General features: G+C 35.2%; 3 protein-coding genes, 1 non-coding gene and 1 pseudogene across 7 annotated transcripts; 3 read left to right on the forward strand and 2 right to left on the reverse strand.

Annotated features, from left to right (window-relative positions):
- The first annotated feature begins 28,361 nt into the window (after positions 1-28,361).
- Positions 28,362-186,586, forward strand: MCU (mitochondrial calcium uniporter). 2 transcript variants are annotated; one of them, XR_005654789.1, is made up of 10 exons: positions 28,372-28,527; positions 42,027-42,142; positions 42,787-42,835; positions 157,332-157,401; positions 168,909-169,079; positions 170,186-170,290; positions 177,199-177,359; positions 178,821-179,024; positions 183,151-183,267; positions 184,636-186,586. XR_005654789.1 is itself a non-coding variant. In XM_039872087.1 (8 exons), the coding sequence occupies exons 1-8, from the start codon at positions 28,381-28,383 to the stop codon at positions 184,711-184,713; spliced, it is 1,053 nt and encodes a 350-aa protein (XP_039728021.1). In that variant the 5' UTR covers positions 28,362-28,380; the 3' UTR covers positions 184,714-186,586. The 2 variants fall into 2 exon arrangements, 1 of the variants encoding a protein (XP_039728021.1); XM_039872087.1 differs by lacking the exons at positions 42,027-42,142; positions 42,787-42,835 and having other exon boundaries at positions 28,362-28,527.
- On the reverse strand, positions 43,977-44,095 carry LOC120609750 (uncharacterized; annotated as a pseudogene).
- Positions 171,258-171,376, forward strand: LOC120609902 (5S ribosomal RNA). Its single transcript, XR_005654853.1, has one exon. It is a non-coding gene; the product is annotated as a 5S ribosomal RNA (ribosomal RNA).
- Positions 186,587-194,872: 8,286 nt separating the features above from the next.
- On the forward strand, positions 194,873-219,436 carry OIT3 (oncoprotein induced transcript 3). The gene is made up of 9 exons (XM_039872088.1): positions 194,873-195,145; positions 198,888-199,262; positions 200,559-200,666; positions 204,293-204,415; positions 207,219-207,341; positions 208,999-209,159; positions 210,699-211,114; positions 215,533-215,632; positions 217,084-219,436. Exons 1-9 carry the CDS (start codon positions 195,085-195,087, stop codon positions 217,255-217,257), a joined length of 1,641 nt encoding a protein of 546 aa, XP_039728022.1. The 5' UTR covers positions 194,873-195,084; the 3' UTR covers positions 217,258-219,436.
- PLA2G12B (phospholipase A2 group XIIB) lies at positions 219,123-237,787 on the reverse strand. Of its 3 annotated transcripts, XM_039872091.1 has the most exons (5): positions 237,425-237,787; positions 229,246-229,334; positions 222,082-222,247; positions 221,836-221,888; positions 219,517-219,652 (listed from the first exon to the last, which is right to left on the reverse strand). In XM_039872091.1, exons 1-5 carry the CDS (start codon positions 237,633-237,635, stop codon positions 219,587-219,589), a joined length of 585 nt encoding a protein of 194 aa, XP_039728025.1. In that variant the 5' UTR covers positions 237,636-237,787; the 3' UTR covers positions 219,517-219,586. The 3 variants fall into 3 exon arrangements, with proteins under 3 accessions (XP_039728023.1, XP_039728024.1, XP_039728025.1); XM_039872089.1 differs by lacking the exon at positions 221,836-221,888 and having other exon boundaries at positions 219,123-219,655; positions 237,425-237,784; XM_039872090.1 differs by lacking the exon at positions 221,836-221,888 and having other exon boundaries at positions 219,489-219,652; positions 237,425-237,782.
- Positions 237,788-268,681: the final 30,894 nt, after the last annotated feature.

Here is a 268,681-nt window from a genome sequence, read left to right on the forward strand (position 1 = left end):
AACTCCTAATGAAGTCAACCCATTCCACATGGTGCAATATAAAAAGTTAGTGTTGCCAGAGAATCTTCATTTTTAAAAAATTCCCAGAAAATCGATGACAGTACTTCCCTATCACATTATTAGCATAATTTCCCCCAATAGAGACTAGAGTTGCTACTTCAGCCCAACACACCTAATATCCCCATTAAGCTAACAATGTTCAAAAAAATCTTTTTTTTACATCCTTTCATTTAATATATGAAAGATTGACAATTACACTGTGGCAGATGGATAGCTTACTGTAGGACTCTTTGAAAGCACAATAGGTCAGGAATGTTGATGTTTGCCTAACACAACAACTCAAGCTTCAGCACAATTTTTTACAAAGTAAATCAAACAAGGGAAAGATTAACATATATTTTTTAAAAATTGAACTTTACTTGAGAACCTCAGGATGACTAATTTATACGTGCTACCTTATCAATACTGTAATACTTGATTGAAATTATGAATTCTATTTCTGTATCCTTAGTACCTAACACAGTACTTACCCTTAATAAATCCTTGTTTAATGAATGAGTGATTAAATGAATGAATGCATGAGAAAGAGAAGAAGAGAGGAAGAAAAAGAATGAAAGGAAGGAAGACGGATAAATGGATGTAGGATAATTTATTCCTCTTTTAAAGGTGGATAAATAATGAGAGTTAAAGTGATTCACTGATGACAGACAGAATGGCAATAAAATAAACATACTTAATTGTTCTAGACTAAAAATATCTACCATTTCCCCCTCTAGTGAATATGTCTTATTCTTCAGGCAGTTCTCAATTCTAGCTGCATATTAAAATCACCTTTAGTATTTTTTAAAGAACATCAATGCCCAGTTCTCTCTCTCTATCCCATCCCACTATTTTTTAAAAGGTGTAGATAGCCAAAATTGAGCATCACTGTATTAGACAATTATAGTTTCTATGTTCTTCAAGGGTTAAAAAAAGAAGCATAAATATATATTTGCCAAAGCTTGTATTTGTTCTCCTTCCAAAGCTTTTTACATCCAGTGATAGGTCTTCATTATACTAAGGATAATATCTTAGTCTGTTCAGTCTGCTGTAACAGAATACCATAGACTGGGTGGCTTAAACAACAAAACTTTATTTCTCACAGTTCTAGAGGCTGGGAAGTCCAAAATCAAGGTACTGGCAGATTTGGTGTCTGGTAAGAACCACTTCATGGTTCATCACTGGCCATCTTTTCCCTGTGTTCTCACATGACAGAAGGGGCAAGGAGCTCTCTGGGGTCTCTTTTATAAGGACACTAATCCTATTCTTGAGGGTATTATCCTCATGACCTAATCACCTCCCAATGACTCCACCTTGAAATACCATCACACTGGGAATTAGTTTTCAACATATGAATTTGTGGGGGGACACAGACATTTCAATCTCCACCAGATAAACACTAACAAAACACACATAAAACAAGAATATCTTGTTTTAAAAACTAAGAATTGATCTACCATATGATCCAGCAATCCCTCTACTGGGTATTTACCCCAAAGACTTGAAAACCCATATCCAAAAAGTTATTTGCACACCGATGTTCACAGCAGCATTATTCACAGTGGCCAGGACAAGGAAGCAACCGAAGTGTCCTACGATAGATGATTGGCTAAAGAAGCTGTGGTACATATATACAATAAAATATTACTCAGCCATAAGAAGAGATGCAATACTGTCATTTGCGACAACATGGATGGGCCTTGAGATAATCATGCTAAGCGAAATAAGCCAGACAGAAAAAGTTGAAAATCACATAATATCACTTACATATGGGATATAAATCTAAAAGCAACAAATGAACAGGACATAAAACAGAGACTCATGGGCATGGACAATAGACTAGAGGTTAGCAGAGGGTAGAGGCAGGGGAGGAGGGGTGAGGTAGACAGGGTAAAGGGGGTCAAATATAGGGGGGAAGGGGTAGGGTGAAGTGGGTAAAGGAGATCAAATCTATGCTAGCTGAAGAAAACTGGACTTTGGGTGGTAAACGCACAATAGAAGATATAGATGTCAAATTATAATGTACATCCGAAAATTATATAATTGTGTTAACCAATGTTACCTCAATAAATTTAATTTAAAAAATAAATTTTAAAAAAAGAATATCTTGTTTTGATCCATGTATCTTAACCTATTGACCTACAAAGGTAAGTTTGCTTATTGCTACCAGAATCAACTGTAAACGATTTTGGCTTGAAATTAAATACGCACTACAAGAATGGTTTTCCCGGTGTCACTATTAAAGGCAGGTTAGGTAAAACAGAAGTTAAAGCTCAAGGATGCTACAGAACACCTTGGGTGTAACTAGATAATGTAATTTCCCATTAAGATCAAGGCACAAAAGCCAGTACTCTTCTCAATTGCTTGTAAATCTCATGACTCATCTCGGCTCAGTTTCTTTCAGTAGGATCTTACTATGGTGTTTACAGACAAAAAAAAAAATTATGAAAACCAAATTGCATTTTCTTTTATCTCAACTATCGCAATAAAATTTCCAGCCAGAGGCCAATTTTAGACTCATTATTTAGAATTGTTACTGATATCTGAGAATGTAAGATCCATGAGGGCAGGGGTAGTTTGTTCATTTCTTATTTCCGACTTATCTTAGCTCATCTACTAAGCACACAGTACATACATGATGAATATTTACTGAATGAATAAGTATTGTGGTCTACATATTGAATGGTAGTTTCTAATTCCTTAGCACTTAAAAACTCTGGGAACTTCTTTAAGAACTTCAATATTTTTATGAGAGTCTAGAATGAATATCTGTTATTTTAGTTTCTTCAGCATTACTTCTTCCTGTCTTCAGATGATAAAACTCTTCTTCCCTCTTGGGCCCAATTCAATGTGGACTCTCTCTCTTCCTTGGCTATGGGGAGTGTAATGTTATCAAGACCTGTCCTATCAGAAAATTACCTCCCCTCTCCACTCCCACTCACTCCCCTCTACATTTTGGTTCCTAATCCAAGTCAAGACAATCAGTCTGCCCTATGACTTTTCTGCTGAAGCCAACAGGTGTGGAGGAGAGAGTGTTCCATGACGTGACTGCTCTCTAGCCTATGAAATGTACCCAGGCCAGAATGAAGATTGCTTACTGCAAACACCTCTTAGAGACTGCCTATTTATAATCAATGTTCATTCTGATATAAATCAGCATCCTTCCCCTGCCTCTTGCTATATGCTGATTCCTAGAACAGGTTTTTGTCCTGACCAGATCAAGCATGAAGGTAATTTCTGAACCTTAGCATTCAAGTATTAATACCCATGACTATTCCCCCACTTTTTTTTACTTTATATAATTTTCTGGTGCCATTCAAGTGGTGGAGGATTACCTACTTCATCTTGCAGCTGCCCAAGACATGCCATGTGTGTAAATTTTCCTTAATAAACTCTGTTAATTGCCAGACTGGAATAGCCTGTTTCTTTCTTCAATCTTTCACTGCCCTCTGCTTACGGAGACAAATTTTCATTCTCAGGGATTTTCCCTGGGTCTGTGTGTACTAACAACAGGAAAGATGGTCTCTGTCTTCTGGAGTTAATTGTGGATACGATTTGGAGTTTGGATCAGCTGCTGTTATCTTTCCCACTCTGAGACTAGAATCTGTATTTGTAGTGAACCTATATGTAGCAGTAAGCCAATTAGAGCCAAGCAGAATTAAAAGATGGAGAGAATGAGAGAGAAAATCTGATTTCTCATCACCAAACAACTCATATATGCTATTTTTAAAAATAGTAATATCCTTTTTGTTTTTTTCTGATTATGAAAGAAATAAATGCTCATTGTAAGAAATTTGGAAAATACAAAAAGTATGAAGAAAATTAAAGATATATTGAGTTCAATATCCACAAACTATCTTTTCAATATGCATCTTCCCATGCATATATGCAAATACTATTTTTTCATTATCTTAAACAAAAATGAGATATGTTTTTATAAGCTCCTTTTATCCATTTATGTATCATAGACATCTCTCCATGTCAATAAAAATAAATTTGCATCATTATTTTAATGATTATATAATATTTCTTGTGTAAGTTAATTATAGTTTATTTAACCACCCCTGTTGTTGCAGATAACTCTTAAAAGCTTTTGTTTTCTGAAAAAGCACTAAATCTTGTATTGACTGATTCCTTATCATTTTCCCCTAAGGATCCTTTTTATTCTAAGTTTTCCCAGTATAATTCAGAAGGTTACAAGTTATTGGTTGGGGTGAGGGAAGAGGAAACAGACTTTTTTGAGCTGTTGAAAGCATAGAGAGTAGTACTTTTGTAACCATGAGATCTTTCTTAATCAAATTTTAAGCTTATTAATTTCATAGAGATTAAGAGTAAGCACCACACTCCTAGTGTTCAGTGACTCTCTTGGCTAGTTTACAGATTCATTCAAAAATCGCGTTTCCTGTGGCATAATATTTTGGTGCTTACTGTAGCACTCTCTGATGACTACCAAAGCTCTAATTGTAAGGGTGTGGTTGTTCAATGGCATGAGTAAACCCGGTTCCACAACAGACACCATGTATGCTTTATTAAGATAACAAAGCAAGGCTCAGCAACCGGAAATCATGTAATTACAGAGATCTAGAAAATGTATAAATACTCAGGGTAAGAAAACATGACAAACAAAAGCAGAAAATATATGTTTTGTAAACAAGAGTTTATAAAACAAGATGAGAAAGTGAAATTGTATCTCAGAGACTATAGATGACATAAGGGAACATATAAATTAATAATTTTTAGACCCTCAACATTCTTTTCCAACATGGCTGGTTTCTTTTGATATGGAAGCCAGTTATAATGGAAACCAGTAGTATCACGAATCTTCGATAGAATCGTTTTGAAAAAGAGATGTAGGACACGTAAAGCTGCTTTTTGTGAGTTCCCTATCATGCCTGTGCTTCCTATTTACCAAGAATGGCTCTATTGCTATTGAGCAAGTCCAGTTTCCTGTTTATTTTTGGAGAGCCAATGCCACTGACACATAATAAAGAAACATAAACATTATTAGAAACAACTGTGAATAAGACTCTAAAGCATTACCATAGACTCCTCAGAAAACACTTCAATGTTTCTGTTACCTTTCATCTGAGCTTAATAGTTCATGTTAGGGCAATGAAATTTAACTTTTCCTTTTTTTACAGCTTTATTGAGGTATAATGAACAATTTAAAGATTGTACATATATAAGGTATACCACTGAGTGATTCGATATATGTATACATTGTTAAAAAATCACCACAATCGAGGTAATTAACATATTTATTACCTCATCTAATTACCTTTGTGTGTGTGTGTATGTGTGTGTGTGTGTGTGGTGACAACACTTAAGATTTATACTTAGCAAATTTGAAATGTACAATACAATATTGTTAAATATAGTTATATTGTTGTATATTAGATCTTCAGAACATATTCATCTTGCATAACTGAAACTTTGTAACTCCTGACCAACATCTCTCCATTTTCCCCCTTCCACCAGCCCCTAGCAACCACTATTGTATTTTCTGTTTCTATGAGTTTGACTACTTCAGATTCCGCATATAATTGAAATCATGCAGTATTTGTCTTTCTGTATCTGGCTTATTTCACTTAGCATAATGTCCTCCACTTTTGTCCATATTGTAGTAAATGGCAAGACTTCTTTTTTAAGACTGAATAATATTTCATTGTATATATGTATATACATATATAGTGAATTATGCTGAAATGAACATGAGAGTGCAATTTTAATTTTTTTAAGTACTAAGAATTATTTACCATAATTAGACTATAGAAGCTCTTGATTGCTCTCAATTTTAATATGGTTTCTAAGAATTCTATCATTTTTGAAGAAAAAATAAATTTCAAAAAGAAAATCTCTTCTTAACTTCTAGGAGGCTGTAAGTATACTTAGGCAAATTAATGTATGTAGAAAATAACTTGAATTAGGACAATCAGTACAAGTAGCTCAGTTGTTAAATTGTTCACAATGTTTAGGCTTAAGTTTCTGGATCATTATGAAAGGTTTATTATAAAATACACAATATACTCAAAGGCACGTACATTTATATATTCAACCACTTTGGGTTTTATTCTTTGTGTTTAGTTGCTTCAAAGAGAAATATTTCTTCTTTCAAATTACAAAATAGCTTCCCAGGGAGAACTTTGCATAAGTGTTTTTGTCACTTATAAATCTTAAAAAAATATTTTTTCATCAGACTTCTGAGACATAAAAGTGTTTCAGATAACACTGTAGTATTCAACAGCATGAGTTAACTTTATATACTTCTTAACTTATGGTTAACCTAATTAGTAATTGTTAATATAACTAGTAATATTAGGGAAATAACTATTGTTTTATTTTTTAAAAAAAGGACTATTGTAATTATCAAAGTGTTTGTAACAGAGACAATGATTCTAAAACTTGCTCTGGGAGAATAAGAATGCAAATAATAGAATACAGAATTTTTTAAATTATGAAAACAACTAAACAAATTGAATTTAGTAATAAAACAAAAATACTATATTAAAACAAAGAAATACTAATAAAAATAGCATAGTGCAGAAATAAATATTATATATATGTATGTTCCATTATATGTAGGAACTTAATGTGTGATACAGATGATTTCATAAATCAGTAGAGAAAGGAAGAACCATTCCAAAATGGTTTTCAATTTGGAAAAAAATAATTTAAATTGTCCTCTTATACATAAATTCCAGATGAATTAAAGAGTAGATATAAAATATATTTTTAAAAATTTTTGTTTTTCAATTAGAGTTTACATTTAGTATTATTTTATATTTGTTTCAGGTGTACAGCATAGTGGTTAGATATTTATATAATTTACAAAGCAATGCCCTCAATTAATCTAGTATCCACCTGGCGCTTACAATATTATTGACTATACTTCCTACACTACACTACACTTCACTTCCCCACGACTATTTCGTAACTACCAATTTGTACTTCTAAATCCTTTCGTCTTTTTCACCCATCCTCCCAAATCTGCTCCCATCTGGCAATCACCAGTTTGTTCTCTGTATCTATGAGTCTGTTTCTGTGTTGTTTGTTCATTTATTTCTTCTTTAGATGCCACATATAAGTGAAATCATATGGTATTTGTCTTTCTCTCTCTGACTTATTTCACTTAGCATAATACCCTCTTGGTTCAATAATAAGATTTCATTTTTTTTTATGGCCAAGTAATATTTTGTTGTATATATGTACCACCCTTTCCTATCTAATTATCTGTTGATGATCACTTAGGTTGCTTCTATATCTTGGCTATTATAAATAGCACTGCAGTGAACATAGGAGTGTGTATATCTTTTTGAATTAGTATTTTGGTTTTCTTTGGATAAATATCTAGAAGTGTAAGTGCTGGGTCATAAGGTAGTTCTATTTTTAATTTTTGAGGAAACTTCAAATTGTTTTTCATAGTGGCTGTACCAATTTGCAATCTCACCAACAGTGCATGAGGTTTCTCTATTCTCCACATCCTCGCTGACACTTGTTTTTTGATATATTGGTGATAACTATTCTGACAAGTATGAGGTGATTTCTCATTGTGGTTTTAATTTGCCTTTTCTGATGATTAGTGATGGTGAACATATTTTCATATGATTATTGGCCATCTCTATAGCCTCTATGGAGAAATGCCTGTTCAGGTCTTCTGCTCATTTTTTTTACTGGATTGTTGGTTATTTTGGTATTGAGTTGTATGAGTTTTTTTTACAAATTTTGGATATTAACTCCTCATCAGATGTATCATTGGCAAATATCTTCTCACAATCGGTAGGCTGTCTTTTTGTTTTGTTGATGATATCCTGTGCTGTCTAAAAACTTTTTAGTTTGATGTAGTCCCATTTGTTTATTTTTTCTTTTGTTTCCCTTGTCTGAGAAGATTTATTAGAAAAAGTATTACTAAGGGCAATGTCAGAGAGTTTATTGCCTCTGTTTTCTTCTAGCAGTTTTATGGTTTTAGGTCTTACGTTTAAGTCGTTAACTCATTTTGAGTTTATTCTTGTATATGATATAAGAAGGAGGCCCAATTTCATTTTATTGCATGTTATCTGTCCAGTTTTCCCAACACTTTATTGAAGAGACTGCCTTTACCCCATTGTATAGTCTTGCCTCCTCTGTCATAGATTAAATGACTATATAGGAGTGGATTTATTTCTGGCCTCTTCTGTTCCATTGATCTATGTGTCTATTTTTATGCCAGCAACATGCTGTTTTGATTACTATAGTTTTGAAATATAGTCAGATATCAGGCAGTTTGATATCTCCAGCTTTGTTTTTCTTTTTCAAGATTACCACTGCTATTTGGGGTCTTTTGTGGTTCCTTATACATTTTAGGATTATTTGTTCTAGTTCTGTGAAAAATGCCATTGATGCTTTGACAGGGATTGCACTGAATCTATAGATTGCTTTGGGTAGTATGGACATTTTAATAATGTTACTTCTTCCTATCCATGAGCACAGTGTATGTTTTCATTTATTTGTATCTTCTTCAATTTCTTTCTTCACTGTCTTATAATTTTCTGAGTACAGGTCTTTTACCTCTTGGTTAAATTTATTCCTAGATATTTTATTTTGAGGGGGGTGCAATTGTAAATGGGTTGTTTTCTTAATTTCTGTTTCTGATAGTTCATTATTGGTGTATAAAAATGTAACAAATTTCTTAATGCTGCTACTGTACTGAATTCATTTATCAGTTCTAATGGTGTTTTGGTGGAATCTTTAGTGTTCCCTATATATATAATATTATGTCATCTGCAAATTATGACCCCTTTACTTCTTTTCCAAGGTGGATGCCTTTTATTTCTTTTTCTTGTCTGATTGCTGTGGCTAGGACTTCCAATACTATGTTGAATAAGAGTGGTAAAAGTGGACATCCTTGTCTTATTCTTGATCTTAAGGAAAATACTTTTAGCTTTTCCTCATTGTGTATGATATTAGCTGTGGGTTTGTCATATATGGCCTTTATTATGTTGAGGTATGTTTTCTCCATTCTCACTCTACTGAGAATTTTTATCACAAGTGGATGCTGTGTATTTTCAAATGCTTTTTTTGCATCTATTGATATAACTACATGACTTTTATCTTTCAATTTTTCAATGTGCTGTATCATGTTAACTGATTTGTGGATATTGAACCAATCTTGCAACCCAGGAATAAAGCAAATTTGATCATGGTGTCTTGCTTAATTTGGTTTGCTAATATTTTGTTCAGGATTTTTGCATCTTTGGTCATCAGGGATATTGGCCAATAAGTGTTTTTGTAATATCTTTGTCTGGTTTTAAAATCAGGATAATGGTGACCTCGTAAAATGAGCTTGAAAGCTTTCCCTCCTTCTGAATTTTTTGGAATAGTTTGAGAAGAATAAGTGTTAATTAAATATAAAATATTAAACAATTAAAAATTAGAAGAAAATAGAATGAAATATATATATAAGCCTCTGGAAGGTGATTATTATTTATATTTAGCATCAATATTTTTAATTAAAGGAAAATATGAACAGATTTTTTAAAGTAATCAAAATGAATAGGCAACAACAATGGGAACTATCTGGAAAAGCTACTAAATGTAAAGAACTCTTATCTTTCTTATATAAAGAGCTCATATGAATTGATAAAAGTATACTAGGCCTCAAAGAACTGGACAGTAAATGACATAATATTAGTGAACAAGCATGTAGAAAAAATATTGAGTTTCGCTACTAATCAAAGAAGTACAAACTAAAGTATTAATAAAGTATCTGTTTTCATTTAGGAACTTAGTAAATATTTTATGCAATCATATCAAATAAGCAAGAGTACAATGAAAGGTACATCCACACATTAGTGAAGTCTTGATAAACTCATAAGCCATGAAAATGTTCCTATTTTTTGGCCCAATAATTCTATATCCTCATATCTATAACTATGTCTGGAGAGGACTAATGTTCAGACCAAGTGATTATGCTATATATGAAGTTTTACTTTGCAAAAACATTAATAAAGAGGATTAAAACTTTGAACAAAAATCCTGTGGAGGAAAATGGGAGATGGAGAATAAATATATTCAAGGAAAAGGGAAAAAGAACAGTTTTGAAAACATTAAGAATCAATAAAGTGCATAGATTTGGGGAAAATGGGATCAAAGATGAATTTTTTTATAGTCATCTTTGTTATTTTCAAGTTCTTGTTTTAATTGCCATTTTTATAATTAATATGTTTTTATTCCCGCTTCTCTTAAAAAATGAATCACTAAATTCTGTTTTTTCATTTTTGCTTATCATATATGTATATTGTATATGTGTACATTTATGTTTAAATATATAAAAATATATACACATATATACTTTTTAAATTTTTTATTTTATTATTCATTTCAAGTATACAGTACTTTGGTTAGACATTTATACAGTTTATGAAACAATCCCCCTGATTATTCTTTCTCTCCTCTGGCTCTATGCCTAGTCATTATATTACTGCTGACTGCATTCCCTGTGCTGTGCTCACCCTCCCTGTGACTATCTATCAGCTATTAATTTGTACTTCTTTAACCCTTCACCCCTTTCTCCCAGCCCCCAACACCCCTCCTCTCTGGCTGTCATCAGATTGTCTTCTATATTTATGAGTCTGGATTCCATTTGTTTCTTCTTTCTGTTCCTTAGATTCCATGTATAAGTGAAATCATATGGTATTTATCTTTGTCTGACTTATTTCACTCAGCACAATAACCTCTAGGTCCATCCATGTCTTTGCAAATGGTAGGATTTCATTTTTTTATGGCTGAGTAATATTCCATTGTGTGTATGAACTGTAACTTCTTTATCTAATCATCTGTCGATGGGCATTTAGGTTGCTTCCATATCTTGTCTATTGTAAATAGTGCTGCTATGAACATAGGGATGCATAGATCTTTGTAAATTAGTGTTTTGGTTTTCTTTGAATAAATACCTAGAAGTGCAATTGCTGGGTCAAAAGGTACATCATTTTTTAGTTTTTGAGGACTCTCCAAACTGTTTTCCATAGTGGCTGTACCAATTTGCAATCTCACCAACAGTGTATGAGGGTTCTCTTTCCTCCATATCCTCGCCAACACTTGTTCTTTGATTTATTGATGACAGCCATTCTGAAAGGTGTGAGGTGATATCTCATCATGGTTTTAATTTGCATTTCTCTGATGATTATTGTGGCCTTGAGCATCTTTTCATCTGTCTATTGGTCATCTGTATTTCCTCTTTGAAGAAATATCTACTCAGGTCTTCTGCCCATTTTTAATTGGATTGTTTGTTTTGTTGTTGTTGCATTGTTATATATGTACTTTTACTTCCCTAATTATCTCATTCACTCTATTATCCTCAACAACTTATTTATATTCCTTGAATTCTGTCTTCATTCTTTGAAAATGAAAATAATTAAACTAAACTGTACTGTTTTTCTAGCTGTCTCATAGGAATCGTTAGTCTTTAGTATCCTTAATTTTTTTTTCAAGGCCTAACGATGTAATATAAGATTCTTGGTATAAGAAAATCTTGCAAATATGAAGTCACTACTCATGGGATTTTCTCCTCATCTCTTATAATATAATAAAAACAAATAAGCAGTCTAATGCTGTTACTCTCCCCTGAACAGTTTGTAGTTTGTTCCAGGTTTAATTCTATGAAGGCATTGATTGAATGTCGATACTAATTTCTCTTAGCAATTACCAATTTGGTCAATCATTTAGGACTTTGTTTCCCTATGTGGAATTCTTTGTGTATCTGTCACCTACCACAATTCCTCGATCCCCAACACTCCCTCGCCTGAACAGAGAAGATCTCCTGTATAAGCATTCTACAATACTTTGTGTGCAGTGCTTGTACATGTATACATTTATAAAATATATAACAGTTTGCACGCCCCTATCATTGCCTTCAGAACTGGCACGACTAAATTCCCACTTATAGATTTAACCAGCTCTGGAGGCGGAGGCAGAGTGGGGGAGGCCTCATTTGTAGCATTTGCCAATTTCTATATTGCAAATACTGACACTGTGGCTAATTTAAAGCTACCAACACAATGTCGCGAAACATAGAGTTGGTAAGAGGTGCACAGTAGCACACCACTATATAGTATTTCTATCATACAGATACAATAAACATACATAACCAGAGCATAAATACTAGTAAAATATAGTAAAATAATTAGAAAGTGATGAGTTTTAAGTATTTTTACCTTTGCTTTAACATACTTTACCAGCTGTAAGTGTATATAACTTAATTTTAAATAATGACTATGTTTAATACCTGGCTTGCAATATCCTGAAAATTTAGCAATTGGCTCTTGCTAGCTAATATTAATTAATTCTAGCACACCAATAATTTTAGCTTTGTCCTTGAATTTAGAATCAAGGCCTAGTTTACTGACTCCAACAAGTCAGTCTGTATCTAGAAAAACTCTGATCTCAAATACAGAGAAACTAGGTTCAGATTAGGTTATTGGTATTCACTGAATATTCTTGTGTGTCTGGCATTATGTTAGTCCATGAGGATGCAAAGAAGATTAAGACTCTTCCCATGGTCTTCCCCATGTCAATAAATAGCATTTCGATTTTCCAGTTTTTCAGGCCAAAAATCATAATGTCATCTTTGACTCTTCTCTTTCTCTCACATTCAATTTCAAGTTCATTAGCACATCCTGATGGCTTTACTTTCAAAATATATCCATATTCCAACCACTTCTCACCCCTCCAACTACACCAGCCTCTCTGAGCTACTTTTTTTAAACCTGGATTATTGAAATAGTATCCTAAATGGTTTTGTTTCCATCCTTGCTCACCTATGATCTAGTCTTAAAACAATAGACTGCTCCTTTTAAACTGCGAGTCATGTTGTGCTTTTCTTCTGCTGAATACTCTCAGAAAATTTCTCATCTCACTCAAAGTAAAAGCCAGAGTCCTCACAATGACCTTTAGGACACATATTATTGTTGCCTCTCTCCTTGCTTTTCTGACATCCTCTACTACTCTTCCGCCTTTCTTACTCTGCTCCAACTGTGATGGCCTCCTGTGCTATGGAATGTGCCTCAAGGTCTTTGCATCTCTATATAGAACACTTTTATTTAGATATCTGTATGACTCTCTCCTTCCCTCTTGTTCAAATTTTTGCTTATATGCCATCTCAATGAGGCCTTCTCCACCACTTTATTTTCCTACTCCCAGCATTCCACACTTATATTTTCTCCATAGACTTATTTCTATTGACTTACTATATTCTTTCTTATTTATTTGTCCATCCTCCCCACCCATGCAACTAGAATATAAGCTGCACAAGGTCAGTGAACTTTATTTTGTTCACTGCTGATTCCCCAATGTCTAGAATATTGTCTGGCATATATAGAAACGTGTTTAATATATATTTATTGCATGAATAAATGAAGATCTGTCCTCAAGGAGTTTATAAGTTTTCTAAATGCAATTGGAGTCCTTGCCTTTGGATTCTAGTTTTGTAGTAACTAATCCCCAGTAATTGTCACCAGGCATTAGTAGTTCTGACCTGCCTGCAAGGGTCTTTGTCAGTTACCAACCCAACTCTATATCTTAAGTCTTCCTTGGCCAGGATTTTTGGTACTTATGTTCCTCTATTCCTTTTACCCTGTAAATTGATCTTTCAGTTTCAGACCCATCTTTGAATTAATATGAGTTCATGTCTCAGTCCCAGAAAATTTTCCTTCACTGTCTGAACTTTGGCTCTGTTAGTACTTTAATGTGACAAAGAAATTGCATAACAAAGTACATTATCATCACAATCTTTAAAAATTAAAATGGGCATTGTAAGGATAATAATTCTTTTAACAATTAGACAGGGTATTTCTTATTATCTATCAATCGTCCTATTATCTACAGGAGATTGGTGAATATCCCTATAAAATTCTTAGGCTTGACACACCCAAAACTAAACAAATTAGAAGCTATCTGTCAACTATTGTTAGATTCCTCACTACCTACACACTTTTCTCAGGCATTTTACAAAAATCCTGGAATAAGTAGGATCAACTGAGTGGTATCCTCATTTGTTAGCTGGTATTTGCTACCTAGACAACATGGCAATAGACAGCTCTGGATTAATAAGCCGTCTCCTTCAAGTTAAGATGATTAGGAGTGATAACGTGAATCAGAAGAATTTTTAATGACCAGAAAGCACAAATTTTGTGGAATAATTTTCTTTCCTTAAAGCATATTTTATTTCTGCATAGGTTCTGCAAAGAATGACAGTATAAACAGTTATCTTATACGAATAGAAAAGATATAGCTCAAACTCAGGGAGCACTAAGTACCTAAAAATGCCAGTCAAAATAATAAATGGGACTTTTTTTTTTTAATGTAGCAACAGTCTGGAGAGATCAGAAATCACTTATAGCATCGATACCATTTCCATTACTGATTTCTGTGAGAGAACTGAGAGAGAAAAGAGAAGCAAATAATTTACCATGTTTTTTACAGATAAAGAAACTGAGGCACCAAATTAGACATTTTTTTTTTTTTTTTTTGCCTGAGACCACAATGGTACATCAATTTCAGAAATAAGACTGCTGCATCCTCTTAGATGTTAGATTACAGGGTGGTTTTTCCAGATCATTCTGTACTGCTAATATAATTAAGATTCCAAGTAATAATAGAAGATGGTAAGGGCAAAGTAATGGAAATGAGCCAGTGCTAGAACTGAAAATAGAGTCCAAGTCTTCTAGCTGCCTGCCCATTGATCTTGCCATTAAGCTGTAGGACTAAATTACTGAACTTCATCAAAAAGTAGCAGCCTAATGCTATTAGAGACTAACTGTCATTAGTTCAGTTAACTTTTCATTATAGATAGACAGAATAATTCATATTTTGACTTACCTCAGGGGGAAAAATTCTCAAATTGAAATTCTTTTTGGACATTGTCATTCCTTCTGTTATTTAAGTATTTACTTGTGTGATGTAAAAAAGATCTTGGTTGACTGAAGCTCAATTAGGAGTCAGAAAAAAAGACATTACAAGTTAAAAACAATCATCCCTGTGCTTAAAGAAGATGTGAATCAGCAGGCTAGGGAGCTCAGTTTTTTGATGGTTGGCTAGTCTGTTATGTCAGTCTGATGGGTAATGTGGTCTATTCCAAGCTCTGAGAATAGGTCAGAGGAAGAGAGTTAAAAATAGAAGAGAAAGATGGGAGTATCTTTTGCCCTACATTTAAGACATATGTTGCTTAACCTTGTGAATTTGGATGAATGAGACCAGTCATAATTCAGAAATCAAGAAACTTTTCATCAAATGAAAAAGATTCTAAGAGATAGAATACAGAGAGATAAGTTCTCATTGTACAAGCTGACACATGATACTCTTCTCATGTATTTTCAGGGACATGAGCCTTTTGCACTGCTGGAAGGGATATAAAGCTTACATAGACTTCCTCGATGGCAAAACTCTTTATAGAAATCAGAACTCCAGACAGGTAAAGGCCAAATGAACAATAATCTATTCATAATTCTTTTCTTAGTTTTTTTTTTAAATAAGAAATTAGCTAATGAAGAAACTCTTTGGAGTTACTCAGTTTCACTAGGTATCTCCCATGTGTATAGGAAGTATACATGTTATTAAACCTGTTTTAAAAAGAAGAAAACAAAAGAAACATCTTTAACATAATATTTCTGATTTTAATTAAGCTGAATTTTTAGGGTGCCACATAGCCTTATGTGCATTTAAAAAAAATTTCTACAGCAGCCCAGAAAGGAGAATATTATTTAAACATTATATATTTAATAGCAGAGGTTAAGTGTCATGTCTAAGGACACACAGATTGCATAGTAGTTAGACCTGGGTTTAAAATTTAGTTCTCCAAGACCACTGTTAATATCCATTCTGCTATGTCACAGAAGACTATAGCAATATTTTAATTTTTACCTTTGAGGAAATTACTAGATAAACTTTACACTACCTGATGGCTTTTTGAGAAATGAATGCAGGAACATTTGTTTTGCATCCCTATTTTTCTTATATATTTCTTTGGGAAAGTATAGACATTAGACATCAGATGGATGGGTCTTTTTGTTACAATAAGGTAGAAATGCATTTCCTCAAAAGTGTCTGTGCCATATGCCTGTTTGTTTTGGATTCACCAAGGTCCTATAAGTCAACAATATGATTGCAGGCAGAATCCTGATGTGAGAACTGTGAGCTGACTTGCTGTAAATAAAGGATTTCCTATACTTTCTGAAACAAGGTAGAGGATACTAATGAATAAACTGAGCTACAAACTTTAGATATTAGTGTGGTCTAATAAGAGATATTAGAGAGCTTTTAAATTTTTAGATAAAAAGCAAGTATTATTTTCAATTGACTTATTCTCTAAAAAGGTTATAATTATTGAGCAATTCAAAGTTGTCATACTAAGCATAGATTCTAACTCAACTCCTACCCAGTGGAATATTGTCTTAGTGATTTGGTAATTAAATTATCAAAATAATTTATGGTTAATTCTTATGGGCCTACATCTAGAGAACTTCAGGTAGAGACTTTGCCTTCTTTAACCAATCATTTTATAAATATGTGAATATTCTCCACTATGCACCAAGCTCAATATTAGGTATTATAATGCCCTCTCCATAGTAAAAGCTCAATATCATTTAATGATGATTCAAAAACGTGAGTTAAGGAAACAAAAAAAGTCAAAGACATGGCATTTACCTAAAAAATGTTGATCATCTAGTACACTAAAACATACCAAAGAAATTAATGTATCAAAGAAATTGTTTAAAAACACAAAATCTCCTTTTTATTTCTATTTTTAATCTTTATTTCATTTTTTATTTTTAAATTTTTTTCCAGCTTTATTGAAATATAATAGACAATTACTTGCTCATATTTGCATTGTACAATTCAATGAGTTTTTTTCCTCAATTATAGTTAGCACACGTCTATTTTTATCATGATGCTACTCTATGGGCTCATAGTGATTACTTTTGAGCTAATAAATTCCTAAAGATTTACTCTGAGATTTTCATCATATCCTGAACTGTTCCATACCACGGGAAGTGGCATGAAGGAGTAAGCTATGTGTGTGGACTTTGGTGTCAGATATCCTGGATTCATATCTTGGCCCCACTACTTACCAGCCAGGAGATCTTTAGTAAGTTACTTCTCAATGTCACATTTTTCTCATCTGAAAAGTGGGGACAAGTATAGTATCTTCCTCCTACAGATATTATGAGCATTAAACAAGATGTTATAATGTAATGTTGATACAGCACACAACACAACACCTTGCTAATAGCTAGTAGTCAACGTTATCACTAACAGTATTTCTTTCTTTCAGATTAAAAAATACTTTTAAATCTAGATTTAATTAACCTTCTTTTGACCTTGTCAAAGGGTCTGCTTCCATATGCTACCTGTCAGATGGTCTACTTACAAATAAAAAATCTGTTTTCTTACCTGTGATAAATTAGACTGTTGAAGGTCAACGCAGTATAGTAAAGTTGGTCTAACTGAAATGTATAACTACAGAAACTCTAGGAAGCAATTTTCTGTGAAGGGGTGTGGTGTAGTGAGACAAAGATAAGCATGAGTCAGACAGACCTCAATTTGATTCAGCTCTGCACATAGTACAATACTTAGTTTGAATTATTTCTTAGTTATGTGCCTTAGGGAAGTTACTTAAACTCTTTGGGACATTATTTTTTTCATCTGTAAAGTTGGAAAAATAATATCTAATTCTGCAAGTTTTTTTTGTGAAGACAGTGGGTAGGGGCTCAGTAAATCTACCGAGGGCTGCGGGCCATGTAAGTTCTCTTTTCCTGTGGCTATCCTGGGAAAAGATTAGCTAGCAACAGCAGGCATGGTGGGAAGGGCAGCCCCTCAGCAACATTATGATGGATGTGATCTACATGAGTCTGTCACAAATGGTTGTCCAGTATACAAAAGGCCAGTGAGGGTAGAAATCTAGTCCGTGTTCCCTTCTCCAAGATATGCAGAAGAAGCCTTTTTAAAAAAATTATGTACAAAGGTGCTTCATTCTCCACCTCGTTTCTGTACTATTTCTTGACTTTCAGTTCCTTTCCACTTTCCCTAGGTACTCCAACTTCATATGGCCACAACTTGTCATGGCAGTTCCCACGGTGATGTACCTCACATCTCTCAAGTCATCCTATACCATTTTGTCCTGTCATGAACATCCTACTCTCCAGGGTTCCACCCCTTCAGGACTGTTCTAAGAGAGGAGTGCTAATTGTATAAACAAATTCCAGCTAAACAACGGATAAAACTTTCCTTTAGTTATATTTTCCACATTTTAACAAAAATTTCAAATGTTTCAACACAAAGGAGCAAACAATGTGAGGGTTTGAGGTATCAAGGCAAAGGTAATGTAGAGAAGCAGTTTGAAAACAGAGAGGACTTTTCACATAGTACGCAGTAGCTCTAATGTATAAAACTGGAAGCGGCATTGAATGCGGGCCAGGAAGTAGAAGCTATGTACATTTAATGAATAACCCTGCATGTCCCACATCAGCCTTCCCATTTTTAAAGAGTCAACAAAACCTTTGGACCCTATACCAATACTTACCTTTGAAAGAATAGAAGTAGGGAGGGGCAGATTTTATGATATTATAGAGATAAGAGAACTGCCTCGAGTGTTAGAAAGCTTGGATTATAGTTCTGCCTCCACCACTAAATAGTTTTGTGGCTTGAGAAGGTAAATTAGTTACACGCTTAGACCTCAATGACATCACTGTGGACCGAGAGACTGAATTAGAGAAACTGTCAAGTCTTTTTCAGGTCTAGCTTTGTGTTGCTTTTTACCCACTGCAAACTGAATCACTTGGGGGTGGAAAAAGCAATTTTTAAAATACTGAATTGTAGCTTAAAGAGTATTATATCGAACTGCCTATCAAGAGTGTTGGCTTCTAGAGATGCAGATTACATGAGCGGTTAAGAGTGTAGGGAGTGGAATCCTTAATTTCTGGGTTTGGATACTGAATTAGGACAAATTAATTAACCTCAATTTCCTCATCTGTAAAAATGGCTGTTAATATCCACATCACAAAGTTAGTGAGGGCATTAAATGAACTAACACATATAAAAGCACTTGGCACACTGCCTGATACCTAGTAAGTCTTCAGTACTTGGTGATGGTATTATTCATTCTAGCTCTGCTACTAAATTAATTCTTAATTGACTAAGTCAGTCACCTCTCTGGGTGTCCTTGAAATTTTTTTCTCCAGAGAATAGAACTAGATTATTTCCAAAGTGCTTTCTATTTCCATATTTCAATCTCTATCTTTTTATGTTTATAATAGAAATATTTGCTTTAGAAATTTGGCTAGTTTTGAATTTAGTAACTTAATTATCCCTCCAATGTGCACAGAGTAGTTTCACAGAAGGACCTCCAAGTCTGAGCTACTCCCATAGTACGTGGGAGGATCATTGCTGACTACCAGGATAAGAGCTATATAATTTTAATCTTAAAACTCTTGCGGCTGTACCTCCACTCTCAGTAAGAGGAGAACCTACCTCTTTAGATATCTGGGTCCCAGAAGGCCACAGAAGTGTTCTAGAAACCATTATTATTGCCTTATTGGTAAAGTATAGCAGCCACTTGGACCCCCAAGACATTTGTTTCAGTAGTCAATTAATCATATTCACCCATAGGTGATAATTTGATTAAATGTGAATATACTGCATGTCATATATTACTAACAACAATCATTACATCCCATATTTCAGGGTCTGTTTCCTGGATCACTCTGGTACCAATTCTGTATCAGTCAGGAGACAAAAATCATATCAGTTATTTGAATAGAGATAATTTAATTATTAGCCAGGTATAAAGATGTTAATTTAGTAACTGCACGTGTAGAAAGAAAACTTGAATGAATCACGAAGTAGCAACTGTGGGAAACAGCTACAATCTCTAGGGCCGAGAAAACAAAGGAAAATGATTAGAATTTTTAAAACTTAGAGACAAGGCCCTTATTAATAATTCTTTATATTAAATTGTCTCTGTTCAAATAATCCGTGTGGTTTCTATCTCCTGACTGTACTGTGATACATGGTTGTACCAATTTGCACTCCCACCAGAAGCATATGAGGGTTGAAATTGCTCCAGATCCTCGCCAAAACTTGGTATTTTTCATCTTTTTTTAAAATTTTGACTATTCTGGTAAGCTTAAAGTACTTTCATTGCATTGTGGTTTTTAATTTACATTTTCTTCATGAGGAATGAAGTCAAGTATCTTTCTATTTATTTACTGGTTATTTTGACCTCTTCTTTTGTGAATTATCTGTTTAAGTCTTTTGCCTATTTTTCTATTGGGTTACTGCCTTTTTCTTATTGATTTATGAAACCGTATATTTTGGACATATCCTTATTGGATATGTCACCCTAGCTCTTGTTAATATATGCCCAGGCAGCCTTACTAGTTCAGATGTGCTTCCTTTGATTAAATGGCCCTAGGGACTGAATTGCCATGTTGTTCTTATTGTAGTACCTCAGCAAACATAAGAGCAGTGGAGTTTATACTCTACTGTGAGAAAATTAGAATACCTATTTTCTTCATGCATTTATCCATTCATTTTACAAATCTCTTAGAACACATGTTTATTAAGCATTAATTATGCACAAGGAACTATGCCAAGTATATACATATTCTTTCTGAGGTATTATAACTCAGCTGGGGAACTTTACAAATATGGTCATTGTAATAAAATAAGAATCTTGTAGTAGATAAAAAAAATTCTTCAAGAAACCAGGACATTTTTGAAAAACGAACAAATCATGCCCACTAATTATCTAAGGCCCATGAATATCAGTTACCTGAAAAAGTCTTGTGCAAATGTTAAAAATGTTTTCTAGATTTTATTAAAACTCGTGTTTTTATTCATTCATTTACTCAAATCGAATATTTCTTAAGCACATGTTATGGAAGCACATTAAATGAAAACTAATTTCTTAGATGTTCATTTCTTCTACATACCCATCCTGAGTGTTATCATCCATTCCTATGGCTTTAATTACCAACTATCTATATGTGGATGACCCCCATATCTATTTATATAGCCCAAATGTCCTTCATGAGTCTCAGACTCAAACAACCACTTGTCTGAAGAATATTGTTGCTTGGATGTCTTGGCACCTGACATACGACATTTTCAAAACTGAACTCATCTTCTCCCAACAACTCCATACCGCTACCATACCACTGGTGTTTCTTGCCTAGATCTCCTAATCTGTTTCCCTGTATTCAGTCTATCTAGTCTCCAATCTGTTCTCTAATCTCTCCCATTTCTAAAATCCTTGAAGACGTACCTTTGCTCTTCGTGTAAAATCCAAATTCCTTAATACAGTTTATAAGATCTTATATAACCTGCTCCTGCTGCCTCTCTGGTATCATATCTCACTACCCTCCCTCTGGGATTTACTCCTACTAATCTTTCAGGTCTCAACAAATATTACTTTCCCTGAGATACTTTCATATCCTCAAAATTGGATTAGCTACCCTCCTACAGTACTCTCTTGTTTCCCTTATATCTCATCATTATATGGTAAGCTCTGTGAGGCCAAAGGTTTTATTTTGTTAGCTGTGGTAACTCAAATAACAATTGCATTATTTATTGAAATAATGAATGAATTTCTTGACACTCAGGGATAGTGATTACTGCAGTTACAGAAGGAGCTCTTCTATTATATTTAAGAAATATTTCATATCTTTTAACATAAGGAGATATCTGGGTACAATTTAGTTATTACAATCAACGCACTTGGAGTTTTGTATAAATCAAAGTTCGTCTTATTTATTCAGACGCTTTCGGTGAACTATTGTTTGTGATGAGCATGTGTTAAAATTTTACCTGCCAACATGTAAAGATTAAGAATTACCATCTTAAAGGATGAATTCCAGAAATGACTCACTAGGGTTTTACTTTTCAAAATTGGCCTGCTTACTATTAACCTATATGTAAAATTTGAGTTAACAGGATTCATTCATTTCCCAGGATTATTTCTTAGATAAGAACCCATGCTGGCAAACAGGAATTTATTTGTCTATGTTTATATTTTCTACCTTCCAAAACACAAAATTGATAGGAAAGCAGCCAAGGTCGATTTTAGAAGAACCATCAAATCTTTATATAATTTCGCTCAAATCTTCTTAAGTGAATTCTACATCATGGTAATCAGTAATAACAGTTTTTGTAAATTAACTCAAGATTTTGAGTTAGGACCCTTTCACATGCTATCCTGGTTTATAGTCTGGTGATATTATGTAAAAATTTCTTCTTCTTGATAATAATCATGTTTTGATTGAATAGATAATAAGTCTAATTGCTTCAGAGTCTTAAAGTAGTAGCATCTGTGAATGCTATAAATCTTGCTTAAATTTTAACAAGTCTGTTAAATGAGTTATTCTCTCTCATGCTGTATAAGCTAAAGGGCCCTCTTTCAATCTAATATATACAGCTTAGCAAAGTAAGGCACGTAGAAAGGAATTCAGTGTCTTCTTACAATTCTCTGAGACTGAAATTTTATTTATACTCTAGGCAATGAAATAGTTTGAAACTATTAAAATAGAATTGTACCCTCCTATGCATTGACAGCAAAAGCTACAATTTTTTTCATATGTCTTCTTAGTAATTTTGTTGGGCAGAGTGATTATTACGTTAGTAGTATGTTTTAAATTTATATTATATTGATGCTCCAAGATAACTCAAGAGATCTTTCAGTAATTCTTTTGAGTGATATATAAATGTTGGACTGCAAAGCTATGGGAAGAATTGATCCAATTTTAAGGTTAGGATGGTTAAATGAGCATTCTAGAAAAATATATATTATGTAGAAAATGTGAATTTTGGAAAAATTTCTCTTAGTGTATATTGCCTGGTACATAATAGGTATTCAATACATTTTTTCTTGACTGACTGATTGATTGAATGAATAATAAATAAATTATACTCATCCAAGTCTTATCCCCTATTCTTATCCCAACTCTCAATTAATATTAAATATTTTCTGAGTCAAATTTTAGGTAACTTTTCTCCCAAGTTTTGACAGCTGGAATGGTTTTAAAGTGTCTAATTAAAATGATTTGTTAATGATTATTCTCTCTTTGAAAAATGTCTTTTTCCTTTTCACTCTTATAAGCTGTCTTTATACTTCAAGTCTCGTGCTGCTTTGTATTCTTTAGGCTAGTTTTTGTTAAAGAAGAGAAAACAAAACTGTTTCTCTTTGCCTTTTACTAAGTGTGACCCTTTCTGTCATCCTTTCCTTGATCCTTTCCAAATCAGCAGTGGTTGCTATAAGTGATGGCTGAGAGACAACGTGACCAACGTGACAAATGCAATGGCTAAATTTAAAAAGAAACATTCACACCTGTTGCCACTACATCACACACCCACAGTTTCCTCCACCCTCTACCTCCCACCAAGTGCAAGCCATAGTCCAGATTCTTTATGTGTTCATGTATAAATAAGTACTGATGAAGATTGTATACATCATATCAAAATGGAGAAAAAATATAGCATTTGAACTAAATCAGTTTCAGAGGAGTTGAAATTTGGGCAATGTCCAGCATAATATAAAGATGTATCTGACCTTGAAGTAAGCAGGCTAAAATGGCTAGGTATTTGATGAATTTTTGAAGACAATTAATGGACTGTCTCACTCTAAAAATAATTTTTTTAGACCTGCTATATTTTGTGAAATTATTTTGGCTATCAGCGTTGGAGGCTCCTATAAATGTAAATGTTGTATAAAAGAAGCAATCCAAGAAGTACTTGTCATCATCTAAAGAGTTAGCTTAAATTAATTTGCAAGATCTGCAACTCTAACCTGGAAGATCTCCGTAGGAGAAAGATAGTAACATAAATAATTTTGCTAGAAAATACACATAGAAGGTGAAAGAAGGGGACTGTGGCCAGCCATATTAGCCTAACCGAATAGGTATGATAAAGAATTACGGCAGACCTCATTGTCAGCTCAGCACACATCAAATACCAAAAGTACTATGATAGAAAGTCAAATAAAAGATTATGAGAGTTTAATTTTACGTGGACATTCAGTCTCAGAGGAGGCCAAGATGGTCTTCAAAAGAGCAGAACAGGGACAGTAGGAGCAAAGAGTTGGAGGTTGGAAGGTCAGGGTATGTTTAGGGTATGAGTAATAAATATCTGGAGAGTGCTGAGAGAGCAGAGAGGACAGCACTTTACTGATTTGGCATTTTGTTATAATTCAGCCTTGTCAGATACAGTTCTTAGGATTTTTTGGCACTTTTGAATACTCTGGAATGAATGATGTTGGTTTCCGTAAGAATATGTACTGAATTCCTATGCATTTAGGAGGTGTGGTTTGAATGCAAAATTAGTGTCCTGCCTCTCTGAATCACCTTAGATAGAGACAAAAGACTTCCTGACTCCAGAGATCTAGTAAATAGCAAAGGCCATACGAGGCAAGCAAATCCAACACAAAAAGTAGAGCGTTAAAGGTTGCTGCCAGTCTCTCAGATCCTGAGCAATGTGAACAAAGACAGTGCTATTTGAACAAGTCCTGCTCTTCTCAACTCAGTGTTTTCTTGATGTTGTGCTCTTGACAGAAAAAAGCAAAACAAAACAAAAAAAACTTGCAGATTGTATGTTCCTGACCTAAACGAATGTTAAATGGCAGGGTCACTGAGTTATAAAATGAACATAGAGTCAGTCATCCTTTGAAGGCCAGGGAATGAGATTACTGCCACACGAAAATTTGAAGGGAGTATGTAAATATATCTAGTAAATTATGTGTGTCAAGTATATAAATAATCCAGTGTGAGGTTGCAGCCTGTATTAGAGTAAGGAGTATGGGAGCATTGGGAGAAGAAAAGGCGAGAAACTAAAATGGGGAAGGAAAATAATTGTGTGTGTGTGTGTGTGTATGTGTGTGTGTGTACGCAAGGAAGCGAGACTAGCTTCATATATAGATAGGAAAAGATATGTGATGAGGTTTAAGAGTAGTTGAGCCCTTCGCCACTACATTTACTAAAAATATTTGCTATGTAGAAGCTGACAGATAAAGGACTTAAATGATCATAAAAACTAGGAAATCATGGGAAAGCGAGTGGTAGTTTTGGGGAGATGACTGCAGATGGTAGGTGTAGAGAAACAGAATAATGACATCTGGAAAATTAGTGAAGCCAAATCGCTAGAGAGCAGATGTAGGCCATGGTTCATGATAAATATTTGAAGTCTTCAAATATTTTTTTCTGATCTTTAAGAATTGGTGATCTCATTTGGATAATAATTCACATTATCAGTGAACCATGAAACACAGACCTCTAAGTAGATCCTTTTCATGTTTCCTTGCTCACGTCAGTGAATTGTGTGCATCACCTACCCTGGTTATTCTGGAATGCTTAGGCAAATACTCTACTGAGTTAGGTCATACTTGGGAGCTGACTTCAGTGTATATTTTAAAAGGGAACCTAGTTAGGATGTCATGCTCCAGGAAATCTGTTCTGATTAGTTTTAGCTGGAAAAAAAAAAAAAAGATCAACCTGTTTTAAAGATTGGCACAGAAAACAATTCTGCAGCCATGTAGGTTTCAGTGATCATGTTTTTACAATTATAAAAATAACATACAGATGGGAAAAAGTTAAACCAGTCAAAAGGGTAGCTATTTCTTAAAACTCTCCAGAGTTAACATATTTTCTTGTGTATTCTTCCAGAAATCACTATCTGTCTAAATTATATGTGTGTATGAAAAACTTTTAAAAGAATCATGTTTACTATATTATTACTTTTTAAAAAGTATAGATGAGATAATTCTTTTTATTTTATTTTTAATTTTTAATTACAGTTGACATACAATATAATATTAATTTCAGGATTGTAACATAATGATTATACATTCGTATAACTTGTGATGTGATCTTCTCAATAAGTCTCAATAACCCATCTGATACCATATATAGTTATTGCAGTATTTGACAATTCATTTTTTAATGGTTGCATAACAGTCTGTTATAAAGTTATTCTCTAATTTAACTAGTTCCCAATTGGAAGACATTTGCTTTCTTCAACTTTTCACTTTCAAAAGTTATGATGTTTTTTCTGATTACTTTGCCATCACTTATAAATTTAATATCTCTAGAGTGATCAGCAATGTCTGACATAGCAGGTAGCCAATGATTATTAATTCCCTTTCCCTTCATATATAATTTCCCTTCATATAAAATTTTTTCAGTTATGAGGATAACTTTCTGTTGAGCTACCTATACTCTCCTTCTGGGGCCTGGCCAATCAGCTGACATGAGATATGTCCTTTGTAGCTATGGACAAGATCTTTTCTTGAAGAGATAATTGACATTTGTTTAGATTAATTTCTAGCCCTGGATTATTAGAACTCATTTTTGTCAATAGATCCTTGAATTACACAGCCTACCTGTGGTTTATCAGTGGTTTTATCTTGGTAGATAAAAGATGACACATTTTAGTAAACAGATAAGAAGCAAGTTTTGGTAATCCCTGCAGTTTCAGGGCTATGCACTTAAAAAAAACTCTATCGTGATTCTTTTGCAAATGCACAGAACTAAATCTCAGTACTGCAGAATACATATCTAATTTTTGTACTTGGGAAAGTAGAAGAAAGGCAATTCCAGTAGAATTTCTCGAAGTGTGAGATGGAGATGGAGGGCACAATTCTGATTCATAGTCAGATTTGGTGAAGGCAGAGAAAATAAAATCAAAACTAAAATCCATGGTAATCCTAGTAAGAAGGTTTGAAGGAATGAGTGAGAAGGGGAAATGGCATTGCATGGGTTAATATATAAAATACAGATGGGATAAATATAGATGGGTGGAGACTGACTGTAAGTGAAGTTGTCCCAGGAAAGTCATAGATTTCCAAGTAGGGGGATTAGTGTGTGCAGCTGTTGAATCGGGGGCTCACCTCATTCCTGAGCTCTCAGGTTCCACTGTTGGGTAATAAATGCTTTTTGGATTAGTGGCATGATAGTCACTCCTAGAGAAGCCAGTCATCCTACTGTTCTGGGGTGGGGTGGAATGATTAAACAAATCAAAACCTCCACTTCATTATTTAGCTATTCTTGGCCAGCTCTGAATATGAAGTTATTCTCTATTTTAACCAATTCCCTACTGGAAGATATTTAAGTTTTCTTCAACTTTTTACTTTCAAAAGTTATGATGTTTTAAAGTTTTTTTTCTGATTACTCTGCTGATTAATTTAGTATCTCTAGAGTAATCTCAGTCAACTTTAAAGAATGTTATTAGAAAAAATGATACAATAAAATTGTCCTTGTGCATTTTTGTTTATCACCTAAGGCTACAAGAATGTTTTCCAAAATTCAGAATAATACTTTTATTTGCTTACCAAATTGTTTCTCTAACCCGGATTTTAAAAGGAGGTGTGAGAATTAACTAACTCATAATAATAGACAACAAGGAAATCTTCTTCTGAGGAAATTCAGGAACTCCAAAACTTCTTTTTTTCGGTCTTTAATAAGCTCTCAATATGAGCTCGTTTCTTGTGAAAAGAAGTATTTTTCAAGAGAAAAGGATCAAGACTTATTCCAAAGTTTATTCTAATGCCTAGTTTAGCTATATTATAAAAAGTCATCAAAATAACCTTTACATGATTTTTATTACATTACTAATATGTTCTGTTTCTATAGTTTAATAAGTGCACACAAGGTCAAAGGTAGTAAGAAAATAGTGTTGCTTCTGGAGAGTGTAAGAATATCAGTATAAAGGTGCTGTAAAAATGAATTGAGTATTTGAAATGTGTATGGGTCTTTTAATTCACTCTGATGGCATGTACTCATTCTGGGACTTCCATATCATAATCATTCTACCCCTCCTATACTATGTTACTTATCACGGTCATTAGATCACCCCACGATATAGGGTTTTCATTTCAGCATATCCAAATGCCACCAGTTACGAATGATAATTCTGGGCGTGTCGTTGAGAATTCCAAGCATACCTAGTTAATGATTATTAATTTGGTACCTATTTTGCCAACTTAGAACACTCACGAAGTACAAAGCTTTGCACAAATAATCTGTTTCCTTGGTGCAGATTAGCCTAATCGAATGTGCCATATCTATTGCTGCTATTCTGAGGGGCTCGGATGCCAATTACCAGCTCCCTAGAATTTGCCCGTAATTGACTATGTCCCACAATAGATAACTCTGGAAGTGACAGGCAGCCTCAAGTGTGGTTCTCCCGCCTGTGGATTGGACCTTGCAGGAAGCCCCGCCTCATCAATTCAGTCAAGGGCTGCAGTTGGCTTGGCGCCGGTGAGTGGCGGGTCTTAGCTCCGCCCCGGCCGTCCGCTGCGCTGCCTGGGTCGGCGCCGTTTCCAGTTGAGAGATGGCGGCCGCCGCAGGTAGATCGCTCCTGCTGCTCCTTTCCTCCCGGGGCGGCGGCGGGGGCGCCGGCGGCTGCGGAGCGCTGACTGCTGGCTGCTTCCCTGGGCTGAGCGTCAGCCGCCACCGGCAGCAGCAGCACCACCGGACGGTGAGTGAGCGCGCCCGGCGGCTCCGGGGAGGGCGGGGCGGCGCTGGCGTGTGGGAGCCTCCGGCAGGCAGGCCGCCGGGGCAGCGGGCGAGTTACCTGAACTCGCGGCCGCTCCCGAGGTTGCCGGGCACCGAGGAGCCGCCGTGCCCTTCAGGCGCCTGCGGCGGCGACCAGGAAGGGAGGGAGAGCGGAGGAAGCCGAGAGGAGGAGAAGGAGGAGGAGGAGGGGCGACGGCGGGATGTTCCCGCAGGACTGGGGACACCAGGGCGGGGAAGGCACGGGACTTGAACCTCTCACTGACCCGCCCCCGATCTCGGTCCCTCCCTCCTTCTATCTTAACAGCTCTGCCCCTTAGTTCACAAACTGAGCCCCGTGCAACTTGTCCCCTTTACCTCCTCCTCTGGGCGGGTTTGGGTGTCCTGAGTTGCCGCGGCTGCCTTGTGTATGTGTCAGGAGAGTGGCAGTGCCATGCTTCTGGGAACTGTCCCCGGAGAGCAACCCAGGACCCTAGCGGGGTCGCTCTCTTGTCCTCTTTTGGCCGTTTGGGAATGGGCAAGAAGGAAAATCAAACTTTATCCCCCTCTGTGACTTCTTGCGTGTGTAGGCACGGGGAACAGCTCCCTTGGATGGATGCTGCATTGCTTCAGGAGGCGAGCTCCATCCACTCCGGTCCTTAAAGGTCCTCGGTGGTCCTTTTGGAGGGCTGATTCATAAGCTTGTTCACGCGTGCCTGAAGAAGGAAGGGTGGGCAGCAGGCAGAGGGTAAGCGAATATGACAAGTTGTACACAGAGGCAGGGATTTGGTAGTTGTCTTAACCAGCTATTGCTTTATTTCATTGGCTGACAATGAACTGGAGCTTCTATTTGAACAGACTTGGGATGTGTGTGTGTGAGAGAGACTGTGATTTTTTTTCAGTTGCAAGAGGTCAACTTGCCATGAAGTTCTTGACCAAACAAGTCAGCAGGTCCTATTCTTCCTTTGGACTTCTAGACCCATATATGTTGGTTTCTGGCCAACTCTGAGAGAAAGAGTGTAGATTTTATTTCCTAGGGCTAAGTTGTATAGTGTGGTAATGAGAGCATTACTGCCGACAGCCTGATAAAAGTAAGTGGTACCTCCGGCCCTCAACAAATACATACACCTGTATTGTTCTGATTACATAGCTCTTGAGAGGAAGCTGAACTGGAGGTTTTCAAAGAGGATACCCCAAAGACCCCATGAAAGCAAAAGATTAAGTGTCTGAAAGAGCTATGGGAAGAACTAATGCACTCAATGCAAGATGGTATTGTCATTATTAGCCCTAGGTATGGACTCTATCCTATTCTTGTGAGAAAATTTGGCATACTTCATATTTGGCATACTGACATATTGCTTTGCTGAAGCTTTTGGGTGAGAGCCGAGCTTTTCCACAGTTCAGTTTAGATTTGCATGTTTCATAGCCTCCAGTTATGTGTTTTGTTCTCTTAAAAACATAAGGCCACCCTAAAATCATTGTATTCCCCTCCCTCTTTCTCAAACAACTTAAAGGCTTCACAAGTTGTCTTTATCTCTCTATTTTGATAATTCATCTTCTGACTTTGCACAATTTGTTTTTAAAACTATTTGGGTGTGGTATTCATTTAGCATTTTAAAATTAGTGCCTTGTATATTTTCCACTATGCGAATCTGTCAGGCTGTTTCTTCCTTGTGTGGGTAACTTCTTGAAAATGTTCTTCTGTGCTATTCCGGGGTGCGTAAAAGTGATGCGCTGAATTTGTAACTGAAAGCACCATTAAAGTACAGTGTTATTTCTGAAGGGCAGAAGTATTATGGGACTGGTGACTTGTAAGTGGACTTAGAGTTGTAGGATTTTGAAAAAAAGTTGTACCCGATTATTTAAAATATGTAAAAAGGTTTTTCTCTCTTTTTTTGGCGATTGTTCTGAAGCCATCATGTATACACCTGTCTCCATCTGTTACTGTTTCCTCACAAGACTCAATTTGAGAGGTAACTCTTAGAGATTCGTTTAAATTGAAGCCTAGAATGGGAGAGACTTGATCAGGATTATACATCTAATATGGAGTTTTAGGACTCCAATGCACTCCAGATATTTTAACCCCCTTATTGTGTTCTGATTATAAAGTGCAGTTGCTCCTTTACATCTCTCCTCCTTTATAAATTAACTACTGTTTCTTAGGAAAGTATTGTTATTTCAAAATCCCATGAATGGAAATTCTTCTACAGAAGATATTGATTTAAGACACATGTGTTAGGCAAATATGGGCACAAACAACTTGCTCTTATAAAGGTCCCTGAGAGACATTCAGGTGGAATCATGCATAGGAGACATCCTGTGTATGTGCAGCAGATGGCACTCTGCATTGAACTAGATCACAAGTCCAGCTTGTGCCACTTTTATTCTGCTGTAGTAAGTATTGTAAATTAGAGCCAGGGGCATTACCAGTTACAGTACTGGTTAACTTTTTGCTTGAGTGGCATGTGTTTTGAAATTCATCTATTCTGTGTGAAGAATGAGTCCAAAGCAATACAGTTCAACTAATTGGTAAATGTGACTGTGAAGTTACAAAACATACCCCCTCCCATTAAAACATTATTCAATTGAGTAAATAGTACAGGTGCAGGGGCTTAGTCAATATTTTTAGCACCATCTACTGGAATTTTTCCTTTCCTTTGTGAAGAACCTGTTATTGCTCCCTAATTTGTGACTGTAACTAAGACTGATATAAAATGTTTATTATATGCCTTTCTGTGTGGTTGGTGAAGGTGGCTTCTATTTTCAAGGATGATTCTTTAAGGAGGGAACTGCCTTTCATTGTGAACCGTGCAATTCTTTTGCTTAATCAAACTGTGTAATTCTTTTGCTAAATCAGGCTGATTATGACAGCCTGATTGTTGGCATTTCCTAGATGGTCAACAGCTATCCTGAATTACTAAATGTCAAGTTTTCTTAAGTCTGTCATTGTTCTGTTATAGTTTGTGGTCGTCCCTTTCAACTTTACACATTGTAGTTCTTTGGCAAAGATATTTCAGTTTTAACAGGGGTTACATTGCCTGACACAGAGGCAAGTCACAATTCTTTAATTGGGTTCCTCATGGTCTGGCCCAATCTTACTAGGCCAGATCCACCCTTAGCACAATTACTCTACAAGGCAGTGTCCCATATATCCATACTAAATGTTTATGCAGTACTTGTAGCTGAATTTCAGTCTTACTCATTCCTCTAACCTCTGAGGTACATTTCAGATTAGAGACTGTGACCTACAACTCCCCTTTGAATCTCATCCTCACTTTGCAGAAGAGGAAACTGACCTAATTGGAAGTGAGGGAAGTGACTTAGGTTACATATGTGGTTAATGACAATTGGGATTAAAATTCTTTTAAATGGAGGTGGATTCAAGAAGTCTTATTCTGAATCTTAATTGGTGTGGTTCCTGGTTCTTAATCCCTTTCTATTCTATTTTGTTCTCTCAGAATTGATAGAATTTATTATTTTCGGTTCACAGATTGACACTGACTTGTCTTGTTCTCTAAATGTTTCATTTATGGTACCTTATCTTACTGAAAAGATGAGGCAAAGATTGTATATTTACTACCTTTCTGTCTCTCATCAACTCCAGCACAGTGCTGGGTATAGGTGACACTCAGACAAGCATTAATTGAATATACACCCTTTTGTCCACTAACCAATGAAAAGGTGTACTCTTTCCCCTCCCCTGGTTTGACTTGTTTAATGGCCTGTTGCTTAGGTAGCAAAACTTGGGTAATTGCTTTAAGTTTGGTATTGCCAGTTTTGTCTTTGATTGTATATTATGCTTCTTTATGATGGAGAGAATTTATGATAGAGACAAACCATTGCATTGGGTCTATAGTGGTACTAGCTTTCTGTCCAAAGCCAGCAAAAGTATGATAAATACCCAAGTTATTAGGAATATATGTTTGAATCAGATTCTAGATTTGTCATTTAGTTTCCTATAATGGTGGTCCCCAACCTTTTTTGCACCAGAGACTGGTGCACCTATGAGAATCTAATGTGTGATGATCTGAGGTGGAGCTGAGGCAGTGATAGTTCTGGGGAGCGGCTGCAAATACAGAAGAAGTTTCACTGGCTCGCCCGCCAATCACCTGGTGTGCTGCCTGTTCCTAACAGGCCATGAACTGGTACTGGTCCAGGGGTTGGGGACCCCTGTACTATAATATTAAGAGTTTGACGGGTCTGTATAAATATGTTTAGAGCAGATTAGTTTTTAAAGAAGCAAACATCGTTTTATTTATCTCAAAATCTTGCTTATTTTGAACTCCACAAAATATTTGAATGAGTAAATATGGATTTATTCGACAAATTTTGATTATTTGAACTTTTCTAAATCTCAAGGGGCTCTATATGCTTTTTGGAACTCTACTCCAAGAGGAAATCTAAATAGACAGTGCAGCATCAAAAATAGATGTGAATTATTTTTAGTTTTGGGGCTGCCTCATGTGTGAAATTGAAATCAAGGAGTGGTCATGGTCTTCTTCAGTAACAGCACATTATCTGAATAACTGCTGAGATGTTGCTTTTATTTCTTTTTATATTCTAGTTTTGCGCCCCTGTGGGTTTTCTTTAAAATTACTGTGTTTCTGTGATTAAGGGCAAGGTTACCTTTTAAGATTTCGAGATTGCCGCTCAATATTTGGGAATCCTACATTCTTTTATTTGATTAATATTTTACCATGGCTCAAGGATATATTAGAATTACTGGAACAAAATATTTTTAGGAAAACTAAGATGTTACAATGGAGGATATGTATTTAAAAGAATCCTAATATTTAGAGCTCAGAAAGACCTTAGGTTAAGGAAACAGGAGTGCAAGAGTGGTAAAATGGCTTTTTCCTTAGTAGCCTAGCAAGTTACCACGGAGCTGAAAATGTCTCACACGTCTGCTGGTTTTCCCATTCAGTTCTTTTTTTGTTTTACAAAATCACACAATTCTGTGTTACATTTTTAAAACGATTAAGCTGAGACTGATTTTTTAAAAAAGAGAATCGGGGTCAAATTCTTCCAACTCAAACCTAAACTCAAACTCAGTCTTGAATAATTATTCCTTGATTTAGATAGGGCTTGATGACACCTGTTAAAAACTTGTCCTCTGCAGGTTGAATACAACAAATAATCCATTTATTTCACTGTACTTTGTTAAATTCTTGCAGTGAGATAGCCTGTGTAAAAATTAAAGTTGACTCTAAGCAAAGTAATTTTAATAAGTTTAGTGAGTTATTGACCCATATACTGTATATAGGTTTGAATCATTTCTATTGATAAAAGTAGAACTTGGTAAATTACATCACCAACTGGGTCTAATAGCATGTCAAAACTGAACTTTTTCTAAAGCCGTTCTGGAATAATTGAATAATATGACATTGAATTTTGGCAGTTCTTTTAAAAATAAGAGCCTTTCCTAAAGTTCTTTAAGGGCTTTCATAGTATTTATTAATCCAGAAGAGTGGGTTGTTTATCTTTTATGCTTTGTTACTGAAGTTTTCAGTTTTTACATATTTTTTTCCCTACTATTTATTGTCCCCTTTATTGCTTGGGGAGCAGTTATAATAGTCACCAGAAAATTCTTGAAGACCCTATTTAGGTGTATGAGGCTGTCCAGAGGTCACTCTTAAAAATACAGTCTTAAAACTGCACTGCTTGTAGGTTACATGATCCTTTAAACTTCTTTTTTGCCTTCTAAGATAATTTTCTTTTGGACTTCTTATTTATCTGTAGTAAGTTGGATTACAGGATGTTTAAGAGTATTAATGTTTGTTTTGCTTTAAACTTTAGTTTAGAGAAAGTTAATGTGACTGACAATTTGTCAAATAACAGGAAAGCATGTAGGTTAGCTTGAACTGCCTGACCTGTATAGACTGAATAGATACAGAAGAAAGCATTTAAGGTCTGAGGGCATGTGTTACCTTGTTTAATTCTCACTATAATCCTATGAGAGGTATTATTATCCCAGTTTTATAGATGAGGAAATTGAGAATGAGATGGGCTCACTTCTTAAATGCTAGGGAGCAAAGATGGACAAAACAGATGTTTTGGAGCTGAGATATAATCCTCGATCTGGCTAGAATTAAAGCTGTACCATGCTAGGTGTTTGTGTGGGTCCTCCTTCCTTTTCATCTGCTCCTTCAGCCATGTTTTTTTTCTAAAAGGTATCACCATCCTTTCCCCTGACTACTTTTCAGAAATCTGTTTCTCCACCTTTCCCTCTAGGTGTTAGCTTGGTATAAGGTATGCTTCTTAGGGATCTTTGTTATTTAGTTTAGGATTCTAAAAGTTCCCACCTAGTAGACCTGACAATTATTAAGCATTGCTTCTTTGTCATTGTACAGTATACTACACAACAATCCTCAGGCAAAATACTACTCCCATTGCACACATGAAAAAACCAAGTCCTAGAAAGGTTAAGTAACCTGGAGTCATTCAGAAAATATCTGTCAGACTCTTATTCTTTGTGAGATGCTGTGCTGGGTAAGAGAGATGCCTACGAGGTGGTCATCTGACCAGGAGACATGGACAAACAAGACTGTAACTGGCTGTGCCTTTTATTTTCTTCCTTACGATGGTTCAGTGGGAGCACTTAAACCTACCTAGATTGTATTTGCAATGTAGTTGGGCCGTCAGCTAGTACCAGAGAGTGGGAGTGGTCACGGGGTGGGGGTGGGGATGGGGGTGGAGCTGCTTGCTTACGCTGAAATATGCAGAAATATAACGTGTGGGGGATTGGAAAGATCTGGTCCACATTCCAGGCAGTACCAAGATCAGACATGACAGTATGAGGAAGTAAGACATTTTTGAGAAACAGTCATTCGTTTGTTACAACTGGACTATGGGAAAGAATAGCCAGAGATTAGGCTGGACAGTAGTAATGATACCAGTAGTAATTAATAGTTATCAGGTGCACCATGTGCCAAATACTTTACATAAATAATCTCACTTAATTCTTGTGCCATCCTATGAGTAGGTACTTATATTATCTTCATTTTACAGATAGTGTAACTGAGTTACCTCAGACTGGTTAAGTGGTTTACCCAGTATCATAGCTGGTAAATGACTTGCCCAGGATCACACAGCAAGTGGCATACCTTGTATGTAAAGCCAAGTAGTCTGGCTCCAGAGCCTGTCCCTTCACCACTGTGAGGGAATCAGGCTGTGAAGGGACTTGCGAAGGAGTTGAAATTTTATTATGTAGGTCAGTGGTTTTTTTAAAACTCAGCCCACAATAGAAATACATCTTATATTATGACCCAGCATATGTATGTGTGCATAAAACTAAGTTTTATGAAACAATATTTTTATTATTTATGAGACATACATAATTTCTGTTCTGTTTTGTTAAAGAATACTGGTTGGGACTCACTTAAATTGATTCTGTAATTTAAGCCGCAGTTTGGAAAAATTCTACTATTCAATAGGTGAGCATCTGAAGAATTTCAAGTAGGGGAATCACATGATAAGGTTTGTGCTTTTAGGTAGGTCACTCTGGCAGCAGTATGAAGGCAGGACTGGAGAAGATGGGACCAGAAAGACAGAGAGACCAGTAAGGGACATCTTAATGGACCAAGCAAGAGATGCCTGAACTAGGATAGCACTGCGGATAGAAAAAAGAATAGAAAGAAGGGAGATTTAGGAAGTAGAATTGATAGAACTTGGTGATTGTATGGGGGCTATCAGCTAGTACCAGGTAGAAAAACAATTCAATTCAAGGCCTATCTGACTCTTTGCTGAGGTGCTGCAACTTCGTGTGTTTCTTTTTACAGTCACGTTAAAAATGCTGCTTTGTTGTCTTTTCTGTGACTCTACTTTTGTATATAAAAATGTACTGACCTGGTTTAATTATTTTAAAATGATTTTTAAATTTATATATCAAATTAGATGCCCACCTATCCATATTCCTGCCTCCCTTGCTAAATGCCATATAATCAGAATCTGGAAGGATTTGCACAACAGTATGAAAAAGTTCACATAGCATGATGAGCACTCAGCAAATCTTTGTTGAAAGATTATGTTCTGTGTTATACCCTTCCAAAGCAGATACTTGTAACATTATGTTCATTAATTAGAGAAAGATTTTGAGTCATTTTCTTTGACATTTTTCCTTTTAATTTTTCATTTTTGTAATATTTGATTCCCTTTAAGGACTATTGAGCATTGTATGTGTGATGATCTTATCTCAAAAATACAACAACAAAAAAATAGTCATTTCTAAGCATGAAACTTTTTCTTAGTAAAATTTTAGCAACCTTTCTTTCCACATTAGAAATGTAAATGTGAGATTCATACTGCTTCTGTCACCCCAGTTTCTCAGGAGAGGTATAAAAATAAAAATATATAATTGAGAACAAGTTCTTTGGAGTTACCCTCTAGCATTTTAATTGACTAGGTACTTTAATAGATTGCTTTATTTAGAAAACACATATTCTTCGGTATTCTAGGTATTATAATACAAAGGTAAGTATCTATTTATTTGATAACTATGACTTTTTTTTAGAGATATTTCAATATCTGCTTTACCAGAGGAGATTGTATTTGCAATGTAGTTGGTGAGCCTTTTGAAATCTTATGGGAGCAAAGGATTGCTGTACCATCACAGAATTTTTTATTAGTTTGTGAAGTAGTTAAATAAATGAAGCGATAGAAGTGGTAAAGTGTATGTGTGTGTGTCTCTCCCAGTCACCAAAATAAAGTAATTGAAGAAGATTAGTTACCATGTGGTATAATAGAGTTAGACTCAAGCTTCTTTTCCTTTTCTATTCCATTAACTTGCTATTTGACCTTGGGCAAGTGACTTAACCTCTTTGGTCTTAATAAGGATGCTTGATTAGGTGAGCTTAAAGGGCTTCTTTAATCCTAAGACGGATATCATTTTTATATAACACATTATAAGTAATTTTTGTGTTATTTCATTGGGCGGCTTGTATAAAAATCATAAACTCAAGTGCATATTTGCTTATTCTCACAAGGGTCAAGGGCTTGAAGTGAAGAAAAATAGCCTTCTAGTTCCTTTTCAGGACAGTTTGTATAATTACTTCTCACATCTTGATGAAAGTTTACCCTGCATTCCCCTTAAACAGGTTCTTATGCCTTTTAGTCTCATCTTTCTCTTTTGTCTTCTTTTTCCAACCCAAACTACTGAGGGAGTGGATGAAGAAATGAGGATGTGGTGGGGACTCCACAGAGTTGGAGAGATGGGAGAAGGAAAAAAGCAGTTAATGTTGGAGTGTTGAAGTAAGATGGTACTGTTCCAATAATTTGTTAATTCTGAGTCGTGGCCTGCCAGCCTGAAACAGAAAATGTTTCTGTTTTCTTTTGTAATTACACTAGAGGAATCCAGAGTGTGAAAACCTTAGTAAGTGATTAGTTGCCCATAGTAGTCTATTTTCCCAAACTCTGTAAATTGAGCCTAATACACTGTCAAGAACATAGACATTCAGTCAGGTTTGGAGTCAGTGAGTTAAAAGGTCCTAGAGACCATTGTCTAAATCCTCAACCCTGTGGATAATGCAGCCATAGACCATCTTGTCCTTTGTGCCTAGACACTACGGTGATGGGAATCATAGAAAAAGAGTTTACAGATTGTGCTGAAACAAGCAAGCCTATATAAAATGCTAAGTTAAAATAGTAATGAAAAAAACTGTAGTGCTATTATGTGTAAGAAATTTAAGAAATTGACATAATGCATCTACCTGGTGAGTATTTGGAGTGAGTAGGGGAGATGAGGGAAAGGTGAAGGGCTGGGCACTACAGAAGAGAGAAAAGAACTATTTGAAAGAGGTGCTGCCAATTCTAGATTTGCTACATATATATATTTCTAAAGATGACAGATTTTTGGAGGTGTTTATTTTGGATGCAATCTTCTGTATTTCCATTCTGCCCCCACCGTATCCTGTGTCTTGCACTGCCAGAATTCTGCTAGCTGCTGTGAAGCAGGGCTGTGGCAAGTGGCCAAGTGTGATAAAACCTATTTTTCATTTTAAAACAGTATAGATGTCAGAATACTTTAAAGAAGTATTTAAAGACAGATTGATTGGAGTGGAAGGAGTAGTAAGAACCTAACGAAAAGATTGAAAGTTTTTGATTTGCTTTTGATAAAATTACATTTCCTTTGTAAATAAGAATATCAGCTAATGTCTGTCACTTTCTCTCCTTTTTTGCCCCTCTTTCTCTGATCTTTGACTCCTGGTGCTAGAAGCGCTGAATAGACAGGGTAAACGACTTTTCTGATCAGGAAGAGGTGGTAGTGATTTTTTTGTTTTTATCTTCGAGGGGATTCCAAGGGTACACTCTGTGTGAAAATCTCATTGCACGTATGCATGCTAATAGTTGGGTTTTATTTCTTTATTTTGTTCTTGTTTTAACCCCCCAAAAAGGAAATCTTTTTTTTTTCACTTCTACCTCTGACTTTAGCTTCAAAACAAAATGTTGTCTAAGCATAACTGAGATGATAAAATAGAATTATAGTATAACATTGCAGAATTTTGGAATATTCACTTATCAGGTGGAGAACTGAACTCTAGTCAGTACTTTCTTTAATTTTAATATCTCATTCTGCATTGGCATTTGAGTCAGAATGAAATCAAGTTACTAGCTTGGCCAAGTGTCACAGTCGGGTGAGCTTTAAATATAAAATGGCTTTCTTTTTAATGATTGCTAGAGCTTATAGCAGTAAAGGGGGAAAACTAAAGGGAACTGTAATAGATTTCTTGCCTAAAATGAGTATTCTTGGTTAGATTAAAAGTAGGGACATGCTGGGGCCCTGAGTTATGGCTCTGAAGGTCACATCACAGCCAGTATCAGAAAGTAGCAGCACTAGTGGAAGAAAAGACAGAAGATAACTACTGATGAGCAGGCTCTCAAAGAATCTCACTTGAAAAGGCCCTTCCATCACCAGAGGTTTATCTATCTATCTATCTATCTATCTATCTATCTATCTATCTATCTATTTATTATTTTTTTGGCGGGATGTGGGGGAGATCCTTCATAAGGAAATTATATTGTGTTCAGGCAAACCTACAAGGAGAACGTCTGTTTAAAAAAATTATGAAGTATGTCTATAAAAACAAGTAGAATAATGTATTTCCTTTAGCTTAAAAAATTAAAACTACAACTATGATTGCTGCCCCAAGAAGCCTTCCTATTTCTGTCTCGTCTCTCAAAAGTAACATCTTCTCCAAATTGGTGTTTACCACTCCCATGCATGTATTTATACTATGTATATTTATATACATATGCCTTGTATAGTATTGTAAGCATGTTTTAAACTTTAAGAAGATAATTACCCTGTATGTTTCCTTATGTAATTTGTTCTTTTTGCTTAATACTTTTAAAAAATATTTAAACGTCATTCATAATTCAGGTTTTACTTTTCTGTGGTGTTTCATTCTCTAGTTCACATATTTAACCATTCTTCTGTTGACTGAAAATCTTCTTAACTGAATATTTTGAGGGGAGGAAGGAAAGAGGAATATATTATGTCATTTTTAAAGTTAGACTAGGAATGTTGTTTTGACTTTCAGAATAGCCAGTTTCCTTTTTTGGTGTGGAATGTCCTCATTTATCACATAATTGGGAAAACCCCTTTGTACTTCCCAAGAGAAGACAGAGAAGAGTAATGTTTCATTAGACAGATGAACATGTCTTGTGCAAAATGCAGAACAGCATCTGCTGTAATACAGTGAGCTCACGAGGGATTGAGCTGCTGCAGCAAAAACTTGGTTTACAGCATTAAAATTCTCAGATTTTTCAAGTGCAGACAAGTTTTTTGATGGAAACATGTTGGTATTTATTGTTTATTTTCTGTGTGTTTGGAATAATTCGCAATTGGGGACTATCTTCTTTATTTTGTAAAATAATATGTGTCTCAAATGATAAAAAGACTATTTTGAATTGTGTCACGGTTTTGTGGAGCAAAGGAAAACAAGGTCTGGGAATGGGGAGTTTTTTTTGAGGCAGATAGTGGTATGAAATAATTGTTTTAATAATAAATCTCATATATGTATTTGCCAGTGTATATTTACCTTGTAGTAATTGTTTTAAAAAGGCAATCTCCGATAAATATTTTTTTCCCCAATTTCATGCAGTTTTATTTGTAACATCTTTGATAGTGGTTTGAAAAATTTTGCAAAATACACAGTACAGAGCTTCATTCAGGTTGTTCCTCCAAATGATTTGCTATAGCGCATTAACCAGAGATGCTGATGCAGCAAGGGAAACACTAATAAATGGGATGCTTTCCAGGGACTGTTGCTAAGGCAAGGCAAACACAGCCAAAATTGAGAAGAAAATGTTATTTAGGCACCCAAGATGTAGTCTGGCCAGATATGCTATTAACAGTGAATATCTCATTCTAATTAAATTAATTGAGACCTGTGCAACTTGAATCACCAGACTACCTTAAAAATGTGACTCAACTTTAAGCATATTAGAATTATAGGATAATGCAATAATAGTCTTTAGGCTAAAACTTATTTAGAATGAAAACTTAGATTATTTTGCTTTTCCTTATTGGATGGATTCTGGTGCCTCAAGAATGATTAAATGCACTGTTTCTACCATTATGGTTCTTAAGGGTGCTGAATGGACCTGTAAGTAAAAGAAGAGATTTTTTGGGGAGCGGGAGGTAGGTATGATTAGATAGAAGGAGTGACAGTAATGCTAATTAAGAATGATTTTTTGTTATTCACTATTGGTGTTTTTCTTGCAAATCACACAAATTTTCTTTTCACAAATTATTTTACCCATGATTAGTATGAGTTGGGAATTTGGTATGGGAAGAGAAGGTAGTGGTGTATGAACAGGCTTTGAAAAAATTGCTCTTGTTTTTGAATAATCTCTGATTCAGTTTGCCAAGTGTCAGGTATTTTGAAACAACTTCTAAACCAGAGAGTTTGTGTGGCTAGGCAAATGAATCAGTTTTTTTTTAGTGCACCAAAATTTCTAAGTTTCGTAAACTTGTTTGAGAAACTGATGGAAGTTCCTGAATGAACCTGAATAGCCTGAGTCTTCTATTGTCAACATCCCCTTAAGTTTTTAAAAACATTTCTTATTTCTTCATTGTTTATTATGGTTCTGTTTTTTAAATGCTGGAAGCATAGGGATGGGGTGAAAAAATTTCCCTTTTTTAAAACTATTTTTAAAGTATTGGTTTATGAGTTGTTGCTTTGGCATCTCTATTTTACATCTGTATAAGCTTGTTATGTGGTTATTAAAGATTCAATACTTTTTTTCCCTGAGAAAAAGTACATTTCAGAGGTTCTTATAACCAATCTGGTTATAACTCATTCTTTTAAAAGTGCCCTCTTGTCCTAAGTGTCACTGTCATAACTAACTGGCATCTAAGATTGACCTAAACAAGATCTTTTCAGACTTTCTTTTCTTTTTTGGCATTATATGCTGAGGTTCCCACGTCAGTAGGCTCAGGAGGGCCTTTACCTTTGACATTGACTTTACTTTTTTCTATTCTTTTAGGTCTTTCACTACCTTTCCTACAGTGGTTGGCAAGATATCGTTTCCACCTCACTCTCCATGTACCATGCCAGTGACATCTTAGCTGCTAGAGTGTGGAGCTGGCCTGTGGGAGTCAAGTAAGTGCCTTTTTTACTATTTGGCATGGTTTTTGCTTACTTTGCAAAGCCATGTAGAGGAACTTCTTAAGATTAGTTTTTAAAAAGGCACTTGCTTGATCCTTATGGGCCAGCTCTTTGCTCCAGCCTGCTACTGAACACCTGGTAGCTAACATGGTGCTGAATTTAGTGAGGTGACTATTGCAGAATGGAACATTTTTACTAGGGTAGACCTTAAGGACTGATAGATTTGATTTTGGCTTGATTAGACCATGTGTAGGTGAGCAACCCCCATCCCATCCTAGAAAGAATCAGAATTTCTGTTTTAGTGCAAACAGTTAGTTACTCTGGCTTGGAAATTAAACAGGTTATGGATGACCAGGGGTCTGCTGTTCTAAACCAACTGGGCTGCATGGAAAAAAGAACAGCTCTCCCAGGAAAGCCAATCACCTTGACATTTATCTGAGTTAATTTACCTTAATTTATTGAAGAAGTGATATTTAGCATTAATGAGTTGTGGATTTCTGTATTTATTGCTAAAGTTGCTAAAACTTGGTATTTTACTTTTGCAGGTCACCTTGTAAATTTTGCCTATATAAATTAACACATCCCCTGTTATGTCATTACAACCATGTAAGGGAGAGTGTTTTCCTGCTCTGTCTTAGGTATTGGTGATGTGACCTGTTCACGCAGGGGAATCTTGAACATTCTCAGGTATGTGAAGATCATGATTCATAAGCATTTTATCCCTGCAAACAAAACACAGTTTATTTCAGTGTGAACTCATGACGTGGTTTAATAAAATCAATTTTGCCAGTTGATTTTTCTTCCCCTGATACTATAGAACAGGGATTGGCAAATTATCGCCGAGACCACTGTGTGTTTTTGTAAATAAAGTTTTATTGGAATACAGATCTGTTCACATATTGTCTGTGACTGCTTTTGCACTACTACAACAGAGTTGAGTTGTGACAGAGACCATATGGCCCACAAAGCCTAAAATATCTGGCTTTCTTTAAGAAAAAAATTTGCTAGCTCCTGCTATAGAAGAACCAAACTTCAAGTTACATTTAGATATAAACTTTCTGGAACCACAGTTGAAGTCAAATAGTTTTCTAAAGAGAAAGCCATGACCTGTATCATAATGCTGATTAGCAAGCAAATATTTGCAATATATGTATAGTGGTGGGATTACTAATACAGGTTAATGAAATGGAAAGCTATGTATGAATTCAGTCTGCCTTCTATTATATTCCCCACCACTCCACCCCCATCCCTCAGTAGGTGTAAACATCCATTCAGTGGCAGGATATTATTTTTCTTTTTAGATACTCTAAAGCCCCTATAAAACAGATAACTGAAAAGATTTTATTAGGATATCTGGCATAACCAAGTAGTGATAACGAAAGGACCTCTTGATTCATGCAACAAATAGAGTTAGAATGGGCTTGAGATCATGGAAATTGAGGAAAAGAGATGTTCAGCAAAATGTTTAAGGATCACAGAGATTAGTGTCAGAACTGAAACTAGAAGCTAGATCTCCTGCTCCTTGCCCAGAGGTCTTCCCTCTAGGTCTTATATCTAGTCGTAGGGCACAATCTTTTTCTTTTCCTTTATTCCTCCTTGAGTGAAAGCAAGGACTCAATGATTTAAACCACAAAAATATGATTTATTGGAGAATCAACCTTACTTGGAGTTTGGATACCTTTATTTTATTGTTTAAAGATAACTGCGGGATTGTTTCTTTTCTTTATTTTATTTTATTATTTTATTTTTTTAGGCTTGGCAACCCTTGGTTGACCTCACAGATTGTAAGGACCTTGTCAGCTTACAATCCCTTATTTTTTTATTTTTATGCCTACAGCACCTGATCTTCCTAGGTGGTCTCCCATCCAAATACTAACCAGGCCCGACCCTGTTTAACTTCCAAGATCAGATGAGATTGGGCTTGTTCAGGATGGCATGGCCATAGACAGGGATTGTTTCTTAATAATTCATTAAGTACTTGTAGTGTATACTCAAAAAGTTTATATTAGTTGGAATAAAAAAGGAAATCTGAACCTTGTTCATAACTTTATACCTAGGAGCAAAACCAAAATCAGAGTAGATAGAATGCTTCCCCCATATGTCTATGTGTCTAAGTCCATAGACGGAAAGTGTGTGTGTATATACACACATGTAGATGTCTGTTAGCTCTTAAAGTGCATCTGGATTGCATTCTGAGAAAAGTTTAGCAGGTGTATTTGAATCTGCAGATTATGTTGCATAATCTGGATTTTTAAGAATAAATTTATTTATTCTTAAATGGATTTTTAAAAATAAATTTTATTTAAAAAGTTTAAGAGTTCCAGGAAAATGGTGAAGATAGCACACATATTTACACCCACCTCATTCCCCCTGTTAGTAACATTTCACCATTATATGGTGCTTTTGTTACAATTAATGAATCAATATTGACACATTATTATTAACTAAAGTCTGTACTTTATCCAGATTCCCTTAGCTTTTGCCTAATGTTTGTTTTGTGTTCCAGGATTAAATAAAGGTTTATTAGCATGCTCACTGATATAGAAGGCATCTACCTGAAGGTTAGACTAGTTCTGAAGTCCCTTTTAATTTCTAGGAGTATGATTAAACGAGTACAGGTTTAACTATTGCCCAGTTCTGACTTGTAACATTTGTATTCTGTAACAAGTCAAGAAAGTGGTTACTTTATTAACATTAATGGCTCTTTAATTGTTTATTTCTAAATTTTCAGCATCTTCAGTTCCAGAAAGGGCAAGACAAACTTGGTTACTTCTGTTATTGTCATAGATTAAATTGCTGGTGGAAATATTCTAAAGTGAATTGCCTTCTTTGGAAGCAATGTGGATCAGCTATCCTACTTGAATATGTTTACCTTCCTGAAAGTAGTTTTTGAAGGGAGCACTTTCTGAAAAATCATTAGTCATTCCAATTTCCCTATAAAGACCTTAAAATATTTCTTCCTTAAAAGTTCTTTACTTACTAAAGTTGAACACATGCATTCTCTATGACTCAGCAGTTCCACTCTTAGATTTATACACACAGAATTTTGTGCTTCTATTCACCAGAAGATATGGACAGAAATATTCATGGCAGGACTAATTATAATCGTCCAAATTGGAATTTTCTAAATGCCTATCAACAGTAGAATGGATAAATAAGTTTCTGGTACAATGACATAATGGAGATTAAATAGTGATCAGAATGAACAAACTACAACTACATGTAATAATGTGTGAATCTCACAAATACATTGCTGAGCAAAAGAAGCCAAATGCTAAAGAATACATACTCTGTAATTCTTTTACATACATTTCAGAAAGAAGTAAAACTAATCTGTGGTGTCAGAAGTCAGGAGATTAGTTATCCTTGTTGGGGGTTGAGGAAAGTGTTTGGAATGGGGTCTGAAGCGACCATCTGGGGTGCTCGTTACGTTCTTTCTGTTTCTTGTTTTGGGTACTGGTTTCATGCATGTGTTCACTTTGTGAAAATTTACTAAACTTATATACTTTTCTATATTGTTATACTTCAAAGGAAAGAGTACATAAAAAGTATTAGTAATTATGGAAAAAGTACATAGTACAAGATTCACTGCTAACATGTAAGGAATTTTGGAGAACAAACTGAACATCTTAACCTTATATTGGAAGAATATTTGTCATCCGAATTTAGGATTATCAAATTGCCATTGCGTTACTGGAGCTGTTACAGTCCTGTTAGTATTATAAGATGAATGATGTAGGTGGCGTTAATGGCTGCTTTTTATTGTAATCAGGTTTTGGGGATGCCTCAGAAAATATATTTTTCCTTTTCAATCTGTGTTAAGTAGAGTCCCCAAGTCACAGTGCCCATCCATATTTTTTATTTTTTTAATTATAGTAAAGACTGATAAGCCAAGTTGTGACTTGGATATATTATTGTATTTTCACATGCTAGAATTTCTCCTTCTCACTGATTGTATTTGTAGTGATTGAGCTTCAGTCTTTCCCTTCTGATATTCTACATGTTCTTTTGGTTGTCAAGGCATCACTTCAAACCTAACAAGAATGTACAGTCCTTTCCCCAAGTGGAGCTCCTTTTTGTGACTTTATTGTTTTTTTCATATTGGTACCTTTGGTTCTTTCTGTTACTTGACTAAAAATTAATTTTTGGCTCTTTTCCTTTGTAATACTTTCCTACTCTTTTTTTAAATGTGGTCAAATACACATAACATAAAATATACCATCTTAACCATTTCTTAAGAGTACAGTTCAATATCCCATCCTTTTAGTTACTAACTAAATCTTAGTTGGAACCTACCTTTCTCACCTCACTTATGTTTCACTTTGTTTCCATTATCATTACCTTTACCCTTGTTTAAACTCTTATGATGTGTCTGGACTTTTATCTAAAAAGCAACTCTCTTTCAGTGTTTCCTCTGCAGTCAATCCATTCTATATATTCCTGCTAGATTTATCTTTCTAAAATTTCACTTACGAAATCATTTTTCGTGCAAAACTTTTGCTTGCCACTACCTATAGGATTGAATGCAAATTCCTTAGTCTGATATTCAAGGCCTTCTACAATTGAGTTCCAATCTATCTTTCTCTCTTTAACGATAATGTTGTTCTTGGTAACCAGTGACTTGCTTACTAACTTTCAGGTTATGTGAAGCACTCATACATACATGATTTTATATAGTTTAGTCCTATGACGTCCTATAATTGCCACTGCTGGAGAAATAGAGGCTGGAGGGTTCTACATTAACATGCCTAAGCTATAAGTGATGGAATTGGGAGTTCAAATACATGTCTCCATCTCCTCGTGCTCCTGAATGCCTGAGTAGTCCAGTCCCCGACTACGAGGTGCATTCCTACCTTTATCCTAGCTCTTTTAGTTTGCAGATCCACCGCCTGCAAGGCCCTTACTTGTTCGTTTCTTCCCTCTCTCACAATCTTATACTATACATCCTTCAAGGCCAAGCTCAAGTCCCATCTATTTAGTGATTTTTTTTTTCCTTCTCTCCCTCCCTCCAATTTCTAGAATTAGCCCTACCATACACCTTGTACTGTCACTGCCTTGAATCAGTATCTTTTTATATATGAATGATTTACTTTAGAATTTAGGTTGTAACTTCCTTGAGGTTGAGATCTTAGGTTATAGATTTTTTTTGTATCCCCCGCAGTGCCTTATATATAACAGGTGCTTAATAAATGTATATGTTTATCATTTCAAATGATAATGGAACCATTAATATCTGAAGCTCTATAATGTACATCTAAGACTCTTTCTTGGTTCTTTGTGTTTCTTGAAGCTCTTTATAAATCCAACTAGCAGCCTTCATTCAGAACCAGGAATGACATGTTTAGATTGGAGGTAGATATCTTTGAATCGCAGGCAGGAAGCTTATTTACTATTGCCACTGATTCAGATCAGAACAGCACTTTGTATCCAGAATTGGAATTTTCCTCACTGTCTCACTACTGGTACTTGAGTTTAGGTCAGCAACATATCTCACCTGGGTTATGTTGATAGCCTCAAAGTTAGTCTTCCTGCTTTTGTCCTTTGTTCTCTGTGGTCAGAACTCGAGTAGTGGGAGTGATGATACCAGGCAGAAGACTACCTTTCCAACAGCTTCTGATCTCACTCAAGAGTAAAAGTCAAAGTACAGGTCATGTACTGCTTAACAATGGAAATGTATTAGGAGAAATATGTCATTAGGTGATTTCATTGTGTAAGCATCATAGACTGCGTTTAAACAAACCTAGATGGTATAGCCTACTACACACCTAGGCTATATGGTATAACCTATTGCTCCTGGGCTACAAACCTGTACAACATGTTACTACACAAAACAACATGAGATCAAGCATGAGAGAAAATGATATAATCAAGAGATGAGGTAAACGAGTGGTATGAGGCTGCTGCCAATGTAAAATGGCATACTACTTTACAGCAAAAATTTTTTTTTATAAATAGAAAGAGTGTACTCTGAAATCACAATTAAAAAGTATAATACATAAACCAGTAAGTCATTTATTATTATCATCAAGTACTATGTACTGTACATAATTTTATGTGCTATACTTTTATTACAGTGCAGTAATTTGTTTACACCAGCATTACCATAAACACATGAGTAATGTGTTGTGCTATATTACCATGGCTGTGACATCACTAGGTGATAGGAATTTTTTTGGTTCATTATAATTTTATGGGGCCAACATCATTTTTGTGATCCATCGTTGAACAAAATGTTGATATGTGGCACATGACTATACTTAAAGTGGCCTACAGGCTACAATATACTGATAAACTGGTTCTCTAGAGGGAGAAAAGCCTCTGATTTGCAGTGTTTGCCTATTTCTGTGGTATAATTACTCCCACTATGGGATTCAAAGAGTGTATAACAATCTGCTCTTCGTCTGGTGCCAGCCAGCTCACCACTGCTGAACATTTGGCTCCTTGTCTGACCCCCAACTGCTGCCACTTTTCCCCTTGCCCACTCCGTTATTGTGATACCTCCTTGCTGTTCCTCAAACATGCCAGATATGTACCTACCTCACAGAGTCTTTGCATTTGCATTTTTCTATAGTTAGAATGCTCTTCTCCTGAATACATGCAGGTTTGCTTATATCTTATCTCTCTTGTCTGCTCAAATATATTCTATGATCTGCCTGTATAAAAATGCAGTCTTTCCCCATCTACTAAACACTCCCTTTCTCCGTTATGTACTCTGCTTTATTTTTTCTTGGCATTTCCAGCATATTGTGTGTTTACATATTACTTGCTATTCCTTCCTGTCCCCTCCATTGGAGCTGGAACATTTTCCTCACTACAGAATTGTTAGCACCTAAAAGAATGCCTAACACACAGGCACTCAAGTAGTTGAATGGATTAATATGTACCTCTTTTAAAGATGCACGTTTGAGTGAGTGTATTTTCCTATCTGGGAACATCTTTTGTATGGAAAGAATTTTTAATTTTTATTTCATTGGTTGTCCTGAAATGATTTCTAATATATGCTACAGTATTTTCGTACCTATCTGATTTGATGCCTGGCTATAGTGATGCATTAACTGTTTTTTTTTTTAGGCAGTGTTTTCTGTTGGTAGGGATAATGGTTATATTTGCTATTGAGATTAAAAAGAAGCATTTCATTTTGGTTCAAATGAAAATAACTGCAGTATATATAAACATATCAGTTCGGTCCTGTCATTGTTATTGTAACTTGAAATAATTGTTCACTTAAGCTCCTTATGAAGAACTCAACAATATTTATGGTTAAGTGTATGTGTGGTAATGTGTTATTCTCACAATGATGTCATTGTGAGTTTTAAGATCTGTGGTAAGTAACATGAAAATGGAGTCTACATTATATTTGAAGTTTAAAATGGGTTTATGAGTACACTTTTCTCTATAAATGTGAAAATTTATAGACCAATTTGGCATACTAGCTTATAATTAAAAAGGTTTATGACTTCACTTGAACTAGATACTGTCTTTTCCTCTTGATCCCAGTTGCTGCTTTTTTCTTTCTTGAAGTGAAATTCAACACTCCACTTGACTTAGTCTAGGCATAGACTACCATTACAATGAGGTAGCAAGATTGAGTTGTAGTTTCTGCCAGTTTTCTTTTTTTAAAACTTAAGTATTTTTGCAAGTAAAATTTCAGTGTAATTAGAGTCGAAAGCATGATAGCCAGAGTTACTTGTTCCATATTAATCTTTTTTGGGGTAACCATAGTAACACATTTGTTTGGGGGTTTGAATCACAGAAGTCAGAGAAGACGGTCACTTGAATTGAAAGTTGTCACTTCTTCCTGGCAGACAATTAAGTAATGGAGAAAAAAACTTTCTCTTTTATGAGAGTGTGTGTTACTTTCATGATTGACATTTTAACTAAAATTTGCAATATTTCTTTCCTCAAGACTTTTGGACATTGGAGAAAAATTCCCTTTGTCTTACGAAAGCTTAATTTCCTTTGTTCTGACTTTTTTCTTCAGAAAATGTTTATCTTCTAGAGTTTTTTTTTTTTTAAGATTTTATTATTTTTTTAGAGCAGTTTAAGATTCACAGCAAAATTAAGGGGAAGGTATAGAGATTCAGATTTTTTATTGCAACTACATTTTTAATAATTACCAGATAAATTTGTCAGAACAAAGATAAACTTAGTGTTTTGTTTATATGTATGACGCTATGATTCTTATTTTTTTCTAACACATTCAGAATTATCCATTTTAAAAGCTCTTACCTACATATAATTATCTATATATTAAATCTTTATCATAGAAAAATTAAGATATAGAGAAATGGAGGGAAGAAGAAAATGCTATTTAGAGACATTTGTTAACATTTTTATGTGTTTCCTTCCAGACATTTTTTGTGGAGTTCATCTTGCTTTTCATAAAAGAATTATTCATTTTTATATATGACATAAAACTATATATTTTGCTTCCTTTGCTTAGCATTATACCAAATATTTAGCTAACTTGTCATGAACATTTAACAACAGCATAATATTCTAAAAACTGGCTGTATCATTGTTTGTGTTTACAATACAATTTTCAAAAAAGATCTTTGGTCGCACATTCAAGAGTTTTAAAGAATAAACCATCTTTCTCCTTGAAACTGGTTTGAAGAAAATTGAAAAGAAAAAAGAAACACATCAATATTCACTTGATTTGCCTTCTGTAGTGCTCCTGTATGAACAGAATTGGTTACTGACCATGGTCTTATACAGTCACAAATAATAGCCACAAGTTACAGTAAAGTTATTTAAAGCATCTTTAAAAGTCCATCTGTTTGAGATGCTGTCTTCAAGAAACCTTTTGCCAGTATATGAAAACTGTCAGATTCTTCTTAGGCTTTCAGAAAGCCTATCCTTTCATCTGTAGATTTGGTAACCAAGAATAATAAGGAATAATCATCTTATAAACTCTTTTTTAGAATTGCTATGGTGTTTTCTTAGCTTATCATTCTTTCATAAAGGTGGGTACATGTACTATACTTAAAAAAAAAACAACAACAAAAAAACAAGTTTCTCCGTTACACATTTGTTTCCAGTCTTTTGCTATTCCTTATTTGCATTGCTACAATGAATAACCTTGTGCATTCATCTTTGCTCCTGTATGAGTTTATAGCATGTGTTCCTAAAAGCAGAAGGTAAGAGAATTACTGCGTTTATGTCTTTGCCAACACAATATGTTATCAGACTTTTGGATCAATGTCTAATTGATGAAAAAAATGGTATCTCAATTTAGATTTAATTTTCTTTAAATGAGTTGATAAGAAGTTGAACATCTTTTTAAAGAACAGTATATCCTTTTGCTGTGCACTAAAGCTTCTATTCTTTAACTCTTAATAGTGTTGTTGATCTTTTTCTTTGTGATTTGTAGGAGCTCTTTGTATATCAGAGAAACTAACCCTTTGTGATATGAGTTGTAATATTTTTTTCATTTTGTTAGTTTTTAACATTTAAATTCTTTATGTCTGAATCTACACATTCAACTCTTAGGCACATTTTAAAGGCTGTGTTGTATATGAAAGTAGGGAGCTACCTGTAAATGTCGCTAAGTGAATAAAATATTACTCTTGAAAATATCCGAAGATAATTTTGTGGATAGAGGTTAGATTCATTCCTCCTCCTTATGAAGAAGCAAATTTAAGCTAAGCACGTGGAAGAATTTTCCCTCATAATATCAGCTTTAATATGGAATGGGCATCCTTGCGACTAGATGGATTCTTGTTAGTAGATCAGTTATTGGAGATACCAACTCTTGTCCCTATTCATTGCACAAAATAGGCACTTAGTGTTGAATAAATGAATCTTTGGATCATCTGGCAAGTTAGATTAGCTGGTTTCTAATAATGCTTTTTTAAAAAATTTTTATACCATTTTTATTTAAAAATCCTAATTTCTGTGTCTGTACATTTTTATATAACAGAAATTTTATTCCTTTCCTCCTTTCTTGCTTAATTCCTTTTCCCTCTTTTCTTCCCATATTGCTCTAAGATAACCACGTTGCAGACTATATATCCTTCTATATTTCCTGTATTTGAGTCATCATCCTATCTATTTTTTGTCTGCCTGTCTATCAGTGCACGTACACACACTCCTCCAGGCACACATGCATATGTATAGTTTTTAAAAATTTTGTTTCATATAATTGGATCTTATTTGCATTCTTTTCTGTATTGTGTTTTTCTCACTTGATAATAATGATTAGAACATCTTCTAAGTGATCTAGTATAGCTTTAAATTATTTACTTAGTGGCTGTATAAAATATGCTATTATTTATGAGATTATTCCCTAGTGCAGCTCTACCTTTGTTTATTTAGCTAATTCCTTGTTATTGATGGACATTTACTCTGTTTTTCATTTTTTCCCCCACTTTGAACATTGTAGTGACCATCTTGTGGTGGCACATTTATTCTATGAGTTAAAGAATCAAGAGTGGAATTGCTGATTCAAAGGATATATACATATGATACATGTATATTTAATAATAATTAGTAATTTCTGTCAGATTGTTTTCCAAAACCAACAACAAAAAAGCCTTTCTATGGTCCCTTCTGAGTCAGGTAAGATCATAAAATATGATAAGCCTTTTGTAGTCGTTATAAGATTTAAGTTATAAGATTTGCTGGATTCTTAGAAGACATTATCTGAATACTTATCTTTATAAAATCAATTCTTTCTGTGTTCTGAGTGACTGTTACTTTAATCTAAAACAAAATTTGTTCCTCAAAGTTCTTTGTTATGTACCCAGTGCCACTGTAATATTCTAATAGACTAGAGGGTAAATGGAATTGAGACAGATTTTAAAATCTGACTTTGCGGATAGAGTTGCGACATAAAGGACATTTTGGTAATAGATTTTTATCTTTAAATTGGGTATTTGCTTGGTTACAAGAGGATTAATTATCAGAATCTCTTTTTCTAGTAGTCTCTCAGATTGAGCAGATTACTATAGAACACCAATGTTCAGAGAGGGAATACCGTAGAAAATGTATGGGTAGTTGTTGTAGTTTTACACAGCAGATAACATCTAGAATAAAGAATAGATGAAAATGCTCATTGAGGATTAGTATTCTTGAAACATCATCAAAGACAACATTCCCAAGCCTAACATTCACAGCTATTCATAATCTTGTCCATCTTGTATATTAAAGATATTTCCCATGAAGCTCAATACACTTTTCCTTAGTCTTGTTTTCTTGTTTGCCACACTTATTTCCAGTGCCATTCATTGTTCTTATCCTTTAGACCAAGGGTCCCTAACCCCTGGGCCAAGGATTGGTACTGGTTCCTGACATGTTAGGAACCAGGCAGCACAGCAGGAGGTGAGTGGCAGGCTAGGGAGCGAGCGAAGCTTCATCTGTATTTGCAGCCGTTCCCCAGCACTAGCATCATCGCCTCAGCTCCACCTCAGATCATCAGGCAATAGATTCTCATAGGAGCACCGGTCCCTGGTGCCAAAAAGCTTGGGGACCACTACTTTAGATGGTATATACCTCTCCTTCTACACCTCTGTAGAAAGAGCATTACAGTACTACATCTTTTCAATATTCAAATGCCATCTCCTTCATGAAGCCTGACTTCTTCAGTTCACAGTGATCCTTTTTAGCTCTTAACTCTTATAGCACTGATATTGTAAATTTCTTTTGCCTGGTTCCTAGATGTATATATTTATGTAGCAGGAGAGTTTTTTGAATTTTTATTCAGTGCTTCTGGTGTGTGCAGTGCTATTCTAAATAGTGGGTACACAGAGATGAACAAGATAGGCAATGTCTCTGTCTTCATGGAGTTTATATTGTAGGGAGAGATAGCCAATAAGTTAATTAACAGACAGTAAGAATCTGATGAAACATCTATGAAGAATGAATCAGATACCTTAGCTGGACGTGGTAGAACCCATTCTAGTTAGTTTAAGCAGAAAAAAATTTTTTTAGGTAGCTCACAGAATCTTTGGGGATTCTCACAGAGAATCAATCTTGGAGTCTCTTGAGTCAGGAACAATGTCCAAATTATACCACTAAGCAACATCATTGGAGACTCTACTGCTTTTGGCACTGGGAACAGATATTAGAATTTGCACTGTCTCTTCTTCAGAATGGATTCCATATGGTACCTCTATTATATCACTTGCTTTGTAATTGAAATGCCATGCGGATATATTAGGTAGATAGAACCTAAGTCAGTTATGTGCTTCCCATTTGTAAGAGAGGCTGCTGAAATGAATTTCTGACTTTCGTCTTTGGATGATGGGAATTATGAGAGGAGAAATTTTCCAAATGAAAAGACTATTTAAAGGTGCTGAGTAGTTAAAAAGTATGGGAAATTTGATATGGTAGAGAGTGATTGCAGAGTTAATTTAGATTTGAGTAGTCAGAGAAGACCTCTCTGAGGTCAAGATTCTTGAACCCTAAATGACAAGGAGTAATTCATGTAATAAGGGTGAAAGATATTTCAGTAGAGAGAATAAGTGAAAAGGCCCTGGTTTGGGATCAGTATAGGAGTTTGGGATGGTGAATGAGGTTGGCCTATTGGAGGAACAGCAGGATGGCAGGTGTTGCTGGAGTGTGGTGAGTGAGAGGGAGTGTGATATGAGATAACAAAGGAGAGAAGGGTTTTGTTTTGTTTCATTTTAACAGAAATTTGAGAGTACTCATCTTACTTCCCCCTGAGATGTCCTGTAGGGATGTAGAGTAGGGATGTAATTATAGGTGTGTAGTAAAGAAATATATTTCTGTATTATTAAACCCCATGAGCTGTTAGATATCATGGACTGACTAAAATTATTTGCATACTGGTTTAGGAGGAGAACAGCATGAAGTTTCTAGCAAAGATACAAAATACTGGAAAAACTACATGTCAAATGAGTAGTGAGATGAAGCCTTCTGTTTTAATTCCAGTGCCCCAACCTGGTGTGGCTTGAGAGACATTGCTGCTTTATTCCTCTTACCTTGATGTATAGGAACAATGTTGTGTGGTTAGTTACTTGTGTTGTACTAGGTCTCATAACTGCTTCAGAATAGCAAAAAGCTCCAACCCCAAATGTGCACTGATAGATCTTTCTTATTAAATAATTGCAGTATACAGTGAAATGATAGAAAAATTCTTTTTAGAGGTTGGTTTTTTTTTTCAAAGAAATCAACCCCACAAACAAGTGAGATATTTTGCCTTCAGAATGCAGAACAGTTACCACTCTGAATAAAGTAGACTCTGCTTCTTGTTCACTCTCTTTTCCATTGCCATTTCCAGTTTAGACTGGGACAGGTAGTCCAGATGCATCTAATATTCTCATACTGCAGCGTGGCATTTGGACTTTAAATGGATACTAACAAGACCACAGGTGGTAATACTCTTAACTCAGAGTTTCTCAACCTTGGCACTACTGATATTCTGTTCCAGATAATTATCTGTGATTGGAGGACTGTCCCATGCATTGTAAGAGGTTTGGTAGCATCCCTGGCTTCTACCCATTAGAAGGCAGTAGCAGCCTTCCCAGTTGCGATAACCAAAAAATGTCTTTAGACATTGTCATATATGACAATGTATGGTCGAGAACCACTGCTCTAACTATATCTTTCTGCCTTCTTTTAGAATGTATTCTATTTGTCCTTTCTAATAGTATCTGATGGCTATACCCTATAGGTACTTTGCAGAGAATGTATCCATGTGAACATTTCTGAATATGACCTTTTAATCCTAAACATGCAGAAAGTTTTAACATCGTTTCAAAATGAGAAGACAAAATTTCTTTTTCCTTCTGTGTATATCCTTTGGGTTTTTCCAATATTACTTTTGTAAGATCTTATAAGATAATGTATGCAAAAGTGCACTGTGGGAGATCTTAATGGATGCAATGGTTGACTCCTCGATAACTACTTCAGCTTTTTTCCGTTGTGCAACAACAGTATGATGTCTGAATTTGACCCTAGCCTCACATGTGAGCTCTGATTAGCCTTAGCCAGTGCTTTTGAAACTTCCAGTGGTTCATGACATTATTAATAAGGGTCATAAAATCAATTTAAAATAAATGTAATACAAAAAAATCAGTGAATTGTGCATGGTAAGGATAAGTATTATATCATAAAATATTTGTTAACTCCTCTGTGTATGTGCGTATGTGTACATTTGTGTGTACTGAGTCTTGATGTAAAATATTTCTTATTGTGTCTTGTGGCTGAAGAAGTTAAAAAGCCACTGGTCTAAGCCAATCATGCAAATTTCAGCCACCACCTTGCCAGTGATTGATTCAGGAGCCCCGGTCTAAGCCAGTCTGTTCATGGAATTCCTCCTGTAGCAGTAACTGATTCTGGGATGGGCCTGTGATCTAATATGGCTCACTCAGTCAACCTGAAGGATAGGACTATGGATAAGGGAACCTTCAGTCTTCTACTTCATGAGTACAGAGAAGCCTGTAAATCTAGTTGCTACTGGGTGCCATCTAAAAAACCAGAGGAAGAATCAGCCAATGAGGTTAAAGATGGACACAACTTGGATCCTTTTAGACATTGCAGAACTGCTCTATTAACTGGCCTTAAAGCCCACTCCTAACTCTGCTCTTCCATGTGTGGACAATAAATACATTTCCATGATGTTTAAACAACTTTAAGTCTGTTTTGTTCTGTTTGTAACTGAAAGAGTACTGACTGATGGGTGTAGATGATGGTAGTGATATTTTGGAATAATTGCTGGGAATTTATCTTAATTTTTATTTTTGGAATCTGGCTGAAAATCATACTGACTCTTTTTTTTCATCTGGGAAATGGAATTCGAACTAAGTTATTTGAGGTCTCAAATAGAGCAGAGTGCTTTATTTGAATGCAATATTTAATATTTGTAGAGCGTGCTGCTTTATGAATATGTGAATATTATACTTATAAAATCTCATTTTAAGGATTCTATTAGCCATCCAATTGGTTTTTCTTTTCATTATTAGGTTTGAAGCATACTCTCTTTTCTAAACTTTCTTTTTATCTATTCTCAGAGATTCTTTTGTTTTCTGAGCTATGAAAACAGCTATGATTTTTTTTTTTTTTTATGTTTGGTTGTCTTTATTTCTCTTCAGAGTATTCAGAAGGAGAAAAATCATTTGTCTCATCCTTTTTAAATGACCAAAAATAATAATCAAGAATGTGTATAGAACAAGCCTGTGAGAAAATAAAAATTACTAACTCATTGAGACTTAGTCCTTTATTCTAGGTATTCTTGTCAGTGAGCACCCACAGAACGGATATTGGAAGACTAAGGTTATCCTTAGCTTCATTGTCAAAGGATACGGCTCTCTCTCTCTCTCTCTTTTAATAACTTTATTGAGAGATAATTTACATAACCTTGACATTCACCCTTTTAAAGTATACAATTCAGTGGTTTTAAGAATATTTTCATCACTGCACAAAGAAACCCCATACCCATTAGGCAGTCACTTGCCATTTCCCCCTACACCCATCCTCGGGCAATCACTAATTTACTTTCTTTTTCTATGGATTTTCCTAATCTGAACTTTTTGCTTAAATGGAATCATACAATACATGGCATCTTATGACTGGTTTCTTTCACTTACCATAGTGTTTTTGAAGATCATCCCTGTTGTAGCATGCTTCAGTACTTTATCTCTTTTTATCGCATAACTTAATCCATAATATTTCATTCTATGGATCTACATATTTTATTTATCCATTCAACAGTTAATACATGTTTGGGTTATTTACATTTTTGACTATTATGAATAATGCTGCTATGAACATACTTGTACAGACTTTTCGTGAACATATGTTTTCATTTCTCTTGGGTATATATGTAGGAGTAGAAATGCAGGGTCATAGGATAATTCTATGTTTAACTTTTTGAGGAACTGACAAACCGTTTTCCAAAGCATCTGCTCCGTTTTACAATCCCATCAACGATATATGAGGGTTCCAACTTCCCTACATCCTCACTAACACTCATTATTGTCTGTTGTTTTTTTTTTTTTAGCTATTCTAGTGGGTGTGAAGTAGTATCTCTTGATTTTGATATGCATTTCTCTAATGATTAATGATGTTGAACATACTTTCATGTACTTGTTAGCCATTTTCATATCTTCTTTGGAGAAATGCCTATTCAAATTCTTAGCCCATTTTTAAATTGGGTTGTTTGTCTTTCCGTCGTTGAATTGTAAGAATAGGAATGTCTTTTTAAGCTTTTCTTTATGTTTTATGAATTTATCATCTATTCATTTTTCAGTCTAATAACTCTTGTCCCCAAAGAAGGCAGTCATATGTCCTTTTTGGTGTCTTTCAGTTTTTTTAAGTACCAGTCATAAAGGCAGTAAGTCATGTATTTTTTAAAAAATGAAATGGGATTGTTGATGCACAAAAACAGGTAAGTGGAAGAAATTATAAAGCATTACTAATATAAGTCAAATGTGGTAGGATCTGGCGAAATGAATTAAATCCCTTTAATTCCCATGGGAATCTGATTGAGCAGGGAAGCCATGACTGCTGAATCTGTCAAACAAATGCTATTGGTTTCTGGCACACTCCTTAAGCACAATCCCTCACCAGCAATATAAGAGACATTTGTATATAACATTGTAAGGTTTTGTACATAATATTTTGATAATGTATTTGTTTTACCCTCCTTCAAAAGGAATTTGGGTATTCAAAGAATTCATAACTGGTTTAACTGGACCATGAGAATGATTTACATAGCATAGTAGTAAATGAAGGCTATTAAATATATTCTTAGCTTGATTAAACTACAGGAGAGAGCATCCATGATACCAAAATTGCCCATTTGATTTTATTCTACATTTTGTAAATTTAATATGAGTGTAATCTTTGGAGCATTTATACTTGATTAATATTAAATGGAAAAAATAGACTATCTGTAAGGAGTGCTGAAAGAAAGGTAGAGAGGGTTGGAAAGAACACAGGCGGTAGTAACAGACTGGGTTTCCAAATCTACCATTTCCTCCTTGGGTGACCTTGTACGAGCCACATTTATCTCTCTAAACATCACTCTTCTCATATATAAAATGGGATGGATAAAATCTGCCTTGTAACTTTGTTGTAAAGATAAAATGAAGCAATGTATGGAAAGCACAGGGTAGTGCTTTAAAAGACACTCAATTGATGGTACCTGCTATATGTTGTTTGAAATATAAATATTTTTATGTAATGGGGGCAGAATTTAGATAGTCTTATTTAGCTGAAATTAGAGCATTTATTTAATCTTGACAAACCTTTCTGATAATTTCATTTAGTAGAAGGTAGATAAAACAAACCTGGCCCTCCTTTCTTTTTTAAGAATTAATTTCTTACTATAATGGTAAAATATGCTTGCTGAAGAAAATTTAGAAAAATATTTTGAAAGTTACATTTTAAAAATTCAAAAATAGATAGGAATCTGTGAACAGAGGCTTTAAATTGGAATGTGGTCCAAGAAGTAAAGAAAAATCTCTTGAAATAATAATAACAATATTAATTGGAAATTATGAGTAAAAACTGGAGGTGGTTTCTTTAAAGACTGATGCATACTATGAAAGAAATTCCTTGCTTTGCTCAGAACTAAAACAGACATTTACAAAAGACCAATGGGGAAGATATACAATTAAGAGTGACTTTAGAGTATTATCTGAATGGGCTCAAAATGAGATGAGGATTCTAAAGTTACTAAGAAAACCAAAACGTTTTTTAAAACTGGACTAATAGGAATAGGTAAGAATAGGCTTGCTATTTGTATTTAATGTTTTTAAAACAGATGGCAATGAAAGCATAATTTCTTACCTCTTCACATTTCTGATAAGGAACTTTTTTTGACTTGTATAATGGAAAATGACACTAATAAGGGGTAGTCAAAGTCTGAGAATAGTGAAGAGCCTATAAGGGAGCATAGAGTTGTCCCAGAAAAAAATCATAAACTATGTGTTACTCAGAATTTACATATGAGATTATCCGTGGTCTTTGGAGGATTGAAGATGGTGTTCTGAAAAAGAGAAGAAAGTAGATTTGCAGACCAAAGAAAGACAGGTGCATAAGCAGGATTCTAGAATCGATATTAAAAATGGATTTTAAAAATTGTAAATATTTTTAAGGAGAAAGTGATAGTCGCAGGGTACCCTAATTTTCTTTACAAATAGGGTCGTGAAACTAGTAGTTGAGTGAATTGCTGTATCCATGCTGTTCAGTAATTAGGCACTAGCCACAGGTGACTTGAAATGTGAGTAATTTAAATTGAGATGAACTGTAAGTGTATACATCAGATTATTTACATGTTGAAATGATAATATTTTAAATATGTATATTCGTGTGTATATTTGGATATATTTAAAATAAAATATATTAAAATTAATTTTACCTGTTTTTGAAAAACTTTTATTAATGCGGCTATAGACTTTTAAATTATATATGCGGCTCACATATTGGAAATGCGTTGGGCAGCACTGTGCTTTATGCAGAGTAATAGTTGCTAAGTTATTTTAGGAAAATTTAAAGTTAAGGTATTGGATATTGAATCAAGGTTATAATAATTTCCTTGTAAAAAAATGAGGACTTTACATTCTTATAATTAAATAGATTTATAACTAAACACCCAAAGAGTTTTAATCAACAGAATGCATATGTATTATGGTACACTGTTGTAGTGACTATGATAATAGCAGACAGTGGGGAAATGATAGCAATAGGCAGATACTTTTGTTCAGCATTTTAAAAATTATTTTTTAAAATTAAAATTTTAATTTTGAGGTAATTACAGGCATGCCTTGGAGATATTGTGGGTTTTCCACACTGCTGCAATAAAATGAATATTGCAATACAGCAAATATCTCAATAAAATGAATATTGCAATAAAGCAAGTCACGAAGTTTTTGGTTTCCCAGTGCATGTAGAAGTTGTATTTACACTATGTTGTAGCCCACTAAATGTGCAATAGCGTTATGGCTAAAACACAATGTATATACCTTAATTAAAAAATACTTTATTGCTAAAAAATGCAAACTACCACCTGAGCCTTCAGTGAGTCAGAATCTTTTTTTCTGGTAGTGGATCTTCCCTCGATGTTGATGGCTGATTAATGAACAAAGGTGGTGATTGCTGAAGGTTGGGGTGGCTTTGGCAGTTTATAAAATAATAAAACAATGAGGTTTGCCACATAGATTGACTCTTTCACAGATAATTCCTCTGTAGCATGCGATACTATTTGATAGCATTTTATTCACAGTAGAACTTCTTAGAAAATTGGAGTCAGTCCTCTCAAACCCTGCTGCTGCTTTATCAACTAAGTTTATATATTCTAAATCCTTTGTTGTCATTTCAGCAATCTTCACAGCATCTTCAGGAGTACATTCCATTTCAAGAAATCATTTATCTTTGCCATACATAAGAAGCAACTTCTTATCTGTTAAAGTTTTATCATGAGATTGCAGCAATTCAGTCACATGTTCAGGCTCTATTTCTAATTCTAGTTCCTTTGCTATTTGTACCACAACTGCAGTTACTTCCTCCCCTGAAGTCTTGAACCCGTCAAAGTCATTTATGAGCGATAGAATCAACTTCTTCCAAATTCTTGTTGATGTTGCTATTTTGACCTCGTCCCATGAACTATGAATATTCTTAATGGCATCTAGAAAAATGGATCTTTTTCAGAAGGTTTTCAATTTACTTTGCCCAGATTCATCAGACGAATCACTACCTGTGGCAGAGATAGTCTTACAAAATGTATTTCTTAAATAATAAGACTTGAAAGTCAGAATTACTCCTTGATCCATGGGCTACAGAATGGATGTTGTGTTAGCAGGAATGAAAACAACATTAACCTCATTGTATGGCGCCAGTCAGAGCTCTTGGATGACCAGGTGTATTGTCAATGAGCAATAATATTTTGAGAGGAATTTTTTTTCCCCCTGAACAGTAGATCACAACTGTGGCCTTGAATTATTGAGGAAACCATGTTGTAAACAAATATGCTGCTGTTGTTCCATTTATAGAGCACAATCACAGTAGATTTAGCATAATTTTAAGGATCCTAGGATTTTCAGATTGGTAAATGAGCATTGGCCTCAACTTAAAATCACCAGCTGCATTAGCCCCCTAACAAGAGAGCCTGTCCTTTAAAGTGTTGAAGCCAGGCATTGACTTCTCCTCTCTATGAAAGTCCTAGATAACATCTTCTTCCAGTATAAAGCTGTTTGTTCTACATAGAAAAATCTGTTGTTTAGTGCAGCCACCAACCTTAACCTTCATTAATTACCTGAGCTAGATCTTCTGGATAACTAACTTGTTGCAGCTTCTACATTGGCACTTGCTGCTTTACTTTGCACTTTTATGTTACGTAGACAGCTTCTTTCCTTAGACCTCATGAACCAACCTGTGTTAGCTTCATACTTTTCTTCTGTAGCTTCTTCATCTCTTTCAGCCTTCATAGAATTGAAGAGAGTTAGGGCCTTGCTCTGTATTGGACCTTGGCTTAACGGAATGTTGTGGCTGGTTTGATCTTCTATCAAGACCACTAAAACTTTCTTTATATCAGCAATAGGGCTTTTATGCTTTCTTATTATTTGTGTCTTAAGTGGAGTAGCACTTCTAATGTCCTTCAAGAACTTTTTCTTTGCATTGACAGCTGGACTATTTGGCACAAAAGGCCTAACTTTGCACCTGTCTCAGCTTTTGACAAGTCTTCCTCACTAAATGTAATCATTTCCTAGCTTTTGATTTACAGTGAGAAATGTGTGACTCTTCCTTTCACTTGAACATTTAGAGGCCATTGTAGGGTTAATTGCCATAATTTCAATATTGTTGTATCTCAGAGAACAGGGAGTCTTGAGAAGAGAAGAGAGATGGGGGAATGGCCGGTTGGTGGAGCAGTCAAAACATACAAGACATTTACTGATTAAGACATTTACCGCAAAACAATTATAATAGTAATATCAAAGATCACTGATCATGATCACTATAACAATTATAATAATAATGAAAAGTTTGAAATATTGCAAGAATTACCAAAATGTGACACAGACACGAAGTGAGAAAATGCTGTTGGAAAAATAGTGCTGAGGGGCTTGCTCGACGTGGGGGCGCCACAGACCTTCAATTTGTAGAAATCATGAAGTGCAGTAAAACAAAGCACAGTAAAACGAGGTATGCTTGTATAGATTTATGTGCAATTGTAAGAAATTCTGCAGAGAGAGAGATCTAGTGTGCCCATTTCCCCCAATGGTAATATTTTTCCATACTGTAGTACTGTATTACAACCAGAATATTGACATTGATACAATCTAGTGATCTTATTCCATTTTCTCCGTTTCGCTCATGTATAGGCTCTTTATCCACCACCACACTCAAGATACAAAACAGTTCCATCACCACAAGGATATTTCCTTTTGTTCTTTTATAACCACACCCATCTTTTCCCTCCCTACTCCCTAACCCCTTTCAACCACTAATCTGTCAATTTCTATAGGTTTGTTTTTTCAGGAATGTTATATACATGGACTCCATACAGTATGTTACCTCATGAGATTGGCTCCTCCTCTCCGCCACTCAGCATTTTAATAGTTCATTCCTTTTTTTCTTTATTGTGGAAAAAATATGTAACAGTATTTATTTTAGCCATTTGTAAGGGTATAGTCAGTAACATTAAATATGTTTGTTGTGTTGTATATCCTTCACTACTATCTATACTTAAATTTTTTTATCATCCCCCAAAAAACTATACCAATTTAACAATAATTTTCCTCCCTCACCCGCTAGTAACCTCTACTCTTCTTTCTCTCTCTCTGTGAATTTGCCTATTCCGGATACTTTATGTAAGTGTAATCATATAATATTTGTCCTTCTGTCTGGCTTATTTCACGAAATATAATGCTCTCAAGGTCATTCCATGTTGAAGCTGAGTAATAGTATGCCATTCAACTTTTTTATTAATGACATGGATGAAATATTGATGACTTGCTTTGCATATCTATTTATGATCAGAAGCTAGCAATAAGTTGTAAAGTTAATATATTTTTTTCAAAATAGAGCTCGAAAATAGTTATTAGACTGCAGGATAGACTAAATTGATCAAGATGTATTGAACACTGAAAAATAAAATTTCACATATGATTCCAAAAATAAGTGTTATTGTAGATGGATGAAATGTGGTTTAATAGCAGATAATGTGAAAAATACCTGGTGGCTTTCATTTGACAAAATGTTCAGTGTGAGTCCACAGTGTGATTTTGGGCTCTGTTAATAGAAGCAAAGTGTCAAGGAGGACTGCGATTGTTTCAGAGTATTGTGTTCATTTCTGGTACCTTATTTTATGGATACCAGAAAATAAGAGCAAGACCAGGATAATCTGCCAGGAAGGTAATAGCTACTCAGCATTAGAACACAATCTATAGTAAGATGGAGTGGACTGCCTTGGGAGGTAGTCAGGTTCTTGTCAAAGAATTTGTTCAAGGAGAGCCTGGTTGAACATTTAGTAGGGACATTGTAAAGTCTTTTTATATCTATCGTTGGGAGTGTGGGGATAGATAAGGTGCTCCATTATATATATTACCTTTGTAGATCCTCAGCCTTGAGATTTTGTAACTAGAACATTGTCGAATCCTGAGGTTTAATAATAGTGGTTGTCTGTAGGAGATAGGATTGCAGGAGACTGTCACTTTCCATGTTATATATTTCTATATTTAATTTTAGTTCTTACGAGTATGTATTACCTACTTTTTAAAAAGCAAAGAAAGTCGTAAACAAATATTCTTGTTTTGCAAATTTTACAATTTAATACTTTAATTTTTAAAATTCCAAAAATAACAGTAAATTAATATAAATATTTGTAGTGTTTAAAACACTTTGTATGTATTGGGAGGTGTGTACACCTGAAAGTTGGGTACGTGAATTTTTTACGCTTTTGGGAGAGTGCCTTTGTTTAATGTTTGCCTTTATTCCTTTCAGTAATTCTCTGGATGGTGACAGTGAAAGTTGGTATGGCTTTGGCAGATCATTCTGCAAACTGGATTACCTCTAGTTCTAGGTTTGGGTTATTAGATAACTAAATAGTAAGACTCTGACTGATTTCTATGATTAATTTTTTTCTCCTGTGGACTGCTGCTGCCTAGTATCTCTGCACTTGTAAAAGCTATTAGTTCTAAAAGGAAGTGAGAGTGGAAAAAAATGTTGCATTTTTCTAGGAAAGTATTTCCTTCTAACCCATACATCTTTTGTTTTCCCTCAGATGGTTCTGTTTTATCCCCCAGAGACCAAGGCTTGGCCTTTTATGTTTGTTGGGAAAGAAAGGTTATGACCAACACTTGCCTCCTGAGATGTTTAGGAGAAATGTTGCTAAGCTGCCTTAGTAAATATGTTGTAAACCAAAACTCTGAGCCACACCTCCCCCCATTATCGTCTTAGTAAATTTTATCTTCAGATTCTAGTGATTTAAATGCTGCAGTTCTCTCACATAGTTTTAAAATTTGTAACTTGTCAGTGAAGAGAGTTATTACTATGCTTCCTTTGCCTTAGCTTCACAGCGCCCTTTCGATGATTTTTAGGCCAAGCATTTAGTAATCTAAGTGGTAGATAATCTTGAACATCGTTGCTTGATGCCAACATGAAGCTGTTCGATGTTTGAGACTGTAGTGCTAGGAGAAATGGTTCTGTTAGCATTTGGTCAAAGAGCTTTCAGTGTTTATAAAACGTTTCCACAGGAACTTGTTTATAGTTCGCTGCTGTGTTCCCCAAAGCTTTTTAGTCTTCTTAGTGATGCATATAGGGCGTATGTCTTGTGGCTTAAACTCTAAATGGCCACAAACGTTTTTCTTGAAAATAACTTTTAAGTTGCTTTCTCCAAACTTCAGGAATTCTTCAGTTGGTACCACAGTTGTGGTATAGTCCAAATTCTTCAATGTTGAGTTTGCATTTTCAGAGGTGTCAAGGAGTAAACTGTTTTGGAGGCAAGAAAACAAATAAAAGAGGGTAATCACTAGTGCACTATTGGAATAGCGGGGACTTTTCTGCTCTAACAGAAAGTTCCTGCTAGGACTGAAAATAGTAACAGAAACCTCAATTCAAGAAATATTTTTTTGAATTTCTGACTAACAGAAACCTCAATTCAAGAAATATTTTTTTTTTAAAAATAAACAACTTATTTGGTACCCACATAGGCCTTGGCCCCAGACCTCAAACAGCACATAATCGTAAGAGATTTAATTTCAAACTTAAAAGGAGAGGATAAGGGAAGCAACTCTATATGAATCATTAGGAGGAAAGTTGGCAGGGTTTTACCTTTTTCCACTTTTTAACTTTTGACTTGAATTTCGAGAGTAGGCTGTCCCTAGATATAGGTACCAGGTGCAGCAAGCTGTTGATTACATCCCTAACAATTCCTCATTATCCTGCTTTTAAGTTGGCATGGTAGTAGGGATGAGCGGTGGTGTCGATGGGAGTATCTTTAGGCACAGTTGCTGCTTTAGAATTTATTAGGACTTGCAGGCTTCTGGGAGTTAGTGCAGCTGGAGAAATCCTGTAATAGTTTAAAAGAATGAGAGAGAGAGCCTAGACTGAAACTGGGGACGGTGTTACAGTCTGCCATAAATAAAAACCAGTGAAAAGCTTTCTAGCTCTGTTAATGGAATAATGCTTATAATTATAGTAATCAAAAAGAGCTTATTTGAGGAAGATGGAGAGGGAATTGGAGTAAATTTCTATGAATAACCCAGGGGCTCTGAGAAATTCCTCCCACTCATCCCTCCTTAGTTATATGTCCAACAAATTAAAAAATAGCCTCATGAAGTAAGGAATAGAGCCAATCATATATAGTAAGTAATAAAGTAATATCTACCCTACATGCCGGATTTAGCTTTTCGATTGAGTGAACATTAGAAAACACTTGACTTTTTTCCTCTGGTTTGTGCTGTTTGTTTTAGATAAAACGGGGCAAAAGGAGCCTTTCTGGAAACATCATGCTAAGCAAAGAAATGTGGATTCTTAATTGTTTTCAAAAAAGAAATGCTGAGCACTGATAGCCATGCTGTTGACATCCTAGTTTCATATTTTAATAGTTAAAGGTTATAAATAACAGAACATAAGGAAATGTTATGCGAAACAATTTCTTATCGGTGGCAATTCTGTATTTGGTAGTTTTTAATGGTCACTCTTCTGCTTAAAATTCTTTGCTGCTTGTTGTCTGGAGAATGTAGCTTAAAATTTATGAGTTTTGTTATTGAAAGTCCTTCATGTTTTGAACACAGTCTAACCTTGTAGGTTCTTCTTTCTCCCTTTTGCAACCTAGGCTTTTGCTATGCTGGATTCCTCAGGCATACCTTATGGTTCTTTGTTCACAGCTTTGTTGTGTGTGGGATGTTCCTTCTAACCCTTTTTACTGGTCAAAGTGCTGTTTATCCTTTAGGGCTCCAGCTATTTTGTTTTGACTATTATATTTAGCTAGAGCCAAAAGTATGTTTGGGTATATATTAGGAGGTAAGTACTGTGTGCACTTAGTATAAATACTTAAACTTAAATATTGTGCCACAGTGGTGTACTGCACATAATAGATGTACAGGAAATTGTAATTAAATTACTAAAGTAGGAATTATAAATTGGAGTGTCTAGGTGTAATTTACTTTAATATATACATTTTTTGACTGCTTGTGACCAGTTGACTAGTTGCCAAAAAGAAAAGGCCGAAATGACCAGTATACATTCCAATGAAGTTCATATTCTCATTTGATGTAGATCCTTTTATACACTTTAAAAATAACATTTGGGATTATGCTTAGCATAATTTGACTGTTGTTAAATTGTATTATATCAAATAGGATTTTTTAAAATCCCTAGCATTGGGAATTGGAAAGGTGATAAAGTCAGGCTGTATATATATACACATATATATATGTGCTTTTTTCTTTGAATTGTAGCTAAAAAGTATTAATTTCAGTTCTAGGAGAATTCAGCATATTAATAGCTTTGTTTATAAAACAGAGAAAATTTTTCTATTGTAAAGAAAGCCAACTTCTTATTGCTTCTTGTAGCATGACTTTTTGCCTGAGTAAGATTTGGGGGTGTGTGGTTGTTCAGCTTCTTTCCTCTTAAAGTAGGCTTAAGATATGAAGTTAGCCAATGAAGAAAATTAAAATTTTTACTGTTACTCTGCTTTGATCCTTTTGGTCAGTTTTTTTTTTTTCAACTTGCTGTATGTTGATTAATAATAGCACTCTTGCTTTACTGTTCTATGGCCAGCTGGAAAAGAGTGCTCTCTCATCATGATCTTTTTCCTATTCGTGTGAAGTTTTCTCTTCCATTACCTCAAAATAGGAAGCTCCATAGTTCATGTCTGATCATAAGAGTGAAATGACAGAATATCCTATTAGGAATGGCTTTTCCAAAACAAAACTTCTTACTTATTAGTTTTGTTGGAATTTTTTGGACAACCAATCTTCAGAGTTGTGAGTTTTAGTTCTGCATTTCGTTTTGACTTCTGACTTCTATCCCTCTGTATATTTGATGTGTTACTTGTTTTCTTGATTTCTAACTTTGATTCCAGCAAGACCATAAAAGCTAGTGTAGTACAAGGGTGAGTTCAACAGATACTGTGAGTCATTTGCTCCTTTGCCAGGGTAGCCAGTGTGCTGCTGTTAGGTGTGGTTGTATTTCTTAATGAACTGTCAGAGCAGAACCTAGAATCCAGTTATGGCAATGGGGAGATGAGAGTGTGGTCTTGAGAGAAGAGAGTTTCTAGATCTAATATGCAAAGACTTTTTGGATGCATAAAAAGATTCTAGCTGTATTTGGCATAATGTAGACTGTTCCAGCATATTTTAATAGTTAATAAAATATTAATACATTTATCCATATGTTTAATTACAAACACAATTAATTTCCCCTTATCTGCTACAACAATTAATGAGTTTAATAACTGAGCTCTTGAGAGAACAGCATTTAATTAACCATTATTAAATATAGGTTCCAGTAGGCATAAGCAAATTATGTCAGAAATATGCCCTTGTGATTTATAGGCATTCACTGAAAAGGATAAACATATAAAAACAGCCTTCTTTTGAAAGTAGAAGGTATTTTCGTACCAGGTGGAATGAAAGGCGTCTCTGCTATAAGAAGAGTGCCCATGTTCACTGTGGTCAGTGGTCACCACTGTTGACATTTCTTGTGTCATGCCTCTAAGTTGATTGTGGTTTGTGGATTATTTATATCTAGAACTTCGATTAGTCTTCTTGTTTCCACTTGTTCCTGTTTTTTTCTTTGTACGCTGTCTATTTTTGTCACCATAGGGGTTTTTTAGACTTGGAATTCTATTTCATTTATATTCTATTGCATTACTATTTTTCCCCCAGAGGTTCTCAGAATTTTTATATACATTTCAGCCATGTTTTAGGCTACTAGGCTTTTAAGTAAATAATATTCAGAAATGAATATGATTCTTATAGTCACAATCTACTGGTCACCACGGGTAGGTATTTTTGTTTGTAGATTAATAGTCATTGTTTTCATGTGTTCATTGAGTGCCTGCCTATTCACTGACCAGAATGACTGTGTGTGAAAACTGTACCTAGTAGGGTTCATGTAGGACACAGTGGAAGATAAGTCAGACATATGTCTTGCCCAACAACTTTCACATATATATAGGTATGCCTAATAATAAAGAGCCATTAATTTTATAAGAATCTGTTGCCTATGGGCAGGACCTGGACTATGGATAAATTGCAGGGATTGGTTTTATTATTATCCATGTAGGGGACAGAAAGCACCAGAGAACCTGAGATAGAAAAGGTCATTCTCCTGAGGATGTAGTTAGAATGGCCACTTGCTCTTTGGGCAACTCCTGAGCTGAGTTTTAAGGGATGCAGAGCTTTACTACTAAGAATTTTATCCAAGGTGAAGGGGAATAAGAGGTTCACACTTCCAGATATAAAGCAAATAAGTCATGGGGGTATGGTGTGCAGCATAGGGAATATAGTCAAACTTGTGGTGGTGTTGTATGGTGTCAGATGGTTGCCGGACTTATCATGGTGTTCACTTCTTTAGGTATATAAAAGTTGAATAGTTACGGTGTACACCTGAAACTAATACAGTATTGTATGTTGGCTATGTTTTAATAAAAATCTTTTTTAAAAAAAGAGTTTTATTCAAGGCAGGAAGTCATGAAAATTGGGGAAACAAGTACCCTATATTTGGTTTTGGTATTGTGTGTGCGCATATATGTGTGTGTGAGAGAGAGAGAGACAGAGAGAGAGAGAGAGACAGAGATGGAGACGGAGACAGAGGGACAAGGGAGGCGGGGAGGGAAAAGGGGAGAGAAAAGGGGAGGGAGAAGGAGATTGACCGACTCTTGATCACCACATTGTATTTATGGCATTTCCTCATGATTAGCTGCCTAGAGAAAGGTTTGTAGAGCCCCTTTAATATAACTACTTTATGAAGGGGAGATGATAAATTTAACTATAATTCACTCCTTTATTCATTAAATAAATATTTATCCTTAGTACCTAGTGTGTATTGGCATTGTTCTAATCATCGAAAGTATTTTTTTCCTGTATTTGTTCATTTAAGGTGCTATATAAGTCATGTTTCTACTTATAGAAGCTTGCAGTATAAGCTTTATGATGTCACTTAGTATATTATGAACTTAGAAGCAAATGAAAAAACTTTAATGAATAAAAATTCATTTTGCATTATCACCTAGATGGGCAGATGCTCTTATTGGAAGAGTAGCTATGAAGAAATAATGAAAGATTTGGTATATGCATGATAGAATGAGACCAATTAATTAGACTTGAAAATAACCTTTGTTCTATGGAGTAGCTTTACTTCTGCTTGAAGTTCTCTGGGTGCCTGATGGCAGCTGATTCCGAGAATCTGAGCAAGGTACTGTTTGACAGTATAATAAAACTCTACAGCTCTTTCCAATAATCCAGCCATTTGTTTTTTGTAGGTTATGCTGTAGCTCATCATTTTCACTTCTCCCCCTTGACAGTTTGATATATATATATATATGTATGTGTGTGTTGTGTTGTTTTTTTAATTTGAAAATTACTTTAACCCAATCCCTTTTTAACCTACCTAATATAAGAAATATTATCTATATATTTTATAATTATATTCTGTATATTATATAAAGCTGTATAGTTATTCTTTTGGCTTCACTTTTCCTATTCTAGATCCAAAGCAATTTTTTTTAAAGATTTTTGGATGGTTAACATTAGCAGTAATATGATGTTCCTACTTAATGACAGACTGAATGCGGACTTGATCAATGGACTGACTTCATTTTGCCAACTAGTTTCTTAAATCCAGAAGAGTTTGGTGAGGAGGAGAAAAATTTTGCTAGAATTTTTGGCTAACTGGTTCATAGCATTACAGCAGAACATAAAACAGCAAGGCCGGTGGTAAATTGAGTCACAGGCCCACTATCCTTTCTTTAAAACATCTGGTTCATACCAGATTTCTTTGAGCTGCAGTACAGACTTCTTTCTGCCAGACCTGTTTCTGAATTTTCTTAGAGAGTATTGCAGGAATGTTCAGATAGACCTTGGGGTCAGCACATAGTCTCCATGTCACCAGTTAAGATTTCATATTTTCTTTTATTCCTTGGGTGTTTAGTGTGAGATAGAATTTTTCTCTCCTTAAAGTGATCTGCCTCTCTTCTTTTGGATTTGTGTAACAAGGTCTGCAAATAAGTACTTCATATTAATATTATAAAATTGTTTATGTGGTTAGTCCGCATGAGTTAAAAAACTATAAAATTGAAAGGATTATGAACAACTTAGATCAAAACAGTTCAATTTTTTTTTTATGCAGGTGGATTTATTTCTAAAGGCTCAAATTCTGTTTACCTGAAATTATACGTAGTTTTTCTTTCAATAGAGTAAACACTATTTAGTATTTTATACATAAACAGCTTCTATAATATGTTACTTTTCTCACAAGGACTTGGAAAACAGATATTTTGTAAAACATAGTATCCTTGCAGTACAGCTTTTTCAATGAGAGCCATTTTGCATATTTTTAAGTTTTTTAATGAACCACGTACATGGCCATAGCTTCAGTGTCTTCCTGTGAAAGTCTGTAGTCACACTTGGCTGAGTGTGGTAAAATATACATAATATGAAATTGACCATGTTGACCATTTTTAAGTGCACAGTTCAGTGATATTAAATACATTTACATTGTGAACCATCACCACTATCCATCCCCAGAACTATTTCATCATTCCATACTGAGTAGCTATTTTTAATGTTTTTCCTGAAAGGATATCCCACCTTTGTCTGCCTATATTTTGTTTCCTCGCATTGAGTTTTTCTTTGCAGTCTGATACTACTGTGCTTATTTCCTCTCTTCTCATTTATTCATTCAAAAAATATTTATTGAGTACCTTTTGTGTATGTAGTAGGGTATGGAACCTAGTGGTATAACTGTTAGCTATCATATTTGAATACAGGATGATCTTATACCAGCCACACTAGCTTTACTGTAGTTTTTCAAAAATCAAAAAGAAAAAACCTCTATTAAATTCTTGAATTATGGCCAGACCGAAAAGGAAAAATACTTCAGCAGAAGTTCCAAGTCACATCATGAACCTGGAGAATCCCAAAGATTTTTTTTGTGGTTGTAAAAAAAAGCTTCTGTACAATGTTCTTGGATTTTCACTTAACTCTAAGTGTCAAAGAGGCATAATTGTCAACTATAGCTATATACACATTACCTCCCTTTTAAATTGGATAAATCTGGCTCTACAAAGAGATATCATTTGAATTGTATTTATTGAAGCTGTGTCTGTTCTGAGCAATAAATCTGAAGTTCACTATTTTCAGATCTCCTATTCTAGGATACGTAATAAGATTTCAGTGTTTGAAATATTTGAAATTGCCTCCAGACAGAGATTATACTAGTTGCTATGTGTTTGGGGATTTTATGCTATTTTATAATTTTAATGTCAGCAGCCATCTGAAATCTACACTTAATGCAAAATTCATTATAATCACTATTATGTAAGGTAAGCCAGAGTACAGAAAAAAAGAATTCATTTGAATCTTCTAATGCCAACTCTGAGGTATCAAGACACATATCAGTAGGTAGGGGATCAGGGAAGTGACTATTTTATGATCTCTTACTCAGAAGTTTGGTAAACACTTAGCAGGTTGCTTGCTATGCATGAAGTTAGCTTATTTGAAATGTGGAAATATAAAGGAAATTCTGAACCTAACAATGGAACTGTTGAGGTCTTTTCAGCCTAACTCTGGAGATGTGACCAAAAGCAGCTAAAAATCTAAACTAAAAATATAAGGGAAAGTTTAGAAGTACATGTAGGACAAAAGTGCTAGAAAGTAATAGTTTGGGCTTATTTTTATTTGAACTAGGGTTACCTCCCATTTGCTGTGTTTAGTACATGTTCAGGGTGTAGGTTTTGCTTCATCACCCCACATTACCCTCTTTTTCTGTGGATATGGGTTTCCACAGAAAAATGCTGGCTCTGTTGTCTTAAAATCTATTCTTGGTTGTTTTGAGATATTTCAGGGATGGCACATTGCCTAGAAGACAGTAGGTACTCAATAAATTCTTAGAAATACCCCTTGAACCACAAAAGTGAGGAACATTGTATATAAAAAAAAATTCTGAGTTTTGCTTTGGTTTTCATTTTCTTTTTAAAATTATTAAGGAGCGTATAGTGCTTGTTACTATAGGTTAACAAGGACTGTTCTCGTTACAGGTAATTTTGTTGCTTTGGCACTTTTGGTGCAATTGCAAAGACTTTATAAAAATTATAATGGAAACATCAAAATATAGTCTATTGTAGGACTGTTCCATAGAAATATAATGTGGTGATATATATAATTTAAAACTTTTTAGTAGCCATTTAAAAAGGTAAAAAGAAACAGGTGAAATTAATTTGAATAATATAGTTTAAAAAATATATCAAAAAGATTATTTCAACATATATACAACATAAAAATTATTGAGTTATTTTACATTCTTTTTTTTGTACTAAGTCTTCAAAATCTTGCTGCACATCTCAATTAGGACAAGACACATTTCAAGTGCTCTATAGAACATGTAATAGGGGCTGTCATATTGCATAGTGTAGGTCTATTGTTTTATTCTCTTTTTCCCGTCAAATCTATTACCAAGGAATGATAGCAACTATGAGCTTTTCCCTGTCCAATGAACTGTCCAAAATGTGGGTGACAAGAAGGCGATATACGGAGTCTGGGTATTCATTCTCTGAAGATATCAGTTCATTGTTTTAGATAGACTATAAAAGAAAGACATCTGTATTTGGTACAGTCTCAAGAAAGAACTGTAATTTGAAACTTGCTCTTTCTTTGACAATATCACATCAAGGAAACAAACTTTCCATCTGGAGATAAAACATATTAGAGTCAGCTTCCTTAGAATTTGGCAAACAGTATCCTAAATTGGAATAAAATGCGCTGGCCTTTCCATACTATTAACTGTCTTTAAAACGAGAATGAAGATATTGGTAGAGATTTTAAGTGAGTCATTTATTTTTTTTCAACGTGGCTGATAGGAGTGCTTCTCCTAGTTATTAGCGTATGGATTAACTAGAGTTTCAGGTTATTTATATGCAGTTATACAACCCCCCAAAAGAGAATTTTATTAGCTGCCATTGACAAAGTTAAGTAAATATGAAACATAACACATCGGGTTAATCAAACTCGATTAAAAAAACTCTTTTTTTTCCTGCCTTAAAAAAAAATCTAGTATAGGGGCTTCTCTCTTCTAGAGGACTACTTTCTATGTCTTGGTGATAGACAGGGATTGTGTGTTAGGTTCCTAAATGGAACTAGAGTAAGGGTAAGATAATTCATCATACAAACCTCAGCGCTTTTAGAGTGAAGGAAGGTGCTGTTAATAATTATGTCAGAACAGCAGGTGTTAAATCAGGACTGTCCCAGGCAAATTGGGACACATGGGCACTCTAGTTAAAGGTCAATGTTGTAGCTTGGCTACATTCTCTTTTGGGAATCCTGGTAGGCTGTCGAAAGTTAATTTCTGGAAGTTATCGGCGTTCAAGTCCTGATCTGTCAGTAGAGTCTCCTTCATCTCAGTTCTTAGATACGTTTTTATTTAGGGAACACTGAACTTCAGAAGTTGAATAAGAAGGAAAGGTAAAGAATTTTAATTTAACAGATTGACAATATGTCTCGTCCTCTGCAAGAGAGGTTTTGCAGACATGAACACAACATGACAGAAGAATGTTTCCTTTTAATTGTGTAATGTTATTATTGTTAAATTCCACATTAAATTCATAAAACAGATACCAAAAAAAGCCCTGAATACTTTTTTCTTAAGAAAATTTTGTTTTAAGACATCGATTACATATTTGATTTTTATTGTTCAGTGCCTTTATTTAGGCTTTTTGCTTATCTTTGAGGGAGATGTAATATTTATGTGGAAGCCATATAACTGCATGATCTGGTAGCCTTTTACATTTTTAGGAGGTAAATTTTGATATATATAATGCCATATATCTTGGATATTTATCACTTTAATTATTTTTCAGACTTCAAAAAAGTTTATATGTAATAAAATTAACTTTTTGGGGGTGTACATTATTTGAATTTTAACATATGAATTAACTTTTTTGGGTGTACCTTGTATTGCGGATTTGTGTAACCACCGCAGTAATCAGAATGCAGAACAGTTCCATCACCCCTAAAATTCTATTGTGCTGTCCAATGTACTCAGACCCTCCTTTCGTCCCTAACCCCTGGCAACCTTTGATCTGTTCTCTGTTTCTGTACTTTTGCATTTTGCAGATTGTCATAAAAATGGAATCAAATAGTTTGTACCATTTTGAGATTGGCTTCTTTCACTCAACATATTACCTTTGAGATATATCCATGTTTTCCCACATATTAATAATTTGTTCCTTTTATTGTGGATAGTATTCCATTGTATAGATGTAACACATTTTGTCTTTCACCAAATTTGTTGTTTTCAGCCACTATTTCTTCAAAAAAAATTTTTTTTTTCTACACAGTACTCTTTCTTCTCTGATGGCACAGCTGTTATACCCTTTGGTATTGTCCCACAGGTTCCCGAGGCTCTGACCTCTTGAAAACATTGTTATTTATCCCTCAGTGTCATTCATTCAGCAAACTATTTTTTAATACTTGTTATCTATTCTTCTGTTGATAGTCATACAGCTATTTCCAGGTTTTTGTGTTTTTTTTTTTTTCTATAGTAAAAATGTTGTTTGTGTGAAGATTCTTGTGCAGGTGTCCTTGGGCACATGTGTCAGGCTTTCTCTATGGCAATTGCCTATACATAGGATTGTTAAAGTATAAGTCTTGCACATTTTTTCTTTCATAGATGCTGCCCAAAGTGGTCATACCAATTTACTCTTTTACCAGCAGTGCGTAAGAGTTTACCTGCTCCATATCCTTTACAACACTTTGTGTTGTCAGGCTTTTTATTTTTTTATCTATATGATGGTTGTGAAATGAAATCATGTCTTTTAAATCATGTTTTTTGATTCTGAATGAGGTTGTACATTTAAAAATATTTATTAGCTATTTGTTTCTTCTACTGTGAGTTGCCCATTTTTATTTTTAACCCATTTTTCTATTTAAAATTAACTCTTAGGGTCAGTTTTAAATGTTTTCTATGTAATTAAACAGTTTAAAATATTTGTCCTTGCATCAAAAAACCCTTTCACTGGCCTCTGATATGAAATCAAGGGTCCTTAGTTTGTCTTTTCAGATCCTTGCTCATTACCTGCCTTTTGAAAATTTGCAAAGTTTTGATATATTTAATGGACTGAATATGTTTTCTGTGTAGATTCAAATTGGTGATTTTTTTTCAGCAGCTGAAATATAGTGTTTTAAAACCAAATCAGCATTTACTTCATCTGCGGATCTCACGTCTAGAGCAGCCATTTTTAACTTGTGGCATACCATGTCAGTTGCCATACATTGTTAATGAAATGTCACATGAAGGAGAAGATGTCTGTATACTACATAGCACACAAGTGTTTAACTTTGGAAATATTATCCTTGAGCTACCCTTGTATTTCTGGCTTCTTCCTAGTTGTCTTTTAAATAAACCAGTTGAGATGGTTGTTCTATTTCTCTGTGGTATGCTTTATATGTGAGATGTGCTCTGGGTAAGAGATGTGCTTTAGTAATAATGCACATTAAAGAATTTAAGTAATTACTCTGTAAATGTGGTAAGTGCATGTTGAAGATAGCCATTTAGTATTATATCTGATGTTTGGCAGCTCTGTTCATCTTTCTGGTCATGATATAGGGAGATTTGTCTTTGACAGATTATTTTGCTATATGTCCAGTGTTTCTTTCCCAAATGGTAACAGCTTGAGTCACATGAGTCTGGCCTTGATGGAGGTCGGTTTATATATAGGTTGTAGAGCTGCCAAGTAGAAACCAAGGATTTTATGAGTTTAATCCCTTGCAGTGCCATATGGGACAAAATTTTGCTTCCTATGCTCTGCCGTGCAAGTTTCTCAGGTAGTAAAGACCTGGAAGAAAGGACAGGGAAGTTTTTTTTTGTTTTTGTTATTCATTCAGTTTAGAGGTTTGTCCTGCTCCAAGGAAGGTAGTGCATTTTAGGGAAAAAAAACAATAAACTTAGCCTATTTATTGCTCTAGTTCTGGTCTCATATTTTATTTCACATGTTTAGATGATTGTCTAGACTTTCCTCATTAAATAAATGGAGGTAATATCACTTGCTTTGGGGCCCCCTGAGAGATATGAAGATAGGCAGACTTGAGGCTCTACTTTTACTGCTCTTGTTATGAGTAGCACATGCTGCATAAAATGCTGCTAAACAAGCTGAAAGAAAGCAGTAAGTATTGCCAAACAGAATATTACAGATGAATATAATTATCCCAACCGTCATTATCTAGGCTTCCAGAAGTTTCCAAATTGTGGTTACCTTTCAACTGAGGCATTTATGTGTAGTACCCCTAGCAAGTGCTATAAGATTCTAAAGAATTAAAAGGTGATGTAATTCATAAGGGTTTGCATTTGTAGAATGTTTCTATTCCTGAAAAGCACTTTTACAACTTTCCCTTTATAGTGTATTAAAATAACTAAAGCATGGATTTTATATATATGTATGACATAGTATTGGCAGAAATAATTATTTCCATATGTATATCACTTTATAATAAAAAAACATTTTTAATACATTATCTCAGAGGAGACCCACAGAGGTTAAATGATTTGCTGAGGACATAATGCTATTTAGTGACAGATTCAGGTTTGAATCTACAGCTTCTTGCTGTTCATCTCATCAGCATGTGTCCACACTAAATATAGAATGTGCTTTATGCCTGATTTTTAAGAAGATACAGGTGTTAATAAAGTTGAGAAAACATTCTTTTCTTTACTTAATATTGTGTCAATAAATGTATAACTAGCATGCTGGTGGTGGTAATAACTGTGAATAGCAACAAACAACAAAACTTGTGAGCAGGTTTGCAGGGTAGACAGGAAGGAATTATAAGGTCTGATAGCAGTCTTAGGTCGTGGGTCACCGTGAGCATCATTCAGCTGCAGAATTGGAGACCTGTTAAATCCTCTGGTTTCCAGACTTGTGTTAAGTCTGTGTTCTTTGTAGATAAGTTATGGCTTCTGTGAGACTGTAAGCTTGGAATTTTTGGTAATAGAAGCTCTGAATAGCCCAAATGTTGCAATATGGGTAGAAGGAGCCCCTTTCTTAAGGGAGCAGGGTTAAATATCTATTTTGAGATTGAATAGAATCAACGGGCAGTTTCTGAGGAATGCTTTTTCCAAGTTCAGAGAAACTGCAGTTATTCCACTATGTATAAATCTGGTGGTTTATGTTTCCTGTAGATGTAAAACACAGTCTTTCCCATTGAAAGGCTCTGATTTTAAGCAAGAAGGTTTAGTCTTCTTGAGGTGATTTTTCTTTTTTCCTTTTCTTTTTAAAGTTAGCCCAATATATAATAAGATTTGAGGTGGGGGCAGACTGGATACCGCTTAGTCTTAGGCCTCTTAAATTTGTATTGTTTACAGATCCCTCTAATGTAATATTATTCCTCTCACAATTTAAAATGATCCATGAGCATGATTATCTTCTCTAAAATAATAAATATATAAAACATGAACATATGATGTAAAAATTTTAAATGAGTTGCCAATACTAATAGCAACAATTGCCATTTAATATTTGTCATACTTTTACTAAGTACAAAGTATCAAGAACTTTTTTATTTACTAATTCTTTATATAAAAATTATAAATAAACATGCAGTAGTTTTTAAAATGCTTTCTGTTTTCATAGTTCGACATTTGTGGAAATGTTTAGTGAGGTAGATGTTGCTTATTTTAATAGATGAGGGATGTGGCGCTCAGAAAGGTTGTGATACTACGCATGCGTTGTTAAATTCAGTGGTTACAATTTATTGAGCTTATCAAGTGCCTGGCACTGTACTAAACACTTTACTTGCATCATCTTATGTAATTGTCAAAACCACACTATGAGGCAATTATTGTTTTCAAACACATTTTCCAAATGAGGAAACTGAGGTTTACAGTGCTTACTTAAGTAACTTGCCCAACATTACAAAGCTGGTAGTTAGTAGTGGAACAAGCATAGTCACCACTAACTTATGAGACTCCTTTGTTTGAAATATAAAAATGTGCCCCCTGTGGTGAACCAATTAACCGAAACATCTTCTGGGCTGACACACCACCTTAGGCAGTAGCTTGGGGGCCTATGTTAGGTGCTACTTTTTCCAGCACATGTAACCTCATTCTAGGGAGGATAGCTTAGTGAGCTAAACATGGGCAGAATTTCAACTCCATTTTGCTTTCTTGGCCAGGTATCTTTGTACTGTGCACACACTTTTCCACCCTACACAATGATCTTAAAGACAGATTTCAATCCATAGCCTGTAGTTTATTTAATAGCAAACTGCCAATTAATGGCAAAGTTAAGAATTCAACCCAAGTTTTCTGACCATAAACACTTTGCTCTTTCTTTTATGTACTATACAGGTTGACTGAATTACAAATGACATCCCATATTATGCCATGCCCATTGCTTAGCTCCACAGGCATTATTTGCTGGTGACGGTAAAGACTTATGAGGGGAGTTATAAACAAAGGGAGTTATAACTTATATATCTCATAACTAACTGAGTTCTTAGTAATGTAGTTCAAGACTGATATTGAATTTCTGGCTTTGCCATCTAGTTAGCTGTATGACTTTGACCAGGTTAGGGAGAGAACATAGTATAATGGTTGAGAGCCTGGACTCTGGACTTAAGACTATGTGGGATCAAATTCTAGCGGTTACTTACTTACTAACTGTGAATTTGAGCAATTTACTTAATGCCTGTAAGCCTAGTCTGTAATACTGGAGGTGGAGTGGGGAAGAATAATTTCTATCCCAATGAGTTGTATATGAGTTAAATATATAAAGCCCTTAGAACAGTGCCTGGCACATAAATATAGTAAATACTATTTAAGTGCTAGCTGATATCATTGTTATTATTGTTATTAGTATTACATCATCATGAGTTCGTGCTCTATGTCAAAGCAGTTAGATTTGCTGAAACATAAATGATCATCAAAATATGGTCTCTTGGGACTTTTTCTTGCCAGATAAGAATTTTCAGAGATTATGTCAAAGTGCTTGCTTTAGGGGATACTAGCCCAACTGAAACCAATTCCCAAAAGAGGTTTGCACAGCCATATGGTATTCTCCATTTTTTTCTAAAGTAATATTGTTTGTAGTGTGTTGTGATATCAATCTATGTGTGGATTGTTAGCACTTAAGAATTGTGTTTTCAGTAGATTGCTGTAGGTGTTGGCCACTAACAATTACTCACATAAAACATTTCTTTTGGATCATTAGCCAGTTTGGAGAGGCTCTCAGAAGAAACTGCATAATTCACTGGATGAATGGAAGTTCCTGGTTCTTAGAGGGGAGAATATCATTATCTTTGCTTTCTGTATTCTTTGTCAGTGCACTTACTGACCTGTTTTTAACAGTACTTTTGATGTATTCAAAGAACAGCTAAATCCTAGAGACTCCCTTGTTGACATTACTTTGGTACAACTAGCATTTTACCTGGGTAATTTTTGTCATCTGTTTTGTTCACTGACGTTCTCTATTCACTTTTTCTCCCCTCCCCACTTCCCATCCTCATTTCAGTGTGTGTCCTGAGAAGTCAAAGTTTTGATCTTAAGGGCCATGGATTCAAGCTTAAGCTTTTGAATTGAGGAATCATATTAAAGAACCTATGAAAAAGCTAATTAATATTTCAAAAAGTAGTAAATGATAAATTGCCAAGTAAGTGTTTTTTTAAGTATAGTTGGCATACAATATTAGTTTCAAGTGTACAATATAGTGATTTGACATGTATATACCTTATGATGTGATCACCACACTAAGTCTGGTAATCATCTGTAATTGTGCAAAGTTAGCACAATGTTATTAACTATATTCTCCTTAACATTTTCTACCCACCCAGGTTTCACTAGGAAAACAGAAACTATCTCAGATATTTACAGCAGAAGGAATTTGAAATTATAATGCAGGTAGTGAAGAAATTGAGCACCGAATAGGAGATGATGAGATAATATAGAGATTAGCAATAGGAAGCCACTATCACTACCACCACCCCTTCCAGCTGAAGAAAGACGGAAAGGCGCAGTGTTATTGCACACAGTACAAACATTGTTTCAGGAAAAAAAAAAAATGTTTCATTTGGTTAGTTAAGGATAAATACAATATGATTCATCTCCCTCTTTCTCCCTCTTCATCAAAAGGCACAGATAGCCTCGTAAAAACTGCTATTTTTGAATAGAAAGCTTCTCACTTTCCTATCCACTATGCACATCAGTGCTGAAGGATAAAAGTGGTTTTTTAAAAAGCCATAATAATTGGAATAATATCACCTAGTTTTACTTTTTTTTTAATCTCTAAAAAGAGGAAAAGAACACCTACCTCAAGTGGTGTTCTACTTCAACATCTACTAAATATAAGTCAGTGTTTTTCCCTACTAAGGAATTGTTTTCTTTTCCACCCCTGAGAATGTTCTCTGAAGCAACCCTCTGTGCTATATCGTGTCCACAGATATGGTTGTATAGAAGTATTTGGTACCCAGAGGGATAGTGTATAAAATTTCTGCCACCCGGAGAAATTGAATATAGTTCTGAAAGCATTCTGTTTCTTTTTTTCTGAAAGCACAAATAACTGCTTTTAGTTAATGGAAATAATTATCTAACTCCACCTTGCCCCTGGGTGGAGTAGGCTCACTGATGAATGTTGGACAAGAAATAAGCCAGTGACTTTGCTGAATGTGTCAGTTTTTGGTTTTCCCTAAAAGTAGAAATCACAAAATCATAAGGCTAATTAAACCTTGGTTTTCATAGCTTTGTTTAAATTATTTTTTTGGTTTTGAGAAATTCAGTCATTTAAAACAAATCTCCCCTTTAATATTATATAAATTTCTATTGAAAACAGACTTTTAAGGCAAATTTAAGAAGTAATGTGAGGAAGGACAATGATAGTACATTTAGAAGTAGAAGTTTGAAAAATGCAATATTATTTAATAAAATGAACTCGTAAGTTAAATTAAGGCTCAGATTCTATTTGTAACTCCGCTTTTATTTAGTTATGTTGCTTAACCTTTCCATGTCTGTTCCCCCATGCACCTCTATTCATCTTAAAACTTGCCATGAGGTTTGAATGAGGTCTATAAAATTTGCTTTAAAATAAAAATCTCTGTACAGAGGTAAAGTAATAATTTTTTTTTTTATGGACTGAATGTGTTTGCATAAAATTTATATGTCGAAGCCTTAACACCCAGTACGACTATATTTAGAGACAGGGCCAGGAAGAGAGCTCTCACCAGAAACCAACCTTGCTTTGCCTTCATCTGGGACTTCTAGCATCCAGAACTGTGAGAAAATAAATTTCTGTTGTTTAAGCCATCCAGTCTGTGGCATTTTGTTATGGCAGCCCAAGTAGACCAAGACACTCTTGATAATACATTACTCTAAATCCTATGAAATATTCATATCTCGCTTCAAAACACGGCTCCCCGAAAAACCTGATTATAACACTTTAAAGTTACACTTTAAGAGAAGTGAATATTTAGTGAGTACTTTTTCAGCACCAGGCATTATTTTAGATGCATTTAAAAAATGTATTTAATAACTTAATCCTCAAGAGAACTGTAGACATTTCGTCCTTATTTTATAGCACAGTAACTAAGACTTGCCAAAATCATATAGTTAATAAGTGATAGGGCCGAAATTCAAACATAGTACCTCTGAAGCTTTTGAATTATGTCCTAGTTCCTTCTGTGTTTCTACCTAGCTATGAGCTCAATAGAATGCCAGGCAGAGTTCAAAGGTTAATGCCATCCTAGGATGTTAGAATGAGGAAAAGATTTTAGACTTCATCTAACCCATTTATGGATGAGAGAACCAAGAACTGGAGTTAGTGAAGTGACTTAAGGTTGCAGAGCTGATTAGTGAAGATCAATACTGCTAATGTTTTGCAGTTCATTTTTAAGCCTTTATAAATGTTAACCGTTAGTAATGAGAGGCATCAGATGTTGAGAGGTTTGGGTTGTATGTGGAACCAGCCTTAAGCCACAAAATGAGCCAGAAATTTAGACTCTTTCTACTTTTCATCTCTCAAAGAATGGAAGAATATGAAAGATGCATGGGGCCGATATATAATTTATAGACCTATCTTCATCTTATAAAACAGATTCTAAGGTACAAAGACAATAAAGTTATCTTATGGCTAGTACTTTTTCTCACCTTGTCATATGATGGTAGTTCTTGGTATTTAATGATAGACACAGCTGTGCCTTCATGAGTACCTGTCACTCTGAATACTCTTCAAATGCGAAGGTTCTCTTTTCCCAAATTTCATTTTTATTAGTAAAAGGAGCAATGCAAATGCTGATCTAAGAAATTTACTTCTTTTTCCTTTTTAATTGACTTTGGATTTTTCCTAAATCTACTGCTTTTGAGCTGTGTGATTAATCTTGGGAATGATACTTAATCTTTCAGAGCCCTCCCATCTTCTAGCCCCAGTGAGGGTATATCAGCTTCACAGGGTCATTGTAAAGATTAGGAATGCTTGTAAAACACTTAATGACCACAGAAATGGGCATATGTTATGCCCTAAAAAATGTTAGCTGTTATCATTATGAAGAGGGGAAAATATTGTAAATTTTAGAGGGTTATAAAACAGCACTTTGGTACCTTCAGATTATTTCTAAATCTTTGATTCAAGAGTTGAACTTCTAGTACTAATTTATTTTGTCGGATACTCGGGAGACCTAAGTTAAAAGCATTGTGGATAAATAAAATTGTTTTTAGTGGATCTTGGAATTTATAGAACTGAAAATATGTTCCTAATGACAGTATATGTGATTTTTAAAAATATATGATATCCGATAGGAAAGAGGAACATGGATTTTAAAAAGCCACTTACATTACATGCAAGTTCCATGGGAAGACTGGGTCATAGTGAGTACTTGTCCTGTTAATTAAAGTCAGAGGAAGTAAAACTAAACTAGTATTAATAGATCTAGAATGTGCCTAGAATGATTAATGAGGAATGAAAGCAATTTATTATTATCAATCAAGATTCTAGAAATATTTTAATTGTTGTAATAGGGTCTTTGGAATTGAATTATGGACATGTATCAGTTCTAAAATACTTTTGAGCATCCCTGTAGACAAGAACTGTGTTAGGTACTGGGAATACAATTTTAAGTAAGGTAGAAAGTTCTCACCCTTTAGTCTACACAGACAGTAATAGAATAGCATCATAAAACTGTCCCCAAGTATATTAGTTTTTTATTGGTGCCTTAGTGGCTTAAAAGAACATACATTTATTATCTTGCAATTCCTTAGGTCAGAAATCTGACATGGATATCACTGGGCTAAAATCAGGGTGTCAATAGGCTGTGGTGTTTTTTGCGGGGAGGGCACGCTACCAGAAGAATTCATTTTTTCATTTTTTCTAGTTTCTAGAGGCCATCCATATTCCTTGACTAATAATCCCTTCCTCTATCATCAAAGCCAGCAGCAATGGGTCCAGTTCTCACACTGATTTAAGGACTCATATGATTAGATAGGGCTTATCTGGATAATCCTGAATAATAATTTTAAATCCTCATCTCAAAGTCTTTAACCGTATTTATAAGGTAACTTTTGCTATGTAAGGTAGATTCAGAGATTTTGGAGGATGAAAATGTGGTCATTATTTTGCTTACAACGCCAAGGAACTACGGAAGAAAGTTGGTCACCTTGCCCAGTTTAGGTGTCCAGGAAAAACTTCCAGGAGATGATCTGAGTCTCGAATTGAGTGAGGGAGGAATACAGAGGTGGCTGCTGAGTGGGTATCAAGATGAGTTAGGGAAAAGCATTTGAGCTAAGGGGAGCTGTATGAGTATTTATGGAAGTGTGAAATAGCATGGCTTATTTATTATTTTTTAAGGAATCACAAATTAGTTCAAGATATAGTATGAAATAATGGAATGGAGAGTGAGAAGATTGGAGAGAGAGGTTTGATAATGGTGAGACGTTGCATACTATACTGCAGATCTTAGATTGTATCCTGTAGACAGTGATCTGACATTGGAGGATTTGAAACTGGGGAGTGATGTGATCAGATTTTACTTTGCATAAATCATTCTCAGCTGTCTAGAGGGAGAATAAGACTGGAGGTAAAGAGACAGTGAAAAGGCTGTTACTTTTGTTCAGGTATCTTTATATATAATTCAGTTGATTAAGTTTTTGGCTTAGATGACTGGCTCATACCATCTGAGATGGAATACAAAAAAAAAGTTTTAAGCTATGTAAGGTAATAATAATACTCTCTCCTCACACACACATACACAGAAAGGAAAGAAGAATCTTGTAGAGAATTACTGTAAATTCACAATTACCTTCTCTCTAAAAGTAGTCATTCATCATCAGTAAGTAAGCAAAACAGTTTAGGTTGAACTCAGATTTTTTTCTATTCTTAAAAGCAAGCTTTTTTCCCTTTGGCATCCATTGCACATTACATAATATTGACTGGCCACATATTTGCCTTTCTCTGCCCTGTGGCTTTCATTTCCACTAAATGATTTAAGCAATGGGGCTATTGTAGAGGTCTGTTCCAGTTTACTTTTTCTTCCTTTCGTTGTTCTGTGGTGATTGAACTGGTTTCTGGCTTGCCAAATAGTCCATTATTCAATTTAATGGATAGTATAATCTTGGCCACAGAAGGAAGTTGTTACTTCAAAATATCAAAAAATTCAGGCAGATGGTCGCTGATTGGGAGTGGAATTTGCATGTAGACATGGTATTTTTTCCTTGTGGTTTATGCAACAATTTAATGTATTGCATAGCTAAGGATTCCCGTTATTTTGAAAGATGAATGTGTGCTTGGTCTGGAAGCTTCAAGGTAGTATAACATGTCTCCAAATATTTTCTGTTCAGCAGCTGGACTAAACTTTTTTAAAAATACTGCTTTCACTATGAAAAATTTAAGCAGTGATTATACCTTTTCATTAGGAAGAGTATGCAATAGAGAATAATTATAATTTGTACTTAAATGTTTGCATTCCACTAAGCAGAGTCGGGGTTATATTTTTAATATTTCTAATTGAAAATGGGGCACAGTCTGCTCAGACTAACTATGAAATATAATTGCCATTGTGGGGGAGGATAGAAACTTTGCTTTACCCTTGAGGTTTTTTTTGGTTGGTCTAATTATCAAATAACCATGAGACAGATTATTAGCAAGAGAAAATGACCAATTTTAATTACATACGTATGTATGGGAATCCAGATAGGTGAGTGAGTCAGAGACTCCACATACATAAGAGGTTCTAAGACTGAAATGGAAAATGGCATTCTGAGGTAAGGTCCCTTGGGGGCTTCAGAGGGTCATTGCAGCATGTTAAGAAGAGCATTTCAGTAAATAGATGTTCTCCCTGCCCTATACATAAGTCAAAGGTTATCTCTGATAATTTCTTATTATGGGCAGGGCCCCTAATTCAAATTCATCTAGATAGCTGGAAGTTCTGTCAAGTCTGCAGGGTCTCAATTGCTTTTAGTTCAAAATAATCCCATTCCACTGAGACTCATCTTGGGGTGGTTCTTACTGAATCTCTACACCATGAAGTTCTAAGTTGATTTATATTACTTTTTGGCTATATGAAGAAAATGAGGTTTATCAAGGGATGGTCTGAATTTTTATATAGCACTGTATAAATTCACTGTAAATTCCTGGATTAGTAGCCACTATATAGATGCATCAATGACCACAAATTTGTAGAATGGGGTAAAAATAAGACTTATATTGATGCCTTTAGGGAGAATTGGATATTAGGACATAGAGAACCAAGGTCTTAATGAAAATACTGTTTTGCCCGGTAAACTCAGTCTATAAGAATTCAGTTGTTGATAGCATAGTATAGTTAATTTGACTATCTGATAATTTTGAAATGTATTAATTAAAACAATCTTGTTCATAAAGTGTTGCAAAATTTACAAATGGTTTCATTAAAGAGACTATAGACATGAGAGATGATGAGAAAGAGTCATGAGTAGGAGGGAGGTAAAAGTTTATTAGCCTTTTGTTCTGCTTTATGCCAGCTCCTTCTGGAAAGCTGTTATTTCCTGGGACATGTCTTATGTTTCAATTATTTCAGTAGCCTGTAGGGCTTTCTATTGCAGATATAAGAGGCAAATAACTTCAAGAATATGAAATCCTGCCGCGGTCCAGCCTCGACAGGATCCAGGGGGCCCCGAAGGTGGCAAGGCATCGGCGCGGGAGACAGTCGACTACACAACTCAGAGGCGGTGTGACACTGTTCCATTTTATTGTGATTTGAGTACAACTTTTATACTTTCCATTTTGGCATTTGATTATACTTTGTGGTTAAGATAGCAGGGAGTTAAATTTCTGTGGTTAAGCGAAGCAGAAAATCTTACAGAGTATATTATTATTAATATTCATGATTAACTAGTACATTCTTTTCTCAATTATTAGACCAGAAGTACCTGATGCAACAATCTAAACTTTTAATTCTTATATCTATTACGTTAGATACAGTTTGACTTAAGTAAAGGTGATAGATAGAGGTATTCATAACAGCAAATTTTGGCTTGTGGGCAGACATTGTTCTTCTTTCTGCCTGAAGAAATCTTTTAATTGCTACTTTATTTATGCTATTATTTAAAGTTCAAGCTGAACCTTTCTCATAGCTGTTCAAAAGCTTCCTTGGTGCAGTATTGAGGAAAATATTTATAAAAATCAGTTTTACAAAGCTGCTTTCATAAACTAAGTTTTTGTTCCTTTGTTTTTTAAGCACCAAGGAGGTCCTGATCTAGCCAGCCTTTCTATAAAACTTAAACTACTATAAGGCACATGAATTCTATCTTTATTCACCATACGTATGCTATCTTCATTATAAGCTCCTGTATAAGGCAAAAGAGGATCAGGTAATCTTTTCATACTATTAGCCCCCCTAGGTGGATACCAGAGTTTTCCATTTATCCAGTAGGCCCCAAAAGGAGGCCCTTCCATAGTAGGCACAGGCTTATGAGTAAATTTCTTATCCTTTACTAATTTTTCTACTAACTGCATGGGAACAGAAGTATAAGCTGGTTCTAGTAATTCAGCTTGTTGTAATTTGTTCATAACATCTTTAAGAGGCGCGTCAAAAGGAATTTCTCTTAATAATTGTTCAAATAAAGGGTTTACGCATTCTGGACACGTCAGGGTGACTGGAGCTGATTCCATACACAGGGAATTTACTATGTTTTCCTCAGAGCCGATTTTGAGGAAATCCACTTGTACAGCGTTTATACTTGCTAGAATTTGTGCTACCCAAATTCCCCCTATTAATAGGATCGTTCCTAAGAAACTAATTATCCCTAAACACATGCCACATCCTTGTTCTTGACGATGCATTCCTTGAAGCTTCTGTCCCCATCTCCGGACCTTGTCATGCAGTAGGGTAGAAAGAGAACGTGGCAAAATCCCTTTTTTCAACCAGTGAGTTACAGAAGCTCTGAAACTTTCCAGAGTAAAAACAATCCAGATTATTTTTCATTCTTAAAGTTTATATCCATTGGAATAAAATTAAGAGAAGGTTGGAAATTCAAAGTACTATTTAGGTAGCTCTTTTCTCTTTATCTCTCAGAAGAGATTGTTCTTGTAGGGGGAACTTTTCTATAGGTTTTGGCCTTGATCCTGTATCTTTTGTTCCTTTTTAAATCAACTTTATTTAGGTATAATTTACCATACAATGAACTAAACTTATTTTAAGTGTACATTTAATCAATTAATGAGTTTGACAAGTGTGTGCATCCATGAAACCACATCCACAATCATGTGAAGTACTTTCATCACTCCAGAAGTTCCCTTCTACTCCTTTGCAGTTAATCTCCCTTCTACCTTTGGACACAGACTACTGTAGTAAAAAAGTATTATTTATTTTAAACTAAGATTATTTTATGGTTTTTTAAAAAAATTATTTTAATAGATTGCTTTGGTTTAGGACTTTAGGGACTTCTAAATTAGGACAGTTTTCTTTCTGTTGTCTGTAATGGTCTTCTCTGCTCTGAGGTTTCCTAGGGAAGATATTACTTGCAATTTACAGATGGGAAAACCGGAGCACAGATATCATATAGGCTCAGAGATTATATAGGACCATGTGAATTCTTGTTTGTTGAAAAGGGAGCTCAGTTGGAAGCCTCATGAGAGGAATGATAATATTTATTTTCATTTGACTGTATCTTTGGGTTATAATATGAAAATGGTTTATTTCAGCTCTTTTGTCTCTGGCATATTAGGTTGTGATGGATTCAGAAAGGGTAAAAATTAAGAGTTTAGGATTTGTGTTTGAGTGCTGAGTCTGCTCTTTGTTTTGAGTGCCTTTGATGAAATCACTTAAGGTTTTCGAAGTTTAATTTCCTTATCTGTAAAATAAAACTAAAAATTCAGAGTTGTTACAGGAATTAAAGGGAACGTATGAATGGGCAGAAGTCTGTTTAATTTTGGGAGAGATCTTATTGTTTGTTTCATCTTCATCTTGTGAGACTCTTGACTTTTAATTTAGTTACATGTTGGATGGTCTGATCAACTTAAAAAACAACCTCTAAGGGAACATAGAAAATGTCAAGATTCTTAAAGTGACTTCTAGTAATAACAAGAAAAAAAATTCTTAGATGCTCTAAATTAAATAAGAGCTAGCCAAAGAATGAAGAGAAAGAGAACAGTTAGTCTCTTAATAGTTGAGGGCCAGCTGACAAAAGACTGCTCACATTTCTGAATGTATATTGGTGCTTTGGATCCAGGCATCTTCTAGCCAGACATCAGACGGGCCATTGCACCTTGCATAAGCATGAACTTTCAAGACCATTGCCCATAGCCAGTACTAAGGAGCAAACACTTCCTCCTTATGGACTCTGCATCTATCCCAGAACTAGCCCCACTTCACCTTATCCAACCCCTTATCCGTAGCTAATGTAAATTCTCTCAAAACAACTAAGTCTTTCTTTCTCCTACTTAGACTAAAAGCCCTTAGACTCCAGGACAGCAGACATGTTGCTGCTCGTGGTTTAGACTTCATGTCCCAGGACCTGGTGGTTTATGGCCCATAAACTCTTTCTTTTAAAAAGGCTTTCAGTTAAGTTTTTTGTTTAACACTACCTATTAGAATAAAACGTTTCCAAGGGGAAAAAAGAGGATTGTGAAATAAAAACTAGTCAATTTTTGAACTAGAGAAGAAAATAAAAACAAAAAAACAATTTATTGCCACACAAAACAAAATTACCATATAATCTTTCATAAATTCTATCTCTGGAGTACACAGTCAAGTAAAACTACTTGACTGTGAAGTCATATTCATATTTTAATAATTAACCTCTCTTGTCCAAGTTGCAGGATAGACATGTCTCCTTAAAAAATCTGCTTTATAGTCAATAATAATAAGGTTCTGAAGAATTTCTCTACAAAGCATTCAGGTAATTACTTTCTTGATTTAAAAATCTTTGTATATTCTTAATGAATTTAGGATTTTGTATTCATGTTAGAATTCCAGTATTAGAATTAGGCAAATCAATCTTGAACTCTATACATTATAGTTACTAAGTTAGCAGATGAAAATTTCAGCCTCTTAAATGATTTTAGTCCACTCACAATGGTTGTTACTAATGTACTGTATTTCATTGCTTATAACATGCCATCGGTTGTAAGACACCAGAATTTTATGTAGCAGTTAGGAAAAAATATGATTAAACTATGACATAATACTTTAATAATGCAGATTTTTTATTTTGTGCTTGTTGGCTAGACCATTTTAGTTTCCCTTGCAACATGTACTCTGATATTGTTCCTCAGAGGTCACAGTTGGCATGCACAGAATGAATCATCCTAAGATGTCAGTGGTTTTAGCAGGACTCTCTTTGGCTGTCTCTTTTCCTATTCTGTTAATCTGCCTGCCTGTATAGGTATCACACACAGCCGTTAGCTTCCACTAATGACCAGCTGATTGCTCTATTGTTATCAATAATACTCATAGCATAAATTCTTTCACATGCTGATGCAATTAAATTTGGGCCTCTTTGCTGAGGTAGGTAGTTTTGAGGCCGGCGTTTGAGGTTTGTTCTGAACCCAGGAGGACTCTTCATAGCTGTCTCTTTCCCTGATTCTCTCTGGTAAAATTCTAGCTGTTCTATGGTTTAGCTTGTTACTCTCATAGAACCACTAGTCTCTTGATTGCTTACCTCCTAAATATCTATTATTTTTCATAAGTACCTTCAGGCTTGAACTTCTTCACCCCATGTTCCCATAAAGTCAGTTCCCCTGGGGAGAATATCAAAGCTTCTCTTTACTTATGGCCTGCCTCCACCCCTAGGTTAAACCTCTGCCACTGCCCTGGAGCTGGGAATGAGGACCTCTTCTCTTGGAATGACACTATTGCTTTGTATTCTGTTATTGAAACTTCACGCTTTGAGCAAGCTGGGGCAAGGACAATTTATAATTTAGAGGCTAGTAGATGTTTGATTTACTTTGGTGATAGAAGTCCAAGTCCTGAGGGAAAAGGACCCCAGAGTTTCCTTGTTTCATTCATTTCTAAGTTGTTTTTTTTTTTTCCCAAAAGAATACTGTTCAACCATGGAATTGTTCATACATGGTGGAGGGCAGTATAGTATAGGTATTAAGAAACTTTCAGAAGTGTTATTTTTAAGGTTTTATTTATTCAGTTGTTGAAATTGATTTGTTTTCTTTTTTAAGAGCAGTTTATTTTTTAACTATTTTATGAATACTTAAATTCACATGGTTAACAATACTTGTTAGTAGATCTTTGACATCTATGACATTCTTTTTAAAAGAATATTTCAATCCTCTTTCTTTCCTGACTCAGATTATATTTATGAGCTTTATCTGGAATAGTTGGTACCAACTCATCAGTAGGTTTGCTATTCTTATCATTTGAATCAGGTAGGTACCAAGATAGGGCTAGTTGAAGGGCCAGTTGAAGCCGAGAACATTTGTTTCACGTAAGTTTCTATGGTAGAAGGATCCTGAGAGCTCTAACTTCTCAACTCAGGTTAAAAGCTAGAGCTGGTGTCATCTGGGGCATTGTGTCTCCCTTGTGGATAATTCTTGGCTCTTCTAGGTTTCAAAGCTCCAAGACTAGATGGTTCCAATGTAAATATTTACCATCAAGTTATAGATTTCTATATCGACTGTAATAAAATTCTTTCAGGTAAAGTTGAGACTTTAGAAGGTTTCATAGTGATTTCAACACTTTTTAAATTCTTGGTATTAGTTTCACTGTTGATTTTGTCACTCTTGGGAATCAGAACTTTTCTTCAAGTGAATAGTTTATCAACGAAGTTCTGGAAAAAGGTGAAGTACAAGAGGCTATCCAGTAGTAACTTTATTTGGTCTTAGCATTTTTCAACCTATCATCAGAGAGAAAATAAATTGAACAGAAAGTAGCTAAATGATGCAAGTCCTTCTTTGAAACTTTGCTATCATGACATACTTTAAACTCCAAAACGATAACTGTTTAGCTGCTTATTTCTGGGAGAGGCCAATCTATACAGTCCTTCAAGATCTGCACTGTACAACTCCAGGGAGTAAAATTCTTATGTCTGGAATGTGGTGGCCCAGGGTCTGGCTGCCAGCAGAGCCCTTGAAGCTGGGAAGAGATCAAAAGGCAGTAGCCACCAGCAGAGATCCAACCAACCCCTCCTGCCAAATGCAGCCCAATTGGTGGGGCAAAAATAGATTTTCTTTATAAAACTTAAAGACAATGAGCAAATGGTAACCAGTGGAAAACATTTAGAAAAATAACTTCTGAATAGAAGTGATTTGCTTCTCCTCATGTCCCTAAGTCTCCCTACTTCATTACTCTTATCATTTATTTAAAACAACAACAAAATATCACAAAACCTTGAGGTTAACTTCCAGCTACCATTGGCCATCAAAACCTAATGACTCTTAGAATTCAGTACTTTCTTCCTTGTGGGTTTTGTGACAAATTTTAAAGGTTGGAGGAAGTATAGTAGATAGCGTACCTTAACTTTAATGCTTTTATTATCTCCAGATAAATTTTTGGAATTCTGTAGCTTGATCTTTCACTGGATTTTAGTATTGGATTTCAGATAGTATCTGAATAAATATGTGGGTGCCTTAATTAAAGATGGTAGATTGAATACACAAAACTCCTTTTCAAAACTCCTTTTCAAAACTCCACTAAAATGACAATGGGATTTTTAAAGAGATATAAATTCACAACAGCAACAAAAAGATGAAGGAAAAGGGGAGGGAAATGGAAGTACTGGAAATTTTAGATTTAGGAATCCGAAAAGAGAAGAACAAGAGTACTTCTTTAAGAAAGCTGAATCCTACGTTTGTAATGGTGTAATCTGAGAAGGAAACCTGGTGTACTCCTGTAACACACTCTGATACCTCTGATATGGAAATGAATTAACAACAGGATAAATTAGTTAAAGGATTCTTTGAAAAATCTCTTTACATGGTCCTTCAGATTCCCTTCCCCACTCCTGGAAGAAAACTTAAAAGTTAGTCCCTAAAAAGAATATAACAAAGGTTTTCTGGAATGAAGAAACCTAGACATCATAAGGGCAGGTGACATTGAACATGGATCTTTCTCTAGTCTTCTTCCCTCATGTGGCTCTGAGAACATTGGCAGATAAGTTTTTACCCTCTAAGAAGAAAGTTGGTATTATTCTCTGGAGATAGCTGACATAATCTGAAAGAAAAGATCTACTGATATTAATCATTGGGATTTCCCCAGGGAATTAGCCTTGCTTTGCAGTGAAGATCACCATTTACATAAAACTTCCAATTAGCTTTTTAGCCACCAACCCCTATTCCCAATTATGAGCAACCAGTGAAAGATCATTAGATTTGAGGAACAATTTTAACATGAGCAATAAGTAAAAAACAAATAGAAAACAGCAATTTATTGTCAGTATTCTAATCATTTAGTCTTTTTAAAATTAAATTTGTTGAGGTGATATTGGTTAATAAAATTATATGTTTCAAGTGTACAATTTAATAATAATAAATCATCAATATATTGCATTATGTGTTCACCACTGAAAGTCAGGTCTCCTTCCATCACCATATATTTGACCCCCTTTACTCTTATCGACCCTCCCCCCTTTCCCTCTGGTAACCACTGAAATTGTTATCTGTGTCTATGAGTTTTTGTTCGTCTTGTTTGTTGCTTTCGGTTTTATATCCTACATATGAGTGAAATTATATGCTTCTCATTTTTTTCTGTCTGACTTAGCATGGTAATCTCAAGATCCATCCATGTTGTTGCAAATGGCAGTATTTAATCTTTTCTTATGGATGACTAATATTCCTTTGTATATGTGTCCCACATCTTCTCTATCTAAACATCTGTCGAAGGTCACTTTGGTTGTTTCCATGTCTTGGTCACCGTGAATAATGGGAAACAGTAACATAAAGGGAATGGAGTTTATGCAAGGAGAAGAAAATATTTGAAAATATATCACTAATAATTCTCAGAGAGAAAAAGAGCAAGTAATACATCTGTAAAACAGAGAATAAGGTACTCTGTAAAAGGAATTTTCAGAAAACCCGAAAAGAGATCTTAGAAATTAAAACATGAGAGCAAATAAAATATTCCATAGCAAATTTGAAATGACCAAGAAACTAGAACTAAAAGAGATAAAACTTGAGAGAGAATAATAAAATTAGAGGACCAGTTCAAGAGTTTCAGTAATCAAAAGAGGTTCAAGTAATAGGAGTCCCAGAAGAAGAGATCAGAAAAAAATGGAGGAAGAGATATCACCAAAGAAACAATTCAAGAAAACTTCCCATAACTGAAAGACAGCTTTCTAAATCTAAATAGTGCAACAATTGCCAAGCATAGTGAGACCCAGGTCAAGGGACCTCTTTGTGAAATTTCTTAATAACGATGAAAAAATAAAATCAGATGGAAGCAAGAGAAAAAACAAGTTTCATACAAAGTATCAGTGGAAGTTACTAGATAAAGGAGAAATGATCTCTAAGTTTGAAGGAAAACAATTTTATATCTAAAATTCTACATTTAATTAAATTTTTTGAAAAAAGATAAGAGAGACTAAAGACATATTCAGACATGTAAGGTCTCCAGTTTTTCCTTCCAAGCACATTTTCTCAGGAAGATATTGGAACATGTACTGTACCAAAGTGGGGAAGTACCCCTCAAAAATGATATCCAGGAAGTGGGACCTTGGAAGTGAAGGATATCTTCAGAATAAAGGCAAATGTACATCTGGAGATGACAGTATTCAGCAGGCCTAGAGAACAACCAGTCCAAATGGGAGTGGTTCAGAAAGCTCCAGGAGAGATTTCTTCAAGAAGAATATATAGAGCACTTATTAATATGTTCGAATGTATCGAGAAGGGATTTATATAAATGGAAGAAAATTGGAGGTGAATTGATTTAATACATAGAAGACTAAGCCAAAAAAAGGGTTATTTAAACTGGGGAAATTAGAGTCATGCAGGAAAGAAAAAGTAATTGTAGTGTACTACATAGCTGAGCTGTAATAGCATTTACATAGTCAAAGCAATGAGAACAAAATTATGACATAACTAGAGAGGACAAGATGAGTGTGAAAGAGCTAAACTTTCTTTTCCATAGTAGGAAGTCAGTAGATGATACGTGAAGCTGAAAATTCAAGAAGGACTATAAGTGTGCTATTTAGGGAACGAGGGAAAAATAGCAGAAGGATCAGTTCAAAGTGATTACCTGAGGGGCTTGAGAAGAGGTGAGGTGAATTTGTTTGGGGGTCGAGGGGTGGAGGTTAGGGGTGGGGAGGGTGGTTATGGATTGCTGTTTTTTGTAACAAGTTTTTAGATTACTTAAAGCTTCAAATTATATGGATGTATAATGGAGAAAAATAAAAATTAGAGAAAGAATAAATTTATATGTTAACACCCATACCATATATAGTGAGGAGCATTAACCTAGTTATAAGTGAACATTAGTTCAACTTTAGCTCTGTGATCAAAATAACTATGGAATTAATAAAAGAGGTGTAAGATTTGTACAGTGAAAACTACAAAACATTACTGAAAGTAAAGAAAACCTAAACAAATGGAAAAATATCCCATGTTCATAGATTTGAAGACAACATTAAGATGGCACTACTCTCTAATCTCAAATTAATCTACAGATTCATCACAATCTCTACAAAATCTCTTCTGCTTTGTTTTTTATCCTACATAAATCGACAAGCTGATCCTAAAATTCATATAGTAATTCAAGTAACCCAGAAAAGCTGAGTCTTGAAAAGAGAAATAAAGTTGGAGAACTCACACCTCCCAATTTTAAAAATATACTACCAAGTAATAGTAATGGGAACAGTGTAGAACTGGCATAAGGATAGACAATGGAATAGCATTGAGAATCCAGAAATAAATCCTTACACTTACAGTTTATTGATTTTTGATAAGGATGTCAAGACAATTCAGTGAGGGGAAAAAAATATTCTGTTCAACAGATGATGCTAGGATAACTGGATACACACCACAAAAGAATGAAGTTGGACCCTGTCCTCATCATAGAGAAAAATTAACTCAAAATAGATCAAAGACCTAAATCTAAAAGTGAAAGCAATAAAACTTGGAAGAGAACATAAATGTAAATCTTCATGGTCTTGGATTAGGCAAAATATCTTTTGGATATGATACCAGAAGCACAAGTGACAAAAATAGATATTGGATCATCAAAATTTAAAACTTCTGTGCTACAAAATGATAGTATCAAGAAAGTGAGAGAAAAAAAAATCCCACAAAATGGAAGAAAATATTTGCAAGTCTTATTTTTGATAAAGGACTTGCTTCCAGAATATATTAAGGATAAAGAACTGAATAATAAACAAATAATCCCATTTTAAAATGGGCAAAAGATTTGAATAGACATTTCTGTAAAGGAGATATATAAATGGCCAATAAACTCATGAAAAGATGCTCAATTTCACTAGTTATTAGGAACCACAATAAGATACCATCTCACATTCACTACAATGGCTATAATAATAATAAAAGACAGAAAATAAGTGTTGACGAGGATGTGGAAAAATTGGAACCCTCCTGCATTGCTGATGGGAATGTAAAATGGGGCCACTTTGGAAAACAGTTTGGCAGTTTCTAAACGTGTTTAACATAGATTTTCCATATGACCCAGCAATTCTACCCTTAAATATATACCCAAGAGAAATGAAAGCATAAGTCCACACCAAAACTTGTGCAAAAACTTATACAGTGTTCATAACAACATTATTCATCATAGCCAAAAAGTAGAAATAACCCAAATGTCTATCAGCTAATGAATAGTTAAACAGAATGAGGTATATCCATACAGTAAAATATTATTTGGCAATAGAAAGGAATGAAGTACTGATATGTGCTCTAATATGGATGAACCTTGTAAATATTATGCTAAATGAAAGCCAGTTACAAAAGATCATATATTGTCTGATTCCATTCTAATGAGCATGAGGTTTCTTTCTGAAGTGGTAAAAATGTTTTAGAATTAGATAGTGATGATGGTTGCATAACTCTGAATATACTAAAGACCACTGAATTGTACACTTTAAAAGAGTGAATTTTATGGTATATAAATTATATCTCAAAAGTATTTTAAAAAAATAACTTGGAAGAAGGAAATGGAAAATAAATTTTGCCAGTTTTTTTACAGTAATATCTAAGATATTGCTTGGCTACTATTGTGTATATGTGTGTCTGTGTTTATTTTGGATGAATTGTCAAGAGAGGAGGAAAGATACCTTTGTCATCACTGTTAGAACAAGCTTACCATAATCTCTTAATAGAGCAGGTGCGTGATGCCTACGTGATTTAGATGGAAAGCCATAGAGCTTCCACCTGCTCCCCGTCCTAAACCTCCTATGATCCAGAAATGTCTAGCCAAAAAAAAAAAAGTCCTGGAAAAATGATATCTGAGTTTTACCATATCAACTACATTTCTAGTTTTCTCTTGTTAATACCTTCCTCATATTCACAGGTTATTGTGAGAATCAGATGTAGTTTTAGGCAAGAAAGGGCTTTTAAAGAATTAAAAACACGATAGAAATGTAACAATTATAATGGAACAGAATGATTCTCTAATTTGGTGACTTGTGATTTCCATTTAATTGGTCTGACTGACATATAGTGATGGTAATTCATTGAATGGTTTTTATTTCTGGGTATTTTTACCATCTTAATATAATTTTAAGATTTGGAACACTGCAGTGAAGGGAGGGAATGTTAGATTTTTGATGTAGAATTTGGTATCTTGTTATTGGTAATCAAGAAATATTTGATTAATTGAATTTGTCAGGCAAGGATTTGGAGGATAAGAAATTGTTGAGGCTGAGGCTACTTGGAACCAATAGAGACCTCTTTGTTTCGAAGTATAAACTGACCAGATCCTTTGCCTAGGCTGCAAGCTTTTACAATTTTTTCCCCATGGCTTACTTTGCCTCTGACACTTAGCTTTCTGATACAGCCTTCTCAGTTTCTTAGATTTATTAGTTTTAAATGAATCATCGTGGGGCTAAATTCAACTTAAGGTTAGCAAGGTTGTAGGTGGTGAGGATTCACCAAAGGCAAAATATACACAACGTATTCTGTGTGCGAGGCATCATCCATTCATTCCATTTTTAATGAAGACAAGGCTTTGGGAGCTTGGGTATTTATGTCTGTTTTCAGAAACAGGTGGTTGTGTGATTGTACATGGACAGATGTTTTGTTTTCCTGGGAATCAGTTGAGACTTAAGTGTAGGAACTTATAGCCTGAGCTAATTTCTAGGTGAAGAATGAAAATGACAAGTTGTTTACATGCTTGGAAAAATAGGTATCAACTTTCATGTTAGTTCCTTTTAGTTTTTCACCTCTTCCCTTGATTGCTGTGCTATATTTAAGGTCTTTGTGGCTTGGCCAAAGAGATAATGATCCTGGAAACCATTTTAGTGACAGGACCTCTATAGGTGATCCAAATGATCAGTTCTAACAGAACAAGGACAGTGTGATTTGTGGTCATGCATAGGCTGCAAAAAAGGGGAAACTCCTTTTTATTCTCATCAGATATATGGGGTCACTTCCATGAGGGAAACCAGTGAGTGCTGCCAGGACTGCAGACTCCTCTCTGTAGTTCTTGGATCACAATTCTCCCCACTCCGTCCGGGAGACCTCCATCACCATTGCTGATTCCACAAAATATACTCTAACCACACATTTGGATGGGAGGAACCCAAGAATTGGCAATGTAAAAGAATGCCATATCCCTTCTCGGTCGGCCCGAAATCTCCTTTGTAAAGTACTTGTAGAGGTGTAGCAGTACTTAAACTGGTCTATTTCCACGTGTAGCATGCCTAGTATATTCTCACCTTCACTCTGTATATATTCGTTCACTCATGCTGTTCCAAATACTCTCTTGTTCTTTTCTATTTATCTAAATCCTACCTATTTTTTAAAAGTCTTAATTGAATTTCTACCTCTTCTGAGGAACCCATTTTAACTTTTGTTTTCTTACTTAGCTTTACCAAGGATGTGTGCCTGTTTTCTCATTACTTTGTAAGTTCCTTACATATAGGTGTCATGCATTATTTGTATCTTGGCTGGTAGTTAGCAAGGCTAGGAACAACAGAGGTTATCGTGATTCTAGTGTAGCTATCTAATTATAAGCCAACATTCTGCAGTAGCGTGCAGAATGAACTTTAAAGGAAACCAGATAAATGATCAAGAATCCAGGGAATTTAGAAATATTTGTGAACCGGCAGTGTCTCTCAGTGGACCCTCCTTCTACTAAGGCAAACCTGAGCAGTATGCAGCCTATAGTTCCACAGGAAAGTGTGGAAGGAGTTCTCAGCCATAAAAAAAAAATTAAAAAAAAAAAAAGTTGGTTTGAAGTTTTTAACTGAATTCACTTTAAACATGATTACTATTCACCCTAAGTTCTTCATTGAATAGTTTAAATAAAACCACTGCATTGTACATGCTCTACCTTGGCTAGTTAATCTCAATTTGTAGATTGTTTGTAAGTTGGATTTTTTTTTTCTTTTCTTTTCTTTACAGGTTAGATTTTTTTTTTTTATACCATCTGTGTGCATTCTGTGTAAAGCCTCCAGATATTTTGAAGGATTAGATTATGTTTAAATTCTTCCCTTCCATCACCCCCATCTCCATGTCCAAAACAAGAGTGATGCTATTCATTTTAGAATATTATTTAAGACAAAAGGCATGGTAAAAACAACTAGTGGCTCCTTGGAGTGGAATTACCACATGCCACTCATTTGAGTCTGTCTTTGGCATCTGAGCCTTTGCATATACTATGTGAACCCTCTTCCTAAAAGAGCTTGCTTAGTAGGACAGTGTTGGGATTTCTAGCCCATTTTCTTCTGAGGTAAAAATATGTCAAACATTTCAGGATGAAGAGAGTTTTTTTGACGGGGCGGGGGCGGGGGCAGGGAGAGCTGTTGTAGCCAAAGTGTTACTGTAGAGCAAATCCCGTTCATTTTCTCAACGGAAGGGAGGAAACAGATCATGCCAACAAAAATGCGTAGAATGGAATGAGGTGGAGAATAAAATGTGACAAGTCCCTAAAATCAGATGCATGTAGGAAGGATCTTCCCCATGATTAGCTCCACATGTTTTTTTTAAAGTAGTATTGCTTGTTTCATTCTTTGTGTTTTTTAAAAAAATGCTTTTACTTTGTTCTCGATTCTTAAGTTTCAAAATCAGGTTAAGGAGAAGCTTATTAGGAAGTCTAGAGCCAAAGGCATTATTGAAATTTACCAGCCCCCAAAAGTCAGTATGCAATTACTATACCTTTTAGGCTGTTCCACATAATTAACCCTGCTGTTTGATTCAAGGGAAGCCAAGGGAAGCCCAAGTGGTGTTGGAAACGCCGCAGCTCCTTGCTTAACCTTTCATGTTGTACTGCATGGTTAAAGAGCCCATTTATCTGGACCTCTGAGGAGTGGGGTCTGTGACAGCTTAGCATTTTCCAAGAGAAGATTTTCTTCTCTCTCTTGAAGAACAATGTATAGAGTATTGCCTAGTTGAGAGAGAGGAAGAAGAGACAGATAGACAGACAGACATTGTTTTGAATTCGACTAAAAAGGAAGTACAGAGGCTTTTACATTTGCTTTTTCATATCCTATCAAATTAATACTGTCACATTTGGGAAATTTTTTGCTCTGTTTTCTTAATAGATCTCTTAGAATTATATCTCATGTAGATAGTAATTGTGATTTTTAAAGCAAATATATGTGATTTACTTAAAATCAAGCCACCTTGTAGCCATGCATAATTTTCCTGAACATTTTGTTGAAGGTAAGTATAATTTTTATTTGGTTACATTTAGTTGTAGGAGAGGTGTTTTTTTTTTCTTTCTATGAGACTATTTATTTGCCCATTATTTTTTCCAGCTTTATTGAGGTACCATTGACAAATAAAATTGTAAGATATTTAAAGTGTACAGTGTGATGATTCGATATATGTTTACATTGTGAAAGGATTGTAGGAGAGGTTTAAGAATAGATTTAAGTAAGCTTGCTGCCTACTGGCATATTTAAGAAGAAATTGTTGGCAGAGATTAGATCTCTGGATGTCCTTGTCTGTCAGGAAAAGCCCTCTGTGCAGCCAGTAGCTCCCATAAATGTTAATGTGGCACTTTGCAGGGAGGCGAGGGCCATCTCATTTCAGTGCACGATGCTGGGGAAAGCCTGTCCCTAGGTATGCGTGGGTGTGTGTGTGAGGGCCGCTGAGCACTCTGTCTCTCCAGCTGAAGTATATTGCAGAGCAGATTTGCCTTTTTATTGGGCTCCAATGTGGGGAATCCCTCCTACCCAGCAAATTTGTTGATATTCCTAAATGCTGATGCATTTTCAGCTCTAAAATGATAATGTGCTTGTTGGAGTGAGGAGCAAAAAGCACATAGAAAATGATTTTAAAACACATCAACCAGTTCCTAGTTGTATTTTTCACTTGATAGAGCTAGCTGTGCAGGCAGAATCTTGCTATTGTCAAGGGAATTGGGATTCCACATAGTCCAGGGATTACCCTTTTTTTCCTTTACCCAGGGCTCCTCCTGCTCTAGATATTAGCATGCAGATGCAGTTTCACGATCCAGCAGGAGAATTTCCCCAATTTCCACATCTATCATGCAGTCAGTGAAGCAAATGGTAGTGGTGGCCGCTCCAAACAAACCTGGCAGTGCTACTGCCAGAGTTTTCTAATAACTTTGGTGTCTCTGCAGCAAGGTTAGTGGTTGTGTATTTACTGAAGCTAGACTTTCTTTTGCTCTTCTCTCTCTGCCTCCATTGGTACCCCCACCTCCCCTCTTGCCCCGCCTACACTTAGGTTTATAAACTTGCCTGTGGTATATAGGAACTAGACATGCATTTAAAAAATACATTTTAAAGTTTTTAAAAATGTGCACAGTAGAAATAAATCTCAAAAATATTCTCTGATTATCATGGTTAGTGGAAGATTAAGGAAACAGAATATAAAATAGCCAGATATTTTTTAGGACGTCATACTTACTTAGTAGGCATTTGTCTGACATTAATGTGTTGGCATATAGTCCAGAATTGCAATTTTATTCACTTTTTAGTGTTTATTTAAAATTCTCCTATTGGCTCATTTCATGGAAGTAAGGACTTACTTGATCTCTGACCATTGTCTGTGGTAAGACCCTGATAAGGCAGCAAGTTTCACTTTGGTTTAATTTGTAAGGAAAACATTATCATGTATATGTAGTTATTTAATTTAGTGTTAGTTATATAATAATATAAATGGACAAAGAATCCTTTTGGAAAGGAGATTTTCATAGAAATCAAAGAGTTTCTCAACAACTCTTAATTAATAGGTGTTTATTGAATATACACTCTGGGACTATATTGAGCACTTTACGAATTCTAAAAAAGAATGATATATTTTTGTCTATAAGGTGTTTCATACCAATTTGAGGAGATGAAAGTTGTCTATGGTACAGTAAGTGAACAAGACTGTATTTTATCTGTGCAGTAAAAGTTCAAGAATAGAATGATATGTAATGGACTGATTTGCCATTGAAATCATTTCATTAAACATGAAATTGGTGTTCAGAGACGTCACCCAGTTTGGTTAATGTGGTTCTGGATAGCAGCTTGTGGAGTTATGACTAGGTTTTTTTTTCTTTAATGTAATACCCATATCCTGTCTTATGTTATATTTGTTTTTTGTTTTTTGTTTTTTGTTTTTTTTTCATTTACCTCCCCCCACCTCCCCCAACCCTGACTCTCTGGTAACCACTAGTCTATAGTCCATGTCCATGAGTCTCTGTTTGTTTGTCCTGTTCATTTATTGCTTTTAGGTTTATATTTGAACACTTTGACATTGAGTGAACAGCCACAGCTTTGCTACCTAAAAATGATGCACATATAGTAGACAGAGGTGAGTTTTTAGAATCAAATACATCCAATTTCAAATCCTAGCTATGCTGATTCTTTCTAGCAGCTTAATAATATAATACAAAATTATTTAAAAATTAAGCTAAGCAAAACAATTGAAAGGCATATTTGCAGCCCCTGCACCTTTTAAAATAACACATCCTTTTGGACTGAGTTGAGGTCCCGTCTCCAAGAAACCTTTTCTGACCACTCCTGCCCACAATAATCTTGAATCATTGAAAATTCAGTTTCTCTTGGTTATTTAAATTTTGCTAAGTACATTTCTCATTTGGCACTTAAGCATTGTTATAAACCAATGTATGTCTATTTTTATGATCGTATCATGCCTTGCTAATTAGATTGTTAACTCGGCCAGCATGGGCCTTGTCTTATACGTCTTTATTTTCCTCACAGCACTTCACTATTGCTCTGTATAAAGAGGCACAAAATTGATACCTTTTACTTGAGGAAAGTGGTAACAATTGTCAGGAGACAGGGACAGATTCTGTTCTGTTTTCCAATCTGTGGAGGGCGTTCTGGCCTATTCATTTAAGGTAACTAGCCATTACCCAAACAAGTAATTGTTGACTTTGAAGGTATGACTCTGGCCTATTCATTTAAGGTAACTAGCCATTACCCGAACAAGTAATTGTTGACTTTGAAGGTATGGTTAAACAGCTCAGTGACTGCTTTCCACTGTAGTGCTGAAATGATGAGATTGTAGCGAAAACACTTAGGTAATGGCTTATGGGAATGGTTGCACATACAAACTAGGGGTTGGTAAAAAAGATGTCTTTAAAAAAACATATTTACACTGTCACCTAGTCAGTAGCACATCATGAGTAGTTGACTCATGACAAAGTGCTTGCCTCCTAGTTTATAACATCCCCCATTTTAAAAGATACTGCAGTGGACCAGGTAGTTTATTGGAATAAACCTCAATCTCTTCTTCTGACAACAGCCTAGAATGGAATATGATATCTTAGAGCCAGTTTGGCTGTTTTCTTGACTCTCTTAGGTCTTGTTATCTCTTTCCCTACATGGAAAAAATAGACTATGCTTAGAGTTCTTGAGTCCTGTAACTAGTTCATTTGCACCTGTTTAGAACGGTTATTGTGTTTACTTCTTGAGCCTTGTAAGGGGTGAGTTTGGGGTATTAGATGAATGAAAATTAGAGAGCAAGACTGTAACTTCTCACTCTTTATCTTTGGTCCTCCCATTGACTATCTCTGTTTTCACATGTGCTCAGGTACACACTAGGGACCTTAGAACATATCACCATCAAGTGAACACAATTGACACATTGGGCGAATTGACCAGTTCCAAAATTAGGATTGAATGGCTGGAAATTTTAGAAACAGTTAAGGTAATTAAGAATGTAATTTTAGCACAATAGATAGTAAGATGTTTTAGATTTAAGTAATATTATGTAATTCCAATTTTGTTGTTGGTAGAATGAGTACCAGTTATTGTCTAATAGAGTCAGTGGATAGAATTTGAGTGATTGCTGTTGCATTTAGCTATAACACAGCATTCCTCAAATGTCTATAGTGTCTGTATGTGTTTAGAACTACAGTAGCTTTAGCTTCATGTCACGTAAGTATAGGAGCTTTTAATAATTTATAATGCTAGCTTTATATTACTTTATAGTCTAATCATCTTGTTTTGAGCTCTCTGATTTTGTTTTATGGGAGAATTGCTCCATTTTCATACTACATCCAGATAAAGTATTAATCCATATTTGACACACAAGATTAGTTCATCTCACCCCTTTTCTTCAAATGTAAGATTGATGAAGTTTATCTCCAGGATTTCTAGCTTTCCCATTCTATTTCCATTAATATAGGTTAAGTCTTATTCCCTTATAATTCTCCACCAATTTGCACCCAGAAAAAGATAAGACTATCAATATATTAATATTTGTAACGCTCCTGGGCTTCTGAAATTAGATTCATATTTCTAATCATGGCACAAAAGTAGTTATTCTCTTTTAAAGGAATTTCAGACTTCACCAAGCCCTCTAAATCACATAATAAAATATGGAACACTAGAAAAGAAATTTGAAAACCACCTAGCATGATCAGAGAGAGATCCTCAAAAGGATGTCATTTCCTCTTCTCACTACATGGCCCACCAGCTGTTTCTGGTTACACACTTTAGATATATTTACTGGCTTTGGTTTTGGTTTGGACAATGGCTGGATTCAAGAGACTTTTTTTTTGATAGGAACCTATTCTGTGCCATGAATTATCATAGACTACTTAAACTGTAGACATATACATTAGAATTCTGAACTCTGTGGATTTTTCTTAACTCTATGGCATGGATTCCTGATACCAGCATTTTGGTCTAGTTCTAGTGTATATATTTCATGTTGCAAAATTTGGCAAAGGAGGTGAGGGAAAGACATTTCCTAAATCTGTATCAAGTGAATGTTGGCTTTTTGTATAGAAAAGGTGCTCCCAATCAGAGCACCAAAATATATAAAGCATCTACTAACAGAACTAAAGAGAGAAACTGACAAAAATACAATCATAGCAGGGTACCTAAATACCCCACTGTCAGAGATGGATAGATCATCTGAACAGAAAATCAATAAAGAAATATATTCTTAAATGATACGTTAGACCAGTTGGACATAGTCAACATTTATAGAGCCTTTCATCCCAAAACAGCAGTTATATATTCTTCTCTAGTGCACATCTAACATTCTCAAGGATAGACCGTATGTTGGGACACAAAACTAGCCTCAACAAATTTAGAAGATTGAAATCATACCAAGCATATTCTCTGATCATAATGCTTTGAAACTGGAGATCAGCTGTAAAAAGAAAGCGGAAAGAACCACAAATATGTGGAGATTAAACAACACACTACTGAAGAATGACTGGGTCAGAGAAGAAATAAAAAGAGAGATCAAGAGATACATAGAAACAAATGAGAATGAAAATACTACATGTAAAAACTTTTGGGACGCAGCAAAAGTGGTAATAAGAGAATCTCAAGAAATTACAGCAAGCCTAAATAAACAACCTAACACTACATCTTAAAAAAAAACTAGAAAAAGAACAAATGAAGCCCAAAGTCAGCAGAAGGAAGGAAATAATTAAAATTAGAGCAGAATTAAATGAAATTGAGAACAAAAAGATAATAGAAAAAATTAATGCCAAAAAGAGCTTGGTCATTGTGATTAATAGCATTGACAAAACCCTGGCTAGACCGACTAAGGAAAAAAGAGATAGGACTCAAATAAACAAAATCAGGAATAAAGGAGAAGTTACAACAGATACCACTGAAGTATAAAGGATCATACAAGAATACTATGAATAATTATATGACACCAAATTTAATAACCTAGAAGAAATGGACAAGTTTTTAGAAATACACAACCTTCTTAGACTAAACCATGAAGAACTGGAAAATCTAAATACACCGCAATTGCAGTATGGCAATTGAAACAATCATCAGAAACCTCCCAAAAAAGTAAAAGTCCGGGACCAGACAGCTTCACCAGTGAATTCTACCAAATATTTAAAGAGGATTTAATACCTATTCTCCTCAAACTCTTCAAAAAAATCGAGGAGGAGGCAGTACTTCCTAACTTATTTTGTGAGGCCAATATTACCCTGATACCAAAACCTGGTAGAGATAACACAAAAAAAGAAAACTACAGACCGATATCTCTCATGAACAAAAATCCTAAATAACATACTAGCAAACATACAGCAACATATTAAAAAGATTATATACCATGATCAAGTGGGTTTCATCCCAGGAGCACAGGAATGGTTCAGCATATGCAAATCAATTAATGTGATACACCACATAGACAAATTAAAATATAAGAATCATATGATCATATCAATAGAAAAAGCCTTGGGCAAGATACAACATCCATTTATGATCAAAACACTTAATAAAATTGGTATAGAAGGGAAGTACCTTAACATAATAAAGACCATCTATGACAAACCCTCAGTCAACATTATACTTAATGGTGAAAAACTAAAAACCTTCCCTCTAAGATCAAGAACAAAGCAAGGCTGTCCACTATCACCACTGTTATTCAATATAACATTGGAGGTCCTAGCAACTGCAGTCAGGCAAGAGAAGGATATAAAAGGCATCCAAATAGGAAACAAAGAAGTCAAACTGTCACTATTTGTGTATGACATGATTCTCTATATAGAAAACCCTAAAGACTCCACAAGAACAGTACTAGAAACAATAAGCAAATACAGTAAAGTCTCTGGATACAAAATCAATGTTCTAAAATCCTTAGCATTCCTATACTCTAATAATGAAGTGTCAGAAAAAGAAGTAGAAAAATTGACTCCTTTTGCAATTACAACAAAAAGAATAAAATACCTAGGAATAAATTTAACAAAACATGTGAAGGACCTATGTAATGAAATTGTAAGACCCTACTAAAAAAAATCGAAGAGGATACAAAGAAATGGAAAGATATTCCGTGTTCTTGGATTGGAAGAATCGACATAGTTAAACTGACCTTATTACCTAAAGCATTATACAGATTTAGCAATCCCCATCAAAATCCCATTGGCATTTTTTGAAGAAATAGAACAAAAAAGTCTTCAGATTTGTATGGAAGCACAAAAGACCCCAAATCGCCAAAGCCATCCTGAGAAAAAAGAACGACGCTGGAGGCATCACTCTGCCCGACTTCAAATTATACTACCAAGCATCAATAATCAGAACAGCATGGTATTGGCAGAAAAATAGACATATGGACTAGTGGAACAGGATCAAGAGTCCAGAAATAAATCCATGTTTATATGGGCAAATAATTTTCGACAAAAAAGCCAAAAAACATACAGTGGAGAAAGGAAAGCCTCTTTAATAAATGGTTCTGGGAAAACTGAAAAGCCACCTGCAAAAGAATGAAACTAGATCTATCACTATACACCCAAATTAACTCAAAATGGGTTAAGGACCTGAATATAAAACCTGAAACAATCAATTGCATAGAAGGAAACATAGGTACTAAATTCATGGACCTTGGACTTAGAGAGGATTTTTTAATTTGACCTCACAGGCAAGGGAAGTAAAAGCAAAAATAAATGCATGCGATTTCATCAACCTGAAAAGCTTCTTCACAGAAGAAACCATCAACAAGGCAAAGAGACAGCCATCTGAATGGGAAAATATATTTACAAGCAACACCTCTTATAAGGGCCTAATATACAAAGAACTCATACAACTCAATAACAACAAAATAAAACAAATGATCCAATCAAAAAATGGGCAGAGGACCTGAACAGCCACTTCTCCCTAGAGGACATACAAATGGCCAATGGACATATGAAAAGATTCGACTTCACTAGCTATTAGGGAAATGCAAATCAAAACCACATGAGATATCATCTCAAACCTGTTAGAATGGCTGTCATCAACAAGACTAGTAATAAGTGTGAGAGGGATTTTGGGGAAAAAGGAACCCTCATACACACTGGTGGGACTGCAGATTGGTACAACCACTATGGAAAACAGTATGGAGGTTCTTCAAAGAACTAAGAATCGAATTACCATTTAATCCAGCAATCCCTCTTCTGGGTGTTTACCTCAAACCCTGAAAACATTGATCCGAAAAGATATGTGCACCTTGATGTTCATAGCAGCATTATTCACAGTGGCCAGGATATGGAAGCAACCAAAGTGTCTTATAATAGATGATTGGATAAAGAAGAACTGGTACATATACACAATGGAATATTTCTCAGCCATAAGATGAAATACTGTCATTTCCAATAACATGGATGGTTCTCGATATAATCATGCTAAGTGAAATAAGTCAGAATGAAAAAATTGAAAACCACATGATATCACTTATATGTGGGTTATAAAACTGAAAGCAACAAATGTGACAAATAGAGACTCATGGACACAGACAGGGGATTAGTGGTTACCCGAGGAAAGGCGGGGAGGGGTAAGGTATTTAGGGGTAAAAGAGGTCAAATATTTGGTGATGGAAGGAAATCTAACTCTAGGTGGTGAACACACAGTGCTATATATATATGACTTACTGTTGAATGATACACTGAAACTTATTTGATTTTGTTAATGTCATCCTAATAATTTTTAGTTAAAAAAGAGAAGGGAAATAACTTTTAGACTAACTTCAGACTTTTATTTTCAGTGCTTTCTATCCTTCTTTTGCCCATGGTTAGGAGTTGTTGAAAGGTACACAGGAAGTCGTATTTATTATTTACATCCCAGAAGCCTAAACAAACATAACTGAGTGAGAACTATATGGACTCTTCTTAGGACTCTTCTTAGAAATTGTGATATTAAAATAAAAACTCTGCAATATCATTCTGATGTGTTTTATTTTTTGAATTTTATTGTTTTTTAAATGCATGGAGGTGAAGGCAAATAAGCATAGAGTGAAATATATATCTGCTATTAAATAGAATCTCTTTTTGCTTGATAAAGTAACCCTGGATATTCCTGGGATTCCAAGGTACTTATTTATTTATAGGTTTGTATCTAAGAAGGCTGCATAGTAAAAGCTACTAGGCATGCCGTATGCCAGTATGCTCAGAAAGCTTTGATTGCAGAAGTACTTTCGTGAATACTAGCACTTCAATTGAAATATAATCTCCTAGGATCTCAAATCCAGTATATATTTAAATCATAATAGTGCTTTTCATTTTGATTATAGAGAAATAAGAAACAAAGAAATATACTGTGGTCTGACAAAGATAGATAGATATTTTGGAAGGATTTCAAAATCTTGAAAGCCTTGCTCTATTGGTATATATTTAATGGATATTCTTCAGAGTGATTGATTCTTATCGAAAGGAATAGTATTCATATGATGTATTCTTCATAGTCTTTGTAGGTGGGGGGAGGTATTGCAAGAGTATACAGTAGTCCTCCCTTATTCATGGTTTCACCTGCAGTCAACCACAGTCGAAAATATTAAATGGAAAATTCCAGAAATAAACAATTCATAAGTTTTAATTTGCATGCCATTCTGAATAGCATGATGAAATGGTACACTGTTCCTCCTGGAATCATCCCATTGTCCATCGTGTCTACGCTGCATGCACTACCCATCCATTAGTCGCTTAGCAGCCATCTTGGTTATCAGATAGATTGTCAAGGTATCGCAGTGCTCGTGTTCAAATGACCCTTGTTTTATTGTTACAGTTGTCCTATTTTATTATTTATTGTTGTTAATCTTTTACTGTGCTTAATCTGTAAATTAAACTTTATCACAAGTACATATATAGGGTTTGGTACCATCTGTAGTTTCAGACATCATTGGTGGGGGGCATGTCTCAGAAAGTATTCTCCCCTGCGTATAAGGGAGGACTACTGTATTAAGATTTTAAGTGAAATGATATCCCCATTGTTGAGAGATAAGAAGTGGTGGCACATTTTTTCCTTTTTTTGCCCTACCTTTGTTTCCAACAGTTTTAAATTAGTGATGGGTCTTATGTCATTTGAGTTCCTTTATATTTTGAAATGACTGTAATGTTTTAAAGTCAAATTTAAGTCTTTTAAAGCTCAGCTACTCTTAACATAGCCCTAAGTTGTGCACGATGGAAATAAGAGAATTTTAACTTAAATGTTATGTATGGACTGCAAACCATAATCATTAGTGTTCACTATTGTTCACTTCTTTTTGTTTTATCACTCTTTTCACCATCCCCATCTATATGCCTAGTCCAGGGGAAGGGTGTCCATGTTTTTTATGCTAATCCTTGGATGAACTCTCTTTAGAGAACGTTTTTCTTTTTAAATACATTGCTGAAAAAGCTATACCTTTTCTCTCTTTCTTTGAAGTTTCTGCTTAATTATATTGCCTTTTTAAGTATAGGAGAAATTTATTTTTATCAGGAAGTCTTTTGACCAATACACTTTGCTATAATTATTGAAATGCTGTGAACAACCAACTGCAACTAATCAGAATAATTATTATTTGAGTGCAAGTACATTAGTTGTAAGATGATCTCTGTGCATTTATGTAAGGATATGAAATTATATAAACTTATTTTTAACTTTTCCCCTTCTGAATGTTTTCTTTTATATGCGAAGTTCTTTCTAAATGATGAAAAGCAATAAACATTTTTAAATGACTATCCAGAACCGTTTGCTACCTCAGTTCCCTTTTTCCAAAGGAGCCATATGTAGTAAATAGTGGGGCCTTTGAAGTCAGGTTTGAATCCTGGCTCTGCCACTTTCTAGCTGTGTGACCTTGAATAGAGTCACTCAGTATCTCCATGTGAATATGAGAATAATGATAATACCCCCTCAGAATTTTCTTTTGAAGATTGAATGACATTAGTACCTGTAAAGTATAGTGTGTTACATGGCTAGTGCCCAGTAGATGTTGGTGGCAGTGGTGATTATGAGGTTTTTCAAGGCTTACTTCAGTAATATAGCTAGGAACCTAGAAATAAGTATCATCATAAAGGCGAGGCAGAGCCTGCTTCAGAACCTTATTTGGGCAAAATAATGTAACATATAGGAAGCCAGATGCTGAAACCACTCAAAAAGAGAGCAACCAGCACAAGGAACTATCAGAAAATTTTTGTAGAAGCTCAGTAATCTGGGATCACTTAATATATTGGCAAACAGCCTTATATATCTTTGTGGCCCTAAGGATTTAATTTATTAAAAAGGGATATACCGGGTTCTGGTTATCTATTTCTTTGTAACAAATCACCCTAAAATTTAGTGACTTAAAACAACAACAGTTGCAGTATTATTGCTTATAGTTTTGAAGGCCAATTGGGCTCAGTGAGGTTCTTGCTTGGGATATCTCATGTGGTTGTGATCAGATGACAGCTGGCTCTTTCTCACACATGTCTGGTAGAGGCTGGCTGGAATATCTATATCTGGCCTCTGTCAGTAACTCAGATTTCCTAACTACATTCCCAAAAGACCCAGGTGGAAGCTGTATTGCCTTTTATGACTTAGTTTTAGAAGTCATTTGTCATTACTTCTTCCATATTCACAGGCCTATCCAGATTTGAAGAATCATAGACTCTCCTCTTCATGGGAAGAATTATTGACTTCATCACACTGTAAGAAAAACATATGGGATGGGATACATTGTGGTAGCCATCTTTAGTAAACACAGTTTGTCACAGTCTGCCCTCTCACTGTAAGAATTTACATCCCTCCAACATGCAAAATACATTCAACTCCTCTACCAAGATCCTCAGTTTGCATTCCATTACAGAATTAACCTGAAAATAAAAAGCCAAAATGAGAGGCAACAAGTGTTTATTTGGGATAAAAAGGAATTTCAATTTGGGAAGCACAGAGTCAGGCAGGAACCCAAACAGGGTGTCCTAATTACAGGGCGAAGGCAAGGATTTTTTATGAGAAAAGGAAGGGAAATAATTACATAAATAGGAAACATTTCTATTATGGCTAACAAGCTGAGGTACTCTAGCTATACATGGCTGGTTACTTATTATATCTTAAGAAAGAGAATCCATAATCATCAGCCCTTGTGGTCAGAATGTCTGCTTTCCTATTAGTTTTGCAAACAATTTGTAAGACAGTGTCGGTTTGGCCCAGTCCAAAGGTTATTTGTCCAGTTCAGATATTCCTAAGGTTCAAGGAGCAAGACATGCAAGGCAGTTCCTCTAGAATGGCTGCTCTGGCTCTATTTTAAAACATCTCTACTTATGTTAACTTTCACAACAGCATTGACTCCCAAGTCCAGGGTCTTATCTATATGGAGTCCAGGTGTAAATGAGGCTCCACAGGTGCAATTCCTTTCATACAGCTGCTTGAGAACCATTTCTCTTGATTTGAAGACCTGAGACTAAAGAGATAAGTTATCTGCCCCCCACACAAGCAATATAATGGTGGGGGGACAGGCATAAGATAACCATAGTAGACCCTCCCATAGAAAAGGGGAAAATACAAGCGATACATAGCAGTTATTCATTGATAGAAGTTCTGAAATCCAGCCAAACAAGTTGCTAGGTCCTTGATTAGGGCTCAGTCTTTCTGTATATGGAGTTGTTTGCTAAGATTCTTGACTCTGCATTCTGGACTCTTGGTTCTGCTGAGTCATCATTTCTTCTGCATAAAAACTAGCCTGTTTTTGCAGCTGAGTAGCCCTTAGAAGTTTGGGAGTTCCAAAGCTTCCCTTCCTTTTGTTCTGTTTCTTTATCTTTCAGTTCAAGTAATATAATTTCTCGTAAACCTTTGTGAGCTTCTTATTGAATCAGTTTATAAATACACTCCATTAGACAAACCTACACCCAAAAATCTCTTCAAGATAAGTCCTCCTCAACCTTGAGCTCCCTGAGACTACAGTGAGACAATGGACTTAAGAATGATGCTATACTGATAGTTGATACTTACATAAAAGCAACTTTTTTTTTGTCATAAATAAATAGACTAAAACAACTAAACTTAAGTTATAAACAAATGGATTTAAAATCATATTAAACCTATACTAGTGAATTCTACCAAACATTCAAAGATGATTTAATACCTGTCCTTCTCAGACACTTCCAAAAAACTGAACAGGCAATACTTCCTAACTCGTTTTATGAGGCCAATATTACCTTGATACCAAAACCTGGGGTTTATTCAGGGGGTCAAGGATGGTTCAGCATATGCAAATTGATCAATGGGATCCACCACATACACAAAATAAAGGATAAAACCATACAATCATTTCAATAGATGCAGAAAAAGCATTTGACAAGATACAACACCCATTTATGATTAAAACACTTAATAAAATGGGTATAAAAGAAAGTACTTCAACATAGTAAAGGCCAAATACAACAAACCTTCAGCTAATATCATACTCAGTGGTGAAAAACTGAAAGCTTTTCCTCTAAGGTCAGGAACAAGACAGGAATGCCCACTCTCGCCACTGTTATTCAACATAGTATTGGAAGTCCTAGCCAGAGCAATCAGGCAAAAGAAAGAAAAGACATCTAAACTGGGAATGAAGAAGTCAAATTGTTACTCTTTGCACATGACATGTTTCTTTATATAGAAAACCCTAAAGACTCCACCAAAAAAATATTAGAAACAATAAACAGATACCATAAAGTTGCAGAATACAAAGTCATTGTATAAAAATTCATTGCATTCCTCTATACTAACAATGAAATTGCAGGAAAAACAAAAAAACAATGAAAAAAAAATGCCTTTTGCAATTACAAGAAAAAGAATAAAATACCTAGGAATAAACTTAACAAAGGATGTGAAAGATCTATACACTGAAAACTGTAAGACATTATTAAAAGAAATTGAAGAAGACACAAAGAAATGGAAAGATATTTCACGTTCATGGATTGGAAGAATCAACATAGTTAAAATGGCCATATGACCCAAAGCACTATACAGATTTAATGCAGTCCCCGTCAAAATCCCAGTGGCATTTTTTAAAGAAATAGAACAAAAAATCATTAGATTTGTATGGAAACACAAAAGACCTCGAATAGCCAAAGCTGTCCTGAGAAAAAAGAACAGGATCAGAGGTATCACACTGCCTGACTTTAGATTATACTACAAAGTGACAGTAATCAGAGTAATCATGGGATCGTTTCATCAACTAAATAAATAACTAACCAATGTACTATATACTTAAAACTAATAATAAAATGAGAAAAAATGTTACAACCAAAAAAAAAGTAACAGTAATCAAAACAGCATGGTATTGACAGAAAAATAGATACACAGACCAATGGAACAGAATTGAGAGCCCAGAAATAAACCCACAGGTATATGAACAACTAATTTTCAATGAAGGAGCCAAAAACATACAACAGAGAAAAGAAAGCCTCTTCAATAAATGGTGCTGAGAAAACTGGAAAGCCACACGCAAAAGAATGAAGCTAGACTGCTATCTGTCACTCTACACCAAAATTAACTCAAAATGGATCAAAGACCTAAATATAAGACCTTAAACAATAAACTGCATGGAAGAAAACATAGATACTAAACTGATGGACCTTGGTTTTAGAGAGGATTTCATGAATTTGACCTCAAAGGCAAGGGAAGTAAAAGCAAAAATAAATGAATGGGACTATATCAAACTAAAAAGCTTCTGCACAGCAAAAGAAACTATCAACAAAACAAAGATGCAACCAATTGAATGGGAAAAGATATTTGATAATAATATCAAATAATAAAAATAAATAAATTAATTAAAAAAACAACACCTCTGGTAAGGGCCTAATATCTAAAATATATAAAGAACTCATACAACTCAACAACAACAAAAAACAAACAATCCAATTAAAAAATGGGCAGATAACCTGAACAGACACTTTTCCCAAGAAGACATACAAACAGCCAACAGACATTTGAAAAGATGTTCAACTTCACTAGCTGTTAGGGAAATGCAAATCAACACCAAAATGGGATACCATCTTACACCTATGGAATGGCTATTATTAACAAGACAAGTACTAACAAGTGTTGGAAAGGTTGTGGGGAAAAAGGGACCCTCACACACTGCTGATGGGATGTAAATTGGTACAGCCACTATGGAAAACAGTATGGAGGCGCCTCAAAATATTAAGAATAGAATTACTATTGACCTAGCAATCCCTCCTCAGAGTATCTATCCCCAAAACTTGAAAACATTTATCTGTAAAGATATATGCACCCTGATGTCCATAGCAGCATTATTCATGGTGGCCAAGACATGGAAACAACTGAAATTTCCTTCAATAGTTGATTGGATAAAGAAGATGTACTACATATATACAATAGAGTATTAGCCATAAGAAAAGATGAAATGTTGCCATTTGTGACATGGATAGATCTTGAGATTATCATGCTAAGGAAAATGTCAGACAGAAAAAATTGAGAATGATATGATTTCACTCATGTGGGCTATAAAACTGAAAGCAACAAATGAAGAAGACAAACAAACTTATAGATACAGACAACAGTTTAATGATTATCAGAGGGAAAGGAGGGAAGGGAAGGTAGGTAAAGGTAAAGAGGGTCAAATATGTGGTGACAGAAGGAGATTTGACTTTGGGTAGTGAACACACAATGCAATATACAGATGATGCATTATTGAATTATACACTTCAAACCTATATTATTTTATTAACCAATGTCACCCTAATAAAGTTAATAAAGATATCTTTTTCTTGTTATTGTTTCCTGATTGCAAAATTAATTGATATTCAATGATGCATATAATTTGAACAGTACAGATACGTAAACTACTCAGTGTGGCATTATTTTTTACTGAACTAAATGCATAAAGGGGAAAAATACTCCAGCACCCAAAGGTAACCACTGTATTTTTATTACATCCAGCACCTAAAGGTAACCACTGTATTTTTATTACATCCTTCCAGAATTTTTTCTAGGCACATTAAAATTTTTTTTAGAAATCTTCTCTTATTAGAATATGTGATATTTCTAAGTCAAATAATACAGAAGTGTTATAGAAAAAGCAAATGTCATGCCTCCATAGAGATAAAACAATTAACAGTTTGATGTAGATTCTTCCAAACTTTTCTCTATATATGTACAAATGTGAGGATATATTTTATTTGCAAATATAGAATCGTACTATATATTTTAACACAAGTATAAAATCATACTCTATTTAATTTGATAATTTTTGCACCTAAGATCTCAATGATACATTCTTTTCACAGATGTGTATGTGGATCAACCTCCTTTTTAATGTAGTATTTCATTGTATCGATATACCATAATTTGTTTAGATTCTTTCCAAATAGTCACTGTAATAAACAGTGCTAAAGTGAACATGCATTCATTCAATAAGTATTTAATAAGCACCCTCTGTGTGCCAAGCACTGTTTTTGGTTTTGAAAACAGAGTGGTAAACAAAGCTAAATTCAAGCCTTCATGATGCTTTTCTCCAGTGAGCATTTATATCTTTGTATATTGTGTGACAAGTTCAGTACAGAAAATTTTTGAAAGCAGAATTATTGGGGCAAAGAGCACATCTCTTTATTCTAAAGAGATTTATGCTAAATCTCTTGATTCTAATGTGATAGAAAAAAAGCCAACTCATTTTATTGTTTTAAATAATTGTCATTATTATTAAGAATGAACATTTTTTCTGGTTATTGGTCATTTGTATTTCTTTTATGAACTTTCTATTTATAACTTAAGAGTTATTGATAATATGTGATAAGCATATATTAAATTGTTTTTGAAATATATTGGACATCTATCATTTGGTAGAATCATAGTTTCTTTAATTATTTTTAATAATCTGACAAATAATGCAAAAAGATGGAAAAGCCTCTTATTCATGCATAAGTCAAGATTTATTTACTGAATGACTTAATGAATCCATATAACTACCCTATCTAAAAATTAAGTTCTAAGAGTTATTCTCTTCACTTGAAAGCCTGAAAAATCACTGGTAACAAAGGCAAACAGTCTCTAACAGAATGCTGAATAAAAGAGAAAGTTGTACTTTCTTAAAGAAATCTTTGAATTGAATTGTGTTTGGATGATTTTTTTTAACCTGGCCAGCATGCAGTAAAATTTTTTTTAATTGAAATATAATTTACATCTAATTGAGTATACAACCTTAGGTGTTGGATTATTTTTTCTTGATGGTTTCAGTGAAAGGAGAGACCAAACCTTTAGCATATTATTAACTTGGGGAGATGGAGAAGAGTAGAGACCACATTTGTAGTACTTTGAACACTTCTGAAATTTTATAGTACTTTCAGTGTTATGATACAGTAGCACCTATGAAGCTAGGTAACAGTGTTTGATAGAAATTTAAAATGCTTTAGAAACAGAGGTCAGTGAACAGTTGTAATTTATTAAATGATTTTTTAGATAATTAGTATTGACACTTTTAGTCCTTTTTGCTGAAGTATTTCCAAAAGATCAGATCTGTTCTGTTGATTTTATAGGTACAGTGTAGTTAATATAAGTGACTCTTAACCTGAATGATTATATTGCCAGATACTTCAAGGACATTATTTTGAATGTAGGTTTATCTTTTATTATCTAGGGTTATGATATAAAAATGATTCGATAGAATTTTATTGTCAGGACCTTAAACATTATCTAATGCTGTCTTCATATCACAGATGCAGAAACCGAAGTTCAGAGGGAGGTGAGGGACTTGAGAAAGGTCATAGCCTGAGACAGTACTAGAGCTAACATTAGAACTCTGGCTTTTTGATTCTGGTCATATGTTCTTCCTTTATACCCTACTTTTGAGAGGCTTGGACTGACTTGGACGTACAGACTTCTTAGGAGATTACCTCTGGTAATTCTTTGCCAGTTTTCTTGAAAATTGCCATTTTACTCTAAAAGTAGAAAATAGGAAATATATCTTGTTTTGTGAGGATTATAGGCAGTTAATTCAAGCTAACTCTTAATTCAGCATATTTTCTACGATCATGTTTGATTTCCTTGAAGAATAAATAGATCTTTGAGGAACTGTGACACTAAGTATTCACCTCTAAAATGGAAACTTCCACAGTTGAGAAGTTGGCCCATTCTATCTTGAAGGCCATAAGGCATTTCCTGATGCAAATGGTTCTAAGAGGTAAGCTCATAGTGTAGCCTGAGGATTTTCTCTGCCTCCTTTGAGTCAATCATCTCTCCTTGCTTCAGTAACTTCAGCATTTTCAGTGAGTCTGGAGTAGGAATAAATAGTCAGATAAATAAATTTTGTTAACTCATTTCCATTTAAATATAATTTTGTATTTAATTGAAATATAAATCAAGCTGTTTGAGTTTTCTTTTTAAAAAAAAAAGGGTACTGGATTTCATTAACCAATGTCACCATAATAAAAATAAATAAATTAATTAAAAAAAATAAATACAAAAGAAAGAAAGGGAAAGAAAAAGAAAGAAAGAGAGAGAGAAAAAAAGGGAGAGTGGGGGAGAGAGAGGGAGAAAAGAGAAGAGGGGGTTGAGAGAGAGAGAGGAAAGGGAAGGAAGAAGGAAGGAAGAAGAAAGAAATGAGAGAGAAAGAAAGAAAGAAAGGAAAAGAAAAGCAAAGAAAGAAAGAAAGAAGAAAAGGAAAGAAAGAAAGAAGAGAGAGAGAGAGAAAGAAAGAAAGAAAGAAAGAAAGAAAGAGAAAGAAAGGAAAGAAAAGAAAAGAAAGAAAGAGAAAGAAGAAAGGAAAAGGAAAAAAAGCAAAGAAAGAAAGAAAGAAGAAAAGGAAAGAAAGAAAGAAGAGAGAGAGAGAAAGGGAAGAAGGGGAAAAGAGGAGAGGAAAGGAAAGGAAAGGAAAAAGGAAGAAAAACGGTTTATGAGCGACTCAAAGCTAATAGCTCTGTCTAGGGCTTCTGAATGATGTCTTAAAAGTCCTTTAGTGAAACTGATAATAACCTAAAAGAGCCCTACGAGTTTGTAATTTTATCAGAAACCGAGTGAAATGTAAAATTATGGTAAAGGTAAATAATTGTTCTAGGCTGTTGGATAGCCACAGCTCAAAGAACTTGCTCTTCTCAAATACTACATTCAGTATGTATATATCTCAAATTCAGCCTTTTTTAAAAGCAAACAGAACATTGATTCCTTTGAATAATTTTTAAAGCTTCACTGTTTTATGTCTTTATTTAAACATTAAACTACTATTTGTTTATATATTTCTCTGTATTCAACAAATGCTTATGAAAGTCATCTGGGAAATCTGTTCAATTCTTGATAAAAAACATCACCACTCAAAGTTATTTTGAAATATTTATAACTCCTCAGTAAGTGTTGAGTAGCTTTTCACTACAGTTTAATCAACAGTGATTTCATTCCCTATGTACAACCTTCAGGTCATGTACCAAAAGAATGTTATCGTATTTCATTTATATTATTCATGACTCATTGTTTCTGTATTTCTCTTATAATAGAATAATATTCTCCCTTCGCCCACCTTCTTCTTTGTGGGTTTTTTTTTTTTTGTCAGAGAAGATAGGTTTAAAACAGAAGACTTTTCAGGAGCAAAATTAGGTGGGTTTTACCATCTGGGTAATCTATCTTGGTTTATATTTTGTGGAGGAGAATATAGCTCATAGAGTAGTTTTTTTTTTCCCTCTGCTTGTGTGTTTGAGAAACCATTTCTTCATAAAATCAGCAGTTTTAATTTTTCCTGTATTTCTTCATTCATCTGGCTCTCATTTTCCCCTACCTTATGCTTGCCTATTGTGATAAAAACTCAGTGATCCTACGGAAGCTGCAGAACTTTCATTTAATAATGCAGTAGTGGAAAGAATGAACAAATACTTGCCCCAAAGGAAGAAAAATGCAAACTTATAAATCTAGATTGTTCAATTTGTTCTTCAATATCATCCTCTGCTATTAATTTATCTGTGCACACTGAAAACTCTAAAAGGGGGGCTTGTGTTTGAAGGCTTTTCCTGGAGAATCCCCAAATCTATTCAGTTCCTATCCTCCAAGTACTTTTCAATAAATAACCTTAAGCTTCCATTTTAAATTCTTAGTATTTTATTATGAAAATTTAAAACTTTTAGGAAAGTTAGAATAGTTTAATGAATCACATGTATCAGTTGTCAGCTACATGGCCAATCTTATTTCCTCTTTATCTTCACCCATTTCCTTGCTCATGCACAAATACTGGATTGTTTTATACAAATCATTTATGTTATCAGTTTTCCCCAAATATTTCAATATATTTTTCTGACATATAAGGATAACCACAATACCATTATCATATCTAAAATATCAGTTATTTCCTTAATATCATCAAATAACTAGTAATTGTTCAGATTTTCCTAAATATCCCATAAATGTTTTATCATAGTCAGTTCATTTGAAGCAGAATTCAAACAAAGACCATCCATTTTAAGAGGCAACAGGGACATATTCCAGCAGGATAATAAAATGTTTTTATTAATTGACGTGCTTCTGAAGTACTTTTATGTTTACATTTTTTATCTTCATAGTCTTTGATCACTTCTTCATATGACAGCAACTTTCTAATAATTTTCTGTAGAGAGTGAAAGTTAATTCAACGTTTTCTCTAGCATGGTTGATTAAAATTTGTTTTTTTCTTGTAGATGGTTTGGGTGCAAAAAATGAGAAAATTCACACACAGATGCACTCATTATTTGTAGTTGTTCTACAAACAAGTATTGATTAATTCTATTTTGTGCTGTTTCCAACAAAAATGAAAAAATGTATGGTGCATTGTATGGTATAATTGTATGCGTGTGTTATTGAACATATTTCTGACAAAAGAAAACTTCCATTTTGATTACATATCAGTGAGAACTAAATCTTTCACTTAGAGTTTTTTTTTTGCTCTTGCCATTTATTTATTGAACAAACCAGGTCATTTTTGTTGTAGAAATTCCCTATAGAATCTGCTAATCCTTGTGGCATCTTTTAATTTATTTCCCTATCTCCTGTATTCCTACAGATTGTTAATTATATCTAGAGATGTGATCAGATTCTAGTTCAGTTCTTTTGGCAAAAATACAGGTGATTCTGTATGCTTCCTATTGCATCACATCAGGGGGCACAGTGATTGCATATCTCTCCTTTTGTCAAGCTGTATTAGCACTACTCCCCAATTTTTAGTTTATTTTCTTAAAAACAAATCTAAAAACTTGATGTTGAAATATTACTTTAAATATATCAATTTGGAACTTTTACTATTCAAAACAAATCAACTTTTACTTTGGTAATGTTAGATATGTAATGATTTCTTAAAAAAAAAAAGACTAGAGAACAAATCTAATTCCCAGAAGAGGCCCTCTTATATGAGAACTATACAGTGAAAAAGCTATTTTCTTAAATTAAGGAATATTATCTTAAATTTTGGTTTCCTTCTTCATTCCACAGATATTTATACAAATAATAAATACTATTGAGAGCCTGTTATATGCCAGGCTCTGTAAAGGTGACATGGTTCCTGCTTTAATGGAGCTTACAGTCTAATATAGGAACTGATATTAGTAAAAAAAAAAAAAAAAAATCAAATATAAAATTATAATTTTATAAGTGCTTAGAAGAGAGATATGAAAAACTTTAATAAGGGAATTTGGCCTAGTAAGATTACCAAGGAGATGGTGATTGAATGAGATTTGTAAAAATGAATAGGCATTAACCAGATGAAGGAATAAACTGGGGTCTTCTTTTTTTAATAGACTGCGTGAGGAAAGGCCCTGTGTACCTATGAGGAGAATATAGAATTTAAGTAATTACAAAAGCCAGTGTACAATGAAGTATAGCGAGTGAGGAAAATGCTGGTGTGAGATGAAGCCGAAGACATAGTTAGGCAAGAGGACATGAAGGGCTTTAAAGGCAGCTATGTTGGATCTTTAATTCACTGATTTATTCAGATATGCAGTGATTATTTGAATGAATGTGTCTATTATGTGCTGGGTACACTGCTGTCAGTGCCAGGAATATATAGTTGAACCAGTGTTGGGCTTTGTGTTCTATTGGTGATATAGTCAGAAGGGAAGGGGACGAAAATCAGTAAGGAATAATCACATAGTGAGAAGCACCAAAAATAAAATAAATCAGAGTCTTGTGTTCACAGTGACTGTTGAACTACTTTAGATTGAAAGGAAAAGAAGACCTTCTGAGGAAATATTTAATGAAAGCTAAATCACAAGGAGACAATCATGAGAAAATCTGTGGAAGAAATATTTCAGGCAGAGAAAAAAATGATGTGAAGTTATAAGGTAAGAACAAGTTTGGCTGGTAAGAAGGCAATGGGCTGGGACTTAAGGAGTGAGGATGACAGAAGTACAAAATAAGTTCAGAGAGGCATATAGCTCCTATATTGCTATAAAATCATATTACAAAACTAGTAAAATTCAAGTGGCTTTATTTTTATGTGATGATGTTTTACTAACATTAAATGTCCAGCTTGAAATATGATTATACCATTGATTACCACTGCTTGGATTCTTTTGAGTCACATACACACATTACTATGTATAGTGTAATGACTCAGTTCTCCTATCATTTTTTTCTCTTTTTGAAATTATACAGAAGCTTTGTACAGTCTATCCTGGTGTCACTTGACTACATAGAACTACTTTTCACCAACACAGTGTAAAATACAAATGTGGGGGTGAGTTTTATAGCATTACTCTGGTTTATCAGGTTATGCCGTTTTACAGTTTGGATAGCACAGCTCTAAAAAGTGACATTTGCTCAGAGGGGAAAAAATGGCGTAGATGATAGAGGCTCTGTTCATCCCTCTGGATCCAAATCAAAGTTGTGACAGAAACAAGGAGCAAACATCAAGGAAAATCACCTGGGATCTAGATGAACAAGCCATACAACTAGGGAGAGAACTAAGAAATCACCCTGTAATGGCAGAGGGTAGGACAGGGGTGAGGCTGCCGGTGCCCAGCGGCTGTGTGGGACGAAGGCTGTGGCAGCAGTAGCTGCAGACACCTCTTAAAGGGGCCATGTCCATGAGCAGACTTTCGCAATGACAGACCTGCTTGCTCTGAGCACCAGTGGCATGCAAGGGGCACCAGGAACTTACAGTGGGACACCGAATTATTGGAGTGAGGCCTGAGGCGAGACTTGTTCTGTACAGAAGTGCCAGCAGTATCCATTGTTCCTCTCTTGAGCCCTCCCCCATCCCATTGTGTGGACTAAGTGCAGCCATAGCGGAGATGGAGACATCACCAAACTAAATAACAGAGGTCGCTCCATCCAGAGGATTTCCTGAAACTTTGTCTCTCCTAACTCGCAGCCTCACCCAAACCACATCCAGGTGTGGCCTTGCTAAGTCAGGTGCCCCTTGCTGAGCAACACCTAGACTCACACTGGTGGCAGCTAGCCTCGGTTTCTCATGTGGCCTTCTGAAGCAGCTATAAGCACAGCATCTGTGGATTCCTTGCTGAATCTTAACAGGTGGCCCCGGAGGGGCACAGAATGGGGCTAAATTTGGCCTGCAGTTGAACCCCTCTCAGGACTGTGCCACTACTGGACACCTACTACACAAAGCTGCACTAATAAGACCAGGAGACTTAGGAGCTTTTCTTAGTACATAGAAACAGACACAGAAAGGCAGCCAAAATGGGAAGACAAAGAAGCAGAAACCATATGAGAGAACAGAACAGAGATCCAGAAATAATGGAGTCAAGCAATCTAACAGATGCAGAGTTCAAAAAACTGGTTATAAAGATGCTCAATGAACTTATGGGAAGTGTAGATAAACTCAGTGAGAACTTTAACAAAGAGATTAAAAAAAAAAACATAAAAATGGAAACGGAAATTATAAAAGGGAACCAGTCAGAAATGAAGAACACATTATCTGAGATGAGAATTATATTAAATGAAATAAACAAAGTGAATAAAGAATAGGATCAAATGCCCTATCTAGAGGACAGGAAAGCCAATCAGGACACTTAGAATGGCAAGAAAAACGAAGCCAAAACTATAATAATAATTTAAGGAGCCTATGGGACACTATTAAATGTAAAAATATCCATGTCATAAGGATTACCAGAAAAAAAAGATGTTGGAAAACTACTTGAAGAAATAATGATGGAAAACTTACCTAACCTAGTGAAGGCAATAGACAGAAAACTCTAGGAAGTTCAGAGAGTCCCAAAAACCAGAAACCCAAAGAAGCCCACACCGACACATCATCATTAAAATGCCAAATGTTGAATACAAAGAGAGAATCTTAAAAGCAGCAAGAGAAAAGCAGTTAGTTACCTACAAGGGAGCACCCATAAGACTGGCAGCTGATTTCTCAAAGGAAATTATGCAGGACAGACGGGCTTGGCACAGAATATTCAACATGATAAAAACCTAGGATTTACAACCAAGAATAGTTTATCCAGCAAAGCTATTATTTAGAGTTGAAGGACAGATAAAGAGCTTCCCAGACATAAAGCTAAAGGAATTTATCATCACCAAGCTACTCTTGGAGGGCCTTCTTTAAGAAGGAAAAACATATATCAAAAACAGGAATAAAGAATGGTAATAACTACATTCCTATCAACAAGTACCTCAAATGGAAAAGAATTAAGTGCTCCAACCAAAAGATAGAGTGGCTGAATGGATAAGAAAATAAGACCCCTACATATGCTGCCTACCAGAGACTCACCAGATTAAAAGACATACATAGACTAAAAGTAAGGGGATGGAAAAAAATATTGCCTTGATGGACCTAGAGGGTATTGCCCTGAATGAAATGGGTCAGATAGAGAAAGACAAATATCGCACAATTTCACGTACATGTGTAATCTAAAGAACAAAATCAACAACAATAACAAAAGCAGAAATAAACTCATAGATACAGAGAATATTTAGAGGGATACTAGATGGAAGGGAGGTTGGGGGGACAAAAAAAGGCAAAGGAATTAAGAGGTACAAATGGACAGTTGCATTACAGACATGGAGATGTAGAGTGTAGCATGGGGAAGATGGTTAATAATGTAATAAATATGTAAGGGGAAAGAAGGTTACTAGATTTAGTGGGATGATCACTGTGAGTTATGTGGATCTCTGATCATTATGTTATATAACTGAAACTGGAATATTGTATGCCAACTATAATCGAAAAAAACTCATTGAATTGTAAAATGTAAATATAAGCAACTGTCTATTATATTTCAATAAATATGGAAAAAAGTGACATTTGCTTTGGTAATTAATGTGGTTTTTAAGTCATTGAGAAATAATATTAATTATTTGCTTGTCACAACAGGAGCAGCATTTTAATTTATTATTTGGGTATCCAGGTGAGTTTAAAATCTTGAATTTGGCCATAAATAAATATCATTATAAAGTGAGTCATCTTTAGGGAAAGGAGGAAAAGGCTCTTTGACATGAATCTAATAATTCCTCATTAACAACACAGTCAGATGGAAGTAAAACCTAAATGGGAGCTTAAGGAATATATTATATTACCTAATGTTAATATTTTAATGACTGCTTATTGGACCAAATGTGCTTCTTCTGAAATTAAAAAAAAAAAAAATTCACTAGGGTGCTTCTCCTTGGAGCCAGTAACTTTTAATATGGTCTAAGCCAAGAAGACTCAGGGAATTTGCTCCTGGTTAGTAAGTTCTCTTTTTCTCATTTTTATTGGAAAAGGAGGCTAGTCATCATATAATCAAAGCCCAAATTTTAGCTTCCAAGTGACTCAATTCTAAATTGTTTACTGGAGTAATCAATCTAGTACTTTGATTTTTGTGCCTCATTTTATTCCTCTCTTGATACAGACGTGGCTTGAGTTACAGTGGGATTGCATTTTGATAAACTCATTGTAAGTTGAAAATATCGTAAATCAAAAATGCACTTAATACACCTAATCTGCCGAACATTATTGGTTATTCTAGCCTACCTTATATGTGCTCAGAACACGAAATCCAAAAAACACTGGCAAAACAGTACACTGTAGAGTATCAGTTGTTTACCCTCATGATTGTATCACTGACTAGGAGCTGCGGCTCACTGCCACTGTCCAACATCATGAGATCATTGTAAAGCATATCGCTAGCCCTGGAAAAGATCAAAATTTGAAGTACGGTTTCTACTAAATGGGTATTGCTTTCACATCATTGTAAAGTTGAAACATCATAAGCCAACACATCATAAGTCTGAGGCTGTCTGGATATACCCTCTCTCTCCTTCCCCTACACACATAAACTTTGATTAGAAAATAAACTGGTATTAGACTTTTTACTTAAATATTATACTGGCTGTCCTAAGGGGTGGCCAACAGAAGATAGTGCAATGAGAATCTTTCATTTTCTACCCAGGAACATGTACTATTCATAAAATAAAACATTTTGTTAATGTGTATTTACAAATTATTAGCAGGACACTCTAATAAAATAGAAAAAAAAAAACTTGAAAAGAGAATCATTGATTTCTGTTCAGATTCTGTTTTCTTAAACATCTAATTACTCTTCCAAAGAGAAACACTTGGGTGCAATCTAGTCAATAATCAACATGAAATGGGAAACTTTATAATTATTTTACTTTATGGTAGATGAGTACTGTAAGAAATACTTAGGAAAAGAATAACACAAATTTAAAAATACTCATGTTTTATTATCACCACTAATGGCTATTAGATTTCTTTTGTCATCATAGTCAGCAGTTGGCTTAACTTTTCTTCCACCTGCTATCTCTGAAACTCAGCCAGGTCCTCTTGTCTTTGGTTTCTGATGCAGAGTTCATTACCAGCCAAATGAGAAAAGATTCAAGTAACTGTTTGCCCTGAAATTTAGATAAGTCCGCTGCAAGAACAGTCATGGACATCTGAAATACTAACTTAGAAAGGCTTGCAGAATCCCAAGAAAATATTTTACAATTTTGACTGAAGAATGAAGTTTCCAAAAAATTTTGTTCAATTTTCAAGTCAATTCTTCATATTCATGGGATAGATAGCTATTAGATAAAGAAAATAAGATTCTAATAACACATTTTTTAAGGTCATGTTTTAGAAGAAACCTTGAGAAAGAGTTGGGAGTTATTTTGTGGAAAGTCTTGGAAATTATAAGAAGTTTTGGCTTTATTCTTTAAGCAAAGAGAAGCCAGTGAAAGTGTTTTTGAAGAGAGGATAGTATCATCCAATCTTTATTTTGGAGAGTGACTGGTAGGTACACTTTGATGGATATATTAGGAAGACAAAAGATTAGAGGCTGTTGCAGGAATAGATAAAAATAGAAAAAAATTTTTTCGGCGTTGTTGAGTGCCAGTGCTCTCATGCATTAGCCTTTTGACACCTCAGAACATTTCGATTTATAGATACACAACCTAAGGCTTGAGGCAGTTAAAGAACTGGCTCAAAATTTTGAAGTTAGTAAATGGGGGAGCTGAGATTCAAATCCGTTTGTGACGTCAGGGCCTCTGCTTTTAATCTCTGAGTTATACCAGTGTTGGTAGAAAAATTAAAAAGGAGTAAAAAAGAAGTTAAAAGGGTAGTGGTGGATTTGATAAGAAATGAAATTGGCTGGGAGTAGAAAATGAAGACTTTAAGGTGGCTATGAGACCTGAAACCTGAAGGACTGACCAGAAGTTTGGAGGTACAATTAATCAAAATAGGAAACAAAGGAGTGGAGCAGGTTTGGGAACATATTTAGTTCAAATTAACCTATGGGTATATTTGATAAAGATATTTAACAGTTGGAAATCTGGATCTGAAAATCAATTTGAGAAAGGACTCAAGATATTATTTTCATTGAGGTAATCACTTGAAGTTCTAATAACAAAGTTCAGCTCTCCAGGCAGAATGAAATGTGAAAAGATAATGGCAAAGAACAAGGCTTAATGAATATTTTTTGGGACAACTGAAAGAACAAGAGTCAATGAAGGAAATGTAGAAGTAGTCAAAGACATGAAAGGGCAAGAAGTAAATTGAGGAATTCTTAGAGTGTCTTGGAAATCAGAGAAAATAATTCCAAGAGGGAGGAGATAGTCAAGATAGTCAGCAGTATCCATTGTTTTCAAAAGGTATTTATTAAAAATATAAGAAATGAGGAAAAGGCATGGAAAGTTTAACAGCGAAAATTAGTTTGGGTGGAAAGTAGGATCAATGAAGGTAGAGTTCATGGGTTAGGTGGAGGTGGGAGGAAGAGTGTAGTACAGAAGTAGGCATGTTAAAGGAGCTACTAGAAGTCGAAGACATTAAAGATGTAAGAGAGAAAAACTAACTGAAGTAGTAAAGAGATTAACCTTGCAAAGGAGTAGGGATGCTTCATCCCCTGGTACAGAATAAAAGAAGAGAAAAAGAAAATTAAGAGAAACTTGATAGAGAAGAGAGAAGTTGTGGAAGTGAATTCCAGAAGACTGAGACCTCAGTAAAATAGGTGAGGTTATCTACTGAGAGGCAGGAAGCAATTCCGAAAAGATTCTGCAGGGAAAAAATAGTAATATCAGGTTGGCAAAGTGGGTCTAAGAGGTCAAGGAAGCTGGGAGACTAGAGAACATAATTAAAATAAGGCTTATACTGAGTAGTGAGAGTAGTAAAGCAGGGAGGATAGGCCTGGATATGCTGAGGAAGAATATTGGAAAGACTTGGTAACTTCTTTTGGTTATATCCAGTAAGAAACATCAGGCTGTTCAACACATGCTCTTAGTTACAATTATTCAGTGTACTTTATTAGTTTACTCCTTGGGGTCACACTTTGAACCAAGATAGTTTAAACTCAGATCTTTTACTGCCAGTTTCTTAAAGCAAAACTGCATAATTTATAATATAGGAAAGATAGGCTATAAAATAGTGTTAAGACTTATGACCAGATTGCCTTTTCGGTTTTGTTGTGATTTTTGTTATTTTGAGAAAAAGGTTATTGATGTTAAAGAGCACTCACATGGTAGCATCAGTGAGCCACAATAACATCTGCTGAAATCTTGTTGGTGTGTTTGTGTGTGTCTTTTTGTTGAACTGAATTGGCATTTTTATGAGATAAATGTTTTATTATTCCTATTGTAGTTATTTTGGTAGGAAAGATCCAGCATAACCAATAGACTTGATCTTTTGTGAATCCATTTAATAAGATTTATATTGTAAGATCTGTGGGATTCATTCAGATTATTCTTACAACTGAATTTTCTTTTCTTGACTAGGCAGCCAACCAATTCTTGTTTGCTTTTCTTTCAACCAATGCATTAGAATTTCAGAGCAGGAGGGAAGGAATTTTTCAAACTCAGTTTAGTTTTATAGAAAAGGCATGCTGTTAATTAAAATGCATAAGTTTTCTTTAAGCTTATCGTTTAATAATTTCCTTCTCTCTATTCAGACACTGAGTAATGAGAATGTTTTACATTTTTGAAAAATAAATTTCATATTAATTTATCTTTGAAGACAATGATAATTTCTCAAGATGACATAAATGTTTTTTGAAAAGAGTTTTACCAAGAGGACCTTACTGGCTTTTTTAGCCTTATTTTGGTACTATAAAATTCTAAATGATACCTTTTCCTTTATCAGCGCTATAACTTAAAACATTCCTTTGTATCTTCCTTACTTTTCAGAAGAAAAACAAATTTCACTCAGCCAACCCTGTATTCCTTGTCATTTATGTACTAGATACACTTAACAGCAATTTCTTCTGTAGAACATATTTTAGGAAACAATACTATTTATTCATTTTAGTTGTGCACAGTGCTTTTTCTAAATATGGAAAGTTTAATGTTTTTTAATTTATAATTTAAAAATTTTTTTATACTTAGTTATCGATGTGAGTTGGAGACAGTGGGCAAAGCAAGAGACAGAACAAAAGGAAGAAAAGGGACTTCTGATCTAGTGACCAGAGAAAACAGAATTGTGTAAAGAGATTTAGAGTTTGAATTCAGGATATGGAGGGGCAAAGGAACCTCAGGGATAGTCTCTAGGGAGTAATATTTCATATTTATTTTGAAGATAATACTCTAAAATAGCATTTGGAATGAGGAGCTATTATTTTTAACAATACATACCATAAACATTATTGTTGCAATCTGAAGTAAATTGTTGCTAAGCAATATAAAGAAGTAGTAAGCTTTCATCTTGCTTTACTGCTTTAAATAATGTTTACCAAACACTTAGGTTTTATGTTGTCTGTATTAGTGTCCTGCAGAAGATTGGTGGAGAGGAACATCCAGCCCTTGAGTAAACATAAGATCTTCAGCTTGACAATTTAGTCGTCTCTGTGGCTTAGAGATTCAAAATGTGCTTTAACTGTCACATCTGATTCATGGTTCACTTTCATCAGTGTCATTTCTATGCTGTGCTAAACATTAAATAGCATGAGGGCTCACTGTTGCCAGCACTTGGAACACAGTCTAATTGTCAATCCAGTATCCCAGCCCAACGTTCTGGATTTTTTATATATCGAGCATGACTCATGTCAGGAATCCAAACGATTCCCAATAGTAAGCTGAAATGAGACAGCTTTTAGCAAAATGAATAGAACCCAAATTTAAATGATATAGCCAGCCATGGACTGCTAGTGAGAGCTGCTGCTAAGCCAACTTGGAAATTAATATTTAGAGACAGAGGATCTTTTTATGAGCAAAAGCATCCACTAGTGGTGTGATGTAAGATTCAGAGTAAACAACTCTGAAACTGCAGAAACCCAAACCTTTAATTATAGAAGGTGATAAAAAAAATCAGGCAAAATTTGAGAAAGAAGTCTAAGAGAGTCTGTTAATTTTGAATACCAAATCTTTTGATATCTGCACTATAGATGACATATTTGTATGATTTTTTTCAGACCGTAAAGTAAAACATTACTGTAAATAATTTGGGCCTATATAGACATAATCACCTACAAATTCATTTGGTGTATGTTCTAGTCTATACATAGATATTTTAAAAACATAATTCACTTTCATACCACACAATATATATTGTAACTAACAGCATGAATTTTAAGCCTTAAAAATCACCTAATCAAACCTCCTAAAATTGGAGGAGATATATGAACCAGAGTGGCAGATGATAGAAAAAGACACATACTATATGTCAACAAATGAGCACCAATCAAATGGAAGAGTGAGTGCAACAGGGGACTTTAGAGATGGTCAGGTGAAATCTAATCCTAATCCTAAACCTAATTGTAAGCATGTTACGGAAATCTTTTATAGTACAGCATTTTGCAGCTACTTTTAATCCAAGTGATGCAACTGATTTGGCATGGCTACTTGAACAGATCTCCAAACAAATGTTGTTCCTGGCACAGGCTTCTTCTAAGCAGTTCTTTCACACTGCTGATGTTGGTTTTTTATCTTTCATTCCCTGATGCATTAAAAACTATCAAGGCTATACTTTATTGCTTTAAAGATTAGCTCATTTTAAAATATAATGTGTGAGGAGGAGACGTCACTTAAAAGCAGCATAGTGAAGAAATTTTTACTCTTCCCTTCTCCTTTGAAACTCACTAAAAGCAAGGAGACAGGAAAATAGAAAAGAAGTCCATTAGTAAAACTAGGCACAAGGCTAAGCCCAACATACAAACAATGAAGCATGATTTGCTGAATACTTTGAAATCTAGACCACATGCTGAAGGATGCTGAACCCCTCCTGGGAATCCCAAGCAATACACTTATTTCTCTAAAAGTAAGTGTCGTGTTACTTGAAAGGTCTAATCAGTGAGCCTTTATGGAGCTCTAACATGTAGTTTTTCATAGACTCAAGTGTTAAGAAGAGATAGGACAATAGGGGATGAAAAACCAGTGCGTAAACTTCAAGAAAGAAGTACAAGAGGAAAAAGCATTAGAGAAATTAAAACCACATTAGAAATTTTCAATATGAGGGCAGAGGAAAGGAGGGAAGGAGAGAAAGAGAGTGACAGAAAATGTAATCAGAGATACGACTGAGAGGCTTGGAGAAATTATATTAACATTAAGAAAATATAAACATTATAGAGAAGAAGATAAGGGACAAAAACTAAGGAGATCTAACATATATGCATGGGGTCAGCAAACTTTTTCTGTAAAGGGCCAGATAGTAAATATTATTTTAGGCTTTGCGGTCAGTACTTTTTCTGTTGTAGTCATTCTGCCTCTTGTAGTGCTGAGCAGTGTATTCCAGTAAAATACTATGTATAAAAACAGATGGTGGGCTAGATTTTTGTCTGCTCGTAGTTTGCACACCTTTGTTCTTGATGAAAACAATAAATGGAACTGAAAAAAAATATTTAGAGCTATTAATAGAAGAAAAGTTTTTCTGAAATAATTAAAACCTTGATTCAGAATGACTACCCTGTGGCCTAGGAATAATTAATATTGAAGAACTGATGTTAAAACATATTTTTGTCAAATTTTGAACTTGAAGAATAGAGAAGGAATTCTGTGGATATCTAGGTAGTGGGAGGGGGACAGAACTTGGACTTAGTTTAGCTCTTTTCTCAACAGGAAACAATGTTAGAAAACAGCAGAGGAATGCCTACCATGTCCTGAGCTTTGCCCAGAATTTTTTAACTAGCCAAATCCTTTAAGCATAAATACAGTATATGTATGTCCTCTAACATGGAAAAACCCAATACTCATAGACCTTTTTAAAACAAATTATATCATGATAAAATATAGCTAATCAAAAGATGAATCAAAATAAATAATTCAGAAATAAACCATGATAAAAATGGTGTGATAATAAGAAATTAAATTCATTTAATTACAGAACTTGTATACCTCAGTGGAGATTATACTTTCAGAGTAGATTGTAAATTTATAAATCTCGATATAAAAACAACATAACTAATAAATCAGGTGGGGAAGGGGCGTGAAAAGAAGTATAAATGTGCTTTGTTCACCCTTCATAGCAAGGAATCAATAAATACTCCTTAAAGTTGAACATAACTAAAAAATTACTCTAGTCTCTAAGTTTTTCATAATTTTTTTTAACTCTAGAGGAATCTTTTAGGAACCTGGTATGTTAGTTATATGGTGCAGCACTCATTAGCAAGTCTTTCATTTTATATCAGATTCTTTTTCTTCAGATAATGCAATGAAAATGTTAAATTTCTCTAAAATACCATGTAGGAAGGTATTGGAATGGGCAAAGAATAAGAAGACATTTAATTAGTTGTACAATAGAACTTTTAGTAGTTATTTAAGTAAAAGGAAATTTCCTCTGGCTTCCTATACTTCAGTAACTGAAGGATATTCCCTTCCAGCCAGTTGGTGCTTTTAAGTAGCTAATACAGGATGATTAAAACTAAGATGCAGCCTGGTAAAGTTACTGAGCTTCCTTATAAAACATCTTCTGAGCTATTAGGCAAATAAGCAAGTCCATATAAAAGGGATGAGAAGTGGCAGCATAATGTCATTATATAAATAGTAACATTTAACAACCTGGTTAATAAAAAGCGTTATGTAGCAAACTTATTGCCAATCTTTTTTTCTATTTCTTTTCATTGCTGTGAATTTGTAATTACTTATTGTGGTCAGTTTCCTTCATACTCCTCCCCTGGTATATACCCTAAATTGAAGGATCTAAAAGAATAGTCTTTGGTTGGTTCTCTCCCTTCAACTTCTGTTACTTTTTTTGAATGGCTTTGGCATCAAATGTAAGGCCTCTCCATTGCAAAGCAAATACCTTGTATATATTCATTCCATGTAAAGTAATTATGGTGACTAAACTTTTACTTTGGAGGGGAGACTCTTCTCAGGTATGTTTGTTTCTTATCTTTCTACCTGTCACCATTAACACAATATAGTTATATGGCCCTTTAGTCCTAGCTAGTTCTGTCTCATCACATATTCTTTCCCTACAGAGTGCCAATATTATTCAATTGTATTGACCTCACCACCTTAATAGTAGCCTGAGGTATTCTGGCTTGCTAATAGTTTATAAGGACACCTATTATTATTTTGGATAAACATTTGCATCTGTTCTTTAGATGTTGCTTGCAGTAGCCACCGGCCTTGGGTATTAAAATTATTATTGTCTTTAACATGACAGTTATTAAGTGCTTACTATAAATGATCATTAAGAGAAGTATGTGACACTTTCTGTTTTCAAAAGGCTTACAGTCTAGTTAGGAAAGTATTATAAATGTCAGTAAAAGCTGGAAGTATCTTATTTTGCATTAGTAAAGTAATGGAGGGAGAGTAATAGACTTTAATGAACTTGAGTGACCCAAAGGGCTATGAAATTTTATCTGAAAGGAAATTAACATTGATTGAGTGCCTTACACATACTAAGTACTTTATATTCAATCAAGTACTAACTCTAACCTCTAAATGTAGATAATATTTTGACTTGCTTAATTCTTTTAGAATTTTATAAAATGGAAAATAGCTGTTTGGAAATACACAAAATGCAGTGTTCAACTTCCTTCTTGAAAAAGAATTAGATGGTAGGACAATAACAGAGTAGAAAACTTAAACGACTTAAACAGCTTGTCATTGAGCAACTGTTCTGGCTATATTGAATTGAAGAAAAATGTAATTTAGAATGAAGAAGTCCTCTTGGTAATTTAGGTCATCGTCCTCTTCTGTGACTTTTCAGATTTTTTCATGCTTCAAATGTAAAATGTAGTAGAGTCCCAGGACAGGCTAAGTGTGAGCAAACCGTGATTTCTCTGTTGTAATAATGATATTCACAGGATTTTGCTAACTAACTTTATGAAAATAAAACGAAGTACTGTTCTGAGAGGCCACTAAAGTTCTCCTTTGGCCTTCTTGACATTTATGATCATTTCCATTTTAGAACCATCAACCCCTTTAACACACCTTGATTGTAGAATTGACTGGCTTTTATTTCTTGCAATTGTTACTAAAGATCAGTTACTGAATTACTTAGCAGTAGTAGTACTGTTGAATCCAAAAAGGAAGAATGTGACATTCTGGCCATCCTCAAAGAGCTAATGTTGTCAGAACATAAGAAAACAGCATTGACTCAGCATTGTCTTAATGATGCTGTTCAGTGACATTAAACATATTGGCACTGAGTGTTACACACTGGAAATGAAAGTAATTTCTAACTCTTAATGCTTTTAATCCTTCTTTTATAGGAACATTAAGTCAGTGTATAAACAAATGCCACTTTCGACTCTGTTTTATCTCTATAATACTTCCTTCTTCTGGACAAGGCAGAAAAAGATTTAAAATATTTTGTTTGATGCCATTTGAATATTTGGTAGAAGAAGCCCATGGAGAATGATGTCTGGATCCTAACCAGCATCTCTAAAAAAGTCAACATAAGAGAAGAATTTAGGTTGATTTTCATTCTTTTGACAAATTGGAGTAAGCCAGGATAGGCCTTATAACTTGAAAGTCACACATAGTTCACATGAATATGTACTTCCAGGAAGTAGCTTTCACAGTAAATCTGACATTTTGGTGAAAAGGGAAAGTGGCAATAGAAAAAGAAAAGAGGTGAAAAATGTTTTTATTAGGCATTCACACAAAACTCTGTCTCTTTTATATATCTGAAACCTGTAATATCTCTCTGCATTTTTATTTCATAAAAGATAGGTCTTAGGGATTAACATTGTGTTTCATATAGATGCACTAAAGGAAATACTAGTAAGACCTTGCCATTTGAGCATAGTGGGGTAGGAATAAGCCTCCTGAACCACTGCCAATCTATCACCATTAGGCCTATACCCAGGTACTGCAAAGTGTTTTTGGATAACAAAATAGCCCATCATGATTGTTGCAGCTCCTATTTGACTTTATAATAAAGGAATTTATTCTCTCTCATCTGCTTAGATTAGCTTTAGGATAATAAAGATCTCAGCATGTTCTGAAATTAAGAGTCTGATTTTTTAAGAGTCAAGGGTTTTAGGTAAGAACACACACACACACACACGCACACATACACACACACACACATACACACACACACTGTTTAGATACAGGTTTTTTCATTTATTGTCGCTACTCCTATTTCCCACTGTTTCCTACTATTTCCTTCACGCCAGCATGCTAAATACTCATCTGTAAATTTAGATTATAGCATAGTACGTATAAATGCCAAGATAACTATAAGAAGTCAAAGAGGAAATTTTTTTCTTTCAAGGAGCTTACAGTATTCTAAATATTTAATACTTGTAGTACCCTAGTCTATAGTAGCCCACTAATCTTACAATTTTTGGATTTTTAATAAATACTTTCCTTTTTAATTTTTAATTAGAAAAATTTCAAATCTACAGAAGAATTGAAATAATAATATAATGGAAATCCAAATTACCTTTATCTAGACTCACTAATTGTTAATATTTTGCCAGGGGATAATTTTTTTTCCACTGAGTTTTTTGAGACATCATTGACAGTTCATCCATAAAAAGTTCAGCATGTGTCTCCTAAGAATAAGAATATTCTCCTACGTAACCATAATATAACCATTACACTCAAGGAATTTAACATTGATACAATGCTATTAACTAATATACGGTCCATTTAAACATTATAAATAGTGTTGTTGACTCAAAGAGAAATGTTTTTTCTGCCTACTTCAACATAAATATACTTTCACTCTTGAAGATAAGTCTGAGGGGAAAGTATTTGCTATTTATTCTCTGAAGTTGAGTGATATATGTTCGTTACAGGGCAGGAAGTAAGCATTGTGCTTGAAGTGGGCACCTTCCATCAATGAGAATCTGTTGAAAGATATGATCCATTTACTTTACATGTGTGCTTCAGAGCATATTTCATCTGTGCTGTGCATGTGTGTAATACATACTTACATACCTTGTGTTTTTGTTGTTACTGTTAACGTTCGTTAGTAACAGAATTCTTACTGAATTTGTTAGTAACAAAATTCTTACTGAATTTTGTCAGTAAGAAATAAGTTATTATGTGTCATGTATTGTAAGAACTGTTAGATTTTATTCTTGATAATTTTTCTCATTCTCATGAGACTAATTATACTCATGAACTTCCCAGCTTAATTATTAAAAAGAAATAAATATTTTTGGTGTCTCAGTTTCACTTTTCACTTTAAGTGATTGTCATCATTACTCAGGCTTTGCTTTGAAGACAGGCATAACAAGGAATTGATATTTTACTGGCAAATGATCAACTAGAGATCTCCTTTTAGACTTCTTATTTGTCTACTTGGCTAGGATTTTTTAATGGGTCAATAACATGAAGTTTCACAGTGTTTTGGTTGAGGTTATTTCCTACCACATTCTGAATGTGTTCCCTTTTCATTTTGCTTTGTTTTGTGTTCAAATGGTAACATGATACTAGATTCCACACAATCACCTGCCTTATAACAACTCAGTATTGAGACCAGGACTTGAATTTAGTACATCAAAGTCTGATCCTAAATTTAGCACCCATTTTGCCAACTGAAATTGATTTTTTTTTATCTCTACACCATTGTCCATTTTTAACTTTCTTGTAACATTACTTCTGTCTAGGAGAAGCAGTGGGTTCCTACATTGCAGGAAACAGACTAGAAAAGGAACAAAGATCTATGATGAAAAGCAAAAACAAAAAGTTTATAAGGGTTTAAATATTTTTTAAACCAAAACATTTGGTCCCCAAAGCCCACGTGAAATACAAAATTGATATTTTCCTGATAAAGTACTCTCTTCATATAAAATTTAATGAAGTCGTCAGCTAATTTTAAACTTCATCTGGTGTTCAAATATTGTGAATTATATGAGATAAGCTTTTTGGAGAATGTATATTTCTAGAAAACTGGTTTAAAAACCAGTTAGATTATGTAAATCCAGAGAATAAAAATGGTTCACATCAACCTTTTCTTCCAGTCTTAGTAAAATTAATATGTATCCCTGAGTTCTTAACATGTAATTGATCTCCTCATCAGAATGAAACAAATATACATGCTTTTCTGCTTGACTTTAATGCCACAGTATTGAGGGTAGAACCATATTCTATTTGGAAAGTTCCTCAGAGCAGTTTCTTGAAGATTTTGAGTTTACGGGGTAGAACCGCTCTCTAGTCCAGAAACAAAGTTAAGCCTATTATTGTCACCAAAACATGTCAGCTTTAACTCACCTGGTATTAAAAGACCCTGATAATACCACAGCCAACAACTGTAGAATACCTGGCTGTTTTCAAATGCACAAGGAACATTTTCCAAAATAGACCATAAGCTAGGCCATAAAGTAAGTCTTAATAAATTTCAAAAGATTGAAATCATACAGTGTATGCTCTCTAACCACAGTGGAAGTAAGCTAGAAATCATTACATTTTCATGGGAAATCTTCCAATATTTGAAGTGTATCAGAGAAGAAATATCAATCCAAACTATAACAGATTAAGAAGAAAAGTAGACACAATTTACAAATATCAAGAAAAGAACAAAGGAAATAACACTACAGATCCTACAGCCATTAAAAAGGTAAGAGAGTATTCTGAACAATTTTATGCCAATAAATTTAAAAATTCACAGAAATGGACAAATTCCTAGAATAACTTGACCAAAACCAATGCTAAACTCAATAATAAAAAGACAGATAACCCAGTTTAATAATGGGTTTTAAAAAGGATCTGAATAGACAGTTCTTTAAAGAAAATATATAAATGGCTAATAAGCACATGAAAAGATGCTCAATGTCATTAGTCATCAGAGAAATGGAAATCAAAGCCACAATGAAGTACCACTTCACATCCACTCAGATGGCTACAATAGAAAAGACAGATATAAGTGTTGGTAAGGATGTAGAGAAATTGGAACCCTTATACATTAATGATGTAAATGTAAAATGGTACAGCCACTTTATAAAAACAGTTTGCCCATTCTCAAAATGTCAATATACAGTTCCCATATGATCTCACAATTCTATTCTTAGGTGACTATTCAAAGGAAAACATGTTCATACAAAAACTCGTACACAAGTATTTATATTAGCATTATTAATAATAGCCAAAAAGTGAAAACAACCCAGTGGCCATTAACTGATGAATGGATAAACAAAATGGCATATATCCATGCAATGGAATATTACTTGGCAGTAAGAATGAATGGAGTACTGATACATGCTAAAATACAGATGAACCTTGAAAACATTATGCTAAGTGAAAAAAGCTAGTCACAAAATACCATATATTGTATGATTTCATTTATATGAAATGTCCGGAATAGACAGATCCATAGAGAAAGAAAGTAAATTAGTGGTTATTAGGGGCTGGAGGTGGGGAGGAACAGGAAATAACTGCTAATGGATATGAAGTTTTTGGAGTGATGAAATGTTCTAAAACTGATTGTGGTGATGGCTACAAAACTCTGGATATACTAAAAATCATCAAATTGTATACTTTAAATAGGTAAACTATATGGTATATGAATTAGGTCTTGATAATGCTTTTATTTTTTTAAAAAGCATGACTCCCCCCCTCCCAAGAAAAACAATGAAATCCATACTAGAAGAGATACAAAATCTGATTAGTCTCATCTCTATAAAATAAATTTAACTTATAATTGAAGTATTCCCCCATAGAAAACTCCAGGCTCCACTGATGAATTCTTTAAAATATTTTAAGGAAGAAATAATAGCTGTTGTAATGAAACTCTTCCAGAGAATATAAAAAGTAGGAATACTTTATAACTTTTTTTGTGGCCAACAGGGACCTTATAAGAAAGGGAAAGAAAGTTCAGGCCATTTTCTTCATAAAAATAGGTATAAACATCTTCCACACAACAAATAAGCAACAACAATCAAAAAACCCTCTCAGCAAACTAGGAATAGATGGGAACTCCCTTAATCTGATAAAGAGTTATCTGCAAAAGTTTACAATAAATTTAAACTTAATGGTGAAATATTGAAAGATTTTTCTCTTGAGGTCATGAGTGAGATAAGGTTGTGGCTACCACCACCATTTTCACTATTGGATTTTAAGTCCTACCCAGTACAGTAGGGAAGAAAAAGAAATGTCTTAGAAAGGAAGATAAAACTATTATTTGCAAGTGATGTAATTGTTTATGTCAAAATTCAAAAGACTCTGAAGATAAAATTAATACAGGAGTATCATTTTTTAAAAATTCATCAAGCTGTAACACTTATGATATTCTTTTCTCATACATATTATACTTCAATACAAAGTCTTTAAAATTAGTTGTATCTCTATATGCCAAGAATCAGAAAATGAAATTTAAAAAATAGTACTCTTTACATAGCATCAAAAAACATAAAAAATATCTAGTAATAAATCTAATGAGAGATGTGCTAAACCTCTACAGAGAAAATCACAAAGAGGATCCAAGTGAATGGAGGAATATGCCATGTTTATGAAATGGAATATTCATTATTGTTTAATTGTCAGCGCTCCCCAAATTGATCTATATATTCTGTATAATCACAGTCAAAACCCCAGGAAAATTTTTTTTTGTGAGAAATAGCAAACTGTCCCTAAAATGTGTAAAGAAATGCAAAGGGCTACGAATAACCAAGACAATCTCAAAGAAAAACAAAATTGAAGGCTTTACACTACCAGATATTAACACTTAATAAAACTGTAGTAATTGAGATAGCGTAGAACTGGTCCAAAGGTAAATGAATATATAAATGGAACTAAGTAGAAAGTACCGAAACAGACCCACACACCTGATTTATGACAAGTGCTGCATCTCAATTCAGTATAGAAAGGATGGTCTTTTCAATACATGGTGCTAGGTCAATTGGATACCATATGGAAAAAAATATATTTAATGTTGGTTTTATCTAGCATCAGACAAAAAAAAAAACTAGGTAAAAATGTAGATCTAAATATGAAAGGTAGAAAAATAAACTTGTTAAAGAAAACATAGAATATCTTCATGACCCTGGACAAGATTTTAGGAAAAGAATTCTTAAACAGGATACAAAAAGTGCTAACTATAAAGGAAAAGATTGTTAATTGGATAACATTAAAGAATGCTGTTCACTAGAAGATACCATTAAGAGAGAGAAGCAGCAAGCTATAGAGAAAAGACATTAGCAACACATATATCTGACAAAGGGGTCATATCCCAACTCTATTAAGAAATTTAATAGTAAAAAGACAACTAACAAAAGAGTGAGCAAGAAACTTGAATGGCTACTCACAAGAGGTTATTTAAGTGGTCAATAAACACATGAAAAGGATCTCAACCTCATTAGTCATCAAGGAATAAAACAATTAGGAGATAACATACACCCCTACCAGAATGCCCAAATTTAACAAAACTAACAATACCAGGTATCCACAAGAATGTGGAGCATCTGAAACTCTTAAACATTAGTAGATATATATGTAAGTTGGTACCTGCCACTTTGAAAAACTGGCAATATCTGTTAAAGCTGAACATATGCATATCTTATGATCCAACATTTCTACTCTTGTACCCAAAGGATGCATAAATGTACCAAAAGACATATAAAGAACATTTACTGCAGCCAAATCTGGAAATAGCCCAAATTTCCATTTTGGAATCTTCATACAATGGATTCATATAATGGATATATAGATATACAGCAATAAAGAAGAACTCGCTCCTGCTATACTCAACAAAATTAATGAATCTAATAGATATAATGTTGAGCAACAAAAACCAAATTCAAATTAATAAATGTTTTTTGGTTTTGTTAATATGAAGTCCAGGCCTTTATCAGAAAATAAAATCTTAAGCTTTATTCTTTCCAGCTCCCATAAAAAACCTAAATGGATAAGTAGTATTTGTTGAAGACTATTTAATGGGTAAGCAGTCCTATTTTTCTTTTTAATAATTTGGAAATTTTTGTAAAATAGAAAATTACAGAGAATTATACAACAAATACCACCCTTAATTTAAATATTCACATTGTTAAATTTGTTTCAGATTTTTTTTACTAAGAAAATAAACAATAAATATATGATACTATACAAAGCTACCTTTATTCCCATCCCCAAACCCAAAACCCTTTCTCCCCAGAGATAATTATATCCTTCCCATATATTTTAATATTTAACTATATTAAATATATTATTGTATGTAAATACATATGAAAAGTAAAATAATTTGTATGTATGTTTCTTTTAAATTTACATGTAGAGTACTGTAATTTGCATATCTTTCAATTTTTTAAATCTTGAGATTCATAGCATGTGTAGATCTATTAGTAGTTTTTAATTCCAAATAAACTTTATTATTGCACTTAATTGTTTATAATATTTATGTTATCCTAAGTTATAATTTTGACATCAAGCTGACTCTGCCCCCCAAAAAACTTGTTTAATGTTATTTTAGCTCTCAAAGATTGACTTTACTCAATTGTATTTATGATGATACAAATACCCTCATCTTTTATCAAAGAATGATATAAAAAACAATTCTGTGAAATTACTTACGTATATCCAGAATATTACTGGGAACCCTATACCTACTATTATTACTCAAAGAACTGCATCAGAAATTTCTTTTAGAACCTTGTGCTGGAAAATATTTTGCCTTTCCTGACAGGTTATTATGTTTCCTCCCTTCTATTAATGAGAATTATCACTGATTGTGTTATCTTTTTGTCTTGGGTGCTAGGAGGCTATAATAGTTTTATATTGTTGTTCTAACAAGTTGCCCTAAATTTTGTGGCTTATAAAAACAAAAATTTATTATCTTATAGTTCAGTTGTTTAGAAGCCAGTACAGGTCTCATTAGATTAAAACCAAAGTATCATCAAGGTTATGTTCCTTTCTGGAAGGTCCAAGGAAGAATCTGTTTCCTCACCTTTTCCAGCTTCCAGAGGCTACCCACTTGCCTTGACCCCTTCTGCTAGCGACACCAAGAGAGTCTTTCTCAGTTGTTCCCACATTACCATCTCTCTGGTTTCTCCATACCCACATCTTCTTCTTTCTGTTTAAAGGCCCGTGTGATGACATTAGTCCTGTCCACGTAATCTAGAATAATCTCCTTCTCTTAAAATACATTTATTAGCAACCTTGATTCCATCTGCAAACTTCATTTCCCTCTGCCATGTAACATTCTGAAAAATTCCAGAGATCAGGACATGGACATTTGAGGGGAGGCATTATTATGGCTACCACAGAGGCTTAGAGCCAAATATGGAACTTAATATAGTAGTTATGAAGGTTTCGATGGTCCACATACTCTTCCCCCATTCTTTGTTTTCTAGTATTTTGGTTTTTCTCAGTCCTGGTCTTTTAATTTCAATTCCAGAATTTAAAAAAAGTTACCACTATTTCTTGGTATATGCTTGTGTTGTAGTTGCCCCAAATTCTTTGTAGAACAGACCAAAGATAAATAAAATAATTTTAAATATTGGGCCCTGTGAATACTTAGAAAACTGAGAGGATGGTAGTGATAATGGTAACTGTGATCTCTCTCAGAGAAGAGCCAGAGAGGGAGAGGAAGAGGGAGTGAGGGAGAAGGAGAGCGAGACAGAGAGAGAGGAAGGATCTGCCAGTATCTCGGACTGTGTGAACTTGTGACTAGACTGGTTTGCTAAGAATAAGAAATTGGTCCCTATATGATCTTTAAGCAGATGGAGAGATCAGCTGGAATCAGGCAGAATGAGCTGAGAACCATTCTGGGTTGAGTGTTTTCCAATTCGAATTATATATGAAAATTAACTATCTTATGTGATCTTACTCTTTGTACTGCACTAAGACCTTTAATGATTGTTATTCTTTTGTATTAATTTTAAATAATTGTTAATTATCTGAAGTTATACTCTGAAACAACTTTGGTAAGAATATTATTAAAAATCAAGCAAATTAAAATAAATCCCCTTCACTGAGATAGATAAAAAGAGGAAGAGATATCAAAATCTGTGTATTTATATGAGACCAGAGTATTAAAGACAAATAAAGTTTATAAATATTTTTACATCTCTAATTAATTGAAGGTAGACTACTTGTTCTCATGTACACAGTTCTATTACTTATATTCTAGATTGGGATTTACAGTTAAAGCAGGACAGTTGTTAGAAAAGCAGACAGCGTATTCATTTTGTTTTTAATTGAGTAAGAAAACTTAAAATAAATGGAAAAGGAATTCTGAAAGAAAACCAACTGCTTTGCTATTACTTTCTCTTTTTATGGTTTGGTCTTCTCGTGTTATAAGTCTTTACACTTACAGAACACATGGGAGGATGGAGAGTGATTTTTATAGCAGCTGTTGTGTCCCTCTCGTTGCAAGGGAATAAAAAAGGCCTGTAGTTATTTATATTTGTGAGTGGTAACTACATTCTTTTTCATTATTAGCTGAAGCTAGAGCAAAGCTGAAAATCACACAAGGACTGCTTTTGGTTTGAAATTGTTTACTTCGTTAATAATAACGAAAATGTTAGGTGACTTCTCATGACCACTTCTTTTTCCCCTTTTATTTATCCTTAGCTAAGAAAAAAAATTATGCAAATCTGTAGCTAAACAGCAAAATAAGGAAGTAACATGTGAGTGTACACCGAAATCTATGTAATGATTTTTTTCTTCTATCCTAGCCTTTCTTTTGTTTTTTAAAGGTTACAGAAAAATAAACCTATTATGTTTTATTTTTAAAGAAGAGTAGAACCAAGGCATTTGAGGTCAATAAATATTATATTGTATATAACATATATAATATATACATATATAGCAAGAATTATGTGAATTTTTCCCCTCTTAAATGTATTTAGAAAAAATTTCAAACAGAAAAATTCGAAAAAGTACAATGTACAGTTTTAGATTTTTCACCTAGATTTATCAGTTATTAATATTTTACCACATTTGCTTCATTTCTCTGTTTACATACACATGCATATATGTATAAATACGTATTATTATTCTTTATTATTTCCTGATCCATTAGACAGTGTCAGACATCTTAATCCTTACCTCTAAATGCTTCAGCCATATTTCTTAAGAACAATAACATTCTCCTGCTCCTGTACAAAATACAGAATCTGCTTTTACTTTTTCCTGAATCCTATTACCTGTGTTTTATCAGCATTCAAGAACAAAGGAAGCAGTGAGAGGGATTATTAATAGCAGCCACCCACTTCCTAAGTTATTCACCACTGTGCATCTTCTAGAAACCAAGTATAAAAATGAAGGATAGAGGCTGATTTTTAAACCTAAATAAATATTAAGTAATTGATGGACAAGGCCTCTATGCAGCAGTCCTCAACCTTTCTGGCACCAGGGACCTGTGTTCCTATGAGAATCTAATGCCTGATGATCTGAGGTGGAGCTGAGGCGGTGATGCTAGTTCTGGAGAGTGGCTGCACATACAGATGAAGCTTCGCTTGGTCAGCTGCCACTGACCTCCTGCTGTGCAGCCGTTCCCAACAGGCCATGACCATATGGGTCTAAGTCCAGGGATTTGGGGCCTCTGCATAGCATTAAAAGTAGACCCAGTTTCTTGAGATATCACATACAATTGAACCATTTCCTGAAATATGTATTGGAATTTATTTCATAAATTCATAGACTTTCAGAGGTAGAAGGGCCTTACAATGTATGATGTATGACCTGTTCATTTTACAGATGAGAAGATTAGATTCAAGGTCACACAACTAGAGATGAGACTAGAATGTAGCTTTTCAAACTCATTGCAATATTCTTTCTGTAATGTTATCTTGTCTCCCCACGAGCCCTACCTAGTTGCTTATGCTGGTGTCTTGATAAATGAGAAATGTAAAATGTCTGAGACTCCTGCACATAACTAACGTACCCCCTTGAATATCAATCTGGATGAACTCTAGCAACTTTAATGTGCATATGCATGTGAATTTCCTAGTGATCGTGTTAAAATGCAAATTATAATTAACTAAGTGTGGCATCAAGCCTGAGAATCTGCATTTCTAATGTTCATCTGATGCTGCGGATACATGGACTACATTTTGAGTAGCAGTTATCTAAACAAGCACAGAAATCTTATAGCCCCCAGGCAATAGCAGAATAAAAAAATTACAAAATTATTTAATTTATGTATAGAGAATAATATACGTGTTTCCTCATCAAGCCAAAATAAAGTATTTCTAAAGTTCTTATTTTCCTATATTTCCTTATTTATGTTACTTCATAGAAAGGAATTTGATTCCAATACATTAATTCATAGATGCAACACCTGTTTCCCCAACAAATATTGAGATTACACAGACTTTAATGGAACTATGAAAGGAAATATGAATTCAGTGATTAAAAGAACCATAGCCAAATTGAACTGTTGATCAAAAAGAACAATCAATGACATTCCATTTTTACTCTCAATAAAAACATCTTTCAAACTCGCTACATTTATTCATTTAACAAATACTTATTAAGAGTTCATACTCCCATGTAGTTTGCATTCTGATTTTATTCTTTTATACATATCTAAATCTATATGCTGCTTTGAATTGTGCAAATGATTGTTGAAAGATACAATGCTGGATTTTATAGGACCATGAGTTCTTTAAATTAAGGATTTCGTATTTGGGTTTTTGTTGTTTAAAAATAATAATTAGCATTATATTTAATGGCCATCTCAATACAGCATAGAATACATTTATACCTATAGCAGCTAAAAAAATAAAATATTCATTTAATATATATAAGAAATTTGTACTCTGTTCTTCTACCAAAATGCTTATACTACTATAACTACTATATGCTACTACTATAACTACTTCCTTATTTTTCAGGATAGTTTAGCAGTAAAATAACAATTTCCAAGGTAGGAAAACTGGGACACAAAGCAAGTTATAAAAGTTGTCAAAGATATCGAGATACAAGGATGAAGAGACAAAGAAGACAACTCAAGTAAATATCAAGCTTCTACTTTCTACTAGTGGATGGGGCAGGGGGGTATTGATATATAAAGAAATGAAGGTAGCCTTCAGTATGATCATTACTCTGAAGGGAAGGCAGGTATCTAAATGGATAATTAGAATACAGTGATACAAATGAAAACAAGGATGGGTGAAATCTGGGAGTAGCACAGGAGGGTTGTAAAGGAAATGGAGAATGTATTACATTTAAAAATGATAAACAACTAGAGATTCTTATTTCTGTAGAATAGAGGGATAGATAATATGAATCTAGGTGAAGGGTATAAAAGGGTGTTCACTGTAAAATTCTTTCAGTTTTGCTATATGTTGGGAAAGTTTCATAACAAAGTGTTAGATAAAATGATAGTTATAAAAAAAACAGGAAGGATAATACAAAGGGGCCACTGTTTTCACTTTTCTTATGAATAATGGAGTCTTAATAGAAGGAAAGGAACAAAATAGAAAAGAACTTTCCAATTCACTGTGAGAAAGGCAGGTTGTCACTTAAGGAAATCAAAAATTCCTTGCTATGGTGTAATTAACATCTGTAATGAGACCCAAGGCGTAAAGGGGCAACCATTAAGGAAAATGTAGCAACTATCAGGATAAAAACACATTCCAAACGTAGGGTAGAATTGTCTCAAATACTAGGGATCTATACTACACAATGGTAGATTTTAGACTCTGATTCTTGTACAGTATAAACCATAGGTTGTAATTTGGGGGTAATACCAAAATCTAAAATAGAAACATTATTTATCAATGAAGTTAATTTATGCCAAGTTATCTTCATTTCGTTAAGTAGTGATCTAGAAAAAAACACTACTCTTTTCAATCTTAGAACCTAGTTATTGATTTTAAAACCTACTGTAAGAGAATTTTCTTTAATGAGCATTTCTTGATACTGTTAAATGGATAAATATTTGTATTTATTAGAATAAGAAAAAATGGCATTTCATCAATTTATATTATATTGAATAATATGATATACAACTAGTTGTAGTTAAGGTCTGAGTGCTCTGATTATTTTAGTCTTTTGCTAGAATTTTATGGCTAAGGTTTGCCTTGTATGCTTTTATATACATTATCTTATTTGATCTTCAAAGTACTATGAGTTCAGTGAACAAGTATTAATTTTAAAATAAACTTACTGATAATTTGGGAGCTCAATTTGATTTCCTAATTAGAAAACTGATGTCGAAAGATGCAACAGAAAGTCCTTCATATTGCCTTGTTTTAGTAGATAAGAAATTCTCTTAGAAATCAAAAGTATATAAATTGGATCATGACTTGCATTATAAAATAATATATTCTAGTGGGAGAAATGTTGCTCATGTTCTAATAAAATGTAACAATTTTAAATAATATATTCAAGAAGAAAATAATTTTCTAATATTAAACTATAATATATAATTTAACTCACAAAACATAAACACCACCTTCACTTAAACTGTATCAGAAACTTTGTTTCCTTGAATTATTGAAAGAAGAAAAAATATGCCCTGTGTCTAGTCTAACCCTTTAAATGGTTTTTTATGGTGGTATCTGAAGGGATTCTCTTTTAAAACTCAGGTTTCTACCTTTAACATCATGAGGTGTTTATATTGTATGATATCTCTTTGTTTAGAGATAGTTGTGGTTTTTGAAATGCATTATGTTTATTTTTCCAAATATCTTACATTTTGACAGAACATTAGTCATTCAAGTATTGTTATGTTTATCTTGTCACTTATCCTTATATGAAATCAGCCTTGTGAAATAGTCAGTTTTGTTGTCATTGATGTTGTTTTTAACTTAACAGATGAAGAAATTGAGACTTGATTTAAATTTAAGATCATAAGTTGGAACTGGCCCATGTCTTCCAACTACAGTATTTTCCCCTATATTAGATCTGGAGAGTTTAAAGCCATAGTGCTTATTTTAGTATATTGGTAGAGCTGAAGTAGTGAAAAATTATATCTGATGTGATGCTTCAACAATTTTATTATATCAAGGGTATAGACAAAACTGATACCAAATTGTAGAAGCTGTTATGGGTGTGTCTTGCTTTACACCAACTGAATAGTTATACACTGTTAATGCTAGTATGCTTATAAACACTGGATTCTGGAAATAGGTCTGGCAAAGTTGTTGAAACATGGGTTCCCTGGTATTAAAAAAAAACTTTTAGAACGTGTTGAAAGGATGCATTCTCCTAAGCATTTCATGTTATAAGGATAATGTAACAAAAGGATATAATTTGACACATCTAAACTTGTGGTATAGTGAGGCTACTTTTAACAAAGTTTTAGCCATGGACAAATATATAAATATAGTTACTTCATCTAAAGCTGTTAGATGTAGTTAACATAGTATCGTTTGATATAGTTTGACACAGTTAATAAATATTTGTGTCCTATGAAATTAGGTCCCAAGAATTTCTTAAGTAAAAGAAATTGGGTTAATAAGGAACTATGTTTTTGTTTCTTTCTTCTATTTTTTCCCCCCTGCTTTGTTTTAATGTCTAACTGGCTGTGAATTTTTGGAGGTATTGACAGATTATTTAGACTTGACAGTCTTCCGAAGTTGCTGGCAGGAATATATTGCTGAGTTTGCTCTTCTAAACAATGAAAGGTGAGTGTAGGAGAAGCTGTTTAATTTATGGTAGTAGTAAAGAATTTCAAAGTAAGTTTTGACTTGAATTTAATAATTTGCTCTGAGGGCATGAAATGTCTTTTTATAATATGAAAGTTTGATTATTTTTATTAGCTTCAATCTTAGGATTTGGGAGAATAAAATTATAGTGTTTTGTAGTATAACTCTAACCTGATAACACTAGCAGTTTTCCTCTCCTGGGGTTAAGATTAAAGGGAAATGTCATAATGCCAGGGCAGATGTTATACTTTTATTTATTTAACTGCAAGCCTGTTTTTCCTAGAAGTTTTCAAGTTACTTATCAAAGATGTGCACTGTCTCATACCAAAAGTATAAACTTGTATTTCCTTTTAAGGGACTGTGTTGTCACCAAACCACCTTGTTCATTTGGCATTGATATTGCCACATTTACTCTTTCTGTGATGATTTCTGCATGTTCTGAATATTTATTTTCCTAACCTTAATCTTTCCTGCCTATGAAATTTAAATATGTGAATAATACATGCCATTTGCCTGAATGTTTTTCTTTTTTTAACTTCTGGCAGATTTTTTAAACTTTCAGCATCAGTCAAGTATTTATTCAAAGCTTTATTTTCCTGTGGTTTATTAAGAATATCCAATTTAAACAACAAAATATATTCAATCTAGGAGAGTCATGGAATAGTTTAAAATAGCAATGCATCTTTGGCTTGAACACCTATATTCCTCTCCATTTTTGTCTTTGTTTTCCTTTGTTGTTGTTGCCATATTTCAAAGAAAAAGGCAAGAACAAAATCATTTTTGTTTATCTTGGCCTTATTAGAAGGTCTAAATAAAGAAAAGGACCTATATGTGTGTTTGTGAACACTTAAGTAATACTTTATAATTTCCAGTGTCATTGTAGAACTGACTGGGAAGGACTTTGGAAAAGTGAATTATCTCAAAACTAAGAGGCAGGCTTCTACAAGAGTCAGCAAACATTTTGATAAATGGCCAGATGCTAAATATTTCAGGCTTCGTGGGTCATACAGTCTCTGTTGCAACTACTCAACTCTCCTCCAACTGCACAACTACTTAATTCTGCCATTGTAGTATGAAAGTAGACGAATGGACTATAGATAATAAATAAAAGAATGGACTTGGTTATGTTCCAGTAAAACTTTATTTACAGAAACTGGTGGCTGGGCTGCCAACCCATGTTCTATAGCATCTTGACAAATAATATTCATAGACAACCATATATTCATGTAATTCTCCCACAAAAACATCTTTTATTATTACTGAGGATAATTTGTAAAATCACGGAGGACCAAGGACTTCCTGTTTCAAAATGGCCAAGTAGATGTATACTGAAATATTTTCAGATAAAGTGGTATGATGATTGGAATTTCCTTTAAGATACTCTATGGGAAAAAAATGGGTAGATATAGATGGACCAAATCTGACAAACTGTTGGTAAGTATAGAAGCAGGTGATGGATACATAGAAGAAATTCATCACACTGTTCTCTCATCTGTGTATGTTTGAAAATGTCCGCATTAAAAAGTTATCACTTAAATAAATAATGGCATGGTAAAGGGCCATTTTCTTGAAGTCAAGTTAATATAGGAAAGAGAATAAGAAACAGAAATATAAGCTCCATCTACAGCACAACCAGAGAGATCTCTGCACTCCCAAAGCACAATATATGAAGAAAAGCTACCAGATCCAGTGAATGTCAAGTATGTGTGTGAGAAGACCCTGAGAAATGACACCTATGGTTACAGATTTCAACAAAGTCCAGAGATCTCAGTCTCCAAAAGAAGAGGCTGGCCTCAGACTTCTCTAAAGCAGCATTCAACACTAGCACTTTACTTATGAAATGCTCAAAGAAAGATTAATTTAAGAATTTTATATCAATCCAAATAATCATTCATTATAAAGGCAGATACAGTTTTTAACATGCCAAGTTTCAGGGAATTTAGCTCTCATGAGCCCCACTTCTACAGGATGAAGTTCACCCAACCAAGAAAGTAACGGAGAAATAAAAGCTAAAGTATTGTAGTAAGCATAGAGTCCATTGATCTATAAAATTAAAGACTAAAACAAATGTGAAGGTTAGGTTTTACATGGCAGAATACGATGTTTAAAACCTTGACAATATAGTAATGCTATAACTAACAAAAAATGGAAGAGAGAGGGACAGAAATGATGTAAAGTGGTATAAACCTCATGTTTTATAACGGGCTGTCAAAGGTGTCATTTAAAATCAATAAATCCAGTAAAAGAGGTGTGGGAGTGGGGAGGTATGTAGCTTGGTAGATGATTGATAGGTAAGTAGGTAAATAGTTAGATAGATGATAGATAGATAGATAGATAGATAGATAGATAGATAGATAGATAGATAGATGATAGATAGATAGATAGATAGATAGATAGATAGATAGACAGACAGACAGACAGACAGACAGACAGACACACCCTAAGAGAAATAGTAAAACTAAACTGGATGGTAGAGGAGGAGAAAAAAGCATAATTAAGTTCATCATTACTCATAATAGAGATAGGAAATAAATATATCAGGAATACCTATTGTTGGGATTGCCATTTTAAATTGAGCTGCTGAAGTAGGAAAGTGAAATTTGAGCAAAGATTTGAAGGAAGTGAGAGAGCCTGATGATTATCTGGACAAACAGTATTCTAAGCAGAAGTTAAGCTGTTGCAAAAGTCCTGAAGCAAGAACGTAGCTGGTGCATACAAGAAACAGAAAAACTCTAGAGAAGCTAAAGCAGAGTGATTAAGAGGGGGAGGGGTTGGAAATACAGTCAGAGATAAAAAGGGTATCATAATATTGGGCCTTAAAGGCAATTAAAAGAATTTAGACTTTTACTCTGAAATAACTACTAAAACAAAAAAGTAAACCTTCCATATAATCAGAAATATATGTGTAACTGAAACAAAGCAAGCACAAACTATTCAGTAAACTTTTTAAGAAGATAAAGCAGCAATAAAAAAGCATAAAATTTTCATAGCATAAAATTTGATGACTGAAAGATTAAATATGTGTTATATTAATAAATATAAATAGGCTAAACCTTCCTATTAAAAGATCCCAGATTGGATCACAAAACTATTGTCATTCCTAAAACAAAGAAACTCAAGAAGAATAACAAAATTAAAAGACAGGCAAAGACATAACTTGCATATGCAAACAAAAAATGTAGGGGTCATGATCTTAATATTGAACAGGACTTAATACAAAAAGCATTATGTTAGGAAAAAGGGCAAACAAGATCCATATGAAGAAAACCTTAAAATGTTTATCAGGGACACAAATCCTTAAGTGGAAAGGGTTACAAGGTTCTTGGATAAGAAGATTCAAAATCATATAGATGTCAGTTTCCCTTATGTTAATATGGGAAAAAATTAATGTGGAGTTAATATCTCAAAACAAAAAAACTAGCTAACTATTGAGCACTTACTCTATGTCAGGCACTGTTCTAAATGTTATATGTATTACTCATTTAGTTCTCACAGTGACTTTACATGGTAGGTGACGGTATTACTCTGTCCATTTTCAGTGAAGAAACTGAGGCACAAAGAGGTTACTGAACTTGCCCAAGGTTGCAGTTAGAGTAAGGTACTAAATCAGAATCTGAACTCAGGAAGCATGATTACAGATTCTGTGCTTTTAACCAGTGTGCAGTATTGCTTCTGAACCTACTAGGAGTGCGTGCGTGCGTGCGTGCGTGCGTGCGTGTGTGTGTGTAAGTAACTACATATACTGACTCTAAAGTTCATAGGGTAAAAAAAAAAAAAAAGCAAGAATAGCCTGAGTCCTAAGGAAACTAGCCCACCATACCCAACATTAAAATATATTATAAAGCTAGACTCTTGAAACAGTATGATTACTAGGACATGAGAAGACAGATTATTAGACAGAATAGAAATTCAGAAAAAGATCCAAATTCGCATAGGAATTTGGAAAATTAAAAGGTAGCATTTCAAATAAGAGGCGAAAGTGGATTCAATATTTGGAAAGCTGTGTTATCATTAGAGGGACATTAGTTGGGTTCCCTACTTCTTAACTTTGACTAACATTAATTCATAAACAAATATTTAAACCTGGAAAACTAAACTGGAAGAAATTATAGGAAATTTTTATAATATTCTCAAAGTAGGGAAGGTTCTCTCTATATATGACATAGCCCCTTAAACCACAGAGAGAAGATTGATAAATTTGACTCTAAAACATGAAAATGTGTGCATACAAAAACACCATTAACAAAGTAAAAAAATAGGGAAAAATTTGTAACATTTTATTGACAAAGGCTAATTTTCTTAATATTTAAAGAACTTCTACAGAATAATATTCAAAGACCAAGAATGGAATTCAAAAAAAGTGGTAAAGGATGTAAATAATCAGTTCATAGAAAAGCAAATCTAAGTAGTGCTTGGACAAATAAAAATATGCTTAAATCTTCAGTCTTATACAAAAAATATTAATTACAATATGATGAAATACTGTTTACCTGTGACATTGCAAAATAAAAAAGTTTGATAACACATTGTTTAGGGGGATGTTGGGAACCAAATACTTATTTGGTTAATGAGTTTAATTAGTAGGTATGTGGATTCATATAACCTCTATGAAAAACAATTTGGCATTAGCTTTCAAAATTTAAAGTACACATAGCTTTAACCTGACACTCGAAGTATTTTATCCTCAAATATCTGTGCCAATATGCAAGAATATGCACTCTAGTATCATATATTTTAATAATAAAAGATTGTCAGTAGGCAATTATAAAGATGTACCCTAACATTTATTTAACCAATGTAATTCCATTCACTCACTAAAAACAAATGAGTTAAGTTAAAAAAAAAAAAACATACAAGTAATGGGACTGTATCATGCTACCATTTGTATTTTTAAAAGCCTCCATGAGTACATACATAGATGCATAAACTTATACTGTCTTTAATAGGGTACCCAAATTTAACCTTTGGGCCATGGGGATGGGAAAAAGACCAATATTAGGTGTAAAAGGCTTAATTTTTTACTTAGTTTTTGTACTTTTGAATTTTATATCATGTACTTGTTTTGTCTACTCAGAAGAAATAAACATTTTAAATAAAATCATATTCCTAGAAAATAGCCTAGCCAGTAATGCTATAGCTGAGCAAACTGCGAAACACAGAGGACAAGACTGAGGCCCTGTGTGTTTTATACAGAAAATGATTAGCAATATTGAGGCCTGGATTCTAATCCTGATTCTGATATGTGACTCTTCGTAAGTTATTTTCTTTCTGTGAATCTCAGTTTTCTCATTTGTAGAATAAGTGGTAGGATTCATCTTTTGTCTTCCAGCATTAGTTTCCAAACTGATTAATAGAGCCGAAGGATTCTTTGAATCCTCCTTGGTAGCTCAAGCAGAAGATTGAGATTGTAGAATTTGCCAACACACCAGTTTAACCAGAGCATTCCTGGACCTCTTAGTAAGATGGAGTTTAACTAAATGTTTTGAAACTCTGAAAAAAGTCTAAAAGTCACAGTCCATAGTAAAGTGGTCGTATATATTAACTTAAAGATTCTTAATGCTGGTGTCAAAACACATTAACATGACAAAATCAACTGTGAAGTAAATCCAAGTAATTTTAAATGATTATTTACATTTTTTAATAACTGGCAGTCTCACATTTCTGTAGGCTCTCTTAAGTTGGAGGGAGGTGAGAGTTAACGATATTTAGAGGAAGGATGTAGAGTCTGTTATGTACCTAGTTGTGTTAAGGTATGCATTTTCATAGAGTCCCGAGTGATATTTCTTTGAGCTGATGGAGTGGAATATAATATTTGGCTCTGAGGCTGGTTTTTAGTCAGTTAATGCTTTCCTTCCTTCCTCCCCTAGTACTTTTTGGGGCTAGGAAAGTAAAAGGTACAAAGGAATAAATTAAGCATTTGGCAAGTCAGAAACATATTCAGAATTATTTCTGAATTTTAGTTTAATTGTGAGAACCTAAATTTCAGACCTAAGTGCACAATGACACTACTCTTTGAAGAAGAAGTAAAGGCCGATATGAGTGCGAATGATTCCCTTCTAACATTCAGAAGATAGCAGTAATTAAGGACTCAAGGGATGAGGTTGCCTGACCAAGTTTTTTTTTTCAAAAATGAGAGTGAACAGAAAGACCAGACGTTTACCCAATAACAGTAAATTCATGATACAACTACTTAATAACTGGTTATACCTAGTAAAGACATGATGGAAATGCAGGTCAAAAAGCCAGCAAGAGGAAGAAGCAAGAAAGTTTAGTTTACACTTAATGGCTCTTAAAACCAGTATAAAGTGTTTTAAAAAGTAGATGAAGAAACAGTTTGTGTGATGTGTGTATGTAAATGTGTTTGTTATAAAATCTTGAAAACAAACCAAAATTTTCATTACTATTACTTTAGAATGATAGGAGTTTGAGAGACTTTTCTTTTATCTGTATTTTTAAACTTTTCTACAAAGAATATATTACTTAAGTAATCAAAAAGCTATTATTTATTATATACACACATGCATATGACATTTGTTGTTCTGTCCTGACTATAGATGTCTTTTTGAATTTTCTAGGTTCACCAGAGGCTTTCTTCTTGGCAGAATTTGGGAGTTGTTTATTGCAGTACTGTTGTGCCCTCTGATGGTGAGTTTTGGCAAATCCATTTTTTATGTCTAATTTTTTTCCTCGGTGTTTTCCATTCCCCAATCAATATATAAATTTACAAACCACTCCTTCACTTAAAATTGGCTTGACGTCAGAGAGAGAAGGGGTACTAAAAAAGAGAAATAAAATTTGAATGAGAATCTAGTGAAATCAGAGGAGAAATCAGTAAGAAAAACTAAGACCCATCAAGTTTTCATAGATCATGGAATATTACTATCTGGTTTTTAAAACCTGGGACATAGTTAATGTGAAGATCACAGAAGTACTATCTTTGGTATTTCATAATCATTGGGTCTTCATACCATGGATAATGATCAAACACTCCAGCCTGACAAACAATTCAAAGTCTGAGTCCTCCTGCCCTTACTTGTCTTTTCTTCCCTTAGGCTCAGGGATGTAATACTCTTCTTTGATGTAGAAAAGAATGAACAGATGCTTGGAGACTATATATGGTCTTTTATAAATGTCCACGATGCTGCAAACTGACAATAGAATCTCAGTTTTGATTGTTTTTACAGTAGTGAAGATGTTTACTACTCTCCTTGTCATTTCTCTTACCTAGTATTGCACATTTACAGTTTAGATTGTTTGCTTAGGGTTGGTTATTAAATATGTTTCCTCTGTATATAAAGTTTAGTGTGATAGAACTCTAATTTCAACCTTATAAACGTTAATTCATAGGTAAAGCAACCATCGAAAGAGCATCCTGCAATATTAAAGATACCTGAAACTGAAGAAACCCCAAATGAACTGTGAAAGTTCTACTGTCCACTGTATTTAATCAGTACAGATATTTGCAGTGTTATCAGAATCCCCTCCCCAAAGCTGTTTAATTACCTGAATGTATAATCAGTGTGTTTATATTTGCTAAAATCCTCTAAATTTAGGAGGGGGATGGCACAGCAACACAGTTCAGTCCATAGCAGGCTGTATGAAGTAAATCAGTTTCCGATTCAAGAAAATAAATTATATCTAAATTTTTTATGTATAAATTGTTTGAGTTTTTTTCAGGAAATAGGGATAAGGAAGGAATCTATATTTCATCAGATTCCACGTTTCACCACCAGAAATTAAAGTGGGCTAAGAGTCAATGTTTAATGACTTTCACAGCAGAACCATCAAAAACAATATTCTTAAAAAGTAAAAGGAGTTAGACCACTGTATTAGTAAAGGATTTCATTTTTACAAAAGCAAAATGAAATCTTTAATTTTCAATAGAATGAGTAGATGAATGAAAGGAGGGGATGGGTGGACCTTTTACTTCACACAAATACTTATGAGAAATTATTTTCATAAACTGATTTTAAAAGAACCAGAATTACAAAAGGTACATAGGTTGTACAGCTATTCACATAAGACTAATAATACCATATATTAAAAGATGATTTATGAAATTTGTTTTCACAACTTTTATCATTTAAGCCTCATAACATTACAGTTTTTTACATAGTTATACAGAGATTCTGTTGTACAAATACTAATTCACCTGAAGTATACGATGAATATGTAGTTGATTTAATTAAAATTAATTTATATTACTGGTTATAAAGACCCAAACAACTGAATTTATCAACCTACCGAAGTTATGATTATATAATTGGGTTTTCTTATATTGATATGGAAAGAGATTTTCTACATAAATATTTATGTGTTTTTCAAAATGAATATACTTCAAATGATGTTAATAAGTGACAGATTTAGTATTTTTAATATATTTTAAATAATTTAAAGATATTTCTAATTATTTATTTTACATATTTAAGTACAGTCTTCTGAGATTGTTGGGAAGCAAGCACATTTGGTTTATACATGTTAATTATAAATTCCAAGGAGTTTTTTTGCCATTATGTATAAGGAATGGCCTTACTATTGCCTAAATAATGTTTAGTTTATTATATTAAATTATAATCTTAGTTTAACATATCATAATTTAATGAAAAACATGGAATTTTGGAATTATATTTATAAATATAGAAGTGTTTATTAAAACTAAATTATTTTGAAGGTATCTAGGCATGAAACTAGTTTGAAAAAATGTGTAAGAGAATAAACTTTATTGAAGGACATAAAAGAAGATAGGAATAAATGAAGAGTTACCATGTCAGTGAATATGAAGACAACATTGTAAAAGTTGTCAGTTTCTTCCACATGAATTTATAAATAAAGTGCACTGCAGTGCTAATCAAAACCCCAACAGGGAATGATGAACTTATTTTAAAAATTATATGAAAGAATAAAAACTGTACACATTAAGATAAATTTGAGGGAGAAAAGGGGGAAAGATTTACATAAACCACATATTAAAATATATTTCTAAAACCATAATAATCAAAACAGTAGAATCAGGTAAAACCTTATTACATATATGGAAATTTGACATGATAGAATTAGCATTGTAAGTCAGAACATTGGGCAGACTGTTCAATAAATGGTACTGTTACAATTGACCTTACAAAAATAAATTCCAGATGGCATAAGGAATAAAATGTGGAATATAACGCTCTAAAATGAAGGAAAAAAGTTGGCCAAATTTGCATCAGAAACTAAAATCATTGAAGAGCGCTGCTCTCTTAGCCTTTTTCTTTATAATAGGAAAGAAAAAAAAATTTTAGTGGATAAACTGTAGTCTATTTATTATAATAAAATTATACATGGGATTTTACGTGAATGATCCAGAAATATGATTCAATTCGGATAAATCTCAGAGCATTTTTGAGTATAAAAGCAAATTGCAGAAGGTTGTATATGATGAGACCATTTATGTAAAGTCTAAATACGTGCAAAAACCATGCTGCGTAGCAAATTATAACAATCAGTGGTTTAAAACAGTAATAATTCTTATCTCCCATTTCTGTGGACTCTGAATTCAGGAAAGATTAGCTGGGCAATTTGGGGTCTTATGGGGTTGCAATCCCATGTCAGCTAGGTCTGCAATCATCTGAAGGTTTGACTGGGGCTGGAGGATCCAATTCTAAGGTAGCTCACTAAAATAGCTGAGAAGTTAGTGCCAGCTCTTGTGGGAGGCCCCTCTTCTTCTCCATGTTGGCTTTTCCATAGGGCTGCAGGACTGTCCTTATGATATGACTACTGGCTTCCCCCAGAGCAAGTGATTCAAGAGAGCAGGACAGAAGCTACACAGCTTTTTATGACATAGCTTCAGAAGTTATACACCATTATATCTGCTGTATTCTACTGATTATACAGACTAGCCCTGACTTGATGTGAGATGGGACCACGCAAGGATGTGAATACCTAGAGGCAAGGATCATATAGAGCTATCTCAGAGGCGGGCTACCACGATACTACAGATTACATATTGGGGTGGGGGAGTGTCTCTGTGTCTCTGTCTGTGTATCTGCCTGTATGTATGTATATATGTATGTATGTATGTATGTATGTATGTATGTATGTATGTATATGATGGATAGGAATGATAAACACCAAATACCAACTTCAGGATAGTGGTTTCCTTTGGAGAAATAAAGATTACCCTGATTCAGTGTGGATAACTTTTTGAATGGGAGCAAGACTGGAATGAAGTAAGGAGTCGCAATACAGTGTAGCTGATATTAGAAAGAGGTAGTGGTGGCCTGGACAAAGATGGGGTAGTAGAGTGAATTGGAGAGATTAGAGATTTTAGAAAATAGAATGAAAGGATGTGCCGACTGATTAGATATGAGGAATGTCATGTTCTGGCTCTAAGAGTAGTCAGTGTAAGAAACGTCCAAACCTGTAGAGAATTTTATGAGTTTATTTGAGCCATGCTGTTGACAATTGCCCAAAAGCAAAATCTCAATGGATTGAGAAAATACTCCAGAGAATGGCAGTTTTGCAGCTTATTTTATACATTAGAATAAAAAGAGGAGATGTAAGGAGGGTTACATGAAATCCACTGGTGGTAGATTAAGGAGTTGGGAGAAAGCAAAGCAAGGAAATCTCTGGGATTGGATAAAAGGCAAAATGGAGAGACACATACTTTTTTTACATTGGTGAGTACAGGATAGGGAACATTTATAGTGCACAGAGAGAGTCTGCGGGCAACAAAATAACAAAGAGGGGTTCTGTGGTGCTCAGGTGTCTGCCTTGGGTCTGGAAAAGATACTGTGACATTTCAAAAGTGTGTTAGTTTGATGCAAAAAGACAATAGATAGGCTCACTTAAGGTAAAGATTGACCTTTGTCAATGAAGCTACAGGCCTAGAAAGTGACTACCCACCACGACCCACTTTTAGTTAGAAATTTTTATGTTCAGACCATAATATGTGGTTACTTTCAGTCTCTGAGTTTGTAAGGCCTTCCCTTCAGGCCTCTCTTGAGCTTGTCAGGTTTAGTATGTGGCCTCTTTTTCATCCACAAAGTAGTCAAGGATATCAGACAATTTTCTGGATTGGGCAATAGTTATATAGTAGTAGTGTTATTGACTGAAATGAGAAATGTCAGAGATGGGTAGATTTGGGAAGATTAATTTAATTTTAGGACTTTTGAGTTTCGGGTATGCCCGTGAGAAACCCAGTTGTCCAGCAGAAAATTGAATATAAGTTCGAGACTTCAGCATTTAGATGGTAACTGACACTTTGGAAGAATATGTGATTGACTGGAGAGTATGTGGATTGAGAAGCACAGAGGCCTAGGACAAAGCACTTAGAAACTTGTAAGGGATGAATACAGTAAGAAGAGCCTATGAAGGAAAAATTAGAAGGTATAGACAGAAAGGTAAAAACAACCAGGAGAGTGTGGGAAAAGGAAAGCTTTTTATAAAGTGGAGGAGTGGTTAACATCATTAGATGCTACTAAAACAAATTAAGGGCTAAAATTCCTACTGAATTTAGCAACCTAATGTTTTATGTGACTTAAGAGAAAACAATTTTTTAGTCAGATTGATGCAGGACCGGGCAAATTTCCTCGTGTGTGAGAGGAGACCAAGCCCTGCACTGAAGGAAGAGGGTCCTTTGGCGGTGAGTGTAGAAAGAATTCAATACACATGGCAAAGTTGGAGTCAAAGGAAAGTTTATTAGAAAAGGGATAACACTCCACAGACAGACAGTGGTCTCCTCACAGAAGCAGAGAGTGAGAGGGACAGTGAGAGACAGAGTAAAGGAACTGAGAGGGACCCTGAGTGTTCAGGGAATTCAGTTTATATGTCATTCTTTAGTTCCCATTTCCTTCGATATGGACATAAGTGAGGAAGGAGAAGAGTATGTAGTTTGAAAAGATAAGAATATGTGGAGTGAAAGGCCTTCTGGCAATTCCAAGCCTTTAATCCTTAGGTTCCCTGAGTTTTAGCCATAGGGGAGGATTCTGGGTTCCTGTTTCCCCTTCACAGATGTCCCCATGGGTTGTTGGCAATCCTTGCAGAAATCTTCCTTTGTTCTGAAGGTGTCCTCCTGGCCTGGCTGCAGGACTGATCAGCATATTGCAGTCTCTGAATGTAGCTTGATTAACATTTTCTCTTGCCTCCTCCCTACATTAAGATAATGACCTCCAAAGCCTAGCTATTGGGTTGAACTGTATGATATGACCTTAGAACCATCATCTAACCTAGCTGGACTTTATTATTCTTAGCTGTAAAAGAAGGGCATTAATCTATATCATTTCTCTGGTGCTTCTAACATTTAAATTCTTTGATTATATTTCACATTCTTGATGTAGAATATTACAGAAAGGAGGGAGAAAAGAAACAGATGATGGCAAGATCATAAGCCATCATATAAAGTTCAGGTCTAAGTAGCGTTACAGAAAACACCTCATAGGTGCTTCCTTATTGTACCTGTTCACTTTCAGAATAAGTCCTTAAGATATATACAGTCAAGAGCATAAGATGATATATTTTAGAGGACATTTTGCCCATTATTTTAAACACCAATAAATGTCCTACTATGAATTTTTATAAGCATTTTTTAACAATTGGATAAATAACAAGTATTTGTATTTTATGATTTTTTTATACTTGATGCACCAAAGGCATTTTTTTTTAATGTATTCCTTCTTTTACCCCAAATGTCTTGTTTTCTTTGCTCTTCCTTTAGTCAGGAAAATTCTTTGCCTTTTTATTTTTATGCCTAAATCTGTTGTCATGTTCTGTCTCTCAGGATTCATATTGGATGCCCCATATTTCTAGGTTTCTTTGAAGCACATTGCTGTGGAACAGATTATTTCTTATTTTATTGAAATGGAAATCAAAGCAAAAGATTAAAAAAAAAACCTCGACCCAAGTCACTTGATAAAATTTACACTTAAAAAGAATATTTGTCTAAAAAAATAGTAGCTGACAACTCTCATTAGCTTGTAAATGCCCATTGTGACTTTACTACAAGCAGCAGCGATCTTATATATTGTCAAACTTGAGGAATTTGGTAATTGTTCTTTTTTTGGTTACAAACCAAGAAAACTAACATTTACATTACAATCTCGTGTGTGGGAAAAAAGGAGACCTGGGGATTTATTTCAAAAGCAGTATTATAATAAAGGTTTATCAGTTCTGAAATGTGCTGTTCCTGCAGAGTTCCTCAAAGCTTTCATATTTCATTCCTTTGAACAGCTTCATGATCTTTAAAGAAGAAAGTTAAAGTGGATGCGAAAGACCTTAATTATTTTCTGTTGACTTTATCTCAGTTATTTTAAAACAGTAACTCCTAAGCTCTTACCTGTGAAAAATGTTTTAGTGAAATTTTCCATACTTTTTGTGTTTAAGATTCATAGATACCTATCTTTTATTTAAATTCAACACTGTCTACTTTTTTGAAATCTGAGTTTGGAATAGTTTTTTTTCTCACATGGAAAAAGAATAATTGAGGAGAAAAATAGCAGGTGAACAAGTTAATCACCTTTTATGCCGTAATATGCAAGTAATTTTATGAGCTTATCATCATCACTGCCTATAAAAGAGATAGGAATATTCATTTTAGTGTCTCTGACTTTAAGGAAACACTAGATTGCTAAGGATTCTTTTAGAAATACAAAAGAAAATGACAAAAATTTCAAATACCTTTAGATATTGAAAACTTTAGATAGCACATGCTGTATATTAAGTTCATATTACTATTTCTGGCCTCTTCTTCCTTAGATACATAGATGACCCTTTTGTGAGGAATAAAGAAGTAGAGATTTTTGACTTTGCTCCTTTTTAATTTTTATGTAAAAATTCAAATCACGTGTCCACAAAGAGTTAACTACCATGGATATTGCTGCTCTCCTGTCAGCAACTAGAACACCAGACAAAATATGTGAAACAACTGTTTTTCGACATTGGACAACAGCACAGAACAGTGATCTCTGAGAGAAGAGAAACAGATGAGATTAACCCCACATTGCCTCAATTCACAGCCTGAGGCTTTGGCTAAATTCTAAACCGTAAAACCTGGCCAGAACAACTGCCAAGGAAAACAGTTACCAAGAGTGTAAAATGAATAATTCTCAGTGCTCATACAAGGCAAGAAACCTTTTGACTTTTCTCCAGCCGGAGAGGAGAGACCTCACTGAATACAGTAGAGACTTCTAAAAGAACCATACTTTAGAAATGGGACCAAATTGGCCCTCAAATAAAGGATTTTCTAGATCTATCCTAATAGACTTTTTTAAAAATTCAAAAGAATTAAAGTAATATGCAAGTAACTTAACTATACAAGATCCAGCATTTAACAATGTAAAATTAACAATGTCTAACCTCTAGTAAAAATTATTAGGAATCTGAGAAAGCAGGAAAAGAACCAGAAGAATAGACCTAGAAGTTACGAGATGATGACATTAACAGACAAGGATTTTAAAATAGTTATTATAAATATACTCTTTATATTTAGTGGAGTTAAGGAAAACATAAGCATAGCAAAAAGAGAAATAGAAGATATAAAAATAAACAAAAGGAACTTATAGAGGCGACAATACATCTGAAGTGAAAAACAATAAAGAGAGTGGAATTAACAGCAGATGAAACATTACTGAAGTAAAGATCAGTGACGCTGAAGTACATAGCAATTAAACTATCCAGAATGCATCTGAGGGAAAAAAACCCGAAAAGTATGAAGAGAGCCTCAGTGCCCTGTAAGACTGTACCGCATGGTCTAATAAAAGTGTAACTGGAATCTCAAAAGAGGGGTAGGAGACAGAAAAAAGTATTTGAATAATGGCCAAAATTCCTCCAAATCTGATGAAAACTATGAGCCCTAAGATCTAAAAAATTTAATAATTCCCAAGCAAAATAATCATAAAGAACACCATAGAAAGGAACATTATAATCAAATTGTTGAAAACCAGTGACAAAGAGAAAATATTAAAAGTCGCCAAAGTTAAAAAGATATATTACATACAGAGGAACAAAGATAAATATATACACAAATTTATCATACACTGTGCAAACCAGAAGACATAAGTTTTTTAGAGGACTGAAAGGAAAAAAAATCTGTCAACCTAGAATTTTTTACACACCAAAAATGTCTTTCACAAATGTCTTTCAAAAATGAAGGTGAAATAAAGACTTTTTCAGACTTGCCAAAGCTGAGAGAATATATTGCCACACCAAGAAAGGTTTGAGGAAGTTCTGGCAAAAGAAAAATAATACCAAATGGAAATTTGGATCCATACAAAAGGAATAAGGAACACTAGAGGTAAAATATGTGTAAATGTAAAAGATATTTTTCCTCATCTTAAAATTTCTTTAAAATATAATCAATTGTCAAAGAAAAAATTATGCATTATGTGGTTAATAACATATAGAAACAAAATATACGAGTACAATAGCATAAAGCAGGGGGAATGGAAGTACATTGTTATAGCATTCTCTACAATATACCTAAAAGTAGCATGATATTATTTGAAAGTTAAATGTGATAAGTTAAAGATGTATATTGTAAACCTAAAGCAGATTTCAGCAAACCCAGTAGGCCAAATCCAGCACACTGCTTGCTTTTGTAAATAAAGTTTGATGGAACACAGCCAAGTGCATTTGTTTACATATTGCCTACGCCTGCTTTTGCTCCACAGTGCTGACTCTGTAGTTGGAAGAGAGACCTTATGGCCCACAAAGCCTAAAATATTTATCATCTAGATCGTTACAGAAAAAGTTTGCCAACACCTGCTGTAGAGTAGCCCTTAAAAACATAAGAAGGTATAGTTAATAAGCCAATAGTAGAGATTAAACATAATCATAAAAAATGATTCAGTTAATCTAAAGGATGGATGGTAAGAGTAGAGGAAAGGTAGAAGAAAGAACAGTTAGGTCAAGAAATTAAGTAGCAAGATAGACTTATACACAATCATGTTTATAATTTATTAAATGCAAATGATATATGCACTTTAATCAAAAGGCAGAGATTGTCAGATAAAATAGCAAGACACAACTATATGCTGTCTACAGGAAACCCACTTTAAAGATGTGGATAGGTTGAAGTAAAAGAATGAGAAAAGATATACCACATAAACATATGTCCACACAAAGACTTGTAAGTAAATCATCATAAAAGCTTTATTCATAGAAGCCAAAGACTGGAAACAACCCAGATATCAAGCAATAGATGAATGAACAAATTAGGGTGTTTCCATACAGTGAAATGCTATCAGCAATGAAAATGAATGAACTACTAAATGTACACAACATGAATGAATCTCAAAGTCATTATGCTGAGAGAAGCCAGATACAAAAGAGCACATATATATGATTCCAGTAATATGAAACTCTAGAAAAACTAAATATAATCTGTGGCGACAAAAAATAGTGGTTGCCCAGGGATTAACTGGGATGGTACTCAAGGAAATTTTGATTATTGTGTCAGAACTCATCAAACATCCATTTAAAATAAGAATGTGTTTTGTTATTCCTAAACTATGCCTTTTTAAAATTTAAATCATGAAAGAATTTAGTGCAAGGCTTTCGTATACATTGTAGACTTTATAAATTACTAGAATAGGTAAGGAAATAAGATATAAATGACTACAATTGTGGAAAATTGGATGCATTTGAAATCTCCATAACTTTATATACATTTCATCTCAACTCATCAATTTTAAGGGATAGGAATCCTTAGAAACATCATAGAATGTGCCTTTTGAGTCTTTAAAAAAGCAAATAAATAAACATTATCACTATGTATCAAGCACTGTGCTAAGTGTTTTAAATGGTTGATTATATTTATTCCTCATGACAGCTCTATTGAGTAGGGATTAAACCCATTTTATATATGAGAAAGGTGAGGCTCAGAGAAGTCATATAATATGCCCAAAGATACAGAGCTAGAATTTGAGCCCAGATATGACTCCAAAGCCTGTTTTCCTTCCTCAGTGCTAACCAGTCATCTTTAAATACTTGGTTGCTTATGTTAAAAAGTCTGGTTCAAAATTTAATTATTTAAAAAATTCATTTGAAAATTACTTTGAAAGAGAATTATTCTGACATTTGTTTTAGTGACTGAGACTCTATAAATCGAGACTATTAAGGAAAAAGGTAAGGAAATAAGGAACTATGTACCATTCTGTTGTAGAAAATCCTTTCAATTTTATAGCTTATAATAATATCTCCCTTAACTTTTTGTTAGAAACTCCCAAATAATTCATCTAGCTAATCTCAGGAAGATGTTCAGGAGAACGTGAAAGGAATTGTTTTTGATTATGTCATAATATGTCCATATTGTATAAGAAAATACTTAGTTATCAAGCATCTTAGATGTAATATTGTACTATAAATGTGAGTTTACTATCCTTAAGTAAGAATCTCACATGGAAGCAACCGAAGTGTCCTATGATAGATGATTGGCTAAAGAAACTGTGGTACATACATACAATGGAATGTTACTCAGCCATAAGAAGAGATGAAATACTGCCATTTGCAACAACATGGATGGACCTTGAAATAATGATACGTGAAATAAGTGAAATAAGCCAGACAGAAAAAGTTGAAAATCACATGATATCACTTAATATGTGGGATATAAACCTAAAAGCAACAAATGAACAGGACAAACAAACAGAAACTCATAGACATGGACTGTAGACTAGTGGTTACCAGAGGGGAGGAGGGAGAGGGAAGGTAGACGGGGGAAAAAAAATTAAATCATTTCTTCAATTAATCTCACTTATTGGTGTACTTTAAGTTGTCACTCCCCAGGGATTCTTGAAACCTCTGGCTCCCAAGAGCCACCTCCTACAGGTTATGGAGTCACCCAGCAATTTCTGACTACTCAATAAAATATTACTAAATGGACCAGAGTTTATCTTCACCGATACCAAGAACTTTACCTCTAATTTCTAAAAAAAAGCTTCTTGATCCACTTAAAGATAATCTTTTGCATGTTTTCATTTTTCTGAAAAGTGAATTGTGTGATCCATATGATCTTTCATAAGCCAGTTCCTAGAATAACCTTCAACTAAAGCTAATGGGCATATTCTTAAACATTTTAAACCACACTAATAAAAATAGATCCCATATAAGAATGATAATAATAAATATGTAACTTATAATGAAATCTAATTTTTATATGATTGTGGGTTTTTTTCATTCAGATGTGACAGTGGTGTATCAAAATGGGTTACCTGTGATATCTGTGAGGCTACCATCCCGGCGTGAACGCTGCCAGTTCACACTCAAACCTATCTCAGACTCTGTTGGTGTGTTTTTACGACAACTACAAGAAGAGGATCGGGGGATTGACAGAGTTGCGATCTATTCACCTGGTACAGTCACCTTTATTATTAATTCCCCCCACCACCCATTTCTCCCAAAACTATTTCTGTGTGTGTGTGTGCGTGTTGCAAAAGAATCCCACACTCTTTAGAAAATGTTTTTTGTTCAGCAAATGTCAGAGGAAAAGGTGATTTTTTTCCCAGCGGCTCTCAGAATATAATCGTTTAGTTTTAGCAAATGTATATATACAGGGAGTCTCGTTCATAGGCACCTCATATATAATGCCATGAGCATTTTATATTATTAAGACTTTTTATCATTACCTTAGGCATAGAATAAATTTTTCCAGTAGTTGTGCCCTCATCCCTGGAGATATGAAAAGTTAGGACTTCTTTTTAGATTTTCTGATGTCTTTCACATAAAAGTTACCAAAATAAAACCATGTATAATTTCAAAGTATATGAAATAAGGCACTAATTCCCATTCGACATGACATCCATTTTACCAATTATTTTTTAAGTGCCTTACATTTTTTCCCATTATTACTTTGAAACATTTTAAACCTACAGAAAACTTAAAAGATTAATACAGTAAGTACCCATTTACCCTTCACTTAAATTCACCAGTTGTTACCAATTTGCCATGTTTCTATGCCGTAAATATTTTACGTATATTTAATTCTCAACTAATCTAATAATATAATTAGTTGGTATACTTTGCTAACTCTAGCATTCATACTTACCAAATTACTGGCATCTGATCACTGACCATACTGAAAAGTACCATATATTAAAAAACATTTTTTTACTCAACCAACTTCCATCATAGACAGATACAAGACATCCATGCAGGTCTCCCAGTGACCCTGGATTTCCAACTGATGCCTATACAGCTGTTAATTTCACTTGTTCATGAAGTTCTACCAGAAAAGAAAAGCATATTGTTATGTTTTCACAGACCTGAGGCCATTGTAAACAAAAAACCTCAGGTAACATAAGCTTTGTTTAGCATAGACTTGGAGATAAGGCAAAACGTTAACTGAAACTTAAAAGATATAATTTTTAAAATCTATTTTGAGGATTGCTTTTTCTTGACCATTCTTGAATAATTATGGACATATGACAGGTTTAAATTTTCACATTAATTTTTTTCACAGATGGTGTTCGCGTCGCTGCCTCAACAGGGATTGACCTCCTCCTCCTTGATGACTTTAAGCTGGTCATTAATGACTTAACGTATCATGTGCGTCCGCCAAAGAGAGGTAAAAAGTAACCCCAATGAGATCAGAGAAATGTGGGAAGGGCTTTCACAAAGAGCTTATATTTTCCTTGGATAACCTTAAGAAACACAATATTCAAAGAACACTGGAAGGTTTACATATAGACTCTGTTTCAGTTGAAGAGCTCACTGAGTACTTGGTACTTGGTTAGTACATTGACTAAAACTTAAATTCTACCTAGACATCAGAAAGCTTTATTATCTGATATTGTCACTCTGTTTCACATAAATGAATGTTCTGTGTAACTTAAGCTTCTTCCCTCCAGACAGGCCAGAAGTCATATTATTTTAATAACATTATAGAAGGAATCTTTTAAAAATAAATTGTGCACTTCCCTGTCCTCTTAAACATTTGTAATAGGAATTAATCCTCTTTTAAAATTTTTTGATGGCTCAAGGTCATCAGTCTGAAAGTCAATTATTGTACAATAATAGTTCTTAGGAACTTCTGACATGCATACGCTTTTGTCCAAAAAAGTGAGATACTTGCCTCAGGAGCAAATTTTAAGAGGGTGTCCCTAAACTTAGTAGTCAGGATAAATAATATTTTAATGCACTGTTTTCTTAAAGTTAATAAAAAAACATGATGAACAAAATTATCAAAATTTTAAGTAAAGATGGAGTCAGTATTATTTATCTTTCTTTTTACCCCATGCTCTAATATGGCTCTGCATAATACTGATGCTAAATAGCCCTCTAAAATAGCATTTTGAGTTGTGTCATTTTTGGTCACTTTTCTGTCATTGCACTTGAGATTCATCATCACTTCCTGCTGTTGTTAAAGCTCCTTCCACCACCACCATGCCCTCTGTCAGCCTCTTAGGACATCCCTACTTTTCAATTCTGCTTTTGAGAACTCTATCTAATGTAGTAAAAGGTCTAAGTGAAAACCTAAGTATTGAATGCCTCCAAAGTCTGGTCTGCTTTTATCTACCTTTAAATTTTTTCTCGTCTACAGCCATGCCACCCTGAACAAGCCTGATCCTGTCTGATCTCAGAAGCTAAGCAGGGTCGGGCCTGATTAGTACTTGGATGGGAGACCACCTAGGAAGATCAGGTGCTGTAGGTGTTAAAAAAATAATAAATAAGAGATTGTAAGCTGACAAGGTCCTCGCAATCTGTGAGGTCAACCAAGGGTTGCCTCACCTAAAAAACAAACAAACAAACAAATAAATAAATAATGATTTTTTTCTCTTTCTCTTACGTGATGCCTACTTTTCCTGTACCCTGTGTTCCTTTGCTCTTTCCTTAACTATGCCCCATTCTTTGCCATCTCAGTGTTTGCTCATCTTTCCTCTACCTAAGATGCCTTTCTCCTTTTTTCCTAACCTTCAGTTTCCTCATGTCAAAATTGTCAATGTCAGCTCTTCCATGAAGCCTTTAATAACCAAGTTCTCTGACTCCCAGCCAACAAGAAGTGATTAATCTCTTCTCTGAATTCTTCTTACTCCTTTTCTTTGTAAATGCTCTGAGGGAAATCACTGGGATATTGTATTGCCCCCGTCCCCACTGACTTAGGTGGTCATTCTATATTGAGTGAATTAAGTGAATTAACTTGGTAGCATTTTGGCTGTTCTGAGGCCTGATTCTCTTCTGTGTTCAAGCTAGTTGACGTGGAACTAGCTTAGAAAAAATATAGAAAAGTATAGTAAGTATAATAAAGATGAAAAAGTATCCTTTAAATAGTAAGACAATACTGAATCAGATTTTATTAAGTCGGAATAATTGACCATGTAGACAAGGGATTGTTAGCTATATATTAGCTATGATAATATGTTTTTCTTCCTTATTCCCTCATTCTTGGGCTAGAAGTTCTCTTTAAAATAACAGAAGTACAAGCCTATTTTACTGTTTCTTGTTGTATTCGTTAAATTTGTTCTCCCCCTGCTCAGCTTTAATGACATAATTGATGTATAACTTTGTGTGAGTTTAAGATGTACAGTGTAATGGTTTGATACACATATATTGTGAAGTGATCACCACAATAGGATTAGTTAACATCCCCATCACCTAGCATTATTATCATTTCTTTTTTGTGGTCAGAAAATATAAGCTCTACACTCTTAGCAGCTTTCAGGTGTACATTACAGTACTGTTAACTATAATCACCGTGATGTATATTGATTGCCAGAACTTATTCATCTTATAATCGGAAACTTGGTACTCTTTGATCAACATAGAACTATGGCATTATCCAGCAATCCCATTTTGGCATGTATACCCAGGGTCTCAAAGAGATATCTGCATTCCCATGTTCATTGTAGCATTGTTCACAATAGCCAAGATATGGAATCAACCTAAATGTTCAAGTATGGATGAATGGATAAAGAAGATGTGGTATATACGTACAGTGGAATATACAGTCAGCCATGAGAAAGATGGAAATCTTGCCATTTCCGACAAAATGATGGACCTTGAGGGCATTATACTCAGTGTGTGTGCATGTGTGTGTGTGTGTGCACGCGCGCGTGTGTGTTATCTAAAGAGTTCATTCTATTTAGATTTTCTGTTAGTAAAATTTTATAAGTTGACTAATATATTCCTATATAAAGTTTAACGATGAGAAAACTTAAGATGTGTGCTTTCATATTATTATGTTGTCAAAAACTAAAGGTATTTTAATCAATGATAATTCCAACCATCTTGCCTAATACTGTGTTTTTAAAACAGAAATTAATGTTTGCATTTTTTAAATAGGGCTATTCTCAAGTTGAATAAGATAAGTAAAATTAGAAATTGAAAAGGAGAGAAACTGTATTTGATTCCCTGGTGATCAGTTTGGCAGCCTAACAACTCTGCTTTATCTGTGTCTCAGAACTGTGGAATATCTACCCATTTTACCTACAAGTCAATTAGAATATCAAGTTCGCAAGGGTCAAAAGTCTATAATTCATAGAATAATTGTAAATTGAAGTGTGGGATTTGGTAAACTCAATAGAAGCATTGGTATAGAATTTTAAAAGGCCTTTTTAATATTTAAAATTCACACATCAAAGCTCTCTCAGCTCTGTTAATTAACCAATGAGAGATTATGCCATTAGATATCATTTCTCAGAGCTCAAACAATACTGTTTTAAGTCCATAAATACTTTGTTTACCCCACCTTTTAAAACATAGTAAAGAAAATATTATTTTCTTTTGATAAAATGTAGCTTTTAATTTTGTTGCCACCATATTATCTTCCTCTCCCTGTCTGAAGAAGATATTGCTAGCATCTCAGCCACTACAGTTTTTCAGTGGCATTGAGTAAGAGAGCAAGTTGAATTTCTGTACTCGTGACTCTTTTTAGTGAAAAGGCTAAATGAATTAAAATTGAAGGTACTAGGTTTTGGGATTCAGATAATGAGGAGGAACACTAGGATTTTGTATATATGTGGAGCAGATGGAACAAATCTGCTTTATCTAATAAGTTAAAATAGTTAATGAAGGAAAACTTTTCCAGGACACTTTTTTAAGTTTTGACACATATTTTTCTACTCACTCTTCTTCACTCCTTTTAACTTTCACTTCTTTCTCCTATTTTTCTTTTCCCTGTTTATGGATAGCATGTTAGAACTAACGGTGCTCTATGAATGTTGTGTACCAGTGAACTTTAATTTCACACACTTCCACCAGACACTGAGGATAGAGGGCTCATTCATATAGGATCTAATACAGCCACAATTAATGCTTATGTGGGATTGGCAGTCCATAGGTATTATGGATCCTTCAGTAGTTTCAACTCTTGTATCTAACCCTAAAATTGGAGGGTAGAGGCAGGAAAAAAGCTGAAATGGAACAAGGGGGGCAGGTCATAGCAATAAGGCTAGTTGCAAGCTCCATAGCATTCTTTGGGTTACCATAGCTATTTATGGCTGGATTCTCCTCTGACCACTGCAAGATGAGAGAAGTAACTATTTTAGCAATTAGATTTTATAACCTAATGAAATCTAGAATAGAGGAAAGAATACGGGAAAGAAGCACAAGAAGCCTTTTATTCCAGCCCATCTTAAAGTAGTAATTCACTACCTTCCCTTTAGGCTTAGGGAAGAAGAAAATATACCCTATATTAGTGGTTCAGTTTTTGTGAGAGAATCGTTTTGATTGGTACCACTAAGCCCTTTCCCCATTTATCCATCCAGAGGATACTGGAAACCTTACTTACATCTTAATGATGTAAATAATTTGAGAAAAAAAGATTGAACAGGCAAACCAAATACCAATAATAATGAAGGCCTTATTGGAGACTCAAATAGCCAGAGTCCTTCCCAAACATCTTAGTAGCTGAAAAGACTTTTCAGTCCCCATTATGTTAGCATGTCTCTCTGCCTTTCTGTACCTTAAATATTCTGGCACTGATGGCATGTACAGAAACATTAATAAGCATCCAATTGCATTTTTAATGAAGCATACACTAATCATCCAAAAGTGTCGTTAAGCCATTAAGTAGAGTTATCTTCCCCTTTACTATAATTTCATCTCTGAATATGTGGGCAGATTTTTTAGGGTCAGGGGTTTGAGGTTATTGTTTTCCTCCACCATGATAGTATATGGAATCATATTCTTCCTGTCAATAAAGTCTAACAAAATAATGCCTAATCCCTTGAGTGTGCCAGGGCTTTACTGATGCCCAACCTGAAAGATAACTGTTTTCAGCTAGGTCTACAGATGGACATCTGTGAGATTGATCTCCTGTGAATTATCATTTTACAGTCTTTTCATTGCCGTTAGAAGGTATCGCGATTGCACATTAATTGTTTTTATTTGTCTTGAATAGATAATACATTCACAAGTTCAACTCCCAAAGCAAAGAATATATGAGGAAAGTTTTCTCATCCCTATTTCACAGCCACCCATTTCTCCTCTGTAGCAGCAAACATTGTTCTTGGTTTCTTTTGTTTCCTACCAGAGATAGTCAGTTAATGCATTCATAAGCAAGTATGAATACATAATCTTTTTTCCTTTTTTATGCAAATAATAGCGTATCCTACATACTGTTTGTATCAGGGTTCAATTGGGGAAGCAGAACTACATGAATATTATGGAATAAAAGATTTATTATAGGAATGAAACCTTGTGCAATTGTAGATGAAGCCGAAGAAGAGTCTGAAAAGGGAGTTTGGAAGATCAGAGAAAATCACCAATTTTTAAGCAATGGCACAGAAGGACAGTGATCAAAGTTTGCCGAAGAACCTGGAAATTCAGGTGCATCCAACTATTAGGATAAGGAGGATTAGCAAAGAGGGCAAGAGAAATCCCTATGACAGTGTTATCAAGTAGAACTTTCTCTGCTGATGAAAATGTTCCATTTCTGCACTGTCCAATATCATAGTCATTAGTCACATGTGGCTATTGAGCACTTGAAATGTTTCTAGTGTAACTAGGGAACTGAATTTTTGTACCTAGTACAGAAATGTTTGTTAATCTTATCTATCTAGCACTCACATTCCTCATTTATAAATTGTGGGCACCAACCTTACTCATGCTGTTATGGTGAAGATAGATAATATACAGTAATATATATGATAGGATTTTATTAATCATAGATAATTTTTGCCCACTTAAATATTTGCCTTTTTGAAAGGGAAACAAGCTTGCAGGAGAAATATAAATATTAGTATAGAAGCATTGTAACTCACCTCCAGGCCTAGGGGTCAGAAAACGTGGACTCTGCCACTTTCATGTGACATTCTAGACAAGTAATTGTCTTCTAGAGTATAGTTTCCTCTTCTAGTAACTTTGGAAAGTGTAAAGTCGTGTGCAAATGTGAGCTACAACTTGATTGCAAAGAAGACCTTGTTGACATAGATGACTTCTAGAGCTCAAAGTGTTCTTGCTTTTATCTGTTCCCATTAATGCAGCACACATTTACTGAAGCATGCAAGATACTGTGTTAGGTGCCATATCCCATTTTACTATATCAGCTCTTTTCTAATCCAATTTGCTACCCTATTTGACTTTTTTATTGATTGTTTCTGTGATAACTTTCCTAAAGGACATCTTTGAAGAATATTTGAAATACATGGCTAATTCCAATTGTGGCTTATTTTGATTTAGAAGAGGGCTGACCTTAAGCTGTATCTAACAAAATGTCACATTTAAGGCTAATATTCTAAAACAAAAGCTTTAATTCTGATGCTTTTATTTTAAATTATTTGGCAGCTGAGATCAGCTGATTTTTTATTAGATTCTCAAAACATAACTTTTAGATTTCTGGAAACGTGCTACTCATAGAACAGGATATTGAATCAAAGAATTTAATCTTGTATCCTTTCAATCATTCTTATAACTTCATACCATTTAGAGCATAATATTGAGGCCCACACAGCTATTCTGTAATTTTCCCCAACAGGAATAAAGAAAAGTTGATATGCTAGGGGGAAGGTGTATGGAGGCCAAGGTTATTAGGATAAAATATTTTTATTTATACCTTTGTTATTTGCAAATTTGAAATACTGTATAGTTTTTCATCAGGTGTTACTAAAGAGAAAAAAAATCACCAATTAAAGAGGCAAGGCCACAGATCAGCATTTTAATAAGCATGAAAATCAGATTGATTCTAAACCTCTCTACTAGTTTTTAACATATTGCCTTAAATTTTTTAATCTTTATCTAATGAAGATTATTATTATTTGTAGCCTTGTATATAGCATTTAGACTTTGAAGAGTATAATGGTGAATGTTGGTTTCAAGTTTTTCAGGTTGCCCAAATATGAATATACTTTCTAAGATTTGAAGATACCTCCGTTTTAAAAAAGAACTGTCACTTTCCTTCAGTTTCACACTGAAAGTGGATTGCAATAGTGGAATAATCTGCCTTGTTCTCATTGTCTAATAGCCCCAGGAATAACAACTCTTCACTTAAGGCATACATTAAAAAAAAAAAAAAAAAATGTAACCCCTCTCTTTCAGACCTCTTAAGCCACGAAAATGCAGCAACACTGAATGACGTAAAGACACTAGTCCAGCAACTGTACACCACACTGTGCATCGAGCAGCACCAGCTAAACAAGGAAAGGGAGCTTATCGAAAGATTAGAGGATCTCAAAGAGCAATTGGCGCCCCTGGAAAAGGTGCAAATTCAAATCTCAGATTTTTATCTTCACTGATATTTTTTCCAGAGAATATATGTTTGCTTTTTTACCTGTGAGTTTTATATAATTGAGCTGTGTCAATCAAACTAGTCTACCTGTTTTGGGGACTGAACCATAAGAAAGTTCCAACCAAAGCTAAGAAAGAACTTAAATAGTTTGGAGCCTTGGTAATGGACTTAAAGCTTTGAGGTCTAAATGTCTACCCTTAACCAGATTTATCATCTCTACAACAAAGATTGGAATAACTGCTAATCAAGAAAGGTTCTGAGTATAATGGCTAATGATTTTAGTCAAGGTTAAGAATTAATAGTGCATGGAATATTATGCAGCTGTTAAAAATAATGTGTAGATTTAACATGTTATAGAAAACTTCATGATATGTTATGAAAACTACATTATAAAACAGTGATCCAATTTTTAAATGTACTATGCTTATAGTTATACATATTTATATATTTTAAATATGTATACATATATACAAAGAAAAAATTAGAATATAATCCAAAATGCTAATAGAGTAGTAGGATTATGATTGATTTTTCTTTACACTTTTCTGAATATTTTAGTGTGAACGTGTGTCATCCTTATTTTTTGATGATACGAATATTTCCATTTTAAGAAATTAGACTATATATTAGAGATAAGAAAAGGAACAATACTCTTAATATTGTGCTTTTTCTGATTTCTTTAAAAATAATCAGTGTATAATATGTCAAATTTGTCCTTAAATTTAAGACCATTAGGAAGTTGTGAAATTAAACTTGAGAAACTATTGTGATGGGAATGAGATTTAAATTTGATATTTTCAAAATGTAAAGCATTTTTTAATGTACCAGCTATAACAAAATAATTATCATCCTATAGTGAATATTTTCTATGGGCCAGGAATTGTGCTAAGTATTTTACCTGTATTCTGTTAATCCTCAGAACAACTAAATGATGAAGTTGATGGTAATCTGCAATCAGGGCCTGACCTCAGCTGGTCTGAATCAAGTCCATGTTCTGGCTTATTATGTTGGTCTGCCCCCTAGCATGTCCTTTGAGTAAAAACTGATAATAGATTAAATCCTGTATGCGACAGTGAGAGAACATTGACATGTTTTCATTTTCTTCTTTTCAAATAAAGTAATCTTGTAGTTGAATGAAGAGCTGTTGAAACTAATTAATTCACTCCTATAGTTTCACCATATTTTCAGCCACTTCTAGGGTGAAACATAAAACACAGGTATCATTAAAAAAATCTCACTCCTATAAAATATTTTGTTCAGTGAAAACTACAGATAGAATTTGGGAAGACAAGCTATATTTATTACAATTGAGACTAATTGTATATGGATTATGAGCTCTGTTTTTTTAGTGAACACAGAACAGTTTAAATAAAAGTTTAAAACTGATAATATGTTAAAGTACCTTATGATTGATTGATCATTTTGCCCATAGGTACGAATCGAGATTAGCAGAAAAGCTGAGAAGAGGACCACTTTGGTGCTATGGGGTGGACTTGCCTACATGGCCACACAGTTTGGCATTTTGGCCCGGCTTACCTGGTGGGAATATTCCTGGGACATCATGGAACCAGTCACCTATTTCATCACTTATGGAAGTGCCATGGCAATGTATGCATATTTCGTAATGACACGCCAGGTAAAAATTCCTCTTCAAGTAACTTTTTTATATATAATGAAGTTTTGGTTGTCAAAGTAATTCTCTTTTCTCTCATATTCTATATGTATTCATTTATCCTTTTTATACACACACTTGTAGATGCACATGCATGCCAGTTACGTATCAGGCACCATTTTAGGTGCTGAAGATAGACATAGATATAAGATATGGCTTCTGCCCTCATGGAAAGAGCCTTATAAACCATTAAATTCAGAAAAATATATTACAGTAAGTTAGAGAATAAGAGCGCAAATGAGAAGAGTCGTCAGCTGTAGGATAACTTGTTCAGCTAAGTTGGCTTGACTTTTTATGTACTATGTAATTAATTTAACAGTCAGAGAAGTCCTAAGCTTTTTGTTTTTATTGTTCTTAGAATGGAGAATTGGTGATACCTATTCAAATAGTTAAACTCTGGGCTACTTCTAAGTATGTTAAGAGTGTAGGTGGGTTTTTTGTTTTTTTACTTCATGAAAGAGAAATGAAAATTAGATATCTAATCATTTTATACTCTTGGCCTATTCTTTATCAATCAAGGCTCATTTATTAAATATCAGTAGCTAGAACTAATTTTTGTTGCTAGTGCTATGTTTTTAGTAGCTTAGAAACCCATCATGTCTCTTTAGGAAGTATGAGGGAGTTATTATCACTTACTGTATATATGATACCACCACAGATCCAATCTCTCTTGATAAAAAACATTTGAAATAGCTAAAACATATGAGAAACTTTTTCCATTTTCTTAGGCATCAGAAGGAAGCAGCTGGAAATTGCTAATATTTTTAAATGGTTGCTGTTAAACATAGGTATTTTACTTCCGTTGTTAGACCAGTAGTCATAGTCCTGTTTATGTGTGGGAAAATGAAAACCCAAGAACATTATTTAACTTTTCTGGGCCTCCTTAACTTGTTCATGTGCTGCCATTGTTCTTGCAGAGTCTCCAGCACCTGGTCCCATGTCTGGCTCATACTAGTCACTCTGTGTGAACAGAACGGAACAGCCAGCTCAGTCATATCTAATCACAGCTCTAGACAGGGCTCCGTGTTTCTTTCCCTCTCCCCTCTTTCTTCCTCCTCCCTCTTCTTCTCTCTTCTTTTTCTCTTCCTTATATGAATTCTTTTTATATATTGATTGAAATCCAAATTCCAAATTAGCCTGCTGTTGTCTTTGCTGGTTACTATCTGTCTTTTCCAAATGTCCCTCACCTCTCCTGTGTATGTACTGTGTGTCCTAAACAAATCAAATTAAATTCTTTATTCCTCCTCAAATGCCCTGAGTTGTACACCACCTCATTCCTTAGTTCACACATTCTGTCAACTGGGAACGTTCTCCCTGTTGATCTCTACCTGTCGTACTTCAAGGCTTTTCTAAATGCTTATCTTTTATGAACTTTTGACCAAATACCTATAGCCAGCTTTGAGCTCTTCTTGTTCTGAATTCCTGTAATCACATTGTGCCTCTCATTCTACCCATCCTATGTTATCTTGTATTAGAATTATTCATGTAAATGTCTTTTCCCTCTACTAGAATATGATACCTTTTGAGGCTAGGCATTTAGTTCTTTCAATTTTTATTGCCTGACACAGTGACTCATATCTTTAATAGCCTATCTGTCCTACTAGTTAAATGCTGCATTTCTGTGATTCCCAAAGCATTTTTTGCTGCCCGCCCCAAGCAACAAGTTGCAAAATAGCAGTAGTAAAGAATTTAGACATTTGTGAATAAGAAAACTTGACCAAATAAAATGTGAATAGAGTTTCTCATGTTAAATATTCTTTTCCACATCCGTATCCATAATTAACAGCCATGAAGCAAAATGCCAGTTCAACAGCATTTAAACTCTTCTAAACTCTTGTTACAATGAGATGCTTTATTTGTTAGCAACCTAAATATATCCCAATAGTATATTAAGTTCCGAAGAATCTTTGTAAGATGACAAGTTCCTCTAAATCATAAAATCAAGTAGAATATTGAATCAAGTGTATTATTTCAGTGAAACCAGAGTATCAATTTCAGTTATGCAAAAAAGGAGCCTGACAATAAGAATTGCCATTGAGTTATTTCAGCACACATTTGGACCACCCATCTAATACCCTCAGTAATTAAGACAGTGGCACAAGGATAGACAAATAGTCCAAAGGAATAGAAGAGAGAATGTAGAAATAGACTCAGCATACAAAACCTTTTGGTTTTAAAAAGATGGCACTACAAAGAAAGGAGAGTCTTTTTCAATAAATGGTGCTAAGATAATTGAATATCCACATAAAAAAATGAAGCAATTCCATTCTTACACTATAAATAAAAATTAATTTTGGATGGATTATAGATCTAAATATGAAAGGTAACGCAGTAAAGCTCCTGGAAGATTATATAGGCTATCTTAATGACTGTGGAATAAGAATGACTTCTTACACAGAATGAAAAGTACTAACCATAAAGATAAGAATGATAAATTAGACTATATTAAAATTAAGGACTTCTGTTTATTAAAGGACACCATAAAGAGAGTGAACAGAATGGGAGGAGTTATTTGTAGTACAGATATCCAACAAAGGATCCATATCCAGAATATATAAACAAATCCTACAAATCAGTAAGAAAAAGAATCCAATAGAAAAAGATGGTAAGAGGTTTAAATAGGCACATCTAAAAGAGGATATGCAGATGGCAAATAATATATGAAATGAAAAGCTCAACTTCATGAGTGATCCAGAAAAATGGTATATATCTCTAAGAGAAATGAAAATGTATGTCCATATGAAAACTTTTACATGAATGTTCATAGCAGCATTATTCATAATAGTGAAAAAGTGGAAACAGCTTATGTCAATCAATTGATGAATGGATAAATAAAATGTGGTATATCTATGCAATGGAATATTATTTGGCAATAAAAAAAAATGAAGTATTGATACATGCCACAAATAGATGAAACTTGAAAGAAGCCAGACACAGAAGGCTATAAGTTGAATGATTCTATTTATATAAAATATCCAGATAAGCAAATCTGTAGAGTCAGAAAGTAGACTAGTAGTTGACTAGAACTGGAGGTGCTGAGGGATGTTAAAGAATTCATGGTTTCTTTGTGGGATGATGTAAATGTTCTAAAATTGATTGTAGTAATGGTTATGTAACTATGCGAATATATTAAAGACCATTGAATATTATACTTTAAATGAGTGAATTTGTATGATATGTGAATTATATCTCAGTAAAGCTGTATTTTAGCACACACACCAGAATGGCTAATATTTTTAAAAACTGGTAATACCAAGTATTGGCAAAAATGTAGAGTAATGGAAACTCTCATATTCAACTGATGAGTATATAATTGGTACAGATATTCTGGAAACCTATTTGATATCACTTCTTAAATTTGAACACATGCATACCCTGTGTTCTAGGATTCCCACTCATAAGTATGTCCTCAACAGAAGAAATAAGTCCAGAAATGTTCTTGGCAGCATTTTCATAATAGCCCAAACTTGAAAACAATCCAAAGTCTACCAGTAGTACAATGGATAAATAAATTGTGATGTGGTCATAGAGTAAAATATAACATAGCAAGAGAAATGAATAGACTATAGCTACACACAAAATGACTCTCACAAACCTAATATTGAGTGAAAGTAGCCATACACAACACATACTGTCTGACTCCACTTTTATAAAATTTAAAAAACAGGTAAAACTAAGCTGTAGAGCTCAGGGAGGTATGTGTTTAAGTAGGGAAGCTATAAGGAAAGCAAGAAAATAACTATCATAAAAGTCAATATATTGGTTACTTTTGGGGAGAAGGAAGGGTTAGTAATTGGGAAGGGGCAGGAAGGGAGCCTCTTTGGCAGTGTTCTATTTTTTTTTTTAAGCTGGTAATGATTAGCATGTTCACTATGTGATTTGTTGTGATGTACATTTTTGTTTTGTGTGCTCTTGTGTGTGTATTTCACAATAAAAATGTTTAAGAAATAATCATTTAGCACTGTATATGTCAGTATATATCTTCACATGTGTGCATGTGTGTTGAATCTAATCAACAGTTAGTAAATATTTGTTTTGTGAAGATAGTATGCTAAAGACTAATGATTTCATTTGTCCTTTCTTTTTGTAGGAGTATGTTTATCCACAAGCCAGAGACAGACAATACTTACTATTTTTCCATAAAGGAGCCAAAAAGTCACGTTTTGACCTAGAGAAATATAATCAACTCAAGGATGCAATTGCTCAGGTAAGTTTTCCAAAAATAAAATTTAACAAATCCTAGCCCCATACTGTATGGCATTGTTATTATTATCCATAACCCCAGTACTTCAATGAGTAAACTCTGAAAGAATGACCCAACCCCTTCTTCCTATATAAAATACTCCTGAATTGATAAAAATTACTTTTTTAGCATGAACACCTTATGTTTTATATCAGAAGCCGGTGAAAATATGATGGGTCCTAGTTATCCTATTAACACTAGCATATTGGAATTTTTAGACCTAGTTTTACTTTTTTTCGTTTTGTTTCTTTAAAGTTGTCTATTTTTACTTTTCTTTCTTTTTTAAATCTTTCTACAATATTTGACCCATAGATTTCTCACCTAAAATGTGTGGTAGCAATGGGGCAAAAATAAAATGCAAGAGAGACTACTAGAAATCTCTGCCAGGTGCAGGTGAGAGATTATTTAACTAGTGAGAGATTATTTAACTAGAAGATGCTTTTTTAAAAGATTGATATATTTCATTTTTCATAGTCGTTACCTCTTTCAGATTTATGAATGTGCATCCCTCACTCTGATATATTTGATTTTGGTGAATAAATTCTCATCCCTATTCTCTGTAGTCTTTTATGATTTTAGAGGTTTTTCAAAACTCTCTAGAAGCTCTTCCATCCTGTTTAATGTTTAGATGCTCTTCTCTGGACTTCCTCTGCCTTCCCTGTCCCTTATTGGTGATGGGGTTATGTGTTGCCTGGGCTTAATCCATCTTCCTGCCTTGGTGTAAAAGGACTCATGTCCTCTGTTGTTCTGTGAGTGGTTCTCAGCTGGAGGGAATGCAACAGAATCACCTCTGGAGCTATTAAAATACAGATGCTTTGGCCCCACCGTAAGCCTTATTTTTCCAGCTTCTCAGGGGTGAGGGTCAAGCATGTATGAGTTTTGAAAGTACTGCAGTTGACTATACATCTCCACTTTAAAAATCACTAGCTATTGAAAAACTTAAACAACGACTGGATAAACAACAGAAGTCTTGAGCAGTATAAATTCAAGTTCTGGCTCCAGGCAAAGGTTTGTGAAAGGGCTTCTCTCCGGAAAAGCCACCAGGGTGCATCTTCTTTGAGCTCCTGTGTCATGCCCTGTTGATAGCACAGCCTTTCTGGAGGCTCTGTTTACAGCTGAAACTGCCAGGACAGACTTTGGTTTTGGTCCCCCTTTGTTGTCCTATGGCTTTAAAACCCTTTGCCTCTGAGGCACTCTTATTTTGAAAGTAATTGTGATAATTTCTCTAACTCATAGTGATGGAGGAGAGATAGTTTCTTTTTTTCTTAGGAGACAGTAATGTCATTGAAAACTTCACTAGCCAGTTTTTCTCTCCTTTTGTTATTATTTTAGGCAGAAATGGACCTTAAGAGACTGAGAGACCCATTACAAGTACATCTGCCCCTCCGACAAATTGGCGAAAAAGATTGATCTGCAAAGAGCCTCTGAATCCTGGCAGAAAGAACACCTGTTTATAACTATTGCCTTTTTAATTAAGTTTGCAGGTGGAAGCTGGGAGCCATGTTGGGGTAGAGGGTTTTTACCTTTAATTAAAAAACAAGAACTAAAAGGATCTTAGGGAAGAAAAGAATGTTAAAAATCTGAGGATCAGGCTTTGTGAAATGTAAGCTCAAAGGGCTTAGTGAATATTGTCTTAATCAAGCACATCAGTTCCTGGATGAAAATGATGCATTATATAGAGAGATTCATAAAGAGAAAATGTGCTGGGGTGTTCGTTTCTTACATCTTTGCAGGGTCAGCAAAATAGTAACACACCAGCACCCCACTCAGCTCTAATTTTTTTTATTTAACTTTTCTTATTTTTGACATAGGAGTAAATATACCAGAAAAGTAAATCCTTAAGACATGTGGGTGGCAGATTCTGAGCCCATGTCATTAGTATTCATTTTAAATTGGATCCAGCCTCTACAAAGTTAACCAGGAATCTCTCCTGCTTGTGCCCCTTTTCTGATTACCCACACCTGTTGGTTAGACTAATATTATCCATATGATAATTGGAACCAACTTATGACTGTTTGATAATTGATACTTTGGATTATCCCTTATTATCTTCTTAAATGTCTGTATATTCCAGTGCTCTGGATCAGTATCTAGGAATCATTGGCAACACTGCATGAGGTTTTTTGTTTTGTTTTGTTTTTTACTAATTAATCTTTAAGAGGCAGAATTTCCCTCCTTTAACTATCTGATTGATATTCCCTCCACAACTCAAATCGGAGGGGGAATGTTCAGCTGTATTACTAAATCAGAAAAATGTAAGGTTTACAAATTGGCTAAAAATCATGGCTTTGTAGCCATTTCAGAACCAGAATGATTTTATTGCTGTTAATCTGCTTGTGTGACAGCATTTTAGGCCACCCAGATGGCGCTGCCTTGTCTGGAGGCTTTGTTAATCTCAAAGGACACACATTCACTTCCACAGTTTGTGAGCCCTCCCCTCTCCACCACTTCAGTAGCTGTAAATCAAGTGTGTGGATCTCAAAGGGTGCAATTTATCTTTATACAGAAATACATTTCTATGGCTTCTTTCAACCTACCCTCTTCACCCGATTTTTTCTTATCTTAAATCGAGAGAAAGAAGCATTTATCTTATACTCTATCAAAATATTTTCTACCATATTTCCAGATGACATCTGCATTTGAAGAATCAAGAGAATCTGTGTCTAATATTCTGTTTTTAATTACTGTGGGGGCCGGATCTAGAGGATGATGGGGCTTGCCACACAGTTGATTGGCTTTTTTCTTTCACATGATTCATCCCTTCTCATTGTGACAAGGGATTTCTTTCTCTCTTTCTTTCTCCTTTGGGATTATTGTGTATGAAAGGAAAAATTTTAAATGACAACCCAGATTCCAGGTGCCTTGCAGAGGTTGAAGGCTAACCAGGATTGCTGCTGCTGCTGCTCCTGCCACCACCCCTTCCACTGGCATGATGAAATGAAAGGATGCATGTCTCTACTTCCCAACCCCTCCTCCCACTTCCTTCCCCTGCCCACCCCTAGTCATTCAACCTCTTCCTTCATTTATTTTTGTTAAGTTGTGTGAATTATTTTTAAACCATTTATCCTGTTTGTGCGCAGGTTTTTAAAGAAGAAACAGCACAGTGCAATGAGCAAATCCTTTCAGGGTGTGTGGGAGGCAAGGGAGAGTGGATGGACGTGGAGAAAAGTTCTTTAAACAAATAGCAAAATATTGAACATGTGTAAAATCCTGTATCATTTATGAAATATGTATAAAAAGCAATGTACCTTCTGGAACAATAAATACTTATTCGATTTTTGAACTATAGCATCTCATTCTTTAAAGAAAAGCTCAAAAAAAAAAAAAAAAAAAAACCCAAGCATTTTCCTGTAATTCTAGGTGGGAAGCTTTTTACTTCTAAAATTAATTTTTATAAAAATACCATTTTTAAATCAAGATTTGTTCCTAGAACCTATATTTTAAAAACAGGCATTTCATTAATTCTTCCTGAACCTAAGATGGTCAATATCTTCCTAATTTTCCAGAGCCACCCAAGCTTACATGACCTGTACAACCATAATAAGGCCAATGGCAGCACTGAGACTAATATCACCATTTCCTGATTAACAGGAAAAATCTCCATTATATCAGACCACCAGATTGCACGCCGTGGTCTCCTAGACTCCAGAAACTTGTTCAAGGATGAACCAATATTAAATATTCATTATTTTAAGAGTTTGTATCAAAGTTATAATGATCATCAAACAGTAAAATATCACATACTGCCTATCCCATCGAAGGCATATTCAAAAAGCATGTATTAAAAGATAAAAATCATGATCATATCAATAGATGCAAAAAGAGCATGTGACAAGATACAATATCCATTTACGATTAAAACATTCAGTAAAATGGGTATAGAAGGAAAATACCTCAACATAATAATGGCCACAGATGACAAATACTCAGTTAACATACTCAGTGGTGAAAAACTGAAAGCTTCTCCTCTAAGATCAAGAACAAGACAAGGATGCCCACTCTTTTCATTGTTATTCAACATAGTATTGGAAGTCTTAGCTAGAGCAGTTAGGCAAGATAAAAAAAGGCATCCAAATTGAGAATTACAAAGTAAAATGGTCACTAGTTGAAGGTGACATGATTTCATATAGGGAAAACCCTAAAGACTCCACCAAAAGACTATTAGAAACGATAAACGTTTAGTTGCAGGAAATCAATGTATAAAAATCCCATATATACTAACAATGAAATACTGGAAAGAGAAGAAAACATCCCATTTGCAATTGCAGCAAAAAGGCTAAAATACCTAGGAATAAACTTAACAAAGGAAATGAAGGTCTTATCCACTGAAAACTATAAGACGAAAAAAATTGAAGACAAAAAAATTGAAAGATATTCCATGCTCGTGGATTGGAAGAATTAATATAGTTAAAATGGCTATGTTACCTAAAGCAATATACAGATTTAATGCAAATCTCATCAAAATCCCAATGATATTTTTCAAAGAAATAGAACAAAAAATCCTCAGATTTGTGTGGAGCCACAAAAGACCCTGAATAACCAAAACAATCCTGAAAAAAAAAAGAACAAAGCCTGAGATATTGCATTTCCTGATTTCAAATCATACTACAAAGCTACAACAACCAAAACAGTGTCGTATTGGCAGAAAAATAGGCACACAGACCAATGGACCACAAATGAGAGCCCAGAAATTCACACATATATGGGCAACTATTCTTCGACAAAGGGGCCAAAAATATACAATGGAGAAAGGAAAGTCTAAAATAAATGGTGTTGGGAATTTGGAAGGCCACATGTAAAAGAATGAAACTAGTCTATCTGACACCACACACAAAAATTAACTCAAAATGAATTAAAGGCTTGAATATAAGACAATAAACAATAAAATACATAGAAGAAAACATAGTCTCCTAAACTTATGGACCTTGGTCTTAGAGGAGTTTTTGCAAAGTTGACCCCAAAGGTAGGGAACTAAAAGCAAAAATAAATTAATGTACTACATCAAACTCAGAAAGGTTCTGCATAACAAAAGAAACCATTGACAAAAAAAAAAAAAAGCAACCAAATGAATGGGAGAAAAGATATTTGCAAACGATACCTCTAATAAGGGGCTAATACCAAAATGTATAAAGAACTCATACGACTCAACAACAAAAAAATCCAATTAAAAAAGGGCAGAGGACCTGAACAGACACTATTTCCAAGAAGATATACAGATGACCAACAGATATATGAATAGATGCTCAACCTCACTAGCTTTAAGGAAAATGCAAATCAAAACCACAATGAGATACCACCTTATACCTGTTAGAATGGTTACTACCAATAAGACAAGAAATAAGTGTTGGAGAGGATGTGGAGAAAAGGGAACCCTTGCACACTGCTAGTGGTAATGTAAATTGTTGCATCATCTATGGAAAATTGTATGGGGGTCCCCAAAAATTAAGAATAGAATTATATGACCCGGCAATCCCTCTTCTGGGTATCTGCCCCAAAAATTTGAAAACACTTATTTGTAAAGATATATGTACCCCTATGTTAATTGCAGCATTATTCATAATAGTCAAGACATAGAAACAACCTAAGTGTCCTTCAACAGATGACTGGATAAAGAAGATGTGGTACATATATACAATGGACTGCTATTCAGCCATAAAAATGATGAAATATTGCCACTTATGACAACATGGAAGGATCTTGAGAGTCTCATGCTAAGTGGAATAAGTTAGATGGAAAATACAAGAACCATTTGATTTCATTCATATGTGGATATAAAACGGAAAGCAACAAATAAAAAACAAACTCATAGATGCAACAGTATGGTGTGTACCATAGAGAAACGGGATGAGAGGAAGGGTGAATAGGGTAAAGGGAGTCAAGTATCTGTTGATGGAAGGAGACTAGACTCTGGATATTGAGCACACAATGCAATATACAGATGTATTATACAATTATACACCAGAAACTTGTATAATGTTAGTGCGATATGAGATGTACTTAGAGCCTCCATAGCTATGGTTCTGCCTCCTGGCAGCCTATAGCAACCTAACACAGACATCCCCTAGACGTGTATAAGGTGTAAGAAGATCAAAAATGTTAAGCCCTTGTTTGCATTCAACAAATAATGTCTACATATTTCACAATATTCTGTTAGGCTTTAGTGAATTTTCAGTGGAGATAATGGAGAGTATTAAATCCATTAGTGAGTGTAGGTAATGCAGTTTTGCTAAGAGATAATAGACTTTTAGAATTAGAAAAGTAAAAAGATTCTCAGAGTATGGTCCCCGGAGCAGCAACCTGGCATCTCCTTGTTAGAAATTCAAGTTCTCTGGTCCTTACTGAATCAGAAATTAGGAGAGGGGCAAGCAACCTGTGTTTAACAAGCCCTCCTGGTGATTCTGATGCAAACCATTGATCTCATCAAACCATTGCTTTAAAGAGAAGGAAACAGGCACAGCGAGAGCAGGTATGTCACAACTCACCAAATCAATCCTACAGTGAAACAACCTGACCAAATGACTAAAGGACTAGTAAGTATGGTGAATATGGTTAATGAAAAGTACAGAGATCAAGTCACATGTAATATTATATCTTGTCTGTCAGAGCGTAGTGGTAAGCATATAGCAGATGTTTACAAAACAAATACAAATAGGTTGAATTTTTAAAATCTCTCTGGAAAGATTTCACAGAGAAGTGGAACTTCTTAGATTTTGGAACTTAATGTCATCAAAACTATTAAGGGTTATAATTCATTTTTATCACAGCTAACAACTTTTATGTCACTCTTCCATATGTCTTAAACTCCTTGTCTCTAAAATGCACTACATGATTATTTCCTTAGGATAAATGAGAAGGTTAATTTTAACAAATACTACTGAACATAACTCATTTTATAAATTATCATTTACGTATGTTTTATAAATGCATCATCCACTGAGTATTCCTTCCTCCTTGAAACTGCCCTCAGCTCCTGTGACTTTGCTCTTGAATTTCCTTCTATAAATCTCTGACTACTTCTCAGTCTCTTTTGTAGCACCTCTTCTTCTTCCCACATCTTTGATGTTGACTTTTCCAATATTCCTTCCTGGACCCCATTTTCCATGAATGATCTCGTCCATTCCTTAACCCCAATTTCAGTTATGTGCTAGTAGCTCTCAAATGTGCTACTCTTGAGTTGGTTGGAGAGCCTTTCCCACAAGCAAGTAGTGACCGTTTGTCTCCAGGACCAGGTTCAACATCTAAATTCCAGTCAGACTTGGCATTGGAGATCAGCTGGTATCCTCTGCTGATTTCTGAGAAGAGCTGTAACTTCCTGTAACTTAGGTTAGGCAGTCGGATTAAATACGTTCTCAGATCTCTCCCCTTGAAACAATAACCTGAACATCTAAAACTTAACAAAAAACACCCAAACTGCACACCAGCACCTCTGACCATGGGATCTGCGCATAAGAGCTACCACAGGTCAGAACCCCGGGTGCCGGGCAGTAGACTGGGAGAAACAAAGAAGCTCCTACAGGGAACTCTCGCAGCCAGAGCTCCCTGTAGGAGGAGGGGGACAGAAGAAGGTGCAGCGACTTCCCTGAACAGCCCTGCCCGGGAGTACTGTGAGCACCACGCGGCCTACAGCAGTGCCCAGTCATCAAGGCAGACAGCAGAGAAATAGGGGAAAGCAGAAAAGCGGGGACAGCAGAGAAACAACAGTCAATTTTTACCAGCCTCAGTTACAAAACTGAGGTTGAGCCACACTCCCCATCCCGCAACACAGAGAGCCCCTCCCCCATACCCTCTGAGACCAATCACTGCAGAGCCCCAGGGAAATCTGAGCAAACGCTACAGAAACTGTCGCTAACACTGACAGGAACTGAGACTGAGGGTAGTGAGTGTGATTGAACATCTATAAGAAAAAAAAGACATTATTAAGACTTTATATAAAGCAGAAATCCAAGAGGCTTAGACGCCATCTACTGGAAACCAAAAGAAAAACACCTTATTTGCAATAGGCTAGGGACCATTATATAATAAATCTTCTTTCTGGGAAAAAAAAAAAAGCAGAACACACTCCCATTAATGCCCAGGTGGAGAAATAGTCCATTAAACAGAACCAAGGTGACAAGGCATCTCAGAAAAAAAAAAAAAGGAGAAAAATCTCCAGAAAATAAGCTTACAGACATAGAAATATGCGACTTAAATGACAGAGAATTCAGAATGATACTTATGAAAAACTAAATGAGATCCAAAACAAATCATATCAACAATTTCAGGAATTTAAAAAACAATTAGATGAGCAGAATGGTTCTTTAGCAAGGAGACTGAAACCAACCCTCAAAAAGAACTGAATAGACCTCCTGGAGATAAAGAACACACTGCAAGAGTTGAAAAATGAACTCTATTTCTTGGGAAATAGAGTCAACCAAATGGAAGAAAGGATCAGTGATATTGAAGACAGAAATCTAGAAATAAATCAGAAGGAAGAAGAGAGAAACTGAAGAATGAAAAATAATGAAAGAGAAATACAAGAACTAGCTGACACCATCAGGAGAGGAAACATAACAATAATGGGCATTCTCAAAGGAGAGGAAAAGGAGCAGGGATTAGAAAGCATTTTCAGATGAATAGTTGACGAGAATTTCCCAAATCTAAGGAAGGAGCTGGAGCTTGGAATGCGAGAAGTCAACAGAACACCCAATTATCTCAACCCAAAAAGGCCTTCACCAAGACACATTGTATTAAAATTATCAAAAATCAATGATGAAGACAATTCTCAGGGACGCCAGGGAAAAGAAGATGGTAACCTATAAAGGAAAACCCATTAGATTATCGTGGGACATCTCAGCACAAACCTTATGAGCCAGAAAGGAGGGGAATCAAATATTTAAATTACTAAATGAAAGGAACTACCAGCCTGGAATAATGTATCCAGCTAAGCTCTCCTTTAGATATGAAGGAGAAATAAAGACCTTTCCAGACATACAAAAATTGAGGGAATTCTCCACTACGAGGCCTGCAGTATAGGAAATACTGAAAGGTGTCAGCTCACCTAAAACAAAATGACAGAAAAAAAATACGTAGGAGTAAAGTGACTATCAGGCATATAGAAGCAGAGGAGTGCAACCCTTCATAGGGACAGGACATTATAAGCTTAAAATAAGAAGAGATTTGCTATAGCAAGATAGTAATGAACGTTCGGCATACATAGGGACAAAATGAGACAACAATGACTGAAAAAGGGAGGATTCAAAGATCCAAATTTGCAAAGGGGAATGAAGATAAGGCACGCACAGAAGAAAAGGGACAACTGTATATGTATAACTATCCTTTACATATTCATAATGGTAACCACACACCAAAGATTCAGAACTGAAGTATATAATATAAAACAAGAAGGACCAGGAGGGAAAACCCACAAAAGCCAACCAAAATAAAGAAAACAAACACAAGGACAAGGAAGCAATGGAAACACTGAGCTGCCAGAAAGCAAAAGATAAAATGGCTATAAGAAGACCTCATATTTCAACAATCATCCTAAATGTAAACGGACTGAACTCACCAATAAAAAGGCACAGAGTTGCAAAATGGATCAAAAAACAAAACCCAACCATATGCTGCCTCCAGGAGACACATCTCAGTTCCAAAGACAAATATAGATTCAAAGTGAAAGGGTGGAAAATGATAGTTCAAGCAAATGGCATTCAGAGAAAAGCGAGAGTAGCAGTACTAATATCAGACAAAATAGACTTCAAAATAAAAAAGGTGAAGAAAGATACTGAGGGACATTTCAAACTGCTATTCTCACTCAGATCTATCCTGAACAGCAGACCGCTCTATCCACCTCCTAACTGATCTATTTCCAGCACTCCTCTCATGCATTAAATTACTTCAGTATCACCAGAGCTTTTTGTTTATGCTTTCTAATAGCACCTACTTTAGAAAAATAAAATATGAAAAATGGTTAACATCAAATATGGGAGAAAGGAGGCAAAAAGACACTACAAGAAGCAGTGAGCCCAAACCAGAATGGGAGACATTCAGTAGGACAATGACTAAGTTTCTTCAACAAATGGGGGTATGGGGGTACCATTAAAGATTAAAAGAATTTAAGGGACATTACCACATACAATATAGGCTCCTACCCTGACTTACTCAAACCAGCAATACAAATACATTTTTGAAACAATTGGGGAAATTTAAATATGGAATGTGTATTAGATGATAAAGAATTATTACTGGTTTTTATAGTTGTACTAAGGACATTATGATTATATAAAAAAGAAAGGCCACATGTTAGAAACACATACTGGTGTATAAATGAAGATTGACAAAATGTTAGTAATGATTGCAGCTGGATATTCATTATTGTTCTTTCTACTTTTGTATATATTTGAAATTTTTCATCATAAAAGGTTAAAATGAAAGGGCAGGTCAACTAAAAAGGAAAAAATAGGAATAAGAAAAAAAAAATCCTACCATCCTGAGAATGCTTGTTTACAGAACTAAAGGGCTATCTGCTAAAAGTCCTTGACTCCGGCAATCAATCCTGGCAGCAAATCTGGGTTTATCTCATGCACGAGTCCTCTGTTTCTCTGCAACACATACAAAGCACTTGATATCTTCTTGGGGACAGGAAATTGTGGGATTTTGTTTTTTCTGTTAAGAGCACTGACACTTAGAGGCACTACCCTGTAGCGAGACAGTTCCTCAGTCCCGGGGTCATCCATTACTGCCATCACATTGCAGCTTAATAAGCTAATGGTCAAATGGCCTATGTTCTGCTAGCATTAGTGATAAAGCAGCTAACTATGAGTTTTGATCAATGGAAATCCCTTGCTAGACTGTAAACTTTGTACTTGCGGGGACCACTTACCTTAGTCAGTGTCAAAACCCAATGAACCATATGGCATCTGGCCCGCAGTAAGCACTAATGTTTAATTGAGCTGAAACCCTTAGAGGAAAGGGGCCACAACTTGAATGACACTTAGCATAGTAAAAAATTGTGCTAAGATATTATAAAGGCACGTTTGAAACAAACTTCCTAAAGACAACAATATTCCTTTCCCAGTCACTAGAAATTTAGTTGTTGGGAAAAGAAATATAGGTGCAAGTATAGGAATAAAAGCTCAAAGCAAAGGTAATATTAGGAGAGAAAAGTTTTGGTTTTGCTCAGATCTTTGTTTAATATAATATTTAAAAACAAAAACTTTCCCCTACCCTTCTTTTTAGCCTTCCCCATTCCACACTTATCCTTACTACTTTTTTGTGTGCTCTTATAAACTCCTTGACCATCTGACCGAGACATTTCCTAATGACCAGTTCCTACAATTTGGTTTTATTCCATTCTCATTTAGCGTGCAATGGTATACTAAATGTAACATCATGAAATCGATTCCTAGAAGTCACAAAACAAGATTTTGATGTGAGGGGAAGTCCCTCATTTAGAGTTCCCTTCTGGATAAGATACTGGAGGCCTCCTTGCAGGGAATTCTTGAGTGAAAACAATAGGAGGATGAGGGATTGTGAGGAGTTTTTTTCCCCCTAAAGAAAAGTATCAATAAAATAACCATGTTGACAGTATAAAGCAGTGCTTCCATCTGGGGTCAAGGCCAGAGCAATGGATATCTTATCCCACTCATCCTTTTCCTCTGATAAAGCCCCAACCAGTACCGAGAAGTCTTTCTTCTTAAGAACCTTGAGGCCTTTTTTTAAAGTGCTTGAAAAAGAAGAGGACAAAGAAAAACTGGAATTAAGAGACTTTTCCCGTCTGCTTCTGGTGGCTGTTCCAGAAAGATGCCTCAGTTCCTGCTTCTCACCTGCCTCCTCATCACGATCTCACCTGCGGCACCAATGAGTAAGTCTCGTGTCAAGTACTTGGCACACTACACGTTTTGTAGGAATTTGCTATTATGAACAGATTACCGAGAGCTAGATTCCAGTACCTTAAATACTGAGTCTAGAATAGTATGAGAAAGTCACTGATAACCTATGAAGATATATTTTCAGAGAACTTCTGTTTCGTGTTCCATTTAGCCTCTTGCGTGGGCATTCAAAATTTCCATGGATTGGTCATATCCAACAGCTTTCCACTAGCTAAATATTTTTTGGAGTGCGTGTAAAAGGAATTCTAACCTATTTATATTCTAGGCAATTTTATAGTTCCAACTTTAAAAGCAAAAATAAGATTTTTAGAGTTGAGAATAGTTTTTTCTTTAATGATTTCAAGAGACTGATTGAAGGCTATCTTTCCATGAAAGGCACAGATCTGGTAAATCAACTTCTTAGTCTTGACATCTGAAAATATAACTTTTTACACAGACTGAGTGAATCTTAAACTGTCTCCTTCCTCAGGCTTGGCACAAGACTAGCCAACAAAGCAAAGGAAAGTTTCTATTCCAGTTACTAACAAATGTCTCTCTCCTTTTTCCAATCAAATTTAAGTTCTAATTGGAAAAGATGGTGAGAGGAGATTGAGATGGAGAGAACATTCCTTCTTGGCACTTTTGAATAGCTCAGTATTTCATTGACCCTGATTTATTTCTTCAGGGTAACTCAGGCCTTGCTCTAGCATCTTTAAGGATACATGTTAAAAATAGGCTTGAGACCCTATGGACATGAAAACTAAATGTAATGTATCCTGGATGAAATACTTGTTCATTGCGACAAAGGTATCATGTATGATATTTTCATAATGGGGAGACTGGGCATGGGGTGTGTGGAAACTACTTGTACTACCTTCTCCATTATTCTCTGGATTTAAAACTGTTCTAATAGTCTGTTTTAAAAAGACAGGCTTGAGCTAAGTTTAATTAAGCACCTTGTATCTGCTGCCAAAAACTAATCGAGAGGCGTTTAAGCAAAAGTCCTCCCCTCAACTTCCACTCCTCTTTCTTCTCACTCTTTCCTTTCTTACTCTGCTCTAAGTACCTCCTGTACCCTCCAATTACACACCTTCTCCCTCCCCAGGTTTCTTTTGTCTTTTCTTTTTTTCCAGCCCTTCTAGGACATTTAACTCCATATCAGAAGAAAAATAAAAGAACTTGGGGGTTGGGGTGAGGCAGCTGGGGGGATGCTTACCCTGGAAGGAGAGGGGAAGTGAGAGAAAAGGAGAGGGAGCAAAGGGAGAGGAGAGGAGGTGGGGAAGAGGGAAGCGAGGTAGAAGAGCACGGAAATGGACAGGGAGGGAGAGGGAAGGAAGGAGAGCTTCTGGACTGAGCACGCGGGCAGGGGTCTGGCGACCACAACCGTCGGAGTTGGGGCTTCCCAGGTGAGAACCTGGAGTGTTGGAGATTCCTTGTTCTGCAAACCCGGAGACAAAAGTACCTAGACATTGAATTTACCTCTCTGCACTGGACGACCATGAGGTGCTGGTCCTGGGGGAGCATAGCCGTCACACTGCGTCCCCGTGGGGAGACCCGGGAGGGGTGGCCAGCAGGATGTCTGGCAGGCATGCGTCCTACTAAAGGTGGAGTTGCTTTCTGGCAGGCCCGAGGGCCCCTAACTCCAACTCTGAAAGGAACCCAAGGGGCCTTTCTTTTGAAGCTCTCCCATTTGAGGAGAATATATATCAGCAAATTAGGATGCAATATGGATTAACGCCTGTGGCTAAATTATTAAAAGATTGAATTACTGTCTTAGGGAATAGAGTGGAATGAATATATTTAATGTTTGAAAATATTACATGGGTAACATTTTTAAAAATTATTATTTATTTTACAGGAGATAGCACATAAATTTCTCCTGTTTGTGCCATACCTCCTCTACACCCCAAGAGGAAGTGAATTTTTAACAGACAGCACAAGAAATGACAGTTAAATTTAAGGAAAACTTTATAAATCATGAAACAGGGAGGTTTAGGAACTTCTGTAAAAACCATTAAAAGTTGAGCACTTAACCATTTCTTATAAAATTAGAGCCAAGGAAATGAATCAAATATTTCTATGAATTTATAATCACATGTGAAATTGCCCTGAAAACCTTGCTTCCTAAGAAAACCACAGCTAGAGAGCAGATGAAGGAATTTTTCCCTTTTGTGAAGACAGAGAGTCTGTCTGAGGACATTTCTTATCCTCAAAGGACATAAGACATCTAGGGCACAGTTGGGATACCTCAGGGACATTTTAAAGGAGAAAGTTGATCCATCTATGTACAACTCTTTAAGTGTGTTTTTTTCCAGATAATGCAATATTCTTATTACTGTCCCAAACTGTCATATTTTCGTTGGGGCCATTAGCACTAAGCTACACCTTCTTCTACATGCAGCTGAAGTTTAGAGTGAACTTGAGTTTGAAATGTAGACAGGAAAAATCTAAAGTATTTTCTAGACAACTTAACACTTTGTGATCATGACCCATTCACATTTAATTATTGTGCGTTATTTGCTGAAACTGAAATTCCTGCCCACAAAACGCATCAGCCATAATGTGAATTCTCTGCCTACAATGTCAGCTAAGTCAGCTTGACACGCATTTAAGAAGGATAGTACTCTCTAGCTAGTGCTCCTTTCTAGAATTTCTTGGTTTTACAGATTCTTCATATAATTTGCCTATATTAATTCAATGTTTCCATGAAATTGAGAGAAGCAGTGAGAATATTGGGGATGTTGATGTCTTTAGTTATTAATATATTTTTGATGAGATATTTGTCTATGCAATGTATGCACTAAAAACACATGCTTGAGAAATTTTGCTGTATTACACATGGTAATTCCATGGCTAATTGTGAATACACTAAGTTCATGATATTTTCAATAAGCTGATGGAAAATATACACGATTGACTTCGAGACTGTCTTTGGTAACTCTGGCCAGTATTCTGTGTATTTCGAAGCAGCTGACATATGCCAGAGGCCTTTTCCTTTTTAGTGAGTTTTACAGATTCATTATCAAGTCAAACTTCCCATTAGTACAAAATTCCATCTAAAATCTTGCTTACAAATGACCATCCAAATACTTTTTGAAAATTTCCAAAGATGACGAGCTTACCACACTGTGGCACGGCCTCTCCGTTAACTGGATAGCTGAATGAAATGTGCTTCCCCATAACAATTTGTTCTTCTTATAACAGAATACCCAATTCTTCTTTCACAAACCTGTTCCAGATGTCTGAAAAGTGATATGCATATTCTTCAGTCTTCTTTTCTCCAAACTATAGTTCTCAGCTTCTTCCCTAGTAAATAATTTTCGACTCCTTTCTCTGGACACCAAGTTTGTCATTACTTTCATAAAATATAGCCATCAGGTATGAATGCAATGCTCAAAATTTTATCTGAGCAGAGCAGACTTCAATGAGACTATAACCCCAACCTCCCTTGGTCTGAACAACTATCCTTCCATCAAATGATTACCCTGGATAAAAAGTTTAGCTCAATGCAAATACTAAATCTTAGATTTGAAATAATTTCATAAAAGGCATTTGCGAAACACATTTAAAGCAAACTGGAAGATCTTAAATAGCTACTTCTTGGGATTTTGGATTTTTTTTTTTTTTCTGAACTCGAAAAAGCCAAAATGCAAGATCAAGAAGGTGGACTCAGGCTATTGTCTCTATGATCTGAAATATCAAAAAGTACCTTTGAGGTGTTCTTTTCATTCCCAGCCCTAGATCCTTGTTCTGCTTACATCAGTCTGAATGAGCCCTGGAGGAACACTGACTATCAATTTGATGAGTCTCAAGGTCCACCTCTGTGTGACAACCATGTGGATGGGGAGTGGTACCGCTTCACGGGCATGGCTGGGGATGCCATGCCCACCTTCTGCATACCAGAAAACCACTGTGGAACCCATGCACCTGTTTGGCTCAATGGCAGCCACCCACTAGAAGGTGATGGCATTGTGCAACGCCAGGCCTGTGCGAGCTTCAATGGGAATTGCTGCCTCTGGAACACCACGGTGGAGGTCAAGGCTTGCCCTGGAGGTTACTATGTGTATCGTCTGACCAAGCCCAGTGTATGCTTTCATGTCTACTGTGGTTGTGAGTACCTTTCCTGAGCTCTTTATCCTCCCCCACAAGGCATCAAAGAGAAAAGCGCCATATGAAATTCAATTATGGTAGTATCTCAGAGTCTCAATAACATGGAGATATCTCTGGATTGTGATTTCAGAAATTTGTTCTTAGACTTCTGAAAAATTCCTGGAGAATAAAAAGGGAAAGGACCTATGACTTTGATCAGTTCTATTTTGTTTTCATTTCTTGTGAAAAAAAAAAAATGTTAGAAAATGCAGTGTTGATTTAGATTCTCTAAATAATAAGTTTCTGACCCTTTGACTATGGAGGACACCTTTTATTTTATATTATTTTATTTTTATTACATACACAGCATGCATTCAGCAAATGTTAACTCTCCTCTCTTCCTGTCTTTCTTAGAAAGCTCTCATGTTCCCAGCCCCACAGTAATGCCCTCATCAGGGAAAATGTCCTCTCATTCTTCAAAATTCCTTTTGCCTTGGCTTAGCTCTTATTATTTTTCTATCAATGCTATTTACATATGATAGCTCTTGGTACTGAATATGAATCATTTCTTCATTAGTCAAATACATATATTTTATCAACGAATATTTTTTGAGCTCCTACCATGTGTCTGTCAAACAGAAAATGGTTGAAGGAGAAAGTGCTCCAGACTGAGGAGTTTGCAAGAGTAAATTTGCACAAATATCTGAAACATTCATCTAAGACATGTCTCCTTCTGTGCTGGGCTCTGGGACCACAGGTGTGGCTTCTGCCCTCTGAGAGCCAGTGGGCAGCTGGCACCTTCCTTTGGCTGCCTGGGAGCTGCTTAGAGGACCTCTTTTAAAGATGTATATCAGACATTCATGTGGTAGCATCGCGCTTAGTGTCCATTGATTTTTAAAAATGATATAATATGGGAAGAAGCAACTTGATGTCAGCAATACTTTTAAATGAATTTTTGTGTTATCAATCCCTTCAAAATCTGTATACATTTAAAAAATAGAGTACATAGAAGAGTAGGAAATAATGTTTATTTAATCTATAGCTTGTGTTTGGTGAGGTTTTATTTAGATTTGCAGAAACTCTCTGGCCAGCCAAGGGCCTGTGGATCTAAAGTCAGGAATCATTGATCTAAATGACAAAAGATGCCCCTGGGTAGTATCTCTTTCCATTGGATTTATGTAATCCCTGAATGATGAGAATTCTCTTGATGTTGGCCAGAAGCTCATACCCCATGATTGAACTCATGAGGCTTTCTCATGAACGAGAGTGTCTTCTGGTCTTCGCCCCTCACAAAAGGACATTTTTATCCTTCCATAGATTTTTATGACATCTGTGATGAGGACTGCCATGGAAGCTGCTTGGATACCAGTGAGTGCATATGTGCTCCAGGAACCGTGCTAGGCCCTGACAGGCAGACGTGTTTTGGTAAGAAACTAAGCTTGAAGTAGAAATAGACTATTGAGATCAAAGGGACAAATCAAAAACTCTTCCTGACTCAGAGCTCCATCATTTTTCCAGTTTGTGTTTCTGAACACTTGGAATGATGTTTGCCTTTTTAGTTCATAATTAAAGGCTCAAGCCAAATTTAAATCATGTTTAGGAAGTCTAGAATTGTTCTGTACAATACAGGAGCCACTAGCCATGTGTGGAGCTCTGGAAATGTAACTAGTATGACTGAAAAACTGAATTTTAATTTTACTTAGTTTAATTTTAAAAACAAACCGATTCAGTCATTGGAAAACTGAAAATGTTTCGATGACTTGAGTAACCAACAGATCAAATATTTCACATGAAAGCGTAGCATCCAAATTGAGACATTCCATAAGTATAAAATATATACTAGATTTCGAAAACTAGTTTTAAAAAATGAAAAATATCTCAATAATTTTAACATTGATTATGTATTGAAATGAAATATTTAAGACATTGGATTAAATGAAATATATTATTAAAATGAATTTCACCAATTTTAACAATTTTTTAAATAGAAACTACTAGAAAATTTTAAATTACACGTGTGGCTTGCTTTATATTTCTATTGGATAACTTAGGTCTAGAATTATCTAAGGGCATAGTTCTACAGCTTCACCAATCTAATATTTGTTTCTCTGAGTAGTAAGGAAGAGGAGTCAGATTACTTCTAAGAAATCCAGAGTTGTCTTATTGTATGCATGTTTTGTTGTCTATAACTGGAAGAAAATAGAGTTGAAAAATCCAGGATTGAAGAGCATCTCTTTTCCCTTTAATATTATAAATCTTGTTGTATTCAGACTCAGATAGATTTAAAACAAATCTAGTGAGAAAGGAGAAGACTGCCCACCTTCTCAAGGAGAGCAGTAACAAGGTCAGAATGAGATAGAGGATTAGGGTGAAAGGATATAAACGGCTAATTTTAGAAAAGTGTTTGTTCTTCAGTCTCCTAAATGAACCCCACGGACCATCCTGTGGAACATGTTTAGGCCCTCCTATAACAGCTATTAGGACTCTTGCATAGTCCATTTTGACTATGTGATTTCATGCTAAAAAGTCTGGGGTGCGAGAGACAATGGTTCCTGTAATCTCTGCTCACCCCTCATACTACACGCACGCACGCGCACACACACACACACACACACCTGTTAGAAACTACTTTCGTTTCATTTTATTTTATTTATTCATTTATTTTACCACCTCTCCCCAGCTTCATTTGGCAGGACTTGTTCTTTATTCATTAAAAAAAATTTTAAGTATAGTCGATGTATAATGGTATATTAGTTTCAGGTGTAAAATATGATTCGACATTTATCTACTTTATGATGGGATCACCATGATTACTCTAATTCATTTACTTCTTTGCTTTTATTTTAACATAACTTTAGAATAGGTGTATATTTAAATGGTTTCCAACTTAAACAGCATGAAAAGATATACAGTAAAATGTCTGGCTATCTGTCCCTCATTCATTCCATTTCCCACGTCCACCACCCCATTCCAAGTAAATTCTTGTATTATTTTCTTATGTATGCTTCTAGGGTTTCTTCAGGCAGATATAAAAATACAAATATTTATGTTTATTTATTGCTCTTTTTTACACTAAAGGTCAAAGATCATACACACCATACATATCTTTTGCTTAACAATTTATCTTGGACATTTGTGCCTATCTGTACTTAGGGAAAAGGCCCCAGTTTCTACCTGAGGCCTGTCAATCAGTTTCAGAGAGACCATGAATTTCCTAAAGCTAGAGGCAAAGTTATGTGCATGTGTCAATTTTCCCTTATTTTTTTAACGTAATATAATTTTAATTATTTATTTTAAATTATGTAATTTTTTTCAGGCAGAGGAATAATATAGAAAAATAATATAACAGATATTCATGTACCCAAATTTGACTATAAAATTTCTCTTCCTTTTTTTTTTTAAATAAAATTTTGCAGATATAAGTAAAGTCATCTCATTTCATCTCATTTTCCTCTCTCATCTTCTGTAGTACTTACTGTTTCGAAGTTAGTTCTTCTGGTCCCTGTTTTTATGCTTTTATTATATGTATGTGTGCTCTTAAAATTAACATAAAAATGATACCTTACCCCATGTGTGGGATTTTCTGTAGAGCATACCCACAAACATGGAATTGCTGGATTATAGTATCTAAGTTAGGCTGTAAATAACAATAACCCCTCAAATAACAATGACTTAAATAAATAGAAGTTCATTTCTCCTTCACATAAAAAAAAAAATCAGTCCCAAGGTAAGCAGTCCAGGCTTAGAACACAGGCCTGGACCCAAAGACTGGTGTGGCCACAGCCAGGATGGCCAGCAGTTCTTCTAACCATTACTTTTTAGGCCATGGGGGCCCCATGAAGATTCCGATCTTATTGACTATATTCTTAAGTTCTACATGTTTGTTTGTTTTCAGTTCTGTTTTGTCTTTTTACATACTGCTTTCGTTTTGGTTACTAACATTTTATTTGTTTGGTGATTTTTTCAAGATCCTTGTATTATGGATTTTTCTGTTTCCACTTCACAGCCTCCTGTTCGTTATCTTGCCAACTAATCCTTATAGTGGAATATTTCTTCATGTTTACAGCAAATCCTCCTCTGTTGTAATTGTTTTCCTTTGGGATTCTACACTAATCACCTGGTTTATGGAAGTTTTACTACAGAACAGTTTTTTAAATGCTTTTGTCAGTCATCACAGACACTTCACCAGTCCAGGCCAAATTTTACATCAGTTTTTCAGCTTCCATATCCCCACACCAGGTGGGAGGTATAAGTTCACACTTCAGCCATGGCAGGGCCAGACTTGGGGCTTTCATGGTTTACAGAGCTTTTCTCTCCTGGGGCCTCAGGCAGAGAGCTTCCTTACTGCTTCCCTGGGCCTCAGCGCAAAGTTCTACTCGTCATTTCACTATGGGGATATCTTTGCCAGGGTCCTGAACAGAGTTTTAATTCAACCCTGTCTCCTCTCTTGGTCCCAAGGTCATGCTTCTCTTTGTACAAGGAAAGGGGTTGACATTTGTTGCCAATTGTGCTATTTTTTTTCTTTTAATGGCAAGAATCTTTTTCTTTCATCAGATTCTTAAAATGACTTCACAATCATTGCTTAAATACAATGTGCGACTATTTCAATATTTAAAAGAGGTTTTGAAGGCAGTTGTTCATGTTATGATAGAAGACTGCCTCAAAAATTTTGGCAGATATTTTCTTCTGCAATGTAAGTTTCTTTAATGCATTTAAAACACAGTTTGATTTATAAATTTGTATTTATTTAGCAAATCTTCAGGAATTCATTGGAGAAATCGAGATTCACCAATGCAAATAAACAGATGAACCCCGGTAACAAAAGGGACTTCATTTCCTCACTGTTTTGCCTTTAGGGGGAATTGGCAAATAGGTGCCTTTTGCTCCAGCAGAGGGCAGATGAACAAATAACTTGTTTGAGGATCTCAGCAAGGGATTTGGGCTGTGGAAAGTGTATCAGCAGGATCTGAAAAGATGTAAAGATTCTGCTAAGAGAGTTGAAAAGATGAGTTGCTCAGCAGTATGTAAACGGTGTGGTTTCTCTTCTACAGATGAAAATGAATGTGAGCAAAACAATGGTGGCTGCAGTGAAATCTGTGTAAACCTCAAAAATTCATATCGCTGTGCATGTGGGGTTGGCCGTGTGTTAAGAAGTGATGGCAAGACTTGTGAAGGTGAGACTGGGTAAAAAAGGATTCGAATCAAGAGCCCATTCTAAGCCATTGGCTTATTCTTTGATGTTCATAAAACTGCGCAACAGTAGAAGAGAATAACAGTTTGGCTGCGTCAAGAAATGACAGAAGGGGTTCATGATCATTGAGGATGCTTGCAACAGAATTTAGTGTTGAATTAGTCTCTAAGATTTCACAGGAGGGAGATGTTGCATTTCACAAGAGGTAGAGAGCTACATTTTAATTTGGAAAATAAAAATAGGTATTCTGTGTTTCTCAAATTTTAATGTGCCTGTGAATCACCAGGGATCTTGTTAGAATGCAGATTCTGATTCACTAGGTTTCAGATCAGGCCGAGCGAGATACTGCCTTTCTAGATAACTTCTAGGTGACACCTGCGCTGAGATCAAAGGAGCACAACCAGAGTAGCAAGGCGTGCATATCAAATGGTTTACAACAGTGTTGCTCAAACTTCCCAGCTAAGGAGAGTCACCTGGGTGCTTTTAAAACTGGCCCATCTCAGGCCTCTTTCCAGGAGAGACTCTTGTTCAGTGGGGCAAGATGGGCCTTAGAGTTTGTGTTTTTACCAAGTTTTGTAGATGAGTCTTACCTTCTTAAGAGTTTGAGAAACTGGTTTACATGAAGCCATTTTTGCCCCCTGTATACTTTGCTTTTCTTGGAGATTAATACTTTGTTTGGAAATGGATAAAAGTATCTATTTTTAATAGTAGAACTACTCTATATGTTTTACATGATTAAGTAATAAAAACGAATTTGTAATGTATGTCAAATAATTGAAATGGAAACGGTTTACTATTATTATATGAAACTTAGATAAAGTCCCTTCTCTAAGGCCCTTGCAAATTATCACAACTAAAATTTCATCATTTCTACCTTAGTAAGTCTGAATCTCATAACATTGGGAATTAAGAGGGAAAAAAACCCAACTTTTTGCAAATTATATAAAGAGATAAATGGCATAATTATTATTTATAGAGGATGTGATTTGTCCCACAGGATAATTAAATATGTAACTTAATAAAGTTATAATACTGTTTATAAGAATTCGTTTTATTCTAGTTGTATTCGAAATAATAAGATAATTTTTCCAAAAGGAAAAATTATGGCTAGTGCCCACAATTTATTCTATGCAACAATGTTTGCGGTATTAACTGAGGAACCAATAACCATAATATTAAACTATTCTTCATTAGCGCAGGACAAAATGTACTTTAAATTTTATTGAATAAGAGTAATGTCCTGAATCCTTCTTAAATCTTAATTATTTTATGTAATAATCTCTGCATATTTGAATGTTAATGAAATGTTCCATGAGGAACATTTGTAATTATTCATGAACTGTTTATTGGAAATATTACAGTTAATCCTCATATAATTTTAAAACATAATAATCATGACTGAAAAATATTATAGCAGAAGATAAAATTCGTTAGCTACGCTTTATGATTGAGTCGTATTTGTAATCCTTAAGTCTTATTGATAGTCTAAACACATTTGTTTCTTTAGCTAGTCTGTTAGATAATTGTATCTTCTTTTTCAAAATAAAAAGTTCTTTTTAATTTTTAAGTAATATTTGTTTTTTTTGTTTTGAAAATGTTATGTTCATAGAAGAAAATACAGAGGAATAAAAGAAAGATAACTAAAATGATCCTCAGTGACACTTGCCAGATATATCGATTCTAAACATTTTGGTATATCTTTGTAAGAGACTTAAATCCATCAAGCTAACTTGGAATTCCAATTTATTTTATGCTTTGTAGCTTTAGACCTGGCCCTGAAAGAACATAAAGTCTATCCCTTTATATTACATATTGAAATTAAGACCCAAAGAAATTAAGTGATTTAAGGAAGATAATTTTTAAGAAAAAATTTTTCTATTGTTGATTTTAACGTCTTAGAGCATACCTTTATGCTTTCTTTTACACTGTTATATATCACTTTCAGCTATTTCAAAACTCATAGGAGTACTTTTATCCTTTTTAATTTTTTTTTTTTACTATTATTGAACTAAGAGTTACAGCTATAACTGGAAATCAGCATCTCATGATTTGAAAGCATTCCCTTTTGTTGTCTTACCCCTAGAACAGAAGTCAGCAAACTTTTTCTGTTCATAGTAAATATTTTAGGCTTTGTGGACTATACAGAATCTGTTTAAGCTACTTGACTCTGACCTTGCAATGAGAAAGCATCCATAAACAATAGGTAAAGAGATGGGTGTGGCTATCTGCCAATAAAATGTTATTTACAACAACATGTAGCAGGCCATAGTTTGATGATCCCTGACCGAGAAGGTAATATCCAGAGCCCTCAACCTTTTTGTGCTCCTATGAGAGTCTAATGCCTGATGATCTGAGGTGGAGCTGAGGCGGCGATGCTAGCGCTGGGGAGTGGCTGCTAATACAGATGAAACTTGGCTCGCTTGCCCACTGCTCACTTCCTGCTGTGCGGCATGGTTCCTACCAGGCCACGGACTGGTACTGGTCCACAGCCTCAAAACATAGTCCAACTATGAGAAAAACAGACAAATCCAGATTGAAGAGCATTTTAGAAAATGACTAGCTTAAGTGGGTAGAGCTGTAGATGTCGTAAGATTGCTCTTTGTAGCTATAACATTTAATAAATATTTTTTGTGGGCTTCCCTACATGTCTTAGTGAGTGGGTTAGGCCCCAGTGATACTGTGATGAGTTAAGTATAATCCCTAATGCAAAGTGCCATCCCAAGAACCAGAATTTTGGGGGAAGAAGGCTTTAAGATTATTTCCTTTTCTTTTGGTTTTTATTGCAGACATCGAAGGATGCCACAATAACAACGGAGGCTGCAGCCATTCTTGCCTTACGTCTGAGAAGGGCTATCAATGTGAATGTCCCCGGGGCTTGGTGCTGTCTGAGGATAACCACACTTGCCAAGGTAGTACATGTATGGGCTTGACCTCTGCTCTGATTTGTACTTCCTCCCCATTCCCCAGTCTCTCTGCCTTCCTTACCCATATGTGTCAGGATTCTCATCTTTTAGAACACAACCTCTTCCAGCAGTGTATATCCCTACGTCTTCACTATGGTGTTATTAAAAAGAGATCTCCAAGAAAAGACTATAAAAAAGCTAATTTTCCTTTGCTTTTAAAAAAATCGTGGTTAAAATATACATATATACCATAAAATATACCATCTAAACCACTTCTAAATGTGTAGTTCAGTAGTGTTAAGTATATTCACCAGATCTCCAGAACTTTTTTATCTTGCAAAACTGAAACTCTATACCCATTAAACGGTAACTTCTCATTTCCCCCTCCCCCAGGCACTAGCAACCACCATTCTATTTCTGTAAATTTGACTAATTTAGATACCTCATGTAAGTGGAATCATACAGTATTTGTCTTTTTTTTTTGCAATTGACTTATTTCTCTTAGCATAATGTCCACAGGTTCATCCATGTTGTAGCATGTGACAGAATTTCCTTTCTTTATAAGGCTGAATAATATTCCAATGCCTATATATACCACATTTTGTTTATTCAGTCATCTGTTGATGGACATTTGGGCTGCTTCTACCTGTTGACTTTTGTGAACAGTGCTGCTATGAACATGGGTATGCAAATATTTCTGCTTTTAATTCTTTAGGATTGCTGGATCATAAGGTTTCCTTTGCTTTTTACCTTTGATTTTTTTCCCCCTCACATTTCTATTATTATTTGTATAACTAATACTGAATTTAGAAGTCTAAGACATTGATGCAGTTCTCTTTTCTAACAGATAATTGGGTTGTGAAACTAAGTTGAAAGCCATAGAAAACTGATTCTTCTCCCTACACTTACAATAGGAACATCAACAATCCACTGAGAACTGTTTTCTGGAAATTGAGTTATTTATGTTCAGAATATTAATTCATTCATCCACCAAATATTTAATAAGCAACTATCCCTGATTTGATTTTTTTTACTGTACCATTTGTTATGATATGTCCCCTAATATTGATATTGTCCTCACATATTTTCTGACAGTACCCATAAGTGTTCCTTTTTGGGTTTTTGCGGAGTCTGAAGAAGTGAGCATTGGTAACACTAAGGAAAAGCAGTCTTTTTTATTTTAAGTGGAAGTGGAATTTATAGTTAGGGTTTATGGTTTACTGAACAATGCAAGGACAATTTGGAAATTTTCCCCAAGTGTACTAACACTGTTTTTATTGCCTCTGTTTTATGGGGCAATTATTAACCATAAAATCAAAGTAGTATCATTTAAGCCTACATCAAAGCAGTACTTTTTCTGTATTCCCAATAAATTGTGTTTGTGCTAAAAGTTAATCTTTTAAGTGTTTCAGTTCATGCAGTTAAACCAGCCACACTTTGCAATAAATATCTGTTGAACTGAAACTTGAACACAACATTTTTTCATTTGGGGAATAATAGGAGCATTATTTGACCAACTTGTTTTGAGCCTCAAGGATTTCTTTGAGGATAGAACAGAAAGCTCAAGTTCTGTGAGGGTGAAATTATTTCTCCTAGGAGACTTCTCTTACCCTTTTCCCCATTTAGGATTCCCAGCTCTAACATTAGCCCCTTTCTGCCACAGTTCCTGTGTTGTGCAAGTCCAACACCATTGAAGTAAGCATCCCCAGGGACCTGGTCGGCGGTTTGGAGCTCTTCCTGACCAACACCTCCTGCCGAGGAGTATCCAATGGCACCCACATCAACATTCTCTTCTCCCTCAAGACATGTGGCACAGTGGTCGATGTAGGTTCCTCCTGGAGGACACTTGGGGAATGACCAAAAGCCAGTTATTTGGGAGGTAGTCGACAGAGGTATGCGGTATGGCTTGTGTCCTAGATGGAATATTTCCACATGAAAGAATGGAATTCAAAATATTATATGCCATTCATTTAAAAAATGTACTATTGAGCATCTGCCATGATCCTGGCACAGTGAGGATAGGAAGTTAAGGAGAATTCTGCTATTTCTGTTCTCAAACAGACCCATCTCTCCAATACAGGTAGACATTTTCCTGAGTGCATCAGCACCAGTACCATTTATTTCACTTGAAGAAAGTGACTGATATAGATGGTGGTCCGTTTATGAGGCAGCAAATGAGTTCAAGTATTGAACCAGGTGGAGGTAGAAGTTTTATACTTTCATCGAAGAATCTGTGCACAGCCCTGTGCTGGGGAGTCTAAGGGATATATGAAATAAGTTTCCTGATTTTTAGGGGCATACACAGTAGTATTGAGCTGACAATACACACAAACTATAAATAAGAGACAGCGATCCAGATGACAGGTGCTATATGAGGCCAGAAAGGAACAATGGAGCAGTCAAGACAAATAGAACTTGAATCGAGGTAGAAATGTGCGTGTGGTTTATACAGGTAGAGAGGAAAAGAAAGGGCATTTCAGATAGGAAACAAGTGTGCAAGTCCCAGAGATGGGAGTAGGTAAGGCCTATGCTGCAGTGAATGGGCAATGCAGCCTAACTGGCAAGGAGTTCATATCAGAAAAGGAAGCTGGAAAAGTAGATGGCAGGCCACTCTGCTTCCAAAGATTTGCCTAGTATGCTAGGTGAGGCATTCAGGCTTTATCTTGTAAACATAGCGTTAAGCTGGCACTGTCCTGATGAAATCAGAAGTGTGCAAAATGGGTAGACAGAAAGACGACCTGGATCTCAGAGATCAGTGCAGAGGCCCTTGTGATCATTTGATTAAACAAATATTTGTTTATTGACTATGACTAAGAGCAAATCAGAGAGCTAATTAGACTTGAGGTGAAACATGGGGTGGGGGGCAGATAGTCAAAGAGAAGATGGTCCCACTTTAGGCAGGTTTTATTTATTATATCTGTGGATAATCAAATGGAAATACCCCATGATGAGTCAGAGTTTCTGGTACACAAGAGAGCTGACGAGGCTGGAGATAAAAAATGGAAAACTATGGACATAAATGTGACAGCTGAAGTTCTGTGTGTGGATGAGTTCAGTGCAAGGTCATGCTGCAGCATGATCACCAGGTCTAGGATTACAGAAAAAAATATATATATAAGCTGTTTGTTTCTAAAATATCAGAGCTTTGAATTTGCTGACTCTGCATAGCTCAGGTTTTTATGAGTAATATTCCAAAAGAATGTGTGGGTTGACCATGAAGTAAGATGTAAAGTAAAAATGTTTCAGGCTTCAGCAATCAAATCCCTAACGTGTTTTGAGGTTTGGAGATTGTTGTGATTAAGAGGAAAAATTACTTTGTGGAAATAAATGTAAAATCTCTTTCTTTATCCTGGCCTGGCTCAGGTGGTAAATGACAAGATTGTGGCTAGCAACCTTGTGACAGGTCTACCCAAGCAGACCCCGGGGAGCAGTGGGGACATCATCATCCGAACCAGCAAGCTGCTGATCCCTGTGACCTGCGAATTTCCACGCCTGTACACCATTTCCGAAGGATACGTCCCCAACCTTCGAAACACCCCACTGGAAATCATGAGCCGTAGTCATGGAATCTTCCCATTCACCCTGGAGATCTTCAAGGACAACGAGTTCGAAGAGCCTTACCGGGAAGCGTTGCCCACCCTTAAGCTCCGTGACTCCCTCTACTTTGGCATCGAGCCCTTGGTGCACGTGAATGGCTTAGAAAGCCTGGTGGAGAGCTGTTTTGCCACCCCCACTTCCAAGATCGATGAGATCCTGAAGTACTACCTTATCCGGGATGGGTAATTATGCTGCTTAAACTGTTTATTATTCCCAATTCGCATCCAGCCTCTAAGTGTGCAAGCACAATCAGTCACCTCCTAAAACAACAGGGCACTCTTGTGAACTCTTAATTAGTTCAGAAATGATTTATTGACATTTTGGAGGTAAAAACCGAAGAGGGAAAGAGGAGTCAAAAACGACTCCAAGAGGTCTAGCTTGGATAACCGACTAGGTGACATTAACCAAGATGAAAGTACATAGGTAGAAAGGAAGATCTGAGGTAAAAATACTAAATATAATTCCAAATAATAATATCAAATTGTAAGTGCCTACAGGATTCATAGGAAGAGAAGTTCAGCAGGCAGTTGGAAATGCATATCAGTTAGACCCAGGGGTGAGGTCAGGACTAGAGATAAAAGACAGAGAATCACCCGTTTGTAGTCAAAACTACCAGATTGATTAACCTGCTCAGAGAGGGTAGAGCATGATGCCAGATGGGCGCTCAGGAGGCCAAGGGGATGAGAAAGTGGAAGCAAATGCAGACTCCTTTTTTAAGAAGTTCGATAGTGAAGGAGAGAGAAGAAATACTTGGTAGATTTTAGGAGCAGAAAGATCAAGCAAATTTGTTTTTGTTTGCTTGTTTTATACAAAGGAGATTTCCATGTTTCTAAGTCTCCTTGGATTGAGAAGCTTGTGTGTCTCAAGGTGTCATTGGAAGTCCAGCAGTCGTCACACTCATTGCTTATATTCCCAGGACAGTCACACTCAAACCCCAAACTCATGGCAGTTATCTCATCAGTTTCTTCCTTGTTCTCAATGTCAGGTGGTACATATCTCACATAGGGTCAGGATCTGCAGCTTAAGAGAAGAGAAATGGCCTAGTAAGAGTGCCACAAGGCTGCCTCTGGTTCATGCCCTTCGCTAATTGGCCTGATAGACCCTTTTTTTGAAATTTCTACTTTGCTTTTACTTCTCCAGGTCTCTCATCACAGGCAAGCTTCACCTGCTGCACAGTGGTTTTCAATCCATAATGCACATTAGAATTGACTGGGAAGCTTTTTTTAAAAATAGCAATACCCCATTTTCTTTATCCCACTCTTACTGACTTAATTCCAGCCCTCATTATCTTTTACTTGGGCTGCTAGAACAGCTTCCTAATACTGCTCCTAAATCTCAACTTGCAAAACGCAGCTCCACAGAGTAGCTGGGTATCTGGTCAAAGAAAAAATTATGTATATATTGTCACATCCCTGCTGAAAACTTTTTAATGAGTCTTGATTTCCTTTGGTTTGTGAATTTAACTGTTTACCAGCAGGAGTACTTCTAGCCTCAGATTCTGATAGTCTCCTTAGCATGTTTTCAGAATATGAAAAATGTGTCATTGCGAGCTGCTTTGGGTGGCCAGTAATAGGTCTCACAGGGATCTATAGCCCTTTGGATTTCTTGACATCTTAAAGTAATCTCCAGAAACTTTTTAAATGAAAAGTTTTAAGTATCATTTTTTATTTCTTATTTTCAATCACATACTTAATGCTAAGTAGATTAGGGAATGGATTTATCTTTTAGGGGAGAGTGGGTTTTGTTTCCTTTTAAATTTTTTACAGCTTTATTGAAATACTATTGGCATACGATAAATATACATATTTAAAATGTACAGTTTTGAAAGTTCTGATATCTACACTTGTGAAGCCATCATCACTATAATCAAAATAGTGAACATTTCCTTCACACCAAGAGTTTTCTCTGCCCCTCGTATTTATTTTTGCAAAAATAAATGTATAATCGTAACTCAGTTACTGAGAAAACACGTAACCTTGAATCTCAATAAAGCTTGTGATGTTTATTTATATATCTGTTATTCAGACTCTCCATTAAGGACTATATACTTTATTTTAGACAGTTCTAAGAAGCTATGCTATTTAATTTTCCATCACATACAAAACGGGGGTGGAGAAGGGGGAAGCTGTGAAAGAAATTAAAATGCTTAAAAAGCAGAGGTAAGAACAATAAAAAACACCGCTGTGTAGGCCTATTTAGTAAACAGGCAAATAGTCCCATCTCCAGTACAATAATGGGTAGAACAATAATGAGGCATATGAGATAATCCCTCAAGATAGAACCCAGCTCTCAGCTTGGCTCACTGTGCCTCACCCGCTGACCTCTACTTTCTCGAATTTCTGTTCATGCCAAAGGGCACTACAGGCAATTCCCAAACTCTATTGTTCCTTACACCCTCCTGACTCTACACCTCTTCTTCCCCTTTTTCCCTAATTCTTACTGGTCCTTCAAGATTCAGCAGGTTTATTTTCTCTGTGAAGCCTTCCCTGATTTCTTCCAGCCTGAACTAGAAACCGTCCTACCTTTCCCATCCTCCTCAATGCCTAGCCTATGGTAAGGGTCATTGAATAGTCGCCTAATGAATTATTGAATGATTATTTATCATAATAGTCTAGAGCCCTAAAGTAAACATAATGTCGTTTACTTATATTTATAAATGGTTTGATGATTCTTTGTCCTTGGCTTAAATTTAAATCAGGCCGGATTCCTCCTGATATTTAGCACATCTGATTCACCTCCCTCTAGTTTTAGTTGGCATATGCTCTGAGAATGCAAATAATTTAATATGAGCCTAAGCAAAGTAGAATTAGAAAGTTAGTCTCCAAAAAAAGAAACTTATTGAATTCCTAAACCGAATATTGGACAACTTTTAGATAACCAAATTCTTTGGATTATCATATATCATCATTCTTTTCTTTTAGCACATGAACTTGAAGCTGACAGAACTAGCATTATCTAATCACAGCAAACACCAAACCAAGAGCCAGAATTTGCCCTGGGTTCTATTCTGTAATGTGGTACTCAGGAACAACTCTTTCTGCTTCATTTTCTCTTATAAACAACTATAGTAGTATTTCAATTTATTTTTTAAATTTAATAGTATATTTTATATATTTAACCCATTTTCTCCAAAATATTATTTCAACAGCTAATCAATAAAAAAATTATTAATGAGATATTTTACATTCTCTTTTTTGCTAACTAAGTCTTTGAAATCCAGTGCGTTATATACACTGTGAGCACATCTCAGTTATTTTATTTTATTTATCTTTTATTCCCAATTCCCACCCCCTAGCATTTTTAGATAAAGATAAATTGAAAATGCCGAAACAGATGAAAGTGCCATTTTAATGTTGTGTAACTATTATTATTATTATAAATATTAGACTATAAACTCCTTGATTTCATAGACCATATCATTCATCTTTATATCCTCTGCAGCACCCAGCAGAGTGTGGTGCACAGATTAGAAGTGCAATAGGATTTATTATAGAACATAATCAGAAGATAGAAATTAATTTTACCTCAGGAAAATGACAATGAATACATAAATACAAGAAACGAAGAAAGCATATTATATGTTTAGATCCTCTTCAGTTCAGAGAATACCAGTAGTAATACAAGTGAAGATGCCTTATTTTTAAATAATTTTATTGGATTTTTCAACTGTACTGAAACAATTAGCAATGAACTAGAAAGTGGCCTGTAAGCTCATGGAGCCCAGTTTCACAGACTTTTGTAGCTGATCCCTACTTTTTTTCCTGGCCCGTTAGACAGGAACTATTAGGTATCCATAGAAAGGAAAATATTCTTAGGGGGAAAAGTTCATTTAGAATTCAGAATAGAAAAGATAATACAAGTGTGATCCTTGGCCTTTGATCTTTAGGGAGGAAAGTTTCATCAATACTACTAACCTTTGGCCTGAACTGGAGAATTCATAACATTTCTTTTCCTCCAGCTAACCCTGAGATGAGCCTAGGAGTTAACTTTAAGCAGTAGACCTGAGAATAAAACCCAAAAACCTATCAAACTATAATTTAGCATTAAATTTGGGAAAAGAGGAATTAAAACAATTTGGAGGTGCATGACTTCCTCCAATAGTATCTAAGAAATTGGGATCTTTATGCAGCTCTTTGATGCACAAATTGGGGTTTGCTCAACCTTGAATCCCCTTCATGGGTGAGACTTTGGTGTTCATAATATTTATGAAACCTAGTTTTAAAAAAGCCTTCAATATGTTACAATATGTTACAAATGAAAATACAGCCTTACAAACATACCTTTATTTCAAAAGATATCTTTGAAATAAATGTTGTTGCTATTGCTAATACTTCAATATATTGACTTAGCAGGAGGTCCTTGTGCCCAGTTTGTGGGCACAGTGAGTGATAGATGGGCAGAGAGTGTTAATGAGAAGGCCTGTGTCTGAAAATGCCTTCACGGGAAGGGAATTTCATTTTTTCTTCATCCTTAAAAAACTTGAGTGCAGCCCAGCCTCCTCCACCCAGTTTGCCTCTCCTTGGACCAAACATATTGGCCTAGATTGTTTTTCCACCTCTGTTTAAACAATCAAGACTTATGTGCTGTCCTGTCCTTTCAGCTGTGTTTCAGATGACTCAGTAAAGCAGTACACATCGCGGGATCACCTAGCAAAGCACTTCCAGGTCCCTGTCTTCAAGTTTGTAGGCAAAGACCATAAAGTAAGCTGAACACCTTTACCTCGTAACCCCCCTGACCTGAGCCTTCCTTTTTAGTGTCCTAATTTGTTGACATTCTACAAGCCCACGGTTAGGATCTGTATTACCTCTATGAAAAATATTGTAAAACTAGCCATCTAGAAGCTTAACACCTTCGTGAATGTCATAATTATCTGCCCCCTCCCAATAAAATAACTGCTTGTTCAAAAAAAAATACTATATGATCACAATTTTAAATCCTGTGGGCAAGTATAGTTGAAAAAGCCTGCGTGGTAGTCACATGGCAAAGAACATGGACAGAAATTTCACGGAAAGGACAAATAGTAAAACGTTCGGTGAAAATAGTACTTAAAATGCCAATTAAAACAATTATAAGACTATTTTATATGTTTTAAATTTACAAAAATTATAAATCACAACGCTTGCAAAATTATAAGTATACAGTGGCAATATAAATTGGTACACTTTCTGGAATGTTGCCTAATACTATATAATAATCATAAAATCATATTCTTTTGTCTAAAAATTCTAATTCAGACAGTTTTTCAAAAACAAACAAGCAAAAAAAGAAAAACAAGATTCATTGGATGTGTTTATAGAGCATTATTATTAGAGGAGTGAAAAAAAAGCCCCCAAACAGACAGGGCTGCAATATAGTAATTAGTGTGGTATTAAGTAATTATTAAAATGGTATAGAAATATGGAAATATAGAAAAAAGAGATAGGAAAAAACTGTTGTCATAGCAATTTACATGCATATTGAATATACTACATTAAAAATACATACATGAACAGAGGTTATAAGAGGCTATATAGAGTATGTTAAGGTGGAAGTTTTTTGTTTATCGTTTCAATAGAGTTGTTGAAACATTTCAACAGAAGGAAGTTTAAGAGACCAACAGTCTTTTCCACACTGCATTTAAGTGTATTGATGTCCTTTCCAGCTCAGCTTCATCACTGTTCCAGAACCACTGCCAACCATGGCGGCTAATCCTGGTCTCCCTCCTCAACTAGGCAGCATACTTTGGGAAGTTACTTATAGGAAGAAAGTTGGAGAAAGAACTTGTTTTATACAGAAACACCTGAGAGTCAATATTATTCCCAGATCTCGATGTGAGGGGTGAAGATGTTAACATTATTAGATGTGGCCTTCAAAAGGTCTCTCATGGCTCTGCACAAACACAGGAGTTATGGATATGGGTTTTAAATCACCCACGGGACTCAGTGTGTTTGCCACATTACTAGACATGTGACTTGGGCATGTATCTTAACCTTTCTCTGCTTCCACATCTGTAAAATGAAGATGTTAACACCTACCTCAAAGGGTTGTTTTTTAGATGAAATGAGATAATACATATGAAACATTTAGTATAGTGTGTCTGTCTTCTAGAAAATGCCCCACAAGTGATGGCTGTTATCACTGTTTTTGTTAATTATAATTATGGTCTTTTCAGGAAGTGTTTCTGCACTGCCGAGTCCTTGTCTGTGGAATGCTGGAGGAGCGTTCCCGCTGTGCACAGGGCTGCCACCAGCGAATGCGTCGGGAGGCACTAGAAGGAGAGGACGTGGCTGGTCTGCAGAGCCAGATGCTGACCGGGGGCCCCATCAGCATTGATTGGGAGGACTAGGACATCCAACACCCGAGTCCTGGCTTTGGGCTGCCTGTCTATTTGCAGCTTCTTCCCATTCCCTCTGAGAACATCAGTCAACACCCTAGAACATTGCTCTTCTTTAAATCTCATGCTGTGGGTTTAGACAAACTCCCAGAACTGACTCACTGTAATTCTGGCCCACTGGGTCAAGAGAGGTCAGCTCACTGCTTACTGACTTGACTCAGCTGGGGCTTCATCCTCCAAAGGTTGAAAGCTATGCTGTCCATGAAGAAAGCGGCTCATCCATTTCCCCTATTTCTTTCCTACAATAAAATACCTAGTGTAGAATGCAGTAGAACCACTAAAATGAGAAATTGGATATAATATTTCAAATTAGGAACTTAAAAAAATTAAATAGTTGCTTGAAACTATGATTTAAATACCCAATGACTCCTTAAATATGTAAATAATAATTATATCATGAAATTTTAATTCAAATACAGAATAGTTATAGGGGATTTGGAAGTTTATCAATATAAATGTGCACTTAAAAGTACTACTTGATTTTTCCCTCGCACAATATTTTTGATGTTTTTATATTGTCTTAAGTGAAATATTTTCAATTAATAAATGTTAATAAATTTATAAACATGGGTTTAAATGGCTCAATGACTGAACTGTAGACAAAATTAAAATTTGGTATCACATGCCATTATTTGGCATTCTATGCCCTCAAACTGATAAGACAAGAGAAAGGGGTATAAAAATATACCATACTGTTTTGTATTTAATAAATTTTATTGAAATAAATATCATAAACCACAGAGATAAATTTTACATGTAGTTAAATCCAGTTTTTTAATATGCCAATTAATTTTATGGCTTTGCATAAGATCAAAAAACAGTTTTCTTTTTCTTTTAGAAATGGCTACAATCAACAATTCTTAATGGAACCAGTAAAATTAACAAAAGGAAGGGAAGGAGAAAATGATCTAGATCAGGGGTTGGCCAGCTTCTTCTGTAAAGGGCCAAATGGTAAACATTTTAGGCTTTCTGGCCCAATACAGTCTTTGTCACAAGTATTGAACTCTGTTGTTGTAGCACAGGAGCAGCCATAAACATCTGTGTGCATGGCTGTGTTCCAATAAAACTTTACAAAAACAGACGTTGGATCTGATTTGACCCAAGGGCCTTCATTTGCCAGTCCCTGAACTTAGTGCCCTCACAGCGCATCAGAACCACTTGAGGAGAGTTTATAAAATGCCAATACCTCAGATATTTCTGGTTTGGTTCCAGAACACCACAATAAAGTGAGTATCACAATAAAGCGAGCTGTAATCGTTTTGCTGGTGAAAGATCTTGCCCTCAATTTGTAAAATATGCAATGTCTGTGAAGTGTAACAAAGCTAAGCACAATGAAAGGAGGTATTCCCATACGTAGATACCTCACGCAGAGATTCTTTGTTTTGTATTACTCCTCAGGTGATTCTAATCCACTGTCAGAGTTGGTAACCACTATTTAGGGAATGACCACTTGTCTCTCACTCCCTTCAGATTTCAGGGACTTTTCCTAGCTATCTTCAGTGGCAGTTTTTACCAAGTACTTCTCATATCTTAACATGACACAAAGACTACCTAGTAGTTGGGAATATCAACAGGAATAGTTCACAGAAGGAAAAAATAGAACCTTAGAGACCGAACTCCGTCTGACCTCCACCTCCATTGGCTTTAATGAGGTAAGCCTCTGACCACTTGTTCTTTTTGGCACCAGTGGGAATAACTGTTATTATTGCTGGAACTTACCAGGTTGGGTTCTGATCTCTTCTAAATGAAAATGGAAGCATAATGGCGATAATGGAATTCATTCATCTCATTTCAAATTTTCTAAAAAGTACACTTTATTAAATGTGAGATGCTTACTGGTGACTGAAACATGGACCAGAGGAAAGTCATTGTCTCCCAAATGGTTGGACTCTCCAAAATTTCACTTATTAATATAATTATCAAGTCCAGGAATCTCAGTATTTTAGTCTTAATTTTCGTCTTTAAGCTAAGAACTGAATTTCCAGGCAAGTTGTATTGGTTGGAGAGGCCAGTGTTAAAGTGAGGAGTAGGCTTCAAATCACTCCATATCTTTTTTCCAATTCTCCTCAAAGGATGGGACTCACTTTTCAGCTGTAGAATATTTCTCTTCTCCTGCTTTGTGGTACCCAAACTTTTGGAAAAAAGGATGAGATACATCTGTCACACTACCATCTCCAAGACCGACAGCTGTGATGTCACTCAAAACCACAAAAGGAATCACCTCTTCCTCATAATTCTTCTTTCTCCTCTTCCACACAGATGCAGGCTGCCCGTTGACTATTCATAAAGGGTCGGCAGCCCAAGGTCCATACAGTATTGAAGACAGTATCAGCCAGAGAATCACAAGCTACTTGAAAAAGATATAGAGAAATATAAAGGTTAATGTATAGGATTACCCCAAGTAGTATGAGTAATTTTAAAGAAGCAACATATTTCCATGATTGACACGATACCCAGAGGAAAGTTGAGGCAGTAATCAAAATACAGAATTAAAAAGAAGACGTACATTTAAAAGAATCTTTTTCAGAGAAGCTTCTATCCAATCTAATAGAGCTCTACTAGAATACACTTTGGAGTGTCTTCCTTTTATGGGCCTTCAGGTCAAGACCATGGTTAGGAATCAGAATCTCCCATACCACTATGTTCGCTCCATGAGAAATTAACCATTTTTGTAGACTACTCCCACAGATAACACTACTTTATTTCCTATAGCTTTCCCTGTTCAAGTGTGGAATGAACAACCATTCATTCATTGAAAAAACATGTGTGCCCGTTGGATATGTTGGTCAGCCCCTCTGTTAGACATCAGTGATACAGATATCAAAGAGATCCCAACTCAAGGATCTCACAGTCTAGACAAAGGGACAGACAGGATAGAAAGGTAAACAGATGGTTACACTACACCATAATAGAAGCAACCCCAAAGTGGTATGGGAGCCCACAGTAAGGGTCTCTATCCCTTTGGGGTAAGGGCTATTATGGAAGGCATCTCAGAACACCTTCTATTGGAATTCTGATAGGGATTGCATTGACTCTGTAGGTTACTTTGGGTAATTTTAACCATAGTAATTCTTCCAATCCATGAGCATGGACTATCTTTCTATTTATTTTTGTCTTTTTCAATTTCTTTCATCGATGTCTTATAGTTTTCAGTGTATAGGTCCTTTATCTCCTTGGTTAAATTTATTCCTAGGTATTTTATTTTTTGATGAATTTGTAAATGGGATTTTTAAAATAAAATTTTTCTTTCTGATAGTTCATTATTAGAGTATAGAAACACAACAGATTTTTGTATATTGATTTTGTATCCTGCAACGTCAATGATTTTTTATTAGTTCTAATTGGTGGAGTCTTTAGGGTTTTCTATATGTAATATGTCATCTGCAGATAGTGACGGCTTTATGTCTTCCATTCCTATTTGGATGACTTTGATTTCTGTTTCTTACCTAACTGACTTCCAATACTTTGTTGAATAAAAGCGATGAGAGTGGGCATCCTTGCCTTGTACTGAATTTAGAAGAAAACTTTCAGCTATTCATCATTGATAAAGCTGTTTCAACAATAACAACAAAAGAAATCATTAGAGTGTTCTAAGCAAAGGGAAATGAAGAGGCAAAAAGATACAGGCAACCAACCCAAGTAATTTGGAATGGCAGGAGTCAGAAGATAAATCAGAAATCATCAAGTTGATGCTGGAGAGGCAGGCTAGGGATGAACCAGAGGGATATGTATGTCATTCTAAGGAGTTTAGATTTAATCCGAAGGAAGAGAAAGATGTCCAATTTGTGTGGTATAAAAATATATCTCATCCCTTTGGGGAGAATAAATTGAATAAGACCCAGAGATTGGGTTAATTGCAGTAACCAGGCAAGTTATCAAAGAGATATATAGGAGAAAGATATATAGGAGAATAGAACATTGCTTGGAGGAAGTAACTTGACCTGACCCCAGATTAGCAACAGGTAGTTTTTCACCCTTTGTAGGTACAGATAGAGTGATACTCCCCTTTACAGGGCTTAATTAGTTATTCATATTTTCAAGCTTTCACGGATTCACTTTAGGACTATAGTCTAGGGCTTGATCTGTAACCAAAATCCTAGATTCTTTCTACTGACCTTCTCGGTGGCATGGGGTCAGCTCTTTATAAGCCTGACTTTCAAACATCACCATCTAAAAATATATAATGCTAACACCTGGGTGGAATGTTCTGGATTCAGAAACTGAAGGATTAAAACTTTTCCTAAAATGATCTAGGAAAAAGAAATTACAGAATCAGTGCTAGAAATTGGAGAGCTGAGCAGTAGTTTAAAAGTAATTATTGTCAAGTATATGTAGACCTTTATACAAAAAAGATAGGTTTTTACAAATTCTTTCCCTGACTGAGAACAAAATAAGAAAAAAGGGCATAAGCCAAACCAAGTGGTCTTATACAGAATAATTCCTTATATGGAAAATTATTTAACAGTATAATAGATAACTAAAGCCAACTGGGCAACTCTTTCTCCAGTCTTAAAGGATTAATTTTTATACCTCTGGGAAGGCTTTGGTGTAGCTCCGTCCATCAGGAGTGGTGCCAGCAGCTCCTGGGCAGGACAGCAAGAACTTTAGCAATGGAGTGTCCAGCATCTTCCTTTTGCCCTTCTTGCATTGTTTAGTGTTCTATAAAGTGCAGTGAGTTTTGATGGCCTCTTTGAGTAAAGGAGCTCTGGCTACATTTGTTTGTGAAAACAGGAACAAAACTCCTTGCTCACAAGTAGATGCCTTTAAGATACCTACCTTCCACATTGGAGACGAAGCCCAGACTCCGCTTAAGATCAGAGCAGATAGAGTGGAGGCACCATCGGAATTTTGCATCACAGCGATACTTGTTGGCACCACAAGTGTCATAGCAGACATCCAGCTGGTTGCAGCACTTGGTCATTGCTGGAATGCCCAAGTCCATCTGGGGAAAAGAGAAGAAGGAAATGCCACGTTTAGACCAAAGACCTTAGGCAACCTTGCCCACATTGTTATTAAAGAGCCAGTTCTCAAATTCCTGCCACATATTCAGATCAAGTGAGAAACATCAATGACTCAAGAGAATATATCAGATTGATAGTCATAGGATACTAAGTTTCAATCATGATTTAGTTATTAGTTTAATAAACCTGAGTATCCCATTTTCCTTCTTTTTTCTTTTAGATTTTAGTATTTTTCAAATTTACAGGTCAATATAATGATGAAAATAGAAATCAGAAGGTTAGTCAAGAGAGCAGAGCTTCAAGACTTCCAAATTCAGCTAAAACTTATGTGAGATTTTGTTTGAGCAAAGACTTTCAAGGTTCTAAAGTATAAAAAATTAAGCTTCAGTTCATCATCAAGAGGTCACCAGCATTTATCAGAAACCCATCACACACAGCACTGCTTTAAGGGTATGTATACATGTCTATATGAGTTGTGTGTAAGACAGAGTTCTTGACCATGGGACTATGGTCAAACAGTAATATCTAACACACACACACACACACATACACACACACACACACACACACACACACAAAGTTTCCTATAAACAGTTGTAAATGTTGTGGTATAAACTGAGTAAATAAGTTTATAGAATGCCATTATGTAAAGTTATCAAACAGGAATTTTTTAAGAGGATTTGAAAGAATTTGGAGAGAGGATTAATAGAGATAAGGGTAGACTTAGAATATAGCAGGTAAAGAAAAGAAATAATGAGCAAACCATATGTGAGCAAGTCAATCTGTTTAGTCTTTCAAGGGTCTTAGCAGGGAAATACACACATATAAGAAGTTTTCATTAGGAAGAAGAGTAAGTTGATGGATACCCTTGACTTCCAAAGAAACTAGATTTAATAAACACTCTTGAGCAAGGAAGGGACTTGATACAAAGAGTGATTAAAGAAGAGTAATTGTTCTGTGGTGTATAAAAAGATGAGAACAGGGTGGGTCTAGACACAGGTAGAGCATCTTAGAATCTTTTGCAATTTTTCTGATAGTATAAACTTGGACTTTGGTGGCATCTATGAAAATCTGGTTTCAAGAGATGGGTGGAGATTGATTAATCAGCTACGATAGATCCTTTCCCCTTGGGTCTCAAGTGTTCTCTTATTTGAATTTTTATTTCAAGGCCACTTAAATCATAATATGGAGTTCAGCAGTTTAAAATGCCCTTTTAAGCAACAAACAAACATTATTACATTAAGTGATAATCTAACTCATTATTAGACTAGGCAAAGTCCTGGATTTTGCAATTCTGGGTAAATTCCCATCACCCGATATCTAAAGTAAACTACTTTTCTTGTACTTCATCTCTAAAACTAAAAATATGTCACAACAGAGGTAACTGAGAATTAGCTGAGTGTAGTGACTATCAATTCAACTAAATTGAATACTTGAACTAGTTCTTAATAATATTTATAGCAGTAAACAAAATGACATTACTTCCAAAATAGAGTACATAACACTTTCATAGCTACTAAATTGATATCAAGTAAAATATATTAGCCAAAAATAAGTGGTTTCTCTAATACAAATATATATTTGAAAAGATTGTCTTTCTTCTGTGTCCATACATGTATCGATTATGTGGACAAGGCTGGGCGTACAGCTGCACAGGAGTACAAAGCACACAAGCGGGCACCTTCCCATAAGACATCATAGACTTATATATTTGTTAAGAAAAATGTCTAGTCAGTAGCAGTCAAGTTTCCTTTTCTAGCAAAATCAGTATGTTAGGATAAATTTCTGACAAATGGAAGAAAAGGGGACCTTTTTCCAATTTGCACAAAAATGCCACCTGGGTGAGCAGGATTTTAGTTGAAGAAATAAACTATGCTGCTTAGAAAATTATTACTAAGTAAAATCTTTTGAATCATCAGAAAAGTGAAGAGTTTAGACTTATTAAGATACAATTCAAAATCACAGTTTAGATATGAAATCCCTCCACCTATATTTTACATAAAACCTCCTTTCTAAAGAAGTCTTAAAAGAAATTAATTAATTTTTTAAGTATCTTAACATTATGTTATTGTTATTTTTGTAATTTAAATCATTTATTTAAAATAGTTTCAAGTATACAGTATATTGGATAGACATCTATATAGTTCGTAAAACGATTCCCCCAATTACTCCCTCCCTCCCCTGGCCCTCCACCTAGCCGTCATATTAATGCTAACTGCATTCCCTCTGCTGTGCTCCCCATCCTTGTGCCCAACTATCAACTACTAATTTGTACTTCTTTAACCTTTCACCCCATTATCCCAGCCCCCCAACTCCCTCCCCTCTGTCCATCACCAAATAGTCCACTATATTTATGAGTCTGTTTTTGATTAGTTTGTTCTTTTTGTTCCTTACATTTCGCATATAAGTGAAATCATAGGGTACTTATCTTTCTCTGTCTGACTTATTTCGCTCAGCATAATAACTCTAAATCCATTCCATGTCATTGCAAATGGTAGGATTTCATTTTTTTAATGGCTGAGTAATATTCCATTGTATATATGAACTATAATTTCTTTATCCAATCATCTGTTGATGGGCTCTTAGGTTGTTTCCATATCTTGGCTGTTGTAAGTTATGCTGCCATGAATATTAGATCTTTACAAATTATTGTTTTGGTTTCTTTGGATAAATACCCAGAAATGCAATTGCTGGGTCAAAAGGTATATCCATTTTTAATTTTTTGAGAAACCTCCCTACTGTTTTCCATAGCGCTGTACCAATTTGCAATCCCACCAAAAATGTATGAGGGTTCCCTTTTCTCTGCATCCTCATCAACATTTGTTTTCTGATTTATTGATGATAGCCATGCTGACAGATGTGAAGTGATATCTCACTATGGTTTTAATTTGCATTTCTGACAGCCACCTTGAGCATCTTTTCATATGTCTATTAGCCATCTGTATTTCCTCTTTGGAGAAGTATCTGTTCGGGTTTTCTCCCCATTTTTTAATTGGATTGTTTGTTTTTTGTTGTTGAGTTGTATAAGTTTATCATATATTTTGGATATTAACCCCTTATCAGATGTATCATTAGCAAATATCTTCTTCCAAACAGTCGGTTGCCTTTTTGTTTTATCTATGGTTTCCTTTGCTGTACAAAAACTTTTCAGTTTGATGTAGTCCCATTTGTTTATTTTTTTTGTTTCCCTTGTCCGAGGAGATATATCTGAAAAGAAATTCCTGTTAGTAATATAAGAGAGTTTACTGCCTATGTTTTCTTCTAGAAGTTTTATGGTTTCAGGTCTTACATTTAAGTCTTTAATCTATTTTGAGTCTCTTCTTGTATAGTGCAAGAAGATGGTCCAACTTCTTTTTTTTTTTTTTTTTTTCATGTATCTGTCCAATTTTTCCAACACCATTTATTGAAGAGAATGTTTTTTCCTCATTGTATATTCTTACCCCCTTTGTCATATATTAAGTGAGCATATAGGCATGGATTTATTTCTGGGCTCACTATTCTGTTCCATCAAACAATGTATCTGTTTTTATGCCAGTACCATACTGTTTTGATTAGTATAATTTGATATTGGGTAGTGTGATACTTCCAACTTGGTTCTTCTTTCTCAAGATTGCTGTGGCTATTTGGGGTTTTTTATGGTTCCATATAAATTTTAGGATTATTTGTTCTAGCTCTCTGAAAAATACCATTGGTATTTTGATAGGGATTGCATTGAATCTATAGATTGCTTTGGGTAGTATGGCCATTTTAACGATGTTGATTTTTTCTACCCATGAACACGATATATGCTTCCATTTATTTGTATCTTCTTCGATTTCTTTTTTTAATGACATAATTTTCTGAAAACAGGTCTTCTACCTTCTTGGTTAATTTGATTCCCAGGTATTTTGTAGTTTTCAATGCAATTGTAAATAGGATTATTTTCTTAATTTCTCTTTCTGAAAGTTCATCATTGGTGTATAAAAATGCCATTGACTTCTGAATATTTATTTTGTAACCTGCTACTTCACTGAATCTATTGATCAGTTTTAACAGTTTTTTGGTGGAATCTCTAGGGTTCTCTATATATAGTATCAAGTCGTCGGCAAATAATGAGAGTTTTACTTCTTCCTTTCCAATTTGGATGCCTTTTATTTCTCTTTCTTGTTTTATTGTTGTGACTAAGACTTCCAATACAATGTTGAAGAGGAGTGGTGGAAGTGGGCATCTTTGTCTTGTTCCTGATCTTAAGGAAAATGCTTTTAGCCTTTCCCCATTGGGTATGATGTTAGCTATATGTTTGTCATATATGGCCTTTATTATGTTGAGGTATGTTCCCTCTATTCCCACTTTGCTCTGAGAGTTTTTATCATGGATGCTAGATTTTGTCTAATGTGTTTTCTGCATCTATTGATATGATCATATGGTTTTTATCTTTTGATTTGTTAATGTGGTGTATCACATTAATCGACTTGCAGATATTGAACCAATCTTGCGTCCCAGGAATAAATTCAACTTGATCATGGCGTATGATATTTTTAATGTATTGCTAATATTTTGTTGAGGATTTTAGCATCAATGTTCATAAGAGATATTGGCCTATAGTTTTCTTTTTTTGTAATGTCTTTGCCTGTTTTTGGAATCAAGGTAATGGCGGCCTTATAAAAGGAGTTAAGGAGCCTTCCCTCTTCTTGAATTTTTTGGAATAGTTTGAGAAGAATAGGTGATAATTCTTTGAATGTTTGGTAAAATTCACCTATGAAGCCATCTGGTCCAGGACTTCTGTTTTTTGGGAGGTTTTTGATTACTGATTCTATTTCATTGGTCATAATCAGTCGGTTCAGATTTTGTTTCCTCTTGACTCAGTCTTGGAAGATTGTATGTTTCTAGGAATGTGTCCATTTATTCCAGATTGTCCAATTTGTTGGCATATAATTGCTCATAGTATTTTATTATGATCTATTGTATTTCTGTGGAGTCCATGGTTATTTCTCCTTTTTCATTTCTGATTTTATTTATTTGAATCTTCTCTCGTTTTTCCTTGATGAGTTGGGTGCCAGCCTCCAGATGCGTTGGTTTTGTGGCCCCTTGGGAGGGGTTTCCCCATAGGCCAAGGTCAGCTGCTGCTTTTGATTGCTCAGGGCTACCCAGTGAGAACTACAAAGCGATCCACTGATGGTTGTTGCCTATGCTGGAACTCTGAAATGCAGCTCACAGCTCTGGTTGTCCCCTGGGAATGGAAATGTTGTTCACAGTGCTGGCCATTCTTGCTGGGATTAGAAACACCTCTCACAGCACTGCTAGCTTGCTGTGAATGCTCGGTCCTGAATTGGAGCAGGGCTTAGCATCCATCCAGCAACACCTGCCCTGGGCAATCTGCAGGTTGGGTGGAGCGGAGTCTCAGAGAAACAATGGCAGTCAGATCAATACAGCCTCAGCCTTGCTGCAAATTTAGTAACTGTTGTGAGTTCCTGCAGAAGTCCCAGATCACAGCAAGACCAGCTGCTATCTGAGACTAGCCCACAGATCCTCGATATCCGCCCAAGTCCATGATGGCAGCAGTGATCTGCCTGACTCTGTCTCTGAAATGCAGCTCACAGCACTGGTTGCCCACTGGGATTGGAAATGTGGTTCACGGTGGTGGCCACTGTTGCTGGGATTGAAAACACCAATCACAGCACTGGCAGCCTGCTGTGAATACTTGGCCCTGAATTGGAGCAGGGCCTGGCAGCCATGAAGCAACAACTTCCCCAGGCACTCTACAAGTTGAGCGGGGCAGGCTGATCCCCTCTGACCAGTGCTTCCTAATGGCTCAGTGGGAAGGGTCTGCACAATTAAGCTGACGTGGTCTGTAGGTTACCCTGTAGGGGGACTGGACTAAGGCACAATGATGGCTGCCTTTCCAGCCCTCGTTCTGATGCCAGGTAATGCAGACTTTCTCAGAATGAGTCCCACACGAGCCTCTGACTCACCGCCGGCATCCCAGGTGAGTGTCCGCAGGTCAGAAAGCCTTGTTGCGGGTCCTTCAGAGGGATGGCTAGGGGGTTCAGTCTCCTTCTATCTTACCCAGATGGCTAGAATTTCCCTCTAGTTTCTACAGTCAGAATTATTGGAATCTCCTTTTCCCTGGGCTGGGACCCTTTGCTAGCGAGCCCCCAGATGAGACCAGAACCCCCCTCTCCCTCAAGAGAGCCTCTGCAGCCTCGCTCTCCCTCCTGGTGATCCTCCATCACCCGCGGGTGCGGCTCCAGCTCGATTTGTGACTTTGCCCCTCTTACCAGCTTCGATGAGGCTCCTTTATATTATCAGATGTAGGTGTTATGATCAGCTGCACTTCAGGTGATTTTCCACATTGATTATTTTATAATTTGGTTGTAATTTCAATGTGGACCTGGAGGGAGACTAACCCTACTTTTACCTAGTCCACCATCTTCCCCGGAATCAATTTATTACTTGTTTTTAAGGGAGGCTGACAGTTTGAGAAATGGTTAGCAGTGTGATGATAAATGTTTAGCCAGCGGCTGGATGTGTATGTGAGCAAGAAGGTTGGGAAGGTAGGTGTTTGCAGATTTCTATGATGTTAATACCCCAAACATAGCTGATTTGATGCTATCAACATGAAAAGTCTTAACAATACTATAGAAATCAGTTCTCACTGGTCAGTACAAGCTGGCTCCAGCACAGTACTTTAAATTAGGCTCATGAACTTAAATAAGTCAAACTTCTCAGATCTATTTCATATTAAGTTATGTTGGATCCCTAAAGCGCGGCTGATGTTTGCAGCAGTGATTTCAAAGGTCTTATTTGAGGGATAGCTGCCTCTGAGAAAAGGAATTCACATACTTTAAAAAAAAATTATCTCCCTTCCTCTGTACCCAATTTGAAATAAGTATATTGCTTAACTATATTCCATTTAAGTAATCACTTCCATCAGTGATAACTCTTGGATTTGTCTTAGATAAAAGAGATCAACTAAGAAAATAATGGTGGTGATACATACACTTTCTGGTACCTTGAGACCCAGGAAGTAGGAGCTGCAGCCGTTGGGCTCCTGAGGCTTGTAGCCAGGTCTGGGCATGGGTGCCTTTCCTATTAGGAGAAAGAAAGGAAAGAAGCAGAATTGAGCATTTGGGAAACTTCATCAAACAAAAATTATCTAAAAGTATACTTTATTTTTCCTTCAAGTCATTGTTCCTCAGACAGTCACATCTAAATTACATCATGATTTTTCCTTCAAGTCATTGTTCCTCAGACAGTCACATCTAAATTACATCATGATTATGGTAATGATGATGATGTCATAAAAGAGTAATAACCCTTGGACAAGTTTGGAATTTTTCACCTAATCGCAAAGAATTTCATGAGCGTTCATTTACTAACAATTCTAACATTTCTTAAGTGCATGACCTAGAAGATAAGGTCCATGGCAAAACCAAACTAAAATTCAAGGTTTCTTACTCCTCTATCCACAGTAATGCCACACTCTTTGCACAGAAAAAAACACTGCCTGATCATATATACTTCAGGAATCAGAATTACAACAGTACCACAGAATTTTTTTTTTCAGAACAACTTGAAGGAAATTGTGCAAGATTCCATAAATGTAGACAAAGCATTATTGATCAAAGGACAAAGAAAACACTCCTATGCAATATTTTAGGCATTTTTATCAAAGAACTGAGCAGAAACTATCTGAAAAGTTTTGAATTTCTTGGTTTTTCCTACATAGCTTTTTAGTTATTTTATGATCTTGCAAATACATAGAAGGAAGCTTTGTCAGTTGTGTCAATGGTAGTCATCATAGATAAAGATAACCTTGAATGAAGTCCTAAAATGATCTCAGGACAGTCATCTCCAGTGAGTAGTTTTGTCCCACTATCCAGATAAGAAAAATGAGGCTAAGAGGTTGGGTAACTTCCCTAAGTCATATAGTAAGTAGGGGAAGTAGGATGTAAATCCAGATTTCCTGTTTGATTCCCAAGCCCATGTTCTTTTTCTACACTCCTTTACCACTTTTTAGTAGATGCAAGACATAGCATAAGACTGAGGAAATATGCTAAGAATTAATCCTCAGAATGAGGCACATGACATTTTCTTTCTTTTCTTTAATCTTCGTCTACCAGGTATTTTACTTTTAATTATTTTTATTATGAAATATTTCAAAACTGAAGGAAAATCAAAAACAAATGCTCATGAAGCCACTACACAAACACAATAAAGGTTAACATTGCCAAACTTGCTATATATATTTTTTTCTGTTTAATTAAATGTTACAAGTACATTTGGAGCCCCTTTTCATTCTGTCTTTCTGTTTGAATTTTTAAGTCTATGTTCTAAAGCCCTCCTTCCTATTATTCCTCAAAATTGTCTTGATTACTCTTGGACCTTTATTCTTACATATGAATTTTAGAGTCAACTCAGTATATTCTATAAGAGATTGTCAGGATTTTGCTTGAACATACATTGAATTAATAGATTAATTTGGAGATAGCTGACTTTCTTAGTATATTCTATATTTCCCAAACATAGGATAGCTTTCCATTTACTTAGCCTTCCTTTAGGTTCTTCAGTAGAGTGTTATAATTTTCTCCATATATCTACTATATCTCCTACATACTGGACTATTCAGATGCTTACACAAGGTGGGATAGCTCATAAAAATTCAGAATTAAAGATCATATGGCTGGTATAGTAAATCTGTACTTTTCTGGAAGCCAGACTGCTTCTAACTTTTTGCTCTACCAGCCCTAGAATATAGTCCTGGCTCTCATGATTCAAGATAGAGCTTCATCTAACACATCTATTTTAAAAGCAGCAGGATAGAAGAAGGACAAAGAAGGGTCACAGACCCTCTCTTCGATAAACACCCTACATTACTTACTTCCCTTTGGCCAGACCTTAATCAAATGGCAGCACCTAGTTGTAAAGGTGGACAATGGAGGCATCTAAAGGAGGCATCCAATGAGTCTTAAAGTTGGGAGGAGGGGCATATTATTACAGAAAAGGGGAAGGATATTAGAGGAAAACAAGCAATCTCTGTCGCAGTCAGTTTGGGTATTTGTTGCTGTGGTACAACATGTGCATAAGAGGGTGGTTCGAGATTGCCCCCAATGATCCCTATCTCCTGGTATTCATATGCTTGTGTATTGTCCCAGGATTGTCTCTGTGACCAAGAGAATTTGGCAGAAGCGGAGGTACACAGCTTCCAAGATTAGGTCATAAAAGACTACAGCGTCTATCTTGGGCTTGCACACTCTGTCATTCTCTGTCATCACTCACTCTGGGAGAAGCCATGTCACAAATAGCCCCATGGAAAGGTCCATGTGGCAAGGAACTAAAGCCTTCTGCCAACAGCCATATGAGTTTGGAAGGACATCCTCCAGCTTCAGTCAAATCTTCAGAGACTGCAGCATCAGCTGACTACAACCTTATGAGAAACTCAGAGCCACAGCTACCCAGCAGAGTGACTCTAAAATTCCTGACTCTCAGAAACTGTGTGATACAGAGTTTCTGGTCAAGATGGCAGAGTAGGTAAATGCTGTGTTTGCCTCCTCTCATGACCACATCACAATTACAACTAAACTACAGAGCAACCATCACAGAGAATCTCCTGAAGTCTAATTGAACAGAAGCTCTACATCTAAGGATATACAGGAGATGCCACCACCAGACTGGTAGAAGGGGTAGAGATGCAGAATAGGCTGGTTCCACAACCAAGTGTGACGTTTAAAAATTGGGAGGGATATGTTGGCTGCAGAGGTCTTCCCAGAGAAGCAAGGGGTCAAGCCTCACACTGGGCTCCTCGGCTCAGGTTCTAGTGCCAGGAAGAGAAGTTCTTAAGATTTATGGCTGTGAAAACCAGTGGAGATCATGGCTGAGTGAGATGGAGGGCCGTGGGAGTTCTAGGAGCTTCTCTTAAAGGGCCCATGTGCATATTTACTCGCTAACCAACTCACTCACTCTGAGCTCCTGTGCTGGGGCAGTAGCTCAAAAGATGCCAGGGGCATATGGGGAGGAACTGAATTGTCTGGCTTCAGGGAAAGTGCTGGAGGGGCAGCTTTCTCCCAGACAGAAGTGCTGGCAAAAGTCACTGTACCTTAGTTGGGCCTCTCCCCCACCCAGCATGCAGACGTTGGTGGCTGCCATTTTTGAGTCTCTACCTGCCTGGCTAATTCTGTTCACCCTGCCCTGGTGATTCCCCGACACCTTGCCCCACCCAAATTGCAGGCCCACCCAAACCGCTTTCAGTGGCTTTTCCATGCAAATGGTCCATCTTGGCTTATGCTGCAACTTTCCTAAAACCTCTCAAAGATTCACAAACCCCAAACAAGCAGGATCTGGCTTCCGTGTGTTTCATACCTCTGGCTGAACAACCTCAAGCCTGGCACTAGCAGCAGCCGGCCTTAGTTCTCAGCTTGGCCTCTCAAGGAACATCCAAGCTCAGCATAGGTGGTGGCCATCTGCAGATTGCTTGGTGGCTCATGCCAGGTGGCCCCAGGCAGGGCACAATCTGCAGCTATACTTGACCTGTGGTGGGGCCCCTCCCAGGGGGTCCCAGAGCCAACATGTCTGGTGGCCCACTTCAGACTGAGGCAGAGCATTTCCTGGGGCTACATCCGAGGATGACAGACTCAAAGACCAGACTGGGCAGGTACCAGAGCCTGCTAAAGTGAATCCTACTCTGTAGGGTCAGCCCCTGCACAACAGCTCTTCTACTATAGTCACTGGCCAACCTTCACAACTAATCAACCCAAGAGTCAATCCCCGCTAATGATATGCAAACAGCAACTAAGGCTTAACTACAACAAGAGGGCACACACAATCCATAAGAGGGACACACCTGGTAACCCAGTTCAGGTGCTCCACTAGGCCCCACAGGACACCTACTACATAAGGTCACTCTCCTAAGAACAGGAGGCATAAGAGCCCTACCTAATACATAGGAAGCAGCCAAATGGGGAACAAAGAAACAAGTCCCAAATAAAAGAACAAAACAAAGCTCCAGAAAAAGAACTCAAAAAAATGGAGACATGTAATCTACCTGATGCAGAGTTCAAAACACTTGTTATAAAGATGCTCAGTGAACTCAGGGGAAGAGTAGATGAACTCAGTAAAAATGTTAACAAAGATATAGGAAACATGAAAATAGAGATAGGAACTTTTAAAAGAACCAGTGAGACATGAAGAATATACGAAATAAAATGAAGAATACATTAGAGGGAATCAACAGATTAGATGAAGCAGAGGAGTGAATCAGCGATTTAGAATATAAGAAAACAGAAAACACCCAATCAGAAAAAAAGAATCCAAAAAAATTAGGCTAGTTTAAGGGGCCTCTGGGACAATATCAAGTGTACCAAAATTAGCATCATGGGGGTACCAGAAGGAGAAGAAAGAGAGCAAAGAATTGAAAAACGTATTTGAAGAAATAATGATGGAAAACTTCCCTAATCTGGTGAAAGTAAAATAGACATACAAGCCCCGGAAGCATACAGTCCCAAAAGATGAACCCAAAGAGGCCCACACCAAGACACAAATGCCAAAAGTTAAAGACAAAGGGAAAATCTTAAAAATAGCAGGAGAAAATCAGTTAGTTATGTACAAAGTGAGCTCCCATAGGACTCACACAGCTGATTTCTCAACAGAAATTTTGCAAGACGGAAGGAGTTGGCATGAAATATTCAAAGTATGACAGTGTGGACAGTATCTCTAGTCATGATTTATAAGAAACAGACATTCTGCTCTAGAGACCCAGCTCCAGAGACCTTCATAAAGGCACAGAACACTTAAGTCAGAATTCGATGATTTCTTCCAGGAGCTGAGAGGGTATTGTTCAGCCACTGGGATTTTTGTGTTTTGTTCTGTTTTGTTATTTCATGCTGAAAGAGAACTGGAAGAATCTGAATGTGTGTTAACTTATTCACCAGACCGTCTTTTACATAACGTTTATAAAATTTGTTTGGTACCTGCCGCGCTCCATACATAGCACTAGTTCTTTATTATCTTTAATTCTTACAACCTTGCAAAGTAGGTATTAGTAACATTATTTATAAACATGAGGAATGGAAGGTTGAGAAAGTTAGGTTACTTGCCTAAGGTCACCAGCAGTGGGATTCCCCACCAAACTGCCCAATTCAAAGCCATATTTTTTCCGTTATTAGTATTTTTCTAAGTCTGGTCCAAGGACCACCTGTGCAGTTCCAGGGTCCTGCCACAGACCTACTGAATCAGAATCTCTGGATGGGAGAGAGAAACTCGTTCACATAGGTGTGAACCCCTTATACTAGTTGTACTGTGTATGTTATTGATATGTGCTAAATCTCCTTATATTTAGAGTTTGATCCTTTGACTAGATTTTGTGTGTTGACAGAAAAACGAATTACTATAGATTAAAGAAGTGTAGAAAACAATGTGGACACACTATCGTAGGCTACCAATATACACATCTTTACTTGTCTGAACAAACTAGAGGCTGAAGTTCTCTAAGAATGACCTCTTAAATTGGAAGAAAAGGGAAAGGGGGTTAAGTATTGCTCCCAAAGGCAAGAGGAAAGTAAGATTATGATGAGGTACTGGCTGACAGACTGTCTTGGGAACTCTGGGTACACCCCACTGCTTCCTGTCTGTGAGGACTGCTGCCCTGTTTAAAAAAAAAAATACTCATGTCTGAGTCAGACCCATGGAGACTCTGATTTAATTGGTTCGGGTGGCAGGAGTTTTTAAAGCACTCCCCCCATCCCCAGGTGATTCTAAGTGGAGGGCCTAGGTAGAGAACCACTGTTTTAAGTACAGGCAGGCATACTTCAGTTTATTGCACTTCACAGGTGTTGTGTTTTTTACAAATTGAAGGCAATACCCTCCCCAGCAAAAAGATTACAACTCGCTTTATCATGATACTCACTTTATTGCAGTTGTCTGGAACCAAACCCACATCTCTGAGGTATGATTGGTAGTAGTAAGTACATATAAAATAGAAAATTTTTTTTCTTGTAGAATAATTGTGGCTAAATTGCTCCTGCTGGCAAAAAATTGCAGCTTATAAAGCTTTTTTTTTTTTTTCTCAAAGTATGGTCCCAGGACCAGCAGCACCAAGATCACCTGGGAACTCTTAGAAATGCAAATTCCTGCCTCACCCCAGATCGACCTAATCAGAAACACCAGGGATAGGGGCCCAGTAGTTTGTTTAAACAAGCCCTCCAACAGGATTTAAAGCCCAGGCGAGTTGGAGAACCACTGCTTTAAAGAGATGAGAGGAGCGTTGTGCGCAAGAAGTGTATCACAAAGCGAACTGAAAACACAAGGACCCAGTTCATTACAAGGCGTTATCTGTTCTAAAGAATGCTTGATTCACGATCAACTTGAGAAGATATTTGGAACCATTTGGGCACTGCCTCCAGGTTCTTGGCTCCACTGGGTTCCAGAGGTAACAAGACTTTCCTCTGTTTTTCGGGCCCCTCCTTAAACAGGTTCTGTTTTGCAGAGTGAGTGGAGTTATTTACCTTCCTGCAATCTCTGTGTTGACTATTCCCATCCCCCACCAGTGTCTGCTGACACCAACCCTGCCCAGGTAGAGGCTTGCAACCAGAATTTGCTGAAATCTCTTAATGCTATTTTGTTAAAGAAGGAAGAAGAGGTTTGATTCTTGTTTTCCTAAAAAGTTCCCGCTGTTATCTAGTTGCTGAACCACAGACCTAAATCTTGCATTGCCTCTGGGAAGGAAAAGAGCCCCTGTGTTGACATCTGAAGCAAGTTTACTCCTTTCCTTCCCCATGTGTACAAACTAGGTGAGCACAGTCCAGTGACCAGGCATCTCTGCTTTTGTCCAACCTACTTTGGACAAAGACATGGCTAGGGATCCAGGTGGGTCCTAGCATAGTCCAGGTTTTTTACCCTGTGGAATCTTCACAGAGAGGATGCAGCTTCCTTTTTCACGATATCAGTATGTGGTTCAAATTTCTATGCTGCAAAACTTTGGTTCTGGAGAAATGGTTAACCATTGTCTCCTAGTCACTCTCAGTTTACAAGGAAGCAATTTCTTTTGCAAAAGAGAATGAGGGAGACTGGGTGAGTCTACAGGTATATAGCTCTTTTGAGTCTCTCTCAAAGCTGAGTTCTATCTGTGGAATGTTTGGAGAAAATATTTCTCACTGTTTTCCTGATAGGCTAAACTGACTCTCCATTTTTATCTCTAATCTCATGATGAAACACTTGATAAACCATAAAACCAATGCTATAGGAGACTGTATGCTCTTGAAGGTTCCCCCTTCCACCCAGCTGCAAGGTCCAGGGCTCTGTATTGTGCCCCCATTACGTGGACTTCCAGTGCAAAGTGAAGAACTGGCCCCAGGGGTTCCTCTTTGGCAGCCAGGCCCACACCCTGGCTCCCAGATATCCTCTTTACAACTGAGGCAAGGTAGTGCTCCTACCTGTTCACAACTCTACTTTTGACATCAGGCCTGAGGGCAGTCCCAGGCCCCCTCAGGCCCTGATCCCTGATGGGCTGGCTGGCTGCAAGCCCTGCCTACCCACCGAAGGCCTGCCATCACTGACTGAGGCATCGGCAGTAGGGACAGCTCTCTGTGGAGAGTCAGAAAACTGACTGAGGCATCGGCAGTAGGGACAGCTCTCTGTGGAGAGTCAGAAAACTGATGCCCATTAAAGACTGACAAAGCTGGAAGGAAGGTGCAAACAGCATAGGAAAGAAGAGGAATCCACTTCCAGGCTCAGCACAGAGTGACTGAGGAGGCTGTTTCACCCCTGGCAGAAGTTTCTCTGACCGTTCAGCTTCAGTTTTCATCCCTAGGAACTCCTCCTTGCACAGACCTCTCATCTTCTTCCTCCCCACCCATGCTGCCTTTTCCTGAAGTACCATCATAAGGAAAGCTCATTAAAATGTCCCCAGGAAACAAGTCTCCAAAAACCTCTTGGAGTTGGTTTGCCAGATAAAATACACGAAGCACAGTGAAATTTGGATTTCAGAGAAACCACCAATAACTTGTCAATATAAGTGTGTCCCAAATATTTCAACTGGGTGTCTTATATTTTCATTTGCTTAATCTGGCAACCCTACCTAACAGGTGGATGGTAGCAAAAAAGTGCATGACCGATCATGACCCCGTGCTGGCCCTTCCCAGGTCCACCAGCAATAGTTTTTACAGGAAAAGAAACAGTGCACTCACCGTATCGGCACCTGTACTGACAGACTCCATTTTTCCCACCCAGCAGCTCCAGAAAGGAATCAAAGTAGCTGTTGACAGATTCGAAGCCGCCCCGGATGTGCCGAAGGCCCCAGTCTGAATAAGTCTCCTCTGCATCAGGGCTGGTGTCGCTCTGTGCCAGGCCATGCCCGAGGCTGAGCCACAAAATCAAGAAGCTGGTGGCTAGCTTCATCCTGTAGCCAGGTAGGTGTCTCTCCTCAAGCCCCAGCCACCGTCCTGGAAAACCCAGTTACATAGCCCGCCGGCCTGATGTCGGGCAGGACTGGGAAGGGGTTATCTGCAGCACTCGATCTGTGTGTTCACCAGAGGTGGACTTTAAACATAGCTACGGAGGTTGGGATGAGATCAGGGCAATTAGAAAGGGCAAAGGTTAGGCAGTGGGAGGGATGACTAGTGAGAGAGAACATTTCAAAGTAGATTCCACAGTTCTGGAAGAGGGAGATGCTGGTCAACTTCTAGAAGGCATGAGCAGTGCATGCAGTAATAGGGATTCTACCCCAACTGGCTTGTTAGCCTGTTGATCAGTGACAAGTTTGGCCTTTCAAGGCCAGGCTTTTGACCCGAGAGCTTGAACTAGGGTCCTAGCTGCAGCCCTAAGCCAGTCACCTACGTATAGTCTCTAGAGAGATTCAGAGGATATATAAAGGATTCAGGGAAACCTCAGTGACAGTGGGTTAACCATGTCACCTGTACCAATGGTCAGGATATTTATTGTCAGACTGTGACAATAATCTGGCAGAGCTCATCACTGTAGCCAGCCTAGTGCTGGGGCATTTTTGTGTGATATCTACAAATCGCCCAGGGATGGTACTGGGAGAACTCAGCTCTCCTAGTGTTTTACTGTTGAGTTGCTTAAAAGTCAGAGGGTTTATCAGAAACACTATTTGAAATTTTAGGCTCGCTTTGTTTGTTTGTTTGTTTTATTTTTTTAATGCCTACAGCACCTGGTATTCCTAGGTGGTCCCCCATCTAAGTATACTAACCAGGCCTGACCCTGCTTAGCTTCTGAGATCAGACGAGATCAGGCACGTTGCCATAGACTGAAATTTTAGGCTTTAAAAATGTTCACTGAAGTCGTGTTTTGACATCACTTTCAGTTTACACTTTGCTTTTAGTCATTTAAAGAAATGAATTCCATTGTGAAATCAGTAGCCTATAAAAACAATAACTTTATGGACCAAATGAGTCATTTAGCTTCTCTCTCAAAAGTCTGGAAAGCTCCATAGAAAATGATGAATTAGATTTCTTCATTTTAGATAAGAGATGTATTTGTCTAAAGACTCAGACTCCAAAAAGGGTAGTGGTTAAAAATATTTCGTATGAACAACAGTACCACCAATGTTTTAAAGTATCTATACTTTTCAGACCACCACGCATGTGTGTAGGTATGTATTTCCACATCAGTTCTACAAAGCAGAATAAATATAGCCATTTGAGAGGTGAGAAAACTGAGCTACAAAGGTTAAATGACTCAGTCAAAATGAAAATGTGGAGCTCCTTTTAAAAAAATCAAGAAAAAGTGCCATTAAAGGAACTAAAATGTTTTATTACTTGTAAAATATATTGGGATAATAGTGATAACTGAGTAAAAATATAAACTTACAAATTACAAAAATATTCGTGTATAATTTATTTAGTACAGTATGTAGTGCCTTATTAATATGTGATATCTTGATTGATTATAAGATATTTCTGACTTGCTTTCCAGTAAATTCATTTATTAGGTCACCAAAATTTATACTTTTATTAACTTCATTTTCAGTTCATATCATTGAAAGCAATGTCAATTGCCTTTGGCAAATGCAAAATCACAGATAATATTTGATAACTTTTAATTTTGAGGATTTTTCTGCTGACACAATTGTTACTAGAGCTATTAATAGTATTTTCCCCATTTTTTGATATCTTAAATTTTTTGTGGTAAAACATGTATAACAATAAACAGCATTTTAACAATTTTAAAATGTACAATGCAGTGGCATTACATACATTCACAATGTTGTTCAACTCTCATGACCGTCCATCTCCAGAATTTTTTCACCATCCCAAATTGAAACTCTATATACATTAACTAATAATTCCCCATTGCCCCAGCCTCTGGCAACCACTGTTCTACTCCTGTCCTTATGAATCCGCCTAGTCTAGATAGTTCATAGAAATGGGATCATATATATTTGGCCTTTCGTGTGTGGCTTGTTTCACTTACAATAATGTTTTCAAGTTTCATCCATATTATAGCATGTATCAATACTTTATTGTGAATAATGCTGCTATGAATATTGGTGCACAAATATTCATTCAAGTCTCTCTCTTCAGTTCTTTTGGGCATATACCTAGAACTGGATTTGCTGGATATGGTAATACTATGCTTAACTTTTTGAGGAACCATACTGTTTTCACCGTGGCTACACCATTTACATTCCCCCCAGTAGTGCATAAGGCTTCCAATTTCTCCACATCTTCACCAACACTTATTTGCCCCTTTTTTTTATAATAGCCACCCTATGCGGTATGCAGTAGTATCTCATTATGGTTTTGATGTGCATTCTCTAACGATTAGTGATGTCGAGTATCTTTTCATGTACTTATTAGTCATTTGTATTAATCCTTGGAGAAATGTCCTTGTTTGCCCAGTTTCCCTGCTCCCCCAGCTTTATTGAAATGTAATTGACATACCGTTGTACATTGTATTGATTTGAGACACTTATACATTACCACAGTAAGGTTAGTTAACACTTCCATCACCTCACATAATTACCATTTCTTCTTTGTGGTGAGAACATTTGGCCCCAATATTCTTAGCAACTTTCAAGTATTTAATACAATATTGTTAACTATAGTCACCATGCTGTACATTACATCCCCAGAACTTATAACTAGAAGTTTGTACCCTTTGATGTCTCCCCAATTTCCTCAGCCCCCAACCCCTGGCAACTACTCTTCTTCTCTCTGTTTCTACAATTTCAACTTTTTTAGATTCTACATATAAGTGTTATCATATGGTATTTATTTTTCTCTAACTTATTTTATTTAACATAATGCCCTCAAGGTCCATCCATGTTGTCACAAATGGCAGGATTTCCTTCTTTCGCATGGCTAAATAATATTCCTGTATGTGTGTATAATATTCCTGTGTGTGTGTGTGTATATCTCCCATTTTCTTTATTCATCTGTAGATGGATACTTAGGTTATTTCCATATACTGGTGATTGTGAATAATGCTGCAGTGAACATGGGAGTACAGACATCTCGATATCCTGATTACATTTCCTTCAGGTATATATCCAGAAGTGGGATACTGGATCATATGGTAGTTCCATTTTAAATTTTTTGAGGAACCTCTATACTGTTTTCCATAGTGGAGACACCAATTTACATTTCTACCAATGGTGCACAAGTGTTCCCTTTCCTCCACATCCTCATTAATACTTGTTTTTTGTCTTTTTAATAGTAGCCATTCCAACAATTGTGAAGTGATATATTGTGGTTTTGACTTGCATTTCTCTGATGATTAATTATGTTGAGTACCTTTTCATCTATCTGTTGGCCATCTGTATCTCTTCTTTGAAAAAATGTCTATTCAGATCCTCTACCCATTTTAAAAATCAGATTGTATTTTTGCTATTGAATTGTATGAGTTCCTTATTTTAGGGGTATTAACCACTTATCAGATACATGATTTGCAAATTTTTTTTTTCCATTTGGTAGGTTGCCTTTTTGTTTTTTTGATGAATTCCTTTGCTTCACAGAAGGTTTTTAGTTTGACATAGTCCCACTAGTTTATTTTTGTATTTGTGGTCTTCGCTTTTGGTGTCAAATCCAAAAAAAATCATAACCAAGACCAATGTCAAAGAATTTACTGCCTATGTTTCCTACTAATTTTATGGTTTTAGGTCTTATGCTCAAGTGTTTGATCCATTTTGAGTTGTTTTTTGTGTATGGCATAAGATAGTGATCCATTTTCATTCTTCTGCATGTGGATGTCCAGTTTTCAAACCGCCATTTATTAAAGAGACTGTCCTTTCCTCATTGTGTGTTCTTGGCTCCTTTGTCATAAATTAACCATGTATGCATGTGTTTGTTTCTGAGCTCTCTACTAATATATTGATAATGCATCTGTTTTTTATGACAATACCATACTATTTTGAGTACTATAATTTTGGAATATAGTTCAAAATCTGGAAGTGCTATGTCTCCAACTTTAGTGTACTTTCTCAGGATTGCTTTGGACATTCAGGGTCTGTTGTGGTTCCACAATTTTAGGATTGTTCTATTTCCATGAAAAATGCCATTGGAATTTTGATAGATTGCATTGAATCTAGACCTCTTTGGGCAGTATGGACATTTTAACAATATTAATTCTTCCAATTCATGAACACATGACATCTTTCCATTTTTTATTCATCTCCAATTTCTTTAATCAAAGTTTTATAGTTTTCAATATACAGATCTTTCATCACCTCGATTAAATTTATTCCTAAGAATTTTATCATATCCGATGCTGTTGTGAATGCAATTTTTTTTTTCAGATAGATATCTCAGTGTTGATGAATAGAAATGCAATTCATTTGCAGGATATGTTGATTCTATATCCTGCAACTTCACTGCATTTCTTTTTTTGCATTATTTAATTAAAATTTTTGGGGTAGCATGGATTAATCAAATAAGTTTCAAGTGTACAATTCAACAATATGTCATATTATATTGCATTATGTGTTCATCACCCAAAGTTAAATTTCCTTTCATCATCAATTATTTAACCTCCCTTACCCCTGTCTACCACCTGCTCCCCACCTTCCCTCTGGTGACTACTAATCCACTATTTGTGTCCATGAGTCTCTATCATGTTCGTTCATTACTTTCGGTTTTACATCCCACATATGAGTGAAATCATATGGTTCTCAACTTTTTCTGTCTGATGTATTTTGCTTAGCATGATTAGCTCAAGATCCATCCATGTTGCTGCAAATGGCAGTATTTCATCCTATGGCTGAATAATATTCCATTGTCTGTATGTACCACATCTTTAATCATCTATTGTGGGATATTTTGGTTGGTTCCATGTTCTGGCCACCATGAATAATGCTGCTATGAACATTGGGAGACATATATCTTTGCAGATAAGTGTTTACAGGTTTAGTGGGCAGATATACAGAAGAGGTATTGCTGGGCATATGGTAATTCTATTCTTAGTTTTTTGAGGAACCTCCATACTGTTTTCCATAGTGGTTGTACCCATTGACATTCCCACCAACAGTGTATGAGGGTTCCTTTTTCCCCCACATCCTCTCCAACACTTGTTATCACTTGTCCTGTTGATGATAGCCATTCTAACAGGGGTGAGGTGTTGTCTCATTGTGGTTTTAATTTGCATTTCCCTAAAAGCCAGTGAAGTTGAGTATTTTTTCATATGTCTGTTGTCCATTTGTATGTCTTCTTGGCAGAAGTGTCTGTTCAGGTCCTCTGTCCATTTTTTAATTGCATTGTTCATTTTTTTATTAGTGATTTGTATGAATTCTTTATATATTCTGAATATTAGGCCCTTACTGAAGGCGTTGTTTGCAAATATATTCTTCCATTCAGACGGTTGCCTCTTTGCCTTGTCGACCATTTCTTTGGCTATGCAGAAGTTTTTTAGTTTGATGTAGTCTCATTCATTTATTTTTGCTTTTACTTCCCTTGCCTTTGAGGTCAAATTCATAAAATCCTCTCTAAAATCAAGGTCCATCAGTTTAGTACCTATTTTTTCTTCTATGCAATTTATTGTTTCAGGTCTTATATTCAAGTCCTTGATACATTTCGAGTTAACTTTGGTGTATGGTGACAGATAGTGGTCTAGTTTCATTCTTTTGCATATGGCATTCTAATTTTCCCAGCACCATTTACTGAAGAGGCTTTCCTTTCTCTATTGTATGTTTTTGGCTTCTTTGTTGAAAATTACTTGCCCATATATATGGGGATTTATTCCTGGGCTCTCAATTCTGTTCCACTGGCCTACGTGTCTGTTTTTCTGTCAATACCATGCTGTTTTTATTATTGTCACTTTGTAGTATAATTTGAAGTCAGGCAGAGTGATACCTTTAGCCTTTTTTTTTCTCAGAATTTCTTTGGCTATTCGGGGTCCTTTGTGCATCTATACATATCTGATTTTTCTATTTCTTTTAAAAAAGCCATTGGATTTTGATGGGGATTGTATTAAATCTGTATAATGCTTCAGGTAATAAGGTTGTTTTAACTATGTTGATTCTTCCAATCCATCAGCACAGAGTATCTTTCCATTTCTTTGTATCTTCTTTGATTTCTTTTAATGCTTCATTAGGCTTATTCCTGGGTATTTTATTCTTTTTGTTGCAATTGCAAAGGAATTTTTATCTTTTATTTTTGTAAATTCATTGTTAAAGTATAGGAATGCTATGGATTTTTGTACATTTATTTTATATCCTGAAATTTTACTGTATTTGTTTATTTCTAAAAGATTTTTGGTGGAGTCATTAAGTTTTTCTATAGAGAAAATCATGTCATCTGCAAAAAAAATGACAATTGACTTCTTTATTCCCTATTTGGATGCCTTTTCTTTCTTTCTCTTGCCTGATTGCTCTAGGTAGGACTTCCAATACAATATTGAATAATAGTGGTGATAGCAGACAGCCTTGTCTTGTCCTGGTCTTAAAGAGAAGGTTTTTAGTTTTTCACCAATAAGTATGATGTTAGTTGAGTGTTTGTCATATATGGCCTTTATTACATTGGGGTACTTCTATACACATTTTATTTTAAGTGTTTGAATCATAAATAGATGCTGTAACTTTTCAAATGCTTTTTCTGCATCTATTGATATGCTCATATGATTTTTATCCTTTATTTTGTTTGATATGTCACATTAATTGATTCGCGTATGTTAAACAATCCCTGTGTCCCTGGGATGAAGTCTACTTGATCATGGTGTATAATCTTTTTCATGTGTTGTTGTAGTCAATTTGCTAGTATTTTATTTAGGATTTTTGCATCTGTGCTCGAGAGAGATTGGTCTGTAGTTTTTTTCTTTGTGTATCTTTACCAGGTTTTAGTATCAGAGTAATATTGGCCTCATAAAATGAGTTGGGAAGTATTGCTTCCTCTTCTTTGAGAAGAACAGGTATTAAATCTTCTTTAAATGTTTGGTAGAATTCACTGGTGAAGCCATTTGGTCCTGGACTATTGGTTTTTGGTAGGTTTTTGATGATTGTTTTAATTTTCATACTGTTGATCGGTCTATTTAGATTTTCCAATTCTTGATTCAGTCTAGGAAGGTTATATCTTTCTAAGTACTTGTCTATTTCTTCTAGGTTGTTAAATTTGGTGTTATATACTTTTTCACAGTATTCTTGTATGACCCTTTGTATTCCTATGATGTCTGTCATTTCTCCTCTTTCATCCCTGATTTTATATGTGTGCTTTCTCTTTTTCCCTTAGTGAGTCTAGCCAGGGGTTTGTCAGTTTTGTTAAACCTCTCAAAGAACCAGCTCTTTCTTGCATATTGTCTCTTTTCTATTGTCTTTTTGTTCTCAATTTCATTTAACTCTGCTCTAATTTTAACTATTTCCTTCTGGTGACTTTGGGCTTCGTTTGTTCTTTCTCTAGTTTTTTAAGATGTAATGTTAGGTTGTTTATTTGGGATATTGTTATTGAGATAGGCTTGTAATTATATGAAATTTCCGCATTACTGCTTTTGCTGAGTTCCAAAAAATTTGGTGTTTTATTTTCATTCTCATTTGTTTCTATGTGTCTCTTGATCTCTCCTTTTATTTTATGACCCAGTCGTTCTTGGTAGCATGTTGCTTAATCTCCAACTATTTGTGATTCTTCCCACTTTCTTTTTACAGTTGATCTCCAGTTTCAAAGCATAATGGTCAGAGAATATTCTTGATATGATTTCAATCTTCTTAAATTTGTTGAGGCCAGTTTTGTCCCAACTTATGGTCTATTGAGAATGTTTTGTGTGCACTAACAAAGAATGTGTAATCCGATGTTTTGGGATAAAAGGCTCTGTAAATGTAGATTGTGTCCAATTGGTCTAATGTGTCATTTAAGGATATTTCCATATTGATTTTTCTGTTTGTATGATCTGTCCATAGCTGACAATGGGGGTATTTAGGTCCCCTACTAAAATTGTGTTTTTGTCTTTTTCTTCTTTTAGTTCTGTTAGAAGTTGCTTTATAAATTTTGGTGCTCACTGATTGGGAGCTTATATCTTGATAAGTGTTATGTCTTCTTGATGTATGGTCCCCTTTGTCATTACGAAGTGTCCATCATTATCTCATTACCTCTTTTATCTTGAAGTCTATTTCATTAGAAATAAGTATCGCTAAATCTGATTTTCTTTGGATACCATTTGCTTGGAGTATTGTTTTCCATCCTTTCATGTTGAGTCTACATTTGTCCTTGCAGCTGAGATGTGTCTCTTGAAAGCAGCATATTTTGGGGTTTTGGTTTTTGAACCAACCTGCTACTCTGCGCCTTATTATTGGTGAGTTCAGTCGATTTATCTGTAGAGTGATTATTGAAATATGGAGTTCTTATATAGCCATTTTATCTTTTATCTGGTAGCTCAGTCTCTATTGTTTCTTTGTCCTTGTTTCTATCATTTTAATTTGGTTCTGTTTTATGATTTTTCCTCTGTTTCATCTTATTTTACATTACATGTTTCAGTTCTGGATTTTTTGTGTATGGTTACCAAGCTTAATGTTAAAAAATTAACACACACACACACACACACACACACACACACACATACACATAGTGTCTTTTTTTCTTCTACATGTGCCTTATCTCCATTCCCCTTTGCAGATTAGGATTTTTACTCCTATGTTTTTGTTGTCTCAGATTATCCCTATTTATGCTGTGCATTCATCTCTAAGTTGCAGTAGCTGTTGTCTTCTCTTTTTAAAGTTTTTTTTTTACCTTATGTGATATTTACCTTATAAATCTCCTGAAATATCCTGTTCTTAATACCCTGCTTTCCTTACTTGTTTGCCCTTTATCTCATAGTTATTTTTTTTGTGGGTTTTTGTCCTTTTGTCCTTTCAGGTAGAATGACTCCGTCAGTCATTCTATTTTGTGGTGAAAAATTCCTTTAGCTTTTGTATGTTTGTAAAGGTCCTTATTTCCCTTTCATATCTAAAGGAGAGCTTTGCTGCATATATTATTCTTGGCTGGTAATCTTTCCTTCAGTAGTTTGAATATTTGGTTCCATTCCCTTCTTTCTTGTAAGGTTTATGCTGAGAATAACTTTTATAAGTTATTGTCTTTTCCATGGCTGCCTTGAGAATTCTTTGTCATTAATTTTTGATATAATTTTAATATAATTTGTCTCAGAAGGCCTTTTTGGGTTGAGATAATTAGGTGTTCTGTTTGCTTCTTGGATTTGAGGATCTAATTCTTTCCATAGGTTCGGGAAATTCTTTTCATATTTGAATATATTCTCTGTTCTCTTTTCTCTCTCTTCGCCTTTTGTTATACCTATTATTCTTATGTTGCTTTTTCCAATGGTGTCAGTTTTTGTAGAGTTCTTTCATTTGTTTTTTTCACTTTCAAGTCTCTCTCTTCTTCCTTCTGTATCATTTCCAGATTTGTCTTTGATATCACTAATTATTTTTTGATCTGCTCAGCTCTATTTCTTAAGCTTGATATTTCATTCTTCATTTATTTTAATGAGTTCTTCATGTCCAGAAGTTCTATTTGGTTCTTTTTTAGAGTTTTAATCTCCTTGGTAAAGTATTCCTGTTGTTCGTTGATTTTTGTTTCTAAGTTCTTTGAACTATTGGTCAGAATTTTCTTCCATCTAGTTGAGTTTTTTCAGAAGTGCAGTCTTGAATTTTCTGTCATTTAAATTGCATATTTCTGTCTTTCAGCTTATTTTCTGGAGATTTTTCACTTTCTTTCTCAGCTGCCTTGTCACCTTGGTTCTTCATGGTGTTTGATCATTTTTCCACCTGGGCATTAATGGAAATGTACTCTGCTTTTTATTAAAAAAAAAAAAAATTATGTACTGATCTCTCTTTAAAAGGTTAATAAGAAGAGGTTTTGCTTTTGGATTCCAATAGGTGGTGCCCAAGCCTCCTGGATCTCTACTTTGAGGTTGAAAATGCCCTTTATTCTCTGGTGAAGTGTGTGCTTCCTCTGTGACCAGGTTGCCTTGATCCCAGTGCTCCATCCCCATGGGTGAATGGGGTCCAAGCCTCTGAAAAGACGCTGAAGTCCTGTTACTACCCCAACAGTCCAATGCAATGCTCTGCTGCTTCCTTCTGAATGAGCCTTACTGGGTGGGGGTGGGGTAGATTGGGAGAGGCCAGCCGTGTGTGTGTGGCTGTTTCCCATCTGGTAATGCTGTCCCCAGGGTTTCAGCTATCTTGCCACTATCTCACCATCCCATCTCTGATACTGGCTGCAGTGTATGTTTCAGTACTCATTGTGCAAATTTCCCTGGGCCTCAGTGCTAGCTCTGGGAGGATGTGGGATTGGGGGAGGGTGTACTCTAGGCTGGTGAAATGAGGCAACCAGGCTCTGTGACTCAGCCTCCTGCCTGGCAATGGAGGTTGCTAAGACACAGCTGTCACCCCTCCACACTCAGTCTCTGTCCTACTCACTGCCCTGATCACTGGGCCCCGCTGCATGGAATATGCTGATCACTCTCAGGCAGCCCTGTACCAGGCTTCAAAGAGCCAAGAAACTACTATAATTCTCCCTTCCTCCTCATCCTGCAGGGAGCATGGCTAATAATTACAGCTCCTTTGTTCCTCTCTCCTAATCCACCTCCTGACTTGTACTATTGGCCCACCTTCAGATGCTCTGATATGCAGATCTCTCAGATGTGCCTGTGTGCAGGTTGGGTGTTATTTGTTGAATTATAGATATTTAGCTTATAATTTCAAGGGAAGAGATCAGGGAGGCCCCTCACACTGCCGTGCTTCTGATGTAGCCCAACTTTAATGCATTCGTTGATTATTTCTAACAGTTTTTTGTTAGTCTTTAGGATTTTCTATATATAAGGTCATATAATCTGCAAACAGCCATTTTACTTCCTTCTGATTTGGAGGGCTTTATTTATTGCTTGATTGATCTGGCTAGGACTTCCAATATAGTGTTGAATAGGAGTGGTGAGAGGGGGCACACTTGTCTTGTTTCTGATCCTAGAAAAAAAATTTTAGATTTTCACCACTGAGTATGATGTTAGTTGTGGGTTTTTCATACATGGCCTTTATTATGTTGAGATATTTTCCTTCTATACCCAATTTGTTGAGAGTTTTTATAATAAATGTATTTCATGAAGTGTTTTTTCTGAATCTATGGGATGATCATATAATTTTTACCTTTCATTCTATTAATGTGGTATATCACATTGATTTGCATGTGTTGAACTATCCTTGCATCCTTGGAATAAATCCCACTTGATCATGGTGTATGATCTTTTTAATGTATCATTGAATTCAGTTTGCTAATATTTCCCTGAGAATTTCTGTATCTATTGACCAGTAGTGTTCTTATTTGGTTTTGGTATCAGGGTAACGCTGTCCTTGTAAAATAAGTGTGGGAATGTACCCTCCTCCTCAAATTTTTTGAAAGAGTTTGAGAAGCATTGGCATTAATTCTTCCTTAAATGTTTGGTAGAATTTACCAGGAAAGCACCTGTTCCTGGGATTTTCTTGATTGGGAGATTATTGATTACTTATTTGATTTCCTTACTCATTATTGATGTGTTCAGATTTTCTATTTCTTTTTACTTCAGTCTTGATAGATAGTATGTTTTTAGGAATTTATCCATTTCTTCTAGGTTACCCAATTTTCTGGCATACAGTTGTTCACAGTAGTATTTTATGATCCTTTTTATTTCTATGGTATCAGTTGTCTCCTCTTTAATTTTATTTCTTTTTTTCTTAGTCTAGCTAAAGGTTTGTCAATTTTGTTTCTTACAAAAAATCAACTCTGGCCTCTATTTCATGTTTTACTGCTCTGATCTTTATTTCCTTCTTGCTGCTAACCTCGAGCATATTTCTAATTTTTTCTAGTTCCTTAAAGTATAAGCACATTGTTTGAGATCTTTCTTTTTTTGACAGTTTATTGATGTAAACTTTCCTCTTAAAACTGCTTTTGCTGCATCTCATAAGTTTTTGTATGTGTTTCCATTCTCATTTGTTTCAAAATATTTTATTTTTCCTTTGATTTCTTCTTTGATGCCTTGTTCAGGAGTGTGGTGTTTAATTTCCACACATCTGTGAATTCTCCAGTTTTACTCCTGTTAATGATTCTAGTTTCATACCATTGTAGTTATAAAAGGTAGTTGGTATGATTTCAATCTTCTTAAATTTGCTAAGACTTGTTTTGTGATCTATCATATGAAACATCCTGGAGCATTAATGATGCATGAGTGCTTGAGAAAAAAACATTTATTCTACTGCTTTTTGATAAACTGTTCTGTATATGTCTATTAGGTTAATTTGGTCTAAAATGCAGTTCCACGCCAATGTTTTCTTATTGAATTTGTCTAGATGATCTATTGTTGCAAGTAGGGTATTGAAGTTCCTACTATTATTTTATTGTTTATTTCTTCCTTCAGATCTGTTAATATTTGCTTAGGAGATTTAGGTGCTCAGATATTCAGTGCATATATTTATGACTGTTATATTATCTTGATGAATTGACCTTTTTATCATTATATAATGACCTTTATGTAATGGACATCATTGTTTTGATCTTAGGAAAGAAGCTTTCAGATTTTCACCATTAACTACGATGTTAACCGTGGATTCTTCATACATGGACTTATGTTGAGAAAGTTTCCTTTTATTCTTAGTTTATTGTTGTTTTTTCTACCATGAAAGGGTGTTGAATTTGTCCAATGCTTTTCTATATCAGTTGAAATTATCAGGTGGGTTTTTCCTCCACTTTATTAATGTGGTATATCACATTTCATATATTGTACCATCAGTGCATTCCAAGAATAAATTCCAGTGGAAAAATATTTTGCTGAAATGACTAAGAAACATATAGGATTTAAACTACTAAATCAGAAATGAAAGTGGGAACCTTACTACCAATTTTTACAGAAATAAAAAGGATAGTAATGGTACTATGAACAATCGTACTCCAACAATTGGATAACCTAGATAAAAGGAACAAATTCCTTTAAAAAAACACAATCTAGAAGACTGAATAATAAAGAAATGGAAAATATGAATAGACCTATGACTAGTTTGGGTTTGAATCTATAATCAAAAAGCCTCCCAATAAGGAAAAGCCTTGGACCAGATGGCTTCAGTGTTGAATTCTACAAAATATATAAAAGAAAAATCAGCACCAATTCTCATTCTTCCAAAAAAAAAAAAAAGAAGAAGAAAAAAAAACACTTTCTAACTCATTCTAAGAGTCCAGTATCACTCTGATACCAATGCAAGACAAAGAAACTACAAGGAAAGAAAACTACAGACCAATATCCCTTATGAATATTGATACAAATGTCCTCGAAATACTAGCAAATTGAATTCATCAGTATTTAAAAGGATTATAGGATAATCATGAGTCTACCACCTCTGAGCATCCACCACTGGGCTTTCAAAGTTAGAAATTCTTTCTCTTCTGAACATAAGTAGCATTTCAACCTGGTATTATATTTATTTGTATATGGCATGTTTCCCAGATTTTCCTGTATACTCAGTCATATAATCTGCAAATTATGACAAATTTCATTTATTTTTTTCCTTTTTAATCATAATTTTTCTTTATAAAACTTAGCTGCTTATAACATAGCACTTCATCTAATTTAATCAAAAAGATTATCAAAAATTATATTAGGTCACAAAATCTACAGGGATAGGAGATGCTGAGTTTGGATGCTACACAGCAAGGAAAAATGCTGCCACTCAATATTTATGAATAGATGTCATAGAAGCCCCAGAAGAATCAAATGCCATCACTATGAGGCTTGACAAAAGATTGAATCCTCCCATGTGCAAATGTTGACATACATTGTTCTCAAGTGTGTTTTCCTGATGAAACTTAGTTGGATTCCTACAGACAAGAAGTCTTAAAATATTATAGCATTCAGCCTATTTAGCAAAACAATTGGAACACGTAGAGTGAGCCTTTCTCTCTGCCGCATACCTCTTTTTCTTACTCAATTTACCAGGACCTTGAGAACCATTTTGTTTTTTAAAATAATTTTATGTTTTTTAATTACAGTTGACATACAATATTAGTTTCAGATATACAACATAGTGATTAGACATTTATATAATTTACAAAGTGATTACCCTAATAAATCTAGTTCCCATCTGACACCATCCATGGTTGTTACAATATTATTAACTATATTTGCTGTGGTATACTTCACATCCCTATTACTATTTTGTAACTACCAATTTGTACCTCTGAATCTGTACCCTGCTTCACTCTTCCTCCTACTTTCCCTCCCATCTGGCAGCCATCATAATATTCTCTGAGTTTACTTCTGTTTTATTTATTTTGTTATTTAGATTCCACATGTAAGTGAAATCATATGGCATTTGTCTTTCTCTGACCTACTCCACTCAGCACAATATCCTCTAGGTTCATCCATGTTGTTACAGATGGTAAGATTTCGTTGTTGTTTTGTTTTGTTTTGTTTTGTTTTTTATGGCTGAGTAATATTCCATTGTATATATGTACCATTTCTTCTTTATCCATTCATCTGTTGATAGACACCCAGGTTGCTTCCATATCTTGGCTATTGTAAATAATGCTGTCATGAATATATTGATTCACATGTCCCTTCAAAGTGTTTTGGGTTTCTTCAGATAAATACCCAGAAGTGGGTCACTAGGCCCTTCTTTGTCTCTTGTTATAGCCTTTGTTTAGAGTCTATTCTGTCTGGTATAAGTATTGCTACCCCAGGTTTTTTGTTTCCATTTTCATAAAATACCTTTTTCCATTCCTTTACTTTCAGTCTGTGTGTGTCTTTTGGTCTGAAGTGAGAGCCTCTTATAGGCAGCATATGCGAGGTCTTTTTTTCTTATCCATTCAGCCACCCTATGTCTTTTGATTGGAGCATTTAATTCATTTATATTTAAAGTAATTGTTGATAGAGATGTAGTTGTTGCCATTTAATTATTCATATATTTGATTTTTTCCCTTAAGAAATCTCTTTAACATTTCTTGTAATACTAGTTTGGTGATGAATTCTTTAATCTTTTCTTGTCTGGAAGCTCTTTATCTGTATTTTGATTCTAAATGGTAACTTTGTTGGGTAAAGTAATCTTGGTTGTAGATCCTTGCTTTTCATCACTTTGAATATTTCATGCCAACCCCTTCCATCTTGCAAAATTTCTGTTGAGAAATCAGCTGACAGCCTTATGAGAGCTCACTTTGTATGTAACTGCTTTTCTCTTGCTGTTTCTAAGATTCTTTTTCGTTAACCTTTGGCATTTTGATTATGATGTGTCTTGGTGTGGACCTCTTTAGGTTCATCTTTTGAGACTCCACTTCCTAGACGTGTATGTCTATTACCTTCTCCAGGTTAGGGAAGTTTTCCATCATTATTTCTTCAAATAGGTTTTCAATTCCTTGCTCTTTCTCTCTTCTTCTGGTGCCCCTATGTTGCTAATGTTGGTATACTTGATGTTGTCCCAGAGGCCCCTAAAAGTAGCTTCATTTTTTTGGATTCTTTTTTTCATATTTATGTTCTGATTGGGTGTTTTCTGCTTTATCTTCTAAATTGCTGATTTGATCCTCTGCTTCATCTAATCTACTATTGATTCCCTCTAATATATTCTTCATTTCAGTTATTGTATTCATGTCTGACTGGTTCTTTTTAAAGTTTTCTATTTTCATGTTTCCTATCTCTTAGTTAACATTCTCACTGAGTTCATCACCTCTTCCCTGGTGTTCATTGAGCATTCTTATAACAAGCGTTTTGAACTCTGCATCTGGTAGATTGCTTGTCTCCATTTTGTTGAGTTCTTTTTCTGGAGTTTTGTTCTGTTATTTTATTTAGGACATGTTTCTTTGTCTCTTCATTTTGGCTGCCTTCCTGTGTTTCTATGTATTAGGTAGAGCTGTTGTGTCTCTCCGTCTTGGTAGAGTGGACTTATGGAGTATGTATCCTGCAGGGTTTAGTAGCACGGTCTTCCTGATAACCTGAGCCAGGTGCTCCAGGTGTAAGTCCCTTGTGTGGGTTCTGTGTGCCCTCCTGTTGTAGTTAAGCCTTAATTGCTATTGACACATCAGTGGGAGAGATTGACCCTCAGACTGATTGGTTATGAAGATTACAGTGGAGGAACTGTTGTGCAGAAGCTGACCCTGTGGAACAGGATTCACATTAGCAGGGCTCTGATGCCTTCCCAGTTTGCCCTTTGCATGTTGGAGATAGTTAAGTGGTGTTCTGGTGTGGTCTGAAGCCAGTCCCTGGGTATGTTGGTTCTGGAGCCTCTTGACAGGGGTTCTGGTGTAGGCCAAGATCAGCTGCTGCCTATGTGCTGGCTGGGACCACTTGGTATGAGCACAAAGTGATCAGCAGATGGGTGCCACTTGTGCTGGGCCTGGAAGTGCTTGGGAGAGGCGAAGCTAAGAACTGAGGCTGGCTGCCACTAGTGCCACTTGTGCTGGGTGCCTGAAGCCTGGAAGGCTGCCACTAGTGCCACTTGTGCTGGGCCTGGAAGTGCTTGGGAGAGGCGAAGCTAAGAACTGAGGCTGGCTGCCACTAGTGCCAGAGGTATGGGACAGATATTACGTGTTTGGAGTTTGTGAACCTTTTGAGAGATTTTAGTCAAGTCTGCAGCATGATCTAAGATAGGCCATTTACATGGAAAAGCCACTGAAAGTGGCTTGGGTGGGCCTGTAATTTGGTTGGGGCAGGATCTCAGCAAATCACCAGGGAGGGTTAAACAGTTTAGGCAGACTGATGGAGATGTAGATATGACTTTCACCTATGTGTGCAGGATTGCTGGTGGAAGGACTGAACAAAGGAACAGTGGCTCTTCCAGCACTTTTTAAAAAAATTATTTTAATTAGTTTCAAGTATACAGTACATTGGTTAGATATCTATATAGTTCATAAAATAATCCCCCCGATTGCTCCCTCCCTCCCCTGACCTTCCACCTAGCCAATGTATTAATGCTAACTGAATTCCCTATGCCGTGCTCCCCAACCTCATGCCCATCCATCAGCTACTAATTTGTATTTCTTTAAGCCTTCACCCCATTTTCCCTGCCTCCCAAGTCCCCTCCCCTCTGTCCACCACCAAATTGTCCACCATATTTGAGTTTGTTTTTGATTAGTTTGTTCTTTTTATTCCTTAAATTTCGCATATTAGTGAAATCATATAGTGTTTATCTTTCTCTGTCTGACTTAAATATCTTCTAGGTCCATCAAAGCAATATCTTTTCCCATCCCCTTCCTTTTCATATGTAGGGGCCTTGTTTTCTTATCCTTCCATTTAAGGTATTTATTGATAGGAATGTAGTTGTTACCATTCTTTATTCCTGTTTTTGATACATGTTTTTCTCTTAAAGAAGTCCCTCCAACATTTCTTGTAATACTGGCTTAGTGTTGATAAATTCCTTTAGCTTATTTTTATCTGGAAAGCTCTTTATCTGTCCTTCAACTCTAAATGATAGCTTTGCTAGATAAATTATTCTTGGTTGTAGATTCTGGGTCTTCATCCTGTCGAATATTTTGTGCCAAGCCCTTCTGTCCTGAATAGTTTCTTTTGAAAAATTAGCTGCCAGTCTTATGGGTGTTCCCTTATAAGTAACTGTCTGTTTTTCTCTAGCTGCTTTTAATATCCTTTCTTTGTATTTAAACTTTGGCATTTTAATTATGATGTGTCTTGGTGTAGGCCTCTTTGGGTTCTTGATTTTTGGAATTCTCTGAGCATCCCGGAGTTTTTTGTCCATTTTCTTCACCAGGTTAGGGAAGTTTTCCATCATTTCCTCAAACAGCTGTTCATCTTGATTTTCTTTAGTTATGCCAATCAGATGGATATTTAGACCCTTCATAGTGTTCCATATCCTCCTTAAATTATTTTTATAGTCATGGCATCTTTTTTCTTGCCATTCTGATTGCATGTCCTTGGCTTTCCCATCCTCTGGATGGGGCATTTGATCCTTTTCTTTATTCACTTTGTTTATTCCATTTAATATACTTTTCATCTCAGATAATGTGCTCTTCATTTCAGACTGGTTCCTTTTTATAATTTCCATTTCCATTTTTGTTTTTTATCTCTTTGCTGATTTTATCTTCACTTCCCAAAAGTTCATTGAGCATCTTTATAACCAGTTATATTACTTAACTGGAGTTAGATTACTTAACTCCATTATTTCTGGATCTCTGTTCTGTTCTTTGTCTTCCTATTTTGGCTGCCTTTCCATGTCTGTTTCTATGTACTAAGCCACGCTTTTAAGTCTCTTGGTCTTATTAGTGTGGATTTATGAAGTAGGTGACCAGTGGCACAGTCCTGAGGGGGGTTCAGCTGCAGGCCAAATTTAGCCCCAACTTGTGCCCCTCCAGGGCCACCTTTTAAGATTCAGTAAGCATTTGCTTATAGTTTCCTCCAAAGGCCACACCAGAAACAGAGGCCCAGCTGCCTCTAGTGTGAGTCTAGGTGCTGCTCAGCAAGGGGCACCTGACTCACTGAAGATATACCTGGATGTAGCTTGGGTGGGGATGCGAGTTGGGGAAGGTGGAGTTTCAGGGAATCCTCTGGGCTGAGTGACCTCTGTTATCCAGTTTGATAACATCTTGGCTATGGCAGCACTGTGTCAGCTCACTGGGAGGAGGAGAGGGCTCAACAAGAAACAATGGATACTGCCGGCACTTCTGTACCAAGTTAGTCTCACCTAAGCCCTCACTCCGACAAAGTCTCCCTGTAAGTCCCTGGTGCCCCCTGTGCACAGCCAAATCGGCATTGGTGCTCAGAGCGAGCAGGTCCGTCACCACAAAAATCCACTTGCAAACACAACTCCTTTAAGAAGCTTCTGCCACTGCTGCTGCCGCAGCCTCGGTCTAACTCAGCTGCTCCACACGGTGCAGCCCTATGCCCTCACCCTGTCCTACCTTCTGCCATTGCAGGGTGCTTTCTTGGACTTCTCCCTAGTTGTATGGCTTGCTCAACTAGATCCCAGGCGATTTTTTCTTGCTGCTGATCCTTATTACCATCACAACTTTGATTTGGTTGCCAGAGGGATGAACAGAGCCTCTATCATCTATGCCATTTTTTTCTCTTCTTCCAGCACTTCTGAATGTGAGAAAGCTGTCCCTGCAGCCCTCACCCTGAAGCCAGACAATTCAGTATGTCCCTGGCACCTTCTGAGCTGCTGCCCTAATGCTGGAGTTGAGAGTGAGTGAGTTTGTCAGTGAGTAAGTTCATGTACAGGTTTTAAGAGTAACCTCTGTCTCAGCCATAATCTCCACTAGTTTTCACAGCCAGAAGTTATGGGATCTTCTCTTTCTGGCACTGGATCCCTAGGCTGAGGAGCCTGATGTGGGCCTGAGACCCCTCGCCCCTCTACAGCCAAGATATCCCTCCCAATTTTTAACCATCACATGTGGTTGTGGGACCAGCTTCTTCCACAACGTCATCCCTCTAACCAGTCTCATGTAACTTTTCTATATATCCTTAGTTATAGGACTTTTGTCCAGCTACACTTCAGGAGATTCTCAATGATGGCTGTTCTATAGTTGTAATATCGATGTGCTCAGCACTTACCTACTCTGCCATCTTGTCAGGAATGCACCCCTTGAGAACCATATTAAAGGAAGAAGGGCTAGCAAGCATTTTGATCTTCTGGTGTCATTTGGAATCCTTCAAAACTAGTTTCACAATTAAGGGTGATATTTACTAGAAGTTTATAGTCTAGTCAGATTAAGGAGTTCCCCCTTCTACTTCTAGTTTTCAAAGTTCTAGGGTATTTAAAAAATCATGAATGGATGTAAAACATCTTTCTCCAACAATTAATATTATTTTTGTTAGGGCTGTGGATTTTATTAACAAATTTTTAAAATACTGAACCATCCTTACATTATTGGAATAAATACTACTTTGGTCAGGATATTTTTGATTTATGGTTTACATTGGCAAATTGCTAATTTTTAAAACATACGTAGAGATAATTTGTACAGAATAAAATTCACATAAACACACTACAAAACTACAAAGAATTTTGACAAATCTTAGTAACTGCCACCAGTATAGAGAACATTTTCACCCCAAAATGTCCGCTGTGCCCATTTAATGTCAGTCCCCACCCACCGTTGCCTCTGGCAAGGAGTGATCTACTTTCTATCACTATAGATTATATTAAATTTAATCAGAATATTTATTTTTGTGTGCTTGGCTTCTTTCCCTCAGCATTTCAGTTTCATACATGTCATTGCATATATCATGCAATGTTTGCCTTATTGCTGAGAAATACTCCATTGAATGGATATACCACACTTTGCTTATCCATTCTCCTGTGGATGTAAATTTGAGTTGTTTCTAGCCATTTAACTATCATAAATAATGCTGTTATGACCATTCATACACAAGTCCTTATATGTATATTTTTAATTCTTGGGTAAATATCAAGGATTGGAATTGATGAGCAATATGGTAAGCATATGTTTAGATTTATAAGAAACTACATTGTTTTCCAAAGTGATTGTACCATCTTGCATTTCTACCAGTGGTGTATGAGAGTTCCAGTGGCTCCACATCCTCGTCAACACTTAGCGTTGTCAGGGGGTGGCTCCATAGTGTAGAGGTTGGCATGTCTGCTTTACACTTAGCATTGTCAGTTAAATTTTTGCCATTTTAGTGGGTATGTAATGGTATCTTATGGTGGGTTCTATTTGCATTTTCCTGATGACTAAGGATCATAAGTATCTTTTCATATGCTTTCTGGGTTTGTATATCTTCCTTGGTAAACTATGAAACTTTTGCCTTTTAAAACTGGTCTATCTTCTTATTAATCTGAATGTAAGTCCTTTTTCAGATACATCTTGTGAATATTTTTCATCTAGTCTATAGCTTGCATCTTTCATTATCCTAAATAGCTTTCAAAGACTATACCTTTTAAATATTGATAAAGTACAATTTATTTTTTGTTAATGCTTTTTATGTCCTGAAACATCTTTGTCAACCTTTGTCACAAAGGTTTTTCTCCTGTGTTTTTTTCTAAATTTTTATAGTTTTACCTTTCACATAGGTATCTCATTCATTTCAAGTTTGTGTGTGTATAGTGTAAGATAAAGGTTGTGGCTTGATATATAGGTAGATAGGTAAGTAAGTAAGTAGATGGATAGATAGCCAATTGTTCCAGTAACATTTTTCAAAAACTATCCATTTCCTATTGACTTATTTGGCCCCTTTGCCAAGAATCAATTGACTATATGTTTGTCTACTTCTGGACTTTCTAGTCTGTTCCACTGATCTATATGTCTACTTTTATAACACACTACCGTGACTGCTGTTACTTCATAAAAAGTCTTTAAATCAGATCATGTAAATCTTCTAACTTTGTTCCTCTTTTCCCAAATTGTTTTTTCTACATCTTTTGTGTTTCCATATAAAGTTTTGAGCCTGTAAATTAAAAAAAAAAAAAAAAAAAACTTGCTTGGATTTTGACTGGGATTGTGTTGAATCTGCAGATTAATTTGGGGAGAATAATATTGAGTAATCTGATCCATGAACATGATCTATATTTCTATTTAGGGCTTCTTCAATATTGCTCAGTAATGCTCTATATCTGTTAATATACAGCTCTTATACATATTTTTAGATTTAGTTCTATTTATAATGTTTAACATTAAGTTTTTTAAATTTCAATTTCCAATTTATTTTTGTATATGAACTTTGTACTCTTTTTAACCTTTATTAGTTTTAAATTTTTGTGTGTTTGTGGATTCTCTAGGATTTTATACAAACACAATCATGTCACCTATGAATAAAGACTACTTCTTTTCCATGTATGTATCTTTTATTTCTTTTTCTGACCTTATTGCAATGAGTAGGACCTTCATACAATGTGTTTTATTGGGCTATTATAACAAAATACCACAGACGGAATAGCTTATAAACAAATTTATTACAGTACTAGAGGCTGGAAATCTAAGATCAGGCTTCCAGCATGTTTGGATGAGGGCCTTCTTCTTGGTCAGAGTTCTTGTGTCCTCACATGATGGAAGGGGCTGAGAAGCTCTGTGGGTTCTGTTATAGTATCACTAATGCAGTTCATGAGGGCTCCACCCTTATGACCTAATCACATCTCAAAGACCCACCTTTACCATAATATGATGGTATTAGTTAGAGTTAAGGTTTTAAGATGTGAATTTCTGAAAGGACACAAACACTCAGACCATAGCACAATGTTAAGTAGAAGTAGGGAAAACAGACATTTTTATTTCAAACACAGAGAGAAAACATTGACTTTTAACCATTTACATATGATGATAAAGGTTTTTCTAAGTGCCTTTTATCAAGTTGAGGAAGTTTCTGTCTCTTGATAGTTTGTTTGTTTTTTTTAAACCACAAATGCCGTTGAATTTTGTCAAAACCTTTGTCTGCATCTATTGACGTGATCAACAGATGTCTCTCTTCTCCAGGTACTACGATAAATTACATAGATTGAATTTTGAATGTTAAACCTTGTATTTCTGAGATAAATACAACTTGATTATAGGCTATTAACCTTTTTTTATTTATTATTGAATTGGACTTGCTAATATTTTGCTAAGTTATTTCTCCTCTATGTTCCTGAGAGATATTGATTGGTAGTTTTCTTTTGCTGTTTTTTTGTCTGGTTTTGGATTTAGGGTAATGTTATCTGTTAAAATGAGTAGGAAAGTTTTCACTCCCCTCTATTTTCCAATTTCCTCACATATAAAATGAAGAGGTTAAACTAGATGTTCTCTAAGACCCTTTCAACATTAAAATTTAATAAATTGTATTAGAGCAAATATGCAAAAACAAAGGGCATGTTTCTATCATTTTTATCTGGATACTGAAATTGAAAATAAAAAACAAAAAGTTTATATATGATTGGTATTCTCCTTTTCACGTTTGATAGCATTTACCAGTGATGCCATCTAGGCCTTAACTTTGCTTTGTGGCAATTTTTTAAATTATTAATTCAATCTCTACTTGATATGGGCTATTCATATTCTTGAGTAAAGTTTGGTAATTTGTCTCTTTCAAGAAATCTGTCCATTTCTTGTAAGTTATCTAATTTATTAATGTAGGTGTTCATAATATTCCGCTATTGTCTTGTTAATATCTGTAGAGTCTGTAGTAATTTCCCCTTTTTGATGCCTGACATTGATGTTTCTTTTCTCTCCCTTCTTCATTAGTCTTGCTAGAGTTTTATCAATTTTATTGGTCTACTGAAACAATCCGCTTTTGGTTTCATCGAATTCCTCTATAGTTTGTTCATTTTCTATTTCCTTTATTTCTGCTCTTTATTAAGTTCCTTTCTCCTTACTTTTGTTTTTCTAGCCTTAAAAGAAATCCATTATTGAAATATAATTTACATACCATACAACTCAGTAATTTAAAATATAGTTTGATAATTTTTAGTATTGTACAGAATTCTGTATTCATCATAACAATTTTAGAACATTTTCATTACCTCCCAAAGAAACCTTTTACCCTTTATCCATCGTTCCCTAATTCCTCCATCCCCAAGCAACCACTAATCTGCTTTCTTTCTCTATAGACTTGTCTATTCTGGACTCTCTCTCTCTATATATATATGTATACACATATATACACACACATAGATGTGGTCATCCTTGGTGACTGACTTCTTTCACTTAGTATATGTATTCAGGGTTCATCCATATTGTAGCATGTACTTCGTTTCTTTTTATTGAGTAATATTTCATTGTATGGCTTTTCCAGTTTCTTATGGTATAAATTTCAAAGATATAGTTTGGACCTTCTTTCAAACATGGACATTTAGTGCTGTAAATGTTCTTCTAAGCACTATTTCCTATTTACTTACCAAGAGTTTTCTCTATCCTTTTTCTAATGGAATATATTGATTTTAATGTATTTTTGTTTTGTTTTGTTGTTTTTATAATGTCCTTTAATATTCAAAGAAAAAGGTAATAGGATGAAGAACATGATATCTGATGAATATGTCCATCAGGCTCAAGTGTTATACTCCTTGAAGAAATTAAAGGCAAATTTTTCAAGCAAACAATCACAATCAGTACATTTCTATCATCTGTTCTTGACCTAATGGCTAGATCAGGGTTTCTCAACCTTGGCCCTACTGATATTTGGGCCTGATAATTTTTTTTGTTTTTTGAAATATAATTGAGATATAACATTATATAAGTTCCAGGTGTACAACATGATTCAGTATTTGTATATATTGCAAAATGATCACACGGTCATTAATATCTACCACCACAGTTACAATTATTTTCCTTATGAGAACTTTTAAGATCTTAGCAACTTTCAAATATACATTATAGTATTACTAACTATAGTTACCACGCTGTACATTAGATCCCAGGACTTATTTTATCATTGGGAATTCGTACCTTTTGACCATTTTCACTCATTTCACACCTCACTCCCTCGCCCCTGGGAATTACTAATCTGTTCTCTGTATCTATGAGTTTGTCTTGTTTTGTTTTTAGATTCCATGTATAAGTGAGATTGTACAGTATCTTTGTCTTATTTTACTTAGCATAATATCCTCAAGGTCGATTAATGTTGTAATAAGTGGCAAGATTTCCTTTTTTTTTGAGGCTGAATATTCCATTGTATATACAGATGGCCCTCCATCTCCACAGGTTCTATATCTGTGGATTCAACCAACCACAGATGGAAAATATTTTTTTAATGTTTACACATTTTTAAAATGTTTTTAATGTGTACACATTTTTTTAATGTGTACACATTGTTGCTGATGTGTACTATGTTGTCAGCCCACAATGGATGCATCTGTACTGAACATGTACAGACTTTTCTTGTCATTATTCCCTAAACAATACAGTATAACTATTTATATAACATTTACATCGTAATAGGTATTTTAATCTAGAGATTTAAAGTATGTGGAAGGATTGTGTAGGTTATATGCAAACACTATGCCACTTTATATGAGACTTGCGCATTTGTGGATTTTAGTGTCCAAAATTGGTCCTGGAACCAATCCACCACAGATACCAAGGGATCACTGTATACATCACATTTTCTTTATCCAGTCATCCATTGATGGACACTTAGGTTCCATGTTTGGACTATTATAAATAATGCTGCAATGAACATGGGAGTGCATGTATCTTTTAAAGTTAGTGCTTTCATTTTCTTTGGATAAATACCCAGAAGTGGAAATGCTGGGCCATATGGTAGTTCTTTAATTTTTTAAGGAACCTCTATACTATTTTCCATAGTGGTTGTACCATGAATACATTCATTTAAAATCTTTTTTTGGTATTATAAACATTAAGAGTTAAATATTTTCCTGTAACTGCTGCTGTATCCTACAGGTTTGATAATGTGTTCATTATTTTTCATATCTATTTTATAATTTCCATTCTGGTGTCTAGCTCATTCTCTAGATACTTGGGAAAGAAGCAAAGGAACAATGTTTTCTGAGTTTCTGCGTGTTGATAGATTTGTGCCTTTATAGTTGAAGGTTAGTTATGTTGGATATAAAATCATTTGTTCACACTTTCTTTCCTTGACTATCTTAAATCCACTTTCTCCTGGGATAAAGTGTTGCTGTCAACATCTGATAATCTACTTTTCTCTCCCTCATAAGACAGCTTTTTGGCCAAAATGCTCAAAAGAATTTCCCCCCCCTTTAAAATGCGGTAATTTTATGGGAATATATTAGTGTTGGTTATTCTGGTTTATTATTGTGCTCTTTCAAAATGTAGTTTTAAATATATTTAAGAAAGTATCGTGTCAGTCCTAGCCTATTGATAGTAATGCTATTGGTTAGGAATGCCTGAGGCACTTGCTTGGGCCTGGACTACTTGTGGGGACTGGAGCCAATGTTGTGGCTGGTCCAGCCTTTCTGGTTCTTATGATTGTAGGGCACACCTCAGCAAAAAACATCAGAAAACTTTGAAGAACAAGATTTATTATTCAGATCCTGAAAGATATAGGGCATACCCAAGGGCCATACAGTGAGGTCATAGCTAAAGAGAAAAGGAAGCACGGGCCTGGGGCTCTCCCTTTATTAGGGTCTGCAGGTGGGGTGCCTAGGGTTTCAAGAGTCCATTCTTTATTGGTAAGTTTCAAGTACAAGAACATAAATTAGTCCATGGGAAGGGAAAAGCGGGGACATTCAAGTGGTCAGTTACCTAGGTTACCCAGGGCTTTCTCAAAGGGGAACTTCATAAGTGGAGGAAGTCTGGTTCCTTATCTAGTTGTTTTGCTTGTAACTGTCATACAGCTGGCAATGTTTACACGAGATGGATGTCTTTGAATTGGGAGCCTCAGCAATCAAGAGCTTAATGTCAAGCACTTATATTACAGAAAGTTTTCTTAAAATATATCTAAGAATTATTCTCTTTGCTTATTTAGGGATTTCTCTTATCTCTGTTAGATCTTCTTTGCTTATTTTGTCGTTTTCTTTTGAATTCTTCTATTAATTTTTTACTTTAAAAATTGTCCTCCTTTTTATATTTATCCACTCATCTGTCAATGGACACCTAGGTTTCTCCCACCTTTTGGCTATTGGGAATGTTGCTATGAATATTGGGTGTAAAAGTATCTCTTTGAGTTCCTGCTTTCAATTCTTTTGCATAGAGAGGAATTGCTGGATAATATTATGTTTATTTTTTTCCAAACATTTTTTATTGAGAAACAGTATATAACATAAAATTTGCAATTTTAACCACTTTAAGTGTACAGTTTAGTGGCATTAAGTACATTCATATTGTTGAGCAACCATCACAATCATCCATCTCCAGAAATTTTGTCTTCCCCAAATGAAATCCTGTATCTATTAAACAATAACTCTACATAAACTTCCCGCTAGCCCCTGGCAACTGGTATTCTACTTTCTGTCTGTATGGATTTGCTTATTCTAAACAGAATCGTGTAGGTATAATCATACAATATTTGTTTTGTGTCTAGCTTATTTCAATCAGCATGTTTCCAAGGTTCATCCATGTTGTAGGATGTCTGAATAGCCTTTCTTTTGAAGCCGAATAATATTCCATTTTATGCATAAGCCACATTTTGTTTATCCAATCATCTGTTGATGGACACCTGGGTTGCCTCCACCTGTGGCTACTGTGAATAATGCTATTAAAATGAGTGTACAAATATCTCTTTGGGTTCCTGCTTTCATTACTTTTGGCTATACCCAGAAACGAAATTGCTAGATCATATGGTAACTCTACATTTAATTTTTTGAGGATTCACCATACCACACCATTTGCCATAGTGGCTGTACCATTTTATATTCCTACCAGCAATGCGTGAGGATCGCAATTTCTCAATAGCCTTAACAACACTCATTTTCTATCTTTATATTCTTTTTGTGATAATAGATATCTTAAAGAGTGTGAGGTAGTATTTCATCGTGGTTTTGAGTTGCATTTCCCTAATGAGTAGTGATGTTGAGCATCTTCACGCGTCTATTGACCATTTACATATCTTCTTTGGAGCAATGTCTATTCAAGTCCTTGATCCACTTTTTAATCAGTTTTTTGTTGTAAAGTTATGAGGATTTATTTCTGGGCTCTCTATTCTATTCTGATAGTCTCTATATGCCAATACAACACATTTTGATTATTGTAGCTTTGTAGTAAGTGCTGAAATCAAGAAGTGTGAAACCTCTATTGTTCTTGTTTCAAGATGTTTTGGCTATGTAGGGTCCCTTGAGATTCCATATTTTAGAATAGATTTTCCTATTTCTATAAAAACAAAATCACTGGAATTTTGATAGGAAACATTTTTCCATCCTTTCACTTTCAATATTTAGGTTTAAAGCGAGTCTCTGAGAAAGCATACACTTGGGTCATGTTTTTTATCCATTATGTCAATTTGTCTTTTGATTAGAGAGTCTAATCTATTTACATTTAAAGTAATCACTGATAGGAATGGACTTACTTTTGCTACTCTGTCTTACAGCTTTTTTTTGTCCCTCATTTCCTTCATTACTGTCTTCCTTTGTGTTTAGCTGATTTTTTTGTAATGACATGTTTTGAATCCTTTTCATTTCTTTTCTGTAAATTCTATAGCAATTTTCTTTCTGGTTACCATGGGGATTATACATAACATCCTAGTTATAACAATCGAATTTGAATTGATACCAACTTCAACTGCACACAAAAACTACTCATTTACAGCTACACTACCCTTTACTAGTGAAGTCACAAATTACATCTTTAAATATTGTGTATCCATTAACATATTTATAATTTTTATGCATTTCTTCTAAATCATATAGAAAAAAGTGGAGTTGCAAACCAACATTATAGTATTGATTTTTTTTGCCATATATTTACCTTTATTGTAGCTCTTCATATTTTGCTATGACTTCAATATCTAGTATCCTTTTTAACTTGAAGCATTTCTTGTAGAGCAAGTCTAGCAGTAGTAACTCCTCAGCTTTTGTTCAGATGGGAATGTAATAAATTCTCCCTCATTTTTGTAAGACAGATTTGTTAGATATAGAATTCTCAACTGACATATTATCCCACTACCTTCTGGCCTAGGCATCTTGAGAAATCCACTGATAATCCTACTCAGGATTCCTTATATACGACAAGTCAATTATCTCTTGATGCTTTCAAGATTCTCTTTGGCTTTCAAGAGTTTGATTACAATGTGCCTCAGTGTCATTCTCTGAGTTTATCCTACTTGGATAAACTCATGTTTCTGTAGGGGAACAAGGGCCTAGAGCTTCTTAGTCTATCTTCCTCTAGAACTGATGTTCTTAAATGTGTCTTATACCAACATAAATTAGTCATATTAGAACTAGAGGAAATGTTGATCCCTATCTATCTATCACCATAAGGACAGAATGCTAAAATGTAAGCATACTGATTTCTTGAAACATCTGCAAAGCTAAATAATTATTATGAATTGTCTTTCCTATTACATTGTCTGCTTCTCCTGCCCCAACCAATATCCAAACCACATATGAAACTCTCTTAGTGCTCTTAAAAATGCAGACTCAATCTGTACTGTTTTAGAGCAATGCTATTTAAAGCTGGTCCTCACTGAAATAAAAGAGCTTGTACCACAGAGTAAATAACACACTTCTTCATGAAAATTTTTCTAAGAAAACAGCAAACTGAATAAAATCATGTACTTATTGATATAGTTTACATTTTGATGTAATCTTATCTCGTTGTGGACCAATAACAAAACCCATGCCAACTCTTCCACAAACTACACTAAGTAGCACTGTTTCAGAGCATTTTCAATTATTACCTTTCTTGAACTTTCCATAGGCTATTTTCCTATAGTTGCATAAATAAAAAGGATATGTGTGAAACACTATATTTTAATAAGGACTACTTTTTTCCATCTCACAATTTAAGTCTGAGTGGTCTTTCATTTCACAGAGCCCTAACTTTTTTACCTTTTAAATGTAAAGTAAAAATAGAACATAACTAAATTCAACTATTAAGTAAATTATTTCATCTTCTAAGAGTTAACAACTACAATGTTTCATTACACAGGTGTCAAAGGATAAGATTAATATCTGTTATTAGAAGTTAACCATTATGTAGTTTTACATAATGATTTAACCCAAGATATCCAAACCCATATAAAACCTACATTGCAATGGCGTTTAATTACATTAATGGCTTTAAAGTAGATATTACAATAATTCTGGCTCTTTGTGGACTTAAAAATAAGTGAATGCCTTTTCTAGAAAAGGTCGACTCAAGATATTCATCAACCTAAAAGCCCTGAAATGTAAAAGAGCACATCACTCTATATGTTCTATTCTGAATCCTTTCAGGTGCTTAGCCTAAAACATATTTGTATTATAAATAAGCCTATTAGGAAATTGGAACAACCAAATGACAGAATCTAAGGATTTTCTCTTTTTGGACTTTAGGACTTATTTTATCTATGATTATCTTGCTTTGTACAACTACTTCAACACAAAAGTGCTGCAGTGGGAATTCAACAGTCCTCAAAAAGCAGACTATAGAGGACTTGCACTACTTTTGGTTGTTCTTTTGATTTAAAATCTGCTTTTATGTTTGATAAGACTGCCTTACTATTAATGATTTTTATAACTTAGTCTTCCTGCATCAAAATGTATAGTTAACTGAAGGCTACAAATACAGAGTCAGGTAATATCCAAGGACATTAGGAATATGAAATCTGTTTTCTGATAAATCTGATCCTTTAAAGAATGGTACTCTCTAGTGTTAATTCATTCCTTTTTTTCTCTAAGTTGTCCAATGTTGTTCCTTCTAAAACACCACCTCTTACAATAGTGAAATAAGCGCTGCCAAGAGATTAGTTCTTGTGTTGCTAGCTACACAGATCAATATGTCATTTTCATTCTGCTTTCTCCTAGCAATCTTTTGTAATTCTGTTTATTCCTTCTCAACTGCTTTATAGTTATTTAATCGTGAGTGGGTATGTTTTGGTATGATACTGTAAATTTCTTAATGGCAAGACTCCAGTCATTGAATTGTTTAGCTTATAGGGCCCTGCATAACCATTGTTCATTTTTCACCTAGATGGATACCTGGTACAGAATTTATATATAACTAGTCAACACATGGCTATGTAAAATAGATTCTTCTCAGCAGCAATAGGATCATTATAATACATATACACATACACACGACATACACATATATTAGTTTATGTATGTGTTTTTACTGCTTACAATTTTTAATCCTCTTACACTGTAATAACCAGTTATATTTTTTTCACAAAGTAGATGACTGCTTCTTTCATCACTGCATTTAACATTTAGCTTTCCAAAGAATCCTAGTCATTTTTTTTTAATAATCTTACTAGGTTATTACATAGTTACAAATTTACTTACCCTGCTGTTTGAGTGTTCTGGTGGATACTTCAGTTAACTCCATGTTGGTGATACTGGTCATAACTCTGTGCTTAAAGTTAATGAATGATGTGACCTCCCATCTTGAAGGCTAGGCACTTAGGGTTCATGAGGAAACCAGATTTTCCACGATAGCCCTCATTTATTTTAAAGTTCACCATAATAAAAATTAAAAAGATTGCAATGACCACTGGGCCCAAAGCTTTATACTGGAATT

Source organism: Pteropus medius, unplaced genomic scaffold, assembly GCF_902729225.1.
Source record: "Pteropus medius unplaced genomic scaffold, Ma_sr-lr_union100, whole genome shotgun sequence".
Lineage (NCBI taxonomy): Eukaryota > Metazoa > Chordata > Mammalia > Chiroptera > Pteropodidae > Pteropus > Pteropus medius.

Bases quoted from the DNA above. Each gene is read 5' to 3' on its own strand.
- MCU (XM_039872087.1), top strand. From the start codon at position 28,381: ATGGCGGCCGCCGCAGGTAGATCGCTCCTGCTGCTCCTTTCCTCCCGG. The intron at 157,402-168,908 runs GTGAGTTTTGGC...TTTTTCATTCAG, and splicing joins TACTGTTGTGCCCTCTGATG to ATGTGACAGTGGTGTATCAA. The intron at 169,080-170,185 runs GTACAGTCACCT...TTTTTTTCACAG, and splicing joins AGTTGCGATCTATTCACCTG to ATGGTGTTCGCGTCGCTGCC.
- OIT3 (XM_039872088.1), top strand. From the start codon at position 195,085: ATGCCTCAGTTCCTGCTTCTCACCTGCCTCCTCATCACGATCTCACCT. The intron at 195,146-198,887 runs GTAAGTCTCGTG...TTTCATTCCCAG, and splicing joins CTCACCTGCGGCACCAATGA to CCCTAGATCCTTGTTCTGCT. The intron at 209,160-210,698 runs GTAGGTTCCTCC...GGCCTGGCTCAG, and splicing joins CATGTGGCACAGTGGTCGAT to GTGGTAAATGACAAGATTGT.
- PLA2G12B (XM_039872089.1), bottom strand. From the start codon at position 237,635: ATGAAGCTAGCCACCAGCTTCTTGATTTTGTGGCTCAGCCTCGGGCAT. The intron at 229,335-237,424 runs GTGAGTGCACTG...TTCTCCTAATAG, and splicing joins TCAGTACAGGTGCCGATACG to GAAAGGCACCCATGCCCAGA. The intron at 222,248-229,245 runs GTATGTATCACC...TCTTTTCCCCAG, and splicing joins GTCTCAAGGTACCAGAAAGT to ATGGACTTGGGCATTCCAGC.